Source organism: Acomys minous (assembly GCF_964271855.1).
Source record: "Acomys minous genome assembly, chromosome: 1".
Taxonomy (NCBI): domain Eukaryota; kingdom Metazoa; phylum Chordata; class Mammalia; order Rodentia; family Muridae; genus Acomys; species Acomys minous.
In genome coordinates, this window is record NC_140483.1 from 128,007,222 (window position 1) to 128,251,014 (window position 243,793).

General features: G+C 39.9%; 6 protein-coding genes and 5 pseudogenes across 15 annotated transcripts; 6 read left to right on the forward strand and 5 right to left on the reverse strand.

Annotated features, from left to right (window-relative positions):
- Positions 1-13,296: 13,296 nt before the first annotated feature.
- Positions 13,297-28,139, reverse strand: LOC311593088 (V-type proton ATPase subunit d 2-like). Its single transcript, XM_084774164.1, has 7 exons — positions 27,804-28,139; positions 22,392-22,570; positions 20,622-20,701; positions 19,236-19,313; positions 15,896-16,072; positions 14,578-14,652; positions 13,297-14,076 (listed from the first exon to the last, which is right to left on the reverse strand). Exons 1-7 carry the CDS (start codon positions 27,926-27,928, stop codon positions 13,915-13,917), a joined length of 876 nt encoding a protein of 291 aa, XP_084630290.1. The 5' UTR covers positions 27,929-28,139; the 3' UTR covers positions 13,297-13,914.
- A 30,144-nt stretch (positions 28,140-58,283) lies between these two features.
- Positions 58,284-72,920, forward strand: LOC311604346 (solute carrier family 7 member 13-like). 2 transcript variants are annotated; one of them, XM_084794119.1, is made up of 4 exons: positions 58,284-59,027; positions 63,653-63,784; positions 69,410-69,771; positions 72,252-72,920. In XM_084794119.1, exons 1-4 carry the CDS (start codon positions 58,337-58,339, stop codon positions 72,504-72,506), a joined length of 1,440 nt encoding a protein of 479 aa, XP_084650245.1. In that variant the 5' UTR covers positions 58,284-58,336; the 3' UTR covers positions 72,507-72,920. The 2 variants fall into 2 exon arrangements, with proteins under 2 accessions (XP_084650245.1, XP_084650246.1); XM_084794120.1 differs by lacking the exon at positions 63,653-63,784.
- A 6,857-nt stretch (positions 72,921-79,777) lies between these two features.
- Positions 79,778-80,744, reverse strand: LOC311606712 (large ribosomal subunit protein uL10-like; annotated as a pseudogene). The gene has a single exon. The product of its transcript is annotated as a large ribosomal subunit protein uL10-like (transcript).
- A 12,861-nt stretch (positions 80,745-93,605) lies between these two features.
- LOC311604390 (heterogeneous nuclear ribonucleoprotein A1-like) lies at positions 93,606-94,447 on the forward strand (annotated as a pseudogene). The gene has a single exon. The product of its transcript is annotated as a heterogeneous nuclear ribonucleoprotein A1-like (transcript).
- Positions 94,448-104,910: 10,463 nt separating this feature from the next.
- Positions 104,911-241,094, forward strand: LOC311604363 (solute carrier family 7 member 13-like). Of its 4 annotated transcripts, none has more exons than XR_014781462.1 (5): positions 104,911-105,674; positions 109,257-109,388; positions 112,836-113,197; positions 115,677-116,339; positions 241,059-241,094. XR_014781462.1 is itself a non-coding variant. In XM_084794156.1 (4 exons), the coding sequence occupies exons 1-4, from the start codon at positions 104,984-104,986 to the stop codon at positions 115,929-115,931; spliced, it is 1,440 nt and encodes a 479-aa protein (XP_084650282.1). In that variant the 5' UTR covers positions 104,911-104,983; the 3' UTR covers positions 115,932-116,432. The 4 variants fall into 4 exon arrangements, 2 of the variants coding, with proteins under 2 accessions (XP_084650282.1, XP_084650283.1); XR_014781463.1 differs by lacking the exon at positions 241,059-241,094 and adding an exon at positions 197,507-197,600; XM_084794156.1 differs by lacking the exon at positions 241,059-241,094 and having other exon boundaries at positions 115,677-116,432.
- Positions 125,187-126,182, reverse strand: LOC311606720 (large ribosomal subunit protein uL10-like; annotated as a pseudogene). The gene has a single exon. The product of its transcript is annotated as a large ribosomal subunit protein uL10-like (transcript).
- LOC311604376 (V-type proton ATPase subunit d 2-like) lies at positions 137,276-152,678 on the reverse strand. Its single transcript, XM_084794213.1, has 7 exons — positions 152,342-152,678; positions 146,932-147,110; positions 145,162-145,241; positions 143,781-143,858; positions 140,535-140,711; positions 139,296-139,370; positions 137,276-138,771 (listed from the first exon to the last, which is right to left on the reverse strand). Exons 1-7 carry the CDS (start codon positions 152,464-152,466, stop codon positions 138,610-138,612), a joined length of 876 nt encoding a protein of 291 aa, XP_084650339.1. The 5' UTR covers positions 152,467-152,678; the 3' UTR covers positions 137,276-138,609.
- On the forward strand, positions 182,799-197,600 carry LOC311604339 (solute carrier family 7 member 13-like). The gene is made up of 4 exons (XM_084794109.1): positions 182,799-183,551; positions 188,208-188,339; positions 193,993-194,354; positions 196,834-197,600. Exons 1-4 carry the CDS (start codon positions 182,861-182,863, stop codon positions 197,086-197,088), a joined length of 1,440 nt encoding a protein of 479 aa, XP_084650235.1. The 5' UTR covers positions 182,799-182,860; the 3' UTR covers positions 197,089-197,600.
- LOC311606726 (large ribosomal subunit protein uL10-like) lies at positions 204,421-205,128 on the reverse strand (annotated as a pseudogene). The gene has a single exon. The product of its transcript is annotated as a large ribosomal subunit protein uL10-like (transcript).
- Positions 218,266-219,107, forward strand: LOC311604384 (heterogeneous nuclear ribonucleoprotein A1-like; annotated as a pseudogene). The gene has a single exon. The product of its transcript is annotated as a heterogeneous nuclear ribonucleoprotein A1-like (transcript).
- Positions 229,585-241,099, forward strand: LOC311604358 (solute carrier family 7 member 13-like). Its single transcript, XM_084794146.1, has 4 exons — positions 229,585-230,349; positions 233,932-234,063; positions 237,543-237,904; positions 240,383-241,099. The coding sequence occupies exons 1-4, from the start codon at positions 229,659-229,661 to the stop codon at positions 240,635-240,637; spliced, it is 1,440 nt and encodes a 479-aa protein (XP_084650272.1). The 5' UTR covers positions 229,585-229,658; the 3' UTR covers positions 240,638-241,099.
- The last annotated feature ends 2,694 nt before the right edge of the window (positions 241,100-243,793 follow it).

Here is a 243,793-nt window from a genome sequence, read left to right on the forward strand (position 1 = left end):
TGAGTCTATATTGAAATGTCCCTCCTTCCCTTTCTTCCTTCCTCCCTTCTTCTGCAAGAATTCCATATTCAAGTGAAGAAAACTATTCATTGGTTTGTTTCTAGCTAATGCATCTTTCTACTGAGTCCTGACTGGCAGCAGGATGCTAAATGTTACTGCATATGTGGAGTGATCTGGACATGCTGTCCACCTCCCTACTGCTCCACTCAGTGAACACTGTGCTTAAGGCAGATCATGAGTCTCACTTCTGCCTCTTTTGGTGGAGTGATCAATGGTGGTGCTTGCAAAGTTATTGCCCTAGATAGAATTTGTTCACTCAGCAAACCAACCAATTAACCAACCAACCAACCAACCAACCAACCAACCAACCAACCAACCAAAGAAATGTTATATAATTAGGAAAGATTGGCAGCACATAGTAAACATGGTAAATGTTAATTGTTTGAACAGGTAAACAAACTGGATTGAGAGTCATTGTCAGCTTTGGATTGGCATTTGCAGGAGGGGAGAGGAGGCATGGTAAAGCAATCTCAATGAATTTACCCATTCTTTCAATTGCCACCTGCAGATACTTCTGCTTGTAGGTCATGGGAATAACAGTTTCTAGCTAACAGGTATTTGTAATGAATCCTGACTGGTAGGGAGATGCCTGACTGGTCACTGCAGATGCAGAGTAATTTGGCTATCCCTTCCATCTCAACCCCTACAACTGGTGAATACATTACTTAAGGAAGATCCTGGGTCCTAGTTTGCTTCCTTTGGTCCAGTAGTCAGTTGTATTGACAAAGGAATTGTCCCAGATAGGAACTTGTTCACTCAACAATCATATGGTAGATGCTCAGTTTTTGGTGAACAGTGCAGTGATTCCAAGTCATTCATCAGTAAAGACAATAGCAGAGTCTTGAAGGGTCAAATCGCTGTGGGGTCCTGAAGATGTGTTTCTTTGTGGGTACTGAGGAGGGGAGTGGTAGTCTTTGGGTTTCAGTTCCTTTGCCTTTCCTACATGTGGGTAGCCAAATGTTTGTATGCAACTAGAAATTATAGGTCCATTTGCCTAGCTACTGTTTTACCCCTTCTTCTATGACTTAAACTTTATAGTGGGAATAATCTGCTCATTGTTCATTAAAATATATCCTTAAATGCTACTAGACACCAGGCTACGGGCCAAATACTGAATATAGAGCAGTCATCTAAAAGATAAGTTATCTTCCTTCCAATAACACAGTTAGATGAGCAAGAAAGATCAACATTATAAAACAAAAAGAGTATTTGTTATAAACTGTGATTGTAGCTGTTAGGCAAAGACAGAGTGTTCTGAGAAGGGGGACTACAAAGTACCTCCTTCTGTTTGGAGGAGGTTTTGAGTAGGCATATGCAGTGTTGTTGTGTAATGGAGACTTGCACAATTCTGAAGATATGAATGGTATCCACTGAGGTTGGGCAGCGTGGCAACACAGTGGCACTCCAGCTTAAGGGAAGGACTGGAGAGAGAGTGCAGCAGGTAAAGGTGTACGACCACTAAAATCTGTGGAAAGCTCAAAGGAGAGAAAGAATTCCCTAAAGTTGTTCTCTGATCTCCACACAATTCCCATGGTATACATACCCATCCATCTATGCACATGGATGTACACTCCCACACACAAACAAGGATACATCCCCATAACACACACACACACACACACACACATACACACCACCACCAACAACAACACCAACAATAACAACAACACTCTTAAAAGTAGGGAGAATCCAGGATAAGAAATTCTGAAATAATGAAGAACCTGTATGATGGCCACAAAATGTGTGTCAGAGCTCAGGGGTTTGGTGATCCCAGAAAAAGGCAGTGAGAGTGAAGGTGTGGACATGTGGATGCCAGCTGGAGAAAAGAACAAAAAGGCAGGCAAAGACCTGATTATTCTCCACCTTGCTCATCATGATAAATATCTGATTTGATGTTGAATAAAATGGGAAACCAAGAAAGAATTTTAAATAAGGAACTTACAGAATTTTGGTTTTAAAAGTTCTCTCAATTGTCGAGAGGACAGTGTGTTGAAGAGAAAGAATAGATACAAGCTAGAATTCTGTGGCCCTGATTTAGGCAAAAGATGATAAAAGGTTGGATTTAGATGGTAGATTATATAAATATTTTAAAGGCTGGAAAGATGGCTCAGTAGCGACTGCTCTTGCAGAGGACCTGGGTGTGGTTCCCAGAACCTACAGAGTGGGCCACAACCATTTATAATGCAGTCCCAGGTGGCTTGATGTACTCTTCTTGCCCCTGAAGCCACTAAGCACACAGTACACAGCTATACACTCCGGCAAAACATCCATACACATAAACTAATAATAATAACAACAACAACAACAACAACAATAATCATCATCATCAACATCATCACCCTAAATATTTTTTTTGTTAGTAGAGCTGAGAACTTGTTGAACTTTATATGGTACATTTGTTACTGTTGTTTTGTGAACTTGGTACAAGATACTGTCCTCTGGGAAGAGGAAATCTTAATTGAGAAAATATCTTCATTAGATTGGCCCATAGGCAAGCCTGTGGGGACATTTACTTAATTAATGATTGGCATGGGGTAGCTCATTATCTCTCATGAGCATGTAGTTCTGGGTGCTATAAGAAAGCAGGGTGAGCAAGCAATGAGGAGCAAGCTAGTAAGCAGCATCCTTCATGGCCTCTGCTTCTGCTCCTGTCTTCAAGTTCCTGCCTTGCTTGAGTTTCTGCCATGACCTTTGTCAATGATGAACTGTTACCTGGAATTTAAGATGAAATAAATCCTTTCCTCCTGAAATTGTTTTGGTCATGGTGTGTATCTCATCAATAGAAACCATAACTAAGACACATAGTGAGAGTGACTTAGGTCACAGCATAACTATTAACATTTACAACTTAATATTTCAAAAAACCAACTTTTTGATACTATCATTACACACGTAAAAATTATGGTTGAGCAGTGAGAGTATTGTTCTAAACTAGAAGTCTTCATTACACTCGGCATAATGACCTAGTGCTCAGCAAATGCACAAGCATTTGTGAGGTGAATAACTAAAGCTAGTAGTACTCCTACCATTCTAATAATTTACAAGAAAAAATTAATAACATATGTTGTTGCTATTGTATAAGAGGGACTCATTCCACTGGGCTGGGTCCCATGTAGACTGTGTGTTGAGCTGCTACTGAGTTCCTTGACACTTCACTGAAAAGTGCAGCTATGACATGAGAAAATAATTTCCCTTTTAACTTTAGGTTCTTCTAACAGGATGTCTTATTTTTCGCAGAATCACTTATCTTTTGAGGCTATGACTTACAAATGAATTCTAATAAGATCTCTCTCTCTCTCTCTCTCTCTCTCTCTCTCTCTCTCTCTCTCTCTCTCTCTGTGTGTGTGTGTGTGTTCTTTGAGAATTCCAATATGTATAATAATATAATGTATATATAAAAAATAAATGCTGTTTAATTAATAAAACATTAAATTTAGTTAAAAAAGAGAATTCCATACAATGTGTTTTGATCAAATTTGCCCCTCAACTCCTCCAAGATTAATACACCCATCCTTATCTATTAGATTTTGTGTCTTCTCCTTACACCCATCAAAGTCCATCTGTGCTGCCTATGTATTCTTTCATGTGTATTTTTCTACTGGAGTAGGGTTGCTCTATCAGGGGCTACACTTTTAAAAAAAAGATGTGCATGTTTGTGTCTGCATGTAGGTATGTATATGTTTGCGCAAATGACTGTGGAGGCTTGAAGCATGTTAACTGATGTGGGTGTCTGGAACTAAACTGGGCACTCTAAGGAGAGCACTAAGTGTTTTTAATTGCTGAGACATCTCTCCAGTTTCCTAGGGTTGGGTAAAGCCTGAACAAAGATGGCCACATCCAGACATAAGCAGGCTGTTGTGGATGTAGAGTGGACCTGTGTGGCCACAGCATTACACCACCGAGTAGACCATTCTATGTAATTCTCTAATTAAAACTATTTCCTAGTCTTCAACTCCCCCAGAGACTTGAGAAGGAGTAAACTTGATTATCTGAGTATGCCGGGACTGCAGGTTAGTAGCTTTCCAAATAAAAAGATGACAGAGACAGTTTTCTACCTGAATAGTCACCCAAAACTCTCTATAACATTGGAGCATCTTCTTCAGCCTTCTGGCCCAATATATCTGACCGACATATTTGTGGGGCAGGAACTATTGAGGACTTGCTTACTCTGTCTTGGCAGAGTTTGACCATCGACTCTGCTTGCATCCAAACTTGCCTGTTTTTAGGCAGAATTCTGTCTGTGGTAGAAATGAGGACCTTTTGCCCAGTGACTTGTTTGCCACATTTAAAGCCATCTCCATAATGAGGTTCTTTGATGTTCATCATCTTTGAGAGGTAGGCTGGGTGTTGCCAGGAGTTAGCCTGTCTCATTGTCAATGAATCTTTAAAGTAATAAAAGCCTTTTAAAATGCCATATTCTAAATGTCTCTGGGGTTTTTGAAGACCATGTCTTTCTATAGAGTCATATCTATCTGCTATACCTAAGATGTATATTTTTGTGATAAAAGTAGACCAGGTAGCTTAGTTTTACAATGAAGCTTAATTGCTTAGGGCTTAAGATGTTTTTAGGTCTAGATAGGTGTTTTAAGTTGATAATGACAATGTGTGATGGAGATTGATTATTTATATTCAGAAATTCAGATGCACCAAGACTGGAAAGATATCATCTTCAAGGCTGTCAAATACAAATACCCAGAACACTAAGAATGTAATAGTTATGTAATTCCTGATTGTCTCACAGTTCTTCTTGCCATAGATAATCTAGTGTGTGTGTGTACACACACACACACACACACACACACACACACACACACACACACAAAACACTAAAATAATTTTTAAAAAGTGTAAAATAAAAAAACCTATTTCCTAGTCATAAGTTGGGAGATGTAAAGTATTTACTGTGAGAGCACAAACACCTTTGTTTGGATTCCTAGCACCTGCTTAAGAGTTGTGCATATGTGAAAGGAGAGGGATATGCCAATCCCGGGACCTCATTGGCTAGGAAGTCCAGCCAAAACAGCAAGCCCCAGGTTCAGGAAAAGACCTTGTTTTAAAAACTAGGAGAGTACTAGAGGAATTGACATTGACTTGAGGCCTGTACACACACACACACACACACACACACACACACACACACACACACACACACACTTCTAACCCTGAAAATTGCTAACCTGCAACAGTTGGAGGAGGGAAAATATGTCACAAACTTACTATAACAGGATGATGTGGGGCGTCTGCTCTAAGGATCCTGGTGGGAAACCCCAGTGCCCAGTTAAGCTGAGACATTTCCCTGGGAAGTGAATCAGGAAACAGATGTAGAAGAAGCAGTATTCTGGTGAAAATAGACCATCTTCTGTAATACTTGCCTAACAAAATATTAGAAGCTCCCTGAGTGATTTCCTGCCATAGACTTAATAAGCCCTGAAATCTAATGAATCTCTCTCAATCTCTCTCTCTCTCTCTCTTCTCTCTCTCTCTCTCTCTCTCTCTCTCTCTCTCTCTCTCTCTCTGCTGGGAGGACTGACAAACCTGGTTGCTATAGCTCATTAGCTTTTAAAGTCATTAACACATTACTATTTTCAAAAATAAATAAATAATAAATAAACAAGCTGGTTTTAAAGAAAAATCATATATGTTAGTTTATTCATGGAGATATTTTGTTGGTTTTCAGTTTGGATTTCTGTTGCAAGATATTTGATCACAGTATAAACACTGAGATTGTGGACTGGAAAAATATGTTTCTAGTTGTGGTGTGGCTCGGCCCTAGCACACACCTTTAATCCAAGAGCTTTCTGTAAACAGGATTAAATAAAGTCAGCCATAGGTCAAGAGAAGGAGCAAGCAACCTGTTGACAGGGTGTGAACATAGGAAAAAAGAGTGAGAGGAAGTCAGGAGGATGGATAGAAGGATGTAGAGGAAGTAGAAATGTTGAATGGTTTTTAAGCCAGAGAAGGAGAAAGGGCTTTTCTTTCTGGGATGTTGACTGAGTAGGAAGGTCAGTTGGGTGCTTTCCCTGCCTCTCTGAGCTAGCAGGTTTTAACCCCAGCATCTGGCTCCTGAGTCTTTACTGGTAAAATAGAATGCTTGGGATTTTGTTTAAAAACAACAGATTTTGCTACAAGCCAAAGAATACCTCATCCCGATGCAGATAATGTAATAAATGCTAGTCTCTCAAGAACCTAAGAACCCAATTGTGAAGAACAGGTGTTTTGAAGTCCACAGAGGGTATAACAGCTACATAAAAATGGCTTCTGCTGGCCCGGATATCAATCTCTGGGGAAAAGCCTTGTTACTCATTTTCTAATTTGCTTGGTTAACAATGCTTAGCTGTTTTCCACATCACTGCACATGGATCCAATGATAATATTGGTACAGCACCCTGTGGTAGGCGGAAAAGTAATTCCAGTGAGAGGGTATTAGCGTGGTGGTACCCTGAGGGCTGTGAGATGAGCATCTCTACTCTGCATCACATAGTGGGCACAGCTGTGTGCTTTGACACAGTAGCTGAGAGACTGTGGATTTAAAAATAAACGTGTCATGTATTTTCCCGTTAGTGTTTTTTCCCCCCAAGTGAATATTTTTAAAAAGTCTTTTTCTTAAATTCTGACTTTGGGATTACAGTTGACAGTATTATTTGATTCGTAAAAGTGAATGGGGCTGTTTTCACTTTTTTTTAGGGATGGGGGTGTCTAAAAAATAGTCTCAGTTTATATAAGTTTATGCAATAGGTAGACACTTTCCACTTAATGGAGTGCTGTTCTGTTATGCCTGTAACCACCTCCACAGAGGTAGGAATCAGCCTCTGTTAACCCTTAGACTCTGAGCTGAGCCCTCTTAAAGTCCCAGTGGAGTACTCAAGACCTTGCTTCAGGGCCTTTGATGCTGAGCCACAGCTTTGGCACTGGCGTTCTTGGCTCCTCAGAGGCTGAACCTTGTTTTCACAGTGCCTCTGAGTTACATGTAAAGGTAGCACTTCTTTTCTTGTTCAGGGTCTATTCATCTCTAGTAGCATTACGTGCTTACCCTATACTTTCCTAATGGAGAAAAAAAGTGTAGGAAAAGCCGAAAACTGTGAGAAAAAGTAGGGAAAGGAGGCAAAATTTGCTCAAACATTAAGTTGACTTAAAAGGAGACAAAAGACAGTTTGCTATTCATTTGGCATAAGTGAGAGATTTTTGTCTATTTTTCTAAACTATCTCTCTAAGTGGGCAGTTCTCATGACTCTAAGCTGGAGGTAATTTTTTTTTTTTTAAACCATGCTCTACTGAGGTTTCTTCTGAAGTGAGCTCTCTGGTTTTGTTTTTACAGAGGCTTCCCTTTTTTCCTTCCTGCTGCTTTCCCACATTTTAAACCACTTCTGTGCATAGTGCAGGCTCTCTGTGGGGCTCAGGCATGGGTCAGTAGTGTCAGCTGCTACCGATTTGAGCCAATTTACTCTCGCCACAGTCTTTCCTGAAAATGACCTCACCCAGAACAGCAGAGGCCACTTCCTCCACACAGCGGCTTATGCTGCCCTTTGGAAATGGATAAACTGAAGTGTCTGCCTGTCTTACCTAGATTTCTAGCATCTCTAGCACTCAGTGACATAGTCCCATGACTGTGGCCACTCTTAGTCATCCCCTTGACTCATTGTACTCAGCGGTAAGCGAATAGATGACTATAAGATAGAACTGGTTCATCTCCAGGTTAAAATGAAGGAGTAGGGGAAACAACATTCTTTTTCTCTGACAATAAAGTCTCAAGAGTCGTTTTACTTACCTCCAATTTCATTCTCGAGTTGGGCTTCAGGAGATATCTCTTATCAGCATTTAGCTTAAATAATTCATAACATTTTATCTATTGATAAAAAAAATATTGCAAAAAACCAGGACCACTGTAGGTATCAATTTTAAGAAGCAGTTTATAGGCACTTTGGATTATAATTTCAATTTGGTTGGACCTCAAAATGGTTGTGACCTCAGTGCATATGCCCCCCTCGTGACTGACATGCATTACTTTGTTGGCCAAGTGTGGAGTACTTTTCCTCCTAAACCGGGAGCCCCTCCTTGGAGCCTGTTTGCTCTGCTCACTAGAGTTCCCTTGGGTAAGAGAGGTATAAGGAACACTTGCCTTTTATTTATTTTGGGGTGGGTGAGTGTGCCACAGTGCAGGTCAGAGGCCAACTTGTGGAGTCCGTTCTTTGCTACTGCCCAGTGGCCTGGGGAGTCAACCCAACCTTTTAGCTTTATCTCACAGGCCAATTATTTTAAAAATTAAAATCCTTTCCGTCCACCTTTCCCTAACCTGAGATTTTCTCAGCTTCTGTCATTGAGTTGTCTACCCTAGAGACCACAGATAGGTCACAGATTTTAGGCAAAATTCTTTAGCTATGAAGATACTCATTATTCTAGGAGAATGTGTCTTAGTGGTCATCAGATTCCTAAACTAACATGCGAATCCAAATTCTTAAATTTATTCAAAGGACTGACGTTAAGTGTCCAATGTTAACTAACGTAAGGCTAGTAGCTCATAAATTACACCCAGCATGGGGAATAAACTGTGGTGTTAATTTCTTATAGCACTTTATATTTATATGCATGATTTTGCCTGTTGTCCCCCTGAGATGTTTCTGCTGACAGGTTTCTAAGCCTCTGAATGATTTATTCAGCATGAACTACAGATATCACACCACCAGGGTAAACACCATGCATACTCACAGAATCTAGACTGTTGCAGGGAGATTTGTGGCCCGTTAGCTTCCTGGTCTCTCAAATGTATGAAATATACTAATGAATTGTAAAAGCTAATCATGAATATTACTAAAGTCTTAGCTGTGGATGTGGTGTAGTGCCATAGTGCCATTGTGGTCACCTAGCATGCATAAAGCTAGTTTGATGTCCAGTAGGGCAGAAACAAGACAAAACAAAGCAAACAGACAAAAAAATAAAGTAATAAAATAAAACAAGCCTCAGGTCTGTTTCCTTTTTAAAATATCTTTTGCTCCAGTGACCTAATGGACAGTCCATGATGATACTACAGAGATAACCCAAAAGACATTAGCAACCTCTCTTAAGAAACAAAATCGTCTTAAAGTCTAAGTAGAAACCACCCCAAATATAAAGCAGACAGTATATTATACAGTGAGTCATGATCTCAGCTTTAATAGCCAAGTTCAAGTTGGATAATTGGATGCTTTAACTTTAGAAAACCTACAAAAGCAAATCGTGTGTGTGTGTGTGTGTGTGTGTGTGTGTGTGTGTGTGTGTGTGTGTGTTATGGGGCTCTCCTCAAATGTTATGGCTAGTACAATAATGATCCAAATGAGGCAAGAAAGGAATCCAGTTCAACAGGACTTAAGTTAGCTATTGTTGCCTTAAACATCTTCAGCCATGCAGTCTATTTTAGACATATTTAGGAACAGTCCAATTTTGTGGAAAAAAGTTTCCTGGTGACAATGATTTCAATCCCATATGCAAAATAAAGCTTAACATGTGACTTCATTGAAACATTTTTGCGAAGCACATATGACCTCTTCCATAAAGACAGGTTCTATAGCTTAAGGTCTAGGGGAAGATCTATTGTGGCCTTGGTCTTACAGATAGCATAGAGGTCAACAAGCTATATCGTACATGTGACATCTCCCCTAAGTATGGTCTCTATTGGCTTAGAAGCCATGCTCGAGATAAAGGTATAGGAAGAAAGGATCTGATAAATATAATAATATAGGGGTTCCAGAGCGGCCTGGCCTTACAGATAGCACAGATTACCTATTAATGACAACTACTCCCAGCCTTCTACGAGGAAAATAGGTATACACATCCTTTCCATTGAGACAAGCCTAACATTCCTAGTTTTCTTACTGCTATCTGTGAGCATGAGAAAGTGTATAAATTACTGAAAAGTAAAACTGCTGTTCAAAAGGTAAGGAAAGTATGTACGTCACTGGTAGGCATATGCTCAGCATACAATGCCAATTCCAGCACCAACAGAATAAATGTTATGACTTTCACTGCTGAAGAACAAAATTAATATTGGTGGTTCTGCTGCTATCATGTTACTGTTAGTGAGAAAGCCGTGTGCTGTGTTACTGTTGCTTGTAGGAAAGCCATGTGCACGTTACAGTTTATTAGAAAGACAGGCTAAGCACTAGTACATGTAGCCCTGTAGGTGCTGGTGTCAGCCACGCTTGTAGAGCACCTTCTGCACTTTCTATGTGGTCAACGACTACAGGTTTAAGTGGCACTTGTGAATCTGGTCTTCCATGGATATGCTTGCTTATTCTTTTTACTCTCTAAAAGTAGTGCCAATTCACTTTCCTAGCATAAGCACTCACGCATCATCCCTGTTGAACCACTCTCCAGTGGGTTGGACTTCTCTTAGCAGTCATGCCCTCAGTAGGCGGTAGAAACTGGAAACTACATCGCTAGGTGACTGAGGACAGGGGTTAGGTGGGCAATAATTGATGAGAGCCCAAGTGGAATAACGAAGACGTTAGGAAGAAATGATTTAGGAACAGAGATTTGGCCCTTAGTATAACTTTTGCATTTCTTTTCTTTGTGTGTATGCATATAAGATATGTTTTATGACCATATCATCATCCAAAATGACATAAAAACTCCTGGACTCAACAGTTGTAAAGTATAAAGGGTGAAAACACCAAGAATGATGCCCTCTGATAAGGTAGTATATACTTTTTAGGGGTGTGTGTGTGTGTGTGTGTGTGTGTGCGTGTGTGTGTGTGTGTGTGTGCGCTTCTCCTTGCTGAATTGGAGAAAAAGTGGTGGCCACGGTAAAAGGAATGAGGAGGGCTAGGGTGTGAGTCGTCCGCGGAAGGTGTAAATCAGCAGGTGGGACGGACTGCTGACTGGAAGGAACCAAGGCTGTGGAATTTACTAGGCTATCCTGCTCCAAGATGACCTACAGATGATGCAGATGGCAACTGAGAGGTTAATGAAGCATTGGGAGAAGGGTGAGGAAAAGAATGGTGGAGGTCTCAGCTTCAAAAACAGCACGAATCAGGTGTAGTGGCATATGTCTGTAATCTGAGTCCTACGAGGCAAAGTTGCGCAGATCAAGGGCAAGCCTTGGCCACAGATCAAAACATGCTCAATAAAACAACAAAAAATGGAAACAGAAAGCTCACCCAGCCAACCAAAACCCCTCACTTAGATTATGAAATGAATTCTTCTCTCCTTGTTTGCTGTGGTTCAAAGTCTCTTCGGAAGACTCAAGACAATGTGCCACTTATAAACCACTATAACATAAAATTAAAAACCCAATTACACATTTCCAATATCTAATGGCATAGAATAAATACTTCCATTTAAAAAAATGAAGAACAGAAGAATATCAAAGAAATATGGAAACCCAGAAAGAAAAATGCCCACCATCATTTCCTCATATCTAGCATCTGGAGCTCGTGCTGGAATAATTTTCGCTCCTTACACATTCTGCCTCTCTAGCTCTGCTGCATCCATCACCTGTGACCTCTGTCTTGGACTGGTTCCCCTCTGGGTCTATAACTTTCTTCAGCAGACATCCCATAATGGGCACCTACAACATTCTAGAGTCTCCATTGGAACTTGGCGTTTACCTTCCACTCAAAGTGTTCTTTCCAAACCTGATTATGGGGAATATAACTCTTCCAGGAATTGCTTGGCCTCAGTAGGTTTCTAGATTCTTGGTGCAAGACTGCCTGGCTTCCTCACTCTTATATTTTTTATCTGTAAAAACTAATTTCTGCCAGCTTAAGAAGTATCCTGTCTCCCAAACTCTGACCATAGTTGCTGTAGTCTCTCTGTACTTTTGAGAATGAACCTATAAGCAACAACCACCACCACCACCACCACCACCAACAACAACACAACAACAACAACAAGTTCCCCAGGGACTTGGTTTTCAGCATAGAGTCCCTTCAGTTCTCCTGGCATTCTCAGTTCAAGCATGTGCCTTTCAAATTAACTTTCACATCATAGATTGGATCCTTTGACCAGCTGGGTCTTGCCCTCAGGACACCTTTCTAACTGCCCTGGTGCAGAGCCAGAGAGTTAATGGTGCTAATCCTTTTAGCAAATAGAGCTCCTTTGTCTACACCTACCTTGTGTGTAATTTCAAACTTGATCACATGCCTTCTTACCCTAAATGCATGTTTTCATGGCTTTCTGTCTTTGTTGCTTTCTCTCACTGTAGACCTTGATAAAAGCAGTGAGCAGTAACCATGACACGGCCTGAATGTTAACCTGTCCTGAAATTTTTTCTACCAAGAACACAGCCAATTCCCTTTGAACTCAGCCTCTGTCAGGTTTTGATGTTACAAGCAGAACCTCACAGAGACAGTTTCTATCGGAGTGCTCACCAGAGATGGGCCTCCACCGTCTGCCTTTCTCTTAGCATTCAGCTTTTCCAAACTCATATCAGCCTGGCCTGTTAAACACTGCTTAGAACATTCTAGCGCTTTCCTAATGCATACCTCCCAAATCCTCTGTGGTTCTCACACAAATCAACCCTGAAGATCTATGAACCATATAATTAAGTTTCGTGTAACAATTTCAGCATCAGTTTTCTGTATTAGTTCCTTTGTTGTGTTGCTATAACAAAATATCTGATGAAATAACTCAGAGAGGGAGGGGTTTATTTTGGCTTACAGTTTGAGAGTACAGTCAACCACGAGGCAGCTGAGAACATTGTATCTGCATCACGGAGCAGGCACTTGGCTTTCCTATTAGTTCAGCAGATCATTATTTTTCTTGTATTTAGAAATGATTTTTCTACATAAAAATGTTGTGCCCCTTAGTTGATGCATACTATTCTAGACAGTGTGTTTATGTATTTTGATAAGTATGCTTATATATAGAATGTTCCTCTCCCTCTCCCTCCCCCCCCCTCTGTGTGTGTGTGTGTGCATATGAAGGTTAAAGGGTTACATAGTTCCCTCATTCTACCCTGTGAGCTCTCAGGGATTGAAGTCATGTATTTAGAATTGACAGCAAGCTCTTACCTGCTGAGTCATCATGTTGATTGCACACGTGTGATTCTTGAAGCAGAGCAAGTACAGACTACATCTAAGAACACCTTTTCTATTTAGAGAAAAGATTGGAGACATATTTTGCTATTTTCCTTTTCTGAGCAGCTTCTGCACTGGTTCCAGGCTTTATGAAAAAAAACCACACTAAATTTGCGACTCGTTTCTTCTGAAGGAACATGCACAATTACTGGGATTTTCTTCTTGAATAAATTGACAGAAGCACAGGTAAAGAAATCTATATAAATTCTTCATTTTTCTCTCTTTCTGTTTCTCTTTCTTTCCATATATATGTATATATATGAGAATCTAATTTATTAACAAATTTACACTTGCATCTTTGGAGTTGATCTTCCTCAGGCTTACCTGTCAGACAGTCATGGGGGAAAAGAAGGTAGCATCATTCACCAAACCTGGTGTGTTTTGGCCACACACGGCTTTGCACTTTTGTGAATGCATGGAAGAAACAGGCAGAAGATAAAGCAGAGACTCAGTGTTTGAGCTTGGGAAGAAGAATGGAAAAGGAGGAGTGAAATATCTGATTACGTATGATTTTAACATGACTAAATGAGAGTAGGAAAAGTGTTACAGGGTCCATTAAAATGATCGTGTAAGGCCAGTGAGCAACAAGACATAAACATGAAAGAAATGATTAAGGGTTTATATAAACAAGAAAGTAATACTTTGCTTCAAGTTCAGTTTACTGGGCTTCCAGTGGACATGCAATTTATGGAAATGACGTATGACCTACTTTTATCTAATCTAGATAATGAGATAGCCCTTTTCTTTCCCTGATAATTTCCTTTCTCCATGTATGTTTTTCTGCATTTGAGGCCTCCCCTCTGGCTTATAAAATGGGAATGTAACTGTTGATTTTAGCTCGATGTCTCTGCGAGATGCATTCTGCTATCCACACAATGTTTCTCATCTCTTGCTCCTTCAACTTTATGTATGCATAAAACACACCGTAGTGGAACTGCCTGTTGAATGCCAGCACATTCATTTGCACCTAAGGAAAGAAAGAGATGACATGGACCATTAGCTTGTCTAGAAAATACTACATTTGTGATGTAATAAGCTAGAAATGGCTTCAGCTTGTATAGTGCTTATTTGTTCTTAAGTAGTGTGCAAGTTGGACCAACACTGGGAGCATAGGCAACTTCACACATGGACCTGCGTTTAAAATACGGGAAAACACTTCCTGTAAGAGGGACCAAACTGACAAGAGTTAGTATCTGTGAGGACACACTGGCTTTCCTTTTCTAGTTTTCTAACTATGGAAAAGCCACTTCTACAGCTCCTACTAAATACACATTCTTCATAGGACAACTGATGTGAAATTATGTGCAGCTGCAGGGCTCTGGCACTCTAAGGAAGTGATAATACACAATGTTTACGGAAAAGCATCAATTGTCCTGATGAACTATAAAAAGAAACTCCAAGTGAGAAAACATTTAAATCCCATGCAAACAACAACAGTGTATAAATGGTATTTCCACTTCTGCCATACCTCTCGCTCATAGAAAACATCTTCCAGGGTCTTTCCCCCGCTGCTACCTACGGCATCAAACAGAGGCTTGTAAACCTTAAAAACAAAGACAAGAGCTTAAATGTAACAGACTTTCCAATTTTTGCATATGCATATAAATATATTTTCTTAGAAAACAGATATTGATATTGCACATGTGCATGTTTGTGTGCATGCATGAGTGAATGTGTGTGTGTGTGTGTGTGTGTGTGTGTGTGTGTGTGTGTGTGTGTGTGCGTGCTTTAAAGAAAATTTGTAACTGAAGGCCTAAATATTTTTGATCAGGCCTTTGACTTCCTGACACCGCGCCCACCTTCCTCCCCAAAAATCAAAACAGGGAGTTGAAATTCTCACTTTCTCATTTGTGGGCTTACTCAGGGCTACAAGCACGGGCCAAAAGCTCCATTTTTCTCGATGTACATTGTCATTGTCACACATAAATACACTGGACTCAGTGAACTCTTACAGTCTGACCGGTATAGGTTTGTGGGTTTCTTGAGATGACAACTGGTTCACCTCATGGAATTTCAAGGGCACAAGGAGTGGGTACAGGGGAGAAGCTCAAATGTTAATATTATACTGAGGAGCTGCTCTCAGTTACAGATGGGTTACTACGGGGGTTATGTATATTGTTTGCTGGATGCCCCCTAGAAAGATTCAGACACCCAAGAGGAAACACCAGTGTCATTCTTAAGCCAAGGAGGTGAAGTGCAGGATAATACACGTGACTACCCACAAGCCTGAGGAAGTGGGATCTGGGTGAGGAGGAGAATCATGTATGAGGAGCTCCAGCCTGGCTTAGAGAGCTGGACACAGAGGGAGGAGAAGCGAATAAATGGTTCTGTTCCTCTCCCAGTTTCTTCCGTTAAGCAAAGGGAGTGGGAAACCCCACACGTATCCCATTTCCCCTGTAGTCCCTCTAGACAGTCTGTTTCTCCTGTGGGTCCTGGAAAGGAACACTGGGCTCAGGTTCTTTTATGTAATTTTGACATGAACTGCCACTTCCAGGAGCTTGCCCCAGCCTCTTGGGGGACTTGCTTTAAAAGGTACTTCTTGAAGTGCTCAGATAACCACTCCTTGGAGATTTAAACAAGGGCTTTCTTGGCAGGACTCTTTAAAGACACCAGCTTGCACTGGAAATTTGAAGTGTTTCTCTGGGAGGCATAATTACTGCAAGGGGCACCGCTCGCCACCGTCTGGATGTTACTCGGGCTGAGGTGTCTCAATGGGTGTGTGGGCTTCTCCACGGCCCCGTGCTGAAGTGATGCAAGGCACTCAGCGTGCTGGTGAAACCACTTACCCCATAATTGTCTGCTACTCTCTTCACCTGCTCGAAGTCTTCAGCTTGAGCTAACAAACGCAGCCCCTCAGGAAAGAGCTTGCCGCAGGTGGGGAACAGGGTCTCCCTGTCTTCTTTGCTCAACTCAGTGCCAAATGAGTTCAGAGTGATGGTTAAAGCACGTCTGTCGGCCTCAAACTGAAGGGGAAAGACAGAAAAGCAGCAAATCTAATAGTCTTTTACACAACAAGCTATGTGCAGAATTGCACTTCTGAAGCGATCTACTTCCCATGTCGAATTACAAAGTAGGCATGTGTTCCTAATGGCTCTTTAGTCTCCTCTTGAAAGGGAAAAATTTGTTTGCTTGGGAAAGTTGTGCAAGCCTGCCATGAGCTTTGGCTATCGAAATGCTACCAAAGCTCTATTTCCCAGGTTCCCTGAAATGAGTTACTCACATGTTGCTTTCATATATGGCACCAGAGTTATAAATCTATGTTCCATCAAGGTGAGAAAAATGCCACTATAGTGCAGCATGGAGGGAAAAACAATGTAAGTAAAAATGTCTGCTGGGGGTGTCTGAACAACAGGAGTGTGCATGTCTACATGTTACTAACTACTCCAAATTGCCACTGTCACTATTGTTGGTATTACCGTTATTCCTTGTCATGCTGGGGATCCAATCTAGGGCCTCATGCAAGTCACACTAGCTCTACCGTCAAGCCACATTCCCTACCCCTGTTACTTTATATAATTAAACTTTATACTGTATGCCATCTGTACTTTCATGGTTTGGATTTTTTTAATGACCTGCCATCTCTGATTCTGTAGCTAAGAACCGTGCAGCTTGGGGGTGATTTATCTTCCTTGCAAGGCCTGATTCCTTATGATCCTTAAGTAGGTCAATGTGTCCTCTGGACTGTACTGAACAGCACAGGCCACTGAGCTCTACCAATCCTGCTTCCTGTAATCACGCTGTCTTTCTAGAGATTTCTTTCCTCTTTGTTCCCCATGTTTCTGCTGTGTCTCAGTTAAGTATCCCATCTTCCTCCATTCCTTTTTGCACACACAATGTGCCCCGCCCCCCCACAAAACCTTTTAACCCACTGAGTCCAGTGTGTGGTAGCATACATGAATGGGTGTAGGGTCATCCAGCAAGTCCTGGGGAGCCTACCAATGGCCACGCCACACTCAGAGAGAAAAGTAACTCTTTCTTCTCAAGCAGCCACATCGACTGCCCACAGCTTAGCAGCTAGGGCTTGGGCCTCAGGGCCTCTTCTTCACTGTCTCCTGGGATTGGATCTGAGATTATCTTATGCAGGTCTTGTATAGGTAACCACAACTGCTGTGAGCTCATGGGTGCAACAGCTACGTCTTGTCCTAGCCTGCTCCCCAGCCACTGGCTCTTATCATCTTTCCTCCCATGCCTCTGTCCGTTCCCTCAAGGGCCCCTCCTCCTCTTCCTCTGGGTGTTGGCCTTCGGGCTTTACAGTTATCATGCCAGTTTGAAGTCTGTCCTTGAAATTTCCCACTACCTACTTTTAACACTTGGAAGAACCATCTCTTTTTTATTTGTTGCTCATTTCTGGACTCAGTGTCTGTCACATAGGAGTATTCTAACTACCTACTGAATCTAACAGAGCAGTCTGTTGATTTCATCATTTTTTATTTTTCTACAATATTTTCAACACTGATGCTACTTGAAGTCATGGCTTAGTAGCTTTGACACTGATGGAAGCTTACTAAAAATGCAGAATCTCAAACCGCAGTCTAAGGCAAATCAACTGAACCACACTCTGCCTTTTAACAAGAGTCCACAGCTGTTCACTAGCACAAGAAAGCTGAAAAGAATGGCTGTGCACTGTCATTCATTACTTTCCATACTTACTAGCTAGTAACAAAGACAGGCTTGCAACAGCTCTAATGGAACGCTTTTGTTAGAACAGGTGTTTCTTATCATTGGAGAGTGAGTCTTTCTACTGGTCCCTTTGATTACTCTCGTGGAAATTATGGGTGGCTCAGAAGCAAGGTAGCCTTATTTAGAAGCAAAAGCAGTTCCATTCTGGCTCCTGCATATAACCAGTCTTGTAAATCATTTTAGAACTTGCAGGAATAAGAGAAGAAATGTGAGTGGGATTGCTCATGGCAAGAAGAATCCTTGAAATAAACAACACGGGGGTAGCCATCCAAGATATTCTTTCTAGTTATAAGATGTTAGAATTTTAAAGAGGGAAATATGGGAGGGCAGGCAGCGTTGCAGACAGCAGACACTGTGCCAGGGGAGGTTGCTGCATGAGGGAGGGAGCATGTGGCACTTGGAGGATTGTCACAACTTAAACTTAGGGAAGCCACTGGAAAACGGGATGGACAGGGAGATGAGGAGAAATCAGGAAGCACTTTGAATGCCAGGTTAAGAAGAGAAGACTCTACCTGAACATAATGGATCATCCAAGTTATCTATTCATTTCCCAGGCCTTGCCTTTTTTTTTTTTTTTTTAGCTTATTCCTTAGGTTGTAAGCACACGTTCCATTGCACACCTCTGCAGGCTGAGTACTACCTGCAGTGTGGGAAGGGCTGTTCCCATCAAGAGCTTTCTTTTTTCATAAGGAGTGCTTTCCTGCCTACTTGGGTATGTTTTCTTTTAGATTTTTTTTTTATACTTTAATGTTCTTTAGTTTGAAAGCTTTTGCCATGGCTATGTAGCTTCATAGTGAAAACTACTATCATTTAAAAAGTTTAAAAATATTGTTCTTTGATCACCCATAAACACAATCTGACACAGCATGAGATGATAGGGGACTCTCCTCTTTCTCCTCCCTCTTCCTTCTTCCTCTGTCTTTATATCTCCTTCTCTCCCTCTTTTTCTCCCTGGCAGGGCTGGGCTTGAAGCCTGGGGACTTGTGCATTTTAGATAAATACTTTCCCTCTGAGCTACATTGCTAACCCTTCAATGCTCTCTTCTACTACAGCAAGTCTTTTGAGGTCTCTCTACCATCAATTGAATTAAAAAACATATATTTGGAATATTATAAGTTGTAGTGTTAGGTAAGTGTTCAACTGCTGAGCTACAATTCTGGGTTCCAAAAATAAATAAATAAATAAAAAAGAAAAGAAAAGAAAATGAACCAAAACAAAACACGAAACAAAACAAAAAACCCAAACTAAAAACAAAAACAACCCCCCCCCCAAAACAACCAACCAACCAACCAAACAAACAAAAACCACTGCTCTTGAGATATCAGTTGACATTGCTTATTGAATTGTCAGGTAATTTCTAAGATAAAGAAATACAGCTCAGTCAAAGTAAGGACAAGTATGCAAACTCATTATTTGGCAAAGATGGAGCCAAAGGCTCCTTCTTACCTCAAGAATGGGACACATAATTTCTGCTGTAACATCACCGTGATCCTTACAGAACTTGTAGAATGCTTCAAGGTAAGACTTAGAAAGAAGAAAGATTTTTAAACAATGAAATGAGTAATTTTCATTCTGGAAACTTCTAGGTCATCTTTTCACAGCTGATGAAATGTTTTAATGGAAACTGAATTGTTTCTACCATAGGAGGGTATTCTGTAGTAAATTTAAAAGAGATTTAATATGGCTGTGGCCCAGACTGAAAAAGAACTCCATAAAAGAACAAAATTGCTCTTATCACAATGTCTAATTACTTAACAAGCATTTTTGCACTATTCTTGGGTTATTTTATATAGTTAATTCCAGCTATTCTAACAAGAGTGCCAAATTCTTCTCTGAGCTCTGCAAATGATTTAGGAACCCTGGTAGTGAGTCTCCTAAGACACACTGGCTTTGACTGTGGGAATATATTGGAAAAGCATCGCCTGGGTTGTAAGTTTTGACTGCCTGCGCTTGCATTCCAGCTCTACTACTTCACTAACTCAATACTAAGTTGTTTCTGCTGAAGGAAGCCTAATCTCTCTGCATCCCTCAGGTTTGTATGAAGAATAAGAATTAGACAATCATATAGCTTTGCTACTGGATTGAGTGCATTAAGGCTATGAAGTAAGTGCTTATAACATGATGTCCTGTTAGTTACATCTCAGATGTGCCCCTTTACAGTTCAAGTGTCTCTTAATAAAACAGGAAGCTGTGCGTAACATAATACTATTGAGAGGACCATGTATTTGAGCTTATTTACATACCACAGTAATGTATGTTGATTCATAGCAGGGTACACTAGCAGATTTTGCTTGGCTTATAGTACACAGTCTACTCTAAAGGTGGCAACATGGTCCAGACAGTCAGACCATGCAGTGTTATGTATGACATAGTGTCTACCAGTTGGTAATACTGACATTGGCTTCAATTTGCATGGACAGATTAATTATAAGAATCAGAGATCTATAACAAGATCTACAGTAGAGATGAACAATATAAAACAGAATGCCTACTGTGTCTCCCTGCTGCCCTTGATGTAATTTTCCTCACACATTTATTTACCCTTTTACCATCATCTAACCGACACTTTTTGCACTCAAGACATTGGGACAAAGAACAAAGGGTACATAAGAATAGCGTATACTATTTATTCTTAAAAATCTTGGTGGATAGGAGAGACTGATGTTTATACATATAACTAAAACCAAGCCAGAACAATAAAAGTTATATAGCAAACATACATCACTTAATAATTGCAGAAGTTGGTCAATGGGCAAAGCAACATTTTTAATAAAGAGCTCCAATTATGTTATATTGTGCAAACAAGAAAAATACACTTGGAAAAGCCATTACCTTGTATAGTTTATTGCGTAGTAATTCAATATTCAGTTCATCGAGAGTTCTTTCAGACATACAATCTTGAAAGAAAGGAGCTGAAAGCCAAAGGATATAAATCACAAACCAGATTACAAACTTTGAGCATTTACTGTGCATGAACTCTAGGCACTGCTTGCTGTAGCAAACAGTAGGTGCATATTAGCTTGTTTAAACTTCACAACTTACTAAAACATCTTTACTAAAACTATATTTAAATTTATTCTCAAACTGAGCTTCCCTTCATATTCATATTCACAGCTCACTCACTCCAGCCTCACCTTGTCTCCACCTTAGCCTCAAAGGTGACCTAGCACGCCCTTGCCTTCTAAAAATATCTGTTGAAGGGTAACTTGTTTGGCTCAGAGTGTTGGCGAATGCACAGGATATGTTCTTATCATGCAAAATACTCTATGTTTAACATATTCTCTCCAAATTAATTATTTTATTTTGTTTTTATATTTTTATAAATGGGTATTTTGCCTATACGTATGTCTGTACATAATGTATATGCACAGTGCCTGTAGAGACCAGAAGAGGTTGTTGCCTCCCTCAGAACTGGAGTTACAGATAGTTTGAGGCACCCTGTAAGTGCTAGAGATTGAACTCAGGTCCCCCAGGATAGCTGCTAGTACTAACTACTGAGACACCTTTCCATCCCTTGCTCCCTAAATGAAAATGAAAGCTACTTTCCCCATGATCAACAATGACTTGCTACCATCTAGATAATGCTTGAACATATTCCCTATAATGATTTGAACAATGACATTATTATCAGTGCTAAATTATAATGAAATAGTCATTTCATAATTAATCTAGATAATTTCATGGAGGCTCCTGAGTAGCTCTTAGAGATGACATTTCTAAACTTCTTAAAACGAAATACTCTCTAGATATGACCTGACTTTCATAAGAGTTTAATATGAAAGGATAAAGAACTAATTGTATAAAACATAGAAAGGAAACCCATAGTTTGAGAATTACTAAATTCATCATTTAATTTCTATGACCGAGTAGAAAGCAGAAGGATTTTCAGGTTGGGATACAAGCTCCAGGCCCTTTCTCTAATCTGAATGGATAAAAATGACCAAGATCAGAGTGCCTGACTTGTCTTCATCTGAGAAATAAGAAAGCAAGGTTAGAAGATTTTTCTGCATGTGTGTCTATGTGTATTTCTGTACATGTTTCTATATGCATGGGTGCCCATACACATGTCTTGTGCATACAGGGAGAAGCCAAAGGACACTTAGGTGCCATTCCTTAAGGGCTGCCCACCTTGCTTTTGAGATAGGGTCTCTCTTGGTGGCTTGAAGCTTGCCAAGTAGGCTAGGCTAGGGGGCTCTAGCAAGTCCTATGGATCTTTACCTCCTCAGTGATGGCATTTATCGACTGTGCCACAGCACTTGGCTTTTTCAATAGGGTTCTGAGGCTCAAACTCAAGTCCTTATGTCTGCAAGACAAGTGCTTTACCATTTGAGCCATTTCCCCAGGCCTAGATGATTTTTTGGTGGTGTCTGTTTTCATAAACTAGGGTCTTTCTGTGTACCCGGACTGACCTCAGCTTTCCCAGCTTTCAACCTCATACATCTACATATGTATGTATGTGCCACTATGTCCAGCTTAGACCTCCTGTACACAGCTATGGATCTGTATATAAAACTACATACATAAAAATGTTGCATCTTGAAAGTGCATTTTCTAATGACTCTGCTAAAATTCACAGGCCATTTCACAAATAAGTATTCATACCTAATGGTGTTTCAACCAGCACAGCCTTGAAGAGATCTGAGGGGGTTTCTGCAATGTTGACAGCTTCCATCTCTGTGAAACGGCCCAAAGGGTAACACTTGGCTAGTACTTCTTTCACAGATTTCTTTTGCAGTGCCCCATTCATCAGCAGAATTATGTTGTCTATCATATAGCTGCATCTGCAATAATACTCAAGCATTAGAAAACACATTAACTGGGTGGTGAGGCGATTTGTAGCTGGGCCCTGAGGATATCCACAGGTCAGACTCCTTGGGAGATGACATTCAGGCTGAAATTTGAAGAATGTGTGGATTTTTTTTTTTACATAAAGGACTGAGACCTGAGGAAGAAAATGTTTTAAGACAGAAGCAAGACGATTTGAAAAAGTAATAATTGTTTCTCTCCTCTGTCTCTCTCTGTCTCTCTCACACACACAGATATACGTCTCTCTCTCTCTCTCTCTCTCTCTCTCTATATATATATATATATATATATATATATACACACACACACACACACACAAACACACACAAACCTATATTTCTCTATCTAGCTATCATCTATTTGTCTATCTATCTATCTCTTTATCTATCTATCTATCTATCTATCTATCTATCTATCTATCTATCTTCTTCTGGATTACTGGGGTAGGCCCAAGGTGGCTCATGCATATACAGCGTATATTAGCAGCTCTAGCTAACAAGTAGGGCAGCTGAGATCCAAACTCTGGCTATATGCTTCTAGGACATTACTTTTAATCACCGTATTATTCTGCCTTTAGTGTTTAGGACCACAAGTAGATTGGGGAGCTCTTGGTCGTGAAGAGACAATGTGAGAGGAAGACATTTTCATCATGTGCAGATATTTAGACAGAATGAGCTCAAGGTGCACAAGAGACACGCAAGAAGATGCTCTTGGAAGCCTAGAAGTGTAACCTAAACATATCGGCTTGAAGAGGGCAGTTTAAAGATAGAAGATGGAGCCCTAGAGAGTATGTGTTCTGCTAGTTTTATGTCCACTTGGCACAATCTAGAGTCATCAGAGAGTAAGGAACCTCAATTGAGAAAAACACCTCTATAAGACTGGGCTGTAGGCAAGCCTGTAGGATATTGTGTTAATTACTTATAGGTGTGGGAGGGCTATCCCTGCGCTGGTGGTCCTGGGTTCTGTTAGAAAGCAGGTTGAGCAAACAAGTAAGCAGCAATCCTCCATGGCCTCTTCATCGGCTTCTGCCTCCAAGATCCTGCTCAGTTTGAGTTCCTGCATTATCTTTCTTCATGGACTCACATTCAGGGTGTATAAGGCAAATAAACCCTTTCCTACCTCCTTTGCTTTTGATCATGGTGTTTTATCACAGCAATAGAAACCCTAACTAAGACAGTATGCAAAGTGCCCACTCTGTACAACCATAGGAGAAACCTCAGCATTTAAAGGATGAAGGATCTGGAGAATGGCTCAATGGGAAGAAAGCCAGGGCAGTGAACTCCAAAAAGTTCTAGAATGTTATAAGGAAATGTTATAGAGTGTCAATGACCACAGGTACATTAAGGTAGACAGTGGCAGAGGCATCCATAGGCTGTAGCAACTAACAGACCATCTGAGATAGTAAAAGCACTCAGTGGAGTATGCCTGTGGGAGAGTTAAAGGAAGAGAGAAAGACAGAGCCTGGTCAGTGTATGTCTTAATGGATGAGAAAAGAGAAGGCCAAAGAGAGAGCGAGAGAGAGAGCTCATACCACAAGCTGACCTCAATGTAAGGGGGGAATGGCATTGGCGGGGACAGGAACCTTGTGATTTAGATTTAGGTGAGAGAGAAGAGGGAATGTGAGGTGCCAAGGCACCTGTAATGTGCTTAGATGAGGCAAATGAACATAAGTTTGAGGGCAAATTGAGCCTTATAATGAGACCCTACTTGAAAAATTGTAAGTAAACATTAGTCATCCCAGAGTTTCTAGTACGTGGCAAGCACTTACACGTATTTACTCCTAGCAGTCTACTGCAGAGACCTCACAGCTCAGGGTGTCAGGGCTGGGGCTTCAGGTTATCCTGCTCCAATCTGGCAGCAACTTGTTGGCAGTAATGTCTGCCTGCCTCTCTGTGAAACCTCTTTTCCATTCCAAGTATCCACCACTTCCTCAGGTTGTTACGTGGGTGTGTGTGTGGGGGGGGATGGTGAATGATTTATAAGGAAAATACGTCAGTGATGATCTCCAGTGCCTATTACATTGACAATTTCAGGAGTACTGATCAAGTACGGAACAGGAGGTTTCACTGCTAGAATCTGTCTTAGCAGAAGGCTCAGATTATGGGTGACCAAGAGGAATACCCATGAAGTGTCATTTCCTTTCTATCCTATCAAGGGTAAATAAATGTTAACATAATTTTTCATCTTTATGTTGACCTCGATCTTGGCTGAGGTAGCATATGACAGGTTTCTCCAAAGAACAATTGCTCCATCCACTCTTTGCATGTAGCACCTTTTGAAAGTCTCCATGTGCAGTGTCCCTAAGAGGTAGCAATGTTGCTTATCTCCCTTTAGCACAGACTATCTACAATAGTTACAGGAATCATTCTACAAGGGAGATTTATTCTTTCTCCTTTATTTATTAATTAATTTAATCATTTGCACCAATATTAACATATAGTATTTAGTTTATTCCAGCTGGGCATAGTGGTGTACCCCGTTAATCCCAGCACTCAGGTGAGCAGAATCAAGTGGTTTTCTATGAGTCTGAGGCCAGCATGATCTACAGAGTGATTTCCAGGACAGCCAGGGCTACACAGTAAGATAGAGAGAGACAGAGAGATACACATATTAGCATTTGGGGGGAAAAGGATGTTTGTGTCACTGTGCAAGTCTGAGGATCAGAGGACAATTTTTAGGAGATTACCTTTCTACCAAATGGGTTTCTATGATCATACTTAGGTCCAGGCTTGGCAGCAAGCACCTTTACCCACTGAGTCACGTTGCCAATTATTTTAACTATCATTTCCCTGCTTAGCAAATTCTATCCTACATTCCTTGTCCTTCCTACTTGTTCAAACCCTTGCTGCTTATGGTGATGGAAATCCTGAGGTTTATGAATCTCCAGGTTCTTCCTACCTCAATTCATACTACAGAATGCTACTAGATTAATGTTTCTAAACAACGGTTTTAAATCATTTCTCAAACTCAAAAATTAGCTGTGGGCCCTACCCTGCCTAGTAACCTAGTCATCCACCTGGCATTAACGTTACTCTTATTCCAAGAGTGCTTCCAGGGCTGGAAGTCAGAGAGATGTGTCCAAGGCTAGCCTGGTCCACACAGAAAGCAAGTTCCAGGCCAGTCACAGCTACATGGCAAGTCCTTGTCTCAAAACAAAACAAAAGGAAGCACAACAAAAAGAAAATGATTTTGTTACTGGTGTGGTTTTTGTTTCAAGCTTTCTTACCCTAAGAACAAATCCTTTAGACTCCATCCAAACCCTCTCAGATCCTTCTGCGTCAACTGCCTTACCCTACTGAGGAAAAGCTGGTCACCCTTCAATACAGCATCTTCAAAATGAGAAGCCCCTCGACTCATCTGAGAGCCAGCCTCTCTGGACTTGAATTGAGATAACTTTTATATTTATGAAACATCCACATACACGCACGCACGCACAGAACATACACAAACATACACATGCACGAACATGGGCACATTCTCAGGAACATACCCCCAGGATTCTGGACATCTAAGGCAGAAAGATGCCAAGTTCAAGGCCAGATTGGGCTACGCAGTGAGACCCTGCCATTCATTCCCACATACATAAAAGAGGCATCTGTATCTAACCTAACACACAAAGCTCCCCCACAGGCTGTAAAGACAGAAGCGGCCAATCATCTCATCTACAGACACCCCCCAAAAAGCTCACCCTGTAATGCAGTTGGAGCTTAATAATTGTGCAAGAATGTACTAGAAGTAAATTCAGCCAACTGAGGCGATTACCATCTCTTTGAAGGCAAGGGAACTGATCAGCCATGTCCTGGGTTTCAAGAGCACGGTGTCTTAAAAGCAGTCTTCAAAACATTTGAAAATGTTGATAATCTATGTCTCAAAGAGCTAAGCCACATTCTCCACGAATTCAATTTCGATAGCTCCAACACTTGGCCATCATCTTTGAATTTAAAATACTAACTAGTTATTAAAAAATGATAATTTCCAGTCAAGTCTTAAGTATACTGCTTTATAGCTAAAACCAGTCAGTTAAATGAAAGAATGCCTTTCTATTTTAAAAGGTGAGTTTTACTAACAGTTACACACAGACTTGGTGAGATATGTCAAGTGGATTTATACACAAGCATAAATTCATGCAGAAACCTACAGACAACTGTGAAATGGGCATTTCATAAGAAGAAAAAGAAAAAGAAAAAAAATCAAATGATAGTAGAAAGATAACTCTGGCATTATTGTTTTTCATATCTGTAAGTTGCAGCCTTTTAAGAATAGAAACTTAACCTTTATTGCACACAAAAAGATAAACCCTTAATAGAAAAAGAAGGCATTTGTGAGTTATCTTACGGTGAAAGAGTAAAATATTTCAAAAGTATATAGATACACCTTCTTTTTGGTAATAAAGAGGTTTCACTTAGAGCTGAGGAACTTTAACTACAAATGGATGAGTAAAAGAAAAGGGCCATACAGTCCCTATGTATAGAAAACGGATCATTTTAAGGACTGTAAAGGCTCTGGACAAAGTACTATTCCTAACAATAGTAAAAAAATTTTTAAAAAAGAGTTAAAGGAAAGGACCTAAATCACAAGCTGAGGATTAGAAAATTTTGCAAGGTCACTTGCACCTACCAGGTCACCAAAGGTGGAGACTAAGAGTGTTGGTGAGAGGAGGTGCAGAGTCAGTGAAAAGCCCTGAATACTAAAAACATGTCAGTAAAGGACGTTCAGGGGCTGGAGTCGCGAGCCAGGAGGATCAGGGTGAAAGTCAGGGCAGCAGTTCTGAGGTAGGAAAGCTGGAACGCTAGCGAGCCCCCGGCCAGGAGGCTGAGCACTGCAGTCACTGAGACACTTCCCCAGGCTCCGGTGTCACCCGCACAGGCCGGTGCCAGGGCCAGCTCGGGGCAAGCCCGGCGACCCCACCCCAGCGAACTCCGGCCCGGCCGCCCTCCCGAGCCCCGCCGTGCTTACCCGCGCGAAGCTGTGGCTCCCGGGGCCGGCGGCCACCGCAGCGGCGCCTCCTCAGCCCTCCGCGCCCAAGATCGCCATCTCGCAGCAGGCGTCGGACAGGCAGCCCAGGCCGCAGGCAGCCACTTGGATCCCGCACGCTCGGCGCGCCGACACCCGGCTTCCCGCCCCCCCCACCCCCCCCTGCCTTCCCTCCCCCCCTCCCTCGCCCCCCCTCCCTCGCCCCCCCCCCCCCCCCCCCCCGCCTACACCTCCCTTCCTCGGGAGCGCGCAAGCGTGCTCGCGACGCCGGTGCCGCGCACAGGCGCGCCTCCGCGCCTCCCAGCCTGGGCCGGTCTGTGCCTCCGGTCCAGACCCCGAATCCAGCCGCCCTCGAGCATGCGCAGCGAGCGCGCGCCGAGGCCGCCTGAGGACCGGTCCGTTCCTCCGGGTCTTCCAGGTGGTCCTGTGGAGGGGCACGCCAGCCAATACGATGAGGGGGGCGGGGTCAGAACCGGAAAGGGGGCGGGGCAGCCGTCGGGAAGCAGGTGGGGACTTCTCTCCACAGCACCTACCTGCCCAGTCAGCTGCAGAGCCTTCCTGCACAACCACAGGGAAGGTCCTCCAGGCAATTTTGTGCTTTACTCCAGCACTTCACAGTAAAAGTGCGCTGTGAGTGAACACTCCTTGACCTCACTTAATATCAGACTAGTAAATGGTCACACGAGAAGACTTTTATTTGTGTTGATAACCAAATAGTTCCCTTCACTTGGCACCAGACTGGCCCAATAACAAAGCTACTAATGGTGCAAGCGCACAGGGCCACTTCCGTGCTGTTAATCCGCATAGTAATCCTGAAAGGTAGGGTCTCTTGACTCTGTTATACAATGAGTCAACCGGTTTAGAAAAGCACTGTTCGTAATTTACATTGCTCTTGCAAGAACGGTCACACAGCAGTGTGATGAGCACACTGCCCACCATATGGCCTGCTCTTTTGCTTCAGAGAAAGAACAAAGTTCTTCCAGCATGAATGGTTCAGTTAGCCACCCACCCCACCAAGACCCCATAGACGACTCACACCCACCCCACAGCCTACTAGTCCTCTTGTCTCAAAGGTTCAGAACTCCCGGCTTCTCTTCAAGAAAGACCTCTCCATTTATTTGCCTTTAACATCAGGTAACAATTTCTCAGTCAAATCACCCTTTAACGTTTCTGTTCTAAATTTTTCGTTATTTTAAACCACCTTTCTGATTCACTCTTTTGTTGCTGCTGCTGCTGCTCTGTTGTTGTTGTTATTGTTGTTGTTGTTGTAATTTTGAAAGAATAGTATACCAAGGAGACTAGTGTACCACACAACGCTAAGGCCCCATGCGTATTTGTAAATACCTCTTGAGTGAACAATGCACATTCTCCTCAGTCTGGTACATTAGTTATTGTCCCCTAACTTCACATACAAGTTAAGTGCATGCGCATCCAAAACATAAAAATCACTCGAAAATGTACGTGACAATTTTACTTGTCTTCATTCTCTTCCTCTTGCTATGATAAAATACAAAACCAGGTTTTACTCTGGCTCATATGCGGTGGCAGGAGCTTGAAGCAGCTGGGTCACAATAACTCAGAAGTCAGGACGTAGAGAGAGACGATGGTGCTTGTGGTGTTTTTCTGTCGTGTGCAGTCCTGGGTCCTCTGCCCACAATTAAAGTCGGTCTTCCCACCTCAGTTACCACAACCAAGGTAATCCTTCACAGGCAGTGTCGGAGGCCCATCTCCCGGGGATTCTAGATTCTGTCAAATGACCGATCATCATTTCACTGTGGGTTAAAATCACTGGCTCCTCGGCTTGTATGAATATCTGTTCTTCAGAGCACCTTCAAGCTCGTGTGCTCTGTTTGTAGTGCTAGGAAATCACTGAATGTGGTCACTTGGCTCTGTGTTTAAACAGTGTTGCCTTTACATTTCCTGGCCCTTTTCGCTGTAAGAGCTCTTTAAACAAAAGCAGTAGCAGCTTCCAAACGCCTGCCACAGAGTGCAGCCTTCCTTGGGGACCTTGTAGAGATTTCTTCTTTGGTCTTCTGGCTCACTGGCTCACTTCTTCAGTGCCTCAAACTTTCCCCGAGGCCCTGAAAGGAGTTCCTAAGGTTCTTCTATCCCCTAAGTTGGCACCTAAAATCAAACATTGGTTATTAGAATATTCCTTCATTTCCAATGAACACTGTCATAAGTGTCTTTTCATAAATCATTTCTCATGTCCTTGTTTACGGTCACATGATAAATCCTCCAAAGTAATCACAGAATATGAATAAGTGTAGCCCTTTTGAAACACATTGGCAAGTTGCCTTGCAGAGGGAATGTAGGGTTAGGTAACACATTGCTGGGATCAAAACACAGCTTGGCCCTGTAGACACATTCTCTTAGACCTTGGACCTTAGACCTTAGACACTACCTGCCAGACCTCTTCTTTCATTTAAAAAAAAAAAATCAAAGCAACAAAATACTGTTAATTCTGTTTTCTGGTTATATTGATCCACTAGAACATGTATTGACATATTTAAACCATTATATTTTATATTTACATTTTCCCTCAATATTTATAGGAATTCAGCTGGTATGGGCTCTGAAAGTACCCTGAACCAGAGCTTTGCCTCTCTGCCACCTAACACACAAGCTGTGAGTTCCTTGGTCTGATTGTACCTAAGCTAGAAAATCACCATAGGGATGTAATATTACCACTTTCCCCCATGTCACTGTATGAGACTACTCTGCCCAAGTGATCACGGGATAGTCCATGTAAGCAAATATATGCTTCTTATGGTTCTATCATTGTCCACTTTCTTATAGAACTATTCACTGGTCCTTCATATAATAAAATATTGATTTAGGTGAAACCATTGTCTTTCATTTTTGTTTCCTTTTTGACTTTGCACATCCATTTCATCCTAACATTATATAATTAGTCTGTTTTCTACTTGCTTAACAATTTCATTAAACAGACAGTCAGCATTGGTTTTTAGAATTATACTAATTATTTTCTCTCCATTTTATGATACTCTCTATTCTATTTGCCAAAAGACTTTTCTCTTCAGTAGTGGTCTTTAAAAAATGTTTTCACGCCTGGTGGCACTCCTAGGAAGAGGAAACAGGCTATCCAGATGAGACATGATAGGCTGTGGTCAGATGATAGCGGAGGACGTCCCCTTCTATCCCAGGGGAGGGCAATAGGGTGAAAGAGGGAGAGAGGGCGAGGGGAATGGGAAGATACAAGTGAGGGGATAACAATCTGGATATAATCTGAATAAATTATTTAAATTAAAAATGCTATGAACAAAAAATATGTTTACAAATTTGTGGACACTTCTTTTATCACAAACCAGAGGCCAGTTCTCTTCCAATATGGCCACAGTTAGCAACTTGGTTCTAACATAAGTAACAAAGCAGAATTTGTCACTTCTGACATTGGGTCACATGCCCCTGTCCCCCCAAATCACTAGCAGCTGCCAAGTGGCAAGGACATTCCTAAGCAGCCCTAAGAAGAAACTGACATCTAAACAATGGCATCTTGCTTGAGACCAGGAAGGACCTGAGGCCTCCTGACAACTGCCACTTGAATGATACAGAGAAGTGGATCCTTCAAGACTTCAGAGGTGCCATCTTCAGTAAATCCATTCACACGCCTGACACACAGAACAATGAATTTACTAGGATGGCTTCGTGATAGTTCAGAACCACTAACTCTTAGAACATAACTTGATATCCAGCAATAGAGAAAAACCACATTAATGTAGTAGTTCTCAACCTGAGACAGTTTTGCATCTGTGAGGAATTAAGTGATGCCTCTAAGTTGTGTGTGTGTGTGTGTGTGTGTGTGTCTGTGTGTGTGTGTGTGTGTGTGTGTGTGTGTGTGTGTGTGTGTGTGTGTGTGTTTGTCTTGGTGCTTTCGTAGGAAGGTGCTTTTGATATTTAGGGAGTCCCTGGGAGTTAGAGAGGTCAGTTAAGGTCAAAATGCATGGTACACACATGTAGACCTCTCAGAGAACTATAAAAACACTATATTTTTTAAAAATGTTAACAGTTTAATATCTTCTGGACATCAGTTCAAAAGTTTTAACGTTTTAAAATCCGTGAAAAGAAAAGATTTTGTTTTCAGCTAGTAGATCCAAGCCCGGAGTGGAGATTGGATTATGAGCGCTCCTCGGAAAGATATGACTTGTCTGCTGATGCTTCCTGTCTCCTGGCAGCTTTCTAGACTAGTCTGAGGTGAATAGTTTGCACACGATGTAGTGCCTCAACACCGGCAAGAAACAATGGAACCTGCAACCACGGGCTGAAACATCTCATACTGTAAAGAAAATAAACCTGGTGTCTGCTAAGTCCCTTCTCTCAGGTATGTTGTCATAGTGATGAACATTTTGATGCAGCCCTTCAAATTCTTTGCTAGTCTGACCACAAACCTGGCCTCATGGATTTTGTTCAGCTATATGTGCCCACAGCTGCCTATGTTTGTCCTACCTCTGACCACAAGGTACCTCCTAGACACCTGACATTTTTTAAAACTAACTGATGAAGTTTTCTTGGCAAACGGGCAGAGCAGAACAAGAATCTAGTTATTTCATATATGATCTTTTACAACCAATGCTTAAAATATAATCACTTACCTTGACTTGAAAACCCTTTCTAATCTAATATAGATATCTAGGACACTACAGGGCTAGAACATATCTCAGTAGTTGAGCACATAGATTTGATTATCATCACTGGAGAGGGAAGACACAAAAAACAAAAACAATAGAGCACTTGTGAGAATAAATATGCTGGCCAAATTCCTGGTGTTGACACAGGGAAAGCAGAACCACGTTCTGCTAGAATCGCATTTTTGTGAAACATGTTGCCAGCATGTTCTCTTCAAGTCCCAACAATTAGAGAGGGTAAAGTCCTGGGTAAAATCAAGCAACTTGACTTGTCTCAGAAAGCAAGCAGAATGTTCCAGATATGGTAGCACGGAAGAGGTAAGATTCAAGGTTAAACAGAATGTGATATCAATGGCATTAAAACGATCAGGAAAAATAAACAAGCCGACCATAAATCAGGACATGCTTGGAGAGAGCAGCTATTTCAGTCAAGGAGTATGTGCTGAGAGAGGCCCAAGCTACTGGAACAGATCCAAGCTACTGGACAACGTCAGTGTTTACGGATCATAGCAAACATTTTGTGGCCAGAGAAAGCTCCAGGACCAGTCAGGGAACTTCAGAGATAGGAAGACTGCAGTTTCAGGCTTTGACTGGCCCACAATTCTCTTAAGAGCCCTGGGGGTGGGGTGAGGATGTTTACTGGAGCCACTTTGGCACCTTGGAGAGGATTTTCTTATTGAATATCCATTTCTTAATTGCTTAATTTCTTCATACCACTTATCATCATCTGAAAATCATATTTATTTGCTTGTTGTCTGTTTCTCCACCCTTGGAAACCAAGTTTCTCTAGAGGAGAGACTGATCTGCTTCTCTTTCCTGACCCATTGCTATGTTCTTAGTCCACTGAAGAAACACTGTCTGGCTCCTGTTATGTTCTCAGTAAATACTTACCAAATAAACAAAGACTGTGAATTTGCTGGCATGGGCCAAAGGCATATACTGCAGTGCTCTGTGATGATTCTGACAATCCTTGGTTAGACTGCCTGCATGCGCAATACTTCTATAAGACAAATGGCATTGATCTTCACCCCTGCATGCTTGAGTCTGTCCTCAGGTCTGATGATACAAGTTTTCTAAGAATGGTTTATGTAACTGTCCTCACTGTTGGCTCCTGCTTTGCAAAGCCTCAGCCATAAATGCTTCCCTCCTCCTATCTGCTTCTGAGATGTTGCTTTGAGTCTCCTTAAGCCCAACTTTTGTCTAATTCTTCTCCATAAATAAATTCCTCAACTCTCACAGCTAGTAAAACACACCTCTCAGGAAAGCATAAGTGTCCACTGTTTCCATTTTAGGAAACAGATGAAATTGCTGATGCACTCTGCCCTTTGAATAACAGCCACGTGATCCAATATGTATACAGTGCTTGTTTACTAATTAACAAGCTGCCTTCCACTGAGTCAGTCACCTTCTCTCTATTTCCTTTCCGTTCTTAGAAAATTGTATGAATAAATACAAATTTGGCCTTGCTCTTTCCAACATGTATTATAGTATTCCTTATTAGCCTGCATATTACCATCTCTGAAAACATGTCTTTAGAAGGCATGATCAAAGTGACAAAAAGTATTCTATTAACAAAGATAAGGTCTGCAGGTGGAGGTCAGTGGTTGAGCACTTGCCTAGTATGCACAAGACCTTGAGGATTTGATCCCTGGTACACAACAGACACATAAACCCTGAAACACACACACACACACACACACACACACACACACACACACACACACACACACATACTGTGATAACTATTGGATGACTCTGCATTTTAAGATCACAGTTTTGCCATGCCCATTTAGCTATCCTGAGCTAGGTAGAAAATGGAGGATTCCCCTCATCAGCAAGGCGGCTTCTTTATCTCTGCCTGAATTCATCTGGAGACTGTTTCAAAATGCCCATTCAACTTCCGTTCTCCCAATAAGAAATTTCCCAATGAGTATTTAGAATTTCCAGTATGTAAATAAAGCATTCTTAGAACCTCAAGCCCCAGCCAATAGTGTACACCTACCCTGGGAAACCTCTACCCACTCTCCAAAAACTATACAGCCTTTGTTCACCCCAAATAAAATTGGGCAGTCTTGCTGAAGCTGATCCCAGAAAATTATTCCATCATACTCTGGGCCTTCTGAATCCTACCTTCCCCCTTCTCTGTTTTCCTTTTCCTCATGGACTGGTAGTCGGCAATCCATAACAGAACGGGGGCCCACAATAACTTTATATACAATCTTTCTTTCTTTCTTTCTTTCTTTCTTTCTTTCTTTCTTTCTTTCTTAGAACAAAACACCAGAACAGATTTTATGAAATTGAAGAACAAAATAATGAGCTTTAAAATATGGTGACTATATTTATATTAATGAGTAACTTAACTAGTAGTTACTTACTGAACATCTATTATTTACAAGCTTCTGAGGTAGATAATAGATAATAGATAATAGATAACAGATAATAGATAAATATAATACAAAGAAGCAAACTAGCACCAGACTTGTTATATCTGTTGGATAAGATAAGCTGTAAGCAAACCCATTAGAGGGTGGGAGCGGAAGATCGCTCTTGTCTAGAACAGTCATTAAAGGTTTCAGAGAGGAAGTAGTGTTAGGATACTGCCCCAGTCTGCCTAGCAACCTGTGATGTCATTGCCTACCTGCTATTGGGCATCCCACTGCCAGGGTATATAAAAGGACAAACCTACCTACCTTTCTCTCTTACTCTCTTGCTCTTTTACCTGTCTCTATCTCTCTTCTCTGTCTCTGTCTCTGTCTCTGTCTCTGTCTCTCTCTGTCTCTCTGTCTCTGTCTCTGTCTCTCTCTCTCTCTCTCTCTCTCTCTCTCTCTCTCTCTCTCTCTCTCTCTCTCTCTCTCAGCCATCCTTTACTTCTTCCCCCACCCCATGCTCATATAATAAACTTGTCCATATCACATTTGTTGTGTGGCACATATTTTATAATTCATTTTCTTTTTCATATTTAAAGTTGGCAGGCCATGCAGGGAATGCTCTTTCAGAATTGCCTAGCCTGGGATCCTGTCCATCAGGCTCGTTATACCTGCCACACAGCCCTCAATAATTTGCCTTTTGTTCCAGACTTTACTTTCCTATGCCCTTTTCTCACTCCAAAACTCCTGTCTTGGGAGCTCAGCTGCAGCTTCAAGACTCATTCACTTCCCAGCTGTCGTCACAGGGGAGCACAAGCCTTGCCATCAGCTCTCGTTCTCTGTTGAGGTAAATTTAAAATTATACTTAAAAAAGCTCACGGGGTCTACCGAAGGTGACCCTGGCCAAAGGCTGCCACTTCATGGCCAGGGCTCGACCACACTGACCACACTGGTCACTAGCCCTTGTGGTGATACGAGCACAAGCTGAGCTACCCTCACCCTCTGCAGCACCTGTCCAAGAGTATCTTTCCCCCTCCTTTCCCCTGCCCCCCTTGCCCTCCCCCACTCTCTGCTACCCATTAGCACTGCTTTCTGGGATGGAACATTGGGCTCCCAGCTGGAGCTGGGCACCTAGCACTCTCCTCAGCCACTGAAGCCTGCCACCACCTCTGTGAGTTCCTCCCCTCTCTGCATCTTGGGCCAGACACTGTTGATCTGGGTGAGCTCTGCAGCATGCATGTCTCCTGCAGCTCCACTCCTGCTTCACATGCTGCTGCACTCTGGGACCCTCAACTAGGTAGCTGGGATTTTTGTTTAGCTTCTTAGGAATCTTATTCTGGGGTTTGGGTCACTTCCACCAACCATTCCCCCTCGCTGGCAGCTACCAAAGCTGGACATCATGGTAGCCGATCACATTTTCAAATCTTTCTAGTACAGGCTACACACAACACGTAGCAAGTCACCATGTTGGTTTTGGGGTAAAGGGAGTAGAGCTATTGCCCCATCACAATCTTGGCTAAAGGTCATCAAGTAACTAGCCTCCATTTTTGTTTTGGGAAAAATCACAGTTAAGATGTAGAGTTAGTGCCTCATCAGCAATCAGGTGGTTAGCCACCATCTTTGTTTTGGGAATTTTGTGGCTGTGCCAATGATCTTTACTAAGGGCTCCCAGCCCTGTTCAAATTCATACTAAACTCCAAACACAGCTTCTGTCTTTTCAGCCTTTTGTTACTTGGTAGACAACGAAACAATTAATTACAGGTTTAAGGTTACTTAGTTACTACTTTTATACTTTCAAAGTTATATTTTTACCCTGGTTCAAAGTGTTTTATTTTTAACTTATGTCTTTACTAATTTCTAGACAAATAAATGTTGTTTCTCCTGTCACCAACTACCCTGGATTCACCTGCAGGCTTTCTGATCAATGGATTTGGGATAATGTCTGCTGTATTGATAGTTCTAGCAACATTCATTTGTTTACAATGTTAGAACTTGATTGTCATTCCTTACCTTATTCTCAAAGCCTAAAAATCACTGTCTTAAAACATGTTTATCCTTATTTTCTAACTATGATGTTATTAAACATACAAACAGCTGTTCTGCTCTCTTTTAATGGACTGTTTATATTTTTTTAAGACTCCAACTTAATAGACATAAAACCTAAAGTTAGTCTTTAATGATTAAGGTAAACTATAAACAAAGTTTGTCTATCTAAGTATTCTTAAGATAGATTTTGGTCTCACTGCCAACGTAAATAAAAGGCTGAGGATGGTTCCTAAACTCCCATATAGGAACTGGTAAAACAGTTTAAAAATCTTTAAAGCCCAAGCAAAGACTTCCCGACAGGCTCAAATACAGCAAAAAGACTATACTTAAGGCCTAAGCCACTGTTCTGAGTCAAGGAAATAGAGGTCTGTGATGCTCTCTCCCACTGGGGTTCAGCCTGAGCCAGCTCCATCAGGGACCTGTTTTAGATGCAGCCAAAATGGGGGCATTGGTCCCACAGGTGCTGCAGCCAGAGGGGACACCAGTCTCATAGCTGCCTAAAAGTTATACCCCACCTGTTGGCAGACTGGCCTCTGGATGTCAAAATGCTCATATGCAGGCTTGTCCTCTGTGCCCAGACACTGGAGGTTCAACCAGAAAAAGAGCTATAGACCTAACCCTTCAAGCTCCTTGACCTGGTGGAGTATGGATGGCTCTGAGATTCAGCAACCTCGCAAAACCCATGGTACCGCAGGTCTGTTTTTCCCTCATATTTGTGCAACACAGTCTCATTGCCAACTTCTGTCATGGCAGGCTTCAGTTCTTCCCATCTGCAGGAGACCAAACTGTAACTGTGAAGTCTAGATACAGTCTACCTCATTACCAGAATTAAAAGACAGGTCTCAGATACAACTTTTTACCATTCTTTTAGCTAAAGAACAGTGACTGCTCACAGCAATTTCACCTAGATCTTAAAGCTTCCAAGAAATATTTTTATGAATGTTAATACAGGCAGTAAACCCCTACCCAGATGTAGACAATGTACAGAACACTCTCCACAGTAGAGTAGAGAGTGGGATATTACTTTCTCACATACTCTGGTGCCTCACCTTTGACCATGTCCCCTGGAGGGGGAGACCTGGTGGCACTCAGAGGAAGGACAGCAGGTTACCAAGAAGAGACTTGATACCCTATGAACATATACAAGGGGAGGTAATCCCCCTCAGAAACAGTCATAGGGGAGGGGTATAAGGGGAAAATGGGAGGGAGGGAAGAATGGGAGGATACAAGGGATGGGATAACCATTGAGATGTAACAAGAATAAATTAATAAAGGAGAAAAAAAAGAATGTTTTATTTCTTCCAGTTGCTATCCTGTTGCTATGCTATTGTTATATTAACTGTCTAGAGTTTTGACACTAATCAATGGAGCTCTGGTTTATTGATTCTAACTATGGTAAAACAAACAAACAAACAAACAAACAAAAACATTCCACTATACGATCCTATCATAATTCCAAACTCAAGATATTAAATCTCCCCAGCCTGTCTTTTAAATATGGACTTAAATTGTTTTCAATTGTGCTTTAATTTTATACATCCAGTCTTCTGGACAGATATCTTTCATGATGTGTACTGATGCTCCGCTCTACAAGAGATTTCTGTCCTCCCAATGATAGTGTTCCACAGATGTCAAAAAGGTCCATAAGGTTTCTGCCTTTCCTAAGCTCACCTCAAAGAGTATTCATGCATTGAACACAAAGTTTTCTCCCCAAGCCTCTGCTGGGCTCTATCTACTGCCTTTTCCTCCAATGTGTGCTTCACTGCAGCTTACAAACAATGATGATGGTAACATGTTTAAAATGTATCTCTTTTGTAAATTTAAAAGGATTCTTGTAAGCTACAGCAAATCCACCTCTCAGGTCACATTGATAAGTACTGTCAATCAACAGCCTCAGTTTCTCACCTATCACCTATCTCTGAGGGTGGGATTCCTCCCCCTTTCTCTGGTTTCAGGATTAGCCTATTGCTACATTCTTGCATAAAACACTGGTTGATTGCTGAATCTTCCTTTCTGGTTGGGGAAAATGCTTCCTGTCATTCTTGCCAACCTACATCTAAACCCTTCAGCTAGAACCTTCTCCCTTGGGTGAGATTTCCCTCTGCCAGCATGGTTCCGACCTCCTCCCCTCTCATTTGTGTTCAGAAACCCTAGTGCTAGGTAACTGGTTCTACACTTGGACCACACCCTTGGTCTCTGACCAGTGCTGGCAAGCTGCTGCAACAGTTGTACCAATCCCATCAAGTTAAACCTTGAGCAGGGGCACCCAGACAGCTCACTGACTTCTACTCACCCCATGGGAACAGCCCATTCTCTGTCCCTTCAGGGTCCCCTCTGGGATGACTTCTAGAGAATTTAAAGTCCCTATGCCCACATTAAAGGCTGTTAAGCTTACATGCTCTGCAACCAAACATGGACAGATCTAAAATGTGGCTTTTTAACTACCACTGGCAGTTGGGGAAAATGGAAGGCAGTTCCTCATGTCCACACCGTTTCTAAAGGAAGTTCCCTACATTCAAACTTTTCTCCTCTTCACTCCAAAACTGCCATCCCTGTTTGTTCAATGTACACTGAAAGGAATTTCTCCCTAACCTACTAAATGTGTCTTCTACCCACACGTATGTTCCAGTACCCTGCCAGATGTTCAACATCCAGGGCAGCACCAAAGCAGCTATCTACCCACAGGTGCTCCAGTTCAACCTCACAGATCGTGCCAGCTGGACCTACATTGCCTCTCCTAGCTACAGATGTCCTCAGACCCTGGACAGTGAATACAAGAGCCTGCTCTTCCTAGACCTGGCCACCATGTCAGCCTTTTAACCCCCGGTTGCCACCCTATTGTCAGCAGGAAGCAGTCAAAGATGATTGATTTCTTCTTATCCATTCACCCCTTATCCATTTACAAAAGGCTGAAATGGTGTGCTTCAGACCCAGGACAAAGAGCTCCAGGCTCTCCCCAGCACTCCTCAGTCCCTATCTCCTGCAGGACATGCCTGACATAACTTGCCCTCTACCCTGAACGTTCCAGAGCAGCGCTTTTCCTTCCCCTCCACCATATCATCTGGACATTTTATTGCTGTTGCTTTCTCTTTCTCTCTTTCCCCCTTACATGGCAGCCAAAAGCTGCTTTCAATGAACCTACATTTATATACTTTAACCTACCTTACATAAAATACAATCCAATGTCCTCATTTTTTTAATTATAGGAAAAAAGAATGCTGAGATACTGCCCTAGTTTGCCTAACAACCTGTGATGTCATTGCCTACCTGCCACTGAGTATCCCCCTGTCCAGGAGTATATAAAAGGACAAACCCTCCTTCCTCTCTCTCTTACTCTCTTATCTGTCTATTTCTCTCTTCCTCTGTATCTGTCTCTGTCTCTGTCTCTGTCTCTCTGTCTCTGTCTCTGTCTCTGTCTCTCTCTCTCTCTCTCTCTCTCTCTCTCTCTCTCTCTCTCTCTCTCTCTCTCTGGGTCACCCTTCCTTCTCCCTCTGTGCTAATATAATAAACTTCTCCATATCATATCCGTTGTGTGGTACATATTTCATATCTTACTTTTCATATTTAAAAGGTAGAACTAAAAACGTATTGAGGATTGTATAACAGAATCTATCCTAAGAATTTCTTTGTAAATCCTGAGAAAGCCACAAAAAAATATAGCTGACTTGAATGTAATTATGACAACTTGGAAATATTATCATTTCAGCTGATAAGAAAATTTTGAAAACATAAGATCTTTAAGAAAATAATTTCATTTAATAAATGCCTCTTTTCTGTCTGGATGTGTTGTTTCTTTCAGTGATGTTTTGGTTATTATTGCCATATAAAAACTGTACCAACTTAAACTTAAACACTGTGTATGCCTCGGGAGATGGCTCAGTAGAAAAAGTGTTTATTGTACAAGCATCAGGATCTGAGTTTGGATCCTCACCACCCAAAGTGAAGCCCCCATAGCAGTGTAACACCTGAGCTCTGGTACCAGGATACAGATATAGGCAGCTCTTACAGGCTCACTGGCTAGCCAGTTTAGCTGAAGTAGTGATCTCCATGTTCAGTGAAAAACTGTGTATCCAAAAATAAACAATGGAGAATGGATTGAGGAAGACAGCTCCACACAAGCCTCTGACCTCCAACTAGAGCATTCTCTATCCTACCTGCATGAATACAAGCATACTCCACAAACACAGAAAACACTCACACCCCACCCCTGTGTATTATAGATATTGCTCCTGTAAGCTAGAAAAAAAGAAGAGGGCTCACGTGGGTGAATGCCTTGTCCGTGCTTCATAATATATGGAATTTCAGCTAAAAATAGATGGAAGTCAAGGCTGATTTGATGCTTCAGATCTGGAATTGCCTGTAGAATCATTAATTCACATGTTTGTCTAGTAATTTGTTTTTTATTGAACGTTAGCATGATGCTGAACATCCTTATCAATATTAGGCTTCCGTGTATGGCTTGAACTTTCCTCATATCAGGACAGATTTATTTAGACTTCTTATATGGTAGCTCAAGACTGTAAAAACAGGCCCCAGCAAAGATGGAGAAGATGTGCTGCCCTTCCCCACCTAACGTCAAAGATGAGCTGCATCCCTTCCAGCTGTTAGAGAACCACCACCCTACCAACAGGGTCCTCATACGGCTACTTGGAACCACTCTATTCCTTATTAGTTTGGGTCTTCAAACTGTTTAACAAAATATTAGGCACTTGACAATTTTAAAGGAGCTATGTTTAGACGATGTAGACCTGAGGGCACTGTTCTGTGATCTCCACAAAGTCCATGTAAAGAGCTGGCTTTAGAAGGACAAAAAACAAAACAAAACAAAAAAAAAAGCACATGGGAGAAATAAAACAGAATGAACCATGCCCCTCAAAAGAAATAAATAAAGATAGATAGCAAGAAAAGAAGGAAGAGAGAGAGACAGACAGAAACAGAGACAAAGAGACAAAGAGAGACAGAGACAGAGACAGAGAAGGATGGCTTCATTTGACTGTGAAGCCTAGTAAAGTAGAGGCAAGAATAGAAACTGACGTGTTAGCTGACTTGCTTCTCTTCTTCTCTTGTACACCCACACTCTTGCCAGCCAAGCCTTTGTTCTTTAGCTTTGAGGTGAAGACAGAATTTGACCACTCCTCATATCATTCACCACTTTGTATAATCCTTTCCACCTAACACTGCACATGAGCTTCAAACTGTCTGCACGCTTCAGTTCTGCTATTCTACAGTGGACTCTGCATATTCATCCAGAATGGGAAAAAATAACACATATAAACACAAAGAAAATCCTTTGAAAAATAATTTACTGCTGAGCTGTATACTCATTCTTTTTGTCTTTGTCTTTTCTTCCTTTTAAATGTTTTATCTGGAGATAGGCTTGCTACATCAACTCACTCTGTAGCCTAAGATGTTTTGAACTTGGTATCCTTACAATTCTACACCAACAGTGCTACTTTTCTTTCCTATTTTGAGACAGATACCCAATGTAGCTAAGTTAATCTCCAACTCAAAGAGATCTGCCTGCTTCTGCCTCTCTGGAGAGCTGTGACTAAAGGCTTCTACTTCCACACCTAGGTGTTTTGGGGTTTTGTTTTTGTTTCTTTGTTTTTTGTTTTTAACAAGATTTTGCTAAGTAGTCCAGGCTGACTTTAGGACTCCCAGGCTTGAGCCTCCCATCTCCAAGAATACAATCAAACACTACCAAGTCCAATGTATGAGAATTCTTTACCGTCACCTACAGGTACTGTGTGAGGCAGAATGCAAAGACGGGAAAAATGAAGGGGACAGAAGGAAAAGCCACCCTTTGATCTCACAGTCTTGTTGAACCCCAACACAATCAGCAGCGTTCGTCCTGAAATGGGGATAATACTCCTTTCATAAACAGATATTTCAAGTTAAATATAAATAATTCAAGCAACGACCCAGGCTGAAGGCCTGATGTGTGACTTAGATATGACCTTATTCCTTTCCTTTCTAGGAATCTCAAACAAGACTTCTAATTCTGTTTACAATAGATAACCTACCTTCTTGCACCCTGATGCACTAGACTTTCACCTTATCAATTGTGAAACCCATCTCTTGGCATGTTAATGTTAGTTTTGTTTTTCAAGACAGTGTTTCTCTGTGTAGCCATCGCTGTCCTGGACTCACTATGTAGACCAAGCTGGCATAAAACTCAATGATCCGCCTGCCTCTGCCTCCTGAGTGTACGCTAACTTAATACATTAAATTTAAATATTCTGCTTGTGCGTTTACTATGGTAGCTCTGTGGAAAAGCACCTTTGTCTAAGCCAATGTGAAGACTAGGTTTGATTCTCATCACTAAAATTAAAAAAAAAAAAAGGCTTGTGAAGGAAACTTCTTTCAAACTTTTTCTTGAGGCCAGATTCCAGAACTTGGGAGGCAGAGGTGGTCAGATCTCTGAGTCTAAGGCCAGCCTGGTCTACAGAATGAGTTCCAAGACAGCCAGCCCTAATCAGAGAAATCTTATCTTAAAAACAAAAACAAAAACAAACTTAATTTTTAAATTTACATGAGTTATATTTACAAACCCACATATATTTGCAGTGTTAAAAGTTAAAAGAGAATTAAAAAACATTCTTTATGTAAGTTTTTAAAAATAAACACATTATTACAAACAGCATATTGATTAAAAAAACTATAGTTTCTCCAAACAAAAATGGTTTCCCAAGCCGGGCATAGTGACACACACCTTTAATTACAGCCCTTGGGAGGCAGAGGCAGGCGGATCGCTGTGAGTTCAAGGCCAGCCTGATTTACAAAGCAAGTCCAGGACAGTCAAGGCTACACAGAGAAACCCTGTCTCAAAGGAACCAAAAAAAAAAAAAAAAAAAAAAAAGACTTCACATTTTTGTGAACATATTTAATATTTACCTTGGCAGTAAAAAGCTGAAATGTTAAATCAACTTCTGTGTTTAGTCTTTTGAGGTAAGTTGCTTCTACTGGAGTAAATGAAGAAAACCTGGCATCGTACAAATATACAATAACAAAACAAAGGGCACTTTAGTTCACCTTTTCAGGTGATCACGGAAGAAAAGTACTAAACTTGAAGCAGAAACAACAGCCTGGAAGTCTGCAGACTTGGCTGATGGAAGCACACCTCACTAGAGGATGTAGAGAGCAGGGAAGGCCCAGGGGAGGGACGCCTGTTTCCTGCCTCCCTCCCCCGTTTTCATCTTCCATCACTTCTGAAGGCAAGACAAGACCAAGACTGAATTCAAGTTTCTACTGGCTGATACCAAGTTCCGAATGAAGCTCCCTTATGACTGGGGTTTTCTGGATCGGAAATTCAGAAGGTTCCCAGCTGTCTGTAGTAATCCTCAAGCCCGCACACTCCCTTCCCTCCTCTGAGTGTCCACGGCGTCTCTGACATCCACACTGTGTTCAGTGCAGATCTTGAGTTTTGCCATCTTCCAGGACTGATTACTGAAGTACCAAGGCTTTAAGTCCTATGCTATAGGAGGTCTCATATTAACCGATTCCTCCTTAATCAGGTTCACAGCCCATAATTCTTGATCCTGCTCTTTCTAGATACACTCACTTTCTCAGTTCCTGGCATTGATGGAACCTGAGCAAACAAGATGGTTCCTGGGACCCTGAGGCAACTCAGCATAAGTCGACACTATAAGTTGATCTTCATAGTAATATTACTTAAACCATAGAACAATATGCACGGATTCTTAGAATGTTTGCCATTGTTGACACCAAATACTGAAGGGAAAAGTGTCTGTCTGATGTTCTATGCATCACAAGTTTTGAAAGGTTATCACCTTGAAAACAGCTTCTACCGCTACTGTTTTATTTTATTCCACACAATTGTCATGAACACCTCTGCAAAGGACCTGAGCAAATCTCAGTGTTATTGTATAAACGCTCAAAGTATTCTTTCATTTTGCACTTCGACCTTTTCCTCCAAAACATTATTGTCAAACAGTAGAGAGATTTCAAGACTGGGAAATTCTATGGAATCCTGTAGTACAATTTAGTGAACAAGGAAGAGGTTTTACGTCTTTCCTTCCTCATTGTCCACCACATTGCACCTTTCCTCCTTGTGCACTCTCTTTTCTTTCTTTACCCCTTTTTTACATTCTCTTTTCTTTTATTGCTTCCGTTCTTCTCCCTGTCTAGTGTTCAGTCTTGGGCCTATGTACTGTAGCCACATTTCTCCTTAGATTCGGTTCTTTTCTGGAACCATCCATCTTTGTATCACATGGGTACTTTTTTCATACAGTTAGGGATTCTGTTTATTATGCCATGGAACAGATTGGAAAGCAGACGAATTTCCAGATTTTTGACTTTTAAACTTTTAAGACTATCTCCCCTAGAGAAAAGTAATTCTTTTTGGGAACATATGTTGGCTGCTACAATTGTGAATTTTTAGTCTAAGTCAAAAGGAAAAGAACAGAAAGAAAATTGAGTACTCAAACTTTTATTATGGAGAATTTTCCCTTTAATATTAAACAAAGCCAGCATCTTGCTGCAGTGCTATGGTACTGTCTCTGTTTTCTGGGGCTACAATGAGAAAACACTGAAAATTAAAGAATAACATTTTGGTCAGGCCCTTTAATCCCAGCACTCAGGAGGCAGAGGCAGGTTCTCTATGAGTCTGAGGCTTCTAGAGGCAAGAACCCTAAGATAAAGGTGTCAACAAGGTTGGTTCCTGTTGAGATCAAGACCTCTCTGCACTTGGAGAGCATCACTTTCCCCCTGTCTCCTCACATGGCTATCTTGTTCAGCCTGTCTGTCTTTCAGCCTTAGCTTACAAGGCCGAAGTTACATTGTGTCAGGGCCTGTCTTCATGCTGTCATTTTAACTTAAGTAGCCCTTTAGAGATAGATTGCACAAACATGTTCATTTTCTGAGGGACCAGGTGATGATTTCAGTGTCTTCAGGTTGTGCTGAGACAACGCCTTTGTATGACCCTATAATATATTCCAATGCTTCAAGAATCTAAACAGAGGATGTCTGCTTCCTAGAAGATGAAGTAAACATCCTTTACACCATCTTTCTGTTGACTATAACGATGGGAATTGCATACTTAACAGAAAAGTTCTGAAAGACACAGAAGAAGTTTAACCAGAGAGGAAGCAGCTCTATACCCCAGAAATGACATAGAAAAAAGTTTTCTGGGTTAAGTTTTTGCCTTATATAGTACTTTTCCCTATGTGTGAAGATTATGTTATAAAAAAAAAGATGCCTGAGACCATCACTGAACAGCATATACTATACTTTTTCCTGTATATACATAAGTTAAAGATTAATTTACATGTGAGGTACAGTAAGAAATAACAGCAACAATAACATAATAATATATTGTGATAAAAGTTATGTAAATATGGTCTCTCAATATCTTATTACATTTTCACCTTGGCCTTAAAGCATTTGATAGCTTCTCTGTCACATGCCTGACATGTAATAAGTGTGTAAATACAAACATTAAATTACAAGTGGCTCAGCAGTTAAGAGTGATGCTGCTCTTGTAGGGGACCTAAATTCAGTTTCTCGCATCCACATCCATCAGCTCCAGAGAAATAAATCAGAGCCTCTGACCTCCAAGGGAATCTGAACATACCTCCTCCCCAACACATACATAATACAAATACAGAAAGACAATAAACCTCAATAAAAAAAGAAATAAAAACACAATGCTGAGCTAACGCTAGTTAAATTTACTAGTGGCTATGGTTGGTTCACAGGCCACACTGAGGAGATATTTCAGACTGTTACATTGGAGCTAGAGGTATATAGTTCAGTAGTAGAGTTCTTGCCTAAAGTGTACAATGGCTGGACTCAATCTCCAGTACAAAAGCAGGGAGAGAGAGGGAGAGAGACAGAGAGAGACAGAGAGAGAGAGAGAGAGAGAGAGAGAGAGAGAGAGAGAGAGAGAGAGAGAGAGATGGATGGAGAGAGAGAGAGGGAGGGAGAGAGAGAGAGAGAGAGAGAGAGAGAGAGAGAGAGAGAGAGAGAGAGAGAGAGAGAGAGAGCGCTCCTGAGAGATGTGTATTGGTACTTGCTTGTCATAACTGACACCCTGAGTTCAATCTTCAGTCCCTAGGACCCATATGATTGAATGAGAAGACTGGCCTCTATGACTCCTAGACCTCCCACAGGTACTATGCCAAATCACAGCCAATTAGTTAATTAATTAATTAAATAAAAATTTAAAGTGTTCAAAAATTTTACTATAAATAGCAGAATGTAGAAAGACATAAAGGAAGGTGGTTTCTACAATTTAATAGAATTCATAAAATATGAACTCCAGAGACTTAGTAAATTATGTGTTAATGTAATCCATATTAAGTAAAGTTTCCTAGGTAATAACAAATTGGGTGGTTGATAGATTGGATAGGAGGATACATATGTTATATTATTTTGTGTGGCATTGAAAGCTTTTCATATAGAAGGCTAGTGCTCTGATATTGAGGTACATTCATTTAAAGAACTGGCTTGTGTGATTAGGCATACTCTCAGGTCCCAATACACACACAAGAAAGATTTCAGACTGTTATATTGGGTCTAGATGTATAGTTCAGTGGTGGAGTTCTTGCTTAAAATGTACAAGACCTGGTCTTGATCTACAGTTCAAGAACAGGGAGAAAGAAAGGGAGAGAGAGAAACAAGAGACAGAGAGAGAGAGAGAGAGAGAGAGAGAGAGAGAGAGAGAGAGAGAGAGAGAGAGAGAGAAATGAATGAGGAAACAAGAAAGAAAGAGACAGAGAAAGCAAGAGGGAGAGAGCTGCCTCTTTACATTTTCAGATTTTGCAGTTAACATGGCAGCCCTACCAATGAGCCAGTGTTGCTGATGGGTAGTTATTTCCTCTGAATTGAAATGTTTTCCCCCTGGAGAGAGGAGGATGACTTAAGACCGAGACACTAGAACTCCCAGGTAACTAAGGAGCTCCTCTAGGAAACAGGGTTCACATTCTATAAGCATTGGCTGGAGAAAGGAGATTCTGACCACCTGACCATCACAAACTGCCTGAATACATGTAATTCGGGGAGTTCTTCCCCATGTTGGCTTCTTGGTGATGTGTATTTTAGAGGCATCTGTAGCTAACCCCTCCCCCATGTTCTTGCAAGTAACTCATCAACTCCCTGCTTCACTAAGCTCGCCTTGAATGGAATCTTGTCTCTAGGCTGCCATCAATGCTCTGTCCAGGGCAAAGACAGATACCTATCTTCCAGGGAAACTCCCATGACAGCTGTAGTTCAAGTCCAAGGGCCACACTGATGGCTGAATAATAATGTTTTGATCTCGGGAACTCAGTCTTCTGTTCCTTTTAATTGTACCTCTGATGGACAGGGCCTGCACACATTAACAATGCTAATCTGCTTCGTTATTCTAATTAGTTTTAAATTTTGCATACAAATGAATGGAATTTCATGACAAAATTTTTATGACAGAACTTTTTCTTGTTGCTCCTCATGGACCACTTCTTCCCTTTGTCTATTTTCTTTTTCTCTCTGTATTCTATTACTTTCTCTCTCTTTTCCCATGTCCTCCCTTAAGATCTTCCTTTCTTGTGAACCCTTTTCTTATTTCATGGTTTCAGTCCCCCACATGTATATACATATATAAAATTAAAATCTAAGATGCACATATGAGAGAAAAACACATGGGTTGTCTACATCTGGCTTATTTCAGTTAAAATCCATCTCACTTTCCAGTTCCATCTATTTTATTTCAAATGTGAGTGTTTTATTTTATATTTTTATAGCTGAGTAAAGTTCATTGTGTGTGTATATATATATATATATATATATATATATATATATATATATATCACATGTTGAATTCATTTATCTCCATTGTGTTTTCTTGTTTTTTTCTTTCTCGTCCCTTTAAGCTGTTATCTCCATAATCTTTTTTCTACTTTCCTGTTATATGTACATACACACACATATATGTCATATGAAGAATCTAGTTCATATTTATATTATATTTGTGGGTTGTAAGCCAGGGAGATACTGTACACATAAGTACAGAGGTTTCACAAAAATTAAAAATATAATTAGCACACTAGCCACCTATACCACCTTAGGTTATATCTACAGGGCTTTAGGTCTTTCCATAGAGATACTGCCACATCCATGTTTATTGCTGCACTATTCTCAAGAACTAAGAAATGTAAACGTCCTATTCTACAGAAAAGCACAGCAGGATGAACATAGTGGACCTATATAGACCATAAACTGAAAATTTTGGACGATAACAGAAGTGAAACTCTCAGATCTGAGAGCTTATAGCTATTAGACAATATACTATGACATGATTCATAAAAGCAAAAATTGATGAGTGGCTGTATCAAAATTAAAAACATTTGCCCTTTGAAAGACTTGTTGTTGAGAGAATGAAAGGACAGTTTTACAGACTGGGAGAGCATTTGCATTCTATGTACTTATCAAGGAGAGACAAAGAATTCTCAAGTAACCAATGTTAGAGAGACCAGTTCCAATCTGAAAATGAGCCAAACACATGAAAACAGTTCTTGAGAGCATATAATATGTGTTCAACCTTACTAGTCATTTCACTAAGGCTATATCTGCTAAGACAATTAAGTGTACAGTTACAAAAATCATCCTGCAACTAAATTTCTCATCATATGTTCCACAGAAATGAATACCGATTCATGCTAAATTTGTGTCAGTTTTTCAGAGCAGCAATTGTTACAATAGTGAAAATATGTAAGCAACCAAAATGTCAATTTGTGAGTTAATAATTAAACATCCTATCTCCATAGAATACCATTATTGATTACAATCAATACCATATCCAGGACTTAGCAGAAAAGGAAATACTTCTAAACACAAAATTTGATAGATTTAAAGAGCTTTATGCTAAGTGAGCAACAATATCAGTAAGTCATATACTATCTGATCTCATTTATGTGCTTAGATAATAGTCTTTAAGTGAAAAAATATGGGGAGGGAATGCTGATTAATGGCTGTCCAGGATGGCTACAGTGAGGGCGAGAAAGGGAGCGGGCATGCTATAAAGAGGTGCCACAAGTGAGAACTTTGCAGTGAGGAAACTATTTTGTATTTTGGCTGAAGTAGTATTTATGAATGTACATGTCTAATTAACTCATATAGAAGTATCCACATGTGTGCTGATGTTAAACTTCTAGTTTTGCTATGACACTGTATGTCATAAAAAAAAAAGATATTGAGAAGAACTGGGCAAAAGGGACATAAGACCTCTGTGCAATTTCTGTAATTACTTGTACATTTAGCTATTTCAAAGAAAGAGCTTAAGCACATGGCTAAACTGGATCAGACAAAATGCTGAATTCACTCCTCTGTTTCGTTGTTGTCCAACTATTTCAGGAGTGATTAGATGAGAGTAATGAGGGAAGGCAGCTGGCCAGCGAGCAAGTCAGATACGTGACTGCTCAGTCGATAAGCAAGCCCTACTCCAGGGCTTAGTCCAGGCATGGATTTGGAAAAGAAATATTACCAAAACTTGAACATAAATAATTACTTAGAGATGTACATTTTTATTCCCAAACAATGAATTATTACAAAAACCTAAGCCAACCAAGCAAAAAACCTACAACGAGTCCCCTGCATTCCCATTACTTCTGCTGTTCCCACATTAGCTGTGTCACTAATCGAGGCTGATAGGAATATTTTCATGTTTCCAAAGATCATGGTGAAATTAAACGTTTGTCTGTTTTTTATTTTTTTTCTGTTCTTTGCTTCCTATGCTTTAAGATTAATGGCTCATTCCAAATATCTTTCTGGTTAGAGTTTTCTGACTTTGGTAGCTGGTGCCCTAACTGAACAGACATACGGGTGCTGTCTGTCCTGTCTCATCTGCTTGCTCAGGTGAGTGACTTTTGACTTACTTGAGAGTCATTTTCATCCTCTGTGAAGTGGGCTTATACTATTTTTATAATATAGATGTAATATAGGTTGTCTCTAATGATATGAAATGGGAGGGCACTATAAAGAACACCAAAGGGAAGTTCACACAAGCCCAAGAAATTTCCTCTTGTAGGCTCACACAAAAGACAAAAATCTAGTCAAGAGTCTAGAAGATCGCATTTAGAGAGCTCTAGCAAACTGCAAAATCAGGCGTCTATCAATTGAATCAGAGCCCGTAGACAGAAAATGGCGGAGGATAAAATGGGAAGGAGACTTTTTAGGCTGTTTTGAGGTGATTGGTGGTCTCCCAAAGTGAATGAAGGATGAAACCACATCACACTGATTCTGGGACCTCAAGAGACAGCGGTTCCTATGATACCACCTGAAAGAAAGACGTGACAGAGTGATAATATGAAAAGAAAGCAGAATAGAAAATTGCCATGCTGACTGTAAAGCTTATGCAGGCACCATCTAGCTTTGTCTTGTCCTGAAGAGGGAAAACACAATTCGGTACCAGATTCTACGGGCAGCGTTAGTAGAGCTGGTACATAGATAGTTCGCCTCCAGGTCTCTCACCTTCTCTTGGCATCACAGATTTCAGTAGTAATGATGTCTACAGTTGGGGGACAAGTCACTGTGGGCTCATGAAGCATGTAGAGCTTGAAATAAAATGTTCCTTGCACATGAGTAATTTAAAAGCTTTTGAACTGACTCACATGAAAAGTATTTATTCTGCTGTGTCTAGGCTGAAAGGACCGATGATAAAGATATCTTATTATTTTTTGATGAACATAAATTCTAAGATTTACTTCTTTGCGCAAGTTTTATTTCCTGTGAGTAAAAACAAAGACACAAATAGTCTAAATTAGCAATATTTTAGTGGTTGTGTTGGAACAAAGAAATATGGGCAAAGAACACATTATAGATCACAAAAATCTCAGGGAAAGTAACATATTAAATGAGATGTACACCTGCAAGGATGGTGAGGACAGTTCTAAAAGACAAGTCATGAGGGAATTAGTAATTTTTGAAATAAACACTGAGAGAAAATTCCTTCCATGTTTCCTCTGTAATGAATGGCTTAGTGGTTTAAGAAGGTTTCTGTGGGGCTTTAATCATTTCTATAGCTTTGTGTGCTTTTAATTTGTGCTGAACAGATGATGTTGGATTTTAACCACTAGCTCTACTAGACATGTGCTACCCATACCAAAGCAGAATTGATATTTGTTAAATGGTGTGAAATAAACCAAATTAAAGGCATTTAGATATGAATAAGAAATGATTAATTCACCTCCAGTGTGAAGCATTGTGAATATGATACTCTTTTAATGTAATACAAGATATGTGATTAAAATGTGACCTGACTTCTTCTTCTTCTTCTTCTTCTTCTTCTTCTTCTTCTTCTTCTTCTTCTTCTTATTATTATTATTATTATTATTATTATTATTATTATTATTTGGTTCTTCAAGACCAAAGGTTTCTCTGTGTAGCCTTGGCTGTCCTGGACTCACTTTGTAGACCAGGCTGGCCTCAAACTCACAGTTATCCACCTGCCTCTGCCTCCTGAGTGGTGGGGTTACAGGTGTGCACCACCATGCTCAGCTTTCTGACTTTGTTTTTCTAATGTTGCTTCTAAGACCAGTTTGGTCATACTTTAAATTTCAAAAGTTTAAGGCATACCTTTTGGTTCTACTTCTATATACTTATTAATTCAGATTGCCCCTGAATGCCAACAATATGCTACAGATTACCGGGAAGAAGAATAAAATTAGTTTTCATAGAAGAACTTAGAGCTTTACATCCTCATCCACAGGCAGAGAGAGAGAGAGAGAGAGAGAGAGAGAGAGAGAGAGAGAGAGAGAGAGAGAGAGAGAGAGAGAGAGAGAGAGAGAGAGCTTTCAATTTATCATTTGCACCCAGGTGCTGAGTTTTTTTCTTTTTTTAAAATTTTTTTTATTAATTTATTCTTGTTACATCTCAATGGTTATGCCATCCCTTGTATCCTCCCATTCTTCCCTCCCTCCCATTTTCCCCTTATTCCCCTCCCCTATGACTGTTCCTGAGGGGAATTACCTCCCCCTGTAGATGCTCATAGGGTATCAAGTCTCTTCTTGGTAACCTGCTGTCCTTCCTCTGAGTGCCACCAGGTCTCCCGCTCCAGGAGACATGGTCAAAGTTGAGGCACCAGAGTATGTGAGAAAGTAATATCCTACTCTCCACTCTACTGTGGAGAGTGTTCTGTCCATTGTCTAGATCTGGGTAGGAGTTTAAGGTTTAACGCCTGTATTGTCCTTGGCTGGTGCCTTAGTTTGAGCGGGACCCTTGTGCCCAAATCTGCCTATCATAATGTTCTACTTGTAGGCTTCTAGGACCCTCTGGGTCCTTCTACTTTGCCATTCTCCCATGCTTCTCTCATCTAGAGTCCCACTAGAATGTCCTCCCCTCTGTCTCAGTTTCTTGTTAAGTGAAGGCTTTTGTGGGACACGCCCTTTGGGCTAATATGCAGATATAAGTGAGTATATACCATTTGAGTCTTTCTGCTTCTGGGTTAATTCACTCATTATGATCATTTCTAGTTCAATCCATTTATCCACAAATTTTGGGAATTCCTTGTTTTTAATTGCTGAATAGTATTCCATAGTGTATATGTACCACAGTTTCTTTATCCATTCTTCTATTGAGGGACACTTAGGCTGTTTCCATGTTCTGGCTATTATGAATAAGGCTGCTATGAACATGGTTGAGCAAATTTTCTTGTTGTGTGCTGGAGCATCTTCTGGGTATATTCCAAGGAGTGGAATAGCTGGGTCTTGAGGAAGCCCTATTCCCAGTTTTCTGAGATAGCACCAGATAGATTTCCAAAGTGGTTGTACTAGTTTGCATTCCCACCAGCAATCAAGGAGTGTTCCTCTCTCCCCAGATCCTCGCCAGCATGTGCTGTCACTTGAATTTTTGATCTTAGCCATTCTGATGGGTGTAAGATGGAATCTCAGAGTTGTTTTGATTTGCATTTCCCCAATGACTAAGGAGGTTGAGCATTTCTTTAAGTGTTTCTCAGCCATTTGATATTCCTCTGTTGAGAATTCTGTTTAGTTCCAAGCCCCATTTCTCAATTGGGTTATTTGGTTTGGTGGTGTTTAATTTCTTGAGTTCTTTATATATTTTGGATATTAGACCTTTGTCAGATGTAGGGTTGGTGAAGATCTTTTCCCAGTCTGTAGGCTGTTGCTGTGTTCTCTTGACAGTGTCTCCTGCCATACAGAAACTTCTCAGCCTCATGAGGTCCCATTTATTAATTGTTGACATTAAGGCCTTGGCTGTTGGTGTTCTGTTCAGGAAGTTGTCTCCTGTGCCAACATGTTCCAGTCTCTTCCCCACTTTTTCTTCTAAGTGACTTAGTGTCTCTGGTTTTATGTTGAGGTCTTTAATCCACTTGGATTTGAGTTTTGTGCAAGGTGACAAATATGGGTCCAGTTGAATTTTTTTTACACATAGACATCCAGTTAGACCAACACCATTTGTTGAAGATGCTATTTTTTTTCCCATTGAATAGATTTGGCTTCTTTGTCGAAAATCAAGTGACCATATGTGTGTGGGTTCATGTCTGGGTCTTCGATTCAATTCCACTGATCAACCAGCCTGTTGCTGTCCCAGTACCATGCTGTTTTAATTACTATTGCTTTATAGTACAGTTTGAGATCAGGTATGGAGATTCCTCCGGAGCACCTTTTGTTGTACAAGATTGTTTTCACTATTCTGGGTTTTTTGTTTTTTCATATGAAGTTCAGAATTGAACTTTCAATATCTTTAAAAAACTGTATAGGTATTTTGATAGGGATTGCATTGAATCTGTAGATTGCTTTTGGTAGGATGGCCATTTTTACTATGTTAATTCTCCCGATCCATGAGCAAAAAAAAAAATCATTCCATTTTCTCATGTCATCTTCAATCTCTTTCTTCAGAGTTTTGAATTTTTTTCAAACAAGTCCTTCACTTGCTTAGTTAGAGTAACTCCTAAGTACTTTATATTGTTTGTGGCTAATGTGAAGGGTGTAGTTTTCCTAATTTCTTCCTCTGCAAGCTTATCATTTGTGTATAGGAAGGCTACAGACTTTTTTGAGTTAATTTTGTATCCAGCCAATTTGCTGAAGGTGTTTATCAGCTGTAGGAGTTCTCTGGTGGAATTTTGAGGGTCACTTATGTAGACTATCATATCATCTGCAAATAGGGATAATTTGACTTCCTCCTTTCCCATTTGAATACCCTTAATCTCCTTTTGTTGTCTTATTGCCCTGGCTAGAACTTCGAGTACTATATTGAAGAAATATAACGAGAGTGGGTAGCCTTGCCTTGTTCTCAATTTTAGAGGAATTTCCTTGAGTATCTCACCATTTACTTTGATTTTGGCTATTGGCTTGCTGTATATAGCTTTTATTATGTTGAGGAAAGTGCCTTGTATCCCTGATCTTTCTAAAACTTTAAACATGAATGAGTGTTGGATTTTATCAAATGCTTTCTCTGCATCTAAAGAGATGTTCATGTAGTTTTTTATTTTCAGTTTGTTTATATGGTGGATTACATTGATGGATTTCTGAATATTAAACCATCCCTGCATGCCTGGAATGAAGCCTATTTGGTCATGATGAATGATATCTTTGATGTGTTCTTGTATTCGTTTTGCAAGTATTTTATTTAGTATTTTTGCATCGATGTTCATAAGAGAAATTGGTCTGAAATTCTCTTTCTTTGTTGAGTCTTTGTGAGGTTTAGGTATCAATGAGACTATGGCCTCATAGAATGAATTTGGTAATGTTCCATCCCTTTCTATCTTTTGGAGTAGCTTGAAGAGTATCAGTATTAGCTCGCCCTTGAAGGTCTGGTAGAATTCTGCACTGAAACCATCGGACCTTGGGCTTTTTTTGGTTGGGAGACTATCAGTGATTGCTTCAATTTCTGTAGGGGAAATGGGACTATTTAGCTTGTTAATCTGTTCTTCACTCAACTTTGGCAATAGAAATTGTTCAAGAAAATCGTCCATTTCCCTTGGATTTTCAAATTTTGTGGCATATATGCCTTCAAAGTAGGATCTTATGATTCTTTGTATTTCTTCAACGTCTGTTGTTATGTCTCTTTTTTCATTTCTGATTTTGTTGATTTCAATACTGTCTCCCTGCCTTTTAGTTAGTTTGGCTAACAGTCTGTCTATCTTGTTGATTTTCTCAAAGAATGAGGTCTTGGTTTTGTTGATTCTTTGGACTGTTTTCTTAGTTTCTAATTTGTTAATTTCACCCCTGACTTTGATTATTTCCAGACCTCTTCTCCTTTTGGGCGTTTCTGCTTCTTTTTTTTCTAGGGCTTCCAGTTGTGTCGTTAAGGTGTTTATGTGTGATGCTTCCAATTTCTTTTTAAAGGCACTTAGTGCTATGAATTTTCCTCTTAGCACTGCTTTCAATGTATCCCACAAATTGGGTATGTTGTTCCTTCATTTTCATTGAATTTCAGAAACTCCTTGATTTCTTTCTTTTTTTCTTCCCTGACCCAGGTGTCATTTAGCAGAGAGTTGTTTAGTTTCCACATACGTGTAGGCTTTTTGTTATTTCTGTTGTTGTTGAATTGCAGCCTAAGCCCATGGTGATCTGATAGGATACAATCAGATAGGATTTCAATGCTCTTGTATCTGTTGAGGCTTTCTTTGTGAACTACGATGTGATCAATTTTGGAGAAGGTTCCATGGGATTCAGAGAAGAAGGTATATTCTTTCTTGTTTGGGTGCAAGGTTCTATAGATATCTGTTAGATCCATTTGACCCATGGCATTGGTTAATGATGTTATTTCTCGGCTTAGTTTCTGTTTCAATGACTTGTCCTTCAATGAGAGTGGGGTGTTGAAGTCTTCAACTATTATTGTGTGGGGATCAATGTGTGGTTTAAGCCTTTTTAGCAAATCTTTTACAAATGTGGATGTGCTTGTATTGGGAGCATACATGTAAAACATCTTTTTCTTAATCTGGAAAGTTCCACAGAAAGCATGAAGGAATGCATTAAAAAAAAAGTTTATTTTCCTGTGAGTGACTGAAAATCTAAACTCACATTACTTAACTAGATTCCAAAGTTCAGGGCAAGTAGTAGAAAGATCCCTAATTTAAAATTTAATTATTTATAAAATGTAAGCCTTTGCCCTCAACCTGTGAAATTTTAAAATAAGTAAGTAAGCTTCCAGGTTTCCTTGTCAGATTATCTCATGTGGAATGAGTCTTTATTCATATTGCCAGGACCTGTAGTGGAGCCCAATGAGGCTGTGGGTGTGAATTATGCAAAAAGTCCTGGGTTAAATCCCCAGCACCAGAACAAAAAGCAAACAAGAACAAGAAGAAAAGAATAGACGGGAAGGAGAAAAGAGCACATTTGTAAGGCAAGGGAATATTTTTGTCTCTTAGTGAAGATTTGAATCTTTAAGACTGTTGAAATAAACAGCAATAGATGGATTACAAGGAGAAAAACTACATGGATTTATTAATATTCATATGTATACAGGAGCCACACAAAATATGAAGTACAAAGAAGGCCCAGATGATCGACACTTATATGGAAAGATGGAGGTGAGGAAACTGTTGGTAAATTTCACTAGGGTAATAAATAATTTGTAGGGGGGAATGAGTGAGCTCATGGTGGCTGGGGAAAAATTCTTCTAGGCTTTATGTGATGGTATTTAATTTTCAATCTCTGTCTGTAGTCTGTTTAATCTTCCTTGATTAAAAGGATTTCTCATCTTTAAATAGTAACTTAGATTGGTATTTTTATTTTTTTGTTGCTATTTTGAAAACCAAGTCATTTGTAAGAATTTGGCCCTTGGCTCTTGGTTCTGGGCTTAGAGAAGGCACTCATATTCATAGCATGGGAAGAAAGATGAAGAAATCATCCTGAGTGTCTCTTTCTCTTCTTATGAAGTGACTATTGTCATGAGACTCTACCTTCACGATCTCACCTGACTCAAATTCCAAAGGTTCTCCCCAATACCACTGACCTATAACTTTGTGAATTCATTTTCCAGTGCATGAACACTTTTACCTTTCTGAGCACCTAATGGTGCCACACTGCACTCGTGAGCTCTTGACCTTTACTTGAGTCACACTTGAGGAAGTGATTCTTGTGCATCAGCCTCCTGACAGGTTGATATTATAGATGCTTTACATCTCGACTCAGTGAAACTACTCTGTATTTTCCAATGTACTTTCATTATGTTTCTTTCCTAATGTTTTCCCTTATTTTAAAATAGCCATGCAGTCTGGGTATGGTATGCATGCTGGTAACTCTAGCAATATGGAGGCAGAAGCAAGAGGAATGCTATAAGGGTAGCCTTGCCTTGTATATATAGCAAGACCCAGTTCACAAACAGACAGACAGACAATACCCACAGAAAAACCTAGTGGTTCTCCGCTTTGAAGTTTCTTCTGCCTCATATCTTTCCCTGTGACTTTTAAGTTACCCACTTAATCTTGCCAGTTTAGCTTATCCTTGAATGTAGTGAAGACAATATAGACAAGTTCTTTGCAGCTTCAACAAGAAAGTTCTTTATTCCCATTTCCAAAACCTTGGTTTTTTAAAAATTCCCTTTCAATTGAATGCCCTATTTTGATAATTATTAAAAGAAGAGTCAAACTAAGCCTTTACAGGTAATCTATTTTAAATGTGTCACACACACTTTGTTAATTATTGAAAATAGACCATATTTAATAGGCAGAACAAAAAGGGAGTCACAATTATATTTCAGAGAATCCATAATCCTGCAGGCAGAAACCTTCACAAACTGTTGAGTTTTCTCAATGGCAATGGATACAGAGAAGAAAATACGGCTTAAGAGAGAACTTGGATATTTCTGGGGAACAAATTTTTTAATTATTAATATAATTGGGGCAGGAATTTTTGTGTCCCCCAAAGGAGTACTGCAGTACTCTTGCATGAATGTGGGAATCTCCTTGTGTATTTGGGCTGCCTGTGCGGTACTGTCCTTGAGCAGTGCTCTCTGCTTCGCAGAGATCGGGACAACCTTCCCCTACACCGCGGCTCACTATTATTTTCTCAGGAGATGCTTTGGACCCGTGATGGCATTCCTAAGACTTTGGACTGCCTTATTTCTGGGCCCAGGAGTACTTGCTAGCCAAGCTCTGCTACTTGCAGAGTACGGCATTCAGCCTTTCTATCCCAGTTGCTCTGCCCCGAATCTACCCAAAAAATGTCTGGCCTTGGCGGTGCTGTGGATTGTGGGGATTTTGAATTCTCGTGGTGTGAAGGAGCTGTCATGGCTTCAGACAGTGAGCACAGTGCTGAAGCTAGGCATACTCGGCTTCATTTCCTTTAGCGGGGTGTTCATACTGGTGAGAGGGAAGAAGGAGAATATGCGAAGACTTCAGAATGCTTTTGACCACGAGGTTCCAGATGTCTCTCAGCTCATAGAAGCTATCTTCCAAGGATACTTTGCATTTTCTGGTGGGGCATGCTTCACGTATGTAGCAGGTAATGATCAATCTCGGGGAGAAAATGAAGCCATGGCTGATATATTGCATGTATGAAGCGAGCATATTTCATTGTGAATTGACTATCATCTTATAAAAAAGAATTTAATGATCTTCTATTTTTACTTCGTAAATCACCTGCTCTTAATTCTTTTCCATACTTAATCAACTTCAACTTCTATGAAAACAATCAAAGAAAAAAAATCTTCTCCTTTTCATATTATTTTCCTGGGGCCAGGAATATGAGGCCACTGATTAATGTAGTTTTCTTTCTGTTACTGTGTGAATGCTCAGATTTCCCTCCTGTGAAACTGTGGATCCTTGAAAAATATAAAACCAGACTATACTGCTGTGTTAAATGGCTGTGATACATGAAGGTGTGACTCACTCTTTTTATTCATTTATTTTTAGAATCACATTTTTTTTATTCTGAAAATTTCTTTCATGGATGAATGTGTTACTAGAGGTTCATATAATAATATAATTGGGAGATGGGTTAGGGGCATAGCTCAGTAGTAGTAGAGCAGTTACCTAGTGTGCCTAGCACAAGCCCCTCCCTAAAGATTTTTATTATTATAAGTACCAATGCTCATGAGAGCCTAGCAGAGGCTCCCATCTCCTCACCCCTCACCATGGCCCTCTGGACACATGAAGTTAAATTTCTCCTGTAGCTTCATGACCTTTTGTTTACCATGGGAGTGCAGGGCTGCCAGTGTCTTGTGGGGCACTGCTTCCTTGCTCACTCAGACCCTCTGAGAAGAGCACCATGCACTAGACTTTGCTTTTCACTTGCACCAGGTACTTTAGGGTTTTTGAACAGAAGAGAATCATAATTGTCTCGATGGCTCCTGTGCACAATGTAATACTTTTCCCTTTAGAAACTTGTTCCTCCTTTTTGATTTCATGGTTGACCTCTATCTTTGAACTCTGCCTTCTTACCACCAGAGTCTCTTCTCTTTAATTATGTTACTCCCTCATCAACCTAAAAGTTACTTTGACAGCTTTCATTTTTCATGTTAAATATGAATGGGCTTGGCTCTTGAATAAACCTCCCATTATTTTCATGGATTCTTTCCCTGCTTCCTAATCATAGCAGCTATTTTCTCCAACCTACACTTTCTCTTTAAATCTCTAAAATTGTTATTATGACTTAAGATTGGTATAGTTCTTTATCTTAAAAACAAATAATTGTATAGGAATTTAATACTAGCCATAAAGAAATGATGTGGTAAAAGCAAGTTCAGTAGAAAAGACGATCAATTTAATTGTTACTATCTGCAAAGAACTAGCAATTTGAATAGAATAAAACCTTCCCAGCCTTAAAGAGTAAGAATGAAAACCAGAAACAGAGAGAGCACATGTAAGGCACTGCAGGAAATGACGAGAGACCATACAACTGCTTTCATTTGATGACTTGCGGCCTTGATAATGGGTAAGAATGTTCAAGCCAATATAATGAGGAAAAGCATAGAATTGGGGATGGATGACTGGAGAATGTCAACTTTTCTGCAGTTGGTAGAAAAAAATAAAACCAGTAAGAAAGCACAGAAGGCTTAAAGAATCATAAAGAATAAGCCCTCATATGTTCCCAAAAGAGGGGGCTTTCCACAAGCCTAAATGTTCCAGAAGTGAGGAATTTGTGAAGAGATCAGAATGTTCTTCCTTGGTTAAGTGTGATATTAATGATGAGCTTTGTGGTTAAAAGTTAGTTTACATTGGGATAAAAAAATGAGTAAGAAAATAAGGCTGGGATAGTTCTCCTGAAGTTTGTGACTTAAACTGAGTGTGTGTGTGTGTGTTTGTGTGTGTGTGTGTGTGTAATAAGTGAACATGTGTGTATGTGTGCACATGTGTTTGTGTATCATTGTGTGCATGCTCATGTGTGAGCACACACCTCAGAAAAGGTAAACTTTGAGGTAATTTTATCTTGTTTTGATGCTGGAGATGTTTTATCGTTATGTAATTAGATAAATTAGATAAAGAAAGGTCTACAACATTTAATAATCTGTAAACTAATGTAGAACTCCTTCCAAACAGCTGAAGGTAAACAAAAGTCTGTGGGAATTTCAGTGCATTCTGTCCCCTACACTCCATAAAACTAGGTGTGGTGTTTTATGCCTATAATATGATCACTTGAGAGGTGCAAGAGGATGGTCAGTAGTTCAAGGCCAGTTTGGCCTCATGATGGGTTCAGGACACTGTTTCAAAAGAAAACCAAACCAAAAACCATTTACTTCTTCCCTGTCAAGTTAGTAGTTAGGATTTGGCAGTCTCTCAATGTGTATGGCAGAAGTTAATTTACTAAATAAGTTTTAAGATTTCTATGTAGCACTTCTATTTATGAAATATGATTTATCAGTATCTGATAAATAGTGTCAGAACAACTTGTCTTTCAAGATCAAAGCCCAAGGATATTTGCTGCCTGTTTGGCTGTTATTATAAAGTGTCACAATAATGACCTCTTATTATATAAGCCTCTTATAAATTAAATTATGATCTCTGTCATCTTTCTACAAATAAACTATGTAGTGAGAATAACTAAAAGGCCCAGAAGAAAATATAGTTAATTTTAAAAGTTGCTCTTTTGCTTGTTCCAAGCTTTAACTAATACCATAGCTATTAAAATAGCCTCTGTTGGGGGAGGCACAGGTGTGTGCTAGGGGTCAAATTTTGTCCTTCACATGTTAGGCAAGTGTTCTACTGCTGAGATATAATCCAGCCCAACAATAACCATTTTTAAAAGGTACTATGATTGGAATTTTGTTGCACCATAATTTCTTCCTTTGGTGATTTGAATAAAGTGTAGGCTCATATATTTGAATGCTCAGTCACCAGGGAATGAAACTGTTTGAAAGGATTAGAAGGATTGGGAGCTATGGCCTTGTTGGAGGAAGTGTGTTACTAGGTAGGCTTTGAGGTTTAGACCATGCCTGGCCTACTTCTCTCCCACTCCCTTTCTCTGCTTGTGGATCAAGACATAAAGACCTCAGCTACTGTTCCTGCACCATGCCTACTGATATGCTGCCATGCTGCCATGCTCTGCCTTGATAGTAATGGACAAACTGTCTGAAACTCTAAGCAAGCACCCAGGCAAATGCTTTTTTTTATAAGATTGGCCATGGTCATGATAATGGAACAGTGACTAAGCCACTTCTAACAAAAAGCTAAACAATAAGAGGCCCACAAGCAGTAAGTAGTAAGCAGAATTCAAATTAGATCCGTATTCACTCCTTACTCTTTCTAAAGCAGATAGTTCCATGCTGGAAAAGCACTTCATTAGTGAGCTACATCTCTAAACTTGTTTTCTGTTTTTGTTTTACAAAAGGATGGTTTATAAGGCTCCTTGATTCTTGACCAATGTTTGGTTGTGCATCTCAGCATCTGTTTTGGTCCACTGCTGTGTGGAGCCTCTCAGAGGACAGCTATGCTAGGCTCCCGATCATGAGAGTAGCAGATATAATTAATAGTGTCAGGGGTTGGTTTTCTCTCACGAGGTGGGTTTCAAGCTGGGCCAAGCTTTGGGTGGACATTCCTTCAGTCTTGCTCCATCTTCATCCTTGCTCATCTTGTAGGCAGGGTAAACCTTGGGTCTAAGTTTTTATTGATGGGTTGATCCTCTCATCCCTCCACTAGGACTCATGTACAGTTTGAGGGTGTCCTCTCCATTATCCATGACCTCTGCCACTAGGAGGCTCAGCTACAGTCACCCTCACAACCCAGCAGAAGCCCACCCTGTCTTGGGTCTCCAGCTTGTCACAGAGAGGGCCCCACCTACTGTTTTTCTTCTCTCTATAGACTTTCTGTAGTAGGAGGAGCTGGGGCTGACTCTGACATGGACTCTGTTGCCTGCTCTTTGGTCACTCCCTGCTGGTGGGGCTACTTCACCAGGCCACAGAGAAAGAGGGTGTGCTCAGTCCTGATGCCAATTGATAGACTGGGATGAGATTTTGTGTTGGGGCTCCCCTCTTCTGGGGAATAGGGGAGGGGGAAGGGGAAGAGGCAGGGAGGGTAAGACTAGGAGGAGAGAAGGGAGGAGGTTAAGATTGGGATGTAAAGTGAATACATGAATAAAATAATTTTAAAAAGAGAATGATTTAATGGTTTAAAATTATTAAACAAACAAATAAACAACAAAAAGAGGGAAACTGACACTATAATCTTTTTCAATACTTAATTTACGAATATATTCATGAAATGATCTTGCTGGCCAAAGATTTCCTCTCTTACTTTCCAAGAGGTAATAATTTTGCTGAGTTGAAGGAGCAGCAGCCACATTGTTAGCTAAGAAAGAAAAGATGTTTCACATAAAAGAAGAGGGACTTTATCAAGAAAGGGCATGATGTGTTCTTAAAGAGCCAGGCTACTAATGAAACAAGAATAATAAAAGGACCCATCAAACTGTTGCATGACCTGTCTCCACAGCTCTAACACTTGTGTCTTAAGAAATGGATCAGTGTGAAGTAGTTTTTTTTTTTTTTTTTGTTGTTGTTGTTTTTGCCTCTGAGTGTGTGCGTGTTATAGCAGGATAAATGGAAATGATGCAGTCCAGTTTTTGAAACACGTAAAACTTTTAAAATAAGTTTAAGAAGTAATTTTTCCCAAGTCTAATTTTTTTATGTATTATAGGGGAGATGAAGAAACCCAGCAAAACAATTCCTAGAGCCATATTTACAGCGATGCCTCTAATAACCATGGTGTATTTACTGGCTAATATTTCCTACCTGACAGTTCTGTCACCCAGGGAAATCCTCTCTTCAGGTTTGTATACACAAATAGCAAAGACAGTTAATAAAATGCAGTTCTTTATGTATAGTTAGGACACTTTGCCAGTTAGGATGGCTGCACAGTCTTCATTATTCTACATAGAGACCCATTTATGATGTTGTAAAAACAGGATGGAGAAAGTATGATTTGGTTTAAAAGGGAGATTCATTTTAACCATAATTATACATTTTCTGATAATGTGAAAAAGGTATGTATAATGCAGATGGATGACACAGATTCAAAACTGTTTGCATGACCTCAGGTGTAGTGATACTGCATAATCAGTAATTATGTTTATTAATACTTATACATGCTTGATTTTCAGTAATTCATGTGACAAATTTGAGATGAGGGATATTAACATCTGAATAAGTAAACATTAATAGTTAGTTGATGACTATAATCAATATTATTAATATGTAAAATAGATATTTATCTCAAATTACCCCAAATTTGATGCTGACAAATGACCTAAACATATTGAAATTTTGATTAAAGCCGAAGTTGAAGAATAAAGAACTAAAGAATATCCAAGGTATGATACTACATGCCTGTGATCTAGAGCCTACTAGAGTACTTGAGAAGCTGAGGTTGGAGGATCTTTAGTTTAGAGAGACCTTTTTTGAAGAAGAAGTAAACAAGAAACTCTTAAAGAGACATGCATAGCAGATTCAAGGGATAAAAAAAATTTTTAATGAAAAGCAGAGAAAATTGAAGACTAGCTGTTTTCTCATGCCAACATCACATCTCAAGTCATCACCTTCTGAGATAGATGTGTCATATAGTAACATTGGACTAAGCAATATTGAGCAATTTCTTCTTGCTTTGATGACTATTTGATAGAGGTAAGTCTCCTTACTGACCTAGAACCACATGTTTATAAGGCATCATATGGTAATCTATTATACTGTATATTTTGCAATGGTAAAATCAGGATGTTTAGGATTCCTAACTCCTCAATCATGATCATTTGTTTACTTAGGGAGACTTCAAAGCTCAGAGTAGGTTTAATATAAAAACTCCAGTGACTTGAATCAATTGCAATGTGACTACACAATAGAATGCTGCAAGGTAGCATCCCACACCAGATTTAATTCATCAAGGGTCTAGGTGTCTTTGGCATGAGAGATGAGATAGGACCAGGCTTCTGTGGGAACAAACCAAGTTCAACCCTGGACAAACGCACTGATTCACGAGCTACTTCAGAGCTGTCAGGGTTCATTTATAACAGTGCTTCTTAACCTTCCTAATGCTGAGACCCATTAATCCAGTTCCTCATGTGTGGTGACTCGCCAATCATAAAATTATTTTTCATTCCTACTTCATACTGTAATGTTGCTACTGTTATGAATTGTAATGTAAATGTGTGATGTGCAGGATATCTGATATGTGATGCCTGTGAAAGAGTCATTCAATTCCAAAGGGGTTGCAACCCACAGATTGAAAGCCACTGGTTTATAATGGCAGCTATGATTGTGGTCAGGGCCACTTGCCAGTGACACTGAGGCTGCAGTACAGGAAATCTGGCATTCTTTATGACTATATGACTATAACTGGTGCTCTGGATATATTGATTATTAAAGAACTGTAAAATCTCTGGAATATCATATCAATTGCAACAATTTTGTAGCTATCACAATAGTTTTAAAGCTTGTATGGAAAACTTGGGAAGCTTCTACTGTTGTTTGTAATTTTGTTTTAATCACTGCCTTTTTCAGGCTTATAATCCTCAGACATGATCTAAAATCTGAATTATTACTTTAAAGCTTTAATTCATGTACTTAGACTGCATTAGAAATTAAAGTTGAGAAAATAATCAGAATTATATATAAAAATGTAACTTTAGGGAAGGCCATCATATTATCAGTATTAAAGGCCATCAAAATATCCAATCAGTTTGAATTGTTCAGCTAAGTTATATGTAATAGACCATCCTGGGGTTTTGCTTAAAAATTTAAATTTCATGTTATTTACTTATTTTGTGTGCATATGCATGGGCATCGTGTTGCACACATGGAGGTCAAAGAACAACTTGCAAGAGTTGACTCTCTCTTTCTGCCATGTGAGTTGCAGGGTTGGAAGTCAGGTCTTCAGGTGTGGCAGCACAACAAGCACTTTACCTATGTTGTCCTCTCCCTGATGCAACTCTGAGGTTTTTTTTTTAAAGAAGGTCATATTGTCCATTAAGTGATGGACACTGAAAGGGACAATGGTTATGATGGTTTAGTGATGGAAAAAGCTCTATGCTTTCACGCAGAATTGAAAGGCACCAGTGAAAAATGGTACTCAGCTGGGATGAGCCTGTGAGTGACTTTTTTTTCTTTATGGGGTGCATGATTTATATAAGCTCCAGAGAGTTAGTAATTTGAATGGTTGGAGGCATGCTTTCAATCAATGACATAGAGATATTCCAAGAGAATATGGGATTTTTATAATATAGTGTGAATTGGTGCAACATTTTATTTGAGGCACTTTGCAATCTGTGATAATAGAAGTTTCTGAGGCTTATATAGAAAAGAAAGCAGGCAGTCACATGTAAGGTATTTAATTTGTAGATGTCCAATCTACGAAATGAAGTTCTTTTTAAAAACCCCCCTTTTAAATTAAAAAAACTCTTATTTATTTTTACTTCGGTGCATTGTTGTTTTGCGTGTATGTGTGTTGGTGTGAGGCTGTTGGAGTCTCTGGAATTGGAGTTACAGATGGTTGTGGGTGCTAAGACCTGAGCCTGGGTCCTCTGGAAGAGCAACCAGTGCTCTTAACCACTGAACTCTCTAGCTCCAAAAAAAAAAGTTCATAATCTGGGGTTGGAGGTGCACGCTTTTAATTTCATCCCTTTTGAGGTGGAGGCAGGTGGATCTCTAAGAGTTGGAGCGAGGCGTGTCTGGTTTACAATTGTCATAGCAAGTTCAGGACAGCCAGGGCTACATAGAGAGATCTTGTCTCAAAACAGAACAAAATCCACAAACAAACAACTAACAAAAAGTCTTTATGGTGAAAGTTCTATACATGAAAAAGAAGGGCACACCTTTAGAGTCTCGAGCGTGGAAGTAGTGTGTAATGATTCCTGGTTCCAGTTCCAGAAGCCTTGCTGAGGGTGTTCACAGAATGCTCCCATGATGTTCTGGAGGTTTCCGACCACACTTAAAATAGGGGCTATTAACATAGGGCAAGATAATCTAAATGATTAAGAAGTGATACAGAAATGGGTGTTAAGTGCCCCATATGTGACAACGTCCCCTGGATGGGGAGGCCTGGTGGCACTCAGAGAAAGGATAACAGGCTACCAAGAAGAGACTCGATATTCTATGAGCATATACAAGGGGTGGAGGTCCCCCTCAGTCACAGTCATAGGGGAGGGGAGTAAGGGAAAATGTGAGGGAAGGAGAAAAGGGAGGATACAAGGGATGGGATAACAATTGAGATGTAATATGAATAAATTAATAAAATATATTTAAAAAAGAAAGTTTCCTTGTTCAGACAGTTTACAGGAAGTTTGTCTCAAATGCCTGGCTGCATGAAGAAATTTGAACTGTTAAGTGGAAATTTTAGAATTAGTTACTTATAAATTGATACAGTCATTTTTGATGCTGAGTTTGTAGGACTTCTTTTATTTAAGAAATACATATTATGGGCCAGCAGGATAGCCCAGTGGGTAAAGCATTTGCTGTGGGACACTAGTAACCTGAGCTGTGTTCTTGGGACTCACAGTGGAGGAAGAGGACTGACTCTTAAACTGAGAGTTTAAGCTCTCCTTCTCTCTTTCTTTCTCTCCTCTATTTCTCTCTCCTATGCACACAATAATAATAATACATAAAATAAAATTTAAAAATTAATTGTACACTCATAAATCCTACTTCTAAGCATGTATTCTGAAGAGAACATTATAAATATTAAGAATTGAAGGCATAGAAGCCAGATGTGGCTGGTCTATACAAGCCAACCAGAACTATATAGTAAGATTTTTAGCAGTAAACAGACAGACAAATAAATAAGTAAACATATAAATATAAGTATAATTTGCAAGAACAATTTTTGGCATATTAAAATATGCCTCAAATAATTTCACATTTTGTGTGTATGTTTTTATTAGAGTACATTTTTCTTTTTGAGGCTAGCATTTTGCTATATAGCCCAAGCTGGTTTGGAACTTTGATTCTCTTTTCGGCCTTCATATTACGGGAACATTGGGTTCTGCTTTGCTCACTGTACTGAAACAGAACTATTTCACTGAGATAGAATCATCTGTCTAATATTTCCATAGTACAAAGTGGACTCAAAGGGATTTTCATAATGAATATATTTGTTTATTGGTGATTTTCATACATGTATATAATGTATTTTTGATCATGTCCACTTCTTCACTTCCTTCCTCCAAATTCCTTTAGATTCCATCTATTGGTAGGTTTTATGATAACTGACATATTGAGATAGAATTCATAAGGTCTTTTTTCTTTTGGCCTTAAGACAGAAATAACAACTTCAGAACATGCTGTAATGCAAAGTTTCTGAATTTCAACGCCATCAATATTCCGGATCATTCTGTTTTGGAATCCTCAGTATTGAACTCAGAGCTTCACATATGATAAGCAAGCACATTGCCATTGTACTATATCCAAAGTCTTAGACCACGTAACTCTTTTAAACTGTCCTATCAGCATCTGTGGCTGCTATCCATCAGGACGCCAACAGCAAATGCCTGTCTCTCCAGTTATAGGACATCACAATTCTCCAGACATTGACACACGATCTATGAAGAGCAAAGTAACATCTACCTGAAAACCATTGGTCTATAGCTTTAAAAAGTCTCAAGAATCATAAGTATTTGGATCTGTGTTGAATTGATGTTCACTTTTTTCATTTTATATTGTGCTATGGTTTGGGACAGCTGATACTCTGTCAGTAGTGATATTTTCTGACCCTGGATAAGTCTGTCAGCATTCTATATGCTAATATTAGTTCATAAGCATATTTTAATTATTCACCTAACACAACTAATGCATTTCTCAAGTATTTATTGAAAACCCAGTATTACACTGTCTGGCCATGAATTAATTAATGATGTTATAGAAAAGGCATGTGGGCTATTTGCCTACAAAAAGTTCCTGGTCTTTTGGGAAAGACATAAAATCAACCATTCTTCTTCTTCTTCTCCTTCTCCTTCTCCTTCTCCTTCTCCTTCTCCTTCTCCTTCTCCTTCTCCTTCTCCTTCTCCTTCTCCTTCTTCTTCTTCTTCTTCTTCTTCTTCTTCTTCTTCTTCTGTTTGTTTTTTCAGACAGGGTTTCTCTGTGTAGCCTTGGCTGTCCTGGACTCACATTGTAGAGCAAGCTGGCCTTGAACTCACAGTGATCCACCTGCCTCTGCCTCATGAGTGCTGGGATTAAAGGTGTGCGCTACCAGGCTTGGCTAAAACCAACCTTTCACGCAGTACGGTGAGCTGAAATAGGTACAAGCCCAAATAATACTTAAATGTGAAAAAGGAAGTAACAAAGTTCCCTTCATATATATATGTTTATATTTAAGAGTTTATGTTATGTCTTTGAAATCTTATTGTATAAAGATTTATCATCAGATTCTCTTTCTTAATACATCTCTTTTTGTGTGCTTTTTCCTCTGCAGATGCTGTGGCTCTTACCTGGACTGACAGGGTCATCCCCCAGTTCACATGGACTGTTCCTTTTGCTATCTCTGCTTCGTTGTTTAGCAACCTTTTGATTAATGTATTGGAGACAGCAAGAATAACATATATTGCAAGCCACCAAGGCCAGCTGCCACTGGTGCTTGGTACCCTTAATGTTCACTCCTCTCCCTTCCTAGCTGTGCTTCTAGATGTCTGTGTGGGATCCGTTGCAATTATCTTAACAAATCTAATTGACCTGATAAACTATCTCTATTTTGTTGTTTCTCTTTGGACTTTCTTAACAATTTTAGGAATTCTGAAACTGAGGTACCAGGACCCCACTCTACACAGACCATATAAGGTAAAGATAAATACATTTGTTCCATTTGAAATAAGACAAATGACTATGTATTTGAAGAGTATGTTCAGAAAATCCAAATGCAGATGTGCTACTCAGGAAACTGAGAAGCAAATATAGAGACTGGACTTCATTTTCATGGTGAATAGGTTTTACTTACTATGAAATCTCAAAGGTTCAATGTAAGGATTTGTTAGTGAGAAAGGCAGGTGTATTGGGGTGGTGGAACAGATCATTGGAGGACATTTGACCTGAGGTTGCCTAGCTGACTAATATAGCTATTACACACACTGTGTCTTTTACAGTAAAGACAGATATAGCAAATGATAGACAGGAGACAGAAAGTCAAGTCATAGATGATATTTACTGTCCTGAAATATTAGCTTATTTATTTAGATCATAAACAGATTCCTTCTCCTCAACTTTTGCTTATAAACTCTGAGGGGAGAAAATATGGCATGGATAAGGAGATCATTCTTTCATAACAGGATATTATTGGGGGGCAGAGCCTTTGCACATACTGGAATAGTCTTGATTGGCTGGCAGCATGTGTACAGCTTTGCTGTAGAATCTCCTGTCCTAGAAAAGTTAGATACCACTTCCTGCTTATATTCATAGTAGAGAAGAGGAAATAGGTTTAGGGAAGGTATGCCACTTGTCAAAGCTCATATAGCACAAAATAAAGCCAATATCCAAATATCAGCAGTCTCTTTAGGGAGTTTGACTCTCGCTAAGTATAAAATATAAGAACCTAGAGTGACAGGAAGTGATGTCCTCATTACCAACTTTGTTGATTTACCACTATCTTTTTTTTTCAGTCTTCCCTTGTGCTTCTTCCATTCATCCATTACAAAGCTCTTGGATATTTGAGGACACATTGAGGCGTGACTTTATTTCAAGTACCTTGTTAAGATCTCTTCTCTGGGTACTGAAATAAATGAGACTCGGTCCTCATTCTTAGGCAGGGTGTCACCTATTTCAATACTAAGTGAATAGTAACCAATGCACTGACAGTGACAACCAGAGGATGATCAGAGAGTGTCCATGTGTATCTAGTATAAGGCTGTGCTCCTCATCTGCTTGGAGTACCTTCCTGGGAGGTCCTGTCCTCTGAATTTCACATCTGTATACTTTTAAAATCCTTTGCTTCTTTGTTGTTTTTTGAGTCAAGCTTATACCGTGGATAGGCACAATTGCAGGGAAGTCATGCATTTTGATAGAGTTGGAGCACATCAAGAAATACAAGGTAATCATTAAGAGTTGGGCTCATGTCTAGTTCCTCATGTCCTTTCCTAAGCTTGCTCTCATTTCACTGCTGACATATCTTTCTATCTACAATGAACACAGTTAATGTTTGCCTCCTCAGAATCTTGTGTGCATTATATAAGTGAACGTATGCAAAAATCCAGGGCATGACATTAATAGCTATCATTACATTATTATTATTTGAATTATCTTTGCTTAAAAAGGATGGTAAGGGCAACTTTAAAAACAAATGGTTAAATATTTCTTATCTGACATTATGAATGCTCATATCTTTCCCTCAAGTATTTGACAAAAATAATGATCTATGAGGTGGTGAGTTATTTTTCTTAACGGCCTTTAAATAATTAAAAGGCAACTGTTACATAAGACTCAACTGAATAACCCTCTCATTAAAAAGTTTCATAATTTCAACTAGCTATATCATACAATTTGAGTATAGATTCATGTTTTCTACATATATCTCAAAATTGATTGCCTAGAGCCAGATGGTATATGTCTATAATTCAAGTTAATTTAGAGACTTTTGGGAACCTGAGGCAGGAAAACTATGAGTTCAAGGCCAACCTGAGCTACTTAGTGGGATCCTTGAGGGGAAAAAAAAAAAAACCAAAGGTAATGTTGTAATGTTAAGTGTTGTATGTTTATATTTCTAGCATAATCCAGATACCAAGGATGAATCTTTAGGATTTGGCTAAAACAAAAATAGGATTATTTCAGACAAAGAATTTGTTCTTCCTTTTGTTCCTTTGTTGGTATGTGAGACCTATGCAATCCTAATATTTAACTGTTGATAATAACTCGGTTAACAGAGGGTAAAAGAAGTTTTTCTCTTAACTTGCTCACCCATTTGAAATAATGTCTAAGGCAGATTGCCTGGAGCCCCAGTGGGTGTGTCTAGACGCTCCTTTTGAATATGTTCATACCACCTGTGCCTGCAGGTGACCATACTATTCGGCATCTGCTTCTGACTATCTCCACTCAGGAAGAATCAAAACTAGATTCTGATGAGTCCCCAGCCAGCACCTTCCCTGAGGAATCTCCAGCATTTCCTTTCACTGTGACATTCTGAGTCCTGACAAAATTGACCTAACACAAAGACTGACTTAGCCCAGTTTCTGTCATCAGCTTCACATGATTTTTACTTCTGTGAACATTCAGCCGTCACATGTGGATTTTCACATCTACTTACTTTCTTCAATGTTATGTTTCCATTCCAGGTGTTTTTACCGTTAATACTGTTAGCCCTGGCCATCACCCTGTGCTTGGTTTTGATTCCCCTGGTCAAGTCTCCAAAGATGCACTACATCTATGTGTTCCTCTTCCTCCTCAGTGGCCTGCTGTTGTATGTGCCATTTATACACTTTAAAGTGAAGCTGGTTTGGTTTCAAAAGTTGACTTGCTTTCTGCAGCTGCTGTTTAATATTTGCATCCCTGATGCATCTGATGATCCCATATGGGAAGTAGAAAACTGAAAAAGAATAGCCTTTTATAACTGCAGCACGTTCCAGACAAAGGTCAAGTGGAGGCTAGGAGAGGAAAGATGGCTACTACGGAAACTGAAATGGCGGATAGAAAAGTACCTAGGGAGTTCCTGGTTTTCAAATGGCGAACAGAGTGGCTGGAGAGATGGCTCTGCTGTTAAGGGCACCAGTTGCTCTCCCAGAGGACTAGAGTTCAATTCCCAGACCACACATGGAAGCTCACAATTATCTGTAACTCTGGTCACAGAGGATCCAGTATTCTCTTCTGGATTCTGCAGGCAGTGCACCCATATGGTGTACAGCTATACGTGTAGGCAAAACACCCATACACATTTGCAAAAGAAAAATAGCAAAGAAAGTGTTACACACAACCAATCTCTGCTTCAATAAAAAAAATTCCTCCTTTGTGTAGCGTCACATATTAATGACGCCTTTCTCAGTCTGTTTATCTCATCTATTTTCTACTTAATGTGTCCTTATAATAAAGGTTAATGATTGAAAATAAACATTCTCTCATAGTTTTAATTTTTCAGTAGCACAACAACACAAAACAACCTTAATAGGTATTTTTGTTGTTGTTTTGTTTATTTTAGAGACAGGAGCTCACGTTAGTACAAGCTGGCTTGAGGTCACAGCACTCCCCCTGCCTCAGCCTTTCCTAGCAGTAGACTGACAGGGAGAGCCTCTGTTTCGGTTCCTGCAGCTCCTCACTGATGGGATGGGATCTGAAAGTTAAGAGAACCCCTTTTCTTCTCCAAGTTGGTTTTGGCCGGTGTTTTATCACAGGAACAAAACAATACAAAACAAACAAACAAACAAACAAAAAAAGACTAGTACAGACTGATATAGACACATTTACCAAGCTTTTCACCTTCAAACTAAAAGTATTTTAACTAGTAAAAGTGGCCAAATATAGTGTTCTTAGGGGCCATGTTAGCTATCTTTCCTATTGTTGTGATAAAATATCCTGGCAAATGTAGTTTCAGGAAGAAAGGGCTTATTTTGGCTTCAGTGCTAGAGGGTTCATTGGTCAGGAAGACAAGGAAAGAGGCAGAATGCATGGTGGCAGGAACAAGATGCTGCCTGTCACAGTCACTGTCCGGGAAGTGGGATGTGAACAGAAGCGAGGCCATCCCACAGAGCCCCAAAACTGGTTCCTAGTAACCCTTTGCATCCAGCAAGACTCCACCCTATGAAGGTTTCACAAGGCTCCCAAACAGCACTTGGGAACCAAGTGCTCAAACACTTGAGCCTCTGGAGGCATTTCACAGTCAAACACAACAGCATGTAGATTGGCTTTATGCGCCTGAATTTTCTTTCTTTCTTTCTCTCTTTCTCTCTTTTTTTCATTCATTCATTCATTCATTCATTCATTGGATGAGTATCACTGTGTACCCTAGGCTGCCCTCATACTCAGAATACCCTCATCTCAGCTTCCCAAGATCTGAGACTACAGTCATAAGCCTAGCTTTAAATAGGCTTTCTTAAAATGAGAATTAAATGAAGTAATAGACTAAACATTAAAAGAGAGTCAGTGATTGGCACATGATAAATATCAAATTTTATGTTAAAAAATAAGCCCCTATATTATTTTATTTATTTATTTTAAATAACCATACTAGTAACACCCATGATTTAGCCCAAGGAGTGTCAAGAGTATGTAGTGACTATTTGTTATTCAAAATTGCTAGAAGCAAAACAGGCATAGTACCCAAATGAATGTTGTGGAAAACTCAACAACTTAAGATAGCAAGGAGAATGCTAGGACATAAACTTTCCACAAAACACTGTGTTTTGCTGAGAACATGCTCTGTTGTACCATGAGAAGTCCCTGGAGCCCCTTGTAGGAAAGCTCTTTGAATTGGATTAAGGTTAGAGCTTGTCTCACCTTGTCTGGAGCTTTATGTAATAATATTGCATACTTATCTAGTATAAAATTTCAATTTATTTAAAACACGTTCAGTACCTTGCCGTAAACAGAACTCATTAAAACAAACAAAATGTACTAGGACAAGGTGTTCCTCATAAAAGCCAGTGATTTCTGTAATTCTTTTTCTGAGTCTCAAGGCTCTTACTGAGCACAAGCAGAATTCCACCTAGAATTTCATTGACTGCTGATTCCAATCTTATCACAACAGCTTTGTACTTTTAAGGGAAAAACATATCGCTGAAAGATAATATTTTCTTTTGCTCACAGGAAACATGCACAGTGTTTTTGCTTTTTTTCTTTTAACTGAAAGAATCTGGCTTGCATACTTTCTGACGTCATACCTGCCCTCAAAGCCCATTCTCCTTTTGGAGTTTTTAAAAAGCTGGATATCAAGTGCAGCAGATGTTGTACTTTATGAAGCACAGCCCAACTCCTGTGAGACTGTCTCCTGAAATGAGCAGGGCATCCTCACATATGTTAGGCCAACAACATGGCTGCCTAAAAAGATCTGAAGGTGTACAACAACCAACAAGCAAACTAACTAGAGGAGGACATCTCATGGGGTCCAACCCCCTAGATGAAGAACTACACGTGACTGAGAAATGCTGAGAACTTGAGAAATAGCCTTCCCTAGGAAGATTTCTACTAAGCAATGATTGAATACCAAGTAGTCAGCTCTGAAATCATTCATGTACCAGTAACAATAAAGAGACAGAATAGGTTGTATTTGTACATTCAGGCACATCTATCTATCTATCTATCTATCTATCTATCTATCTATCTATCATCTATCATCAGTTCATTTATCAGCTATCATTGATCTATCCATTGTCTACCTATCATCTTCTCTCTGTCTCTCTCTCTCTCTCTCTCCCACCTGTCTATTTATCATCTATCTATCATGTGTCTATTTATTTATAATCTATCTGTTTTCCTCAGTGTCTTGTATCTAATTCCTTGTCTATCTACTCTCACAGTCTGCAGTAAAAAATAAGCAAAAAGATAAATTATAAAGTAAGTTGTGAAACTGTCCAAGAAAACTATTACTCAGTCATCTTGTGTCCTGCTCTGATAAACAACACTGTCTTCTTTCCTGGTCTGAAATTTGATAACATATATGTATGTGTGTATGTATGTAATGTATATATGTATCACCATGTTGTGACTAAGTGCTATATCTCATATATTTGTTTGTAACTTGCCACCTGGAATGCTCTGTCTGCTCCCAAAAGGTGGCCACTGGAGTCCTTTGATGAAATATATTCTCTAAGCTGTAGTAAGTCAGTCTAATAAATTCAGTCCAGCTGAGACCTGACTCAGCCCAAGCATGGAAATATATATGGCACATGCATTCATCCTCTTATTTATGATTGCAAGATTCTAAAACGAAGAGATACATTTTGTTAAGAAAGCATAATTTTCAAAATGGAGAAACTATGAATTTTACACATATGTAAAATGAATGTATATTAAATGTAGGCTCAATTTTCTTAACAAATATATTTTATTACAAACTTATTAACTGAGAGTATCTCACTTATAAATCGACTAACCTAAACAATAGGAAAAGGATGTTAAAGAATACAATAACAAAACCACAGGGATATCAGTTCTGATCAATGATTCTCCTGGCATAATTAGCAGGATTTCTTCTGCTGGAACCTGGAGCAATGAGAACCTGGAACCTCAGCTGGAACCCGGAGCCCCCAAAGCCTTCCCTCGAGAGGTTCTCTCTAGGAGCATTTCAAAGTGGAGCAACAAACAGCCAAAACTATCCCAAGTCTCCAAAAAGGCCCCACCTCTTGCTTTTGGCTCACGTTTATACCTCCTCTCAGAATTGGTTCAAGGATGTTTTTCAGCGGGTTAACAACCAATCTCCCACACACAATGGTTTGACTTCTAAGGGATAAACATCACCTGCTCTCTCACAAGTCTTTTTCTCATCCCTCACTTGTGATCTAAACAAAAACCATTTTTATCTCTTCTTTATTTATGCCTTTTATTAAATAAAATATACTATATACAACAAAATAAGAATTATCCATTAAGTCTCATTTATAAGGACCAGTCCATTTGTAGTTAACAATTTTTAAGAAATTATTCCAGTATCTCCCCTATGCTACTGCTTCTTATCCTAATGTCTAAAGTTTTTTCTTTTCTTTTCTTTTCTTTTTAACTAAACCTATATTAATACTGTGGTTATCTAGTCTTAGACCCCATCAGAGGCCCCAGAATGAAAAACTATCTAATATGAAGGAAGTGCAGGCAAGCAACTTCCAAAAGATTAACAAGATAGAGAGCTGACTGTCTGGGTATCCTGCCTTCAGCCAGCCAGGCCAAAGCATCTCACAGACTGCTATAAAGCAGGAAGCCTGAAGGACTGGCCCACCTAGTCTCTGCAAGCCTAGGCAGCCAATTTCTCATTATCAGGCTTGATCATAGTGGATGGTCATTCTGTCATCAGCAGTAGAGATAAGTAAAGTTCCTCAGACCAGTGGCTATCTGCCACTATCGTTTCTTGAAACCTGAGTAATTAGACTGGAGGTGTTGCCAGGAACAGATGTGTCTTTCTGTCATAAAAGCTGTTTATTATTAAATGCAATTTTCTGTGGATCTCTGAAGTGTTTGAAGACCATCTATCTATCTATTCTATCCATCATCTATCTATTTATTCCTTTGAAAACATATGCAAAAAATTAAAGCTTATCATATAAACAATTTAGTATCTTGTAAGATTCGTAAGTGACCAACTACCAATTTCTATCTCTGACCATCCTGAACAAGTGATAAGTTATTTTTCACCTTTTCAAATAAGTTGTACATGTATAATACATTAAATAAATGTCAAACAAAATAATCTTAAATTTTTACCAATATGCAATATACAACTTAAGTTTCCATTAATATCCCTTATACAATACATAAAGCAAAAGTTAAAAAAGGAAAAATATCTTAAATTTCTACCTATTTACAATTAAAGAATGTGCTTATATCACTAGCTAATTGGAAAAATGTTAAGATGTTAAATCTTATTCAAGGTGTGTATGTGTGTGTGTGTGTGTGTCTGTGTGTATGTGTGTTCCTGAAATAGTGTCTTACCTTTTAGTCTAGGTTACTCTCAGACTCACTATCTTCCTGACCAACCATCCCACTGGCATGTCAAGTATGTATTATTGTGATATTTGAGCTTTGAATACAAAGTGGAATACAATGAATTTGTATTGACATTGTGTTATTCCAGCTTTTATTACTGTGCTAAAATATCTGAAACAGGCTATCTATTAACAAGAGTTTATTTATTATAGCTTGTAATTCTGAAAACTCAAGAAAGCTCATATCTGCTAATAGCTTTTTTTTACTAGTAGGGTCTCCAGGTGGTACAGGATATTATGTATGAAGTATGTATTCATGTGTGTCTTCCAGTCTGTCTCTGTCTCTGTATGCCATCTCTTTCTCTCCCTCCCTCTGTCTGTCTCTCTCTTTCCATCAGGATTGAAATACATTTGATACACCCTGATGAGCATATCCAATTCTAATCCAATTCCACGCCACCCTCACAAATACCATGGCCAACCAAGCATCTATTCATTTAATGTTTAACAATAGGACATACTCAAATTATGTCTATGATACAGTAACCATGAACAAAGTAATTTGTTCACTTTTTATGTAACATTTGGGAATAGTTTGTTTGGGTTAATGTGGGTACTACCAAATATTCCTCAAATATGACTTTTTCCAACAGAGACAGAGACAGAGACAGAGACAGAGACAGCGACAGACAGACAGACAGACAGACACACACACACACACACACACACACACACACACACACAGAGAGAGAGAGAGAGAGAGAGAGAGAGAGAGAGAGAGAGAGAGACAGACAGACAGACAGACAGACAGACAGACAGACAGACAGAGAAACAGAGAGACAGAGACAGACAGACAGATGGAGGGACATAGAGACAGATGGAGAGATAGAGAGACAGAGAGAGAGAAAGAAGAAGAAGAAGAAGAAGAAGAAGAAGAAGAAGAAGAAGAAGAAGAAGAGGAAGCAGCACTAAACCATACAAAAAGGACTCCACCTTGGGCCTTTCCACCTCCCCCTCCCAATCTATCCCACGCTTCCATTTTTGACTTCTACTCTGCAAATCTCTCAGAGAATGTGACCCTCTGTGAGAAAGCAGAATTCAAAAGACACTAGATTTCTGTTTGGTCTTGTAGTTCCCCAGCTACAGAATGGCAAGAAATGTATTTTCACTGTTTGTAAGTCATGTGGGTTCATGGCTTCTCATGCGGTAGCCCCAGACAGACTAAGGTAGGAATGACTTAGCCAGAACATGATTCGTCTACACTCTGTTCTTCTCTACAGCAATACATTTTCCACTGTGCCATTTATTTTGAAGGAACACTCTTGGGAAGGGTGGAAAAGACGCAATAAGGTACAAAATGATCTGTGCTGATACTCTCTAAGAAGCTTGGCCAAGTTCAGGTTGAACATGAGTTTTCCTGGATGGAAAGCACTGAAAGTTGAGGAAATGGTACTTTCTTCCCCTCTTTCCCCAACTCGATGTGGTGAGGATCCCACATGCACACACATGCACACCATGTAAAGCTACGCATTCATTGGGACAGACAGTGAAGTTCAGTTTTGTAATAAATGCAGAAAGTTTTCATGTCTGTAAATAATTAACTTTTTTTTAATTAAAAAAATTAAGCCAAGTCAGAGCACTGTCTTTTTCTCTCTTCTGTATTTGCAAATGTTCCCTTTAAATGGCAAACTTCTGTTCTCCACAAAAGCCCTGCTAGCAGCTGCAAGTTGCCTGTGGGTGGTGGGGAGAGGGGGAGTATTAGTCTGTGTCCTACCTAGGCTATTGCTATGAAGAAACACCATGGCCACGGGCAACTCTTAGAAAGGAAAACACTTACTTTGGCTTGGCTTTCAGCTTTAGAGGTTTAGTCCATTATCATCATGGTGCGAAGCATGGTGACACACTGGCCGACTTGGTGCTAGAGAGGTGGATGAGAGTTTTACATCTGGATCAGCAGGCTACAGGAAGAGGGAAAGACTTTGGGCCTGGCTTTAGGCCTGAAGACTTTAGAGCCTGACTCCAAGGCTCAAAGCCCATCCCTAGTGATTCACTTCCTTTAACAGGGTTACACATAAGGCCACACCTCCTAATCCCTGTAAAGTAGTTCTGCAATAACCAAGCATTCAAGTGTATGAGCCTATGAAAGGCATTGCTGTTCCAACCACCACAGTCTAGTTACCTCTTGTTCCCCAGTGCATTTTAAAAAAGAGAAGTAAGCCTTTATTTCCATGTTTCTCAAATTAAGCTGGTTGAATTGGTTGCTTTGAGAGGTCAAAGAGACCAAATCCCATATCCTCATTTGATACCTCTGACTCTGCCTTGGCTTCAGCCTTGGCTGGAGCTGCAGCAGCAGGGGCGGCAGTGGTGGCTGCAGCCACAGGGACAGCAACCACAGATGCAGATCGATCAGCCAGGACGGCCTTGACCTTCTCAGCAAGAGGGAAGGTGTAGTCAGTCTCCACAGACAAAGCCAGGACCCTCTTGTACCCATTGATGATAGAGTGTGGCACCGAGGCAACAGTTGGGTAACCAATCTGCAGACAGACACTGGCAACATTTTGGACACCCTCTAGGAAATGAGAGTGCAGAGTCTGCTCAGTGATGTCAAGCACTTCAGGGTTATAAGTGCTCCCGTTGTCAAGCACTCTGCTGGATGATCAGCCCAAAGGAGAAGGGCGAGATGTTGAGCATGTTCAGCAGTGTGGCCTCGCAGGCTCCTACTTTGTCTCTAGTTCCGATCAGCTGCACATTGCTCATCATTTCAATGGTGCCTCTGGAGATTCTAGTGGTGATGCCCAAAGCCTGGAAGAACAAGGTCTTCTCAGGCCCCAGACCAGAGTTCAGAGCTCTGTGACCTCACATGGGGCGATGGAGCCAACAGGAACAACAGCTGGCACTTTACTGGCCAGCAGCATGTCCCTAATCTCAGTGAGGTTCCCCCACATTCCCCCAGATATGAGGCAGCAGCTTCTCCAGAGCTGGGTTGTTTTCCAGGTGGCCCCTGATGGCCTTGCACATGATGGTGTTCTTGCCCATCAGCATGAGGGCTTTCCCTCACAGGGACATGCTGATCTACTTGGAGCCCACATTGTCTGATCCGGCAATGAAGCATTTTGGAGAATCTTCCAACTATTGGATGATCTGAAGGAAGAAGTTGGACTTCCAGTCACTATGCCCTTCCCTGGGTGGTGCCTCAGGTATTGCCATGCAGGGTTTAAAGATTATGTTTTTCTAATGCAGACACGTGCTGAGACAGACCACAGTGCATTTTTTAACAATTATTCTGGGGAATGACTCATTTACTGTTCACTTTCTTATCCACTTGTACTGTATTCAATAATATTTATTGACTATTACTGTGTGCTATTTGGTGCTGTAAGGGGATATAAATATAGTCACAATATATTTCCAGACTACAAATACCTTACAAAATAATTAGCTTTAATACTCTGTGAAAAATGTCAAAGGGAGACAGGCACAGGCACAGACCAGCAGACCTGCTGTTGACTTCTGGTGACTTTAGTAGGCTCAGGATTCTTCCTCTCCATCAACCAATCTTTGTATTACCCACATTAAGCCATGTATGTTCCAACTGACACCTCTATAAGTTTGGATGTGTAAGCCAGCAAGACCAGAGCTACTGCAAGAGACAATGAAGGCAGCAGGGAAGGGACACTTCAGAGCCTGGCTCTGATTTAGAGCCCACTTTCCAGGGGCTCCTGATCACCTCAGAGGAAGAAGCCTGAAGACTTTAAGAGCCTGGCTCCTAGGTGACTCACTTACTGCAGAGGGAAGTCTTGCTGAGGACAGATTCTCCAGAGGCTCCCCTGGTACAGGACTCCACAGTGGCTGCAGAAGAGGGTCTCTTTCCTGCTTTAGTCTCCAAGAGTCCTCACTTAGCTGCAAAAGAGAATTCATCAATGCAGCTGCTCTTACTCTGCAAGCCTGCTGCTACTGAGATCTTCTGTTTCTTCCCTGCAGAGAGAGTCAGGCATCCTGACCTGCAGTCTGCAGGGGACTGCTCTCAGCCAGCATCTCAAAGCTCCTGAGAGCTCTTGAGTTGAAACACTTTCTCAGAAAGCATCTTACAGCTGCTGGGGATTCAAACTGTTCTTTTAAATGCCCCTATGGCAGTCTGTTTTCAGTTGTTTTGTCTCTTTAAAGTCTGTTACTCCTGAATTGACAAATAAACTAAACAAGGCCTGTTTGTATCTTTTCCTGTCTGTGCACTCCACTCTTGGAGGAGGCTGCCATAAGGACTTGGTAGGAGGCAAGAGGTCTCCACTAACCCCTTTAATTTGAGAAACCTTGGTGCTAAATTCTCTAAAGGTCTGACAGAGTTTGAATTTATCTGTGTCGGGGTCTGAACTTTTTAGATGGTAATTTTTATTTATTTTTGATTCCACCTTGTTACTTGATAAAGATTTGTTTGAATTATTCAATTTCATTTTAGTTTAATTTTGGTAGATCATAGCCATCTAGAAAACTATCGTTTTTGTTTTTGTTTTAGGTTTCCCAATTTCGTCTAATATAAAATAAGGTTTTCCCCAAACTTTTCTCAATTTCTTTTATGTCTGTTATAATATTAACCTTTACATATCTAATTTTAGGGTCTGTTTTCCGTTTTGCTCAGTTTTGTAGATGCTTTCTTGATCTTCTTTATCTTTTCAAAGATTCAACTCTACTTCAATACTTCTTTGTAGTTTTTTCATTTCATTAATTTCTGGCATGATCTTAATTATTTCCCTTTGTTTACAGATTTTGGATTTGTTTTCTGTTTTTTCAGGGCTTTAATATGCACTTTATTAGAACTCCCCCAATCTCTTAAATATAGATGCTTGCACCTATAAATGCCTTTCTTGCACTGCTTATCTAGTACTGCACCAGTTTCAGTATGCTGTTTTTATTTTTACTTGATTGTAGTTTTTTTCTTTCAATGTCCCATCAGCACTCAAGAGAGTGCTAATCAATCTCCATGGGTTTCTGCATTTCACTTAGCTGTTGGTTTCTATTTTTATTCCATTATGGTCAGGTAGAATACCTTTTTTAAAAAAAAAATCAGTTTTTCTATATTTTTCAAGGCTTGCTTTGTGTTCTTTATGTGATCTATTCTGGAATGACCATGAGGCATTTGTGCTCTACATTGTTTGTAGGGTGTGTTCTGTCTATGCCTCTTATGGTCACTCAATCTATGGTGTCATTTAACTGAGATAATCTCTGCTGATTTTGCTATTAGCTTGATTTGTCTATTGATGAGAGTTGAGTTGAGGTCTCTCATTATTATTGTATTGGAGTGAATTTATGCCTCTATATCCTTATATGTTTTAATGAAATTGGCTGTGCCCATATTTGATATCTATGTTTAAAATTGTAATGGCCTCATGATGGACTTCTGTCTTAATAATGTCAACAGAGCTTCCTCATCTCTTCTTGCTAATTCTGGAGTCAAGTCTTGTCTTAGTCAGGGTCACTACCCCTGTGATGAAGCACTGTAAACAAAGAAATGAGGGAGGAAGTATTTATTTCACTCACACTGTACGCCATTAAAGAAAGTAAGGGCAGGAACTCAAACAGGGCATGAACATGGAAGCATGAGCTGATGCAGAGGCCATGGAGAAAGGAGTGCTGTTTACTCGCTTGCTCTCTATGGCTTGCTCAGCCTACTTTCTTGTAGGCCAGGGGTGGCCCCACCCACAATGGATTAGGCCATTCTGCAACAATCGCTAATCTAAAAAAATGCCTCTTGTTGGTCTCCTGAACCCTCTGGGTTCTTTCATCCTCTCAAAGAGACCTCCAAGGCAGGAGGATCTAGGCCCAGAGGAGATTGCACAAACTGTTGGACCAACCGAGGACAATGATGTAGTAAACTTAGATCCCCCGTTCAGATCTAGCCAATGGACAGCTCATTCTCTGACATTGTGTGGAGAGCAGGGACTGCCTCTGACATGAACTCTAGTGACCCTGATTTGATCCCTTCCTCTTGGTGGGTAGGCCAGGTGGCACTCAGAGGACCGGGTAGCTGGCTATCCCAAAAAGATCTGATAGGCTGTGGTCATATGGTGGGGGAGGAGGTCCCCTTCTGTCAGAGGTCTAGGGGAGGGAAATAGAGCAGAAGAGATAGGGTTGGAATAGGAAGATACAAGTGAGAGGGTAACAATCAGGATGTAATCTGAATAAATTATAATAAATTAGAAAAGAAATGTCCACAGACTTGCCTGAGGCCTTATCTTATGGAGGCATTTTCTCAATTGAGGTTTCTTCTTCTCAGATTACTATAGCTTGTGTCAAGCTAACATAACACTAGCTAGCATAAATCACATTTGTCTCATTCTAGAACAGATTAGGACACACATATTAAAACAACGACTCTTGCTTGTGTTCTAGTCTCCTCTAGGGCTTGGAGATAGAACTCAGATCTGGGTCTTCTGGTCGGTAATCAAAGTCCTACAGTTTCAGCCTTAAATTTTACAGGCTTTTGATTATGGGTTAGGAATCCTCTCCCAGTTCCATTGAAACCTGCTAATATCCAACTAGGTGCTTCTTGGAATCCGTTTACCTCTTTTTCTTCCCTGAAACAGAGCTGCCTACACTTCCCAGCCTCTGTTGAAGTCAGCTGAAGCTGCAGGATGAACTGCTGCCGATCAACTATAAGCAGAAGAGCTGTAAAATGATCTTTAAAGGGATTGTTGCTCTCCTTAGCCCTGGGTTGGATCTTCAGGAGCCCTCTTCAACTATAAGATGCAGATGTAAGAAGAATCAGATGCCAAGGGAGCCTAATGCCAGGACCAGCTGCTTAGGTTCATACCTATACTATGAGAGAAAGAACTGCCACCTGTTGCTATACATCATCCTAGCTGGTGGTTATATTTTTTGAGACTCCCCTCCTTCCCATTCCTCTGCTTTCTTCTGTTAATTTATTCCTCCCTGTTCTTCTTCTTGATCTTCCAATTCAGTTTTCTTTTACCTGTTCTGTATCGTTGTCTTCAAGAATCCTTCTGGCACCTGTGTTTGATCAAAGTGTTGTACATCAAAGCCCACCCTTTGGACAGCTATATTGTACTGTTGACTCAGAACTACAAAACTCCATCTTTCTCTCCTTTCTGATCACAAACTCATGCTTGTTCTTGGCCTCGGAATGGTTGCAGCATTCTCCTTGTTTCTTTAACTCAGCTGATCACTTCACTACACAGTCTTTTACCCAGGAGAAAATTGGAGATCACTTCATCAGTCTTAGCTCCAGCCTTCATTTATTCAAACATACCTCTACGTTGCTGCTGCCAAGGTTATTCCAAAACTAATCTTCATCTTATCACGTCCTCGAATCTTAAATCCTGCAAAGACTTCGCATTGTCTAAAACACCAAGCCCATTTGTTTTCATGCTGCATAATAGAAACTTTAGGAACTGTGCTGTGTTTCCCTCCAGGCTCAGGGTTTATAATCTTTATATTTCAAAGTCCTAACAGTTCTGAATTATTTAAGGTTCCCAAATCATCTTGCAGGTAGTGTATGCTCTGCCATGCACATTTCCTATAGGGCACACATTTCTCTGCTCAGCTTGCATCACAGCAGGAAAACTGCTGCTGCGCTGAGCTGAAGCCTAGGGTGGAAGTGAGCATTCTGCTCAGCCTGTGTCACAGCAGGGGAGCTGTGCCTCAGGTAGAATTGCTTTCTGAGCTCAGCCAGCTTCTCCATGGCACAGCTCACTGAGCAAACCCAGGACTCTGGGGCTGAACTGTCTGCTGAGTCTAGTTTGGGTCTCAAGGCACCATGTGACCCAAATCCTGTCCAGACTCCCCTCTCCCGCAGAACTCCCACCGTCCACCACACCAATCGCCTCCACTGGAAGTCTCTGAGCTACAAACCTCAGCCACCGCCGCTGGTGCCGCTGGAGCCACTGCTGTCTCTGCCGCTGCTGCCACTGGTGCCATTGGTGCAGCTGGTGACACTGCTGTCTCTGCCGCTGCTGCTCTGATCTGAGAAAGTCCGCGCTTCTCTCATCCCGTGTGCAGGGGCAAGCAGGTCCTCTGCACCCTGGTCCCTCCGAACTGTGGAGCACTTCTGCTGCCGTGGTGTGGGGACCTTGGTGTTCCTGGCTCAGAAATCTGTGCAATTCCCTGAATTGTTCACTGGAGCTTTCAAACACGGTCCACACTGCTCGCCGCCATCTTGGATCTCCCCCTATTTTTTCCTTCTTAAACATCTCTTTTTTTCTTAATGCTATTGATAAACCAAAGCTTGTGCTACCTTTTTCTTCATAAAACCAACCTTTGTTTCACACTAACTAATCCTTCAAGTCTTTCCTGCCATATAAGTTAAAGTTGTGGCTGCACTTGGGTGGATGTCTATGGAAATAACTCTTTGGGTTGCACACTTCGGAGTATGTAGCTGCATCTTGTGTTGCCAGTGACAATACTTTCTGATATTTTTGGTGAATTACCTATATAATTCTACCATACAGGCTAGTGGTGGGGATCAGTATCTTCATTTTATACATGGAGAGTTTGAAGTAGAAACATTAAAATGCCCAGAGTTATGTAGTTAATAAGTTAGAAACAGAAAAAGAACTCAGGTAGTAAATTCCAGAGTCCATATCATATCCGACCAGTTTGGGGGTCAGAAAGATGTCTTGGCTCTCGTTTGGAATGATGAGAGGATAGGAGCTGGATAGTATTCATGTGAGAGTTCACCTCAAAGACGTCATCCATGGTGCTAGCCTCCTTATGAGGCTTATGGATATCATGGGAGATAATATCTAAAGTTTAGAATGTAAGGCTCGTTCTTGAAAGATAGTGTGACTTTCTGTGCTGTTTGTCTGGTCACGAGGAAGCTAGCTGCCTTCAGCAGCTCTACAGAGATGCCTACAGGTTAGGATTTGAGACCTGTGGTCAGTTGCCAGGGAGGACTGCGTGTGCTTGGAACTTGACCTTCCAGTGCCATCCAGACTTTCAAATAACTGTAGTCTCTACTGACATTTTAAATGAAACCTCATAAAAGACGAAATTAGAACCATCCAGTTGAATTCCTTCTGAATTCCCGAGTGGCAGAAGGAGATTATCCATGTTAATCATTTTAAACTACTGGTATTAGGCAAACATGTTATGTAGCAAGAGATAATTATCAATATAGCACCAACAGAAGGTGGCTGTTGCAGAAATAAGGGTGTTTGAGTGAAGTGAAAATGAACTAGTCAGCCCCTTACCCGAATTCTTTCTGGCTAGGAATTAAGATTTGCCAAGAACCCCATGGCTTATGGAATCTAGTAACAGGATCTTTAAACCACACTCTTTGTAGGTTCAGGGGAACAAAATCTCTGTTCTTAGAAGCTTCAAAAGGCTAGGCATGGCTATGTGTCCCAATATGCCAATTAAAGAGATGAGTAATAGTGAAAAGAAGAGACAGGATATTTAATTAGTACTGACACATTGAGAAATACACATAAAAGGATTTGGTGTGGACATATCTCTCTGTGTTCAGGGCTCTCACATTAGCTTCAGGTTTACATAGAGAAAAATTGGGCAGGGGCGAATGGTAGGCATAACTTAGCAGTCTTGGTCAGGTGTTGATCTGGTTCAATGCTGTCTTAGCTCTGATTCTGCAGGATGGTTTGAAGAAGTTTGTTTGGCTTGCGGAGAGCACGCTGGCTCCTGTATGAACCTTACTTCTGTTCCACAGTACAGCATTGCCATCCTAGATAATTATCTTCATTTGAATAGTGGTTTTCCTTTAAGGCTGGCATTCTTTAAGGGTAGTTTTTGTCTCTTGTCATAAAGATGTCTATCAATCATATTTATTGCTGGAATCAATGGTAACTTGAGTTTTAAGGACAAAGAGGAGAACTTTAGGTGCCTTTAGTGGTCTGAAATAGGACATTGTAAAAAGAAAGTAGGATTAAAAAAGAGAGAGAGATACAAAATGAAGGATAGGGATGCCAGATTTTTGGTTTTAGTCATCTTATGAGTCCAAGTGATCAATGTCCCCTCCCCTATAAAGCAGTTTCTAACCACTGGTTACAGGACAAGCCACACCAGGGCAATAGACTGTTTTGCCAGTGGGAGTCATTCATGGGAGTATAAACAACATTCCAACCATTGTGTTCAGGCAGCTAGAACACCAGTCTAGATGTAATTATGCCAGAGAAAAGGCCTCACAGAGACACAGATCCTTCTTTCCTCACAAATGTAAGTATCTCTAAAACCTATAAAAATTTTAGGAATTTTATTTATGTGGAAAGAGTAAAATGGGGAGAGTAAAGAGAGTTATGTATTTTGGTTTTTTGAAACAATAAGTGACTAAGATACCTTGAATAGGTGAGAACAAATTTTCAGCACAGATAGATATTTGAGTTAGAGAATAAAATAATTTCGGTTATAGAGTATGACATTATTTATAAAGTTTTGCCCATACAATATTTGTAGTCCAAATCTTCATACTCACCATTTCAGTTTTCATAGAGACTTCTTTGTTTTAGAGAAAGAGAAAAAAGAGGTCAATGGTGACATAAAACAACAATGTCAATTTTTCTTTATTAGAATTTATAGCTTTACATCCTTTAGAATGTATAGAAATAAATCTTTGTGGAGAACAGAATCTTTTATATTACACTAACGATTCTAAGTCCTACTGATGCACTCTCAGTCCCAGGGAATAGCTCTTAACATTTCCAAACTATTAAACTCATTTGGTTCTCACAGCAAATCTATGGAGTACTTAGTACAATCAATGACATTTCAAGTCAAACAAACCAAGACACAGTGAAATTGGTGCCATGTGTCACAGACAGTCTGGTTCTGAAACTCGTGAACTTAAGAACTTCCTTTTCAGGAGAGCTCCTCAGGAGATACCTTATATTTAAGATATTTCATTTCTGACAGATCAAATTCATCTAGGTAACTGTGACTACACTGAAAATATGTTATATAAAATTTGGAAGCAGATTTCATATACACTTCTTAATACATGCATAATAATTTTGGTGACAATACTGTTGCACATGAGCTCCCCTTTCAAAGTGACTGGCATTGGCTGTGACATCAGCTGTCCTGGCTGTGGAGTGGGAGACTTGCAAACCTGTAATTGGAAGAGCTGGTGTCATCTGAGAATCAAGAGCAGGATTTAAATAGCTCTAAGGGACCAAGCTGATCCTTTCAAGGCCAAGTTATCAAAAATAGTTTCTTGGTTTGTGTGCTTGACCTTTCCTGAACTCAGAGGTTGAGCTTTGAAGGCTACTTTCAACTCTCTCTGGAGGCAGAAACAAACAAACTCATGCCATTCTTTTGAATGAACTATAACAGAAACCATCCACATAATGTCAAAATAAGATGGTTGCACGGAGTCTTTGAAGGCCAATTAATTTCCATGAATTTGAGAGAATCACCTTTTTACCAAATCTCTCTATAAATCATGGCCTTAGGGCCACATCCTGCATTTAGCAGAACAATCAGCTAGAAACACAATCTGAGAGCTCTACTCATTTCTTTTCAGTAAGACCAAATGGAACATTTCTTATGAACTTTCACTTAAGAAAATGATCAACACCTGTATGTAAAGCGAGAAAGGGAGAAGAAAAGTGATTTATAGTAGTGATTCCTTTTTTCACCAGTTCTTGTGTAGAAATGCTTTGACATGTGAAAGTGAATTAATAAAGCTAGAGCACTTATAATTAGGGAACCAAATTTTAGCATGATTTTTCACTTAAGAAATTGAGTTGTTGGCCAAGAGGATCAAATGAAAATCCCCAAACAGCCAAAGCAGTTGTTAATATAAATGGGTTTCTCTCTAGAAACTGACAGTAAGACCCCACTGCCAATGACAATACCCACACAACTTATTGAGCATGGAGTAGTCTACCTGGTGCCTATATGAAGCTCTCACCCCTATGTTCTAATCTCTGTGGTGTGAAATGGTGCAGAAAAGCACTCTATAGGCTACAGAAACACAAATGTGAGCACCAACCCAGCCACAAAACTTTTGACTTACAACCTATCCTACCTCTGAAATTGCAAACAAACCACAATTTAATGCTTTATTTTATAAGAGTTCCCATGGCCATTGTCTCTTCGAAGCAATAAAACACTAAGACCACCTTCACATATTGTTTTTTTATTTTAATTTTATTAATTTAGTCAGATTATAACTCAATTGTTATCCCATCACTTGTATCCTCCCGTTCCTCCCTCCCTCCCGCTTTCACCCTATTCCTCTCCCCTAGGTCTAAGACCGAGGAGGACCTCCTCCCCTACTATATGGTCATAGCTATCAAGTCTTATCTTGGTAGCCTGCTTATTCTTTCTTTGAGTGACATCAGCCCCCCCCTCAAGGGTAGGTGGAAACCTACAAGAAACACATATTGTAAATGAAAAAAACATTTGTCTTCATTTTCTTGGTAGGCTGAACACAACCTAATACTGCTTATTTTACTTAGTGATGATTGCAAGTTGGCTTTTATTCAAAGAATGGAATAGTGTCATTTTATTTTCATCATAATAGCTATAGAAATAAAGTACCCATTTCTAGGACACTTGCTGTTTAAACTCATGACTAAGTTAGGTGAATTATTAGGTGTTAGAGTTTGGATTTAAAAGTTATCCCAGGGAGTGATGGGAAAAAACCCCCCAAAGAACCATGTGTTAAAGGTTAGGACTCCAGTGTGGTGCTACTGAGAGGTGATGGAAACATTTAATACATGGCTAACTCTACAAGACACTGTTCAGAGTCTTAATTAGAACAATTAGGTCAAGAGAAAGAAATAAAATGATAACAAGTAGGCAAGAAAGTGCTTATTCACAGAGGAAAACAACACAATCCTATACTTGAGACTGAAAGACTCCACCAGAAAGCTCAGGCTTATTAAACGCTGTCAGCAAAGTATCCAGATATAAAATCAATATAAAAATTAGTAATTTCCTATATGACAATAATTGGATAAATGATCATATTTGTAATGGCTTCAGGAAAAAAAAACAGCCATCGATACCTAGAGGTAAATCCAACAAAGAGGACAAAAGATCTTTACAATGAAGACTTTAAGACACTGAAGCAACAATTTGAGGAAGATACAAGAAGATACAAATATTCCCCATACTCATGAATTGGCAGAATTAATATTGTGAAAAAAGTTATATAACTGAGATTAATTCTCATACTCAAAGCAATGCTTATTATTCTTCTGAGAATTGGAAAAAACAGTCTTAAAATGTTTTTTTAGTCATATTTAGTGATCTTTTATTTCTTTCTTTAAAAATTTTTATTATAATTTATTTACATTACATCCCAATTGTAATCCCCTCATTCTTATCTTCCTGTTCCCATCCTCCCTCCCTTTTTTGACGTATTTCCCTCTCCTAGACCTCTGACAGGTGTGGTCCTTCTCCTCCACTATCTGACTGTAGCCTATCAAGTCTCATCTGGCTACACTGCATCCACTTTCTCTATGTTCCCATGGGGCCTCTTCACCAAGGGGCAGTGATCAAATGCTGGGCACCAGAGTTCCTGTGAGAGTCACTCCTGTGTGACACCCCTCCCCCTGCTTTAATGACCTGTTCTTTGGTTACATCTGAACAGTGGGTCTAGGATATTTGATTGCAATGTCCTTGGTTGGTGCACCAGTTGATGCAGCCCCCCTGGGTCCAGATTCACCATCTTTAATAGACTCTTTGTGGAGCTCCTGACAACACCCACCCACCCCATTCTTGCATCTACCAACTCTTCCATACAACTTGTAACTCTTAACCGAGAGTCCAGCTGTGGAACCCAGTATCTGTCCAGATCATCTGCTGGGTTGAGTCTCTCAGAGGACATCTTTGTTGGCCTAATATCCACTTATAAGTGAGTATATACCATGTGTGTCATTCTGGGTCTGGGTTACCTCACTCAGGATGATGTATACTAATTCCATCCATTTGCCTGCTAATTGCAAGATTTCTTTGTTTTTGATAGCTGAGTACTATTCCATGGTGTAAATGTATCACAGTTTCTTTATCCATTCTTTGGTTGAGGGACATCTAGGATGTTTCCAGATTCTGGCTATTATGAATAAAACTGCTATGAACATAGTTGAGCAAAATCCTTATTGTATTGTAGAACATCTTTTGGGTATATTCTCTGGAGTGGAATGGCTGGGTAGCAGAGGTATAACAATGCCCAACTTTCTGAGGAAGCACCACATAGATTTCCAAAGTGGTTGTACAAGTTTGTACTCCCTCCTGTAATGTAGAAGTATTCCCCTTTCTCCACATCCTTGCAAGCATCTAAACTTGAGTTTTTGATCTTAGACATTCTGATAGGTGTAAGATGAAACATCAAAGTCGTTTTGAATTGCATTTTCCTGATGACTAGGGATGTTGAGCATTTCTTTAAGTGTTTCTCAGCCATTTGGTACTCTTCTGTTGAGAATTCTATTTAGCTCTGTACCCCACTTTTAATTGGGTTATTTGTTTGGTGGTGTTTCATTTCTTGAGTTCTTCATATATTTTGGATATTAACCCACTGTCAGTCGTAGGGTTGGTCTGGTCTTTTACCAATCTGTAGGCTGTTGTTTCCTTCTCTTGAGTGTCCATGGCCTTACAGGGGCTTTTCAGTTTCATGAGGGTCTGTTTATTAATTGTTGACCTTAGAGCCTGAGCTGTTGGTCTTCTGTTCATAAAGTTGTCTCCTGTGCTGGTAAGTTCTAGGGTTTTCCTCATTTTTATTTCTATCAGATTCAGTGTGTCTGGCCTTATGTTGAGGTCTTTAATCCACTTGGACTTTTGTTTTTTGCAGGGTGATAAATATGGATCTATTTGATTTTTTCTACTTGTAGACATCCAGTTAGTCTAGCACCATTTGTTGAAAATGCTATATATTTTCCACTGTATGGATTTGGCTTCTTTGTCAAAAATCAAGTGTCCATAGGTATGTGGGTTTATTTCTGGGACTTTGATTTCATTCCATTGATCAACCAGCATATTTCTATGCCAGTACCATGCTGTTTTTTCTTATTATTATTATTAAAGTTGCCCTATAATACAGCTTTTAACCTGCAATGGAGATTCTTCGAGAAGATCTTTATTTGAACAGGATTGTTTTGGCTACTTTAGGATTTTTGTTTTTCCATATGAAGTTGAGAATTGATCTTACAATGTCTGTGAAAAATTGTATTGGAAATTTGATGGGAATTGCATTGAATCTGTAAATTGCTTTTGAAAAGATGACTATTATTACAATGTTGATTCTCCCAATCACAAGCATGGGAGATCTTTCTATCTTCTGATATCTTTTCCATTTTCTTTCTTCAGAGACTTGAGTTTTTTTTTTCATGTTGGTGTCCATGATCTGTGCTCCCAATGGAGGCCCTGTTATTGTTTGTGGTCCCTGTTCTCTCCTGTGTTCATGATGATGACGTCTATAATCTGTAATATAGTTGGGTGCCGTGTTGACATCCATGGTTCATGTTGGTCTCCCTGGTCTGTGTGACTGCTAGGTACCATGTTGGTGTCTATGATCTGTCCTGAGACATGAGACCACGTTGATGTTTGTGGTACATACTACCACCAGAGAACATGTGGACGTCCATAACCTGGGCTACACTGAGGCCATCTGGATGTCTGTGGACCATGCTGTCACCAGGGGCCATGTTAATGTGCATAGCCTGTGCTTCCAGTAAGGACTATGTTGAGGTTTCTGGTTCATCTTACCACCAGAGACCATGTGGATATGCATAGCTTGGGCTGCTTCCTAAGGCCATGTGGATGTCTGTGGTCTATGCATCTTCCAGAGACCATGTTGATGTCTATGATCAGGACTACCTAAGGAGAACTTGTTGATGTCTGTGGTCCATGCTGTGATGCTGCTATTGGCAAAGATGCTTCTGTTATAGTAGTATTGATGACTGACTCCAGGCTCAAAATTAAAAATGAGCGACGACTCCTTTCTGGTGGTTGACAATGGGTGAGGTAGCATCACTGAAGGCTCCCATCTCCCTGCCATCATGTCTAAGTCTGAGTCTCCTGAGGAATCTCTTTGTCGGAGGGCGGAGCTTTGAAACAACCAATGAGAGTCTGAGGAGCCATTTTGAGCAATGGGGGACATTCACTGACTGTGTGGTAATGAGGGATCCCAATGCCAACAGATCTAGGGCCTTTGTCTTTGTCACACATGCCATTGTGGAGGAAGAGGATGTTACTATGAATGCTAGACCACTCAAGGTGATTGGAAGAGTTGTGGAAACCAATAGAGCTGTGTCAAGAGAAGATTCCCAGAGACTAGGTGCTCACTTAACTGTGAAGAAGATCTTTGTTGGTATTAAAGAAGACACTGAAGAACATCTCCTACGAGTCTACTTTGAGCAGTATGGGAAAATTGAAGTGATCGAAATCATGACTGACAGAGGCAGTGGGAAGAAGAGGGACTTTGCTTTTGTCACCTTTGAAGACCATGACTCTGTGGAAAAGACTGTTATTCAAAAATATCATACTGTGAATGGCCATAACTGTGAAGTAAGAAAAGCCCTGTCAAAGGAAGAGATAGGTAGTGCCTCATCCAGCCAGAGAGGTTGGAGTGGTCCTGGAAACTTTGGTGGTGGTTGTGGAGGCAATTTTGGTGGCAATGACAATTTTGGTCAAGGGGAAATCTTCAGTGGTCATAGTGGCTTTGGTGGCATTTGTGGTTGTGGTGGATATGGTGGCAGCAGGGATGGCTATAATGGAGTTGGTAATGATGAAACAATTTTGGAAGTGGTAGAAGCTACAAGGATTTTGGCAATTACAACATCCAGTCTTCAAATTTTGAACCAATGAAGGGAGGAAACTTTGGAGGCAAGAAACTTCATGGTGGTGGAGGCCAGGAATTTGCTAAACCACAAAACCAAGGTGGCTATGGAGGTTCCAGTAGCAGCAGTAGCTGTGGCAGTGGGAGGATGTTCTAATTACATTACAGACAGGAAACAAAGCATAACAGGAGAGGAGAGTGAGAGAATTCATTGGGAAGTTACAGATTACAACAAATTTGTGAGCTTGGACAAACACATTGGTGGCAGGGTCTAGCTGCTACAAATAAGACATGTTTTTAGATAATACTCAGGTGTATGGGCAAAAAGAACTCTAGGACTGTATTTGTGACTATGGTAATTGTATAACAGGTTATTTTAGTTTCTGTTCAGTGGGAAGTGTAAAGTATGCCAACAAAGGGTTTTACTGTAGACTTTTTTTCACCCATGGTGCTGGTTGCTAAATGTTATAGTCTGATCATGACTCTGAATAAATGTGTCTTTTTTTTTTTAAAGAGAGTGATATTGAAGGCTTCTGTGACAACCCTCACACCACAATAAAAGAAATAGTCTAGACATAAAGCCATTGAAGAGAGCTCTTAAAAATTGTGATAAAGATGCTGAAGTGTAGCTCTTCATAGTTGATGCCTTCTGGAGGTGGGGTGGGAAACTACTCGATTATCTTTAAGGAGCTGGCCACTGGGAGTTTGGCCATGTTCCAATGAGTATACAGGCAACACAAATTGGAATTGGTGTATTTTTTGTGGGATAGGATACAAGGTTGGGAAGGTGGACCTAGGAGGACCGTGAGAGTGGGTCAGGGTGTACTGTATGAAATTCCAAAACAATTACTAAAATTATATATGTCTTAGTTTGGGTTTTATTCCTGTGAAGACACACTATGATCATAGCAACATTTATAAAGGAAAGGGTTTAATTGGGGGTCGATTACAGTGAGAAACATGGTGGCGTGACAGCAGACATGGTGCTGGAGAAGGAGCTGAGACCTCTACATCTTACTCCACAGGCAGCAGAGGAAGATGTTGGGCCACAGTGGGCATAGCCTGAGCATATATTACCTCAAAGCCCTCCTCCACAGTGACATATTTCTTCCAAAAAAGTCACACCTTCTCCAATAAGGCCACATCTCCTAATAGTGCCCCTCTCTATGGCCAGGCATTCAAGAACATGAATTATGGGGGAGTCATAGCTATTCAAACCACTGCATTCCACTCCCTGACCCCCATAGGCTTGTAGCCATAACATAATGCAAAACACATTCAGTCTCCACAGTCTATCACAGCCTCAACAATGTTTAAAAGTCCAAAGTTCAAGTCATAAGGGAGGGGAGTAAGGGGAAAATGGGAGGGAGGGAAGAATGGGAGGATAGAAGGGATGGGATAACCATTGAGATGTAACAAGAATAAATTAATAAAAAAAAAGAAAGAGAACCCCCCCCAAAAGAGTAAATAAACTGAAATTTTTATATCATGGCAAAAAAAAAAAGTCCAAAGTTCAATTTCTTTTCTTGCACAGGATATACATTAGTGTTCCAGAACACAGAGAGGGAGCATCATGAGGGAATGCTGGACTAAAGCAAGACTGAAAACCATCTGGGCAAACTGCAAACTGCATCTCCAGGACTGATGTTAAAATGCTCGTCAGATTTCCAACTCCTTTTGACAGCAACATACTTCTTTCTGTGGGCTGTTTCTACTGCCTGTTAGTGGATTTCCCGGGTGGATAGCCTATTGTTGTTGTTGTTTTAAACAAAACTCAAATATTTAACTTTTACCAATAAAGACTAGAAAGCAAAATGGTGGGGTGAACGTCGGCTAACTCAGGGATACAGAGAAATCCCCCAGCTGAACTTCCCCCTCAGCCCTGTCTCAAAAGAAAAGGAATTCTACATGCTGTCTCAAAACCCCTTCAAACTGAATGTCTCTCCCTTTTACAACCTGTGCATCTCTCTATCCATCTTCCTGACTTCCTCTTACTCTCTATGATTTTTTTCCCTATGTTTATTCCCTGTCCCCTGTCAACTGGTTGCTTGCTCTATCTCTTGACTTATGATTGATTTTATATAATTCAAGCAGAAAACTCTTGAATTAAAGGTGTATACTAGCACTGAACCACACCACAACTACAAACATTTTTTTTTCTCCCAGTAAACAGTACAGTCTTGGGGTTCATAGTGTAATCTAAAATCCTGCAACACTATCCCACAACTTTGGCATTTCCAGCATCTTATAGTCTCCAATGCAATGCAGGCTTTGTCTTCCCAGCTTTATGTATTGGCCTCTCTAGGCCTCCTTGCAGGGACATGCCTAACACACTCTGGGCCTCACTGGCTTTCCTGAGTCAAAGAGGGAAATTCCACAACCTCTTTATTTTATCCTTGATTCTAAAGCCAGTATCAGGTGGATAAAGCTGCTAAGTTCTGCTGTTTGCTGGCTTCTTTGTTTTATTATATCTTCACCAGCTTTCTGTTTTAAAGGGTTTCCTCCTTTGCCTAAGTTTTGCTATCCTGGAACATATTCTGTAGACTGACCTTGAACTCAGAGATCTGCATGCCTCTGTCTGCTGAGTGCTAGGATTAAAGGTGTGTACCACCACACCTGGATCTAAACCATTCTTTTTTTTTTTCCTTTTTTATTTTTATTTTTATTTTTTATTTTTTTTTACTTTTTTTTCTCCTTTATTAATTTATTCTTGTTACATCTCAATGGTTATCCCATCCCTTGTATCCTCCCATTCTTCCCTCCCTCCCAATTTCCCCTTATTCCCCTCCCCTATGACTGTTCCTGCGGGGGATTACCTCCCCCTCTATATGATCATAGGGTATCAAGTCTCTTCTTGGTAACTTGCTGTCCTTCCTCTGATTGCCACCAGGTCTCCCCGTCCAGGGGACATGGTCAAAGGTGAGGCACCAGAGTATGTGAGAAAGTCATATCCCACTCTCCACTCTACTGTGGAGAGTGTTCTGTCCATTGTCTAGATCTGGGTAGGGGTTTAAGGTTTACCGCCTGTATTGTCCTTGGCTGGTGCCTTAGTTTGAGCGGGACCCCTGGGCCCAAATCTTCCTATCATAATGTTCTACTTGTAGGCTTCTAGGACCCTCTGGATCCTTCTACTTTGCCTTTCTCCCATGATTCTCTCATCTAATAACCCAATCGAGAAATGGGGCATGGAACTAAACAGAGAACTCTCAACAGAGGAATATCAAATGGCTGAGAAACACTTAAAGAAATGCTCAACCTCCTTAATCATCAGGGAAATGCAAATCAAAACAACTCTGAGATTCCATCTTACACCCATCAGGATGGCTAAGATCAAAAATTCAAGCGACACCACATGCTGGCGAGGATGTGGGGAGAGAGGAACACTCCTTCATTGCTGGTGGGAATGCAAACTAGTACAACCACTTTGGAAATCTATCTGGTGCTATCTCAGAAAAATGGGAATAGGGCTTCCTCAAGACCCAGCTATTCCACTCCTTGGAATATACCCAGAAGATGCTCCAGCACACAGCAAGAAAATTTGCTCAACCATGTTCATAGCAGCCTTATTCATAATAGCCAGAACATGGAAACAGCCTAAGTGTCCCTCAATAGAAGAATGGATAAAGAAACTGTGGTACATATACACTATGGAATACTATTCAGCTATTAAAAACAAGGAATTCCCGAAATTTGTGGATAAATGGATTGAGCTAGAAATGATCATAATGAGTGAGTTAACCCAGAAGCAGAAAGACTCAAATGGTATATACTCACTTATATCGGCATATTAGCCCAAGGGGCATGTCCCACGAAAGCCTTCACTTACCAGGAAACTAAACCATTCTTTAATTCCTTTTCAGGAGGTGGCATTTTAGCAAGATGAAGTCTTGCTCTGAGGACACAACTCCCTTTATTTGATTTTTTCTTTAATCTGTTTATCTCTGTGAACACAGGATTTAGCTCCATTCTTCCTGGTGTCTCTTTTCATTATAGATCTTTATAAACATGGATATTAATAAGCACAGGACCCATTCTACACCAGCTTGTTTTGAAATTTCTGGAACTGCAATTAATTAAACTTCAATTTAGCCTCAGGCAGATTTATTTTGAATGAGGACAAAAAGCAGCCATATTCTTTGCCAAAATATCAGCAGGCTGGTACTATAGGCCACATTGGTCATAGCTTGAGCATATATGACCTCAAAGCCCTGCCTCCATAGTGACACACCCTCCAACCAGGGCATACCTCCTCCAACAAGGCCACACCTCCCAATACTGCCACTCCCTATGGCCAAGCATTCAAGCACATGAATCTATGGGGGACATACTTATTCAAACCACCACATTATGTTAAAAAATCAAATCAACATTATAAAATATAAACAACAGTTAATATTTTTATTTGCCTATGTTTATATATATATAAATATATAAAACAGTTTATATTTTAATATTATATCTTTTAGCTGAGTTGTATGTCTTCACCCATATCTGAAAATAAGGTAGAGTTAAGTAACATAATTTTATCTAATAAATATCTTAAAATCATAAGATTAGAAAAATGGTTACTGTTGAGTCCAGCATATTGAAAGTAAATTTATACTGTTTCCCTCTAAAAAATGGCACACTTCGGATGGTATGCAAATTAGAGAAACAAATTAAAACATCTTTTTTTCCTTTTTTAATTAATTTATTCTTGTTACATCTCAATGGTTATCCCATTCTTTGTATCCTCTCATTCTTCCCTCCCTCCCATTTTCCCCTTATTCCCCTCCCCTATGACTGTTCCTGAGGGGAATTACCTCCCCCTGTATATGCTCATAGGGTATCAAGTCTCTTCTTGGTAACCTGCTATCCTTCCTCTGAGTGCCACCAGGTCTCCCCCTCCAGGGGACATGGTCAAATGTGAGGCACCAGAGTACGTGAGAAAGTCATATGCAACTCTCCACTCTACTGTGGAGAATGTTCTGACCATTGGCTAGATCTGGGTAGGGGTTTAAAGATTTACGGCCTTGTATTGTCCTTGGCTGGTGCCTTAGTTTGAGCAGGACCCCTGGGCCCAAATCTGCCTATCATAATGTTCTACTTGTAGGTTTCTAGGACTCTCTGGATCCTTCTACTTTGCTATTCTCCCATGCTTCTCTCATCTAGAGTCCCACTAGAATGTCCTCCCCTCTGTCTCAGTTTCCTGTTAATTAGGTGAAGGCTTTTGTGGGACATGCCCCTTGGGCTAATATGCAGATATAAGTGCTTCTGGGTTAACTCACTCATTATGATCATTTCTAGCTCAATCCATTTATCCACAAATGTCGGGAATTCCTTGTTTTTAATAGCTGAATAGTATTCCATAGTGTATATGTACCACAGTTTCTTTATCCATTCTTCTACTGATGGACACTTAGGCTGTTTCCATGTTCTAGCTATTATGAATAAGGCTGCTATGAACATGGTTGAGCAAATTTTCTTGTTGTGTGCTGGAGCATCTTCTGGGTATATTCCAAGGAGTGGAATAGCTGGGTCTTGAGGAAGTTCTATTCCCATTTTTCTGAGATAGCACCAGATAGATTTCCAAAGTGGCTGTACTAGTTTGCATTCCCATCAGCAATGAAGGAGTGTTCCTCTCTCCCCACATCCTTGCCAGCATGTGGTTTCGCTTGAATTTTTGATCTTAGCCATTCTCATGGGTGTAAGATGGAATCTCAGAGTTGTTTTGATTTACATTTCCCTGATGACTAAGGAGGTTGAGCATTTCTTCAAGTGTTTCACAGCCATTTGATATTCCTCTGTTGAGAATTCTCTGTTTAGTTCCAAGCCCCATTTCTCAACTGGGTTATTTGGTTTGGTGGTGTTTAATTTCTTGAGTTCTTTATATATTTTGGATATTAGACCTTTGTCAGATGTAGGGTTAGTGAAGATCTTTTCCCAGTCTGTAGGCTGTTGCTTTGTTATCGTGATAGTGTCTCCTGCCTTACAGAAGCTTCTCAGCCTCATGAGGTCCCATTTATTAATTGTTGACATTAAGGCTTGGGCTGTTGGTGTTCAGGAAGTTGTCTCCTGTGCCAATATGTTCCAGGCTCTTCCCCACTTTTTTTTCTAAGTTACTTAATGTCTCTAGTTTTATGTTGAGGTCTTAAATCCATTTGGATTTGAGTTTTGTACAAGGTGACAAATATGGGTCCAGTTGCATTTTTTTACACATAGACATCCAGTTAGACCAGCACCATTTGTTGAAGATGTTATCCTTTATCCATTGAATGGATTTGACTTCTTTGTTGAAAATCAAGTGACCATATGTGTGTGGATTCATATCTGGGTCTTCGACTTGATTCCACTGATCAACCAGCCTGTTGCAGTGCCAGTACCATGCTGTCTTAATTACTATTGCTTTATAGTACAGTTTGAGATCAGGTATGGAGACTCCTCTAGAGTACCTTTTTTGTACAAGATTGTTTTAGCTAGTCTGGGTTTTTTGTTTTTCCATATGAAGTTCAGAATTGAACTTTTAATGTCTTTAAAAAATTGTGTAGGTATTTTGATAGGGATTGCATTGAATCTGTAGATTGCTTTTGGTAGGATGGCCATTTTTACTATGTTAATTCTCCCGATCCATGAGCAAAAAAAAAAATCATTTCATCTTCTCATGTCATCTTCAAAGTATTGAAAATTTTTTCAGACAAGTCCTTCTCTTGCTTTGTTAGAGTAACACCTAAATATTTTTTCTCCTTTATTAATTTATTCTTGTTACATCTCAATGGTTTTCCCATCCCTTGTATCCTCGCATTCTTCCCTCCCTCCCATTTTCCCCTTATTTCCCTCCCCTATGACTGTTCCTGAGGGGGATTACCTCCGTCTGTATATGTTCATAGGGTATCAAGTCGCTTCTTGGTAACCTGCTGTCCTTGTGGCTAATGTGAAGGGTGTGGTTTTCCTATTTCTTCCTCTGCAAGCTTGTCATTTGTATATAGGAAGGCTACAGACTTTTTTGAGTTAATTTTGTATCCAGCCAATTTGCTGAAGGTGTTTATCAGCTGTAGGAGTTCTCTGGTGGAATTTTGAGGGTCACTTATGTAGACTATTATATCATCTGCAAATAGGGATAATTTGACTTTCTCCTTTCCCATTTTGATACCCTTGATCTCCTTTTGTTGTCTTATTGCTCTGGCCAGAACTTCAAGTACTATATTGAAGAGATGGAGAGAGTGGGCAGCCTTGCCTTGTTCCCGATTTTAGAGGAATTTCCTTGAGTATCTCACCATTTACTTTGATTTTGGCTATTGGCTTGCTGTATATAGCCTTTATTATGTTGAGGAAAGTACCTTGTATCCCTGATCTCTCTAAAACTTTAAACATGAATGGGTGTTGGATTTTATCAAATGCTTTCTCTGCATCTAAAGAGATGATCATGTGGTTTTTTATTTTCAGTTTGTTTATATGGTGGATCACACTGATGGATTTCTGTATAATAAACCATCCCTGCATGCCTGGAATGAAGCCTACTTGGTCATGATGAATGATATCTTTGATGTGTTCTTGTATTCGTTTTGCAAGTATTTTATTTAGTATTTTTGCATCAATGTTCATAAGAGAAATTGGTCTGAAATTCTCTTTCTTTTTTGAGTCTTTGTGAGATTTAGGTATCAATGTGACTATGGCCTCATAGAATGAATTTGTTAACGTACCATTCATTTCTATCTTTTGGAGTGACTTGAAGAATATCAGTATTAGCTCGCCCTTGAAGGTTTGGTAGAATTCTGCAGTGAAACCATCTGGTCCTGGGCTTTTTTTGGTTGGAAGACTATCAGTGATTGTTTCAATTTCTGTAGGGGAAATGGGACTATTTAGCTTGTTAATCTGTTCTTCACTCAACTTTGGCAAGTGAAATTGATCAAGAAAATTGTCCATTTCCCTTAGATTTTCAAATTTTGTGGCATATATGCCTTCAAAGTAGGATCTTATGATTCTTTGTATTTCTTCAGTGTCTGTTGTTATGTTTCCCTTTTCATTTATGATTTTGCTGATTTCAATACTGTCTCCCTGCCTTTTAGTTAGTTTGGCTAACAGTCTGTCTATCTTGGTGTTTTTCTCAAAGAACGAGGTCTTGGATTTGTTGATTCTTTGGACTGTTTTCTTAGTTTCTATTTTGTTAATTTCACCCCTGAGTTTGATTATTTCCAGACATCTACTCCTTTTTGGTGTTTCTGCTTCTTTTTTTTCTAGGGCTTCCAGTTGTGTCCTTAAGGTGTTTATGTGTGATGCTTCCAATTTCTTTTTAAAGGCACTCAGTGCTATGAATTTTCCTCTTAGCACTGCTTTCAATGTATCCCACAAATTTGGGTATGTTGTTCCTTCATTTTCATTGAATTTCAGAAACTCCTTGATTTCTTTCTTTATTTCTTCCCTGACCCAGGTGTCATTTAGCAGAGAGTTGTTTAGTTTCCACATACGTGTAGGCTTTTTGTTATTTCTGTTGTTGTTGAATTGCAGCCTAAGCCCATGGTGATCTGATAGGATACAAGGTATTATTTCAATGCTCTTGTATCTGTTGAGGCTTTCTTTGTGAACTACGATGTGATCAATTTTGGAGAAGGTTCCATGGGATTCAGAGAAGAAGGTATATTCTTTCTTGTTTGGGTGCAAGGTTCTATAGATATCTGTTAGATCCATTTGACCCATGGCATTGGTTAATGATGTTATTTCTTGGCTTAGTTTCTGTTTTAACGACTTTTCCTTCAATGAGTGTGGGGTGTTGAAGTCTCCCACTCTTATTGTGTGGGGATTGATGTGTGGTTTAAGCCTTTTTAGCAAATCTTTTACAAATGTGGATATGCTTGAATTGGGAGCATAGATGTAAAACATCTTTTTCTTAATCTGGAAAGTTCCACAGAAAGCATGAAGGTATGCATTAAAAAAACATTTATTTTCATGTGAATGACTGAAAATCTAAACTCACATTACTTAACTAGATTCCAAAGTTCAGGGCAAGTAGTAGAAAGATCCCTAATTTAAAATTTAATTATTTATAAAATGTAAGCCTTTGCCCTCAACCTGTGAAATTTTAAAATAAAGTAAATAAGCTTCCAGGTTTCCTTGTCAGATTATCTCATATGGAGTGATTCTTTATTCATATTGCCAGGGCCTGTAATGGAGCCCAATGAGGCTGTGGGTGTGCATTATACACAAAGTCCTGGGTTAAATCCCCAACACCAGAACAGAAAGCAAACTAGAAGAAGAAGAAAAGAATAGACGGGAAGGAGAAAAGAGCACATTTGTAGAGCAATGGAATATTTTTTTCTCCTAGTGAAGATTTGAACCTTTAAGACTGTTGAAATGGGCAATAGATGGATTACAAGGAGAAAAACTACATGGATTTATTAATATTCATATGTATTCAGGAGCCACACAAAATATGAAGTACAAAGAAGGCCCAGATGATTGACACTTATATGGAAAGATGGAGGTGAGGAAGCTGTTGGTAAATTTCACTAGGGCAATAAATAATTTGTAGGGGGGAATGAGTGAGCTCATGGTGGCTGGGGAAAAATTCTTCTAGGCTTTATGTGATGGTATTTAATTTTCAATCTCTGTCTGTAGTCTGTTTAATCTTCCTTGATTAAAAGGATTTCTCATCTTTAAATAGTAACTTAGAGTGGCATATTTTTTTTTGTTGCTGTTTTGAAAACCAAGTCATTTTTACGTATTTGGCCCTTGGTCCTTGGACTTAGAGAAGGCACTCTCATTCATAGCATGGGAAGAAAGATGAAGAAATCATCCTGAGTGTCTCTTTCTCTTCTTATGAAGCGACTATTGTCATGAGACTCTACCTTCACGATCTCACCTAACTCGAATTCCAAAGGTTCTCCCCAATACCACTTACCTATAACTTTGCGAATTCATTTTCCAGTACATGAACACTTGTACCTTTCTGAGCACCTGGTGGTGCCACACTGCACTCATGAGCTCTTGATCTATACTTGAGTCACACTTGAGGAAGCGTATCTTGTGCATCAGCCTCCTAACTGGCTGATATTATAGGCACTTTACATCTTGACTCAATGACACTACTCTGTATTTTCCAATGTACTTTCATTATGTTTCTTTCCTAATCTTTTCCCTTATTTTAAAATAGCCATTCAGTCTGGGTATGGTATGCATGCTGATAACTCTAGCTATGTGGAGGCAGAAGCAAGAGGAATGGTATAAGGGTAGCCTTGCCTTGTATATATAGCAAGACCCAGTGCAACTGGAGGTATATAGCAAGACCCAGTTCACAAACAGACAGACAGACAATACCCACAGAAAAACCTAGTGGTTCTAGGCTTGGAAATTTCTTCTGCCTCATGTCTTTCCCTGTGGTTTTTAAGTTACCCACTTAATCTTGCCAGTTTAGCTTATCCTTGAATGTAGTGAAGACAATATAGACAAGTTCTTTGCAGCTTCAACAAGAAAGGTCTTTATTCCCATTTCCAAAACCTTGGTTTTTTAAAAATTCCCTTTCAATTGAATGCCCTATTTTGATAATTATTAAAAGAAGAGTCAAACTAAGCCTTTACAGGTAATCTATTTTAAATGTGTCACACACACTTTGTTAATTATTGAAAATAGACCATATTTAATAGGCAGAACAAAAAGGGCGTCACAATTATATTTCAGAGCATCCATAATCCTGTAGGCAGAAACGTTGACAAACTGTTGAGTTTTCTCAATGGCAATGGATACAGAGAAGAAAATACGGCTTAAGAGAGAACTTGGATATTTCTGGGGAACAAATTTTTTAATTATTAATATAATTGGGGCAGGAATTTTTGTGTCCCCCAAAGGAGTACTGCAGTACTCTGGCATGAATGTGGGAATCTCCTTGTGTATTTGGGCTGCCTGTGCGGTGCTCTCCTTGATCACTGCTCTCTGCTTCGCAGAGGTCGGGATAACTTTCCCCTACACCGCGGCTCACTATTATTTTCTCAGGAGATGCTTTGGCCCCATGATGGCATTCCTAAGACTTTGGACCGCCTTTTTTCTGGGCCCAGGAGTAATTGCTAGCCAAGCTCTGCTACTTGCAGAGTACGGCATTCAGCCTTTCTATCCCAGTTGCTCTGCCCCGAATCTACCCAAAAAATGTCTGGCCTTGGCGGTGCTGTGGATTGTGGGGATTTTGAATTCTCGTGGTGTGAAGGAACTGTCATGGCTTCAGACAGTGAGCACAGTGCTGAAGCTAGGCATACTCGGCTTCATTTCCTTTAGCGGGGTGTTCATACTAGTGAGAGGGAAGAAGGAGAATATGCGAAGACTTCAGAATGCTTTTGACCACGAGGTTCCAGATGTCTCTCAGCTCATAGAAGCTATCTTCCAAGGATACTTTGCATTTTCTGGTGGGGCATGCTTTATGTATGTAGCAGGTAATGATCAATCTCGGGGAGAAAATGAAGCCATGGCTGATACATTGCATGTATGAAGTGAGCATATTTCATTGTTTATTGACTATCATCTTATAAAAGAGAATTTAATGATCTTCTATTTTTACTTCCTAAATCACCAGCTCTTAATTCTTTTTCATACTTAATCCATTTCAAACCTCTATGAAAACAATCAAGGAAACCAAATCTTCTCCTTTTCATATTATTTTCCTGGGGCCAGGAATATGAGGCCACTGATTAATGTAGTTTTCTTTCTGTTACTGTGTGGATGCTCAGATTTCCCTCCTGTGAAACTGTGGATCCTTGAAAAATATAAAACCAGACTATACTGCTGTGGTAAATGGCTGTGATACATGAGGGTGTGACTCACTCTTTTTATTCAATTATTTTTAGAATCACATTTTTTTTATTCTGAAAATTTCTTTCATGGATGAATGTGTGACTAGAGGCTCATATAATAATATAATTGGGAGATGGGGTAGGGGCGTAGCTCAGTAGTAGTAGAGCAGTTACGGACTATGCCTAGCACAAGCCCCTCCCTAAAGATTTTTATTATTATAAGTACCAATGCTCATGAGAGCCTAGCAGAGGCTCCCATCTCCTCACCCCTCACCATGGCCCTCTGGACACATGAAGTGAAATTTCTCCTGTAGCTTCATGACCTTTTGTTTACCATGGGAGTGCAGGGCTGCCAGTGTCTTGTGGGGCACTGCTTCCTTGCTCACTCTGAGAAGAGCACCATGCACTAGACTTTGCTTTGCACTTGCACCAGGCACTTTAGGGTTTTTGAACACAAGAGAATCATAATTGTCTTGATGGCTCTTGTGCACAATGTAATACTTTTCCCTTTAGAAACTTGTTCCTCCTCTTTTTGATTTCATGGTTGACCTCTATCTCTGAACTCTGCCTTCTTACCACCAGAGTCTCTTCTCTTTAATTATGTTACTCCCCCATCAACCTAAAAGTTACTTTGACAGCTTTCATTTTTCATGTTAAATATGAATGGGCTTGCCTCTTGAATAAACCTCCCATTATTTTCATGGATTCTTTCCCTGCTTCCTAACCATAGCAGCTATTTTCTCCTCCCCACACTTTCTCTTTAAATCTCTAAAATTGTTATTATGACTTAAGATTGGTATAGTTATTTATCTTAAAAACAAATAATTGTATAGGAATTTAATACTAGCCATAAAGAAATGATGTGGTAAAAGCAAGTTCAGTAGAAAAGACGTCAATTTAATTGTTACTATCTGCAAAGAACTAGCAATTTGAATAGAATAAAACCTTCCCAGCCTTAAAGAGTAAGAATGAAAACCAGAAACAGAGAGAGCACATGTAAGGCATGGCAGGAAATGACGAGAGACCATACAACTGCTTTCATTTGATGCCTTATGGCCTTGATAATGGGTAAGAATGTTCAAGCAAGTATAATGAGGAAAAGCATAGAATTGGGAATGGATGACTGGAGAATGTCAACTCTTCTGCAGTAGGTAGAAAAAATAAAACCAGTAAGAAAGCACAGAAGGCTTAAAGAATCATAAAGAATAAGCCCTCATATGTTCCCAAAAGAGGGGGCTTTCCACAAGCCTAAATGTTCCAGAAGTTGAGGAATCTGCGAAGAGATCAGAATGTTCTTCTTTGGTTAAGTGTGATATTAATGATGAGCTTTGTGGTTAAAAGTTAGTTTACATTGGGATAAAAAAATGAGTAAGAAAAGAAGGCTGGGTTAGTTCGCCTGAAGTTTGTGACTTAAACTGAGTGTGTGTATGTGTGTGTGTGTGTGTGTGTGTGTGTGTAAATAATTGAACGTGTGTGTGAGTGTGCACATGTGTGTATGTGTGCACATGTGTTTGTGTATCATTGTGTGCATGCTCATGTGTGCGCACACTCCTCAGAAAAGATATACTTTGAGGTAATTTTATCTTGTTTTGATGCTGGAGATGTTTTATCGTTATGTAATTAGATAAATTAGATAAAGAAAGGTCTACAACACTTAATAATCTGTAAACTAATGTAGAACTCCTTCCAAACAGCTGAAGGTAAATAAAAGTCTGTGGGAATTTCAGTGCATTCTGTCCCTGCACTCCATAAACCTATGTGTGGTGTATTACGCCTATAATATGATCACTTGAGAGGTGCAAGAGGATGATCAGTAATTCAAGGCCAGTTTGGCCTCATGATGGGTTCAGGACACTGTTTCAAAAGAAAAACCAAACCAAAAACCATTTACTTCTTCCCTGTCAAGTTAGTAGTTAGGATTTGGCAGTCTCTCAATGTGTATGGCAGAAGTTAATTTACTAAATAAGTTTTAAGATTTCTATGTAGCACTTCTATTTATGAAATATGATTTATCAGTATCTGATAAATAGTGTCAGAACAACTTGTCTTTCAAGATCAAAGCCCAAGGATATTTGCTGCCTGTTTGGCTGTTATTATAAAGTGTCACAATAATGACCTCTTATTATATAAGCCTCTTATAAATTAAATTATGATCTCTGTCATCTTTCTACAAACAAACTTTATAGTGAGAATAACTAAAAGGCCCAGAAGAAAATATAGTTAATTTTAAAAGTTGCTCTTTTGCTTGTTCCAAGCTTTAACTAATACCATAGCTATTAAAATAGCCTCTGTTGGGGGAGGCACAGGTGTGTGCTAGGGGTCAAATTTTGTCCTTCACATGTTAGGCAAGTGTTCTACTGCTGAGATATAATCCAGCCCAACAATAACCATTTTTAAAAGGTACTATGATTGGAATTTTGTTGCACCACAATTTCTTCCTTTGGTGATTTGAATAAAGTGTAGGCTCATATATTTGAATGCTCAGTCACCAGGGAATGAAACTGTTTGAAAGGATTAGAAGGATTGGGGGCTATGGCCTTGTTGGAGGAAGTGTGTTACTAGGTAGGCTTTGAGGTTTAGACCATGCCTGGCCTACTTCTCTCCCACTCCCTCTCTCTGCTTGTGGATCAAGACATAAAGACCTCAGCTACTGTTCCTGCACCATGCCTACTGATATGCTGCCATGTTGCCATGTTCTCTGCCTTGATAGCAATGGACAAACTGTCTGAAAATGTAAGCAAGCACCCAGGCAAATGCTTTCTTTTATAAGATTTGCCATGGTCATGATAATGGAACAGTGACTAAGCCCCTTCTAACAAAAGGCTAAACAATAAGAGGCCCACAAGCAGTAAGTAGCAAGCAGAATTCAAATTAGATCTGTATTCACTCCTTACTCTTTCTATAGCAGCTAGCTCCATGCTGGAAAAGAACTTCATTAGTGAGCTACATCTCCAAACTTGTTTTCTGTTTTGTTTTACAAAAGGATGGTTTATAAGGCTCCTTGATCCTTGACCAATGTTTGGTTGTGCATCTCAGCATCTGTTTTGGTCCACTGCTGTGTGGAGCCTCTCAGAGGACAGCTATGCTAGGCTCCTGATCATGAGCGTAGCAGATATCATTAATAGATAAATGGAAATGATGCAGTCCCATTTTTGAAACACGTAAAACTTTTATATAAGTTTAAGAAGTAATTTTTCCCAAGTCTAATTTTTTTATGTATTATAGGGGAGATGAAGAAACCCAGCAAAACAATTCCTAGAGCCATATTTACAGCGATGCCTCTGGTAACCATGGTGTATTTACTGGCTAATATTTCCTACCTGACAATTCTGTCACCCAGGGAAATTCTTTCTTCAGGTTTGTATACACAAATAGCAAAGACAGTTAATAAAATGCAGTTTTATGCACAATTAGAACAGTTTGCCAGTTGGGATGGCTGCACAGTCTTCATTATTCTATATAGAGACCCATTTATGATGTTGTAAAAACAGGATGGAGAAAGTATGGTTTGGTTTAAAAGGGAGATTCATTTTAACCATAATTATACATTTTCTGATAATGTGAAAAAGGTATGTATAATGCAGATGGATGACACAGATTCAAAACTGTTTGCATGACCTCAGGTGTAGTGATACTGCATAATCAGTAATTATGTTTATTAATACTTACACATGCTTGATTTTCAGTAATTCATGTGACAAATTTGAGATGAGGGATATTAACATCTGAATAAGTAAACACTAATAGTTAGTTGATGACTATAATCAATATTATTAATATTTAAATAGATATTTATCTCAAATTACTCCAAATTTTATGCTGACCAATGACCCTAAACATATTGAAACTTTGATTAAAGCCAAAGTTGAAGAATAAAGAACTAAAGAATATCCAAGGTGTGACACTACATGCCTGTGATCTAGAGCCTGCTAGAGTCCTTGAGAAGCTGAGGTTGGAGGATCTTTAGTTTAGAGAGACCTTTTTTGAAAAAGAAGTAAACAAGAAACTCTTAAAGAGAGATGCATAGCAGATTCAAGGGATAAAAAAAAATTTAAATGAAAAGCAGAGAAAATTGAAGACTAGCTGTTTTCTCATGCCAACATCACATCTCAAGTCATCACCTTCTGAGATAGATGTGTCGTATAGTAACATTGGACTAAGCAATATTGAGCAATTTCTTCTTGCTTTGATGACTATTTGATGGAGGTAAGTCTCCTTACTGACCTAGAACCACATGTTTATAAGGTATCATATGGTAATCTATTACACTGTATATTTTTCAAATGGTAAAATCAGGATGTTTAGGATTCCTAACTCCTCAAACATGATCATTTGTTTACTTAGGGAGACTTCAAAGCTCAGAGTAGGTTTAATATAAAAACTCCAGTGACTTGACTCAATTGCAATGTGACTACACCATAGAATGCTGCAAGGTAGCATCCCACACCAGATTTAATTCATCAAGGGTCTAGGTATCTTTGGCATGAGAGGTGAGATAGGACCAGGCTTCTGTGGGAACAAACCAAGTTCAACCCTGGACAAACGCACTGATTCACAAGCTACTTCAGAGCTGTCAGGGTTCATTTATAACAGTGCTTCTTAACCTCCCTAATGCTGAGACCAGTTAATCCAGTTCCTTATGTGTGGTACCCTCCAATCATAAAATTATTTTCATTCCTACTTCATACTGTAATGTTGCTACTGTTATGAATTGTAATGTAAATGTGTGATGTGCAGGATATCTGATATATGATTCCTGTGAAAGAGTCATTCAATTCCAAAGGGGTTGAAACCCACAGATTGCAAACCACTGGTTTATAATGGCAGCTATGATTGTGGTCAGGGCCACTTGCCAGTGACACTGAGGCTGTAGTTCAGGAATTCTGGCATTCTTTATGACTATATGACTATAGCTGGTGCTCTGGATATATTGATTATTAAAGAACTGTAAAATCTCTGGAATATCATATCAATTGCAACAATTTTGTAGCTATCACAATAGTTTTAAAGCTTGTATGAGAAACTCGGGAAGCTTCTACTGTTGTTTGTAATTTTGTTTTAATCACTGCCTTTTTCAGGCTTATAATCCTCAGACTTGATCTAAAATCTGAATTATTTCTTTAAAGCTTTAATACATGTACTTAGACTGCTTTAGAAATTCAAGTTGAGAAAATAATCAGAACTATATATAAAAGTGTAACTTTAGGGAAGGCCATCTTATTATCAGTATTAAAAGCCATCAACATATCCAATAAGTTTGCATTATTCAGCTAAGTTCTATGTAATAGACCATCCTGGGTTTTTGCTTAAAAATTTAAATTGCATGTTATTTACTTATTTTGTGTGCATATGCATGTGCATCGTGTTGCACATGTGGAGGTCAAAGAACAACTTCCAAAAGTTGACTCTCTCTTTCTGCCATGTGAGTTGCAGGGTTGGAAGTCAGGTCTTCAGATGTGGCAGCACAACAAGCACTTTACCTATGTTGTTTCCTCCCTGACGCAACTCTGAGGTTTTTTTTTTTTTAAAGAAGGTCATATTGTCCATTAAGTGATGGACACTGAAAGGGACAATGTTTATGATGGTTTAGTGATGGAAAAAGCTCTATGCTTTCACGCAGAACAGAAAGGCACCAGTGAAAAATGGTACTCAGCTGGGATGAGCCTGTGAGTGACTTTTTTTTCTTTATGGGGTGCATGATTTATATAACTACAGAGATGGTTACAAACCAATGAGGTAAGCTCCAGAGAGTTAGTAATTTGAATGGCTGGAGGCATGCTTTCAATCAATGACATAGAGATATTCCAAGAGAATATGGGATTTTTATAATATAGTGTGAATTGTTGCAACATTTTATTTGAGGCACTTTGCAATCTGTGATAATACAAGTTTCTGAGGCTTATATAGAAAAGAAAGCAGGCAGTCACATGTAAGGTATTTAATTTGTAGATGTCCAATCTCTGAAATGAAGTTCTTTTTTTAAAACCCCTCTTTTAAATTAAAAAAACTCTTATTTATTTTTATTTCATGTGCATTGTTGTTTTGCGTGTATGTGTGTTGGTGTGAGGCTGTTGGAGTCTCTGGAATTGGAGTTACAGATGATTGTGGGTGCTGAGACCTGAGCCCGGGTCCTCTGGAAGAGCAACCAGTGCTCTTAACCATTGAACTCTCTCCAGCTCAAAAAAAAAAAAAAAAAGTTCATAATCTGGGGTTGGAGGTGCATGCTTTTAATTTTATCCCTTTTGAGGTGGAGGCAGGTGGATCTCTATGAGTTGGAATTAAATAATGATGTTATAGAAAAGGCATGTGGGTTATTTGCCTTCAAAAAGTTCCTGGTCCTTTGGGAAAGACATAAAATCAACCATTCCTCCTCCTCTTCCTCCTCCTCCTCCTCCTCCTCCTCCTCCTCCTCCTCTTCTTCTTCTTCTTCTTCTTCTTCTTCTTTTGTTTGTTTTTTGAGACAGGGTTTCTCTGTGTAGCCTTGGCTGTCCTGGACTCACATTGTAGAGCAAGCTGGCCTTGAACTCACAGCGATCCACCTGCCTCTGCCTCATGAGTGCTGCGATTAAAGGTGTGTGCTACCACGCTTGGCTAAAACCAACCTTTCACGCAGTACGGTGAGCTGAAATAGGTACAAGCCCAAATAATACTTAAATGTGAAAAAGGAAGTAACAAAGTTCCCTTCATATATATATGTTTATATTTAAGAGTTTATGTTATGTCTTTGAAATCTTATTGTATAAAGATTTATCATCAGATTCTCTTTCTTAATACATCTCTTTTTGTGTGCTTTTTCCTCTGCAGATGCTGTGGCTCTTACCTGGACTGACAGGGTCATCCCCCAGTTCACATGGACTGTTCCTTTTGCTATCTCTGCTTCGTTGTTTAGCAACCTTGTGATTAATGTATTGGAGACAGCAAGAATAACATATATTGCAAGCCACCAAGGCCAGCTGCCACTGGTGCTTGGTACCCTTAATGTTCACTCCTCACCCTTCCTAGCTGTGCTTCTAGATGTCTGTGTGGGATCCGTTGCAATTATCTTAACAAATCTACTTGACCTGATAAACTATCTCTATTATGTTGGTTCTCTTTGGACTTTCTTAACTATTTTAGGAATCTTGAAACTAAGGTACCAGGACCCTAATCTACACAGACCATATAAGGTAAAGATAAATACATTTGTTCCATTTGAAATAAGACAAATGACTGTGTATTTGAAGAGTATATTCAGAGAGCCAAATGCAGATGTGTTACTCAGGAAATTGAGAAGCAAATATAGAGACTGGACTGCATTTTCATGGTGAATAGGTTTTACTTACTATGAAATCTCAAAGGTTCAATGTAAGGATTTGTTAGTGAGAAAGGCAGGTGTATTGGGGTGGTGGAACAGACCATTGGAGGTCATTTGACCTGAGGTTGCCTAGCTGACTAATATAGCTATTACACACACTGTGTCTTTTACAGTAAAGACAGATATAGCAAATGATAGACAGGAGACAGAAAGTCAAGTCATAGATGATATTTACTGTCCTGAAATATTAGCTTATTTACTTAGATCATAAACGGATTCCTTCTCAACTTTTTGTTTATAAACTTGAGGGGAGAAAATATGGCATGGATAAGGAGAGCATTCTTTCATAACAGGATATTATTGGGGGGCAGAGCCTTTGTACATACTGGAATAGTCTTGATTGGCTGGCAGCATGTTCACAGCTTTGCTGTAGAATCTCCTGTTCTAGGAAAGTTAGATACCACTTCCTGTTTATATCCATACTAGAGAAGAGGAAATGGGTTTATAGAAGGTATGCCACTTGTCAAAGCTCATATAGCACAAAATAAAGCCAATATCCAAATATCAGCAGTCTCTTTAGAGAGTTTGACTCTCGCTAAGTATAAAATATAAGAACCTAGAGTGAAAGGAAGTGATGTCATCATTACCAACTTTGTTGATTTACCACTATCTTTTCTTTTCAGTCTTCCCTTCTGTTTCGTTCATTCAGCCATCACAAAGCTCTTGGATATTTGAGGACACATTGAGGCGTGACTTTATTTCAAGTACCTTGTTAGGATCTCTTCTCTGGATACTGAAATAAATTTGACTCGGTCCTCATTCTTAGGCAGGGTGTCACCTATTTGGACACTCAGTGAATAGTAACCAATACACTGACAGTGACAACCAGAGGATGATCAGAGAGGGCCCATATGTATCTAGTATAATGCTAGTATAAGGTGCTCCTCATCTGCTTGGAGTACCTTCCTGGGAGGTCCTGTCCTCTGAATTTCACATCTGTATACTTTTAAAATCCTTTGCTTCTTTGTTGTTTTCTGAGTCAAGCTTATACCGTGGATAGGCACATTGCAGAGAGGTCATGCATTTTTATAGACTTGAAGCACATCAAGAAATACAAGGTAATCATTAAGAGTTGGGCTCATGTCTAGTTCCTCATATCCTTTTCTAAGCTTGCTTTCATTTCACTGCTGACACATCTTTCCTATCTACAATAAACACAGTTAATGTTTGCCTCCTCAGAATCTTGTGCGTATTATATAAGTGAACGTATGCAAAAATCCAGGGCATGACATTAATAGCTATCATTACATTATTATTATTTGAGTTATCTTTGCTTTAAAAGGATGGTAAGGGCAACTTTAAGAACAAATGGTTAAATATTTCTTATCTGACATTATGAATGCTCATATCTTTCCCTCAAGTATTTGACAAAAATAATGATCTATGAGGTGGTGAGTTATTTTTCTTAACGGCCTTTAAATAATTAAAAGGAAACTGTTACTTAAGACTCAACTGAATAACACTCTCATTAAAAAGTTTCATAATTTCAACTAGCTATATCATACAATTTGAGATAGATTCATGTTTTCTACATATATCTCAGAATTGATTGCCTAGAGCCAGATGGTATATGTCTATAATTCAAGTTAATTTAGACACTTTTGGGAACCTGAGGCAGGAAAACTATGAGTTCAAGGCCAACCTGAGCTACTTAGTGGGATCCTTGAGGGAAAAAAAAACTCAGGGTAATGTTGTAATGTTAGGTGTTGCATGTTTATATTTCTAGCATAATCCAGGTACCTAGGATGAATCTTTAGGATCTGGCCAAAACAAAAATAGGATTATTTCAGACAAAGAATTTGCTCTTCCTTTTGTTCCTTTGTTAGTATGTGAGACCTATGCAATCCTAATAGTTAACTGTTGATAATAACTCGGTTAACAGAGGGTTAAAAGAAGTTTTTCTCTTAACTTGCTCACCCATTTAAAATAATGTCTAGGGCAGATTGCCTGGAGCCCCAGTGGGTGTATCTAGACGCTCCTTTTGAATATGTTCGTACCACCGGTGCCTGCAGGTGACCATACTATTCGGCATCTGCTTCTGACTATCTCCACTCAGGAAGAATCAAAACTAGATTCTGATGAGTCCCCAGCCAGCACCTTCCCTGAGGAATCTCCAGCATTTCCTTTCACTGTGACATTCTGAGTCCTGACAAAATTGACCTAACACAAAGACTGACTTAGCCCAGTTTCTATCATCAGCTTCACATGATTTTTACTTTCGTGAACATTCAGCCGTCACATGTGGATTTTTACATCTAATTACTTTCTTCAATGTTATGTTTCCATTCCAGGTGTTTTTACCGTTAATACTGTTAGCCCTGGCCATCACCCTGTGCTTGGTTTTGATTCCCCTGGTCAAGTCTCCAAAGATGCACTACATCTATGTGTTCCTCTTCCTCCTCAGTGGACTGCTGTTGTATGTGCCATTTATACACTTTAAAGTGAAGCTGGTGTGGTTTCAAAAGTTGACTTGCTTTCTGCAGCTGCTGTTTAATATTTGCATCCCTGATGCATCTGATGATCCCATATGGGAAGTAGAAAACTGAAAAAGAATAGCCTTTTATAACTGCTGCACGTTCCAGACAAAGGTCAAGTGGAAGCTAGGCCAGTAAAGATGGCAAAGATGGAAACTGAAATGGTGGATAGAAAAGTACCCAGGGAGTTCCTGGTTTTCAAATGGCGAACAGAGTGGCTGGAGAGATGGCTCTGCTGTTAAGGGCACCAGTTGCTCTTTCAGAGGACTGGAGTTCAATTCCCAGACCACATTATCTGTAACTCTGGTCACAGAGGATCCAGTATTCTCTTCTGGATTCTGCAGGCAGTGCACCCATATGGTGTACAGCTATACGTGTAGGCAAAACACCCATACACATTTGCAAAAGAAAAATAGAAAAGAAAGTGTTACACACAACCAATCTCTGCTTCAATAAAAAAAAAATTCCTCCTTGTGTAGCGTCACATATTAATGACGCCTTTCTCAGTCTGTTTACCTCATCTATTTCCCACTTAATGTGTCCTTATAATAAAGGTTAATGATTGAAAATAAACATTCTCTCATAGTTTTAATTTTTCAGTAGCACAACAAAACAAAACAAAACAACCTTAATAGGTATTTTTGTTGTTGTTTTGTTTATTTTAGAGACAGGAGCTCACGTTAGTGCAAGCTGGCTTGAGGTCACAGCACTCCCCCTGCCTCAGCCTTTCCTAGCAGTAGACTGACAGGGTGAGCCTCTTTTCAGTTCCTGCAGCTCCTCACTGATGGGATGGGATCTGAAAGTTAAGAGAAACCCCTTTTTTCTCCAAGTTGGTTTTGGCCAGTGTTTTTTCACAGGAACAGAAAAAAAAAAAACTAGTACAGACTGATATAGACACATTTACCAAGCTTTTCACCTTCAAACTAAAAGTATTTTAACTAGTAAAAGTGGCCAAATATAGTGTTCTTAGGGGCCATGTTAGCTATCTTTCCTGTTGTTGTGATAAAATACCCTGGCAAATGTAGTTTCAGGAAGAAAGGGCTTATTTTGGCTTCAGTGCTAGAGGGTTCATTGGACAGGAAGACAATGAAATAGGCAGAATGTATGGTGGCAGGAACAAGATGCTGCCTGTCACAGTTGCTGTCTGGGAAGTAGGATGTGAACAGAAGCGAGGCCATCCCACAGAGCCCCAAAACTGGTTCCTAGTAACCCTTTGCATCCAGCAAGACTCCACCCTATGAAGGTTTCACAAGGCTCCCAAACAGTACTTGGGAACCAAGTGCTCAAACCCTTGAGCCTCTGGAGGCATTTCACAGTCAAACACAACAGCATGTAGATTGGCCTTTATGCTCCTGAATTTTCTTTCTTCCTTTGTCTTTCTTTCTTTTTTCATTCATTCATTCATTCTTTGGATGAGTATCACTGTGTACCCTAGGCTGCCCTCATACTCAGAATACCCCTATCTCAGCTTCCCAAGATCTGAGACTACAGTCATAAGCCTAGCTTTAAATAGGCTTTCTTAAAATGAGAATTAAATGAAGTAATAGACTAAACATTAAAAGAGAGTCAGTAATTGGCACATGATAAATATCAAATTTTATGTTAAAAATTAAGCCCCTATATTATTTTATTTATTTATTTTAAATAACCATACTAGTAACACCCATGATTTAGCCCAAGGAGTGTCAAGAGTATGTAGTGACTATTTGTTATTCAAAATTGCTAGAAGCAAAACAGGCATAGTACCCAAATGAATGTTGTGGAAAACTCAACAACTTAAGATAGCAAGGAGAATGCTAGGACATAAACTTTCCACAAAACACTGTGTTTTGCTGAGAACATGCTCTGTTGTACCATGAGAAGTCCCTGGAGCCCCTTGTAGGAAAGCTCTTTGAATTGGATTAAGGTTAGAGCTTGTCTCACCTTGTCTGGAGCTTTATGTAATAATATTGCATACTTATCTAGTATAAAATTTCAATTTATGTAAAACACGTTCAGTACCTTGCCATAAACAGAACTCATTAAAACAACAAAATGTACTAGGACAAGGTGTTCCTCATAAAAACCAGTGATTTCTGTAATTCTCTTCTTTTTCTGAGTCTCAAGGCTCTTACTGAGCACAAGCAGAATTCCACCTAGAATTTCATTGACTGCTGATTCCAATCTTATCACAACAGCTTTGTACTTTTAAAGGAAAAACGTATCGCTGAAAGATAATATTTTCTTTTGCTTACAGGAAATATGCACAATGGGTTGTTTTGTTTTTGTTTTTGTTTTTGTTTTTGTTTTTTTGTTTTTGTTTTTGTTTTTACTGGCTTACATACTTTCTGACGTCATACCTGCACTCAAAGCCCATTCTCCTTTTGGAGTTTTTAAAAAGCTGGATGGCAAGTGCAGCAGATGTTGTACTTTATGAAGCACAGCCCAACTCCTGTGAGACTGTCTTCTGGAATGAGCAGGGCAGCCTCACACATGTTAGGCCAACAACATGGCTGCCTAAAAAGATCTGAAGGTGTACAACAACCAACATGCAAACTAACTAGAGGAGGGACATCTCATGGGGTCCAACCCCCTAGATGAAGAACTACACGCGACTGAGAAATGCTGAGAACTTGAGAAATAGCCTTCCCTAGGAAGATTTCCACTAAGTGACGATTGCATACCAAGTAGTCAGCTCTGAAATCATTCATGTACCAGTGACAATAAAGAGACAGAATAGGTTGTACTTGTACATTCAGGCACATCTATCTATTATCTATCTATCTATCTATCTATCTATCTATCTATCTATCTATCTATCATCTATCATCAGTTTATTTATCAGCTATCATCGATCTATCCATCCGTCTACCTATCATCTTCTCTCTCTCTCTTTGTCTCTTTCTCCTATCTGTCTATTTATCATCTATCTATCATACGTCTATTTATTTATCATCTATCTGTCATGTATTCATCCATCATCTATCTACTTATCCTTTTGTAAACAAGAGGGGCCATGATTTTGAGAGGAAGTGGCAGGGGCATATTGGAGGGATTAAAAGGATGAAAGAGAAGGGGAAATCATACAATTATATTTTATTAAAAACAATCTGTAGCTGGAGTCTTTGTGATGTTTTTGATGCTTAGTCAGCAGAAAGTTACTTAAAGTGACATAAAGCAATTACTATACCTGTGCAAAGCCCTCTGGAAAGGAGTAGATGAGTTCTTTTTAAATATTGTGAGCTGAAGGCTGGATCTTAGAGGTAGGCTTTGAAGGAATTAACATTGTAGCTCCTTTCATTGCTCCTCAGGAAAACTTGAAAGATTAAGGGCATTTAACTCTGGTTGAGGGGAAACGCTGTTCATGAAACAATACTATTGAACAGGCACAGTCACACTGTTAATGACACTCTGGTATGCTTGCAGATGGGAGCCTAGCATAGCTGTCCTCTGAGAGGCCCCACCTAGCAACAGATTGAAACAGATGCTAAGATTCCCAGCCAGCATTAGGGGGAATACATGAAGACTTGTAGAAGACTGGGAGGAAGGATAGAAGGAGCCAGAGGGAACAGGAGCTCCACCAGAAGGCCAACTGAGCCAACTACCCTGAGCCCAGGGGGCCTTGGCAGAGACTGAAATACCAACCAAGGATTATGTATGGACTAGACCTAGGCCCCCTACACATATGTACTCAGTGGGCAGCTCAGGCTTCACGTTTGTCCTCTAGTAAGAGGTGCAGGGTCTATCTCTGACAAGGACTTCCTTGCATGCTTTTCTTTCACTTTCCCCTGATGGCACTGCATTGTCAGGCCACCATGGTAGAGGGTGAATTTAGTTCTGATGTAATTTCATGTGCTGGTATGGGTAGGTGGTAGTGGTGGGAGGCTTCCCTTTTCTGACGGCTAGGGGAGGGGAAGTACAAGGAAGAGGGAGAGAAAGTGGGATTGGGAGGATAATATAGAGGGGGTTATGATTGGAATACAAAGTGAATAAATAAATTAATTAATTAAAAATTAAAAATATAGAAAAGACAAGACACAGTCATTGAGTACCAAGAGTCCCAAGGGACTTTGAGGTTTTTCTACACTGTGACGTATACCAGGAATTTCTCCTCTCTCTCTCTCTCTCTCTCTCTCTCTCTCTCTCTCTCTCTCTCTCTCTCTCTCTCTCTCCCTCTGTCTCAGAGAAGGACCTTGCTATGTTGCCCAGGGTCATATGGCAGAAGACAAGGGTGCCCACTCTCTCCACTTATTCAATATGCTGTGTATTTTAAATAAAATTTTATAAGTGCTTATAAGATAGATAAATTCACAGGGGCAAAATGTCCCACTCTACCTCTCAAATCACAGTGGTTTAAATCTCATTTTTGAGGAATTTCTCCCCACAATCTTCTTGAAATGTCCACAGTTTGGAATCACAACCACAAGGCACTTGATGTCACAATTCGGACAGGTCTTCTTATTAAGCAGACCCTTCATTTGCATATGTGGCATTTAGAAAGATGTACCTGCAATGTCAAGGATGTTTAACCACAAAGATGCATTCTATCCAAGAGACAAAGCATCCAAGATAAAGCTGTAGTTTTCCTCAGTGTCTTGTATCTAATTCCTTGTCTATCTACTCTCACTGTCTGCAGCAAAAAATAAGCAAAAAGATAAATTATAAAGTAAGTTGTGAAACTGTCTGAGAAAACTATTACTCACTCATCTTGTGTCCTGTTCTGATGCACAACACTGTCTTCTTTCCTGGTCTGAAATTTGACAGCATATATGTATGTGTGTATGTATGTAATGTATGTATGTATCACCATATTGTGACTAAGTGCTGTATATCATATATTTGTTTGTAACTTGCCACCTGGAATGCTCTGTCTGCTCCCAAAAGGGTGGTCACTGGAGTCCTTTCTTGAAATATATTCTCTAAGCTATAGTTAGCCAGTCTAATAAACTCAGTCCAGTTGCAACATGACTCAGCCCAAACATGGAAATATATATGGCACATGCATCCATCTTCTTATTTATGATTGCAAGATTCTAAAACGAAGAGATACATTTTGTTAAGAAAGCATAGTTTTCAAAATGGCGAAACTTATGAAATTTAAACATATGTAAAATGAATGTGTATTAAATGTAGGCTCAATTTTCTCAACAAATATATTTTATTACAAACTTATTAACTGAGAGCATCTCACTTATAACCCAACTAACCTAAACAATAGGAAAAGGAGGTTAAAGAATACAATAACAAAACCGAAAGGATATCAGTTCTGAGCATTGATTCTCCTGGCATAATTAGCAGGATTTCTTCTGCTGGAACCTGGAGCAATGAGAACCTGGAACCTCAGCTGGAACCCGGAGCCCCCAAAGCCTTCCCTCGAGAGGTTCTCTCTAGGAGCATCTCAAAGAACAATGAACAGCCAAAACTATCCCAAGTCTCGAAAAGGCCCCACCTCTTCCTTTTGCTCACGTTTATACCTCCTCTCAGAATTGGTTCAAGGATGTTTTTCAGCTGGTTAACAACCAATCTCCTACACATAATGGTTTGACTTCTAAGGGGATAAACATCACCTGCTCTCTCACAAGTCTTTTTCTCATCCCTCAATTGTGATCTAAACAAAAACATTTTTATCTCTTCTTCATCTGCCCCTTTTATTAAATAAAATATACTATATACAGCAAAATAAGAATTATCCCTTAAGTCACATTTATAAGGACCAGTCCATTTGTAGTTAACAATTTTTAAGACATTATTTCACTATCTCCCCTATGCTACTGTTTCTTATCCTAATGTCTAAAGTTTTTTCTTTTTTAAATTAAACTTATATTAATACTATGGCTATCTAGTCTTAAACCTCATCAGAGACCCCAGAATGAAAAACTATCTAACATGAAAGAGGTGCAGGTAAGCAACATCCAAAAGTATTGACAGGACAGAGAGCTGACTGTCTTGACAGTCACAAATTCCTCTCCATAGTTGGGGCGTCCAGTCTTCAGCCAGCCAGACCAAAGCATCTGACAGACTGCTTCTGGACTGTCATAAGTTTCTCTCCATCATAGGTGCATCCTGCCTTCAGCCAGCCAGGCTGAAGCATCTCACAGACTGCTGTAAAGCAGAAATCCTGAAGGACTGGCCCACCTAATCTCTGCAAGGCTGGGCAGCCAATTTCTCAGTGTCAGCCTTGATCATAGTAGATGGTCATTCTGTCATCAGCAGGAGAGATAAGCAAAGTTCCTCAGACCAGTGGCTATCTGCCACTATCATTTCTTGATGCCTGTGTAATTGGACTGGAGGTGCTGCAAGGAACGGATGTGTCTGTCATAAAAGTTGTTTATTATTAAATGCCATTTTCTGTGGATCTCTAAAGTGTTTGAAGATTATTCTATCTAGTCTACCCATCATCTATCTATTCCTTTGAAAACATACAAAAAACTAAAGCTTATCATATAATTAAGTAATTTAGTATCTAGTAAGATTTATAAGTGACCAACTACCAATTTCTATCTCTGACTATCCTGAACAAGTGATAACAGCTATTTTTCACCTTTTCAAATAAGTTGTACATGTATAATACATTAAATAAATGTCAAACAAAATGATCTTAAGTTTCTACCAACATGCAATATACAATTTAAGTTTCCATTAACATCCCATATACAATACATAAAGCAAAAGTTAAAAAAGGAAAAAATCTTAAATTTCCACCAATCTACAATTAAAGAATGTGCTTATATCACCAGTTAATTGGAAAACTGTTAAGATGTTAAAACTTATTCAAGGTGTGTGTGTGTGTGTGTGTGTGTGTGTGTGTGTGTTCCTGAAACAGTGTCTTACCTTTTAGTCTAGGCTACTCTCAGACTCACTATCTTCCTAACCAACCATCCCACTGGCATGTCAAGTATGTATTATTGTGATATTTGAGCTTTGAATACAAAGTGGGATACAATGAATTTGTATTGACATTGTGTTATTCCAGCTTTTATTACTGTGCTAAAATATCCAAAGCAGGCCATCTACTAACAAGAGTTTTGTGGAGAGCCACAGATAGCAGCGCCTCCTGCTGCTTCCCCGGTGCAATGCACCCCTTTTGCACATGCGCAGTGAGCCCCTTTATGCACACGCACAGTGAGTAAACCTTATGCACATGCGCAGTGAGCAAGCCCCTTATGCGCATGCCTGAAGGCATAGCGTGAGGTGGCGTGATCCGAACGCACCAACCAGGAGCGACAACATGGCAGTCTCTGATAGGACCAGGCACACTATAAAGGTTCTGTGGGAGCTTTTCCCGGGGTCACTCCGGTAGTCCAGGATCCTGAGTAAAACTGCAGCAAGAAGAGTTCCTGGTGTTGGTGTCTTTCCTGCTGGTTGGGGGCGGCATCGACATTTTGGTGGCCCGTATGGGGAATCTCAGAACTCGCAGCAGCCAGGGCAGCTAGCTGGTAAGGTCCCGGTCAGTGGGACATAATTGTTAAGTTCTCAGGTTTTGAGACAATAAAGTTCCGGGACTCAGACAAAATGGGGAATTATATTTTGGGGAAAGTGAAAGAGGAACGGTTTGAAAGGGACGATTCTGGCCCCGAGGACGAAGAATTAGAGGAGTTGGCTGAACAGCTAGATAGCATTATACCAAAAAAGAAGGGGATCATGATTACGCAGCCTTCAGCTCCTGAACTAGAACCACCTAAATCTCCAGGTGGAATAAGACCCCTGCCCCATATACCAGGGGGAGGTAGGTCTGCCCGTCCTGAGGTATGGAGGCAATTTCATTTGCAAAATGCCCCTCATTGTTACTCAGATTTTCAGAATGCACAAGGGAATCGTTATCACGAACCCTTGGATTTTAAAATTGTCCAAAGACTGGCTGAGTCTGTTCATGCTTATGGCACGACCACAGCCTTTGTTATGGCACAGTTGGAATCCCTAGGGAGATATTGCATGACACCCTCAGATTGGCAAAATTTAGCACGAGCCTGCCTTTCACCTGGCGCCTATTTAGATTGGAAAGCTTATTACATTGAGTTCTCAGCTGAGCAGGCAACTGCCAATGCAGCTAACGGACAACCGGCATGGGACCAGGATATGCTTATGGGGCAGGGATGTTTCGCTAACCATCAGACAGGATATCCGGTGCAAGTTTTTGAGCAAATTAATTTTATTGGCACAAGGGCATGGAAAGCCCTTCCTAAATGAGGGGAAGTATCTGGAAATCTCACAAAAATTATTCAAGGAGGCAATGAAATATTTGCCGACTTTGTGGCCAGATTAGTTGATGCTGCTGGAAAGATCTTCGGTGACCCAGATACTGCAATGCCTTTGATAAAACAACTTATTTTTGAGCAGTGTACCAAGGAGTGTAGACAAGCTATAAATCCATACAAACATAAATCTTTAGATGTGTGGTTAAAGATCTGCAGAGAGATAGGAGGACCATTATCAAATGCAGGATTGGCTGCAGCCATGATGCAGGCAGCCCAAAGAAGGAATAGAAATGGAATTACTGGTCCTCAAAATTGCTTCAAGTGCAGCAAAGAAGGACATTTCAGATGCCAGTATCCCAGGGGGATTAATCAGACTAGTCAAAATCCTCCTCCATGTAGGCCTGGCCTCTGTCCCGAATGCAGTAAAGGAAATCATTGGGCTAATGAATGCCAGTCAGAAAAAGACATTAATGGTCAAACACTAGCAGCAGGATTTAGGGGAGCATGGCCAAAAAACGGGACACGGGGCCCTCATCCTCAGGGCCCTCAAATATATGGGGCAACGGAGGAGACCAGAGCTCCAGAACAGTGGCCGCGTCTGCGTTCTCCCGTAGAATGGCAACGCCCCAGAGAGCCACTAGAGAGAGGGCAGGCCTCGATCTCTGTTCCACCACCAGACTCCACTACTGACCCCACAAATGGGGCCTCAGTTGGTGGCCACTGATTTCACTGGCCCTCTACCAAAAGACACAGTGGGACTACTAATTGGCCGTAGTTCTACTACATTGCAAGGCCTTATTATTCATCCCAGTGTAATTGATTCAGATTATGCAGGCACTGTAAAAATTATGATCTCATCGTGGGGTGAGCGCTACAGGAAGAGGGAAAGACTTTGGGCCTGGCTTTAGGCCTGAAGACTTTAGAGCCTGACTCCAAGGCTCAAAGCCCATCCCTAGTGATTCACTTCCTTTAACAAGGTTACACAAAAGGCCACACCTCCTAATCCCTGTAAAGTAGTTCTGCAATAACCAAGCATTCAAGTGTATGAGCCTATGAAAGGCATTGCTGTTCAAACCACCACAGTCTAGTTACCTCTTGTTCCCCAGTGCATTTTAAAAAAGAGAAGTAAGCCTTTATTTCCATGTTTCTCAAATTAAGCTGGTTGAATTGGTTGCTTTGAGAGGTTAAAGAGATCAAATCACAGATCCTCATCTGATACCTCTGCCTCTTCCTTGGCTTCAGCCTTGGCTGAGGCTGCAGCAGCAGGGGCAGCAGTGGTGGCTGCAGCCACAGGGGCAGCAACCACAGATGCAGATGGATCAGCCAGGAAGGCCTTGACCTTCTCAGCGAGAGGGAAGGTGTAGTCAGTCTCCACAGACAAAGCCAGGACCCTCTTGTACCCATTGATGATAGAGTGTGGCACCAAGGCAACAGTTGGGTAACCAATCTGCAGACAGACACTGGCAACATTTCGGACACCCTCTAGGAAAAGAGAGTGCAGAGTCTGCTCAGTGATGTCAAGCACTTCAGGGTTATAAATGCTGCCATTGTCAAACACCTGCTGGATGATCAGCCCAAAGGAGAAAGGTGAGATGTTGAGCATGCGCAGCAGTGTGGCCTTGCTGGCTCCTACTTTATCTCCAGTTCTGATCAGCTGCACATTGCTCAGCATTTCAATGGTGCCTCTGGAGATTCTACTGATGATGCCCAAACCCTAGAAGAACAAGGTCTTCTCAGGCCCCAGACCAGAGTTCAGAGCTGGCACAGTGACCTCACATGGGGCGATGGAGCCAACAGGAACAACAGCTGGAACCTTACTGGCCAGCAGCATGTCCCTAATCTCAGTGAGGTCCTCCTTGGTGCACACAAAGCCCATATTCGCCCAGATGTAAGGCAGCAGATTCTCTTGAGCTGGGTTGTTTTCCAGGTGGCCCCTGATGGCCTTGCACATCATGGTGTTCCTGCCCATCAGTATGATGGCCTTCCCTCCCAGGGACATGCTGATCTGCTTGGAGCCCACATTGTCTGATCCCACAATGGAGCATTTTGGATATTCTACCAACAATTGGATTATCTTAAGGGAGAAGTTGGTCACTCTGCCTTCCCTGGGTGGGGCCTCAGGTATTGCCATGCAGGGTTTAAAGACCATGTTGCTCTAATGCAGACACGTGCTGAGACAGACCACAGTGCATTTTTAAACAATTATTCTGGGGAATGGTCGTCTTTGGGTTTCGGTTCCTTTGCCTTCCCTACATGTGGGTAGCCAAATGTTTGTATGCAACTAGAAATTATAGGTCCATTTGCTTAGCTACTGTTTTACCCCTTCTTCTATGACTTAAACTTTATAGTGGGAATAATCTGTTCATTGTTCATTAAAATATATTCTTAAATGTTACTAGACACGAGGCTACGGGCCAATACTGAATATAGAGCAGTCATCTAAAAGATAAGTTATCTTCCTTCAAATAACACAGTTAGATGAGCAAGAAAGACCAACATTATAAAACAAAAAGAGTATTTGTTATAAATTGTGATTGTAGCTATTAGGCAAAGACAGAGTGTTCTGAGAAGGGGGACTACAAAGTACCTCCTTATGTTTGGAGGAGGTTTTAAGTAGGCATTATGCAGTGTTGTTGTGTAATGGAGACTTGCACAATTCTGAAGATATGAATGGTATCCACTGAGGTTGGGCAGCATGGCAACACAGAGACACTCCAGCCTAAGGGAAGGACTGGAGAGAGAGTGCAGCAGGTAAAGGTGTACGACCACTAAAATCTGTGGAAAGCTCAAAGGAGAGAAAGAATTCCCTAAAGTTGTTCTCTGATCTCCACACAATTCCCATGGTATACATACCCATCCATCTATGCACATGGATGTACACTCCCACACACAAACAAGGATACACCCCCATAACACACACACACACACACACACACACACACACACACACACACACACACACATCACCACCACCACCACCACCACCAACAACAACAATAACAACAACACTCTTAAAAGTAGGGAGAATCCAGGATAAGAAATTCTGAAATAATGAAGAACCTGTATGATGGCCACAAAATGTGTGTCAGAGCTCAGGGGTTTGGTGATCCCAGAAAAGGGCAGTGAGAGTGAAGGTGTGGACATGTGGATGCCAGCTGGAGAAAAGAACAAAAAGGCAGGCAAAGACCTGATTATTCTCCACCTTGTTCATCATGATAAATATCTGATTTGATGTTGAATAAAATGGGAAACCATGGAAGAATTTTAAATAAGGAACTTACAGGATTTTGGTTTTAAAAGTTCTCTCAATTGTCGAGAGGACAGTGTGTTAAAGAGAAAGAATAGATACAAGCTAGAATTCTGTGGCCCTGATTTAGGCAAAAGATGATAAAATATTGGATTTAGGCGATAGATTATATAAATATTTTGAAGGCTGGAAAGATGGCTCAGTAGCGACTGCTCTTGCAGAGGACCCAGACGTGGTTCCCAGAACCTACAGGGTGGGCCACAACCATTTATAATGCAGTCCCAGGTGGCTTGATGTACTCTTCTTGGCTTGAAGCCACTAAGCACACAGTACACACCTATACACTCAGGCAAAACATCCATACACATAAAATAATAATAATAATAATAATAATAATAATAATAATAATAATAATAATAATCACCCTAAATATTTTTTTGTTAGTAGAGCTGAGAACTTGTTGAACTTTATATGGTACATTTGTTATTGTTGTTTTGTGAACTTGGTACAAGATACTGTCCTCTGGGAAGAGGAAATCTTTTTTTTTCCTTTATTAATTTATTCTTGTTACATCTCAATGGTTATCCCATCCCTTGTATCCTCCCATTCTTCCCTCCCTCCCATTTTCCCCTTATTCCCCTCCCCTATGACTTTTCCTGAGGGGGATTTCCTCCTCCTGTATATGCTCATAGGGTATCAAGTCTCTTCTTGGTAACCTGCTATCCCACAAAGTGTTTTTAATTGCTGAGACATCTCCCCAGTTTCCTAGGGTTGGGTAAAGCCTGAACAAAGATGACCACAGCCAGACATAAGCAGGCTGTTGTGGATGTAGAGTGGATCAGTGTGGCCACAGCATTACACCACAGAGTAGACCATTCTATGTAATTCTCTAATTAAAGCTATTTCCTAGTCTTCAACTCCCCCAGAGACTTGAGAAGGAGTAAAGTTGATTATCTGAGTATGCTGGGACTGCAGGTTAGAAGCTTTCCAAATAAAAAGATGACAGAGACAGTTTTCTACCTAAATAGTCACCCAAAACTCTCTATAACATTGGAGCATCTTCTTCAGCCTTCTGGCCCAATATATCTGACCGACATATTTGTGGGGCAGGAACTATTGAGGACTTGCTTACTCTGTCTTGGCAGAGTTTGACCATCGACTCTGCCTGCATCCAAACTTGCCTGTTTTTAGGCAGAATTCTGTCTGTGGTAGAAATGAAGTCGTTTTGCCCAGTGACTTGTTTGCCACATTTAAAGCCATCTCCATAAGGAGGTTCTTTGATGTTCATCATCTTTGAGGTAGGCTGGGTGTTGCCAAGAGTTAGCCTGTCTCATTGTCAATGAATCTTTAAAGTAATAAAAGCCTTTTAAAATGCCATATTCTAAATGTCTCTGGGGTTTTTGAAGACCTTGTCTTTCTATAGAGTCATATCTATCTGCTATACCTAAGATGTATATTTTTGTGATAAAAGTAGACCAGGTAGCTTAGTTTTACAATGAAGCTTAATTGTTTAGGGCTTAAGATGTTTTTAGGTCTAGATAGGTGTTTTAAGTTGATAATGACAATATGTGATGGAGATTGATTATTTACATTCAGAAATTCAGATGCACCAAGATTGGAAAGATATCTTCTTCAAGGCTGTCAAATACAGTTACCCAGAACACTAAGAATGTAATATTTATGTAATTCCTGATTGTCTCACAGTTCTTCTTGCCATAGATAATCTATTGTGTGTATGTGTGTGTATACACACACACACACACACACACACACACAAGACTAAAATAATTTTTAAAAAGCGTAAAATAAAGAAACCTATTTCTTAGTCATAAGTTGGGAGATGGCCAGTGTGTAAAGTACTTACTGTGAAAGCACAAACACCTAAGTTTGGATTCCTAGCACCTGCTTAAGAGTTGTGCATGAGGAAATAGAAGGATCCAGCGGGTCCTGGAAAACTACAGGCCAGTCTGGGCCCTGGGGTCCTCCGCAAACTATGGCAACAGCCAAGGAAAAAATAGGCAGTAAATCTCGAACCCCTACCCAGACTAGCCGATGGACTGGACATTCTTCACTGTTGAGTGGAAAAGGAGATCTAACTTTCACACAAACTATGGTGTCCCATATTTGAACATGTCTCTTGGATGGAGATGCCTGGTGGCACTCAGAGGAAGAATAATAGGTCACCAAGGAGAGACTTGATACCCTATGAGCATATACAGGGGGAGGAGGTCCCCCTCAGACACAGACATAGGGGAGGGGAGTAGAGGGGAAGTGGGAGGAAGGGAGGAATGGGAGGATACAAGGGATGGGCTAACAACTGAAATGTAATATGAATAAATTAATTTTTAAAAAAGAAAGAAAATGAAAATACATAATAAAAGATCTCAGACACCCTAAAAAACAAAAAACAAAAACAAAAAAACCCCAAAAACAAACAAACAAACAAACAAAAAATAATTGTGCATATGTGAAAGGAGAGGGATATGCCAATCCTGGGACCTCATTGGCTAGGAAGTCCAGCCAAAACAGCAAGCCCCAGGTTCAGGAAAAGACCTTGTTTTAAAAACTAGGAGAGTAATAGAGGAATTGACATTGACTTGGGGCCTGTCCACACACACACACACACACACACACACACACACACACACACACACTCCTAACCCTGAAAATTGCTAACCTGCAACAGTTGGAGGAGGGAAAATATGTCACAAACTTAGTATAACAGGATGATGTGGGGCGTCTGCTCTAAGGATCCTGGTGGGAAACCCCAGTGCCCAGTTAAGCTGAGACATTTCCCTGGGAAGTGAATCAGGAAACAGATGTAGAAGAAGCAGTATTCTGGTGAAAATAGACCATCTTATGAAATACTTGCCGAACAAAATCTCAGAAACTCCCTGAGTGATTTCCTGCCATAGACTTAATAAGCCCTGAAATCTAATGAATCTCTTGTTTTTTTTTTCCTCTCTCTGCTAGGAGGACTGACAAACCTGGTTGCTATAGCTCATTAGCTTTTAAAGTCATTAACACATTACTATTTTCAGAATTAAATAAATAATAAATAAACAAGCTGGTTTTAAAGAAAAATCATATATGTTAGTTTATTCATGGAGATATTTTGTTGGTTTTCAGTTTGGATTTTTGTTGCAAGATATTTAATCACAGTGTAAACCCTGAGATTGTGGACTGGAAAAATATGTTTCTAGTTGTGGTGTGGCTCGGCCCTAGCACACACCTTTAATCCAAGAGGTTTCTGTAAACAGGATTAAATAAAGTCAGCCATAGGTCAAGAGGGAGAGCAAGCAACCTGTTGACAGGGTGTGAACATAGGAAAAAAGAGTGAGAGGAAGTCAGGAGGATGGATAGAAGGATGTAGAGGAAGTAGAAAAGAGGGCCATTCAGTTTGAGTGGTTTTTAAGCCAGTGTAGAGAAGGAGAAAGGGCTTTTCTTTCTGGGATGTTGACTGAGTAGGAAGGTCAGCTGGGTGCTTTCCCTGCCTCTCTGAGCTAGCAGGTTTTAACCCCAGCATCTGACTCCTGAGTCTTTACTGGTAAAATAGAATGTTTGGGATTTTGTTTAAAAACAACAGATTTTGCTACAAGCCAAAGAATACCTCATCCCGATGCAGATAATGTAATGAATGCTAGTCTCTCAAGAACCTAAGAACCCAATTGTGAAGAACAGGTGTTTTGAAGTCCACAGAGGGTATAACAGCCACATAGAAATGTCTTCAGCTGGCCCGGATATCAATCTCTGGGGAAAAGCCTTGTTACTCATTTTCTAATTTGCTTGGTTAACACTGCTTAGCTGTTTTCCACATCACTGCACATGGATCCAATGATAATATTGGTACAGCACCCTGTGGTAGGCGGAAAAGGTAATTCCAGTGAGAGGGTATTAGCGTGGTGGTACCCTGAAGGCTGTGAGATGAGCATCTCTACTCTGCATCACATAGTGGGCGCAGCTGTGTGCTTTGACACAGTAGCTGAGAGACTGTGGATTTAAAAATAAACGTGTCATGTATTTTCCCGTTAGTGTTTTTTTCCCCCAAGTGAATATTTTTTAAAAATCTTTTTCTTAAATTCTGACTTTGGGATTACAGTTGACAGTATTATTTGATTCGTAAAAGTGAATGGGGCTGTTTTCACTTTTTTTTAGGGATGGAGGTGTCTAAAAAATAGTCTCAGTTTATATAAGTTCATGCAATAGGTAGATACTTTCCACTTAATGGAGTGCTGTTCTGTTATGCCTGTATTCACCTCCACAGAGGTAGGAATCAGTCTCTGTTAACCCTTAGACTCTGAGCTGAGCCCTCTTAAAGTCCCAGTGGAGTGCTCAAGACCTTGCTTCGGGGCCTTTGATGCTGAGCCACAGCTTTGGCACTGGCGTTCTTGGCTCCTCAGAGGCTGAACCTTGTTGTTTTCACAGTGCCTCTGAGTTACATGTAAAGGTAGCACTTCTTTTCTTGTTCAGGGTCTATTCGTCTCTAGTAGTATTATGTGCTTTCCCTGTACTTTCCTAATTGGAAAAAAAAAGTGTAGGGAAAGCTGAAAACTGTGAGAAAAAGAAGGAGGGAAAGGAGGCAAAATTTGCTCAAACATTAAGTTGACTTAAAAGGAGACAAAAGACAGTTTGCTATTCATTTGGCATAAGTGAGAGATTTTTGTCTATTTTTACTAAACTATCTCTCTAAGTGGGCAGTTCTCATGATTCTAAGCTGGAGGTAATATATATATATATATATATATATATATATATATATATATATATATGTATATATATATATATACATATATATATATATATATTTTTTTTTTTTTAAATCATGCTCTACTGAGGTTTCTTCTGAAGTGAGCTCTCCAGTTTTGTTTTTACAGAGGCTTCCCTTTTTTCCTTCCTGCTGCTTTCCCACATTTTAAACCACTTCTGTGCATAGTGCAGGCTCTCTGTGGGGCTCAGGCTTGGGTCAGTAGTGTCAGCTGCTACCGATTTAAGCCAATTTACTCTCACCACAGTCTTTCCTGAAAATGACCTCACCCAGAACAGCAGAGGCCACTTCCTCAACACAGGGGCTTGTGCTGCCCTTTGGAAATGGATAGACTGAAGTGTCTGCCTGTCTTACCTAGATTTCTAGCATCTCTAGCATTTAGTGACATAGTCCCATGACTGTGGCCACTCTTAGTCACCCCCTTGACTCATTTTACTCAGTGTTAAGCAGATAGATGACTATAAGATAGAACTGGTTCATCTCCAGGTTAAAATGAAGGAGTAGGGGAAACAACATTCTTTTTTCTCTGACAATAAAGTCTCAAGAGTCATTTTACTTATCTTCCAATTTCATTCTCGAGTTAGGCTTCAGGAGATCTCTCTCTCTCTTTTAATTTTTTTTTGAACAAATGAAATTTTTTATTAATTTATTCTTGTTACATCTCAATGGTTTATCAGCATTTAGCTTAACCAATTCATAACATTTTATCTATTGTTGAAAAAAAATATTGCAAAAAAACCAGGACCACTGTAGGTATCAATTTTAAGAAGCAGTTTATAGGCACTTTGGATTATAATTTCAATTTGGTTGGACCTCAAAATGGTTGTGACCTCAGTGCATATGCCCCCCTCATGACTGACATGCATTACTTTGTTGGCCAAGTGTGGAGTACTTTTCCTCCTAAACCAGGAGCCCCTCCTTGGAGCCTGCTTGCTCTGCTCACTAGAGTGCCCTTGGGTAAGAGAGGTATAAGAAGCACTTGCCTTTTATTTATTTTGGGGTGAGTGAAGGTGCCAGAGTGCAGGTGGGGCAGACAGAGGCCAACGTGTGGAGTCCGTTCTTTGCTACTGCCCAGTGGCCTGGGGAGTCAACCCAACCTTTTAGCTTTATCTCACAGGCCAATTATTTTAAAAATTAAAATCCTTTCCATCCACCCTTCCCTAACCTGAGATTTTCTCCCTTTCTCAGCTTCTGTCATTGAGTTGTCTACCCTAGAGACCACAGATAGGTCACAGATTTTAGGCAAAATTCTTTAGCTATGAAGATACTCATTATTCTAAGAGAACGTCATCAGATTCCTAAACTAACATGTGAATCCAAATTCTTAAATTTATTCAAAGGACTGACGTTAAGTGTCCAATGTTAACTAACGTAAGGCTAGTAGCTCATAAATTACACCCAGCATGGGGAATAAACTGCGGTGTTAATTTCTTATAGCACTTTATATTTGTATGCATGATTTTGCCTGTTGTCCCCCTGACATGTTTCTGCTGACAGGTTTCTAAGGCTCTGAATGATTTATTCAGCATGAACTACAGATATCACACCACCAGGGTAAACCCCATGCATACTCACAGTATCTAGACTGTTGGAGGGAGATTTGTGGCCCTTTAGCTTCCTGGTCTCTCAAATGTATGAAATATGCTAATGAATTGTAAAAGCTAATCATGAATATTACTAAAGTCTTAGCTGTGGATGTGGTGTAGTGCCATAGTGCCATTGTGGTCACCTAGCATGCATAAAGCCAGTTTGGTCTCCAGCAGGGCAGAAACAAGACAAAACAAAGCAAACAGACAAAAAATAAAATAATAAAATTAAATAAAACAAGCCTCAGGTCTGTTTCCACTTTAAAATATCTTTTGTCCCAGTGACCTAATGGACAGTCCATGATGATACTACAGAGATAACCCAAAAGACATTAGCAACCTCTCTTAAGAAACAAAATCATCTTAAAGTCTAAGTGGAAACCACCCCAAATGTAAAGCAGACAGTATATTATACAGTGAGTCATGATCTCAGCTTTAATAGCCAAGTTCAAGTTGGATAATTGGATGCTTTAACTTTAGAAAACCTACAAAAGCAAATCGTGTGTGTGTGTGTGTGTGTGTGTGTGTGTGTGTGTGTGTGTTACAGGACTCTCCACAAATGTCATGGCTAGTACAATAATGATCCAAATGAGGCAAGAAAGGAATCCAGTTCAACAGGACTTAGTTAGCTATTGTTGGCTCAAACGTCTTCAGCCATGCAGTTTATTTTACACATATTTAGGAACAGTGCAATTTTGGGGGAAAAAAGGTTCCTGGTGACAATGATGTCAATCCCATATGCACAATAAAGCTGAACATGTGACTTCATTGAAACATTTTTGTGAAGCACATATGACCTCTTCCATAAAGACAGGTTCTATAGCTTGAGGTCTAGGGGAAGATCTGTTGTGGTCGTGGTCTTCCAGATAGCATAGAGATCACCAAGGTATAATGTACATGTGACATCTCCCCTAAGTATGGTCTCTATTGATTTAGAAGTCATGTTCGAGATAAAGGTATAGGAAGAAAGGATCTGATAAGTATAATAATATAGGGGTTCCAGTGCAGCCTGGCCTTACAGAATAAATGATATGACTTTCACCGCTGAAGAACAAAATTAATATTGGTGGTTCTGCTGCTATCATGTTACTGTTAGTGAGAAAGCCGTGTGCTGTGTTACTGTTGCATGCAGGAAACCATGTACATGTTATAGTTTATTAGAAAGACAGGCTAAGCACTAGTACATGTAGCCCTGTAGGTGCTGGTGTCAGCCACGCTTGTAGAGCACCTTCTGCACTTTCTATGTGGTCAACGACTACAGGTTTAAGTGGCACCTGTGAATCTGGTCTTCCATGGATATGCTTGCTTATTCTTTTTACTCTCTAAAAGTAGTGCCGATTCACTTTCCTAGCATAAGCACTCACGCATCATCCCTGTTGAACCACTCTCTAGTGGGTTGGACTTCTCTTAGCAGTCATGCCCTTAGTAAGTGGTAGAAACTGGAAACTACATCACTAGGTGACTGAGGACAGAGGAGCAGGTGGGCAATAATTGATGAGAGCCCAAGTGGAATAACGAAGACCTTAAGAAGAAATTATTAGGAGTGGAGATTTGGCCCTTAGTATAACTTTTGCATTTCTTTTTGTGTGTGTGTATACATAAGACATATTTTATGACGATATTATCATCCAAAATGACATAAAAACTCCTGGATTCAACTGTTGTAAAGTATAAAGGGTGAAAACACCAAGAATGATGCCCTCTGATAAGGTAGTATATAATTTTTAGTAGTGTGTGTGTGTGTGTGTGTGTGTGTGTGTGTGCGTGTGTGTGTGTGTGTGCGCTTCTCCTTGCTGAAGTAGAGAAAAAGTGGTGGCCACGGTAAAAGGAATGAGGAGGGCTAGGGTGTGAGTCGTCCGCGGAAGGTGTAAATCAGCAGGTGGGACGGACTGCTGACTGGAAGGAACCAAGGCTGTGGAATTTACTAGGCTATCCTGCTCCAAGATGACCTACAGATGATGCAGATGGCAACTGAGAGGTTAATGAAGCATTGGGAGAAGGGTGAGGAAAAGAATGGTGGAGGTCTCAGCTTCAAAAACAGCACGAATCAGGTGTAGTGGCATATGTCTGTAATCTGAGTCCTACGAGGCAAAGTTGCACAGATCAAGGGCAAGCCTTGGCCACAGATCAAAACATGCTCAATAAAACAACAAAAAATGGAAACAGAAAGCTCACCCAGCCAACCAAAACCCCTCACTTAGATTATGAAATGAATTCTTGTCTCCTTGTTTGCTGTGGTTCAAAGTCTCTTCGGAAGACTCAAGACAATGTGCCACTTATAAACCACTATAAAATAAAATTAAAAACCCAATTACACATTTCCAATATCTAATGGCATAGAATAAATACTTCCATTTAAAAAAATGAAGAACAGAAGAATATCAAAGAAATATGGAAACCCAGAAAGAAAAATGCCAAGCATCATTTTCTCATATCTAGCATCTGGGGCTTGTGCTGGAATACTTTTCCCTCCTTTATGCATCCCTGCCTCTCTAGCTCTGCTGCATCCATCACCTCTGATCTCTGTCTTGGACTGGTTCCCCTCTGGGTCTCTAACTTTCTTCAGCAGACATCCCACAATGGTCACCTACAACATTCTAGAGTTTCCATCGGAACTTGGCGTTTACCTTCCACTCACAGTTTTCTTTCCAAACCTGATTATGGGGAATATAACTCTTCCAGGAATTGCTTGGCCTCAGTAGGTTTCTATATTCTTGGTGCAAGACTGCTTGGCTTCCTCATTCTTAACTTTTTAATCTGCAAAAACTAATTTCTGCCAGCTTAAGAAGTATCCTGTCTCCCAAACTCTGGCCCATGGTTGCTGTAGTCTCTCTGTACTTTTGAGACTGAACCTATAAGCAATAACACCACCACCACCATCAACAACAGCACAACAACAACAACAAGTTCCCCAGGGACTTGGTTTTCAGCATAGAGTCCCTTCAGTTCTCCTGGCATTCTCAGTTCAAGCATGTGCCTTTCAAATTAACTTTCACATCATAGATTGGATCCTTTGACCAGCTGGGTCTTGCCCTCAGGACACCTTTCTAATTGCCCTGGTGCAGAGCCAGAGAGTTCTCTCTTTAATGGTGCTAATCCTTTTAGCAAATAGAGCTCCTTTGTCTACACCTACCTTGCGTGTAATTTCAAACTTGATCACATGCCTTCTTACCCTAAATGCATGTTTTCATGGCTTTCTGTCTTTGTTGCTTTCTCTCCCTGTAGACCTTGACAAAGGCAGTGAGCAGTAACCATGACATGGCCTGAATGTTAACCTGTCCTGAAATTTCTTCTACCAAGAACACAGCCAATTCCCTTTGAACTCAGCTTCTGTCAGGTTTTTATGTTACAAGCAGAACCTCACAGAGACAGTTTCTATCGGAGTGCTCACCGGAGATGGGCTCCCACCTCTGCATTTCTCTTAGCATTCAGCTTTTCCAAACTCATATCAGCCTGGCCTGTTAAACACTGCTTAGAACATTCTAGCGCTTTCCTAATCTGTACCTCCCAAATCCTCTGTGGTTCTCACACAAATCAACCCCAAAGATCTATGAATCATATAATTAAGTTTCGCATAACAATTTCAGCATCAGTTTTCTGTATTAGTTCCTTTGTTGTGTTGCTATAACAAAATATCTGATGAAATAACTCAGAGAGGAGGTGGTTTATTTTGGCTTACAGTTTGAGAGTACAGTCCACCACGATTGAGAAGGTGTGGTGGCATGAGCACAAGGCAACTGAGAACATTGTATCTGCATCACGGAGCAGGCACTTGGCTTTCCTATTACTTCAGCAAATCATTATTTTTCTTATATTTAGAAATGATTTTTCTACATAAAAATGTTGTGCCCCTTAGTTGATGCATACTATTCTAGACAGTGTGTTTATGTATTTTGATAAGTATGCTTATATATAAAATGTTCCTCTCCCTCCCTCCCTCTCTCTCTCTCTCTCTCTCTCTCTCTCTCTCTCTCTCTCTCTCTCTCTCTCTGTGTGTGTGTGTGTGTGTGCATATGAAAAGGTTAAAGGGTTACATAGTTCCCTCATTCTACCCTGTGAGCTCCTAGGGATTGAAGTCATGGATTTAGAATTGACAGCAAGCTCTTACCTGCTGAGTCATCATGTTGACTGCACACATGTGAATCTTGAAGCAGAGCAAATACAGATTATATCTAAGAACACCTTTTCTATTTAGAGAAAAGATTGGAGACATATTTTGCTATTTCACTTTTCTGAGCAGCTTCTGCACTGGTTCCAGGCTTTATGAAAAAAAACACACTAAATTCGTGACTCGTTTCTTCTGAAGGAACAAGTACAATTACTGGGATTTTCTTCTTGAATAAATTGACAGAACCACAGGTAAAGAAATCTATATAAATTCTTCATTTTTCTCTCTTTCTGTTTCTCTTTCTTTCCATATATATGTATATACATGAGAATCTAATTTATTAACAAATTTACACTTGCATCTTTGGAGTTGATCTTCCTCAGGCTTACCTGTCAGACAGTCATGGGGGAAAAGAAGGTAGCATCATTCACCAAATGTGGTGTGTGTTGGCTACACATGGCTTTGCACTTTTGTGAATGCATGGAAGAAACAGGCAGAAGATAAAGCAGAGACTCAGTGTTTGAGCTTGGGAAGAAGAATGGAAAAGGAAGAGTGAAATACCTGATTACGTATGATTTTAACATGACTAAATGAGAGTAGGAAAAGTATTATAGGGTCCATTAAAATGATTGTGTAAGGCGAGTGAGCAACAAGACATAAACATGAAAGAAATGATTAAGGGTTTCTAAAAACAAGAAAGTAATACTTTGCTTCAAGTTCAGTTTACTGGGCTTCTAGTGGACATGCAATTTATGGAAATGACCTATGACCTACCTTTATCTAATCTAGATAATGAAATAGCCCTTTTCTTTCCCCAATAATTTCCTTTCTCCATGTATGTTTTTCTGCATTTGAGGCCTCCCCTGTGGCTTATAAAATGGGAATGTAACTGTTGATTTTAGCTCGATGTCTCTGCGAGATGCATTCTGCTATCCACACAATGTTTCTCATCTCTTGCTCCTTCAACTTTACGTATGCATAAAACACACCGTAGTGGAACTGCCTGTTGAATGCCAGCACATTCATTTGCACCTAAGGAAAGAAAGAGATGACATGGACCATTAGCTTGTCTAGAAAATACTACATTTGTGATGTAATAAGCTAGAAATGGCTTCAGCTTGTATAGTGCTTATTTGTACTTAAGTAGTGTGCAAGTTGGACCAACACTGGGAGCATAGGCAACTTCACACATGGACCTGCGTTTAAACTATGGGAAAACACTTCCTGTAGGTGGCATGGATCAGGGAGTTAGAGGGACCAAACTGACAAGAGTTAGTATCTGTGAGGACACACTGGCTTTCCTTTTCCAGTTTTCTAACTATGAAAAACCACTTCTACAGCTCCTACTAAATACACATTCTTCATAGGACAATTGATGTGAAATTATGTGCAGCTGCAGGGCTCTGGCACTCTAAGGAAGTGATAATACACAATGTTTACGGAAAAGCATCAATTGTCCTGATGAACTATAAAAAGAAACTCCAAGTGAGAAAACATTTAAATCCCATGCAAACAACAACAACAGTGTATAAATGGTATTTCCACTTCTGCCATACCTCTCGCTCATAGAAAACATCTTCTAGGGTCTTTCCCCCGCTGCTACCTACAGCATCAAACAGAGGCTTGTAAACCTTAAAAACCAAGACAAGAACTTAAATGTAACAGACTTTTCAATTTTTGCATATGCATATAAATATATTTTCTTAGAAAATAGATATTGATATTGCACATGTGTGCTTTAAAGAAAATTTGTAACTGAAGGCCTAAATATTTTTGATCAGGCCTTTGACTTCCTGACACCGCGCCCACCTTCCTCCCCAAAAATCCAAACAGGGAGTTGAAATTCTCACTTTCTCATTTGTGGGCTTACTCAGGGCTACAAGCACGGGCCAAAAGCTCCATTTTTCTCGCTGTACATCGTCATTGTCACACATAAATACACTGGACTCAGTGAACTCTTACAGTCTGACCGGAATAGGTTTGTGGGTTTCTTGAGATGACAACTGGTTCACCTCATGGAATTTCAAGGGCACAAGGAGTGGAAACAGGGGAGACGCTCAAATGTTAATATTATACTGAAGAGCTGCTCTCAGTTACAGATGGGTTACTACGGGGGTTATGTATATTGTTTGCTGGACGCCCCCTAGAAAGATTCAGACACCCACGAGGAAACACCAGTGTCATTCTTAAGCCAAGGAGGTGAAGTGCAGGATAATACACGTGACTACCCACAAGCCTGAGGAAGTGGGATCTGGGTGAGGAGGAGAATCATGTATGAGGAGCTCCAGCCTGGCTTAGAGAGCTGGACACAGAGGGAGGAGAAGCGAATAAATGGTTCTGTTCCTCTCCCAGTTTCTTCCGTTAAGCAAAGGGAGTGGGAAACCCCACACGTATCCCATTTCCCCTGTAGTCCCTCTAGACAGTCTGTTTCTCCTGTGGGTCCTGGAAAGGAACACTGGGCTCAGGTTCTTTTATGTAATTTTGACATGAACTCCCACTTCCAGGAGCTTGCCCCAGCCTCTTGGGGGACTTGCTTTAAAAGGTACTTCTTGAAGTGCTCAGATAACCACTCCTTGGAGATTTAAACAAGGGCTTTCTTGGCAGGACTTTAAAGACACCAGCTTGCACTGGAAAGTTAAAGTGTTTTCTCTGGGAGGCATAATTACTGCAAGGGGCACCACTTGCCACCATCTGGATGTTACTCTGGCTGAGGTGTCTAAATGGGTGTGTGCGTTTCTCAACGGCCCGGTGCTGAAGTGATGCAAGGCACTCAGCGTGCTGGTGAAACCACTTACCCCATAATTGTCTGCTACTCTCTTCACCTGCTCGAAGTCTTCAGCTTGAGCTAGCAAACGCAGCCCCTCAGGAAAGAGCTTTCCGCAGGTGGGGAACAGGGTCTCCCTGTCTTCTTTGCTCAACTCAGTGCCAAATGAGTTCAGAGTGATGATTAAAGCACGTCTGTCAGCCTCAAACTGAAGGGGAAAGACAGAAAAGCAGCAAATCTAATAGTCTTTTACACAACAAGCTACGTGCGGAATTGCACTTCTGAAGCAATCTACTTCCCATGTCGAATTACAAAGTAGGCATATGCTCCTAATGGCTCTTTAGTCTCCTCTTGAAAGGGAGAAATTTGTTTGCTGGGGAAAGTTGTGCAAGCCTGCCATGAGCTATGGCTATCGAAATGCTACCAAAGCTCTATTTCCCAGGTTCCCTGAAATGAGTTACTCACATGTTGCTTTCATATATGGCACCAGAGTTATAAATCTATGTTCCATCAAGGTGAGAAAAATGCCACTATAGTGCAGCATGGAGGGAAAAACAATGTAAGTAAAAATGTCTGCTGGGGGTGTCTGAACAACAGGAGTGTGCATCTCTACATGTTACTAACTACTCCTAATTGCCGCTGTCACTATTGTTGGTATTACCGTTATTCCTTGTCATGCTGGGGATCCAATCTAGGGCCTCATGCAAGTCACACTAGCTCTACCATCAAGCCACATTCCCTAGCCCCGTTACTTTATATAATTAAACTTTATACTGTATGCCATCTGTACTTTCATGGTTTGGATTTTTTTAATGACCTGCCATCTCTGATTCTGTAGCTAAGAACCGTGCAGCTTGGGGGTGATTTATCTTCCTTGCAAGGCCTGATTCCTTATGATCCTTAAGTAGGTCAATGTGTCCTCTGGACTGTGCTGAACAGCACAGGCCACTGAGCTCTACCAGTCCTGCTTCCTGTAATCATGCTGTCTTTCTAGAGATTTCTTTCCTCTTTGTTCCCCATGTTTCTGCTGTCTCTCAGTTAAGAATCCCATCTTCCTCCATTCCTTTTTGCATGCCCCACCCCCCCACAAAACCTTTTAACCCACTGAGTCCAGTGTGTGGTAGCATACATGAATGGTGTAGGGTCATCCAGCAAGTCCTGGGGAACCTACCAATGGCCACGCCACACTCAGAGAGAAAAGTAACTCTTTCTTCTCAAGCAGCCACGAATACTGCCCATAGTTCAGCAGCTAGGGCTTGGGCCTCAGGGCCTCTTCTTCACTCTCTCCTGGGATTGGATCTGAGATTATCTTATGCAGGTCTTGTATAGGTAACCACAACTGCTGTGAGTTCATGGGTGCAACAGCTACGTCTTGTCCCAGCCTGCTCCCCAGCCACTGGCTCTTATAATCTTTCCTCCCATGCCTCTGTCCGCTCCCTCAAGGGCCCCTCCTCCTCTTCCTCTGGGTATTGGCCTTCAGACTTTACAGTTATCATGTCAGTTTGAATTCTGTCCTTGAAATTTCCCACTACCTACTTTTAACACTTGGAAGAACCATCTCTTTTTTATTTGTTGCTCATTTCTGGACCCAGTGCCTGTCACATAGGAGTATTCTAACTACCTACTGAATCTAACAGAGCAGTCTGTTGATTTCATCATTTTTTATTTTTCTACAATATTTTCAACACTGATGCTACTTGAAGTCATGGCTTAGTAGCTTTGACACTGATGGAAGCTTACTAAAAATGCAGAATCTCAAACCGCAGTCTAAGGCAAATCAACTGAACTACACTCTGCCTTTTAACAAGAGTCCACAGCTGTTCACTAGCACAAGAAAGCTGAAAAGAATGGCTGTGCACTGTCATTCATTACTTTCCACACTTACTAGCTAGTAACAAAGACAGGCTTGCAACAGCTCTAATGGAACGCTTTTGTTAGAACAGGTGTTTCTTATCATTGGAGAGTGAGTCTTTCCACCGGTCCCTTTGATTACTCTCATGGAAATGATGGGTGGCTCAGAAGCAAGGTAGCCTTATTTAGAAGCAAAAGCAGTTCCATTCTGGCTCCTGCATATAACCAGTCTTGTAAATCATTTTAGAACTTGCAGGAATAAGAGAGGAAATGTGAGTGGGATTGCTCAAGGCAAGAAGAATCCTTGAAATAAACAACACGCGGGTAGCCATCCAAGATATTCTTTCTAGTTGTAAGACGTTAGAATTTTAAAGAGGGAAATATTGGAGGGCAGGCAGCGTTGCAGGCAGCAGACGCTGTGGCAGGGGAGGTTGCTGCATGAGGGAGGGAACCTGTGGTATTCAGAGGATTGTCACAACTTAAACTTAGGGAAGGACAGGGAGATGAGGAGAACTCAGGAAGCACTTCGAATGCTGGGTTAAAAAGAGAAGACTCTGCCTGAACATAATGGATCATCCAAGTTATCTATTCATTTCCCAGGCCTTGTCTTTGTTTTTAGCTTATTCCTTAGGTTGTAAGCACACGTTCCATTGCACACCTCTGCAGGCTGAAGTACTACCTGCAGTGTGGGAAGGGCTGTACCCATCAAGAGCTTTCTTTTTTCATAAGGAGTGCTTTCCTGCCTACTTGGGTATGTTTTCTATTTGATTTTTTTTTATACTTTAATGTTCTTTATTCCTTTAGTTTGCAAGTTTTTGGCATGGCTGTGCAGCTTCATAGTGAAAACTACTATCATTTAAAAAGTTTAAAAATATTGTTCTTTGATCACCCATAAACACAATCTGACACAGCATGAGATGATAGGGGACTCTCCTCTTTCTCCTCCCTCTTCCTTCTTCCTCTGTCTTTATATCTCCTTCTCCCCCTCCTTTTCTCCCTGGCAGGGCTGGGTTTGAAGCCTGGGGACTTGTGCATTCTAGATAAATACTCTCCCTCTGAGCTACATTGCTAACCCTTCAATGCTCTCTTCTACTACAGTAAGTCTTTTGAGGTCTCTCTCCCATCAATTGAATTAAAAAACATATATTTGGAATATTATAAGTTGTAGTGTTAGGCAAGTGTTCAACTGCTGAGCTACAATTCTGGGTTAAAACAAAACAAACAAAACAAAACAAAAAACAACCCCCCCAAAACCAACCAAACAACCAAACAAACAAACAAAAACCACTGCTCTTGAGATATCAGTTGACGTTGCTTATTGAATTGTCAGGTAATTTCTAAGATAAAGAAATACAGCTTAGTCAAAGTAAGGACAAGTATGCAAACTCATTATTTGGCAAAGATGGAGCCAAAGGCTCTTTCTTACCTCAAGAATGGGACACATAATTTCTGCTGTAACATCACCGTGATCCTTACAGAACTTGTAGAATGCTTCAAGGTAAGACTTAGAAAGAAGAAAGATTTTTAAACAATGAAATGAGTAATTTTCCTTCTAGGTCATCTTTTCATAGCTTATGAAATGTTTTAATGGAAACTGAATTGTTTCTACCATAGGAGGGTATTCTGTAGTAAATTTAAAAGAGATTTAATATGGCTGTGGCCCAGACTGAAAAAGAACTCCATAAAAGAACAAAATTGCTCTTATCAAAATGTCTAATTACTTAACAAGCATTTTCCCACTATTCTTGGGTTATTTTATATAGTTAATTCCAGCTATTCTAACAAGAGTGCCAAATCCTTCTCTAAGCTCCTCAAATGATTTAGGAACCCTGGTAGTGAGTCTCCTAACACACACTGGCTTTGACTGTGGGAATATATTGGAAAAGCATCGCCTGGGTTGTAAGTTTTGACTGCCTGCACTTGCATTCCAGCTCTACTACTTCACTAACTCAATACTAAGTTATTTCTGCTGAAGGAAGCCTAATCTCTCTGCATCCCTCAGGTTTATATGAAGAATAAGAATTAGACAATCATATAGCTTTGCTACTGGATTGAGTGCATTAAGGCTATGAAGTAAGTGCTTATAACATGATGTCCTGTTAGTTACGTCTCAGATGTGCCCCTTTACAGTTCAAGTGTCTCTTAATAAAACAGGAAGCTGTGTGTAACATAATACTATTGAGAGGACCATGTATTTGAGCTTATTTACATACCACAGTAGTGTATGTTAATTTACTTCATGGCAGGGTACACTAGCAGATTTTGCTTGGCTTATAGTACACAGTCTACTCTAAAGGTGGCAACATGGTCCAGACAGTCAGACCATGCAGTGTTATGTTTGACATAGTGTCTACCAGTTGGTAATACTGACATGGGTTTCAAATTGCATGGACAGATTAATTATAAGAATCAGAGATCTATAACAAGATCCACAGCAGAGATGGACAACATAAAACAGAATGCCTACTGTGTCTCCCTGTTGCCCTTGATGTAGTTTTCCTCACACATTTATTTACCCTTTTACCATCATCTAACTGACACTTTTTGCACTCAAGACATTGGGACAAAGAACAAAGGGTACATAAGAATAGCGTATACTATTTATTCTTAAAAATCTTGGTGGATAGGAGAGACTGATGTTTATACATATAACTAAAACCAAGCCAGAACAATAAAAGTTATATAGCAAACATACATCACTTAATAATTGCAGAAGTTGGTCAATGGGCAAAGCAACATTTTTAATAAAGAGCTCCAATTATGTTATATTGTGCAAACAAGAAAAATACACTTGGAAAAGCCATTACCTTGTATAGTTTATTGCGTAGTAATTCAATATTCAGTTCATCGAGAGTACTTTCAGACATACAATCCTGAAAGAAAGGAGCTGAAAGCCAAAGGATATAAATCACAAACCAGATTACAAACTTTGAGCATTTACTGTGCATGAACCCTAGGCACTGCTTGCTGTAGCAAACAGTAGGTGCATATTAGCTTGTTTAAACTTCACAACTTACTAAAACATCTTTACTAAAACTATATTTAAATTTACTCTCAAACTGAGCTTCCCTTCATATTCATTTTCACAGCTCACTCACTCCAGCCTCACCTTGTCTCCACCTTAGCCTCAAAGGTGATCTAGCACGCCCTTGCCTTTTAAAAATATCTGCTTGAAGGGTAACTTGTTTGGCTCAGAGTGTTGGCGAATGCACAGGATATGTTCTTATCATGCAAAATACTCTATGTTTAACATATTCTCTCCAAATTAATTATTTTATTTTGTTTCTATATTTTTATATATGGGTATTTTGCCTATACGTATGTCTGTACATAATGTATATGCACAGTGCCTGTAGAGACCAGAAGAGGTTGTTGCCTCCCTCAGAACTGGAGTTACAGATAGTTTGAGGCACCCTGTAAGTGCTAGAGATTGAACTCAGGTCCCCCAGAATAGCTGCTAGTACTAACCACTGAGACACCTTTCTATCCCTTGCTCCCTAAATTAAAATGAAAGCTACTTTCCCCATGATCAACAATGACTTGCTACCACCTAGATAATGCTTGAACATATTCCCTTTAATGATTTGAACAATGACATTATTATCAGTGCTAAATTATAATGAAATAGTCATTTCATAATTAATCTAGATAATTTCATGGAGGATCCCAAGTAGCTCTTAGAGATGACATTTCTAAACTTCTTAAAACGAAATACTCTTTAGATATGACCTGACTTTCATAAGAGTTTAATATGAAAGGATAAAGAACTAATTGTATAAAACATAGAAAGGAAACCCATAGTTTGAGAATTACTAAATTCATCATTTAATTTCTATGACCGAGTAGAAAGCAGAAGGATTTTCAGGTTGGGATACAAGCTCCAGGCCCTTTCTCTAATCTGAATGGATAAAAATGACCAAGATCAGAGTGCCTGACTTGTCTTCATCTGAGAAATAAGAAAGCAAGGTTAGAAGATTTTTCTGCATGTGTGTCTATGTACATTTCTGTACATGTTTCTATATGCATGGGTGCCCATACACATGTCTTGTGCATACAAGGAGAAGCCAAAGGACACTTAGGTGCCATTCCTTAAGGGATGGCCACCTTGCTTTTGAGATAGGGTCTCTCTTGGTGGCTTGAAGCTTGCCAAGTAGGCTAGGCTAGGGGGCTCTAGCAAGTCCTGTGGATCTTTACCTCCTCAGTGATGGCATTTATCGACTGTGCCACAGCACCTGGCTTTTTCAATAGGGTTCTGAGGCTCAAACTCAAGTCCTTATGTCTGCAAGACAAGTGCTTTACCATTTGAGCCATTTCCCCAGGCCTAGATGATTTTTTGGTGGTGTCTGTTTTCATAAACTAGGGTCTTTCTGTGTACCCGACTGACCTCAGCTTTCCCAGCTTTCAACCTCATACATCTACATATGTATGTATGTGCCACTATGTCCAGCTTAGACCTCCTGTACACAGCTATGGATCTGTATATAAAACTACATACATAAAAATGTTGCATCTTGGAAGTGCATTTTCTAATGACTCTGCTAAAATTCACAGGCCATTTCACAAATAAGTATTCATACCTAATGGTGTTTCAACCAGCACAGCCTTGAAGAGATCTGAGGGGGTTTCTGCAATGTTGACAGCTTCCATCTCTGTGAAACGGCCCAAAGGGTGACACTTGGCTAGTACTTCTTTCACAGATTTCTTCTGCAGTGCCCCATTCATCAGCAGAATTATGTTGTCTATCATATAGCTGCATCTGCAATAATACTCAACCATTAGAAAACACATTAACTGGGTGGTGTGGCGATTTGTAGCTGGGCCCTGAGGATATCCACAGGTCAGACTCCTTGGGAGATGACATTCAGGCTGAAATTTGAAGAATGGGTGGATTTTTTTTTTACATATAGGACTGAGACCTGAGGAAGAAAATGTTTTAAGACAGAAGCAAGACGATTTGAAAAAGAAATAATTGTTTCTCTCCTCTGTCTCTCTCTGTCTCTCTCACACACACAGATATACCTCTCTCTCTCTCTCTCTCTCTCTCTCTCTCTCTCTCTATATATATATATATATATATATATACACACACACACACACACACAAACAAACACACACAAACCTATATTTCTCTATCTAGCTATCATCTATTTGTCTATCTATCTATCTCTTTATCTATCTATCTATCTATCTATCTATCTATCTATCTTCTTCTGGATTACTGGGGTAGGCCCAAGGTGGCTCATGCATATACAGCGTATATTAGCAGCTCTAGCTAACAAGTAGGGCAGCTGAGATCCAAACTCTGGCTATATGCTTCTAGGACATTACTTTTAATCACCGTATTATTCTGCCTTTAGTGTTTAGGACCACAAGTAGATTGGGGAGCTCTTGGTCGTGAAGAGACAATGTGAGAGGAAGACATTTTCATCATGTGCAGATATTTAGACAGAATGAGCTCAAGGTGCACAAGAGACACGCAAGAAGATGCTCTTGGAAGCCTAGAAGTGTAACCTAAACATATCGGCTTGAAGAGGGCAGTTTAAAGATAGAAGATGGAGCCCTAGAGAGTATGTGTTCTGCTAGTTTTATGTCCACTTGGCACAATCTAGAGTCATCAGAGAGTAAGGAACCTCAATTGAGAAAAACACCTCTATAAGACTGGGCTGTAGGCAAGCCTGTAGGATATTGTGTTAATTACTTATAGGTGTGGGAGGGCTATCCCTGCGCTGGTGGTCCTGGGTTCTGTTAGAAAGCAGGTTGAGCAAACAAGTAAGCAGCAATCCTCCATGGCCTCTTCATCGGCTTCTGCCTCCAAGATCCTGCTCAGTTTGAGTTCCTGCATTATCTTTCTTCATGGACTCACATTCAGGGTGTATAAGGCAAATAAACCCTTTCCTACCTCCTTTGCTTTTGATCATGGTGTTTTATCACAGCAATAGAAACCCTAACTAAGACAGTATGCAAAGTGCCCACTCTGTACAACCATAGGAGAAACCTCAGCATTTAAAGGATGAAGGATCTGGAGAATGGCTCAATGGGAAGAAAGCCAGGGCAGTGAACTCCAAAAAGTTCTAGAATGTTATAAGGAAATGTTATAGAGTGTCAATGACCACAGGTACATTAAGGTAGACAGTGGCAGAGGCATCCATAGGCTGTAGCAACTAACAGACCATCTGAGATAGTAAAAGCACTCAGTGGAGTATGCCTGTGGGAGAGTTAAAGGAAGAGAGAAAGACAGAGCCTGGTCAGTGTATGTCTTAATGGATGAGAAAAGAGAAGGCCAAAGAGAGAGCGAGAGAGAGAGCTCATACCACAAGCTGACCTCAATGTAAGGGGGGAATGGCATTGGCGGGGACAGGAACCTTGTGATTTAGATTTAGGTGAGAGAGAAGAGGGAATGTGAGGTGCCAAGGCACCTGTAATGTGCTTAGATGAGGCAAATGAACATAAGTTTGAGGGCAAATTGAGCCTTATAATGAGACCCTACTTGAAAAATTGTAAGTAAACATTAGTCATCCCAGAGTTTCTAGTACGTGGCAAGCACTTACACGTATTTACTCCTAGCAGTCTACTGCAGAGACCTCACAGCTCAGGGTGTCAGGGCTGGGGCTTCAGGTTATCCTGCTCCAATCTGGCAGCAACTTGTTGGCAGTAATGTCTGCCTGCCTCTCTGTGAAACCTCTTTTCCATTCCAAGTATCCACCACTTCCTCAGGTTGTTACGTGGGTGTGTGTGTGGGGGGGGATGGTGAATGATTTATAAGGAAAATACGTCAGTGATGATCTCCAGTGCCTATTACATTGACAATTTCAGGAGTACTGATCAAGTACGGAACAGGAGGTTTCACTGCTAGAATCTGTCTTAGCAGAAGGCTCAGATTATGGGTGACCAAGAGGAATACCCATGAAGTGTCATTTCCTTTCTATCCTATCAAGGGTAAATAAATGTTAACATAATTTTTCATCTTTATGTTGACCTCGATCTTGGCTGAGGTAGCATATGACAGGTTTCTCCAAAGAACAATTGCTCCATCCACTCTTTGCATGTAGCACCTTTTGAAAGTCTCCATGTGCAGTGTCCCTAAGAGGTAGCAATGTTGCTTATCTCCCTTTAGCACAGACTATCTACAATAGTTACAGGAATCATTCTACAAGGGAGATTTATTCTTTCTCCTTTATTTATTAATTAATTTAATCATTTGCACCAATATTAACATATAGTATTTAGTTTATTCCAGCTGGGCATAGTGGTGTACCCCGTTAATCCCAGCACTCAGGTGAGCAGAATCAAGTGGTTTTCTATGAGTCTGAGGCCAGCATGATCTACAGAGTGATTTCCAGGACAGCCAGGGCTACACAGTAAGATAGAGAGAGACAGAGAGATACACATATTAGCATTTGGGGGGAAAAGGATGTTTGTGTCACTGTGCAAGTCTGAGGATCAGAGGACAATTTTTAGGAGATTACCTTTCTACCAAATGGGTTTCTATGATCATACTTAGGTCCAGGCTTGGCAGCAAGCACCTTTACCCACTGAGTCACGTTGCCAATTATTTTAACTATCATTTCCCTGCTTAGCAAATTCTATCCTACATTCCTTGTCCTTCCTACTTGTTCAAACCCTTGCTGCTTATGGTGATGGAAATCCTGAGGTTTATGAATCTCCAGGTTCTTCCTACCTCAATTCATACTACAGAATGCTACTAGATTAATGTTTCTAAACAACGGTTTTAAATCATTTCTCAAACTCAAAAATTAGCTGTGGGCCCTACCCTGCCTAGTAACCTAGTCATCCACCTGGCATTAACGTTACTCTTATTCCAAGAGTGCTTCCAGGGCTGGAAGTCAGAGAGATGTGTCCAAGGCTAGCCTGGTCCACACAGAAAGCAAGTTCCAGGCCAGTCACAGCTACATGGCAAGTCCTTGTCTCAAAACAAAACAAAAGGAAGCACAACAAAAAGAAAATGATTTTGTTACTGGTGTGGTTTTTGTTTCAAGCTTTCTTACCCTAAGAACAAATCCTTTAGACTCCATCCAAACCCTCTCAGATCCTTCTGCGTCAACTGCCTTACCCTACTGAGGAAAAGCTGGTCACCCTTCAATACAGCATCTTCAAAATGAGAAGCCCCTCGACTCATCTGAGAGCCAGCCTCTCTGGACTTGAATTGAGATAACTTTTATATTTATGAAACATCCACATACACGCACGCACGCACAGAACATACACAAACATACACATGCACGAACATGGGCACATTCTCAGGAACATACCCCCAGGATTCTGGACATCTAAGGCAGAAAGATGCCAAGTTCAAGGCCAGATTGGGCTACGCAGTGAGACCCTGCCATTCATTCCCACATACATAAAAGAGGCATCTGTATCTAACCTAACACACAAAGCTCCCCCACAGGCTGTAAAGACAGAAGCGGCCAATCATCTCATCTACAGACACCCCCCAAAAAGCTCACCCTGTAATGCAGTTGGAGCTTAATAATTGTGCAAGAATGTACTAGAAGTAAATTCAGCCAACTGAGGCGATTACCATCTCTTTGAAGGCAAGGGAACTGATCAGCCATGTCCTGGGTTTCAAGAGCACGGTGTCTTAAAAGCAGTCTTCAAAACATTTGAAAATGTTGATAATCTATGTCTCAAAGAGCTAAGCCACATTCTCCACGAATTCAATTTCGATAGCTCCAACACTTGGCCATCATCTTTGAATTTAAAATACTAACTAGTTATTAAAAAATGATAATTTCCAGTCAAGTCTTAAGTATACTGCTTTATAGCTAAAACCAGTCAGTTAAATGAAAGAATGCCTTTCTATTTTAAAAGGTGAGTTTTACTAACAGTTACACACAGACTTGGTGAGATATGTCAAGTGGATTTATACACAAGCATAAATTCATGCAGAAACCTACAGACAACTGTGAAATGGGCATTTCATAAGAAGAAAAAGAAAAAGAAAAAAAATCAAATGATAGGAGAAAGATAACTCTGGCATTATTGTTTTTCATATCTGTAAGTTGCAGCCTTTTAAGAATAGAAACTTAACCTTTATTGCACACAAAAAGATAAACCCTTAATAGAAAAAGAAGGCATTTGTGAGTTATCTTACGGTGAAAGAGTAAAATATTTCAAAAGTATATAGATACACCTTCTTTTTGGTAATAAAGAGGTTTCACTTAGAGCTGAGGAACTTTAACTACAAATGGATGAGTAAAAGAAAAGGGCCATACAGTCCCTATGTATAGAAAACGGATCATTTTAAGGACTGTAAAGGCTCTGGACAAAGTACTATTCCTAACAATAGTAAAAAAATTTTTAAAAAAGAGTTAAAGGAAAGGACCTAAATCACAAGCTGAGGATTAGAAAATTTTGCAAGGTCACTTGCACCTACCAGGTCACCAAAGGTGGAGACTAAGAGTGTTGGTGAGAGGAGGTGCAGAGTCAGTGAAAAGCCCTGAATACTAAAAACATGTCAGTAAAGGACGTTCAGGGGCTGGAGTCGCGAGCCAGGAGGATCAGGGTGAAAGTCAGGGCAGCAGTTCTGAGGTAGGAAAGCTGGAACGCTAGCGAGCCCCCGGCCAGGAGGCTGAGCACTGCAGTCACTGAGACACTTCCCCAGGCTCCGGTGTCACCCGCACAGGCCGGTGCCAGGGCCAGCTCGGGGCAAGCCCGGCGACCCCACCCCAGCGAACTCCGGCCCGGCCGCCCTCCCGAGCCCCGCCGTGCTTACCCGCGCGAAGCTGTGGCTCCCGGGGCCGGCGGCCACCGCAGCGGCGCCTCCTCAGCCCTCCGCGCCCAAGATCGCCATCTCGCAGCAGGCGTCGGACAGGCAGCCCAGGCCGCAGGCAGCCACTTGGATCCCGCACGCTCGGCGCGCCGACACCCGGCTTCCCGCCCCCCCCACCCCCCCCTGCCTTCCCTCCCCCCCTCCCTCGCCCCCCCTCCCTCGCCCCCCCCCCCCCCCCCCCCGCCTACACCTCCCTTCCTCGGGAGCGCGCAAGCGTGCTCGCGACGCCGGTGCCGCGCACAGGCGCGCCTCCGCGCCTCCCAGCCTGGGCCGGTCTGTGCCTCCGGTCCAGACCCCGAATCCAGCCGCCCTCGAGCATGCGCAGCGAGCGCGCGCCGAGGCCGCCTGAGGACCGGTCCGTTCCTCCGGGTCTTCCAGGTGGTCCTGTGGAGGGGCACGCCAGCCAATACGATGAGGGGGGCGGGGTCAGAACCGGAAAGGGGGCGGGGCAGCCGTCGGGAAGCAGGTGGGGACTTCTCTCCACAGCACCTACCTGCCCAGTCAGCTGCAGAGCCTTCCTGCACAACCACAGGGAAGGTCCTCCAGGCAATTTTGTGCTTTACTCCAGCACTTCACAGTAAAAGTGCGCTGTGAGTGAACACTCCTTGACCTCACTTAATATCAGACTAGTAAATGGTCACACGAGAAGACTTTTATTTGTGTTGATAACCAAATAGTTCCCTTCACTTGGCACCAGACTGGCCCAATAACAAAGCTACTAATGGTGCAAGCGCACAGGGCCACTTCCGTGCTGTTAATCCGCATAGTAATCCTGAAAGGTAGGGTCTCTTGACTCTGTTATACAATGAGTCAACCGGTTTAGAAAAGCACTGTTCGTAATTTACATTGCTCTTGCAAGAACGGTCACACAGCAGTGTGATGAGCACACTGCCCACCATATGGCCTGCTCTTTTGCTTCAGAGAAAGAACAAAGTTCTTCCAGCATGAATGGTTCAGTTAGCCACCCACCCCACCAAGACCCCATAGACGACTCACACCCACCCCACAGCCTACTAGTCCTCTTGTCTCAAAGGTTCAGAACTCCCGGCTTCTCTTCAAGAAAGACCTCTCCATTTATTTGCCTTTAACATCAGGTAACAATTTCTCAGTCAAATCACCCTTTAACGTTTCTGTTCTAAATTTTTCGTTATTTTAAACCACCTTTCTGATTCACTCTTTTGTTGCTGCTGCTGCTGCTCTGTTGTTGTTGTTATTGTTGTTGTTGTTGTAATTTTGAAAGAATAGTATACCAAGGAGACTAGTGTACCACACAACGCTAAGGCCCCATGCGTATTTGTAAATACCTCTTGAGTGAACAATGCACATTCTCCTCAGTCTGGTACATTAGTTATTGTCCCCTAACTTCACATACAAGTTAAGTGCATGCGCATCCAAAACATAAAAATCACTCGAAAATGTACGTGACAATTTTACTTGTCTTCATTCTCTTCCTCTTGCTATGATAAAATACAAAACCAGGTTTTACTCTGGCTCATATGCGGTGGCAGGAGCTTGAAGCAGCTGGGTCACAATAACTCAGAAGTCAGGACGTAGAGAGAGACGATGGTGCTTGTGGTGTTTTTCTGTCGTGTGCAGTCCTGGGTCCTCTGCCCACAATTAAAGTCGGTCTTCCCACCTCAGTTACCACAACCAAGGTAATCCTTCACAGGCAGTGTCGGAGGCCCATCTCCCGGGGATTCTAGATTCTGTCAAATGACCGATCATCATTTCACTGTGGGTTAAAATCACTGGCTCCTCGGCTTGTATGAATATCTGTTCTTCAGAGCACCTTCAAGCTCGTGTGCTCTGTTTGTAGTGCTAGGAAATCACTGAATGTGGTCACTTGGCTCTGTGTTTAAACAGTGTTGCCTTTACATTTCCTGGCCCTTTTCGCTGTAAGAGCTCTTTAAACAAAAGCAGTAGCAGCTTCCAAACGCCTGCCACAGAGTGCAGCCTTCCTTGGGGACCTTGTAGAGATTTCTTCTTTGGTCTTCTGGCTCACTGGCTCACTTCTTCAGTGCCTCAAACTTTCCCCGAGGCCCTGAAAGGAGTTCCTAAGGTTCTTCTATCCCCTAAGTTGGCACCTAAAATCAAACATTGGTTATTAGAATATTCCTTCATTTCCAATGAACACTGTCATAAGTGTCTTTTCATAAATCATTTCTCATGTCCTTGTTTACGGTCACATGATAAATCCTCCAAAGTAATCACAGAATATGAATAAGTGTAGCCCTTTTGAAACACATTGGCAAGTTGCCTTGCAGAGGGAATGTAGGGTTAGGTAACACATTGCTGGGATCAAAACACAGCTTGGCCCTGTAGACACATTCTCTTAGACCTTGGACCTTAGACCTTAGACACTACCTGCCAGACCTCTTCTTTCATTTAAAAAAAAAAAATCAAAGCAACAAAATACTGTTAATTCTGTTTTCTGGTTATATTGATCCACTAGAACATGTATTGACATATTTAAACCATTATATTTTATATTTACATTTTCCCTCAATATTTATAGGAATTCAGCTGGTATGGGCTCTGAAAGTACCCTGAACCAGAGCTTTGCCTCTCTGCCACCTAACACACAAGCTGTGAGTTCCTTGGTCTGATTGTACCTAAGCTAGAAAATCACCATAGGGATGTAATATTACCACTTTCCCCCATGTCACTGTATGAGACTACTCTGCCCAAGTGATCACGGGATAGTCCATGTAAGCAAATATATGCTTCTTATGGTTCTATCATTGTCCACTTTCTTATAGAACTATTCACTGGTCCTTCATATAATAAAATATTGATTTAGGTGAAACCATTGTCTTTCATTTTTGTTTCCTTTTTGACTTTGCACATCCATTTCATCCTAACATTATATAATTAGTCTGTTTTCTACTTGCTTAACAATTTCATTAAACAGACAGTCAGCATTGGTTTTTAGAATTATACTAATTATTTTCTCTCCATTTTATGATACTCTCTATTCTATTTGCCAAAAGACTTTTCTCTTCAGTAGTGGTCTTTAAAAAATGTTTTCACGCCTGGTGGCACTCCTAGGAAGAGGAAACAGGCTATCCAGATGAGACATGATAGGCTGTGGTCAGATGATAGCGGAGGACGTCCCCTTCTATCCCAGGGGAGGGCAATAGGGTGAAAGAGGGAGAGAGGGCGAGGGGAATGGGAAGATACAAGTGAGGGGATAACAATCTGGATATAATCTGAATAAATTATTTAAATTAAAAATGCTATGAACAAAAAATATGTTTACAAATTTGTGGACACTTCTTTTATCACAAACCAGAGGCCAGTTCTCTTCCAATATGGCCACAGTTAGCAACTTGGTTCTAACATAAGTAACAAAGCAGAATTTGTCACTTCTGACATTGGGTCACATGCCCCTGTCCCCCCAAATCACTAGCAGCTGCCAAGTGGCAAGGACATTCCTAAGCAGCCCTAAGAAGAAACTGACATCTAAACAATGGCATCTTGCTTGAGACCAGGAAGGACCTGAGGCCCCCTGACAACTGCCACTTGAATGATACAGAGAAGTGGATCCTTCAAGACTTCAGAGGTGCCATCTTCAGTAAATCCATTCACACGCCTGACACACAGAACAATGAATTTACTAGGATGGCTTCGTGATAGTTCAGAACCACTAACTCTTAGAACATAACTTGATATCCAGCAATAGAGAAAAACCACATTAATGTAGTAGTTCTCAACCTGAGACAGTTTTGCATCTGTGAGGAATTAAGTGATGCCTCTAAGTTGTGTGTGTGTGTGTGTGTGTGTGTGTCTGTGTGTGTGTGTGTGTGTGTGTGTGTGTGTGTGTGTGTGTGTGTGTTTGTCTTGGTGCTTTCGTAGGAAGGTGCTTTTGATATTTAGGGAGTCCCTGGGAGTTAGAGAGGTCAGTTAAGGTCAAAATGCATGGTACACACATGTAGACCTCTCAGAGAACTATAAAAACACTATATTTTTTAAAAATGTTAACAGTTTAATATCTTCTGGACATCAGTTCAAAAGTTTTAACGTTTTAAAATCCGTGAAAAGAAAAGATTTTGTTTTCAGCTAGTAGATCCAAGCCCGGAGTGGAGATTGGATTATGAGCGCTCCTCGGAAAGATATGACTTGTCTGCTGATGCTTCCTGTCTCCTGGCAGCTTTCTAGACTAGTCTGAGGTGAATAGTTTGCACACGATGTAGTGCCTCACCACCGGCGAGAAACAATGGAACCTGCAACCACGGGCTGAAACATCTCATACTGTAAAGAAAATAAACCTGATGTCTGCTAAGTCCCTTCTCTCAGGTATGTTGTCATAGTGATGAACATTTTGATGCAGCCCTTCAAATTCTTTGCTAGTCTGACCACAAAACTGGCCTCATGGATTTTGTTCAGCTATATGTGCCCACAGCTGCCTATGTTTGTCCTACCTCTGACCACAAGGTACCTCCTAGACACCTGACATTTTTTAAAACTAACTGATGAAGTTTTCTTGGCAAACGGGCAGAGCAGAACAAGAATCTAGTTATTTCATATATGATCTTTTACAACCAATGCTTAAAATATAATCACTTACCTTGACTTGAAAACCCTTTCTAATCTAATATAGATTTCTAGGACACTACAGGGCTAGAACATATCTCAGTAGTTGAGCACATAGATTTGATTATCATCACTGGAGAGGGAAGACACAAAAAACAAAAACAATAGAGCACTTGTGAGAATAAATATGCTGGCCAAATTTCTGGTGTTGACACAAGGAAAGCAGAACCACGTTCTGCTAGAATCGCATTTTTGTGAAACATGTTGCCAGCATGTTCTCTTCAAGTCCCAACAATTAGAGAGGGCAAAGTCCTGGGTAAAATCAAGCAACTTGACTTGTCTCAGAAAGCAAGCAGAATGTTCCAGATATGGTAGCACGGAAGAGGTAAGATTCAAGGTTAAACAGAATGTGATATCAATGGCATTAAAGCGATCAGGAAAAATAAACAAGCCGACCATAAATCAGGACATGCTTGGAGAGAGCAGCTATTTCAGTCAAGGAGTATGTGCTGAGAGAGGCCCAAGCTACTGGAACAGATCCAAGCTACTGGACAACGTCAGTGTTTACGGATCATAGCAAACATTTTGTGGCCAGAGAAAGCTCCAGGACCAGTCAGGGAACTTCAGAGATAGGAAGACTCCAGTTTCAGGCTTTGACTGGCCCACAATTCTCTTAAGAGCCCTGGGGGTGGGGTGAGGATGTTTACTGGAGCCACTTTGGCACCTTGGAGAGGATTTTCTTATTGAATATCCATTTCTTAATTGCTTAATTTCTTCATACCACTTATCATCATCTGAAAATCATATTTATTTGCTTGTTGTCTGTTCTCCACCCTTGGAAACCAAGTTTCTCTAGAGGAGAGACTGATCTGCTTCTCTTTCCTGACCCATTGCTATGTTCTTAGTCCACTGAAGAAACACTGTCTGGCTCCTGTTATGTTCTCAGTAAATACTTACCAAATAAACAAAGACTGTGAATTTGCTGGCATGGGCCAAGGGCATACACTGCAGTGCTCTGTGATGATTCTGACAATCCTTGGTTAGACTGCCTGCATACGCAATACTTCTATAAGACAAATGGCATTGATCTTCACCCCTGCATGCTTGAGTCTGTCCTCAGGTCTGACGATACAAGTTTTCTAAGAATGGTTTATGTAACTGTCCTCACTGTTGGCTCCTGCTTTGCAAAGCCTCAGCCATAAATGCTTCCCTCTTCCTATCTGCTTCTGAGATGTTGCTTTGAGTCTCCTTAAGCCCAACTTTTGTCTAATTCTTCTCCATAAATAAATTCCTCAACTCTCACAGCTAGTAAAACACACCTCTCAGGGAAGCGTAAGTGGACACTATTTTAGGAAACAGATGAAATTGCTGATGCACTCTGCCCTTTGAATAACAGCCACGTGGTCCAATATGTATACAGTGCTTGTTTACTAATTAACAAGCTGCCTTCCACTGAGTCAGTCACCTTCTCTCTATTTCCTTTCCGTTCTTAGAAAATTGTATGAATAAATACAAATTTGGCCTTGCTCTTTCCAACATGTATTATAGTCTTCCTTATTAGCCTGCATATTACCATCTCTGAAAACATGTCTTTAGAAGACATGATCAAAGTGACAAAAAGTATTCTATTAACAAAGATAAGGTCTGCAGGTGGAGGTCAGTGGTTGAGCACTTGCCTAGTATGCACAAGACCTTGAGGATTTGATCTCTGGTACACAACAGACACATAAACCCTGAAACACACACACACACACACACACACACACACACACACACACACACACACTATGTGATAACTATTGGATGACTCTGCATTTTAAGATCACAGTTTTGCCATGCCCATATAGCTATCCTGAGCTAGGTAGAAAATGGAGGATTCCCTTCATCAGCAAGGCGGCTTCTTTATCTCTGCCTGAATTCATCTGGAGACTGTTTCAAAATGCCCATTCAACTTCCGTTCTCCCAATAAGAAATTTCCCAATGAGTATTTAGAATTTCCAGTATGTAAATAAAGCATTCCTAGAACCTCAAGCCCCAGCCAACAGTGTACACCTACCCTGGGAAACCTCTACCCATTCTCCAAAAACTATACAGCCTTTGTTCACCCCAAATAAAATTGGGCAGTCTTGCTGAAGCTGATCCCAGAAAATTATTCCATCATACTCTGGGCCTTCTGAATCCTACCTTCCCCCATCTCTGTTTTCCTTTTCCTCATGGACTGGTAGTCGGCAATCCATAACAGAAGGGGGGCCCACAATAACTGTATATTCTTTCTTTCTTTCTTTCTTTCTTTCTTTCTTTCTTTCTTTCTTTCTTTCTTTCTTTCTTAGAACAAAACACCAGAACAGATTTTATGAAATTGAAGAACAAAATAATGAGCTTTAAAATATGGTGACTATATTTATATTAATGAGTAACTTAACTAGTAGTTATTTACTGAACATCTATTATTTACAAGCTTCTGAGGTAGATAATAGATAATAGATAATAGATAATAGATAAATATAATACAAAGAAGCAAACTAGCACCAGACTTGTCATATCTGTTGGATAAGATAAGCTGTAAGCACACCCGTTAGAGGGTGGGAGCGGAAGATCGCTCTTGTCTAGAACAGTCATTAACGGTTTCAGAGAGGAAGTAGTGTTAGGATACTGCCCCGGTCTGCCTAGCAACCTGTGATGTCATTGCCTACCTGCTATTGGGCATCCCACTGCCAGGAGTATATAAAAGGACAAACCTACCTACCTTTCTCTCTTATTCTCTTGCTCTCTTACCTGTCTATCTCTCTTCTCTTCTCTTCTCTTCTCTTCTCTTCTCTTCTCTTCTCTTCTCTTCTCTCTCTCTCTCTCTCTCTCTCTCTCTCTCTCTCTCTCTCTCTCTCTCTCTCTCTCTCTCTCTTTCTCTCTCTCTCGGCCATCCTTTAATTCTTCCCCCACCCTCTGCTCATATAATAAACTTGTCCATATCATATCTGTTGTGTGGCACATATTTTGTATTTCATTTCCTTTTTCATATTTAAAGTTGGCGGCCCATGCAGGGAATGCTCTTTCAGAATTGCCTAGCCTGGGATCCTGTCCATCAGGCTCGTTATACCTGCCACAGTGCCCTCAATAATTTGCCTTTTGTTCCAGACTTTACTTTCCTATGCTCTTTTCTCACTCCAAAACTACTGTCTTGGGAGCTCAGCTGCAGCTTCAAGACTCATTCACCTCTCAGCTGTCGTCACAGGGGAGCACAAGCCCTGCCATCAGCTCTCGTTCTCTGTTGAGGTAAATTTAAAATTATACTTAAAAAAGCTCACGGGGTCTACCGAAGGTGACCCTGGCCAAAGGCTGCCACTTCATGGCCAGGGCTCGACCATACTGACCACACTGGTCACTAACCCCTGTGGTGATACAAGCACAAGCTGAGCTACCCTCTCCCTCTGCAGCACCTGTCCAAGGCTATCTTTCCCCCTCCTTTCCCCTGCCTTCCTTGCCCTCCCCCACTCTCGGCCAACCATCTGCACTGCTTTCTGGGATGGAACATTGGGCTCCCAGCTGGAGCTGGGCACCTAGCACTCTCCTCAGCCACTGAAGCCTGCCACCACCTCTGTGAGTTCCTCCCCTCTCTGCATCTTGGGCCAGACTCTGTTGATCTGGGTGAGCTCTGCAGCATGCATGTCTCCTGCAGCTCCACTCCTGCTTCAAATGCTGCTGCACTCTGGGACCCTCAACTAGGGAGCTGGGATTTTTGTTTAGCTTCTTGGGAATCTTATTCTGGGGTTTGGGTCACTTCCACCATCCATTCCCCCGCGCTGGCAGCTACCAAAGCTGGACATCATGGTAGCCGATAACATTTTCAAATCTTTCTAGTACAGGCTACACACAACACGTAGCAAGTCACCATGTTGGTTTTGGGGTAAAGGGAGTAGAGCTATTGCCCCATCACAATCTTGGCTAAAGGTCATCAAGTAACTAGCCTCCATTTTTGTTTTGGGAAAAATCACAGTTAAGATGTAGAGTTAGTGCCTCATCAGCAATCAGGTGTCTAGCCACCACCTTTGTTTTGGGAATTTTGTGGCTATGCCCATGGTCTTTACTAAGGGCTCCCAGCCCTGTTCAAATTCATACTAAACTCCAAACACAGCTTCTGTCTTTTCAGCCTTTTGTTACTTTGTAGACAATGAAACAATTAATTACAGGTTTAAGGTTACTTAGTTACTACTTTTATACTTTCAAAGTTATATTTTTACCCTGGTTCAAAGTGTTTTATTTTTAACTCATGTCTTTACTAATTTCTATACAAATAAATGTTGTTTCTCCTGTCACCAACTACCCTGGATTCACCTGCAGGCTTTCTGATCAATGGATTTGGGATAATGTTCTGCTGTATTGATAGTTCTAGAAACATTTATTTGTTTACAATGTTAGAACTTGATTGTCATTCCTTACCTTATTCTCAAAGCCTAAAAATCACTGTCTTAAAACATGTTTAGCCTTATTTTCTAACTATGATGTTATTAAACATACAAACAGCTGTTCTGCTCTCTTTTAATGGACTGTTTATATTTTTTTAAGACTCCAACTAAATAGACATAAAACCTAAAGTTAGTCTTTAATGATTAAGGTAAACTATAAACAAAGTTTGTCTATCTAAATATTCTTAAGATAGATTTTGATCTCACTGCCAACGTAAATAAAAGGCTGAGGATGGTTCCTAAACTCCCATATAGGAACTGGTAAAACAATTTAAAAATCTTTAAAGCCCAAGCAAAGACTTCCCGACAGGCTCAAATACAGCAAAAAGATTACACACAAGGCCTTAGCCACTGCTCTGATTCAAGGAAATAGAGGTCTGTGATGCTCTCTCTCACTGGGGTCCAGCCTGAGCCAGCTCCATCAGGGACTTGTTTCAGATGCAGCTAAAAAGGAGACACTGGTCCCACAGATGCTGCAGCCAGAGGGGACACCAGTCTCATAGCTGCCTAAAAGTTATACCCCACCTGTTGTCAGACTGGCCTCTGGATGTCAAAATGCTCACACGCAGGCTTGTCCTCTGTGCCCAAACACTGGAAGTTCAACCAGAAAAAGAGCTATAGACCTAACCCTTCAAGCTTCTTGACCTGGTGGAGTATGGATGGCTCTGAGATTCAGCAACCTCGCAAAACCCATGGTACCGCAGGTCTGTTTTACTCTCATATTTGTGCAACACAGTCTCATTGCCAACTTCTGTCATGGCAGGCTTCAGTTCTTCCCATCTGCAGGAGACCAAACTGTAACTGTGAAGTCTAGATACAGTCTACCTCATTACCAGACTTAAAAGACAGGTCTCAGATACAACTTTTTACCATTCTTTTAGCTAAAGAACAGTGACTGCTCACAGCAATTTCACCTAGATCTTAAAGCTTCCAAGAAATATTTTTATGAATGTTAATACAGGCGGTAAACCCCTACCCAGATGTAGACAATGTACAGAATACTCTCCACAGTAGAGTAGAGAGTGGGATATTACTTTCTCAAATACTCTGGTGCTTCACCTTTGACCATGTCCCCTGGAGGGGGAGACCTGGTGGCACTCAGAGGAAGGACAGCAGGTTACCAAGAAGAGACTTGATACCCTATGAACATATACAGGGGGAGGTAATCCCCCTCAGAAACAGTCATAGGGGAGGGGTATAAGGGGAAAATGGGAGGGAGGGAAGAATGGGAGGATACAAGGGATGGGATAACCATTGAGATGTAACAAGAATAAATTAATAAAGGAGAAAAAAAAGAATGTTTTATTTCTTCCAGTTGCTATCCTGTTGCTATGCTATTGTTATATTAACTGTCTAGAGTTTTGACACTAATCAATGGAGCTCTGGTTTATTGATTCTAACTATGGTAAAACAAACAAAAAAACAAACAAACAAAAACATTCCACTATACGATCCTATCATAATTCCAAACTCAAGATATTAAATCTTCCCAGCCTGTCTTTTAAATATGGACTTAAATTGTTTTCAATTGTGCTTTAATTTTATACATCCAGTCTTCTGGACAGATATCTTTCATGATGTGTACTGATGCTCTGCTCTACAAGAGATTTCTGTCCTCCCAATGATAGTGTTCCACAGATGTCAAAAAGGTCCATAAGGTTTCTGCCTTTCCTAAGCTCACCTCAAAGAGTATTCATGCATTGAACACAAAGTTTTCTCCCCAAGCCTCTGCTGGGCTCTATGTTTACTGCCTTTTCCTACAATGTGTGCTTCACTGCAGCTTACAAACACTGATGATGGTAACATGTTTAAAATGTATCTCTTTTGTAAATTTAAAAGGATTCTTGTAAGCTACAGGAAATCCACCTCTCAGGTCACATTGAACCCAGATAAGTACTGTCAATCAACAGCCTCAGTTTCTCACCTATCACCTATCTCTGAGGGTGGGATTCCTCCCCCTTTCTCTGGTTTCATGATTAGCCTATTGCTACATTCTTGCATAAAACACTGGTTGATTGCTGAATCTTCCTTTCTGGTTGGGGAAAATGCTTCCTGTCATTCTTGCCAACCTACATCTAAACCCTTCAGCTAGAACCTTCTCCCTTGGGTGAGATTTCCCTCTGCCAGCATGGTTCCGACTTCCTCCCCTCTCATTTGTGTTCAGAAACCCTAGTGCTAGGTAACTGGTTCTGCACTTGGACCACACCCTTGGTCTCTGACCAGTGCTGGCAAGCTGCTGCAACAGTTGTACCAATCCCATCAAGTTAAACCTTGAGCAGGGGCACCCAGACAGCTCACTGACTTCTACTCACCCCATGGGAACAGCCCATTCTCTGTCCCTTCAGGGTCCCCTATGCCCACATTAAGGGCTGCTAAGCTTACATGCTCTGCAACCAAACATGGACAGATCTAAAATGTGGCTTTTTAACTACCACTGGCAGTTGGGGAAAATGGAAGGCAGTTCCTCATGTCCACACCGTTTCTAAAGGAAGTTCCCTACATTCAAACTTTTCTCTTCTTCACTCCAAAACTGCCATCTCTGTTTGTTCAATGTACACTGAAAGGAATTTCTCCCTAACCTACTAAATGTGTCTTCTACCCACACGTATGTTCCAGTACCCTGCCAGATGTTCAACATCCAGGGCAGCACCAAAGCAGCTACCTACCCACAGGTGCTCCAGTTCAACCTCACAGATTGTGCCAGCTGGACCTACATTGCCTCTCCTAGCTACAGATGTCCTCAGACCCTGGACAGTGAATACAAGAGCCTGCTCTTCCTAGACCTGGCCACCATGTCAGCCTTTTAACCCCCGGTTGCCACCCTATTGTCAGCAGGAAGCAGTCAAAGATGATTGATTTCTTCTTATCCATTCACCCCTTATCCATTTACAAAAGGCTAAAATGGTATGCTTCAGACCCAGGACAAAGAGCTCCAGGCTCTCCCCAGCACTCCTCGGTCCCTATCTCCTGCAGGACATGCCTGACATAACTTGCCCTCTACCCTGAACGTTCCAGAGCAGAGCTTTTCCTTCCCCTCCACCATATCATCTGGACATTTTATTGCTGTTGCTTTCTCTTTCTCTCTTTCCCCCTTACATGGCAGCCAAAAGCTGCTTTCAATGAACCTACATTTATATACTTTAACCTACCTTACATAAAATACAATCCAATGTCCTCATTTTTTTAATTATAGGAAAAAAGAATGCTGAGATACTGCCCTAGTTTGCCTAACAACCTGTGATGTGATTGCCTACCTGCCACTGAGTATCCCCCTGTCCAGGAGTATATAAAAGGACAAACCCTCCTTCCTCTCTCTCTTACTCTCTTATCTGTCTATTTCTCTCTTCCTCTGTATCTGTCTCTGTCTCTGTCTCTGTCTCTGTCTCTGTCTCTGTCTCTGTCTCTCTGTCTCTGTCTCTGTCTCTGTCTCTGTCTCTGTCTCTCTCTCTCTCTCTCTCTCTCTCTCTCTCTCTCTCTCTCTCTCTCTCTGGGTCACCCTTCCTTCTCCCCCTGTGCTAATATAATAAACTTCTCCATATCATATCCGTTGTGTGGTACATATTTCATATCTTACTTTTCATATTTAAAAGGTAGAACTAAAAATGTATTGAGGATTGTATAACAGAATCTATCCTAAGAATTTCTTTGTAAATCCTGAGAAAGCCACAAAAAAATATAGCTGACTTGAATGTAATTATGACAACTTGGAAATATTATCATTTCAGCTGATAAGAAAATTTTGAAAACATAAGATCTTTAAGAAAATAATTTCATTTTATAAATGCCTCTTTTCTGTCTGGATGTGTTGTTTCTTTCAGTGATGTTTTGGTTATTATTGCCATATAAAAACTGTACCAACTTAAACTTAAACACTGTGTATGCCTCGGGAGATGGCTCAGTAGAAAAAGTGTTTATTGTACAAGCATCAGGATCTGAGTTTGGATCCTCACCACCCAAAGTGAAGCCCCCATAGCAGTGTAACACCTGAGCTCTGGTACCAGGATACAGATATAGGCAGCTCTTACAGGCTCACTGGCTAGCCAGTTTAGCTGAAGTAGTGATCTCCATGTTCAGTGAAAAACTGTGTATCCAAAAATAAACAATGGAGAATGGATTGAGGAAGACAGCTCCACACAAGCCTCTGACCTCCAACTAGAGCATTCTCTATCCTACCTGCATGAATACAAGCATACTCCACAAACACAGAAAACACTCACACCCCACCCCTGTGTATTATAGATATTGCTCCTGTAAGCTAGAAAAAAAGAAGAGGGCTCACGTGGGTGAATGCCTTGTCCGTGCTTCATAATATATGGAATTTCAGCTAAAAATAGATGGAAGTCAAGGCTGATTTGATGCTTCAGATCTGGAATTGCCTGTAGAATCATTAATTCACATGTTTGTCTAGTAATTTGTTTTTTATTGAACGTTAGCATGATGCTGAACATCCTTATCAATATTAGGCTTCCGTGTATGGCTTGAACTTTCCTCATATCAGGACAGATTTATTTAGACTTCTTATATGGTAGCTCAAGACTGTAAAAACAGGCCCCAGCAAAGATGGAGAAGATGTGCTGCCCTTCCCCACCTAACGTCAAAGATGAGCTGCATCCCTTCCAGCTGTTAGAGAACCACCACCCTACCAACAGGGTCCTCATACGGCTACTTGGAACCACTCTATTCCTTATTAGTTTGGGTCTTCAAACTGTTTAACAAAATATTAGGCACTTGACAATTTTAAAGGAGCTATGTTTAGACGATGTAGACCTGAGGGCACTGTTCTGTGATCTCCACAAAGTCCATGTAAAGAGCTGGCTTTAGAAGGACAAAAAAACAAAACAAAACAAAACAAAAAAGCACATGGGAGAAATAAAACAGAATGAACCATGCCCCTCAAAAGAAATAAATAAAGATAGATAGCAAGAAAAGAAGGAAGAGAGAGAGACAGACAGAAACAGAGACAAAGAGACAAAGAGAGACAGAGACAGAGACAGAGAAGGATGGCTTCATTTGACTGTGAAGCCTAGTAAAGTAGAGGCAAGAATAGAAACTGACGTGTTAGCTGACTTGCTTCTCTTCTTCTCTTGTACACCCACACTCTTGCCAGCCAAGCCTTTGTTCTTTAGCTTTGAGGTGAAGACAGAATTTGACCACTCCTCATATCATTCACCACTTTGTATAATCCTTTCCACCTAACACTGCACATGAGCTTCAAACTGTCTGCACGCTTCAGTTCTGCTATTCTACAGTGGACTCTGCATATTCATCCAGAATGGGAAAAAATAACACATATAAACACAAAGAAAATCCTTTGAAAAATAATTTACTGCTGAGCTGTATACTCATTCTTTTTGTCTTTGTCTTTTCTTCCTTTTAAATGTTTTGTCTGGAGATAGGCTTGCTACATCAACTCACTCTGTAGCCTAAGATGTTTTGAACTTGGTATCCTTACAATTCTACACCAACAGTGCTACTTTTCTTTCCTATTTTGAGACAGATACCCAATGTAGCTAAGTTAATCTCCAACTCAAAGAGATCTGCCTGCTTCTGCCTCTCTGGAGAGCTGTGACTAAAGGCTTCTACTTCCACACCTAGGTGTTTTGGGGTTTTGTTTTTGTTTCTTTGTTTTTTGTTTTTAACAAGATTTTGCTAAGTAGTCCAGGCTGACTTTAGGACTCCCAGGCTTGAGCCTCCCATCTCCAAGAATACAATCAAACACTACCAAGTCCAATGTATGAGAATTCTTTACCGTCACCTACAGGTACTGTGTGAGGCAGAATGCAAAGACGGGAAAAATGAAGGGGACAGAAGGAAAAGCCACCCTTTGATCTCACAGTCTTGTTGAACCCCAACACAATCAGCAGCGTTCGTCCTGAAATGGGGATAATACTCCTTTCATAAACAGATATTTCAAGTTAAATATAAATAATTCAAGCAACGACCCAGGCTGAAGGCCTGATGTGTGACTTAGATATGACCTTATTCCTTTCCTTTCTAGGAATCTCAAACAAGACTTCTAATTCTGTTTACAATAGATAACCTACCTTCTTGCACCCTGATGTGCTAGACTTTCACCTTATCAATTGTGAAACCCATCTCTTGGCATGTTAATGTTTTGTTTTGTTTTTCAAGACAGTGTTTCTCTGTGTAGCCATGGCTGTCCTGGACTCACTATGTAGACCAAGCTGGCATAAAACTCAATGATCCACCTGCCTCTGCCTCCTGAGTGTACGCTAACTTAATACATTAAATTTAAATATTCTGCTTGTGCGTTTACTATGGTAGCTCTGTGGAAAAGCACCTTTGTCTAAGCCAATGTGAAGACTAGGTTTGATTCTCATCACTAAAATTAAAAAAAAAAAAGGCTTGTGAAGGAAACTTCTTTCAAACTTTTTCTTGAGGCCAGATTCCAGAACTTGGGAGGCAGAGGTGGTCAGATCTCTGAGTCTAAGGCCAGCCTGGTCTACAGAATGAGTTCCAAGACAGCCAGCCCTAATCAGAGAAATCTTATCTTAAAAACAAAAACAAAAACAAACTTAATTTTTAAATTTACATGAGTTATATTTACAAACCCACATATATTTGCAGTGTTAAAAGTTAAAAGAGAATTAAAAAACATTCTTTATGTAAGTTTTTAAAAATAAACACATTATTACAAACAGCATATTGATTAAAAAAACTATAGTTTCTCCAAACAAAAATGGTTTCCCAAGCCGGGCATAGTGACACACACCTTTAATTACAGCCCTTGGGAGGCAGAGGCAGGCGGATCGCTGTGAGTTCAAGGCCAGCCTGATTTACAAAGCAAGTCCAGGACAGTCAAGGCTACACAGAGAAACCCTGTCTCAAAGGAACCAAAAAAAAAAAAAAAAAAAAAAAAAAAAAGACTTCACATTTTTGTGAACATATTTAATATTTACCTTGGCAGTAAAAAGCTGAAATGTTAAATCAACTTCTGTGTTTAGTCTTTTGAGGTAAGTTGCTTCTACTGGAGTAAATGAAGAAAACCTGGCATCGTACAAATATACAATAACAAAACAAAGGGCACTTTAGTTCACCTTTTCAGGTGATCACGGAAGAAAAGTACTAAACTTGAAGCAGAAACAACAGCCTGGAAGTCTGCTGACTTGGCTGATGGAAGCACACCTCACTAGAGGATGTAGAGAGCAGGGAAGGCCCAGGGGAGGGGCGCCTGTTTCCTGCCTCCCTTCCCTGTTTTCATCTTCCATCACTTCTGAAGGCAAGACAAGACCAAGACGGAATTCAAGTTTCTACTGGCTGATACCAAGTTCCGAATGAAGCTCCCTTATGACTGGGGTTTTCTGGATCGGAAATTCAGAAGGTTCCCAGCTGTCTGTAGTAATCCTCAAGCCCGCACACTCCCTTCCCTCCTCTGAGTGCCCACGGCGTCTCTGACATCCACACTGTGTTCAGTGCAGCTCTTGAGTTTTGCCATCTTCCAGGACTGATTACTGAAGTACCAAGACCTTAAGTCCTATGCTATAGGAGGTCTCATATTAACCGATTCCTCCTTAATCAGGTTCACAGCCCATAATTCTTGATCCTGCTCTTTCTAGATACACTCACTTTCTCAGTTCCTGGCATTGATGGAACCTGAGCAAATAAGATGGTTCCTGGGACCCTGAGGCAACTCAGCATAAGTCGACACTATAAGTTGATCTTCATAGTAATATTACTTAAACCATAGAACAATATGCACGGATTCTTAGAATGTTTGCCATTGTTGACACCAAATACTGAAGGGAAAAGTGTCTGTCTGATGTTCTATGCATCACAAGTTTTGAAAGGTTATCACCTTGAAAACAGCTTCTACCGCTACTGTTTTATTTTATTCCACACAATTGTCATGAACACCTCTGCAAAGGACCTGAGCAAATCTCAGTGTTATTGTATAAACGCTCAAAGTATTCTTTCATTTTGCACTTCGACCTTTTCCTCCAAAACATTATTGTCAAACAGTAGAGAGATTTCAAGACTGGGAAATTCTATGGAATCCTGTAGTACAATTTAGTGAACAAGGAAGAGGTTTTACGTCTTTCCTTCCGCATTGTCCACCACATTGCACCTTTCCTCCTTGTGCACTCTCTTTTCTTTCTTTACCCCTTTTTTACACTCTCTTTTCCTTTATTGCTTCTGTTCTTCTCCCTGTCTAGTGTTCAGTCTTGGGCCTATGTACATATCACTGTAGCCACATTTCTCCTTAGATTCGGTTCTTTTCTGGAACCATCCATCTTTGTATCACATGGGTACTTTTTTCATACAGTTAGGGATTCTGTTTATTATGCCATGGAACAGATTGGAAAGCAGACGAATTTCCAGATTTTTGACTTTTAAACTTTTAAGACTATCTCCCCTAGAGAAAAGTAATTCTTTTTGGGAACATATGTTGGCTGCTACAATTGTGAATTTTTAGTCTAAGTCAAAAGGAAAAGAACAGAAAGAAAATTGAGTACTCAAACTTTTATTATGGAGAATTTTCCCTTTAATATTAAACAAAGCCAGCATCTTGCTGCAGTGCTATGGTACTGTCTCTGTTTTCTGGGGCTACAATGAGAAAACACTGAAAATTAAAGAATAACATTTTGGTCAGGCCCTTTAATCCCAGCACTCAGGAGGCAGAGGCAGGTTCTCTATGAGTCTGAGGCTTCTAGAGGCAAGAACCCTAAGATAAAGGTGTCAACAAGGTTGGTTCCTGTTGAGATCAAGACCTCTCTGCACTTGGAGAGCATCACTTTCCCCCTGTCTCCTCACATGGCTATCTTGTTCAGCCTGTCTGTCTTTCAGCCTTAGCTTACAAGGCCGAAGTTACATTGTGTCAGGGCCTGTCTTCATGCTGTCATTTTAACTTAAGTAGCCCTTTAGAGATAGATTGCACAAACATGTTCATTTTCTGAGGGACCAGGTGATGATTTCAGTGTCTTCAGGTTGTGCTGAGACAACGCCTTTGTATGACCCTATAATATATTCCAATGCTTCAAGAATCTAAACAGAGGATGTCTGCTTCCTAGAAGATGAAGTAAACATCCTTTACACCATCTTTCTGTTGACTATAACGATGGGAATTGCATACTTAACAGAAAAGTTCTGAAAGACACAGAAGAAGTTTAACCAGAGAGGAAGCAGCTCTATACCCCAGAAATGACATAGAAAAAAGTTTTCTGGGTTAAGTTTTTGCCTTATATAGTACTTTTCCCTATGTGTGAAGATTATGTTATAAAAAAAAAGATGCCTGAGACCATCACTGAACAGCATATACTATACTTTTTCCTGTATATACATAAGTTAAAGATTAATTTACATGTGAGGTACAGTAAGAAATAACAGCAACAATAACATAATAATATATTGTGATAAAAGTTATGTAAATATGGTCTCTCAATATCTTATTACATTTTCACCTTGGCCTTAAAGCATTTGATAGCTTCTCTGTCACATGCCTGACATGTAATAAGTGTGTAAATACAAACATTAAATTACAAGTGGCTCAGCAGTTAAGAGTGATGCTGCTCTTGTAGGGGACCTAAATTCAGTTTCTCGCATCCACATCCATCAGCTCCAGAGAAATAAATCAGAGCCTCTGACCTCCAAGGGAATCTGAACATACCTCCTCCCCAACACATACATAATACAAATACAGAAAGACAATAAACCTCAATAAAAAAAGAAATAAAAACACAATGCTGAGCTAACGCTAGTTAAATTTACTAGTGGCTATGGTTGGTTCACAGGCCACACTGAGGAGATATTTCAGACTGTTACATTGGAGCTAGAGGTATATAGTTCAGTAGTAGAGTTCTTGCCTAAAGTGTACAATGGCTGGACTCAATCTCCAGTACAAAAGCAGGGAGAGAGAGGGAGAGAGACAGAGAGAGACAGAGAGAGAGAGAGAGAGAGAGAGAGAGAGAGAGAGAGAGAGAGAGAGAGAGATGGATGGAGAGAGAGAGAGGGAGGGAGAGAGAGAGAGAGAGAGAGAGAGAGAGAGAGAGAGAGAGAGAGAGAGAGAGAGAGAGCGCTCCTGAGAGATGTGTATTGGTACTTGCTTGTCATAACTGACACCCTGAGTTCAATCTTCAGTCCCTAGGACCCATATGATTGAATGAGAAGACTGGCCTCTATGACTCCTAGACCTCCCACAGGTACTATGCCAAATCACAGCCAATTAGTTAATTAATTAATTAAATAAAAATTTAAAGTGTTCAAAAATTTTACTATAAATAGCAGAATGTAGAAAGACATAAAGGAAGGTGGTTTCTACAATTTAATAGAATTCATAAAATATGAACTCCAGAGACTTAGTAAATTATGTGTTAATGTAATCCATATTAAGTAAAGTTTCCTAGGTAATAACAAATTGGGTGGTTGATAGATTGGATAGGAGGATACATATGTTATATTATTTTGTGTGGCATTGAAAGCTTTTCATATAGAAGGCTAGTGCTCTGATATTGAGGTACATTCATTTAAAGAACTGGCTTGTGTGATTAGGCATACTCTCAGGTCCCAATACACACACAAGAAAGATTTCAGACTGTTATATTGGGTCTAGATGTATAGTTCAGTGGTGGAGTTCTTGCTTAAAATGTACAAGACCTGGTCTTGATCTACAGTTCAAGAACAGGGAGAAAGAAAGGGAGAGAGAGAAACAAGAGACAGAGAGAGAGAGAGAGAGAGAGAGAGAGAGAGAGAGAGAGAGAGAAATGAATGAGGAAACAAGAAAGAAAGAGACAGAGAAAGCAAGAGGGAGAGAGCTGCCTCTTTACATTTTCAGATTTTGCAGTTAACATGGCAGCCCTACCAATGAGCCAGTGTTGCTGATGGGTAGTTATTTCCTCTGAATTGAAATGTTTTCCCCCTGGAGAGAGGAGGATGACTTAAGACCGAGACAGTAGAACTCCCAGGTAACTAAGGAGCTCCTCTAGGAAACAGGGTTCACATTCTATAAGCATTGGCTGGAGAAAGGAGATTCTGAACACCTGACCACCACAAGCTGCCTGAATACACGTAATTCAGGGAGCTCTTCCCTGTGTTGGCTTTTTAGTGATGTGTGTTTTAGAGGCATCTGTAGCTAACCCCTCCTCTGTGTTCTTGCAAGTAAGTCATCAACTCCCTGCTTCACTAAGCTCGCCTTGAATGGAATCTTGTCTCTAGGCTGCCATCAATGCTCTATCCAGGGCAAAGACAGATACCTATCTTCCAGGGAAACTCCCATGACAGCTGTAGTTCAAGTCCAAGGGCCACACTGATGGCTGAATAATAATGTTTTGATCTCGGGAACTCAGTCTTCTGTTCCTTTTAATTGTACCTCTGATGGACAGGGCCTGCACACATTAACAATGCTAATCTGCTTCGTTATTCTAATTAGTTTTAAATTTTGCATACAAATGAATGGGTTTCATGACAAAATTTTTATGACAGAACTTTTTCTTGTTGCTCCTCATGGACCACTTCTTCCCTTTGTCTATTTTCTTTTTCTCTCTGTATTCTATTACTTTCTCTCTCTTTTCCCATGTCCTCCCTTAAGATCTTCCTTTCTTGTGAACCCTTTTCTTATTTCATGGTTTCAGTCCCCCACATGTATATACATATATAAAATTAAAATCTAAGATGCACATATGAGAGAAAAACACATGGGTTGTCTACATCTGGCTTATTTCAGTTAAAATCCATCTCACTTTCCAGTTCCATCTATTTTATTTCAAATGTGAGTGTTTTATTTTATATTTTTATAGCTGAGTAAAGTTCATTGTGTGTATATATATATATATATATATATATATATATATATATATATATATATATATCACATGTTGAATTCATTTATCTCCATTGTGTTTTCTTGTTTTTTTCTTTCTCGTCCCTTTAAGCTGTTATCTCCATAATCTTTTTTCTACTTTCCTGTTATATGTACATACACACACATATATGTCATATGAAGAATCTAGTTCATATTTATATTATATTTGTGGGTTGTAAGCCAGGGAGATACTGTACACATAAGTACAGAGGTTTCACAAAAATTAAAAATATAATTAGCACACTAGCCACCTATACCACCTTAGGTTATATCTACAGGGCTTTAGGTCTTTCCATAGAGATACTGCCACATCCATGTTTATTGCTGCACTATTCTCAAGAACTAAGAAATGTAAACATCCTATTCTACAGAAAAGCACAGCAGGATGAACATAGTGGACCTATATAGACCATAAACTGAAAATTTTGGACGATAACAGAAGTGAAACTCTCAGATCTGAGAGCTTATAGCTATTAGACAATATACTATGACATGATTCATAAAAGCAAAAATTGATGAGTGGCTGTATCAAAATTAAAAACATTTGCCCTTTGAAAGACTTGTTGTTGAGAGAATGAAAGGACAGTTTTACAGACTGGGAGAGCATTTGCATTCTATGTACTTATCAAGGAGAGACAAAGAATTCTCAAGTAACCAATGTTAGAGAGACCAGTTCCAATCTGAAAATGAGCCAAACACATGAAAACAGTTCTTGAGAGCATATAATATGTGTTCAACCTTACTAGTCATTTCACTAAGGCTATATCTGCTAAGACAATTAAGTGTACAGTTACAAAAATCATCCTGCAACTAAATTTCTCATCATATGTTCCACAGAAATGAATACCGATTCATGCTAAATTTGTGTCAGTTTTTCAGAGCAGCAATTGTTACAATAGTGAAAATATGTAAGCAACCAAAATGTCAATTTGTGAGTTAATAATTAAACATCCTATCTCCATAGAATACCATTATTGATTACAATCAATACCATATCCAGGACTTAGCAGAAAAGGAAATACTTCTAAACACAAAATTTGATAGATTTAAAGAGCTTTATGCTAAGTGAGCAACAATATCAGTAAGTCATATACTATCTGATCTCATTTATGTGCTTAGATAATAGTCTTTAAGTGAAAAAATATGGGGAGGGAATGCTGATTAATGGCTGTCCAGGATGGCTACAGTGAGGGCGAGAAAGGGAGCGGGCATGCTATAAAGAGGTGCCACAAGTGAGAACTTTGCAGTGAGGAAACTATTTTGTATTTTGGCTGAAGTAGTATTTATGAATGTACATGTCTAATTAACTCATATAGAAGTATCCACATGTGTGCTGATGTTAAACTTCTAGTTTTGCTATGACACTGTATGTCATAAAAAAAAAAGATATTGAGAAGAACTGGGCAAAAGGGACATAAGACCTCTGTGCAATTTCTGTAATTACTTGTACATTTAGCTATTTCAAAGAAAGAGCTTAAGCACATGGCTAAACTGGATCAGACAAAATGCTGAATTCACTCCTCTGTTTCGTTGTTGTCCAACTATTTCAGGAGTGATTAGATGAGAGTAATGAGGGAAGGCAGCTGGCCAGCGAGCAGGTCAGATACGTGACTGCTCAGTCGATAAGCAAGCCCTACTCCAGGGCTTAGTCCGGGCATGGATTTGGAAAAGAAACATTACCAAAACTTGAACATAAATAATTACTTAGAGATGTACATTTTTATTCCCAAACAATGAATTATTACAAAAACCTAAGCCAACCAAGCAAAAAACCTACAACGAGTCCCCTGCATTCCCATTACTTCTGCTGTTCCCACATTAGCTGTGTCACTAATCGAGGCTGATAGGAATATTTTCATGTTTCCAAAGATCATGGTGAGATTAAACGTTTGTCTGTTTTTCATTTTTTTTCCTGTTCTTTACTTCCTATGCTTTAAGATTAGTGGCTCATTCCAAATATCTTTCTGGTTAGAGTTTTCTGACTTTGGTAGCTGGTGCCCTAATTGAACAGACATATGGGTGCTGTCTGTCCCGTCTCATCCACTTGCAGGGGTGAGTGACTTTTGACTCACTTGAGAGTCATTTTCATCCTCTGTGAAGTGGACTTATACTATTTTTATAATCTAGATGTAATATAGGTTGTCTCTAATTATATGAAATGGGAGGGCACTATGAAGAAAACCAAAGGGAAGTTCACACAAGCCCAAGAAATTTCCTCTGGTAGGCTCACACAAAAGACAAAAATCTAGTCAAGAGTCTAGAAGATCGCATTCCGAGAGCTCTAGCAAACTGCGAAATCAGGCGTCTATCAATTGAATCAGAGCCCGTAGACAGAAAATGGCGGAGGATAAAATGGGAAGGAGACTTTTTAGGCTGTTTTGAGGTGATTGGTGGTCTCCCAAAGTGAATGAAGGATGAAACCACATCACACTGATTCTGGGACCTCAAGAGACAGCGATTCCTATGATACCACCTGAAAGAAAGGCGTGACAGAGTGATATGATAAGAAAGCAGAATAGAAAATTGCCATGCTGACTTAAAGCTTATGCAGGCACCATCTAGCTTTGTCTTGTCCTGAAGAGGGAAAACACAATTCGGTACCAGATTCTACGGGCAGCGTTAGTAGAGCTGGTACATGGATAGTTCGCCTCCAGCTCTCTCACCTTCTCTTGGCATCACAGATTTCAGTAGTAACGATGTCTACAGTTGGGGGACAAGTCACTGTGGGCTCATGAAGCATGTAGAGCTTGAAATAAAATGTTCCTTGTACACAAGCAATTTAAAAGCTTTTGAACTGACTCACATGAGAAGTATTTATTCTGCTGTGTCTAGGCTGAAAGGACCGATGATAAAGATATCTTATTATTTTTTGATGAACATAAATTCTAAGATTTACTTCTTTGCGCAAGTTTTATTTCCTGTGAGTAAAAACAAAGACACAAATAGTCTAAATTAGCAATATTTTAGTGGTTGTGTTGGAACAAAGAAATATGGGCAAAGAACACATTATAGATCACAAAAATCTCAGGGAAAGTAACATATTAAATGAGATGTACATTTGCAAGGATGGTGAGGACAGTTCTAAAAGACAAGTCATGAGGGAATTAGTAATTTTTGAAATAAACACTGAGAGAAAATTCCTTCCATGTTTCCTCTGTAATGAATGTCTAAGTGGTTTAAGAAGGTTAATGTGGGGCTTTAATCATTTCTATAGCTTTGTGTGCTTTTAATTTGTGCTGAACAGATGATGTTGGATTTTAACCACTAGCTCTACTAGACATGTGCTACCCATACCAAAGCAGAATTGATATTTGTTAAATGGTGTGAAATAAACCAAATTAAAGGCATTTAGATATGAATAAGAAATGATTAATTCACCTCCAGTGTGAAGCATTGTGAATATGATACTCTTTTAATGTAATACAAGATATGTGATTAAAATGTGACCTGACTTCTTCTTCTTCTTCTTCTTCTTCTTCTTCTTCTTCTTATTATTATTATTATTATTATTATTATTATTATTATTATTATTATTATTATTATTATTTGGTTCTTCAAGACCAAAGGTTTCTCTGTGTAGCCTTGGCTGTCCTGGACTCACTTTGTAGACCAGGCTGGCCTCAAACTCACAGTTATCCACCTGCCTCTGCCTCCTGAGTGGTGGGGTTACAGGTGTGCACCACCATGCTCAGCTTTCTGACTTTGTTTTTCTAATGTTGCTTCTAAGACCAGTTTGGTCATACTTTAAATTTCAAAAGTTTAAGGCATACCTTTTGGTTCTACTTCTATATACTTATTAATTCAGATTGCCCCTGAATGCCAACAATATGCTACAGATTACCGGGAAGAAGAATAAAATTAGTTTTCATAGAAGAACTTAGAGCTTTACATCCTCATCCACAGGCAGGAGAGAGAGAGAGAGAGAGAGAGAGAGAGAGAGAGAGAGAGAGAGAGAGAGAGAGAGAGAGAGAGAGAGAGCTTTCAATTTATCATTTGCACCCAGGTGCTGAGTTTTTTTCTTTTTTTAAAATTTTTTTTATTAATTTATTCTTGTTACATCTCAATGGTTATGCCATCCCTTGTATCCTCCCATTCTTCCCTCCCTCCCATTTTCCCCTTATTCCCCTCCCCTATGACTGTTCCTGAGGGGAATTACCTCCCCCTGTAGATGCTCATAGGGTATCAAGTCTCTTCTTGGTAACCTGCTGTCCTTCCTCTGAGTGCCACCAGGTCTCCCGCTCCAGGAGACATGGTCAAAGTTGAGGCACCAGAGTATGTGAGAAAGTAATATCCTACTCTCCACTCTACTGTGGAGAGTGTTCTGTCCATTGTCTAGATCTGGGTAGGAGTTTAAGGTTTAACGCCTGTATTGTCCTTGGCTGGTGCCTTAGTTTGAGCGGGACCCTTGTGCCCAAATCTGCCTATCATAATGTTCTACTTGTAGGCTTCTAGGACCCTCTGGGTCCTTCTACTTTGCCATTCTCCCATGCTTCTCTCATCTAGAGTCCCACTAGAATGTCCTCCCCTCTGTCTCAGTTTCTTGTTAAGTGAAGGCTTTTGTGGGACACGCCCTTTGGGCTAATATGCAGATATAAGTGAGTATATACCATTTGAGTCTTTCTGCTTCTGGGTTAATTCACTCATTATGATCATTTCTAGTTCAATCCATTTATCCACAAATTTTGGGAATTCCTTGTTTTTAATTGCTGAATAGTATTCCATAGTGTATATGTACCACAGTTTCTTTATCCATTCTTCTATTGAGGGACACTTAGGCTGTTTCCATGTTCTGGCTATTATGAATAAGGCTGCTATGAACATGGTTGAGCAAATTTTCTTGTTGTGTGCTGGAGCATCTTCTGGGTATATTCCAAGGAGTGGAATAGCTGGGTCTTGAGGAAGCCCTATTCCCAGTTTTCTGAGATAGCACCAGATAGATTTCCAAAGTGGTTGTACTAGTTTGCATTCCCACCAGCAATCAAGGAGTGTTCCTCTCTCCCCAGATCCTCGCCAGCATGTGCTGTCACTTGAATTTTTGATCTTAGCCATTCTGATGGGTGTAAGATGGAATCTCAGAGTTGTTTTGATTTGCATTTCCCCAATGACTAAGGAGGTTGAGCATTTCTTTAAGTGTTTCTCAGCCATTTGATATTCCTCTGTTGAGAATTCTGTTTAGTTCCAAGCCCCATTTCTCAATTGGGTTATTTGGTTTGGTGGTGTTTAATTTCTTGAGTTCTTTATATATTTTGGATATTAGACCTTTGTCAGATGTAGGGTTGGTGAAGATCTTTTCCCAGTCTGTAGGCTGTTGCTGTGTTCTCTTGACAGTGTCTCCTGCCATACAGAAACTTCTCAGCCTCATGAGGTCCCATTTATTAATTGTTGACATTAAGGCCTTGGCTGTTGGTGTTCTGTTCAGGAAGTTGTCTCCTGTGCCAACATGTTCCAGTCTCTTCCCCACTTTTTCTTCTAAGTGACTTAGTGTCTCTGGTTTTATGTTGAGGTCTTTAATCCACTTGGATTTGAGTTTTGTGCAAGGTGACAAATATGGGTCCAGTTGAATTTTTTTTACACATAGACATCCAGTTAGACCAACACCATTTGTTGAAGATGCTATTTTTTTTCCCATTGAATAGATTTGGCTTCTTTGTCGAAAATCAAGTGACCATATGTGTGTGGGTTCATGTCTGGGTCTTCGATTCAATTCCACTGATCAACCAGCCTGTTGCTGTCCCAGTACCATGCTGTTTTAATTACTATTGCTTTATAGTACAGTTTGAGATCAGGTATGGAGATTCCTCCGGAGCACCTTTTGTTGTACAAGATTGTTTTCACTATTCTGGGTTTTTTGTTTTTTCATATGAAGTTCAGAATTGAACTTTCAATATCTTTAAAAAACTGTATAGGTATTTTGATAGGGATTGCATTGAATCTGTAGATTGCTTTTGGTAGGATGGCCATTTTTACTATGTTAATTCTCCCGATCCATGAGCAAAAAAAAAAATCATTCCATTTTCTCATGTCATCTTCAATCTCTTTCTTCAGAGTTTTGAATTTTTTTCAAACAAGTCCTTCACTTGCTTAGTTAGAGTAACTCCTAAGTACTTTATATTGTTTGTGGCTAATGTGAAGGGTGTAGTTTTCCTAATTTCTTCCTCTGCAAGCTTATCATTTGTGTATAGGAAGGCTACAGACTTTTTTGAGTTAATTTTGTATCCAGCCAATTTGCTGAAGGTGTTTATCAGCTGTAGGAGTTCTCTGGTGGAATTTTGAGGGTCACTTATGTAGACTATCATATCATCTGCAAATAGGGATAATTTGACTTCCTCCTTTCCCATTTGAATACCCTTAATCTCCTTTTGTTGTCTTATTGCCCTGGCTAGAACTTCGAGTACTATATTGAAGAAATATAACGAGAGTGGGTAGCCTTGCCTTGTTCTCAATTTTAGAGGAATTTCCTTGAGTATCTCACCATTTACTTTGATTTTGGCTATTGGCTTGCTGTATATAGCTTTTATTATGTTGAGGAAAGTGCCTTGTATCCCTGATCTTTCTAAAACTTTAAACATGAATGAGTGTTGGATTTTATCAAATGCTTTCTCTGCATCTAAAGAGATGTTCATGTAGTTTTTTATTTTCAGTTTGTTTATATGGTGGATTACATTGATGGATTTCTGAATATTAAACCATCCCTGCATGCCTGGAATGAAGCCTATTTGGTCATGATGAATGATATCTTTGATGTGTTCTTGTATTCGTTTTGCAAGTATTTTATTTAGTATTTTTGCATCGATGTTCATAAGAGAAATTGGTCTGAAATTCTCTTTCTTTGTTGAGTCTTTGTGAGGTTTAGGTATCAATGAGACTATGGCCTCATAGAATGAATTTGGTAATGTTCCATCCCTTTCTATCTTTTGGAGTAGCTTGAAGAGTATCAGTATTAGCTCGCCCTTGAAGGTCTGGTAGAATTCTGCACTGAAACCATCGGACCTTGGGCTTTTTTTGGTTGGGAGACTATCAGTGATTGCTTCAATTTCTGTAGGGGAAATGGGACTATTTAGCTTGTTAATCTGTTCTTCACTCAACTTTGGCAATAGAAATTGTTCAAGAAAATCGTCCATTTCCCTTGGATTTTCAAATTTTGTGGCATATATGCCTTCAAAGTAGGATCTTATGATTCTTTGTATTTCTTCAACGTCTGTTGTTATGTCTCTTTTTTCATTTCTGATTTTGTTGATTTCAATACTGTCTCCCTGCCTTTTAGTTAGTTTGGCTAACAGTCTGTCTATCTTGTTGATTTTCTCAAAGAATGAGGTCTTGGTTTTGTTGATTCTTTGGACTGTTTTCTTAGTTTCTAATTTGTTAATTTCACCCCTGACTTTGATTATTTCCAGACCTCTTCTCCTTTTGGGCGTTTCTGCTTCTTTTTTTTCTAGGGCTTCCAGTTGTGTCGTTAAGGTGTTTATGTGTGATGCTTCCAATTTCTTTTTAAAGGCACTTAGTGCTATGAATTTTCCTCTTAGCACTGCTTTCAATGTATCCCACAAATTGGGTATGTTGTTCCTTCATTTTCATTGAATTTCAGAAACTCCTTGATTTCTTTCTTTTTTTCTTCCCTGACCCAGGTGTCATTTAGCAGAGAGTTGTTTAGTTTCCACATACGTGTAGGCTTTTTGTTATTTCTGTTGTTGTTGAATTGCAGCCTAAGCCCATGGTGATCTGATAGGATACAATCAGATAGGATTTCAATCCTCTTGTATCTGTTGAGGCTTTCTTTGTGAACTACGATGTGATCAATTTTGGAGAAGGTTCCATGGGATTCAGAGAAGAAGGTATATTCTTTCTTGTTTGGGTGCAAGGTTCTATAGATATCTGTTAGATCCATTTGACCCATGGCATTGGTTAATGATGTTATTTCTCGGCTTAGTTTCTGTTTCAATGACTTGTCCTTCAATGAGAGTGGGGTGTTGAAGTCTTCAACTATTATTGTGTGGGGATCAATGTGTGGTTTAAGCCTTTTTAGCAAATCTTTTACAAATGTGGATGTGCTTGTATTGGGAGCATACATGTAAAACATCTTTTTCTTAATCTGGAAAGTTCCACAGAAAGCATGAAGGAATGCATTAAAAAAAAAGTTTATTTTCCTGTGAGTGACTGAAAATCTAAACTCACATTACTTAACTAGATTCCAAAGTTCAGGGCAAGTAGTAGAAAGATCCCTAATTTAAAATTTAATTATTTATAAAATGTAAGCCTTTGCCCTCAACCTGTGAAATTTTAAAATAAGTAAGTAAGCTTCCAGGTTTCCTTGTCAGATTATCTCATGTGGAATGAGTCTTTATTCATATTGCCAGGACCTGTAGTGGAGCCCAATGAGGCTGTGGGTGTGAATTATGCAAAAAGTCCTGGGTTAAATCCCCAGCACCAGAACAAAAAGCAAACAAGAACAAGAAGAAAAGAATAGACGGGAAGGAGAAAAGAGCACATTTGTAAGGCAAGGGAATATTTTTGTCTCTTAGTGAAGATTTGAATCTTTAAGACTGTTGAAATAAACAGCAATAGATGGATTACAAGGAGAAAAACTACATGGATTTATTAATATTCATATGTATACAGGAGCCACACAAAATATGAAGTACAAAGAAGGCCCAGATGATCGACACTTATATGGAAAGATGGAGGTGAGGAAACTGTTGGTAAATTTCACTAGGGTAATAAATAATTTGTAGGGGGGAATGAGTGAGCTCATGGTGGCTGGGGAAAAATTCTTCTAGGCTTTATGTGATGGTATTTAATTTTCAATCTCTGTCTGTAGTCTGTTTAATCTTCCTTGATTAAAAGGATTTCTCATCTTTAAATAGTAACTTAGATTGGTATTTTTATTTTTTTGTTGCTATTTTGAAAACCAAGTCATTTGTAAGAATTTGGCCCTTGGCTCTTGGTTCTGGGCTTAGAGAAGGCACTCATATTCATAGCATGGGAAGAAAGATGAAGAAATCATCCTGAGTGTCTCTTTCTCTTCTTATGAAGTGACTATTGTCATGAGACTCTACCTTCACGATCTCACCTGACTCAAATTCCAAAGGTTCTCCCCAATACCACTGACCTATAACTTTGTGAATTCATTTTCCAGTGCATGAACACTTTTACCTTTCTGAGCACCTAATGGTGCCACACTGCACTCGTGAGCTCTTGACCTTTACTTGAGTCACACTTGAGGAAGTGATTCTTGTGCATCAGCCTCCTGACAGGTTGATATTATAGATGCTTTACATCTCGACTCAGTGAAACTACTCTGTATTTTCCAATGTACTTTCATTATGTTTCTTTCCTAATGTTTTCCCTTATTTTAAAATAGCCATGCAGTCTGGGTATGGTATGCATGCTGGTAACTCTAGCAATATGGAGGCAGAAGCAAGAGGAATGCTATAAGGGTAGCCTTGCCTTGTATATATAGCAAGACCCAGTTCACAAACAGACAGACAGACAATACCCACAGAAAAACCTAGTGGTTCTCCGCTTTGAAGTTTCTTCTGCCTCATATCTTTCCCTGTGACTTTTAAGTTACCCACTTAATCTTGCCAGTTTAGCTTATCCTTGAATGTAGTGAAGACAATATAGACAAGTTCTTTGCAGCTTCAACAAGAAAGTTCTTTATTCCCATTTCCAAAACCTTGGTTTTTTAAAAATTCCCTTTCAATTGAATGCCCTATTTTGATAATTATTAAAAGAAGAGTCAAACTAAGCCTTTACAGGTAATCTATTTTAAATGTGTCACACACACTTTGTTAATTATTGAAAATAGACCATATTTAATAGGCAGAACAAAAAGGGAGTCACAATTATATTTCAGAGAATCCATAATCCTGCAGGCAGAAACCTTCACAAACTGTTGAGTTTTCTCAATGGCAATGGATACAGAGAAGAAAATACGGCTTAAGAGAGAACTTGGATATTTCTGGGGAACAAATTTTTTAATTATTAATATAATTGGGGCAGGAATTTTTGTGTCCCCCAAAGGAGTACTGCAGTACTCTTGCATGAATGTGGGAATCTCCTTGTGTATTTGGGCTGCCTGTGCGGTACTGTCCTTGAGCAGTGCTCTCTGCTTCGCAGAGATCGGGACAACCTTCCCCTACACCGCGGCTCACTATTATTTTCTCAGGAGATGCTTTGGACCCGTGATGGCATTCCTAAGACTTTGGACTGCCTTATTTCTGGGCCCAGGAGTACTTGCTAGCCAAGCTCTGCTACTTGCAGAGTACGGCATTCAGCCTTTCTATCCCAGTTGCTCTGCCCCGAATCTACCCAAAAAATGTCTGGCCTTGGCGGTGCTGTGGATTGTGGGGATTTTGAATTCTCGTGGTGTGAAGGAGCTGTCATGGCTTCAGACAGTGAGCACAGTGCTGAAGCTAGGCATACTCGGCTTCATTTCCTTTAGCGGGGTGTTCATACTGGTGAGAGGGAAGAAGGAGAATATGCGAAGACTTCAGAATGCTTTTGACCACGAGGTTCCAGATGTCTCTCAGCTCATAGAAGCTATCTTCCAAGGATACTTTGCATTTTCTGGTGGGGCATGCTTCACGTATGTAGCAGGTAATGATCAATCTCGGGGAGAAAATGAAGCCATGGCTGATATATTGCATGTATGAAGCGAGCATATTTCATTGTGTATTGACTATCATCTTATAAAAGAGAATTTAATGATCTTCTATTTTTACTTCCTAAATCACCTGCTCTTAATTCTTTTCCATACTTAATCAACTTCAACTTCTATGAAAACAATCAAAGAAAAAAAATCTTCTCCTTTTCATATTATTTTCCTGGGGCCAGGAATATGAGGCCACTGATTAATGTAGTTTTCTTTCTGTTACTGTGTGAATGCTCAGATTTCCCTCCTGTGAAACTGTGGATCCTTGAAAAATATAAAACCAGACTATACTGCTGTGTTAAATGGCTGTGATACATGAAGGTGTGACTCACTCTTTTTATTCATTTATTTTTAGAATCACATTTTTTTTTATTCTGAAAATTTCTTTCATGGATGAATGTGTTACTAGAGGTTCATATAATAATATAATTGGGAGATGGGTTAGGGGCATAGCTCAGTAGTAGTAGAGCAGTTACCTAGTGTGCCTAGCACAAGCCCCTCCCTAAAGTTTTTTATTATTATAAGTACCAATGCTCTTCAGAGCCTAGCAGAGGCTCCCATCTCCTCACCCCTCACCATGGCCCTCTGGACACATGAAGTGAAATTTCTCCTGTAGCTTCATGACCTTTTGTTTACCATGGGAGTGCAGGGCTGCCAGTGTCTTGTGGGGCACTGCTTCCTTGCTCACTCAGACCCTCTGAGAAGAGCACCATGCACTAGACTTTGCTTTTCACTTGCACCAGGTACTTTAGGGTTTTTGAACAGAAGAGAATCATAATTGTCTCGATGGCTCCTGTGCACAATGTAATACTTTTCCCTTTAGAAACTTGTTCCTCCTTTTTGATTTCATGGTTGACCTCTATCTTTGAACTCTGCCTTCTTACCACCAGAGTCTCTTCTCTTTAATTATGTTACTCCCCCATCAACCTAAAAGTTACTTTGACAGCTTTCATTTTTCATGTTAAATATGAATGGGCTTGGCTCTTGAATAAACCTCCCATTAATTTCATGGATTCTTTCCCTGCTTCCTAATCATAGCAGCTATTTTCTCCTCCCTACACTTTCTCTTTAAATCTCTAAAATTGTTATTATGACTTAAGATTGGTATAGTTCTTTATCTTAAAAACAAATAATTGTATAGGAATTTAATACTAGCCATAAAGAAATGATGTGGTAAAAGCAAGTTCAGTAGAAAAGACGATCAATTTAATTGTTACTATCTGCAAAGAACTAGCAATTTGAATAGAATAAAACCTTCCCAGCCTTAAAGAGTAAGAATGAAAACCAGAAACAGAGAGAGCACATGTAAGGCACTGCAGGAAATGACGAGAGACCATACAACTGCTTTCATTTGATGACTTACGGCCTTGATAACGGGTAAGAATGTTCAAGCCAATATAATGAGGAAAAGCATAGAATTGGGAATGGATGACTGGAGAATGTCAAATTTTCTGCAGTTGGTAGAAAAAATAAAACGTGTAAGAAAGCACAGAAGGCTTAAAGAATCATAAAGAATAAGCCCTCATATGTTCCCAAAAGAGGGGGCTTTCCACAAGCCTAAATGTTCCAGAAGTTGAGGAATCTGCGAAGAGATCAGAATGTTCTTCCTTGGTTAAGTGTGATATTAATGATGAGCTTTGTGGTTAAAAGTTAGTTTACATTGGGATAAAAAAATGAGTAAGAAAAGAAGGCGGGGATAGTTTTCCTGAAGTTTGTGACTTAAACTGAGTGTGTGTGTGTGTGTGTGTGTGTGTGTGTGTGTGTGTGTGTGTGTAATAAGTGAACATGTGTGTGTGTGTGTACATGTGTGTATGTGTGCACATGTGTTTGTGTATCATTGTGTGCATGCTCATGTGTGAGCACACACCTCAGAAAAGGTAAACTTTGAGGTAATTTTATCTTGTTTTGATGCTGGAGATGTTTTATCGTTATGTAATTAGATAAATTAGATAAAGAAAGATCTACAACATTTAATAATCTGTAAACTAATGTAGAACTCCTTCCAAACAGCTGAAGGTAAACAAAAGTCTGTGGGAATTTCAGTGCATTCTGTCCCTGCACTCCATAAAACTAGGTGTGGTGTATTAGGCCTATAATAAGATCACTTGAGAGGTGCAAGAGGATGATCAGTAGTTCAAGGCCAGTTTGGCCTCATGATGGGTTCAGGACACTGTTTCAAAAGAAAAACCAAACCAAAAACCATTTACTTCTTCCCTGTCAAGTTAGTAGTTAGGATTTGGCAGTCTCTCAATGTATATGGCAGAAGTTAATTTACTAAATAAGTTTTAAGATTTCTATGTAGCACTTCTATTTATGAAATATGATTTATCAGTATCTGATAAATAGTGTCAGAACAACTTGTCTTTCAAGATCAAAGCCCAAGGATATTTGCTGCCTGTTTGGCTGCTATTATAAAGTGTCACAATAATGACCTCTTATTATATAAGCCTCTTATAAATTAAATTATGATCTCTGTCATCTTTCTACAAATAAACTATGTAGTGAGAATAACTAAAAGGCCCAGAAGAAAATATAGTTAATTTTAAAAGTTGCTCTTTTGCTTGTTCCAAGCTTTAACTAATACCATAGCTATTAAAATAGCCTCTGTTGGGGGAGGCACAGGTGTGTGCTGGGGGTCAAATTTTGTCCTTCACATGTTAGGCAAGTGTTCTACTGCTGAGATATAATCCAGCCCAACAATAACCATTTTTAAAAGGTACTATGATTGGAATTTTGTTGCACCACAATTTCTTCCTTTGGTGATTTGAATAAAGTGTAGGCTCATATATTTGAATGCTCAGTCACCAGGGAATGAAACTGTTTGAAAGGATTAGAAGGATTGGGGGCTATGGCCTTGTTGGAGGAAGTGTGTTACTAGGTAGGCTTTGAGGTTTAGACCATGCCTGGCCTACTTCTCTCCCACTCCCTCTCTCTGCTTGTGGATCAAGACATAAAGACCTCAGCTACTGTTCCTGCACCATGCCTACTGATATGCTGCCATGCTGCCATGCTCTGCCTTGATAGTAATGGACAAACTGTCTGAAACTGTAAGCAAGCACCCAGGCAAATGCTTTCTTTTATAAGATTGGCCATGGTCATGATAATGGAACAGTGACTAAGCCACTTCTAACAAAAAGCTAAACAATAAGAGGCCCACAAGCAGTAAGTAGTAAGCAGAATTCAAATTAGATCCGTATTCACTCCTTACTCTTTCTATAGCAGATAGTTCCATGCTGGAAAAGCACTTCATTAGTGAGCTACATCTTCAAACTTGTTTTCTGTTTTTGTTTTACAAAAGGATAGTTTATAAGGCTCCTTGATTCTTGACCAATGTTTGGTTGTGCATCTCAGCATCTGTTTTGGTCCACTGCTGTGTGGAGCCTCTCAGAGGACAGCTATGCTAGGCTCCCGATTATGAGAGTAGCAGATATAATTAATAGTGTCAGGGGTTGGTTTTCTCTCACGAGGTGGGTTTCAAGCTGGGCCAAGCTTTGGGTGGACATTCCTTCAGTCTTGCTCCATCTTCATCCTTGCTCATCTTGTAGGCAGGGTAAACCTTGGGTCTAAGTTTTTATTGATGGGTTGGTCCTCTCATCCCTCCACTAGGACTCATGTACAGTTTGAGGGTGTCCTCTCCATTATCCATGACCTCTGCTACTAGGAGGCTCAGCTACAGTCACCCTCACAACCCAGCAGAAGCCCACCCTGTCTTGGGTCTCCAGCTTGTCACAGAGATGGCCCCACCTACTGTTTTTCTTCTCTCTATAGACTTTCTGTAGTAGGAGGAGCTGGGGCTGACTCTGACATGGACTCTGTTGCCTGCTCTTTGGTCACTCCCTGCTGGTGGGGCTACTTCACCAGGCCACAGAGAAAGAGGGTGTGCTCAGTCCTGATGCCAATTGATAGACTGGGATCAGATTTTGTGTTGGGGCTCCCCTCTTCTGGGGAATAGGGGAGGGGGAAGGGGAAGAGGCAGGGAGGGTAAGACTAGGAGGAGAGGAGGGAGGAGGTTAAGATTGGGATGTAAAGTGAATACATGAATACAATAATTTTAAAAAGAGAATGATTTAATGGTTTAAAATTATTAAACAAACAAATAAACAACAAAAAGAGGGAAACTGACACTATAATCTTTTTCAATACTTAATTTACGAATATATTCATGAAATGATCTTGCTGGCCAGAGATTTCCTCTCTTACTTTCCAAGCGGTAATAATTTTGCTGAGTTGAAGGAGCAGCAGCCACATTGTTAGCTAAGAAAGAAAAGATGTTTCACATAAAAGAAGAGGGACTTTATCAAGAAAGGGCATGATGTGTTCTTAAAGAGCCAGGCTACTAATGAAACAAGAATAATAAAAGGACCCATCAAACTATCGCATGACCTGTCTCCACAGCTCTAACACTTGTGTCTTAAGAAATGGATCAGTGTGAAGTAGTTTGTTTTTTTTTGTTGTTGTTGTTGTTGTTTTTGCCTCTGAGTGTGTGGGTGTTATAGCAGGATAAATGGAAATGATGCAGTCCAGTTTTTGAAACACGGAAAACTTTTAAAATAAGTTTAAGAAGTAATTTTTCCCAAGTCTAATTTTTTTATGTATTATAGGGGAGATGAAGAAACCCAGCAAAACAATTCCTAGAGCCATATTTACAGCGATGCCTCTGATAACCATGGTGTATTTACTGGCTAATATTTCCTACCTGACAGTTCTGTCACCCAGGGAAATCCTCTCTTCAGGTTTGTATACACAAATAGCAAAGACAGTTAATAAAATGCAGTTCTTTATGTATAGTTAGGACACTTTGCCAGTTAGGATGGCTGCACAGTCTTCATTATTCTATATAGAGACCCATTTATGATGTTGTAAAAACAGGATGGAGAAAGTATGATTTGGTTTAAAAGGGAGATTCATTTTAACCATAATTATACATTTTCTGATAATGTGAAAAAGGTATGTATAATGCAGATGGATGACACAGATTCAAAACTGTTTGCATGACCTCAGTTGTAGTGATACTGCATAATCAGTAATTATGTTTATTAATACTTATACATGCTTGATTTTCAGTAATTCATGTGACAAATTTGAGATGAGGGATATTAACATCGGAATAAGTAAACATTAATAGTTAGTTGATGACTATAATCAATATTATTAATATGTAAAATAGATATTTATCTCAAATTACCCCAAATTTTATGCTGACAAATGACCTAAACATATTGAAATTTTGATTAAAGCCGAAGTTGAAGAATAAAGAACTAAAGAATATCCAAGGTATGATACTACATGCCTGTGATCTAGAGCCTACTAGAGTACTTGAGAAGCTGAGGTTGGAGGATCTTTAGTATAGAGAGACCTTTTTTGAAAAAACACTAAACAAGAAACTCTTAAAGAGACATGCATAGCAGATTCAAGGGATAAAAAAAATTTTAAATGAAAAGCAGAGAAAATTGAAGACTAGCTGTTTTCTCATGCCAACATCACATCTCAAGTCATCACCTTCTGAGATGTGTCATATAGTAACATTGGACTAAGCAATATTGAGCAATTTCTTCTTGCTTTGATGACTATTTGATAGAGGTAAGTCTCCTTACTGACCTAGAACCACATGTTTATAAGGCATCATATGGTAATCTATTACACTGTATATTTTGCAGTGGTAAAATCAGGATGTTTAGGATTCCTAACTCCTCAATCATGATCATTTGTTTACTTAGGGAGACTTCAAAGCTCAGAGTAGGTTTAATATAAAAACTCCAGTGACTTGACTCAATTGCAATGTGACTACACCATAGAATGCTGCAAGGTAGCATCCCACACCAGATTTAATTCATCAATGGTCTAGGTGTCTTTGGCATGAGAGATGAGATAGGACCAGGCTTCTGTGGGAACAAACCAAGTTCAACCCTGGACAAACGCACTGATTCACGAGCTACTTCAGAGCTGTCAGGGTTCATTTATAACAGTGCTTCTTAACCTCCCTAATGCTGAGACCCATTAATCCAGTTCTTCATGTGTGGTGACTCGCCAATCATAAAATTATTTTTCATTCCTACTTCATACTGTAATGTTCCTACTGTTATGAATTGTAATGTAAATGTGTGATGTGCAGGATATCTGATATGTGATGCCTGTGAAAGAGTCATTCAGTTCCAAAGGGGTTGCAACCCACAGATTGAAAGCCACTGGTTTATAATGGCAGCTATGATTGTGGTCAGGGCCACTTGCCAGTGACACTGAGGCTGCAGTACAGGAAATCTGGCATTCTTTATGACTATATGACTATAACTGGTGCTCTGGATATATTGATTATTAAAGAACTGTAAAATCTCTGGAATATCATATCAATTGCAACAATTTTGTAGCTATCACAATAGTTTTAAAGCTTGTATGGAAAACTCGGGAAGCTTCTACTGTTGTTTGTAATTTTGTTTTAATCACTGCCTTTTTCAGGCTTATAATCCTCAGACATGATCTAAAATCTGAATTATTACTTTAAAGCTTTAATTCATGTACTTAGACTGCATTAGAAATTAAAGTTGAGAAAATAATCAGAATTATATATAAAAATGTAACTTTAGGGAAGGCCATCATATTATCAGTATTAAAGGCCATCAAAATATCCAATAAGTTTAAATTGTTCAGCTAAGTTATATGTAATAGACCATCCTGGGTTTTTGCTTAAAAATTTAAATTTCATGTTATTTACTTATTTTGTGTGCATATGCATGTGCATCGTGTTGCACACATGGAGGTCAAAGAACAACTTGCAAGAGTTGACTCTCTCTTTCTGCCATGTGAGTTGCAGGGTTGGAAGTCAGGTCTTCAGGTGTGGCAGCACAACAAGCACTTTACCTATGTTGTCCCCTCCCTGACCCAACTCTGAGGTTTTTTTTTAAAAGAAGGTCATATTGTCCATTAAGTGATGGACACTGAAAGGGACAATGTTTATGATGGTTTAGTGATGGAAAAAGCTCTATGCTTTCACGCAGAATTGAAAGGCACCAGTGAAAAATGGTACTCAGCTGGGATGAGCCTGTGAGTGACTTTTTTTTCTTTATGGGGTGCATGATTTATGTAACTACAGAGATGGTTACAAACCAATGAGGTAAGCTCCTGAGAGTTAGTAATTTGAATGGTTGGAGGCATGCTTTCAATCAATGACATAGAGATATTCCAAAAGAATATGGGATTTTTATAATATAGTGTGAATTGGTGCAACATTTTATTTGAGGCACTTTGCAATCTGTGATAATACAAGTTTCTGAGGCATATATAGCAAAGAAAGCAGGCAGTCACATGTAAGATATTTAATTTGTAGATGTCCAATCTCTGAAATGAAGTTCTTTTTAAAAACCCCTCTTTTAAATTAAAAAAACTCTTATTTATTTTTATTTCATGTGCATTGTTGTTTTGCGTGTATGTGTGTTGGTGTGAGGCTGTTGGAGTCTCTGGAATTGGAGTTACAGATGGTTGTGGGTGCTGAGACCTGAGCCCGGGTCCTCTGGAAGAGCAACCAGTGCTCTTAACCATTGAACTCTCTCCAGCTCAAAAAAAACAGTTCATAATCTGGGGTTGGAGGTGCACGCTTTTAATTCCATCCCTTTTGAGGTGGAGGCAGGTGGATCTCTATGAGTTGGAGTGAGGCGTGTCTGGTTCACAATTGTCATAGCAAGTTCAGGACAGCCAGGGCTACATAGAGAGATCTTGTCTCAAAACAGAACAAAATCCACAAACAAACAACTAACAAAAAGTCTTTATGGTGAAAGTTCTATACATGAAAAAGAAGGGCGCACCTTTAGAGTCTGGAGCGTGGAAGTAGTGTGTAATGATTCCTGGTTCCAGTTCCAGAAGCCTTGCTGAGGGTGTTCACAGAATGCTCCCATGATGTTCTGGAGGTTTCCGACCACACTTAAAATAGGGGCTATTAACATAGGGCAAGATAATCTAAATGATTAAGAAGTGATACAGAAATGGGTGTTAAGTGCCCCATATGTGACAACGTCCCCTGGATGGGGAGGCCTGGTGGCACTCAGAGAAAGGATAACAGGCTACCAAGAAGAGACTCGATATTCTATGAGCATATACAAGGGGTGGAGGTCCCCCTCAGTCACAGTCATGGGGAGGGGAGTAAGGGAAAATGTGAGGGAAGGAGGAAAGGGAGGATACAAGGGATGGGATAACAATTGAGATGTAATATGAATAAATTAATAAAATATATTTAAAAAAGAAAGTTTCCTTGTTCAGACAGTTTACAGGAAGTTTGTCTCAAATGCCTGGCTGCATGAAGAAATTTGAACTTTTAAGTGGAAATTTTAGAATTAGTTACTCATAAATTGATACAGTCATTTTTGATGCTGAGTTTGTAGGACTTCTTTTATTTAAGAAATACATATTATGGGCCAGCAGGATAGCCCAGTGGGTAAAGCATTTGCTGTGGGACACTAGTAACCTGAGCTGTGTTCTTGGGACTCACAGTGGAGGAAGAGGACTGACTCTTAAACTGAGAGTTTAAGCGCTCTCTCTCTCTTTCTTTCTCTCCTCTATTTCTCTCTCCTATGCACACAATAATAATAATACATAAAATAAAATTTAAAAATTAATTGTACGCTCATAAATCCTACTCTAAGCATGTATTCTGAAGAGAACATTATAAATATTAAGAATTGAAGGCATAGAAGCCAGATGTGGCTGGTCTATACAAGCCAACCAGAACTATATAGTAAGATTTTTAGCAGTAAACAGACAGACAAATAAATAAGTAAACATATAAATATAAGTATAATTTGCAAGAACAATTTTTGGCATATTAAAATATGCCTCAAATAATTTCACATTTTGTGTGTATGTTTTTATTAGAGTACATTTTTCTTTTTGAGGCTAGCATTTTGCTATATAGCCCAAGCTGGTTTGGAACTTTGATCCTCTTTTCGGCCTTCATAGTACGGGAACACTGGGTTCTGCTTTGCTCACTGTACTGAAACAGAACTATTTCACTGAGATAGAATCATCTGTCTAATATTTCCATAGTACAAAGTGGACTCAAAGGGATTTTCATAATGAATATATTTGTTTATTGGTGATTTTCATACATGTATATAATGTATTTTTGATCATGTCCACTTCTTCACTTCCTTCCTCCAAATTCCTTTAGATTCCATCTATTGGTAGGTTTTATGATAACTGACATATTGAGATAGAATTCATAAGGTCTTTTTTCTTTTGGCCTTAAGACAGAAATAACAACTTCAGAACATGCTGTAATGCAAAGTTTCTGAATTTCAACGCCATCAATATTCTGGATCATTCTGTTTTGGAATCCTCAGTATTGAACTCAGAGCTTCACATATGATAAGCAAGCACATTGCCATTGTACTATATCCAAAGTCTTAGACCACGTAACTCTTTTAAACTGTCCTATCAGCATCTGTGGCTGCTATCCATCAGGACGCCAACAGCAAATGCCTGTCTCTCCAGTTATAGGACATCACAATTCTCCAGACATTGACACACGATCTATGAAGAGCAAAGTAACATCTACCTGAAAACCATTGGTCTATAGCTTTAAAAAGTCTCAAGAATCATAAGTATTTGGATCTGTGTTGAATTGATGTTCACTTTTTTCATTTTATATTGTGCTATGGTTTGGGACAGCTGATACTCTGTCAGTAGTGATATTTTCTGACCCTGGATAAGTCTGTCAGCATTCTATATGCTAATATTAGTTCATAAGCATATTTTTAATTATTCACCTAACACAACTAATGCATTTCTCAAGTATTTATTGAAAACCCACTATTACAGTGTCTGGCCATGAATTAATTAATGATGTTATAGAAAAGGCATGTGGGCTATTTGCCTACAAAAAGTTCCTGGTCTTTTGGGAAAGACATAAAATCAACCATTCTTCTTCTTCTTCTTCTTCTTCTCCTTCTCCTTCTCCTTCTCCTTCTCCTTCTCCTTCTCCTTCTCCTTCTCCTTCTCCTTCTCCTTCTTCTTCTTCTTCTTCTTCTTCTTCTTCTTCTTCTGTTTGTTTTTTCAGACAGGGTTTCTCTGTGTAGCCTTGGCTGTCCTGGACTCACATTGTAGAGCAAGCTGGCCTTGAACTCACAGCGATCCACCTGCCTCTGCCTCATGAGTGCTGGGATTAAAGGTGTGCGCTACCAGGCTTGGCTAAAACCAACCTTTCACGCAGTACGGTGAGCTGAAATAGGTACAAGCCCAAATAATACTTAAATGTGAAAAAGGAAGTAACAAAGTTCCCTTCATATATATATGTTTATATTTAAGAGTTTATGTTATGTCTTTGAAATCTTATTGTATAAAGATTTATCATCAGATTCTCTTTCTTAATACATCTCTTTTTGTGTGCTTTTTCCTCTGCAGATGCTGTGGCTCTTACCTGGACTGACAGGGTCATCCCCCAGTTCACATGGACTGTTCCTTTTGCTATCTCTGCTTCGTTGTTTAGCAACCTTTTGATTAATGTATTGGAGACAGCAAGAATAACATATATTGCAAGCCACCAAGGCCAGCTGCCACTGGTGCTTGGTACCCTTAATGTTCACTCCTCTCCCTTCCTAGCTGTGCTTCTAGATGTCTGTGTGGGATCCGTTGCAATTATCTTAACAAATCTAATTGACCTGATAAACTATCTCTATTTTGTTGTTTCTCTTTGGACTTTCTTAACAATTTTAGGAATTCTGAAACTGAGGTACCAGGACCCCACTCTACACAGACCATATAAGGTAAAGATAAATACATTTGTTCCATTTGAAATAAGACAAATGACTATGTATTTGAAGAGTATGTTCAGAAAATCCAAATGCAGATGTGCTACTCAGGAAACTGAGAAGCAAATATAGAGACTGGACTTCATTTTCATGGTGAATAGGTTTTACTTACTATGAAATCTCAAAGGTTCAATGTAAGGATTTGTTAGTGAGAAAGGCAGGTGTATTGGGGTGGTGGAACAGACCATTGGAGGACATTTGACCTGAGGTTGCCTAGCTGACTAATATAGCTATTACACACACTGTGTCTTTTACAGTAAAGACAGATATAGCAAATGATAGACAGGAGACAGAAAGTCAAGTCATAGATGATATTTACTGTCCTGAAATATTAGCTTATTTATTTAGATCATAAACAGATTCCTTCTCCTCAACTTTTGCTTATAAACTCTGAGGGGAGAAAATATGGCATGGATAAGGAGATCATTCTTTCATAACAGGATATTATTGGGGGGCAGAGCCTTTGTACATACTGGAATAGTCTTGATTGGCTGGCAGCATGTGTACAGCTTTGCTATAGAATCTCCTGTCCTAGGAAAGTTAGATACCACTTCCTGCTTATATTCATAGTAGAGAAGAGGAAATAGGTTTAGGGAAGGTATGCCACTTGTCAAAGCTCATATAGCACAAAATAAAGCCAATATCCAAATATCAGCAGTCTCTTTAGGGAGTTTGACTCTCGCTAAGTATAAAATATAAGAACCTAGAGTGACAGGAAGTGATGTCCTCATTACCAACTTTGTTGATTTACCACTATCTTTTTTTTTCAGTCTTCCCTTGTGCTTCTTCCATTCATCCATTACAAAGCTCTTGGATATTTGAGGACACATTGAGGCGTGACTTTATTTCAAGTACCTTGTTAAGATCTCTTCTCTGGGTACTGAAATAAATGAGACTCGATCCTCATTCTTAGGCAGGGTGTCACCTATTTCAATACTAAGTGAATAGTAACCAATGCACTGACAGTGACAACCAGAGGATGATCAGAGAGTGTCCATGTGTATCTAGTATAAGGCTGTGCTCCTCATCTGCTTGGAGTACCTTCCTGGGAGGTCCTGTCCTCTGAATTTCACATCTGTATACTTTTAAAATCCTTTGCTTCTTTGTTGTTTTTTGAGTCAAGCTTATACCGTGGATAGGCACAATTGCAGGGAAGTCATGCATTTTGATAGAGTTGGAGCACATCAAGAAATACAAGGTAATCATTAAGAGTTGGGCTCATGTCTAGTTCCTCATGTCCTTTCCTAAGCTTGCTCTCATTTCACTGCTGACATATCTTTCTATCTACAATGAACACAGTTAATGTTTGCCTCCTCAGAATCTTGTGTGCATTATATAAGTGAACGTATGCAAAAATCCAGGGCATGACATTATTAGCTATCATTACATTATTATTATTTGAATTATCTTTGCTTAAAAAGGATGGTAAGGGCAACTTTAAAAACAAATGGTTAAATATTTCTTATCTGACATTATGAATGCTCATATCTTTCCCTCAAGTATTTGACAAAAATAATGATCTATGAGGTGGTGAGTTATTTTTCTTAACGGCCTTTAAATAATTAAAAGGCAACTGTTACATAAGACTCAACTGAATAACCCTCTCATTAAAAAGTTTCATAATTTCAACTAGCTATATCATACAATTTGAGTATAGATTCATGTTTTCTACATATATCTCAAAATTGATTGCCTAGAGCCAGATGGTATATGTCTATAATTCAAGTTAATTTAGAGACTTTTGGGAACCTGAGGCAGGAAAACTATGAGTTCAAGGCCAACCTGAGCTACTTAGTGGGATCCTTGAGGGGAAAAAAAAAAAACCAAAGGTAATGTTGTAATGTTAAGTGTTGTATGTTTATATTTCTAGCATAATCCAGATACCAAGGATGAATCTTTAGGATTTGGCTAAAACAAAAATAGGATTATTTCAGACAAAGAATTTGTTCTTCCTTTTGTTCCTTTGTTGGTATGTGAGACCTATGCAATCCTAATATTTAACTGTTGATAATAACTCGGTTAACGGAGGGTAAAAGAAGTTTTTCTCTTAACTTGCTCACCCATTTGAAATAATGTCTAAGGCAGATTGCCTGGAGCCCCAGTGGGTGGGTCTAGACACTCCTTTTGAATATGTTCATACCACCTGTGCCTGCAGGTGACCATACTATTCGGCATCTGCTTCTGACTATCTCCACTCAGGAAGAATCAAAACTAGATTCTGATGAGTCCCCAGCCAGCACCTTCCCTGAGGAATCTCCAGCATTTCCTTTCACTGTGACATTCTGAGTCCTGACAAAATTGACCTAACACAAAGACTGACTTAGCCCAGTTTCTGTCATCAGCTTCACATGATTTTTACTTCCGTGAACATTCAGCCGTCACATGTGGATTTTCACATCTACTTACTTTCTTCAATGTTATGTTTCCATTCCAGGTGTTTTTACCGTTAATACTGTTAGCCCTGGCCATCACCCTGTGCTTGGTTTTGATTCCCCTGGTCAAGTCTCCAAAGATGCACTACATCTATGTGTTCCTCTTCCTCCTCAGTGGCCTGCTGTTGTATGTGCCATTTATACACTTTAAAGTGAAGCTGGTTTGGTTTCAAAAGTTGACTTGCTTTCTGCAGCTGCTGTTTAATATTTGCATCCCTGATGCATCTGATGATCCCATATGGGAAGTAGAAAACTGAAAAAGAATAGCCTTTTATAACTGCAGCACGTTCCAGACAAAGGTCAAGTGGAGGCTAGGAGAGGAAAGATGGCTACTACGGAAACTGAAATGGCGGATAGAAAAGTACCTAGGGAGTTCCTGGTTTTCAAATGGCGAACAGAGTGGTTGGAGAGATGGCTCTGCTGTTAAGGGCACCAGTTGCTCTCCCAGAGGACTAGAGTTCAATTCCCAGACCACACATGGAAGCTCACAATTATCTGTAACTCTGGTCACAGAGGATCCAGTATTCTCTTCTGGATTCTGCAGGCAGTGCACCCATATGGTGTACAGCTATACGTGTAGGCAAAACACCCATACACATTTGCAAAAGAAAAATAGCAAAGAAAGTGTTACACACAACCAATCTCTGCTTCAATAAAAAAAATTCCTCTGTGTAGCGTCACATATTAATGACGCCTTTCTCAGTCTGTTTATCTCATCTATTTTCTACTTAATGTGTCCTTATAATAAAGGTTAATGATTGAAAATAAACATTCTCTCATAGTTTTAATTTTTCAGTAGCACAACAACACAAAACAACCTTAATAGGTATTTTTGTTGTTGTTTTGTTTATTTTAGAGACAGGAGCTCACGTTAGTACAAGCTGGCTTGAGGTCACAGCACTCCCCCTGCCTCAGCCTTTCCTAGCAGTAGACTGACAGGGAGAGCCTCTGTTTCGGTTCCTGCAGCTCCTCACTGATGGGATGGGATCTGAAAGTTAAGAGAAACCCTTTTCTTCTCCAAGTTGGTTTTGGCCGGTGTTTTATCACAGGAACAAAACAATACAAAACAAACAAACAAACAAACAAACAAAAAAAGACTAGTACAGACTGATATAGACACATTTACCAAGCTTTTCACCTTCAAACTAAAAGTATTTTAACTAGTAAAAGTGGCCAAATATAGTGTTCTTAGGGGCCATGTTAGCTATCTTTCCTGTTGTTGTGATAAAATATCCTGGCAAATGTAGTTTCAGGAAGAAAGGGCTTATTTTGGCTGCAGTGCTAGAGGGTTCATTGGTCAGGAAGACAAGGAAAGAGGCAGAACGCATGGTGGCAGGAACAAGATGCTGCCTGTCACAGTCACTGTCCGGGAAGTGGGATGTGAACAGAAGCGAGGCCATCCCACAGAGCCCCAAAACTGGTTCCTAGTAACCCTTTGCATCCAGCAAGACTCCACCCTATGAAGGTTTCACAAGGCTCCCAAACAGCACTTGGGAACCAAGTGCTCAAACACTTGAGCCTCTGGAGGCATTTCACAGTCAAACACAACAGCATGTAGATTGGCTTTATGCGCCTGAATTTTCTTTCTTTCTTTCTCTCTTTCTCTCTTTTTTTCATTCATTCATTCATTCATTCATTCATTGGATGAGTATCACTGTGTACCCTAGGCTGCCCTCATACTCAGAATACCCTCATCTCAGCTTCCCAAGATCTGAGACTACAGTCATAAGCCTAGCTTTAAATAGGCTTTCTTAAAATGAGAATTAAATGAAGTAATAGACTAAACATTAAAAGAGAGTCAGTGATTGGCACATGATAAATATCAAATTTTATGTTAAAAAATAAGCCCCTATATTATTTTATTTATTTATTTTAAATAACCATACTAGTAACACCCATGATTTAGCCCAAGGAGTGTCAAGAGTATGTAGTGACTATTTGTTATTCAAAATTGCTAGAAGCAAAACAGGCATAGTACCCAAATGAATGTTGTGGAAAACTCAACAACTTAAGATAGCAAGGAGAATGCTAGGACATAAACTTTCCACAAAACACTGTGTTTTGCTGAGAACATGCTCTGTTGTACCATGAGAAGTCCCTGGAGCCCCTTGTAGGAAAGCTCTTTGAATTGGATTAAGGTTAGAGCTTGTCTCACCTTGTCTGGAGCTTTATGTAATAATATTGCATACTTATCTAGTATAAAATTTCAATTTATTTAAAACACGTTCAGTACCTTGCCGTAAACAGAACTCATTAAAACAAACAAAATGTACTAGGACAAGGTGTTCCTCATAAAAGCCAGTGATTTCTGTAATTCTTTTTCTGAGTCTCAAGGCTCTTACTGAGCACAAGCAGAATTCCACCTAGAATTTCATTGACTGCTGATTCCAATCTTATCACAACAGCTTTGTACTTTTAAGGGAAAAACATATCGCTGAAAGATAATATTTTCTTTTGCTCACAGGAAACATGCACAGTGTTTTTGCTTTTTTTCTTTTAACTGAAAGAATCTGGCTTGCATACTTTCTGACGTCATACCTGCCCTCAAAGCCCATTCTCCTTTTGGAGTTTTTAAAAAGCTGGATGGCAAGTGCAGCAGATGTTGTACTTTATGAAGCACAGCCCAACTCCTGTGAGACTGTCTCCTGAAATGAGCAGGGCATCCTCACATATGTTAGGCCAACAACATGGCTGCCTAAAAAGATCTGAAGGAGTACAACAACCAACAAGCAAACTAACTAGAGGAGGACATCTCATGGGGTCCAACCCCCTAGATGAAGAACTACACGTGACTGAGAAATGCTGAGAACTTGAGAAATAGCCTTCCCTAGGAAGATTTCTACTAAGCAATGATTGAATACCAAGTAGTCAGCTCTGAAATCATTCATGTACCAGTAACAATAAAGAGACAGAATAGGTTGTATTTGTACATTCAGGCACATCTATCTATTATCTATCTATCTATCTATCTATCTATCTATCTATCTATCTATCATCTATCATCAGTTCATTTATCAGCTATCATTGATCTATCCATCGTCTACCTATCATCTTCTCTCTGTCTCTCTCTCTCTCTCTCTCCCACCTGTCTATTTATCATCTATCTATCATGTGTCTATTTATTTATAATCTATCTGTTTTCCTCAGTGTCTTGTATCTAATTCCTTGTCTATCTACTCTCACAGTCTGCAGTAAAAAATAAGCAAAAAGATAAATTATAAAGTAAGTTGTGAAACTGTCCAAGAAAACTATTACTCAGTCATCTTGTGTCCTGCTCTGATAAACAACACTGTCTTCTTTCCTGGTCTGAAATTTGATAACATATATGTATGTGTGTATGTATGTAATGTATATATGTATCACCATGTTGTGACTAAGTGCTATATCTCATATATTTGTTTGTAACTTGCCACCTGGAATGCTCTGTCTGCTCCCAAAAGGTGGCCACTGGAGTCCTTTGATGAAATATATTCTCTAAGCTGTAGTAAGTCAGTCTAATAAATTCAGTCCAGCTGAGACCTGACTCAGCCCAAGCATGGAAATATATATGGCACATGCATTCATCCTCTTATTTATGATTGCAAGATTCTAAAACGAAGAGATACATTTTGTTAAGAAAGCATAATTTTCAAAATGGAGAAACTATGAATTTTACACATATGTAAAATGAATGTATATTAAATGTAGGCTCAATTTTCTTAACAAATATATTTTATTACAAACTTATTAACTGAGAGTATCTCACTTATAAATCGACTAACCTAAACAATAGGAAAAGGATGTTAAAGAATACAATAACAAAACCACAGGGATATCAGTTCTGATCAATGATTCTCCTGGCATAATTAGCAGGATTTCTTCTGCTGGAACCTGGAGCAATGAGAACCTGGAACCTCAGCTGGAACCCGGAGCCCCCAAAGCCTTCCCTCGAGAGGTTCTCTCTAGGAGCATTTCAAAGTGGAGCAACAAACAGCCAAAACTATCCCAAGTCTCCAAAAAGGCCCCACCTCTTGCTTTTGGCTCACGTTTATACCTCCTCTCAGAATTGGTTCAAGGATGTTTTTCAGCGGGTTAACAACCAATCTCCCACACACAATGGTTTGACTTCTAAGGGAATAAACATCACCTGCTCTTTCACAAGTCTTTTTCTCATCCCTCACTTGTGATCTAAACAAAAACCATTTTTATCTCTTCTTTATTTATGCCTTTTATTAAATAAAATATACTATATACAACAAAATAAGAATTATCCATTAAGTCTCATTTATAAGGACCAGTCCATTTGTAGTTAACAATTTTTAAGAAATTATTCCAGTATCTCCCCTATGCTACTGCTTCTTATCCTAATGTCTAAAGTTTTTTCTTTTCTTTTCTTTTCTTTTTAACTAAACCTATATTAATACTGTGGTTATCTAGTCTTAGACCCCATCAGAGGCCCCAGAATGAAAAACTATCTAATATGAAGGAAGTGCAGGCAAGCAACTTCCAAAAGATTAACAAGATAGAGAGCTGACTGTCTGGGTATCCTGCCTTCAGCCAGCCAGGCCAAAGCATCTCACAGACTGCTATAAAGCAGGAAGCCTGAAGGACTGGCCCACCTAGTCTCTGCAAGCCTAGGCAGCCAATTTCTCATTATCAGGCTTGATCATAGTGGATGGTCATTCTGTCATCAGCAGTAGAGATAAGTAAAGTTCCTCAGACCAGTGGCTATCTGCCACTATCGTTTCTTGAAACCTGAGTAATTAGACTGGAGGTGTTGCCAGGAACAGATGTGTCTTTCTGTCATAAAAGCTGTTTATTATTAAATGCAATTTTCTGTGGATCTCTGAAGTGTTTGAAGACCATCTATCTATCTATTCTATCCATCATCTATCTATTTATTCCTTTGAAAACATATGCAAAAATTTAAAGCTTATCATATAAACAATTTAGTATCTTGTAAGATTCGTAAGTGACCAACTACCAATTTCTATCTCTGACCATCCTGAACAAGTGATAAGTTATTTTTCACCTTTTCAAATAAGTTGTACATGTATAATACATTAAATAAATGTCAAACAAAATAATCTTAAATTTTTACCAATATGCAATATACAACTTAAGTTTCCATTAATATCCCTTATACAATACATAAAGCAAAAGTTAAAAAAGGAAAAATATCTTAAATTTCTACCTATTTACAATTAAAGAATGTGCTTATATCACTAGCTAATTGGAAAAATGTTAAGATGTTAAATCTTATTCAAGGTGTGTATGTGTGTGTGTGTGTGTGTCTGTGTGTATGTGTGTTCCTGAAATAGTGTCTTACCTTTTAGTCTAGGTTACTCTCAGACTCACTATCTTCCTGACCAACCATCCCACTGGCATGTCAAGTATGTATTATTGTGATATTTGAGCTTTGAATACAAAGTGGAATACAATGAATTTGTATTGACATTGTGTTATTCCAGCTTTTATTACTGTGCTAAAATATCTGAAGCAGGCTATCTATTAACAAGAGTTTATTTATTATAGCTTGTAATTCTGAAAACTCAAGAAAGCTCATATCTGCTAATAGCTTTTTTTTACTAGTAGGGTCTCCAGGTGGTACAGGATATTATGTATGAAGTATGTATTCATGTGTGTCTTCCAGTCTGTCTCTGTCTCTGTATGCCATCTCTTTCTCTCCCTCCCTCTGTCTGTCTCTCTCTTTCCATCAGGATTGAAATACATTTGATACACCCTGATGAGCATATCCAATTCTAATCCAATTCCACGCCACCCTCACAAATACCATGGCCAACCAAGCATCTATTCATTTAATGTTTAACAATAGGACATACTCAAATTATGTCTATGATACAGTAACCATGAACAAAGTAATTTGTTCACTTTTTATGTAACATTTGGGAATAGTTTGTTTGGGTTAATGTGGGTACTACCAAATATTCCTCAAATATGACTTTTTCCAACAGAGACAGAGACAGAGACAGAGACAGAGACAGCGACAGACAGACAGACAGACAGACAGACAGACAGACAGACACACACACACACACACACACACACACACACACACACACACACACAGAGAGAGAGAGAGAGAGAGAGAGAGAGAGAGAGAGACAGACAGACAGACAGACAGACAGACAGACAGACAGACAGAGAAACAGAGAGACAGAGACAGACAGACAGATGGAGGGACATAGAGACAGATGGAGAGATAGAGAGACAGAGAGAGAGAAAGAAGAAGAAGAAGAAGAAGAAGAAGAAGAAGAAGAAGAAGAAGAAGAAGAAGAAGAAGAAGAAGAAGAAGAAGAAGAAGAGGAAGCAGCACTAAACCATACAAAAAGGACTCCACCTTGGGCCTTTCCACCTCCCCCCCCCAATCTATCCCACGCTTCCATTTTTGACTTCTACTCTGCAAATCTCTCAGAGAATGTGACCCTCTGTGAGAAAGCAGAATTCAAAAGACACTAGATTTCTGTTTGGTCTTGTAGTTCCCCAGCTACAGAATGGCAAGAAATGTATTTTCACTGTTTGTAAGTCACGTGGGTTCATGGCTTCTCATGCGGTAGCCCCAGACAGACTAAGGTAGGAATGACTTAGCCAGAACATGATTCGTCTACACTCTGTTCTTCTCTACAGCAATACATTTTCCACTGTGCCATTTATTTTGAAGGAACACTCTTGGGAAGGGTGGAAAAGACGCAATAAGGTACAAAATGATCTGTGCTGATACTCTCTAAGAAGCTTGGCCAAGTTCAGGTTGAACATGAGTTTTCCTGGATGGAAAGCACTGAAAGTTGAGGAAATGGTACTTTCTTCCCCTCTTTCCCCAACTCGATGTGGTGAGGATCCCACATGCACACACATGCACACCATGTAAAGCTACGCATTCATTGGGACAGACAGTGAAGTTCAGTTTTGTAATAAATGCAGAAAGTTTTCATATCTGTAAATAATTAACTTTTTTTTTAATTAAAAAAAATTAAGCCAAGTCAGAGCACTGTCTTTTTCTCTCTTCTGTATTTGCAAATGTTCCCTTTAAATGGCAAACTTCTGTTCTCCACAAAAGCCCTGCTAGCAGCTGCAAGTTGCCTGTGGGTGGTGGGGAGAGGGGGAGTATTAGTCTGTGTCCTACCTAGGCTATTGCTATGAAGAAACACCATGGCCACGGGCAACTCTTAGAAAGGAAAACACTTACTTTGGCTTGGCTTTCAGCTTTAGAGGTTTAGTCCATTATCATCATGGTGCGAAGCATGGTGACACACTGGCCGACTTGGTGCTAGAGAGGTGGATGAGAGTTTTACATCTGGATCAGCAGGCTACAGGAAGAGGGAAAGACTTTGGGCCTGGCTTTAGGCCTGAAGACTTTAGAGCCTGACTCCAAGGCTCAAAGCCCATCCCTAGTGATACACTTCCTTTAAAAACGTTACACATAAGGCCACACCTCCTAATCCCTGTAAAGTAGTTCTGCAATAACCAAGCATTCAAGTGTATGAGCCTATGAAAGGCATTGCTGTTCAAACCACCACAGTCTAGTTACCTCTTGTTCCCCAGTGCATTTTAAGAAAGAGAAATAAGCCTTTATTTCCATGTTTCTCAAATTAAGCTGGTTGAATTGGTTGCTTTGAGAGGTCAAAGAGACCAAATCCCAGATCCTCATTTGATACCTCTGCCTCTTCCTTGGCTTCAGCCTTGGCTGAGGCTGCAGCAGCAGGGGCAGCAGTGGTGGCTGCAGCCACAGGGACAGCAACCACAGATGCAGATGGATCAGCCAGGATGGCCTTGACCTTCTCAGCAAGAGGGAAGGTGTAGTCAGTCTCCACAGACAAAGCCAGGACCCTCTTGTACCCATTGATGATAGAGTGTGGCACCGAGGCAACAGTCGGGTAACCAATCTGCAGCCAGACACTGGCAACATTTCGGACACCCTCTAGGAAACGAGAGTGCAGAGTCTGCTCAGTGATGTCAAGCACTTCAGGGTTATAAGTGCTCCCGTTGTCAATCACTCTGCTGGATGATCAGCCCAAAGGAGAAGGGCGAGATGTTGAGCACGTTCAGCAGTGTGGCCTCGCAGGCTCCTACTTTGTCTCCAGTCCGATCAGCTGCACATTGCTCAGCATTTCAATGGTGCCTCTGGAGATTCTAGTGGTGATGCCCAAAGCCTGGAAGAACAAGGTCTTCTCAGGCCCCAGACCAGAGTTCAGAGCTGGCACAGTGACCTCACATGGGGCGATGGAGCCAACAGGAACAACAGCTGGCACTTTACTGGCCAGCAGCATGTCCCTAATCTCAGTGAGGTTCCCCCACATTCCCCCAGATATGAGGCAGCAGCTTCTCCAGAGCTGGGTTGTTTTCCAGGTGGCCCCTGATGGCCTTGCACATCATGGTGTTCTTGCCCATCAGCATGAGGGCTTTCCCTCACAGGGACATGCTGATCTGCTTGGAGCCCACGTTGTCTGATCTGGCAATGAAGCATTTTGGAGAATCTTCCAACTATTGGATGATCTGAAGGAAGAAGTTGGACTTCCAGTCACTCTGCCCTTCCCTGGGTGGTGCCTCAGGTATTGCCATGCAGGGTTTAAAGATTATGTTTTTCTAATGCAGACGCCTGCTGAGACAGACCACAGTGCATTTTTAAACAATTATTCTGGGGAATGACTCATTTACTGTTCACTTTCTTATCCACTTGTACTGTATTCAATAATATTTATTGACTATTACTGTGTGCTATTTGGTGCTGTAAGGGGATATAAATATAGTCACAATATATTTCCAGACTACAAATACCTCACAAAATAATTAGCTTTAATACTCTGTGAAAAATGTCAAAGGGAGACAGGCACAGGCACAGACCAGCAGACCTGCTGTTGACTTCTGGTGACTTTAGTAGGCTCAGGATTCTTCCTCTCCATCAACCAATCTTTGTATTACCCACATTAAGCCATGTATGTTCCAACTGACACCTCTATAAGTTTGGATGTGTAAGCCAGCAAGACCAGAGCTACTGCAAGAGACAATGAAGGCAGCAGGGAAGGGACACTTCAGAGCCTGGCTCTGATTTAGAGCCCACTTTCCAGGGGCTCCTGATCACCTCAGAGGAAGAAGCCTGAAGACTTTAAGAGCCTGGCTCCTAGGTGACTCACTTACTGCAGAGGGAAGTCTTGCTGAGGACAGATTCTCCAGAGGCTCCCCTGGTACAGGACTCCACAGTGGCTGCAGAAGAGGGTCTCTTTCCTGCTTTAGTCTCCAAGAGTCCTCACTTAGCTGCAAAAGAGAATTCATCAATGCAGCTGCTCTTACTCTGCAAGCCTGCTGCTACTGAGATCTTCTGTTTCTTCCCTGCAGAGAGAGTCAGGCATCCTGACCTGCAGTCTGCAGGGGACTGCTCTCAGCCAGCATCTCAAAGCTCCTGAGAGCTCTTGAGTTGAAACACTTTCTCAGAAAGCATCTTACAGCTGCTGGGGATTCAAACTGTTCTTTTAAATGCCCCTATGGCAGTCTGTTTTCAGTTGTTTTGTCTCTTTAAAGTCTGTTACTCCTGAATTGACAAATAAACTAAACAAGGCCTGTTTGTATCTTTTCCTGTCTGTGCACTCCACTCTTGGAGGAGGCTGCCATAAGGACTTGGTAGGAGGCAAGAGGTCTCCACTAACCCCTTTAATTTGAGAAACCTTGGTGCTAAATTCTCTAAAGGTCTGACAGAGTTTGAATTTATCTGTGTCGGGGTCTGAACTTTTTAGATGGTAATTTTTATTTATTTTTGATTCCACCTTGTTACTTGATAAAGATTTGTTTGAATTATTCAATTTCATTTTAGTTTAATTTTGGTAGATCATAGCCATCTAGAAAACTATCGTTTTTGTTTTTGTTTTAGGTTTCCCAATTTCGTCTAATATAAAATAAGGTTTTCCCCAAACTTTTCTCAATTTCTTTTATGTCTGTTATAATATTAACCTTTACATATCTAATTTTAGGGTCTGTTTTCCGTTTTGCTCAGTTTTGTAGATGCTTTCTTGATCTTCTTTATCTTTTCAAAGATTCAACTCTACTTCAATACTTCTTTGTAGTTTTTTCATTTCATTAATTTCTGGCATGATCTTAATTATTTCCCTTTGTTTACAGATTTTGGATTTGTTTTCTGTTTTTTCAGGGCTTTAATATGCACTTTATTAGAACTCCCCCAATCTCTTAAATATAGATGCTTGCACCTATAAATGCCTTTCTTGCACTGCTTATCTAGTACTGCACCAGTTTCAGTATGCTGTTTTTATTTTTACTTGATTGTAGTTTTTTTCTTTCAATGTCCCATCAGCACTCAAGAGAGTGCTAATCAATCTCCATGGGTTTCTGCATTTCACTTAGCTGTTGGTTTCTATTTTTATTCCATTATGGTCAGGTAGAATACCTTTTTTAAAAAAAAAATCAGTTTTTCTATATTTTTCAAGGCTTGCTTTGTGTTCTTTATGTGATCTATTCTGGAATGACCATGAGGCATTTGTGCTCTACATTGTTTGTAGGGTGTGTTCTGTCTATGCCTCTTATGGTCACTCAATCTATGGTGTCATTTAACTGAGATAATCTCTGCTGATTTTGCTATTAGCTTGATTTGTCTATTGATGAGAGTTGAGTTGAGGTCTCTCATTATTATTGTATTGGAGTGAATTTATGCCTCTATATCCTTATATGTTTTAATGAAATTGGCTGTGCCCATATTTGATATCTATGTTTAAAATTGTAATGGCCTCTTGATGGACTTCTGTCTTAATAATGTCAACAGAGCTTCCTCATCTCTTCTTGCTAATTCTGGAGTCAAGTCTTGTCTTAGTCAGGGTCACTACCCCTGTGATGAAGCACTGTGAACAAAGAAATGAGGGAGGAAGTATTTATTTCACTCACACTGTACGCCATTAAAGAAAGTAAGGGCAGGAACTCAAACAGGGCATGAACCTGGAAGCATGAGCTGATGCAGAGGCCATGGAGAAAGGAGTGCTGTTTACTGGCTTGCTTTCTATGGCTTGCTCAGCCTACTTTCTTGTAGGCCAGGGGTGGCCCCACCCACAATGGATTAGGCCATTCTGCAACAATCGCTAATCTAAAAAAATGCCTCTTGTTGGTCTCCTGAACCCTCTGGGTTCTTTCATCCTCTCAAAGAGACCTCCAAGGCAGGAGGATCTAGGCCCAGAGGAGATTGCACAAACTGTTGGACCAACCGAGGACAATGATGTAGTAAACTTAGATCCCCCGTTCAGATCTAGCCAATGGACAGCTCATTCTCTGACATTGTGTGGAGAGCAGGGACTGCCTCTGACATGAACTCTAGTGACCCTGATTTGATCCCTTCCTCTTGGTGGGTAGGCCAGGTGGCACTCAGAGGACCGGGTAGCTGGCTATCCCAAAAAGATCTGATAGGCTGTGGTCATATGGTGGGGGAGGAGGTCCCCTTCTGTCAGAGGTCTAGGGGAGGGAAATAGAGCAGAAGAGATAGGGTTGGAATAGGAAGATACAAGTGAGAGGGTAACAATCAGGATGTAATCTGAATAAATTATAATAAATTAGAAAAGAAATGTCCACAGACTTGCCTGAGGCCTTATCTTATGGAGGCATTTTCTCAATTGAGGTTTCTTCTTCTCAGATTACTATAGCTTGTGTCAAGCTAACATAACACTAGCTAGCATAAATCACATTTGTCTCATTCTAGAACAGATTAGGACACACATATTAAAACAACGACTCTTGCTTGTGTTCTAGTCTCCTCTAGGGCTTGGAGATAGAACTCAGATCTGGGTCTTCTGGTCGGTAATCAAAGTCCTACAGTTTCAGCCTTAAGTTCTACAGGCTTTTGATTATGGGTTAGGAATCCTCTCCCAGTTCCATTGAAACCTGCTAATATCCAACTAGGTGCTTCTTGAAATCCGTTTACCTCTTTTTCTTCCCTGAAACAGAGCTGCCTACACTTCCCAGCCTCTGTTGAAGTCAGCTGAAGCCGCAGGATGAACTGCTGCCGATCAACTATAAGCAGAAGAGCTGTAAAACGATCTTTAAAGGGATTGTTGCTCTCCTTAGCCCTGGGTTGGATCTTCAGGAGCCCTCTTCGAATATAAGATGCAGATGTAAGAAGAATCAGATGCCAAGGGAGCCTAATGCCAGGACCAGCTGCTTAGCTCCATACCTATACTATGAGAGAAAGAACTGCCACCTGTTGCTATACATCATCCTAGCTGGCGGTTATATTTTTTGAGACTCCCCTCCTTCCCATTCCTCTGCTTTCTTCTGTTAATTTATTCCTCCCTGTTCTTCTTCTTGATCTTCCAACTCAGTTTTCTTTTACCTGTTCTGTATCGCTGTCTTCAAGAATCCTTCTGGCACCTGTGTTTGATCAAAGTGTTGTACATCAAAGCCCACCCTTTGGACAGCTATATTGTACTGTTGACTCAGAACTACAAAACTCCATCTTTCTCTCCTTTCTGATCACAAACTCATGCATGTTCTTGGCCTCAGAATGGTTGCAGCATTCTCCTTGTTTCTTTAACTCAGCTGATGACTTCACCACACAGTCTTTTACCCAGGAGAAAATTGGAGATCACTTCATCAGTCATAGCTCCAGCCTTCATTTATTCAAACATACCTCTATGTTGCTGCTGCCAAGGTTATTCCAAAACTAATCTTCATCTTATCACGTCCCCGAATCTTAAATCCTGCAAAGACTTTGCATTGTCTAAAACACCAAGCCCATTTGTTTTCATGCTGCATAATAGAAACTTTAGGAACTGTGCTGTGTTTCCCTCCAGGCTCAGGGTTTATAATCTTTATATTTCAAAGTCCTAACAGTTCTGAATTATTTAAGGTTCCCAAATCATCTTGCAGGTAGTGTATGCTCTGCCATGCACATTTCCTATAGGGCACACATTTCTCTGCTCAGCTTGCATCACAGCAGGAAAACTGCGGCTGCGCTGAGCTGAAGCCTAGGGTGGAAGTGAGCATTCTGCTCAGCCTGTGTCACAGCAGGGGAGCTGTGCCTCAGGCAGAATTGCTTGCTGAGCTCAGCCAGCTTCTCCATGGCACAGCTCACTGAGCAAACCCAGGACTCTGGGGCTGAACTGTCTGCTGAGTCCAGTTTGGGTCTCAAGGCACCATGCGACCCAAATCCTGTCCAGACTCCCCTCTCCCGCAGCAACTCCCACCGTCCACCACACCAATCGCCTCCACTGGAAGGCTCTGAGCTGCAAACCTCAGCCACCGCCGCTGGTGCCGCTGGAGCCGCTGGTGCCACTGGTGCCACTGCTGTCTCTGCCGCTGCTGCCACTGGTGCCACTGGTGCCGCTGATGACACTGCTGTCTCTGCCGCTGCTGCTCTGATCCGAGAAAGTCCGCGTTTCTCTCATCCCGTGTGCAGGGGCAAGCAGGTCCTCTGCACCCTGGTCCCTCCGAACTGTGGAGCACTTCTGCTGCCGTGGTGTGGGGACCTTGGTGTTCCTGGCTCAGAAATCTGTGCAATTCCCTGAATTGTTCACTGGAGCTTTCAAACACGGTCCACACTGCTCGCCGCCATCTTGGATCTCCCCCTATTTTTTCCTTCTTAAACATCTCTTTTTTTCTTAATGCTATTGATAAACCAAAGCTTGTGCTACCTTTTTCTTCAAAAAACCAACCTTTGTTTCACACTAACTAAGTCTTTCCTGCCATATAAGTTAAAGTTGTGGCTGCACTTGGGTGGATGTCTATGGAAAGAACTCTTTGGGTTGCACACTTCGGAGTATGTAGCTGCATCTTGTGTTGCCAGTGACAATACTTTCTGATACTTTTGGTGAATTACCTATATAATTCTACCATACAGGCTAGTGGTGGGGATCAGTATCTTTATTTTATACCTGGAGAGTTTGAAGTAGAAACATTAAAATGCCCAGAGTTATGTAGTTAATAAGTTAGAAACAGGAAAAGAACTCAGGTAGTAAATTCCAGAGTCCATATCATATCTGACCAGTTTGGGGGTCAGAAAGATGTCTTGGCTATCATTTGGAATGATGAAAGGATAGGAGCTGGATAGTATTCATGTGAGAGTTCACCTCAAAGACGTCATCCATGGTGCTAGCCTCCTTATGAGGCTTATGGATATGATGGGAGATAATATCTAAAGTTTAGAATGTAAGGTTCGTTCTTGAAAGATAGTGTGACTTTCTGTGCTGTTTGTCTGGTCACGAGGAAGCTAGCTGCCTTCAGCAGCTCTACAGAGATGCCTACAGGTTAGGATTTGAGACCTGTGGTCAGTTGCCAGGGAGGACTGCGTGTGCTTGGAACTTGACCTTCCAGTGCCATCCAGACTTTCAAATAACTGTAGTCTCTACTGACATTTTAAATGAAACCTCATAAAAGACGAAATTAGAACCATCCAGTTGAATTCTTTCTGAATTCCCGAGTGGCAGAAGGAGATTATCCATGTTAATCATTTTAAACTATTGGTATTAGGCAAACATGTTATGTAGCAAGAGATAATTATCAATATAGCACCAACAGAAGGTGGCTGTTGCAGAAATAAGGGTGTTTGAGTGAAGTGAACACGAACTAGTCAGCCCCTTACCCGAATTCTTTCTGGCTAGGAATTAAGATTTGCTAAGAACCCCACGGCTTATGGAATCTAGTAACAGGATCTTTAAACCACACTCTTTGTAGGTTCAGGGGCACAAAATCTCTGTTCTTAGAAGCTTCAAAAGACTAGGCATGGCTATGTGTCCCAATATACCAATTAAAGAGATGAGTAATAGTGAAAAGAAGAGACAGGATATTTAATTAGTACTGACACATTGAGAACTACACATAAAAGGATTTGGTGTGGACATATCTCTCTGTGTTCAGGGCTCTCACATTAGCTTCAGGTTTACATAGAGAAAAATTGGGCAGGGGCGAATGGTAGGCATAACTTAGCAGTCTTGGTCAGGTGTTGATCTGGTTCAATGCTGTCTTAGCTCTGATTCTGCAGGATGGTTTGAAGAAGTTTGTTTGGCTTGCGGAGAGCACTCTGGCTCCTGTATGAGCCTTACTTCTGTTCCACAGTACAGCATTGCCATCCTAGATAATTATCTTCATTTGAATAGTGGTTTTCCTTTAAGGCTGGCATTCTTTAAGGGTAGTTTTTGTCTCTTGTCATAAAGATGTCTATCAATCATATTTATTGCTGGAATCAATGGTAACTTGAGGTTTAAGGACAAAGAGGAGAACTTTAGGTGCCTTTAGTGGTCTGAAATAGGACATTGTAAAAAGAAAGTAGGATTAAAAAAAAAGAGGGAGATACAAAATGAAGGATAGGGATGCCAGATTTTTGGTTGTAGTCATCTTATGAGTCCAAGTGATCAATGTCCCCTCCCCCATAAAGCAGTTTCTAACCACTGGTTACAGGACAAGCCACACCAGGGCAATAGACTGTTTTGCCAGTGGGAGTCATTCATGGGAGTATAAACAACATTCCAACCATTGTGTTCAGGCAGCCAGAACACCAGTCTAGATGTAATTATGCCAGAGAAAAGGCAGCACAGAGACACAGATCCTTCTTTCCTCACAAATGTAAGTATCTCTAAAACCTATAAAAATTTTAGGAATTTTATTTATGTGGAAAGGGTAAAATGGCGAGAGTAAAGAGAGTTATGTATTTTGGTTTTTTGAAACAATAAGTGACTAAGATACCTTGAATAGGTGAGAACAAATTTTCAGCACAGATAGATATTTGAGTTAGAGAATAAAATAATTTCAGTTATAGAGTATGACATTATTTATAAAGTTTTGCCCATACAATATTTGTAGTCCAAATCTTCATACTCACCATTTCAGTTTTCATAGAGACTTCTTTGTTTTAGAGAAAGAGAAAAAAGAGGTCAATGGTGACATAAAACAACAATGTCAATTTTCCTTTATTAGAATTTATAGTTTTACATCCTTTAGAATGTATAGAAATAAATCTTTGTGGAGAACAGAATCCTTTATATTACACTAACGATTCTAAGTCCTACTGATGCACTCTCAGTCCCAGGGAATAGCTCTTAACATTTCCAAACTATTAAACTCATTTGGTTCTCACAGCAAACCTATGGAGTACTTAGTACAATCAATGACATTTCAAGTCAAACAAACCAAGACACAGTGAAATTGGTGCCATGTGTCACAGACAGTCTGGTTCTGAAACTCGTGAACTTAAGAACTTCCTTTTCAGGAGAGCTCCTCAGGAGATACCTTATATTTAAGATATTTCATTTCTGACAGATCAAATTCATCTAGGTAACTGTGACTACACAGAAAATATGTTATATAAAATTGGGAAGCAGATTTCATATACACTTCTTAATACATGCATAATAATTTTGGTGACAATACTGTTGCACATGAGCTCCCCTTTCAAAGTGACTGGCATTGGCTGTGACATCAGCTGTCCTGGCTGTGGAGTGGGAGACTTGCAAACCTGTAATTGGAAGAGCTGGTGTCATCTGAGAATCAAGAGCAGGATTTAAATAGCTCTAAGGGACCAAGCTGATTCTTTCAAGGCCAAGTTATCAAAAATAGTTTCTTATTTTGTGTGCTTGACCTTTCCTGAACTTAGAGGTTGAGCTTTGAAGGCTACTTTCAACTCTCTCTGGAGGCAGAAACAAACAAACTCATGCCATTCTTTTGAATGAACTATAACAGAAACAATCCACATAATGTCAAAAAAAGATGGTTGCATGGAATCTTTGAAGGCCAATTAATTTCCATGAATTTAAGAGAATCACCTTTTTACCAAATCTCTCTATAAAGCATGGCCTTAGGGCCACATCCTGCATTTAGCAACACAATCAGCTAGAAACACAATCTGATAGCTCTATTCATTTCTTTTCAGTAAGACCAAATGGAACATTTCTTATGAACTTTCACTTAAGAAAATGATCAACACCTGTATGTAAAGCAAGAAAGGGAGAAGAAAAGTGATTTATAGTAGTGATTCCTATTTTCACCAGTTCTTGTGTAGAAATGCTTTGACATGTGAAAGTGAATTAATAAAGCTAGAGCACTTATAATTAGGGAACCAAATTTTAGCATGATTTTTCACTTAAGAAATTGAGTTGTTGGCCAAGAGGATCAAATGAAAATCCCCAAACAGCCAAAGCAGTTGTTAATGTAAATGGGTTTCTCTCTAGAAACTGACAGTAAGACACCACTGCCAATGACAACACCCACACAACTTATTGAGCATGGAGTAGTCTACCTGGTGCCTATATGAAGCTCTCACCCCTATGTTCTAATCTCTGTGGTGTGAAATGATGCAGAAAAGCACTCTATAGGCTACAGAAACACATATGTGAGCACCAACCCAGCCACAAAACTTTTGACTTACAACCTATCCTACCTCTGAAATTGCAAACAAACCACAATTTAATGCTTTATTTTATAAGAGTTCCCATGGCCATTGTCTCTTCGAAGCAATAAAACACTAAGACCACCTTCACATATTGTTTTTTTATTTTAATTTTATTAATTTAGTCAGATTATAACTCAATTGTTATCCCATCACTTGTATCCTCCCGTTCCTCCCTCCCTCCCGCTTTCACCCTATTCCCTTCCCCTAGGTCTAAGACCGAGGAGGACCTCCTCCCCTACTATATGGTCATAGCTATCAAGTCTTATCTTGGTAGCCTGCTTATTCTTTCTTTGAGTGACATCAGCCCCCCCCCAAGGGTAGGTGGAAACCTACAAGAAACACATATTGTAAATGAAAAAAACATTTGTCTTCATTTTCTTGGTAGGCTGAACACAACCTAATACTGCTTATTTTACTTAGTGATGATTGCAAGTTGGCTTTTATTCAAAGAATGGAATAGTGTCATTTTATTTTCATCATAATAGCTATAGAAATAAAGTACCCATTTCTAGGACACTTGCTGTTTAAACTCATGACTAAGTTAGGTGAATTATTAGGTGTTAGAGTTTGGATTTAAAAGTTATCCCAGGGAGTGATGGGAAAAAATCCCCCAAAGAACCATGTGTTAAAGGTTAGGACTCCAGTGTGGTGCTACTGAGAGGTGATGGAAACATTTAATACATGGCTAACTCTACAAGACACTGTTCAGAGTCTTAATTAGAACAATTAGGTCAAGAGAAAGAAATAAAATGATAACAAGTAGGCAAGAAAGTGCTTATTCACACAGGAAAACAACACAATCCTATACTTGAGACTGAAAGACTCCACCAGAAAGCTCAGGCTTATTAAACGCTGTCAGCAAAGTATCCAGATATAAAAATCAATATAAAAATTAGTAATTTCCTATATGACAATAATTGGATAAATGATCATATTCGTAATGGCTTCAGGAAAAAAAAAAACAGCCATCGATACCTAGAGGTAAATCCAACAAAGAGGACAAAAGATCTTTACAAAGAAGACTTTAAGACACTGAAGCAAGAATTTGAGGAAGATACAAGAAGATACAAATATTCCCCATACTCATGAATTGGCAGAATTAATATTGTGAAAAAAGTTATATAACTGAGATTAATCCTCATACTCAAAGCAATGCTTATTATTCTTCCGAGAATTGGAAAAAACAGTCTTAAAAATGTTTTTTTAGTCATATTTAGTGATCTTTTATTTCTTTCTTTAAAAATTTTTATTATAATTTATTTACAATACATCCCAATTGTAATCCCCTCATTCTTATCTTCCTGTTCCCATCCTCCCTCCCTTTTTTGACGTATTTCCCTCTCCTAGACCTCTGACAGGCGTGGTCCTTCTCCTCCACTATCTGACTGTAGCCTATCAAGTCTCATCTGGCTACACTGCATCCACTTTCTCTATGTTCCCATGGGGCCTCTTCACCAAGGGGCAGTGATCAAATGCTGGGCACCAGAGTTCCTGTGCGAGTCACTCCTGTGTGACACCCCTCCCCCTGCCTTAATGACCTGTCCTTTAGCTACATCTGAACAGTGGGTCTAGGTTATCTGATTGCAATGTCCTTGGTTGGTGCACCAGTTGATGCAGACCCCCCTGGGTCCAGATTCACCATCTTTAATAGACTCTTTGTGGAGCTCCTGACAACACCCACCCACCCCATTCTTGCATCTATCAGCTCTTCCATACAACTTGTAACTCTTAACCGAGAGTCCAGCTGTGGAACCCAGTATCTGTCCAGATCATCTGCTGGGTTGAGTCTCTCAGAGGACATCTTTGTTGGCCTAATATCCACTTATAAGTGAGTATATACCATGTGTGTCATTCTGGGTCTGGGTTACCTCACTCAGGATGATGTATACTAATTCCATCCATTTGCCTGCTAATTGCAAGATTTCTTTGTTTTTGATAGCTGAGTACTATTCCATGGTGTAAATGTATCACAGTTTCTTTATCCATTCTTTGGTTGAGGGACATCTAGGATGTTTCCAGATTCTGGCTATTATGAATAAAACTGCTATGAACATAGTTGAGCAAAATCCTTATTGTATTGTAGAACATCTTTTGGGTATATTCTCTGGAGTGGAATGGCTGGGTAGCAGAGGTATAACAATGCCCAACTTTCTGAGGAAGCACCACATAGATTTCCAAAGTGGTTGTACAAGTTTGTACTCCCTCCTGTAATGTAGAAGTGTTCCCCTTTCTCCACATCCTTGCCAGCATCAAAACTTGAGTTTTTGATCTTAGACATTCTGATAGGTGTAAGATGAAACATCAAAGTCATTTTGAATTGCATTTTCCTGATGACTAGGGATGTTGAGCATTTCTTTAAGTGTTTCTCAGCCATTTGGTACTCTTCTGTTGAGAATTCTATTTAGCTCTGTACCCCACTTTTAATTGGGTTATTTGTTTGGTGGTGTTTAATTTCTTGAGTTCTACATATATTTTGGATATTATCCCACTGTCAGTCGTAGGGTTGGTCTGGTCTTTTACCAGTCTGTAGGCTGTTGTTTCCTTCTCTTGAGTGTCCATGGCCTTACAGGGGCTTTTCAGTTTCATGAGGGTCTGTTTATTAATTGTTGACCTTAGAGCCTGAGCTGTTGGTGTTCTGTTCATAAAGTTGTCTCCTGTGCTGGTAAGTTCTAGGCTTTTCCTCATTTTTATTTCTATCAGATTCAGTGTGTCTGGCCTTATGTTGAAGTCTTTAATCCACTTGGACTTTTGTTTTGTGCAGGGTGATAAATATGGGTCTATTTGATTTTTTCTACTTGTAGACATCCAGTTAGTCTAGCACCATTTGTTGAAAATGCTATATATTTTCCACTGCGTGGATTTGGCTTCTTTGTCAAAAATCAAGTGTCCATAGGTATGTGGGTTTATTTCTGGGACTTTGATTTCATTCCATTGATCAACCAGCATATTTCTATGCCAGTACCATGCTGTTTTTTTTATTATTATTATTAAAGTTGCCCTATAATACAGCTTTTAACCTGCAATGGAGATTCTTCGAGAAGATCTTTATTTGTACAGGATTGTTTTGGCTACTTTAGGATTTTTGTTTTTCCATATGAAGTTGAGAATTGATCTTACAATGTCTGTGAAAAATTGTATTGGAAATTTGATGGGAATTGCATTGAATCTGTAAATTGCTTTTGAAAAGATGACTATTATTACAATGTTGATTCTCCCAATCACAAGCATGGGAGATCTTTCTATCATCTGATATCTTTTCCATTTTCTTTCTTCAGAGACTTGAGGTTTTTTTTCATGTTGGTGTCCATGATCTGTGCTCCCAATGGAGGCCCTGTTATTGTTTGTGGTCCCTGCTCTCTCCTGTGTTCATGATGATGATGTCTATAATCTGTAATATAGTTGGGTGCCGTGTTGACATCCATGGTTCATGTTGGTCTCCCTGGTCTGTGCGACTGCTAGGTACCATGTTGGTGTCTATGATCTGTCCTGAGACATGAGACCACGTTGATGTTTGTGGTACATACTACCACCAGAGAACATGTGGACGTCCATAACCTGGGCTGCACTGAGGCCATCTGGATGTCTGTGGACCATGCTGTCACCAGGGGCCATGTTAATGTGCATAGCCTGTGCTTCCAGTAAGGACTATGTTGAGGTTTCTGGTTCATCTTACCACCAGAGACCATGTGGATGTGCATAGCTTGGGCTGCTTCCTGAGGCCATGTGGATGTCTGTGGTCTATGCATCTTCCAGAGACCATGTTGATGTCTATGATCAGGACTACCTAAGGAGAACTTGTTGATGTCTGTGGTCCATGCTGTGCTGCTGCTATTGGCAAAGATGCTTCTGTTATAGTAGTATTTATGACTGACTCCAGGCTCAAAATTAAAAATGAGCGACGACTCCTTTCTGGTGGTTGACAATGGGTGAGGTAGCATCACTGAAGGCTCCCATCTCCCTGCCATCATGTCTAAGTCTGAGTCTCCTGAGGAATCTCTTTGTCGGAGGGCGGAGCTTTGAAACAACCAATGAGAGTCTGAGGAGCCATTTTGAGCAATGGGGGACATTCACTGACTGTGTGGTAATGAGGGATCCCAATGCCAACAGATCTAGGGCCTTTGTCTTTGTCACACATGCCATTGTGGAGGAAGAGGATGTTGCTATGAATGCTAGACCACTCAAGGTGATTGGAAGAGTTGTGGAAACCAATAGAGCTGTGTCAAGAGAAGATTCCCAGAGACTAGGTGCTCACTTCACTGTGAAGAAGATCTTTGTTGGTACTAAAGAAGACACTGAAGAACATCTCCTACGAGTCTACTTTGAGCAGTATGGGAAAATTGAAGTGATCGAAATCATGACTGACAGAGGCAGTGGGAAGAAGAGGGACTTTGCTTTTGTCACCTTTGATGACCATGACTCTGTGGAAAAGACTGTTATTCAAAAATATCATACTGTGAATGGCCACAACTGTGAAGTAAGAAAAGCCCTGTCAAAGGAAGAGATGGCTAGTGCCTCATCCAGACAGAGAGGTTGGAGTGGTCCTGGAAACTTTGGTGGTGGTTGTGGAGGCAATTTTGGTGGCAATGACAATTTTGGTCAAGGGGAAATCTTCAGTGGTCATAGTGGCTTTGGTGGCATTTGTGGTTGTGGTGGATATGGTGGCAGCAGGGATAGCTATAATGGAGTTGGTAATGATGAAACAATTTTGGAAGTGGTAGAAGCTACAAGGATTTTGGCAATTACAACATCCAGTCTTCAAATTTTGAACCAATGAAGGGAGGAAACTTTGGAGGCAAGAAACTTCATGGTGGTGGAGGCCAGGAATTTGCTAAACCACAAAACCAAGGTGGCTATGGAGGTTCCAGTAGCAGCAGTAGCTGTGGCAGTGGGAGGATGTTCTAATTACATTACAGACAGGAAACAAAGCATAACAGGAGAGGAGAGTGAGAGAATTCATTGGGAAGTTACAGATTACAACAAATTTGTGAACTTGGACAAACACATTGGTGGCAGGGTCTAGCTGCTACAAATAAGACATGTTTTTAGATAATACTCAGGTGTATGGGCAAAAAGAACTCTAGGACTGTATTTGTGACTATGGTAATTGTATAACAGGTTATTTTAGTTTCTGTTCAGTGGGAAGTGTAAAGTATGCCAACAAAGGGTTTTACTGTAGACTTTTTTTCACCCATGGTGCTGGTTGCTAAATGTTATAGTCTGATCATGACTCTGAATAAATGTGTCTTTTTTTTTTAAAGAGAGTGATATTGAAGGCTTCTGTGACAACCCTCACACCACAATAAAAGAAATAGTCTAGACATAAAGCCATTGAAGAGAGCTCTTAAAAATTGTGATAAAGATGCTGAAGTGTAGCTCTTCATAGTTGATGCCTTCTGGAGGTGGGGTGGGAAACTACTCGATTATCTTTAAGGAGCTGGCCACTGGGAGTTTGGCCATGTTCCAATGAGTATACAGGCAACACAAATTGGAATTGGTGTATTTTTTGTGGGATAGGATACAAGGTTGGGAAGGTGGACCTAGGAGGACCGTGAGAGTGGGTCAGGGTGTACTGTATGAAATTCCAAAACAATTACTAAAATTATATATGTCTTAGTTTGGGTTTTATTCCTGTGAAGACACACTATGATCATAGCAACTTTTATAAAGGAAAGGGTTTAATTGGGGGTCGATTACAGTGAGAAACATGGTGGCGTGACAGCAGACATGGTGCTGGAGAAGGAGCTGAAACTTCTACATCTTACTCCACAGGCAGCAGAGGAAGATGTTGGGCCACAGTGGGCATAGCCTGAGCATATATTACCTCAAAGCCCTCCTCCACAGTGACATATTTCTTCCAAAAAAGTCACACCTTCTCCAATAAGGCCACATCTCCTAATAGTGCCCCTCTCTATGGCCAGGCATTCAAGAACATGGATCTATGGGGGAGTCATAGCTATTCAAACCACTGCATTCCACTCCCTGACCCCCATAGGCTTGTAGCCATAACATAATGCAAAACACATTCAGTCTCCACAGTCTATCACAGCCTCAACAATGTTTAAAAGTCCAAAGTTCAAGTCATAAGGGAGGGGAGTAAGGGGAAAATGGGAGGGAGGGAAGAATGGGAGGATACAAGGGATGGGATAACCATTGAGATGTAACAAGAATAAATTAATAAAAAAAAAGAAAGAGAACCCCCCCCCAAAAGAGTAAATAAACTGAAATTTTTATATCATGGCAAAAAAAAAAAAGTCCAAAGTTCAATTTCTTTTCTTGCACAGGATATACATTAGTGTTCCAGAACACAGAGAGGGAGCATCATGAGGGAATGCTGGACTAAAGCAAGACTGAAAACCATCTGGGCAAACTGCAAACTGCATCTTCAGGACTGATGTTAAAATGCTCGTCAGATTTCCAACTCCTTTTGACAGCAACATACTTCTTTCTGTGGGCTGTTTCTACTGCCTGTTAGTGGATTTCCCGGGTGGATAGCCTATTGTTGTTGTTGTTTTAAACAAAACTCAAATATTTAACTTTTACCAATAAAGACTAGAAAGCAAAATGGTGGGGTGAACGTCGGCTAACTCAGGGATACAGAGAAATCCCCCAGCTGAACTTCCCCCTCAGCCCTGTCTCAAAAGAAAAGGAATTCTACATGCTGTCTCAAAACCCCTTCAAACTGAATGTCTCTCCCTTTTACAACCTGTGCATCTCTCTATCCATCTTCCTGACTTCCTCTTACTCTCTATGATTTTTTTCCCTATGTTTATTCCCTGTCCCCTGTCAACTGGTTGCTTGCTCTATCTCTTGACTTATGATTGATTTTATATAATTCAAGCAGAAAACTCTTGAATTAAAGGTGTATACTAGCACTGAACCACACCACAACTACAAACATTTTTTTTTCTCCCAGTAAACAGTACAGTCTTGGGGTTCATAGTGTAATCTAAAATCCTGCAACACTATCCCACAACTTTGGCATTTCCAGCATCTTATAGTCTCCAATGCAATGCAGGCTTTGTCTTCCCAGCTTTATGTATTGGCCTCTCTAGGCCTCCTTGCAGGGACATGCCTAACACACTCTGGGCCTCACTGGCTTTCCTGAGTCAAAGAGGGAAATTCCACAACCTCTTTATTTTATCCTTGATTCTAAAGCCAGTATCAGGTGGATAAAGCTGCTAAGTTCTGCTGTTTGCTGGCTTCTTTGTTTTATTATATCTTCACCAGCTTTCTGTTTTAAAGGGTTTCCTCCTTTGCCTAAGTTTTGCTATCCTGGAACATATTCTGTAGACTGACCTTGAACTCAGAGATCTGCATGCCTCTGTCTGCTGAGTGCTAGGATTAAAGGTGTGTACCACCACACCTGGATCTAAACCATTCTTTTTTTTTTTCCCCTTTTTTATTTTTATTTTTATTTTTTATTTTTTTACTTTTTTTTCTCCTTTATTAATTTATTCTTTTTACATCTCAATGGTTATCCCATCCCTTGTATCCTCCCATTCTTCCCTCCCTCCCAATTTCCCCTTATTCCCCTCCCCTATGACTGTTCCTGTGGGGGATTACCTCCCCCTCTATATGATCATAGGGTATCAAGTCTCTTCTTGGTAACTTGCTGTCCTTCCTCTGATTGCCACCAGGTCTCCCCGTCCAGGGGACATGGTCAAAGGTGAGGCACCAGAGTATGTGAGAAAGTCATATCCCACTCTCCACTCTACTGTGGAGAGTGTTCTGTCCATTGTCTAGATCTGGGTAGGGGCTTAAGGTTTACCGCCTGTATTGTCCTTGGCTGGTGCCTTAGTTTGAGCGGGACCCCTGGGCCCAAATCTTCCTATCATAATGTTCTACTTGTAGGCTTCTAGGACCCTCTGGGTCCTTCTACTTTGCCTTTCTCCCATGATTCTCTCATCTAATAACCCAATCGAGAAATGGGGCATGGAACTAAAACAGAGAACTCTCAACAGAGGAATATCAAATGGCTGAGAAACACTTAAAGAAATGCTCAACCTCCTTAATCATCAGGGAAATGCAAATCAAAACAACGCTGAGATTCCATCTTACACCCATCAGGATGGCTAAGATCAAAAATTCAAGCGACACCACATGCTGGCGAGGATGTGGGGAGAGAGGAACACTCCTTCATTGCTGGTGGGAATGCAAACTAGTACAACCACTTTGCAAATCTATCTGGTGCTATCTCAGAAAAATGGGAATAGGGCTTCCTCAAGACCCAGCTATTCCACTCCTTGGAATATACCCAGAAGATGCTCCAGCACACAGCAAGAAAATTTGCTCAACCATGTTCATAGCAGCCTTATTCATAATAGCCAGAACATGGAAACAGCCTAAGTGTCCCTCAATAGAAGAATGGATAAAGAAACTGTGGTACATATACACTATGGAATACTATTCAGCTATTAAAAACAAGGACTTCCCGAAATTTGTGGATAAATGGATTGAGCTAGAAATGATCATAATGAGTGAGTTAACCCAGAAGCAGAAAGACTCAAATGGTATATACTCACTTATATCTGCATATTAGCCCAAGGGGCATGTCCCACGAAAGCCTTCACTTACCAGGAAACTAAACCATTCTTTAATTCCTTTTCAGGAGGTGGCATTTTAGCAAGATGAAGTCTTGCTCTGAGGACACAACTCCCTTTATTTGATTTTTTCTTTAATCTGTTTATCTCTGTGAACACAGGATTTAGCTCCATTCTTCCTGGTGTCTCTTTTCATTATAGATCTTTATAAACATGGATATTAATAAGCACAGGACCCATTCTACACCAGCTTGTTTTGAAATTTCTGGAACTGCAATTAATTAAACTTCAATTTAGCCTCAGGCAGATTTATTTTGAATGAGGACAAAAAGCAGCCATATTCTTTGCCAAAATATCAGCAGGCTGGTACTATAGGCCACATTGGTCATAGCTTGAGCATATATGACCTCAAAGCCCTGCCTCCATAGTGACACACCCTCCAACCAGGGCATACCTCCTCCAACAAGGCCACACCTCCCAATACTGCCACTCCCTATGGCCAAGCATTCAAGCACATGAATCTATGGGGGACATACTTATTCAAACCACCACATTATGTTAAAAAATCAAATCAACATTATAAAATATAAACAACAGTTAATATTTTTATTTGCCTATGTTTATATATATAAATATATAAAACAGTTTATATTTTAATATTATATCTTTTAGCTGAGTTGTATGTCTTCACCCATATCTGAAAATAAGGTAGAGTTAAGTAACATAATTTTATCTAATAAATATCTTAAAATCATAAGATTAGAAAAATGGTTACTGTTGAGTCCAGCATATTGAAAGTAAATTTATACTGTTTCCCTCTAAAAAATGGCACACTTCGGATGGTATGCAAATTAGAGAAACAAATTAAAACATCTTTTTTTCCTTTTTTAATTAATTTATTCTTGTTACATCTCAATGGTTATCCCATTCTTTGTATCCTCTCATTCTTCCCTCCCTCCCATTTTCCCCTTATTCCCCTCCCCTATGACTGTTCCTGAGGGGAATTACCTCCCCCTGTATATGCTCATAGGGTATCAAGTCTCTTCTTGGTAACCTGCTATCCTTCCTTTGAGTGCCACCAGGTCTCCCCCTCCAGGGGACATGGTCAAATGTGAGGCACCAGAGTACGTGAGAAAGTCATATGCAACTCTCCACTCTACTGTGGAGAATGTTCTGACCATTGGCTAGATCTGGGTAGGGGTTTAAAGATTTACGGCCTTGTATTGTCCTTGGCTGGTGCCTTAGTTTGAGCAGGACCCCTGGGCCCAAATCTGCCTATCATAATGTTCTACTTGTAGGTTTCTAGGACTCTCTGGATCCTTCTACTTTGCCATTCTCCCATGCTTCTCTCATCTAGAGTCCCACTAGAATGTCCTCCCCTCTGTCTCAGTTTCCTGTTAATTAGGTGAAGGCTTTTGTGGGACATGCCCCTTGGGCTAATATGCAGATATAAGTGCTTCTGGGTTAACTCACTCATTATGATCATTTCTAGTTCAATCCATTTATCCACAAATTTGGGGAATTCCTTGTTTTTAATAGCTGAATAGTATTCCATAGTGTATATGTACCACAGTTTCTTTATCCATTCTTCTACTGATGGACACTTAGGCTGTTTCCATGTTCTAGCTATTATGAATAAGGCTGCTATGAACATGGTTGAGCAAATTTTCTTGTTGTGCCCTGGAGCATCTTCTGGGTATATTCCAAGGAGTGGAATAGCTGGGTCTTGAGGAAGTTCTATTCCCATTTTTCTGAGATAGCACCAGATAGATTTCCAAAGTGGCTGTACTAGTTTGCATTCCCATCAGCAATGAAGGAGTGTTCCTCTCTCCCCACATCCTTGCCAGCATGTGGTTTCGCTTGAATTTTTGATCTTAGCCATTCTCATGGGTGTAAGATGGAATCTCAGAGTTGTTTTGATTTACATTTCCCTGATGACTAAGGAGGTTGAGCATTTCTTCAAGTGTTTCACAGCCATTTGATATTCCTCTGTTGAGAATTCTCTGTTTAGTTCCAAGCCCCATTTCTCAACTGGGTTATTTGGTTTGGTGGTGTTTAATTTCTTGAGTTCTTTATATATTTTGGATATTAGACCTTTGTCAGATGTAGGGTTAGTGAAGATCTTTTCCCAGTCTGTAGGCTGTTGCTTTGTTATCGTGATAGTGTCTCCTGCCTTACAGAAGCTTCTCAGCCTCATGAGGTCCCATTTATTAATTGTTGACATTAAGGCTTGGGCTGTTGGTGTTCAGGAAGTTGTCTTCTGTGCCAATATGTTCCAGGCTCTTCCCCACTTTTTTTTCTAAGTTACTTAATGTCTCTAGCTTTATGTTGAGGTCTTAAATCCATTTGGATTTGAGTTTTGTACAAGGTGACAAATATGGGTCCAGTTGCATTTTTTTACACATAGACATCCAGTTAGACCAGCACCATTTGTTGAAGATGTTATCCTTTATCCATTGAATGGATTTGGCTTCTTTGTTAAAAATCAAGTGACCATATGTGTGTGGATTCATATCTGGGTCTTTGATTTGATTCCACTGATCAACCAGCCTGTTGCAGTGCCAGTACCATGCTGTCTTAATTACTATTGCTTTATAGTACAGTTTGAGATCAGGTATGGAGACTCCTCTGGAGCACCTTTTTTGTACAAGATTGTTTTAGCTATTCTGGGTTTTTTGTTTTTCCATATGAAGTTCAGAATTGAACTTTTAATGTCTTTAAAAAATTGTGTAGGTATTTTGATAGGGATTGCATTGAATCTGTAGATTGCTTTTGGTAGGATGGCCATTTTTACTATGTTAATTCTCCTGATCCATGAGCAAAAAAAAAAAAAAATCATTTCATCTTCTCATGTCATCTTCAAAGTATTGAAAATTTTTTCAGACAAGTCCTTCTCTTGCTTTGTTAGAGTAACACCTAAATATTTTTTCTCCTTTATTAATTTATTCTTGTTACATCTCAATGGTTTTCCCATCCCTTGTATCCTCGCATTCTTCCCTCCCTCCCATTTTCCCCTTATTTCCCTCCCCTATGACTGTTCCTGAGGGGGATTACCTCCGTCTGTATATGTTCATAGGGTATCAAGTCGCTTCTTGGTAACCTGCTGTCCTTGTGGCTAATGTGAAGGGTGTGGTTTTCCTATTTCTTCCTCTGCAAGCTTGTCATTTGTATATAGGAAGGCTACAGACTTTTTTGAGTTAATTTTGTATCCAGCCAATTTGCTGAAGGTGTTTATCAGCTGTAGGAGTTCTCTGGTGGAATTTTGAGGGTCACTTATGTAGACTATCATATCATCTGCAAATAGGGATAATTTGACTTCCTCCTTTCCCATTTTGATACCCTTGATCTCCTTTTGTTGTCTTATTGCTCTGGCCAGAACTTCAAGTACTATATTGAAGAGATGGAGAGAGTGGGCAGCCTTGCCTTGTTCCCGATTTTAGAGGAATTTCCTTGAGTATCTCACCATTTACTTTGATTTTGGCTATTGGCTTGCTGTATATAGCCTTTATTATGTTGAGGAAAGTGCCTTGTATCCCTGATCTCTCTAAAACTTTAAACATGAATGGGTGTTGGATTTTATCAAATGCTTTCTCTGCATCTAAAGAGATGATCATGTGGTTTTTTATTTTCAGTTTGTTTATATGGTGGATCACACTGATGGATTTCTGTATAATAAACCATCCCTGCATGCCTGGAATGAAGCCTACTTGGTCATGATGAATGATATTTTTGATGTGTTCTTGTATTCGTTTTGCAAGTATTTTATTTAGTATTTTTGCATCAATGTTCATAAGAGAAATTGGTCTGAAATTCTCTTTCTTTTTTGAGTCTTTGTGAGATTTAGGTATCAATGTGACTATGGCCTCATAGAATGAATTTGTTAACGTACCATCCATTTCTATCTTTTGGAGTGGCTTGAAGAGTATCAGTATTAGCTCGCCCTTGAAGGTTTGGTAGAATTCTGCAGTGAAACCATCTGGCCCTGGGCTTTTTTTGGTTGGAAGACTATCAGTGATTGTTTCAATTTCTGTAGGGGAAATGGGACTATTTAGCTTGTTAATCTGTTCTTCACTCAACTTTGGCAATAGAAATTGTTCAAGAAAATCGTCCATTTCCCTTAGATTTTCAAATTTTGTGGCATATATGCCTTCAAAGTAGGATCTTATGATTCTTTGTATTTCTTCAGTGTCTGTTGTTATGTTTCCCTTTTCATTTATGATTTTGCTGATTTCAATACTGTCTCCCTGCCTTTTAGTTAGTTTGGCTAACAGTCTGTCTATCTTGGTGTTTTTCTCAAAGAACGAGGTCTTGGATTTGTTGATTCTTTGGACTGTTTTCTTAGTTTCTATTTTGTTAATTTCACCCCTGAGTTTGATTATTTCCAGACCTCTTCTCCTTTTGGGCGTTTCTGCTTCTTTTTTTTCTAGGGCTTCCAGTTGTGTCCTTAAGGTGTTTATGTGTGATGCTTCCAATTTCTTTTTAAAGGCACTCAGTGCTATGAATTTTCCTCTTAGCACTGCTTTCAATGTATCCCACAAATTTGGGTATGTTGTTCCTTCATTTTCATTGAATTTCAGAAACTCCTTGATTTCTTTCTTTTTTTCTTCCCTGACCCAGGTGTCATTTAGCAGAGAGTTGTTTAGTTTCCACATACGTGTAGGCTTTTTGTTATTTCTGTTGTTGTTGAATTGCAGCCTAAGCCCATGGTTTTCTGATAGGATACAAGGTATTATTTCAATCCTCTTGTATCTGTTGAGGCTTTCTTTGTGAACTACGATGTGATCAATTTTGGAGAAGGTTCCATGGGATTCAGAGAAGAAGGTATATTCTTTCTTGTTTGGGTGCAAGGTTCTATAGATATCTGTTAGATCCATTTGACCCATGGCATTGGTTAATGATGTTATTTCTTGGCTTAGTTACTGTTTTAACGACTTTTCCTTCAATGAGTGTGGGGTGTTGAAGTCTCCCACTCTTATTGTGTGGGGATTGATGTGTGGTTTAAGCCTTTTTAGCAAATCTTTTACAAATGTGGATATGCTTGAATTGGGAGCATAGATGTAAAACATCTTTTTCTTAATCTGGAAAGTTCCACAGAAAGCATGAAGGAATGCATTAAAAAAACGTTTATTTTCATGTGAATGACTGAAAATCTAAACTCACATTACTTAACTAGATTCCAAAGTTCAGGGCAAGTAGTAGAAAGATCCCTAATTTAAAATTTAATTATTTATAAAATGTAAGCCTTTGCCCTCAACCTGTGGAATTTTAAAATAAAGTAAATAAGCTTCCAGGTTTCCTTGTCAGATTATCTCATATGGAGTGATTCTTTATTCATATTGCCAGGGCCTGTAATGGAGCCCAATGAGGCTGTGGGTGTGCATTATACACAAAGTCCTGGGTTAAATCCCCAACACCAGAACAGAAAGCAAACTAGAAGAAGAAGAAAAGAATAGACGGGAAGGAGAAAAGAGCACATTTGTAGAGCAATGGAATATTTTTTTCTCCTAGTGAAGATTTGAATCTTTAAGACTGTTGAAATAAACAGGCAATAGATGGATTACAAGGAGAAAAACTACATGGATTTATTAATATTCATATGTATTCAGGAGCCACACAAAATATGAAGTACAAAGAAGGCCCAGATGATTGACACTTATATGGAAAGATGGAGGTGAGGAAGCTGTTGGTAAATTTCACTAGGGCAATAAATAATTTGTAGGGGGGAATGAGTGAGCTCATGGTGGCTGGGGAAAAATTCTTCTAGGCTTTATGTGATGGTATTTAATTTTCAATCTCTGTCTGTAGTCTGTTTAATCTTCCTTGATTAAAAGGATTTCTCATCTTTAAATAGTAACTTAGAGTGGCATTTTTTTTTTTTTTTTGTTGCTGTTTTGAAAACCAAGTCATTTTTACGTATTTGGCCCTTGGGCTTTGGACTTAGAGAAGGCACTCTCATTCATAGCATGGGAAGAAAGATGAAGAAATCATCCTGAGTGTCTCTTTCTCTTCTTATGAAGCGACTATTGTCATGAGACTCTACCTTCACGATCTCACCTAACTCGAATTCCAAAGGTTCTCCCCAATACCACTTACCTATAACTTTGCGAATTCATTTTCCAGTACATGAACACTTGTACCTTTCTGAGCACCTGGTGGTGCCACATTGCACTCATGAGCTCTTGATCTATACTTGAGTCACACTTGAGGAAGCGTATCTTGTGCATCAGCCTCCTAACTGGCTGATATTATAGGCACTTTACATCTTGACTCAATGACACTACTCTGTATTTTCCAATGTACTTTCATTATGTTTCTTTCCTAATCTTTTCCCTTATTTTAAAATAGCCATTCAGTCTGGGTATGGTATGCATGCTGATAACTCTAGCTATGTGGAGGCAGAAGCAAGAGGAATGGTATAAGGGTAGCCTTGCCTTGTATATATAGCAAGACCCAGTGCAACTGGAGGTATATAGCAAGACCCAGTTCACAAACAGACAGACAGACAATACCCACAGAAAAACCTAGTGGTTCTAGGCTTGGAAATTTCTTCTGCCTCATGTCTTTCCCTGTGGTTTTTAAGTTACCCACTTAATCTTGCCAGTTTAGCTTATCCTTGAATGTAGTGAAGACAATATAGACAAGTTCTTTGCAGCTTCAACAAGAAAGGTCTTTATTCCCATTTCCAAAACCTTGGTTTTTTTAAAAATTCCCTTTCAATTGAATGCCCTATTTTGATAATTATTAAAAGAAGAGTCAAACTAAGCCTTTACAGGTAATCTATTTTAAATGTGTCACACACACTTTGTTAATTATTGAAAATAGACCATATTTAATAGGCAGAACAAAAAGGGCGTCACAATTATATTTCAGAGCATCCATAATCCTGTAGGCAGAAACGTTGACAAACTGTTGAGTTTTCTCAATGGCAATGGATACAGAGAAGAAAATACGGCTTAAGAGAGAACTTGGATATTTCTGGGGAACAAATTTTTTAATTATTAATATAATTGGGGCAGGAATTTTTGTGTCCCCCAAAGGAGTACTGCAGTACTCTTGCATGAATGTGGGAATCTCCTTGTGTATTTGGGCTGCCTGTGCGGTGCTCTCCTTGATCACTGCTCTCTGCTTCGCAGAGGTCGGGATAACTTTCCCCTACACAGCGGCTCACTATTATTTTCTCAGAAGATGCTTTGGCCCCATGATGGCATTCCTAAGACTTTGGACTGCCTTTTTTCTGGGCCCAGGAGTAATTGCTAGCCAAGCTCTGCTACTTGCAGAGTACGGCATTCAGCCTTTCTATCCCAGTTGCTCTGCCCCGAATCTACCCAAAAAATGTCTGGCCTTGGCGGTGCTGTGGATTGTGGGGATTTTGAATTCTCGTGGTGTGAAGGAGCTGTCATGGCTTCAGACAGTGAGCACAGTGCTGAAGCTAGGCATACTCGGCTTCATTTCCTTTAGCGGGGTGTTCATACTGGTGAGAGGGAAGAAGGAGAATATGCGAAGACTTCAGAATGCTTTTGACCACGAGGTTCCAGATGTCTCTCAGCTCATAGAAGCTATCTTCCAAGGATACTTTGCATTTTCTGGTGGGGCATGCTTTATGTATGTAGCAGGTAATGATCAATCTCGGGGAGAAAATGAAGCCATGGCTGATACATTGCATGTATGAAGTGAGCATATTTCATTGTTTATTGACTATCATCTTATAAAAGAGAATTTAATGATCTTCTATTTTTACTTCCTAAATCACCAGCTCTTAATTCTTTTTCATACTTAATCCATTTCAAACCTCTATGAAAACAATCAAGGAAAAAAAATCTTCTCCTTTTCATATTATTTTCCTGGTGCCAGGAATATGAGGCCACTGATTAATGTAGTTTTCTTTCTGTTACTGTGTGGATGCTCAGATTTCCCTCCTGTGAAACTGTGGATCCTTGAAAAATATAAAACCAGACTATACTGCTGTGGTAAATGGCTGTGATACATGAGGGTGTGACTCACTCTTTTTATTCAATTGTTTTTAGAATCACATTTTTTTTATTCTGAAAATTTCTTTCATGGATGAATGTGTGACTAGAGGCTCATATAATAATATAATTGGGAGATGGGGTAGGGGCGTAGCTCAGTAGTAGTAGAGCAGTTACGGACTATGCCTAGCACAAGCCCCTCCCTAAAGATTTTTATTATTATAAGTACCAATGCTCTTCAGAGCCTAGCAGAGGCTCCCATTTCCTCACCCCTCAGCCTGGCCCTCTGGACACATGAAGTGAAATTTCTCCTGTAGCTTCATGACCTTTTGTTTACCATGGGAGTGCAGGGCTGCCAGTGTCTTGTGGGGCACTGCTTCCTTGCTCACTCTGAGAAGAGCACCATGCACTAGACTTTGCTTTGCACTTGCACCAGGCACTTTAGGGTTTTTGAACACAAGAGAATCATAATTGTCTTGATGGCTCTTGTGCACAATGTAATACTTTTCCCTTTAGAAACTTGTTCCTCCTCTTTTTGATTTCATGGTTGACCTCTATCTCTGAACTCTGCCTTCTTACCACCAGAGTCTCTTCTCTTTAATTATGTTACTCCCCCATCAACCTAAAAGTTACTTTGACAGCTTTCATTTTTCATGTTAAATATGAATGGGCTTGCCTCTTGAATAAACCTCCCATTAATTTCATGGATTCTTTCCCTGCTTCCTAACCATAGCAGCTATTTTCTCCTCCCCACACTTTCTCTTTAAATCTCTAAAATTGTTATTATGACTTAAGATTGGTATAGTTATTTATCTTAAAAACAAATAATTGTATAGGAATTTAATACTAGCCATAAAGAAATGATGTGGTAAAAGCAAGTTCAGTAGAAAAGACGTCAATTTAATTGTTACTATCTGCAAAGAACTAGCAATTTGAATAGAATAAAACCTTCCCAGCCTTAAAGAGTAAGAATGAAAACCAGAAACAGAGAGAGCACATGTAAGGCATGGCAGGAAATGACGAGAGACCATACAACTGCTTTCATTTGATGCCTTATGGCCTTGATAATGGGTAAGAATGTTCAAGCAAGTATAATGAGGAAAAGCATAGAATTGGGAATGGATGACTGGAGAATGTCAACTCTTCTGCAGTAGGTAGAAAAAATAAAACCAGTAAGAAAGCACAGAAGGCTTAAAGAATCATAAAGAATAAGCCCTCATATGTTCCCAAAAGAGGGGGCTTTCCACAAGCCTAAATGTTCCAGAAGTTGAGGAATCTGCAAAGAGATCAGAATGTTCTTCTTTGGTTAAGTGTGATATTAATGATGAGCTTTGTGGTTAAAAGTTAGTTTACATTGGGATAAAAAAATGAGTAAGAAAAGAAGGCTGGGTTAGTTTGCCTGAAGTTTGTGACTTAAACTGAGTGTGTGTATGTGTGTGTGTGTGTGTGTGTGTGTGTGTAAATAACTGAACGTGTGTGTGAGTGTGCACATGTGTGTATGTGTGCACATGTGTTTGTGTATCATTGTGTGCATGCTCATGTGTGCGCACACTCCTCAGAAAAGATATACTTTGAGGTAATTTTATCTTGTTTTGATGCTGGAGATGTTTTATCGTTATGTAATTAGATAAATTAGATAAAGAAAGGTCTACAACACTTAATAATTTGTAAACTAATGTAGAACTCCTTCCAAACAGCTGAAGGTAAATAAAAGTCTGTGGGAATTTCAGTGCATTCTGTCCCTGCACTCCATAAACCTATGTGTGGTGTATTACGCCTATAATATGATCCCTTGAGAGGTGCAAGAGGATGATCAGTAATTCAAGGCCAGTTTGGCCTCATGATGGGTTCAGGACACTGTTTCAAAAGAAAAACCAAACCAAAAACCATTTACTTCTTCCCTGTCAAGTTAGTAGTTAGGATTTGGCAGTCTCTCAATGTGTATGGCAGAAGTTAATTTACTAAATAAGTTTTAAGATTTCTATGTAGCACTTCTATTTATGAAATATGATTTATCAGTATCTGATAAATAGTGTCAGAACAACTTGTCTTTCAAGATCAAAGCCCAAGGATATTTGCTGCCTGTTTGGCTGTTATTATAAAGTGTCACAATAATGACCTCTTATTATATAAGCCTCTTATAAATTAAATTATGATCTCTGTCATCTTTCTACAAACAAACTTTATAGTGAGAATAACTAAAAGGCCCAGAAGAAAATATAGTTAATTTTAAAAGTTGCTCTTTTGCTTGTTCCAAGCTTTAACTAATACCATAGCTATTAAAATAGCCTCTGTTGGGGGAGGCACAGGTGTGTGCTGGGGGTCAAATTTTGTCCTTCACATGTTAGGCAAGTGTTCTACTGCTGAGATATAATCCAGCCCAACAATAACCATTTTTAAAAGGTACTATGATTGGAATTTTGTTGCACCACAATTTCTTCCTTCGGTGATTTGAATAAAGTGTAGGCTCATATATTTGAATGCTCAGTCACCAGGGAATGAAACTGTTTGAAAGGATTAGAAGGATTGGGGGCTATGGCCTTGTTGGAGGAAGTGTGTTACTAGGTGGGCTTTGAGGTTTAGACCATGCCTGGCCTACTTCTCTCCCACTCCCTCTCTCTGCTTGTGGATCAAGACATAAAGACCTCAGCTACTGTTCCTGCACCATGCCTACTGATATGCTGCCATGTTGCCATGTTCTCTGCCTTGATAGCAATGGACAAACTGTCTGAAAATGTAAGCAAGCACCCAGGCAAATGCTTTCTTTTATAAGATTTGCCATGGTCATGATAATGGAACAGTGACTAAGCCCCTTCTAACAAAAGGCTAAACAATAAGAGGCCCACAAGCAGTAAGTAGCAAGCCGAATTCAAATTAGATCTGTATTCACTCCTTACTCTTTCTATAGCAGCTAGCTCCATGCTGGAAAAGAACTTCATTAGTGAGCTACATCTCCAAACTTGTTTTCTGTTTTGTTTTACAAAAGGATGGTTTATAAGGCTCCTTGATCCTTGACCAATGTTTGGTTGTGCATCTCAGCATCTGTTTTGGTCCACTGCTGTGTGGAGCCTCTCAGAGGACAGCTATGCTAGGCTCCTGATCATGAGCGTAGCAGATATCATTAATAGATAAATGGAAATGATGCAGTCCCATTTTTGAAACACGTAAAACTTTTATATAAGTTTAAGAAGTAATTTTTCCCAAGTCTAATTTTTTTATGTATTATAGGGGAGATGAAGAAACCCAGCAAAACAATTCCTAGAGCCATATTTACAGCGATGCCTCTGGTAACCATGGTGTATTTACTGGCTAATATTTCCTACCTGACAATTCTGTCACCCAGGGAAATTCTTTCTTCAGGTTTGTATACACAAATAGCAAAGACAGTTAATAAAATGCAGTTCTTTATGCACAATTAGGACAGTTTGCCAGTTGGGATGGCTGCACAGTCTTCATTATTCTATATAGAGACCCATTTATGATGTTGTAAAAACAGGATGGAGAAAGTATGGTTTGGTTTAAAAGGGAGATTCATTTTAACCATAATTATACATTTTCTGATAACGTGAAAAAGGTATGTATAATGCAGATGGATGACACAGATTCAAAACTGTTTGCATGACCTCAGGTGTAGTGATACTGCATAATCAGTAATTATGTTTATTAATACTTACACATGCTTGATTTTCAGTAATTCATGTGACAAATTTGAGATGAGGGATATTAACATCTGAATAAGTAAACACTAATAGTTAGTTGATGACTATAATCAATATTATTAATATTTAAATAGATATTTATCTCAAATTACTCCAAATTTTATGCTGACCAATGACCCTAAACATATTGAAACTTTGATTAAAGCCAAAGTTGAAGAATAAAGAACTAAAGAATATCCAAGGTGTGACACTACATGCCTGTGATCTAGAGCCTGCTAGAGTCCTTGAGAAGCTGAGGTTGGAGGATCTTTAGTTTAGAAAGACCTTTTTTGAAAAAGAAGTAAACAAGAAACTCTTAAAGAGAGATGCATAGCAGATTCAAGGGATAAAAAAAAATTTAAATGAAAAGCAGAGAAAATTGAAGACTAGCTGTTTTCTCATGCCAACATCACATTTCAAGTCATCACCTTCTGAGATAGATGTGTCGTATAGTAACATTGGACTAAGCAATATTGAGCAATTTCTTCTTGCTTTGATGACTATTTGATGGAGGTAAGTCTCCTTACTGACCTAGAACCACATGTTTATAAGGTATCATATGGTAATCTATTACACTGTATATTTTTCAAATGGTAAAATCAGGATCTTTAGGATTCCTAACTCCTCAAACATGATCATTTGTTTACTTAGGGAGACTTCAAAGCTCAGAGTAGGTTTAATATAAAAATTCCAGTGACTTGACTCAATTGCAATGTGACTACACCATAGAATGCTGCAAGGTAGCATCCCACACCAGATTTAATTCATCAAGGGTCTAGGTATCTTTGGCATGAGAGGTGAGATAGGACCAGGCTTCTGTGGGAACAAACCAAGTTCAACCCTGGACAAACGCACTGATTCACGAGCTACTTCAGAGCTGTCAGGGTTCATTTATAACAGTGCTTCTTAACCTCCCTATTGCTGAGACCAGTTAATCCAGTTCCTTATGTGTGGTACCCTCCAATCATAAAATTATTTTCATTCCTACTTCATACTGTAATGTTGCTACTGTTATGAATTGTAATGTAAATGTGTGATGTGCAGGATATCTGATATATGATGCCTGTGAAAGAGTCATTCAATTCCAAAGGGGTTGAAACCCACAGATTGCAAACCACTGGTTTATAATGGCAGCTATGATTGTGGTCAGGGCCACTTGCCAGTGACACTGAGGCTGTAGTTCAGGAATTCTGGCATTCTTTATGACTATATGACTATAGCTGGTGCTCTGGATATATTGATTATTAAAGAACTGTAAAATCTCTGGAATATCATATCAATTGCAACAATTTTGTAGCTATCACAATAGTTTTAAAGCTTGTATGGGAAACTCGGGAAGCTTCTACTGTTGTTTGTAATTTTGTTTTAATCACTGCCTTTTTCAGGCTTATAATCCTCAGACATGATCTAAAATCTGAATTATTTCTTTAAAGCTTTAATACATGTACTTAGACTGCTTTAGAAATTCAAGTTGAGAAAATAATCAGAACTATATATAAAAGTGTAACTTTAGGGAAGGCCATCTTATTATCAGTATTAAAAGCCATCAACATATCCAATAAGTTTGCATTATTCAGCTAAGTTCTATGTAATAGACCATCCTGGGTTTTTGCTTAAAAATTTAAATTGCATGTTATTTACTTATTTTGTGTGCATATGCATGTGCATCGTGTTGCACACGTGGAGGTTAAAGAACAACTTCCAAAAGTTGACTCTCTCTTTCTGCCATGTGAGTTGCAGGGTTGGAAGTCAGGTCTTCAGATGTGGCAGCACAACAAGCACTTTACCTATGTTGTCCCCTCCCTGATGCAACTCTGAGGTTTTTTTTTAAAAAGAAGGTCATATTGTCCATTAAGTGATGGACACTGAAAGGGACAATGTTTATGATGGTTTAGTGATGGAAAAAGCTCTATGCTTTCACGCAGAACAGAAAGGCACCAGTGAAAAATGGTACTCAGCTGGGATGAGCCTGTGAGTGACTTTTTTTTCTTTATGGGGTGCATGATTTATATAACTGCAGAGATGGTTACAAACCAATGAGGTAAGCTCCAGAGAGTTAGTAATTTGAATGGTTGGAGGCATGCTTTCAATCAATGACATAGAGATATTCCAAGAGAATATGGGATTTTTATAATATAGTGTGAATTGGTGCAACATTTTATTTGAGGCACTTTGCAATCTGTGATAATAGAAGTTTCTGAGGCTTATATAGAAAAGAAAGCAGGCAGTCACATGTAAGGTATTTAATTTGTAGATGTCCAATCTCTGAAATGAAGTTCTTTTTTTAAAACCCCTCTTTTAAATTAAAAAAACTCTTATTTATTTTTATTTCATGTGCATTGTTGTTTTGCGTGTATGTGTGTTGGTGTGAGGCTGTTGGAGTCTCTGGAATTGGAGTTACAGATGGTTGTGGGTGCTGAGACCTGAGCCCGGGTCCTCTGGAAGAGCAACCAGTGCTCTTAACCATTGAACTCTCTCCAGCTCAAAAAAAAAAAAAAGTTCATAATCTGTGGTTGGAGGTGCATGCTTTTAATTTTATCCCTTTTGAGGTGGAGGCAGGTGGATCTCTATGAGTTGGAATTAAATAATGATGTTATAGAAAATGCATGTGGGTTATTTGCCTTCAAAAAGTTCCTGGTCCTTTGGGAAAGACATAAAATCAACCATTCCTCCTCCTCCTCCTCCTCCTCCTCCTCCTCCTCCTCCTCCTCCTCCTCCTCCTCCTCCTCCTCTTCTTCTTCTTCTTCTTCTTCTTCTTCTTCTTCTTCTTCTTCTTATTTTGTTTGTTTTTTGAGACAGGGTTTCTCTGTGTAGCCTTGGCTGTCCTGGACTCACATTGTAGAGCAAGCTGGCCTTGAACTCACAGCGATCCACCTGCCTCTGCCTCATGAGTGCTGGGATTAAAGGTGTGTGCTACCACGCCTGGCTAAAACCAACCTTTCATGCAGTATGGTGAGCTGAAATAGGTACAAGCCCAAATAATATTTAAATGTGAAAAAGGAAATAACAAAGTTCCCTTCATATATATATATGTTTATATTTAAGAGTTTATGTTATGTCTTTGAAATCTTATTGTATAAAGATTTATCATCAGATTCTCTTTCTTAATACATCTCTTTTTGTGTGCTTTTTCCTCTGTAGATGCTGTGGCTCTTACCTGGACTGACAGGGTCATCCCCCAGTTCACATGGACTGTTCCTTTTGCTATCTCTGCTTCGTTGTTTAGCAACCTTGTGATTAATGTATTGGAGACAGCAAGAATAACATATATTGCAAGCCACCAAGGCCAGCTGCCACTGGTGCTTGGTACCCTGAATGTTCACTCCTCTCCCTTTCTAGCTGTGCTTCTAGATGTCTGTGTGGGATCCGTTGCAATTATCTTAACAAATCTACTTGACCTGATAAACTATCTCTATTATGTTGGTTCTCTTTGGACTTTCTTAACTATTTTAGGAATCTTGAAACTAAGGTACCAGGACCCTAATCTACACAGACCATATAAGGTAAAGATAAATACATTTGTTCCATTTGAAATAAGACAAATGACTGTGTATTTGAAGAGTATGTTCAGAAAATCCAAATGCAGATGTGTTACTCGGGAAACTGAGAAGCAAATATAGAGACTGGACTTCATTTTCATGGTGAATAGGTTTTACTTACTATGAAATCTCAAAGGTTCAATGTAAGGATTTGTTAGTGAGAAAGGCAGGTGTATTGGGGTGGTGGAACAGACCATTGGAGGTCATTTGACCTGAGGTTGCCTAGCTGACTAATATAGCTATTACACACACTGTGTCTTTTACAGTAAAGGCCGATATAGCAAATGATAGACAGGAGACAGAAAGTCAAGTCATAGATGATATTTACTGTCCTGAAATATTAGCTTATTTACTTAGATCATAAACCGATTCCTTTTCAACTTTTTGCTTATAAACTTGAGGGGAGAAAATATGGCATGGAAAAGGAGAGCATTCTTTCATAACAGGATATTATTGGGGGGCAGAGCCTTTGTACATACTGGAATTGTCTTGATTGGCTGGCAGCATGTGTACAGCTTTGCTGTAGAATCTCCTGTCCTAGAAAAGTTAGATACCACTTCCTGTTTATATCCATACTAGAGAAGAGGAAATGGGTTTATAGAAGGTATGCCACTTGTCAAAGCTCATATAGCACAAAATAAAGCCAATATCCAAATATCAGCAGTCTCTTTAGGGAGGTTGACTCTCGCTAAGTATAAAATATAAGAACCTAGAGTGAAAGGAAGTGATGTCATCATTACCAACTTTGTTGATTTACCACTATCTTTTCTTTTCAGTCTTCCCTTCTGTTTCGTTCATTCAGCCATCACAAAGCTCTTGGATATTTGAGGACACATTGAGGCGTGACTTTATTTCAAGTACCTTGTTAGGATCTCTTCTCTGGATACTGAAATAAATTTGACTCGGTCCTCATTCTTAGGCAGGATGTCACCTATTTGAACACTCAGTGGATAGTAACCAATACACTGACAGTGACAACCAGAGGATGATCAGAGAGGGCCCATATGTATCTAGTATAAGGCTAGTATAAGGTGCTCCTTATCTGCTTGGAGTACCTTCCTGGGAGGTCCTGTCCTCTGAATTTCACATCTGTATACTTTTAAAATCCTTTGCTTCTTTGTTGTTTTCTGAGTCAAGCTTATACCGTGGATAGGCACATTGCAGGGAAGTCATGTATTTTGATAGACTTGGAGCACATCAAGAAATACAAGGTAATCATTAAGAGTTGGGGTCATGTCTAGTTCCTCATATCCTTTTCTAAGCTTGCTCTCATTTCACTGCTGACACATCTTTCCTATCTACAATAAACACAGTTAATGTTTGCCTCCTCAGAATCTTGTGTGCATTATATAAGTGAACGTATGCAAGAATCCAGGGCATGACATTAATAGCTATCATTACATTATTATAATTTGAGTTATCTTTGCTTTAAAAGGATGGTAAGGGCAACTTTAAGAAGAAATGGTTAAATATTTCTTATGTGACATTATGAATGCTCATATCTTTCCCTCCAGTATTTGACAAAAATAATGATCTATAAGGTGGTGAGTTATCTTTCTTAACGGCCTTTAAATAATTAAAAGGAAACTGTTACTTAAGACTCAACTGAATAACCCTCTCATTAAAAAGTTTCATAATTTCAACTAGCTATATCATACAATTTGAGATAGATTCATGTCTTCTACATATATCTCAAAATTGATTGCCTAGAGCCAGATGGTATATGTCTATAATTCAAGTTAATTTAGACACTTTTGGGAACCTGAGGCAGGAAAACTATGAGTTCAAGGCCAACCTGAGCTACTTAGTGGGATCCTTGAGGGAAAAAAAATTCAGGGTAATGTTGTAATGTTAGGTGTTGCATGTTTATATTTCTAGCATAATCCAGGTACCAAGGATGAATCTTTAGGATTTGGCTAAAACAAAAATAGGATTATTTCAGACAAAGAATTTGCTCTTCCTTTTGTTCCTTTGTTGGTATGTGAGACCTATGCAATCCTAATATTTAACTGTTGATAATAACTCGGTTAACAGAGGGTAAAAGAAGTTTTTCTCTTAACTTGCTCACCCATTTAAAATAATGTCTACGGCAGATTGCCTGGAGCCCCAGTGGGTAGGTCTAGACGCTCCTTTTGAATACGTTCATACCACCTGTGCCTGCCGGTGACCATACTATTCGGCATCTGCTTCTGACTATCTCCACTCAGGAAGAATCAAAACTAGATTCTGATGAGTCCCCAGCCAGCACCTTCCCTGAGGAATCTCCAGCATTTCCTTTCACTGTGACATTCTGAGTCCTGACAAAATTGACCTAACACAAAGGCTGACTTAGCCCAGTTTCTATCATCAGCTTCACATGATTTTTACTTTTGTGAACATTCAGCCATCACATGTGGATTTTCACATCTAATTACTTTCTTTAATGTTATGTTTCCATTCCAGGTGTTTTTACCGTTAATACTGTTAGCCCTGGCCATCACCCTGTGCTTGGTTTTGATTCCCCTGGTCAAGTCTCCAAAGATGCACTACATCTATGTGTTCCTCTTCCTCCTCAGTGGCCTGCTGTTGTATGTGCCATTTATACACTTTAAAGTGAAGCTGGTTTGGTTTCAAAAGTTGACTTGCTTTCTGCAGCTGCTGTTTAATATTTGCATCCCCGATGCATCTGATGATCCCATATGGGAAGTAGAAAACTGAAAAAGAATAGCCTTTTATAACTGCTGCACGTTCCAGACAAAGGTCAAGTGGAAGCTAGGCCAGTAAAGATGGCAAAGATGGAAACTGAAGTGGTGGATAGAAAAGTACCCAGGGAGTTCCTGGTTTTCAAATGGCAAAGAAAGTGGCTGGAGAGATAGCTCTACTGTTAAGGGCACCAGTTGCTCTTTCAGAGGACTGGAGTTCAATTCCCAGACCACACATAAAAGCTCACAATTATCTGTAACTCTGGTCACAGAGGATCCAGTATTCTCTTCTGGATACTGCAGGCAGTGCACCCATATGATGTACAGCTATACGTGTAGGCAAAACACCCATACACATTTGCAAAAGTAAAATAGGAAAGAAAGTGTTACACACAACCAATCTCTGCTGCAATAAAAAAAATTCCTCCTTTGTGTAGCGTCACATATTAATGACGCCTTTCTCAGTCTGTTTACCTCATCTATTTCCTACTTAATGTGTCCTTATAATAAAGGTTAATGATTGAAAATAAACATTCTCTCATAGTTTTAATTTTTCAGTAGCACAACGAAACAAAACAAAACAACCTTAATAGGTATTTTTGTTGTTGTTTTGTTTATTTTAGAGACAGGAGCTCACTTTAGTGCAAGCTGGCTTGAGGTCACAGCACTCCCCCTGCCTCAGCCTTTCCTAGCTGTAGACTGACAGGGTAAGCCTCTTTTCAGTTCCTGCAGCTCCTCACTGATGGGATGGGATCTGAAAGTTAAGATAAACCCCTTTCTTCTCCAAGTTGGTTTTGGCCAGTGTTTTATCACAGGAATAGAAAAAAAAAACTAGTACAGACTGATATAGACACATTTACCAAGCTTTTCACCTTCAAACTAAAAGTATTTTAACTAGTAAAAGTGGCCAAATATAGTGTTCTTAGGGGCCATGTTAGCTATCTTTCCTGTTATTGTGATAAAATACCCTGGCAAATGTAGTTTCAAAAAGAAAGGGCTTATTTTGGCTGCAGTGCTAGAGGGTTCATTAGTCAGGAAGACAAGGAAAGAGGCAGAATGCATGGTGGCAGGAACAAGATGCTGCCTGTCACAGTCGCTGTCTGGGAAGTAGGTGTGAAGAGAAGCGAGGCCATCCCACAGAGCCTCAAAACTGGTTCCTAGTAACCCATTGCATCTAGCAAGACTCCACCCTATGAAGGTTTCACAAGGTTCCCAAACAGTACTTTGTGGCTAGCGTTACCGTCTCGCCAGCAAGAACGACCCTGCACACACAAACAGGATCCTTCTGCAGTAAAGCTTTAATGCATCTTGAGAGGGAGAGCATAAGCTTACAACGAGTAAAATGGAGACAGAGAGACCAAACAGCAGAAACCCATCCCTTATATAGGAAACTGTCCTCCGCCTAGGATGTGTCAGTCCCTGATTGGCTGTTGCTCATCGGGTGAGATAACGCCACAGGAGAGGCAGAGCACAACAAGTGGAAAATCCCTTCGCACATGCGCAGATTAGTTGTTTGTCAGCATGGGACACAGGATGTCAGCGCCATCTTGTAATGGCGAATGTGAGCGCAGCTTCCCACAGTACTTGGGAACCAAGTGCTCAAACACTTGAGCCTCTGGAGGCATTTCACAGTCAAACACAACAGCATGTAGATTGGCTTTATGCTCCTGAATTTTCTTTCTTTCTTTCTCTTTCTTTCTTTCATTCATTCATTCATTCATTCACTCATTCATTCATTCATTGGATGAGTATCACTGTGTACCCTAGGCTGCCCTCATACTCAGAATACCCCTATCTCAGCTTCCTAAGATCTGAGACTACAGTCATAAGCCTAGCTTTAAATAGACTTTCTTAAAATGAGAATTAAATGAAGTAATAGACTAAACATTAAAAGAGAGTCAGTGATTGGCACATGATAAATATCAAATTTTATGTTAAAAAATAAGCCCCTATATTATTTTATTTATTTATTTTAAATAACCATACTAGTAACACCCATGATTTAGCCCAAGGAGTGTCAAGAGTATGTAGTGACTATTTGTTATTCAAAATTGCTAGAAGCAGAACAGGCATAGTACCCAAATGAATGTTGTGGAAAACTCAACAACTTAAGATAGCAAGGAGAATGCTAGGACATAAACTTTCCAGAAAACACTGCGTTTTGCTGAGAACATGCTCTGTTGTACCATGAGAAGTCCCTGGAGCCCCTTGTAGGAAAACTCTTTGAATTGGATTAAGGTTAGAGCTTGTCTCACCTTGTCTGGAGCTTTATGTAATAATATTGCATACTTATCTAGTATAAAATTTCAATTTATGTAAAACACGTTCAGTACCTTGCCGTAAACAGAACTCATTAAAACAACAAAATGTACTAGGACAAGATGTTCCTCATAAAAACCTGTGATTTCTGTAATTCTCTTCTTTTTCTGAGTCTCAAGGCTCTTACTGAGCACAAGCAGAATTCCACCTAGAATTTCATTGACTGCTAATTCCAATCGTATCACAACAGCTTTGTACTTTTAAAGGAAAAACATATCGCTGAAAGATAATATTTTCTTTTGCTTACAGGAAACATGCACAATGGGTTGTTTTGTTTTTGTTTTTTTGTTTTTGTTTTTGTTTTTACTGGCTTACATACTTTCTGACGTCATACCTGCACTCAAAGCCCATTCTTCTTTTGGAGTTTTTAAAAAGCTGTATGGCAAGTGCAGCAGATGTTGTACTTTATGAAGCACAGCCTTACTCCTGTGAGACTGTCTTCTGGAATGAGCAGGGCAGCCTCACACATGTTAGGCCAACAACATGGCTGCCTAAAAAGATCTGAAGGAGTACAACAACCAACACGCAAACTAACTAGAGGAGGGACATCTCATGGGGTCCAACCCCCTAGATGAAGAACTACACGGGACTGAGAAATGCTGAGAACTTGAGAAATAGCCTTCCCTAGGAAGATTTCCACTAAGCGATGATTGAATACCAAGTAGTCAGCTCTGAAATCATTCATGTACCAGTGACAATAAAGACACAGAATAGGTTGTACTTGTACATTCAGGCACATCTATCTATTATCTATCTATCTATCTATCTATCTATCTATCTATCTATCATCTATCATCAGTTTATTTATTAGCTATCATCGATCTATCCATCCATCTACCTCTCATCTTCTCTC

Bases quoted from the DNA above. Each gene is read 5' to 3' on its own strand.
- LOC311593088 (XM_084774164.1), bottom strand. From the start codon at position 27,928: ATGCTCGAGGGCGGCTGGATTCGGGGTCTGGACCGGAGGCACAGACCG. The intron at 22,571-27,803 runs GGAGGTGTAGGC...GTATTATTGCAG, and splicing joins CTTGCGCGCTCCCGAGGAAG to ATGCAGCTATATGATAGACA. The intron at 20,702-22,391 runs GTATGAATACTT...TTTGGCTTTCAG, and splicing joins GCTGGTTGAAACACCATTAG to CTCCTTTCTTTCAAGATTGT.
- LOC311604346 (XM_084794119.1), top strand. From the start codon at position 58,337: ATGGCAATGGATACAGAGAAGAAAATACGGCTTAAGAGAGAACTTGGA. The intron at 63,785-69,409 runs GTTTGTATACAC...TTTCCTCTGCAG, and splicing joins CAGGGAAATCCTCTCTTCAG to ATGCTGTGGCTCTTACCTGG. The intron at 69,772-72,251 runs GTAAAGATAAAT...TTTCCATTCCAG, and splicing joins CTCTACACAGACCATATAAG to GTGTTTTTACCGTTAATACT.
- LOC311604363 (XM_084794156.1), top strand. From the start codon at position 104,984: ATGGCAATGGATACAGAGAAGAAAATACGGCTTAAGAGAGAACTTGGA. The intron at 105,675-109,256 runs GTAATGATCAAT...TATGTATTATAG, and splicing joins ATGCTTTATGTATGTAGCAG to GGGAGATGAAGAAACCCAGC. The intron at 109,389-112,835 runs GTTTGTATACAC...TTTCCTCTGCAG, and splicing joins CAGGGAAATTCTTTCTTCAG to ATGCTGTGGCTCTTACCTGG.
- LOC311604376 (XM_084794213.1), bottom strand. From the start codon at position 152,466: ATGCTCGAGGGCGGCTGGATTCGGGGTCTGGACCGGAGGCACAGACCG. The intron at 140,712-143,780 runs GTAAGAAAGAGC...TTTCCCCTTCAG, and splicing joins TTATGTGTCCCATTCTTGAG to TTTGAGGCTGACAGACGTGC. The intron at 139,371-140,534 runs GTAAGTGGTTTC...TTGGTTTTTAAG, and splicing joins GAGTAGCAGACAATTATGGG to GTTTACAAGCCTCTGTTTGA.
- LOC311604339 (XM_084794109.1), top strand. From the start codon at position 182,861: ATGGCAATGGATACAGAGAAGAAAATACGGCTTAAGAGAGAACTTGGA. The intron at 188,340-193,992 runs GTTTGTATACAC...TTTCCTCTGCAG, and splicing joins CAGGGAAATCCTCTCTTCAG to ATGCTGTGGCTCTTACCTGG. The intron at 194,355-196,833 runs GTAAAGATAAAT...TTTCCATTCCAG, and splicing joins CTCTACACAGACCATATAAG to GTGTTTTTACCGTTAATACT.
- LOC311604358 (XM_084794146.1), top strand. From the start codon at position 229,659: ATGGCAATGGATACAGAGAAGAAAATACGGCTTAAGAGAGAACTTGGA. The intron at 234,064-237,542 runs GTTTGTATACAC...TTTCCTCTGTAG, and splicing joins CAGGGAAATTCTTTCTTCAG to ATGCTGTGGCTCTTACCTGG. The intron at 237,905-240,382 runs GTAAAGATAAAT...TTTCCATTCCAG, and splicing joins ATCTACACAGACCATATAAG to GTGTTTTTACCGTTAATACT.